The sequence below is a fragment of the Dendrobates tinctorius genome, unplaced genomic scaffold (assembly GCF_039654945.1).
Source record: "Dendrobates tinctorius isolate UK_male_01 unplaced genomic scaffold, ASM3965494v1 ptg000159l, whole genome shotgun sequence".
NCBI lineage: Eukaryota > Metazoa > Chordata > Amphibia > Anura > Dendrobatidae > Dendrobates > Dendrobates tinctorius.
Window position 1 is genome coordinate 133,964 of NW_027361826.1, and position 263,421 is coordinate 397,384.

The window sequence follows — 263,421 nt, forward strand, 5'->3', positions numbered from 1 at the left end:
CTGCTTGCCTCCTGCTTCGTCCTGCACCTTTCAGATAAGTTATTTGTCTCCTTGAATCTTTTTGCATTTGTTCCATTTTTTTGCTGGGACCTGTGCTGGACTCTGTTTCATTTGCCACAGCTCATGTCAGTCTTGTAGTATTTCTAATCCCCTGTTATATCAGTATCTTTTGTTTGCGTCCAGTTACACCAGAGTTCTGAATTAGTGGGGGAGAGGTCATGTGGCCTCAGTATTTTTGCATATCAGACGTGTTGGAATTTTTCTTAGGGTTTTTTGCGAGATTGCAGACAGTATCATTTCCTGTCCTATTCTATCTAGACAGTTTGGGCCCCATTATTTGCTTACTCTATTTTCTGCCTGTGTTTGTGCCTCATCTTGTTTCACCGGCAATATATGTTTCGGGGGTTATCTATTCCTTTGGGGGTCTACTCCGGGGCAGTTTAGCTTTCCCCTTTCTCTCTTTAGGCTTAGTTAATTCTTTGGCTGTGCCGAGGCGTCTAGGGCATCGTAGGTACGTCCCACGGCTAATTCTAGTTGTGTTGTCAGTTTAGGGGTCTGCAATCCGCTAAGTTACCAACCTCTCTGGTTATCTGGTTGCCTCGCCTATTCCCCTGTTATCCTCCTCGGTTACCTAATCATAACACATAATATGTGAAAGCGCATCAGTGTATATAAAATACTTGAAATCTAAACTATAGAACCGTTATCATCAAAGTGGCTTTAAAACAAACCTCGCGACAACGTGACAGATATACAGGGTGGTCCAAAAGTAGGTGGGCAGTAAGTGTATTAGGGTTATGAAGGGGGAGATTTATCAAACATGGTGTAAAGTGAAGCTGACTCAGTTGCCCTTAGCAACCAATCAGATTCCACCTTTCATTTTCCAAAGAGTCGGTGAAGAATGAAAAATGGAATCTGATTGGTTGCTAAGGGCAACTGAGTCAGTTTCACTTTACACCATGTTTGATAAATCTCCCCCTTCATAACCCTATTACACATACTGTCCACCTACTTTTGGACCACCCTGTATATTGTAGAAGTATCGTTTCTCCTTGCTGAGATTGACATGCTAAGCATGCCGAGATGAGGAAACTTAAAGCTGCAATGCTCCTCTGGGAAATATTCAAATTGCCTCTTCAGAGAGGAAAAGGACTAGAACTCTGCTGCCATCTATTGGAAGTAGCAATCCTAAAAGTCAATGTCGACCCTTTATCAAGAAGTATCCAAGAAGTATCGTTTCTCCTTGCGGAGATTGATATCGGTCAGACGTCTCTCACACAGCCAAACCAGATCTCACACTTTGTACCCCCAAACACAGTGTCTGCAAATTGAGATTCTGGTTTGGCTTTTATCCTAAGTCATGTGACAACGTTCGTTAAAGGGTCGACATTGACTTTTAGGATTGCTACTTCCAATAGGTGGCATTAGAGTTCTAGTCCTCTTCCCCTCTGAAGAGACAATTGAGATATATATTGTAGAATCCTTCTAGAGAGGTTGCCATGAAGCCTGGATGGGGTATTCTCTACCCATAAATCCTATAGGGAATTTATTTTCTCATAATAAACAAATAGATGACAAAGAACTCGCACACATTAGGGAAAAGGGCAAGGGAGACATCTATAGGCCTAGTATTCTTAAATGTTAGATTGGGCCTAGAAATAGTCCCAAGGAGCCCAAATTGAATCAAAATGATCCACCTTTGCATTCAATAGAGCCGTCATGTATTCCATTCTGCGAATATCCCAAATCCTAAGCAGCAAATCCTGGTAAGAAGGTGGAATGAGCTGTTTCCAATGGAGTGCGATCATGACCCTAGCAGCTGTTAGAATGTGTAATAACATTTTTAATGAGTTCTTATCTGATTTCTTTTTAAATTTAATTGTATTTTTTTTCTCACCTGGTCAGCCAATGTTATCCTTGTGTTTAAAGGGCACCATGAAAATTCCATTCAATATGCCATGTTATAATGTAGGAAGAATTTAGAAGATTGAACTGTGGGAAATGGTCCTCTATAGCTTCTCTTGCTGGGCTCAGAGCTTGATGAATGATTGACAAGAATACTGAGACAGCTATTAGGCTACTTTCACACTAGCGTCAGTACGGGCCCGTCGCAATGTGTCGGGCCGACGTACCGACGCACGTTGTGAAAGATTTGCACAACGGGGCCAGCGGATGCAGTTTTTCAATGCATCCGCTGCCCCATTGTAATGTCCAGGGAGGAGGGGGCGGAGTTTCGGCCACTCATGCACGGTCGAAAATGGCGGACACGATGCACAAAAAAAGTTACATGTAACGTTTTTTTGTGCGTCGCGGCCGCCAAAACACGACGCATCCGTCGCACGATGGATGCGACGTGTGGCCATACGTCGCAATGCGACGCTAATCCAAGTCTATGGAGAAAAACCGCATCCTGCGGGCAACTTTGCAGGATGCGTTTTTTCTCCAAAACGGTGCATTGCGACGTCCGTTGGACGACGCTAGTGTGAAAGTAGCCCTAGTCACTGATAAAGACCACACAACTGAATTTTAAGTCCTCAAAGAGCAGAGATTTAAATGAATGAAATACAATTTAGAGCTCCTTCAGATGCCTGTGAAACTTGGTCTGAGGTCTGCCATGGGTCTTTCAAAACTCGACAGCCTCAAATATGCCTATGAAGCTGCTGCATTTTGGGTCGGGAGACTCTTATACAGTCTGAGCAATGCAGTCCGTGCTCAGACAGAGTTACATACATCTGCAGCAGCCTTATATTGAATCTTTCCCTAGAAAACTATGTATCAATTTGTTCAGCTCATCCCACTTGTCAAGGATAAGCAGCCGGGGGGTGTGGGGGTCACGCAAAACCCACCACTGTTACCTCTTTGCCACAGATAACACTGGAGAGAGCATGCAGATCCCACCACTGTTACCAGTTTTTCAGGGAAAATCAACTCCGCTGCCTACAATATTCAGAACAATCACACAATTGGCAGACATGGCCGCAGCTGCTTCCACTACTAGGCCAGTTATTGGGAGAACTCACAGTAAATGTATGGTACAGTGGGTACAGAAAGTATTCAGACCCCTTTTAAAATTTTCACTCTTTGTTTCATTGCAGCCATTTGGTAAATTCAAAAAAGTTCTTTTTTTTCTCATTAATGTACGCTCTGCACCCCATCTTGACGGAAAAAAAAAACAAAAGTAGAAATTTTTGCAAAATAATTAAAAACAAACTGAAATATCAAATGGTCATAAGAACAGACCCTTTGCTCAGGCCATCATATTTAATTCACATGTTGTCCATTTCCTTGTGATCCTCCTTGAGATGGTTCTACTCTTTCATTGGAGTCCAGCTGTGTTTAATTAAAGTGATAGGACTTCATTTATAAAGGCACACACCTGTCTATATATGACCTCACAGCTCACAGTGCATATCAGACCAAATGAGAATCATGAGGTCAAAGGAACTGGCCAAGGAGCTCAGAGAGAATTGTGGCAAGGCACAGATCTGGCCAAGTTTACAAAAGAATTTCTGCAGTAATCAAAGTTCCTAAGAGTACAGTGGCCTCCATAATCCTTAAATGGAAGGAATTTGGGACCACCAGAAGTCTTCCTAGACCTGGCCGTCCAACCAAACTGAGCAATGGTGGGAGAAGAGCCTTGGTGAGAGAGGTAAAGAAGAACCCAAGATCACTGTGGCTGAGCTCCACAGGTGCAGTAGGGAGATGGGAGAAACTTCCACAAAGCCAACTATCACTGTAGCCCTCCACCAGTCGGGTCTTTATGGCAGAGTGGCCCGATCGGAAGCTTTTCCTCAGTGCAAAACATATGAAAGCCTGCATAGAGTTTGCTAAAAACACATGAAGGACTCCCAGACTATGAGAAATAAGATTCTGTGGTCTGATGAGATGAAGATAGAACGTTTTGGTGATAATTCTAAGCGGTATGTGTTGAGAAAAACAGGCACTGCTCATCATCTGCCCAATACAATCCCAACAGTGAAACATGGTGGTGGCAGCATCATGCTATGGGGGTGTTTTTCAGTTGCAAGGACAGAATGACTGGTTGCAATTGAAGGAAACATGAATGCGGCCAAGTACAGAAATATCCTTGATGAAAACCTCTTCCAGAATGCTCTGGACCTCAGACTTGGCTGAAAGTTCACCTTCCAACAAGACAGTGACCCCAAGCACATAGCTAAAATAACAAAGGAGTGGCTTCAGAACAACTCTGTGACCATTCTTGACTGGCCCAGCCAGAGTCTGACCTAAACCCAATTGAGCATCTCTGGAGGGACTTGAAAATGGCTGTCCACCAACGTTCACCATCCAACCTGATGGAACTGGAGAGGATCTGGAAGAATGGCAGAGGATCCCCAAATCCAGGTGTGAAAATCTTCCTGCATCATTCCCAAGAAGACTCATGGCTGTACTCGCTCAAAAGGGTGCTTCTACTCAATACTGAGCAAAGGGTCTGAATACTTATGACCATGTGATATTTCAGTTTTTCTTTTTTAATACATTTGCAAACATTTCTACATTTCTGAGGGGTGCAGAGTGTACATTAACTAGAAAAAATGAACTTTTTTGAATTTACCAAATGGCTGCAATGAAACAAAGAGTGAAAAATGTAAAATGGTCTGAATACTTCACGCACCCACTGTATATACACCTCTGATAGATATATATAGATACTGTATGGATATATAGATATATATATAGATATATATATACACCGCAGTGAGCACAACCCTCATCTGTGGACGTCGGGCCCTCAGACAATCCTCATGGAATCGGTTTCTAACTGTTTGTGCAGACACATGCACGTTTGTGGCTGGCTGGAGGTCATTTTGCAGGGCTCTGGCAGTGCTCTTGTTCCTCCTTGCACATAGGCGGAGGTAGCGGTCCTGCTGCTGGGTTGTTGCGCTCCTACGGCCCCTTCCACCTCTCCTGGTGTACTGTCCTGTCTCCTGGTAACGCCTCCAGTCTCTGGACACTATGCTGACAGACACAGCAAACCACCTTGCCACAGCTCACATTGATGTGCCATCCTGGATGAGCTGCACTGCCTGAGCCACTTGTGTGGGTTGTAGAGTCCGTCTCATGCTACCACGAGTGTGAAAGCACAACCCAACATTCAAAAGTGACCAAAACATCAGCCAGACAGCATTGGTACTGAGATGTGGTCTGTGGTCCCCACCTGCAGAACCACTCCTTTATTGGGGGTGTCTTGATAATTGCCAATAATTTCTATCTGTTGTCTATTCCATTTGCACAACAGCATGTGAAATTGATTGTCAATCAGTGTTGCTTCCTAAGTGGACAGTTTGATTTCACAGAAGCTTAATTTACTTGGAGTTATATTCTGCTTTTTTTAAGTAAACCCTTTTTTTTAAGCAGTGTGTGTGTGTGTGTGTATATATATATATATATATATATATATATATATATATATATACACAGATGTGCTCAAAAGTTTACATACCCCAGCAGAATTTTTGCTTTCCTGACCTTTTTTCAGAGAATTTGAGTTATGTTGAATCTATTTTTATTGAAAAGAGTTGAAAAGATTTTAACATATAACATACAAGACATAAGATACAAGATACAGTATTATACACGGTTATACACCAAGCCATACCGGATTCGCCAACAGTTTGCCCATAACCTGTGAGGGTGTATTGCTAATATCAAAGAGAGAGAGGAATCAGAAAGAAAAGGATAACTCACAGGGAGTATAGATAAAGAGGGAAAGGGGAGAAAAGCAGAAGGAAAGAGAGAGGAAGGGAGAAAAAAAAAAAAGGGGGGGGGACAGGGGGATGGGTTTCAGACCTCCGAGCCGGCCTCTAAGAAACATTTTCGGTCAATCGAAGTAGTCCAGGCGTCTCCCTGAACACGATCCAGGGCTGCCATGTTCGAATCAAACGGGAATTATCTCCCTCCAATTCAGCCATCAACTCCTCCATACGAAAAATGTCTATAAACTCTGATAACCACTCTGCTATAGTTGGCTTTGTCGTTGTACGCCAGTGGCGTGGGATCACCATCCTTGCTGCAGTAATACAAAACCGGAGAAGGCTCTTCTTTTGTGTGGATATGGAACCCGGGAGAATTGATAAAATGGCAATTTGTGGGGAGGGAAGGACACATTTCCCAGAGATCTCCTGGTAGGCCCGAAACACCCCTTCCCAGAAGGGTCGTATAGCAGGGCATTGCCACCATATATGGTATAGCGTGCCTCTCTCCATTGCACAGCGCCAGCATGTATCATCCAATGTCGGGAAGATGGACTTCAATCTAAGAAAAGCTTTGTCAAGGTCCTCCTTCGAGAACTTGCAACCCATCTCCTCCTCCCATGCGCGGATGTAACTTGGAACCCCTTCCGATTCCCCTGAGTGAAGTTCCTTATATAAAAAGGAAATCAAATGTGAGGGAGGGTCCTGCATTTGTAAGAGAGCTTCCAACCGCGTCATGGGAGGGCGAGAAGCACGGTCAACCAAACGTCCCCGTATAAACGATCTCAACTGGTTATATTCCAACCAGGAGAGTGACCTACTAGGGAACTTTTCCCGTAAGGCATCCCATGTCGGAAAATTTCCGTCTACTAGTATCTGTCCCAGTCGTAAGTCAGAACTCCTATGCCAACCTAAAAATTGGTCTCTGTGTCACCCTGGGGGAAAGTCCGGATTACCAAATATCGGTGACAGTGGGTTCAAATTACTGATCAGTTTCTTTTTATGTTTAACACGATTCCAGACCTGTAGAACTTCTCGAGTCAAGAAACCTGTTGGTCCCTTATAGTCATTTGCAACCTGTTCAGTACGTCTGATCCACGGGAGATGACACAATGGGACGCCGAAAGATGCCTGTTCCAATTGAACCCATTGTTTAGAATGATGACCGAACTGCCAGTCAAACAGACGTGCAAGTAGGGAAGCTCTGTGATAGAGTTCCAGGTCAGGGAGGCCCGCTCCACCTCTGGGTTTCGGGGCGGTTAGAATAGAATATTTAAGACGAGGTTTAGATGTCTGCCAGATAAAGCGGATTAACGCAGATCTAATGGTCTGAAAGAATGTCTTCGGCGGCACTATCGGGACCGCCTGGAATAGATATAAAAACCTAGGAAGAATGTCCATTTTAAATGAATTCATCCTGCCAAACCATGAGATGTTCTTCCGTCCGTATTCCCTCAACTGTTTCAGAGTCGACTCCAACAAAGGCACATAATTTAATTTATATAAGTCGGTCGTGTCAGTAGGGATTTGAATGCCTAAATATTGAATGGCCCCAGTCTTCCACTGAAAGGGGAAATTTCCCATAAGTCTTGTAAGTTCAGTCTGTCCTAGGGATATATTTAGGGCTTCAGTTTTCTGAAAGTTAATCTTGAAATTACTGACCTCTCCGTATTTTTGGAACTCTTCCATCAATGATGGGAGGGTTATGTGTGGCTGGGATATATACACTAAGAGGTCATCCGCATAAAGAGAGACTTTATAATGAATATCGTCCACCCATAGACCGTGTACACTAGGGTTCTTCCTGATCGCCACTGCCAAGTGCTCCATAACTATCGCGTATAGAAGGGGCGACAAAGGGCACCCTTGCCTGGTCCCGTTCCCAATGGTCATAGAGCCCGACATTGCTCCATTTACCTTGACCCTGGCCGACGGGCCAGAGTATAGGGCTGCGACCCTATGCAGGAAACGGTTCCCCAGGCCCAGCTGTCGTAGGGCCGAAAACATGAAGCCCCAGTGCACACGGTCAAAGGCCTTCTCCGCATCCATCGACAGTACAACCAACGGTTTACACTTCGATTTAGCATAGGCAGTCAAGTTGAGGGTCTTACTTATGCCGTCCCTCGCCTCCCTTCCTCGCACAAACCCCACCTGATCTGAATGTATTACTGAGGGCAAGAGAGGAGCCAGTCGATTTGCCAGTATTTTGGCGTATAATTTTACATCAACATTGATGAGAGATATTGGGCGGTAATTTGTTACTAATTTAGGGTCCCTGCCCGGCTTCGGCAACACCGTAATAAAAGCCTCTAAAGACTGTGGGGCGAACGGGGACTCAGCTGTGATGGAGTTAAATACCCCCGTCATAATAGGGCTAAGTTGTTCCTGAAACATCTTATAGAAATGAGGGGAAAACCCATCCGGTCCCGGGCTTTTACCAGCCGGAGTGTTTTGGATGACTTCAACAATCTCCTTTGTCGTAAAGTCCGAATCCAACGAGATAGTTAAATCCGTGGCCAGTGTGGGAAGGGCGGTGTCGTGAATATAAGATTCTATGCATGGTTGAGGATCCAAAGGTGACTGAGGGGGACAATCTCCACCAATATTATATAATGTGTGATAGTAACGCCTCATTATGTCCAAAATTTCTGTCAGGTTTGACGTCGCTCGACCCCCTTTTTGCTGGAGAGAAGAGATGTATGTAGTCTGGTTACGCGGATGCAAGAACCTGGCCAGTAGACGTCCACATTTGTTAGCTTGACCGTATAATATACTTTTAAAGCGGTTTCTGTGGTGTCGGTATTTTTCACTCAGTAGGGACTTCAGATCGTCTCTGTATTTGATCAAGTCAATCAGCGTTTCCGTGTCCTTGTCCGTTTTATGCTTCGTCTCTAACGTCAGTATCTTTTCTGTCAAGTCTGTAATCTCTTTACTTTTTATACGTTTCAAGCGAGATCCATGCTTAATGAGAACCCCTCTAAGAACGCATTTAAGGGCCTCCCATTTAACAGGGATGGCAGTGGTGTCATGTGCATGGTCTTGTAAGAAGTCCACTATGGTAGACTTGATGTCGGCCACGCAAGTATTATCTTTTAAAAGATTATCGTTCAGTCTCCACGTCCACTGTCTCAGCCCCGAGTCAGGAGGGCTAATGTCCAGAAACACTGGAGCATGATCCGACCATAGAAAACTCCCGATAGAAGGTCTCGGGTTCCAGGTCAATGCACAGTGGCTAAGGAGAAAGAAATCAATCCTCCCATAAGAGTTGTGCGGTGTGGAAAAGAACGTATAGTCTCTTTCATTGGGATTACAAAGTCTCCAGACGTCAGTGAGTCGCAAATCCTGGAGGTCCCTTTTCAGTGAGGATAGCTGACGATATGAAAGATATGACTTCGCTGCCGTGGAGTCTAGAGTCGGGTTAAGAGTCATGTTAAAGTCTCCTCCCAGTATGACCACCCCCTCAGCAAACTCAGCCACGATCTTCAGGAAAGATCTAGCAGCTCGTGTTTGGTCCCGGCCGGGAGCGTACCAACCCGCTATAGTATATGTGGTTGAAAAAATTTGAATTTTCAAAAGCACGTATCTGCCCTCCGTATCGACCAAGGTGTCCAATATGTTATGCTGGAGAGATTTATGGAGCGCTATAGATACCCCGCGGGAGCGTGAATCCGGGTTAGCACTATGAAACCAGGTTGTGTAGTATCTGTCGTGAATATTAGGGATGTGTCCGACTTTAAAATGTGTCTCTTGCAAGATTACTATATTTACTTTTTTCTTATGCATACCATGTAAAATATGTGACCGCTTCTGCGGAGTATTAAAGCCTCTAGTATTCAAAGAGCCCAATGTTATCTTTTGTACAGTGGTCTTACCCGACATTGTATCCGCAGCGTGTGGTCAAGGATGCAGGTTACGGCTAACAAGATGGATCGGCTTCGGAGTCCTACGCCCGTTGTTGATGAGGGAGGGAGAGCTAGTGAAGGGAGTGGGTATTAACAAAGAAAGTAGACGCGAAGTTAGAAAAAGGAAAAAGAGAAAGAAGACAAAGAAATAGGAAATTTTAACTATACGAGTGTAAATAAGCACACTCCAGGAAAACCTGTTGGAGGTAAAATATAACAGCTGCGTGCCTTGATGGCAAAACAGCGCCTCCGGGGGTTAAGTGTACAGCAAAAAGAGGAGTTGGAGACACCTTCTCCCCCGGTTCCCAACCCCGTAATGATTTAACCATCGTGTTCCCTTTATAACGAGGACTGAACAGATAGAGAATATACGTATATTATCTAATTATAGGCTAGTGAAGCATACCCCAATTCTTAACTATTTTCGATATCGACAACACTGATAGTATTATGAATACTTCGCTTTTAAACTCAGAACCAATATAACCTTCTAGACTGCAAGTTATCCCTCAAAACATAACACCGCAGGACCACCTGCAATTCAGGACCAGGCATACTATCCAGCCTCGTCGTCTACCGGGTGCATGTGCCCTGGACCATTGGGCCGACCCCTGCGACGACGTTGCTGCTGAGGGTTCTGGCCTCTTTGGAGACCTTCAAGTCTATAGTATGATGGCAGGGGTGGCCAGTCAGGTATATCCACCTCCGTTAGATCCAAGGCAGCTGAGAACGCCGGAACTCCGCCAGGATGGCTCAAACAATGCACTCTACCTCCCTTCCGAACCCGAAGACAGAATGGAAATCCCCAAGTATAGGGAAGGCCGCGTCGTTGTAGTTCGTCTAAGAGGGGGCGGAGAGCTCTGCGTCTCTGTAGTGTCCATCTGGACAAGTCTGCGAAGAGCTGTATACGACATCCCAAGTGGTTTATGGATTTTGCTCTCCTGGCTGCTCCCATGACCGCATCTTTAAGTTGATACTTGTGAACCCGGCATATCACATCTCTCGGTGGATCTTGCTCGCCGGGACGCGGGCCCAGGGACCTGTGGGCACAATCCAGTTCCAGTGGGGCATCCTGAGGCCTATCTAGTACCGAGTTAAAAATATCTCTCAAAGTGGTGTTCAACTCCTGGGGGGGTATAGATTCAGGCAATGCCCTTACTCTTATATTATTTCTGCGTCCCCTATTCTCAGAATCATCCAGCATTTCTGCTAGAGTTTGCAGCTGTCTTGCTTGTGCGGCTGTGGCGGCTTCCTGAGCCTCCATTCTTTCGGTCAGGGAGGCTATAAGCTGGTCATGAGATTCCACTTTCTCACCACATTGTTGAATATCATCTCTTAGTACGGAAAGTTCAGCCTTATAGGAGCATTCCAAACAAGCAATGTACTGCTCCATATCCTGCTTCGTCGGGATATCTTTTATCTTATTGTATAATAGACTGAAATCAGCTCCCATGGGTGTTGCGGAGCACCCTGTCGTGGAAGAGGGTGATCTCCCGTGTTGCGGTGTCGGGAGTGCGTCTGGTCGGCGGGTTGCATTATTTTGTATATCTGATGCTGCAGTGTCCATCATCATGGGGTCCACTGCTCCTAGTGCTGCAGGGACAACTGCGGTGGCCATGTCGACGTCTGGGGGGACACTGCCGCCTCTCTGTGACGCGGGGGGTTCTGCATTCATCCCCCCGGGGTTCCTATCTGATCCGCCGACCTGTGTCTGCGCGGAACCATCCGCGTGGTGCCCCTGTGATTGACGGGTCTCCTGGGCCCCAGAGGATTTATTTGGAGGGGAGAGTCTCACTGCCTGCTGGGCCCCCGTGGATGTGCCCCCGTTCCTCCCAGGGGGTCCCCTTCTGTCTGCCGTCTCACCAGATCTCTCTCCTCCCGCCTGCACCTTACTTCCTGGTGGCGGCGGGGCCTGCTGCGCTCCGGTCTCCACTCCTGTCATGGCGCCCGCGGCCTTCCTTCTTCCCGCTCCTATAAGGTAGCGGGAGATGCCTCCGGGAGTGCTATCGGGTGCTGAGGGGCCCGCGGACGTATTCCCCCTGGTCCTCCTAGCCGACATCGGAAGGTGGGGTGAGTATGCTGGGCTCTGTTCGGGTCGGTCACCGGTGCGGGAGCGGGAGCTCTCTTACATGCGTCCTCACTCCTCGCTCGCCATGCCACGCCCCCGAGAATTTGAGTTATAACACCAAAACTGTTTCTCCATTCATGGATAGTGGTTGGGGTGAAGCCATTTATTGTCAAACTACTGTTTTTTCTCTTTTTAAATCATAATGATAACCCAAAGCATCCAAATGACCCTGATCAAAAGTTTACATACCCTGGTGATTTTGGCCTGATAACATGCACAGAAGTAGACACAAATGGGTATGAATGGCTACAAAGGGAACCTGTGACCTGTTTGCTTGTAATGAGTTTGTGTGAGTTTCTAGGAAGGATCCAGACAGACTCTTGCATCCTTCATCCAGCCACTGACATTTCTGGATTGTGAGTCATGGAGAAAGCAAAAGAATTGTCAACGATCTACGGGAAAAGGTAGTTGAACTGTATAAAACAGGAAAGGGATACAAAAAGATAAAAGATATTCAAGGAATTGATAATGCCAGTCAGCAGAGTTCAAACTGTGATTAGCAAATGGAAAATCAGGCGTTCTCTAAAAACAAAACCATGGTCAGGTAGACCAACAAAAATTTCTTCCACAACTGCCAGAAAAATTGTTCAGGGTGCAAAGAAAAACCCACAAATAACATCAGCTGAAATACTGGACTTTGAAAACTAGCGATGTGGCTATTTCAAGATGCACAATAAGGAGGCACTTGAAGAAAAATGGGCTGCATGGTCGAGTTGTCAGAAGAAAGCCATTACTGCGCAAATGCCACAAAGTATCTCGCCCACAATATGCAAAACAGCACAGAAACAAGCCTCAAACCGTCTGAAGCAAGGTAGCTTGGAGTGAGGAGACCAAAAGTATTAAGTTACGTACCGGTAACGGTATTTTTCGGAAGCCCATGACAGCACCACGAGAGAGGGGATCCGCCCTATAGGAACAGGAAACCTACAGATACAAAAGGGCGGTACCTCTCCCACGCATCAGTTGGATTACAGAGCTTGAGAGGCTACCATGGTTAGTACACAACATATGATATATACAACCTATCTACCCTATTTAACCGAATTATTTCATACCATCTCCCACATAAGGTGATTCTATGAACAAACTTCTAAGGAGTGCACCCCTATATGTGAACAAGGGAGGGAACTAAGGGTGCTGTCATGGGCTTCCGAAAAATACCGTTACCGGTACGTAACTTAATACTTTATTCGGACTCCCATGACAGCACCACGAGAGAATTACAGAGATGTAAACTAACTTAGGGAGGGACTACAGCCTGCAGCACCCTTAGCCCGAAGGTGAGGTCTGAGGAGGCACCCATGTCTAACCGATAGTGGTTAAAAAAGGTGGAAGGAGATGACCAGGTGGCCGCCTTACATATTTGATCAATTGATACTCCAGATCTCTCTGCCCAGGATGATGCCATGGCCCGAGTGGAATGTGCCCTCAGGTTCTGTGGAGCCGGACCGCCACCTGCTGTGTAGGCAAGAGAGATAGCCTCCCTAATCCACCTTGCTAATGTGCGTTTTGATACTCTGTATCCTTTTCTGGAACCTTGGAAGGATAGGAATAATGCGTTCTCCTTCTTCCAAGGATCCGTGGCTGCTAAATATGTCAGTAAGCACCGCCTAATATCTAATGCCTGAAGTTTCTGCTCTTTAGGGTTGGTTGGATTAGGGAGGAAGGAAGGCAGAACTATCTCCTGTGTCCTGTGGAATTGTGTTGCTACCTTGGGAAGGTATGCTGGATCTGGCCTTAGGATCACTCTATCCTGTAAGAACTCTGTGTAAGGAGGCAATCTGGAGAGTGCCTGTATGTCGCTCACCCTACGTGCGGATGTTATTGCTACCAGGAATGCTGTTTTAAGGGATATAATCTTTAGTGAGGCGGAATCTAAAGGTTCAAACGGACTTTCTGTCATGGCTGTAAGGACTAAGTTTAAGTCCCACGGTACGCATCTGTCTTTGTGTATAGGTCTCGATCTGGCCGCTGCTCTGATGAACCTTGCTACCCAATAATCTTTTGCAATATCAGCTGCAAACAGGGCCCCTAAGGCTGAAACCTGTACTTTTAGCGTACTTGTGGAGAGACCCAATTCGAAACCTTTCTGGAGAAATTCCAGAATATGTTTCGTGGGAATTCCATCTCTGATGTCAAAGTGAAAGGTGGATAGGAAGCGTTTCCAGGTCCTAGCATAAATATTAGTGGTGGTTAATTTTCTGCTTCTTAGGAGGGTGTCAATTAAGTTCTTGGAGAACCCTCTATCCTTTCAAACACCACGCCGTCAAATGAAGTCCCGCTACTTGTGGGTGGCTGACTGGCCCCTGGTAGAGGAGATCCGGAAGGTTCGGTAGTACCCAGGGATCGCCTACCGACATGGTCCTCAACCACGCGAACCAGGTCCTCCTGGGCCAAAAGGGGGCAATCAGTATGACTCTTGCCTGATCCTCTCTGATCTTCCTGACTACCAGGGGAAGAAGATTCAATGGTGGGAAGGCGTATGCCAGAGAAAAGTCCCATCTTATCAGTAGGGCATCCACCGCCAGGGGATTTTCCCTGGGGTTCAGAGAGCAGAACAATCTTTCTTTTCTGTTTTCTCTGGTGGCAAAGAGGTCTACCTCTGGCTGGCCCCATCTGCGGACAATCTGGCGGTAAATGTCTTTGTTCAAAGCCCATTCTCCTTGTCTTAGAGCCTTGCGGCTTAAAAAGTCTGCTCTTACATTGTCCTTTCCGCTGATGTGGAGCGCGGTCAAAGATAGACAATTTCTCTCTGCTATCTGGAGGAGCCGTTCTGTTATCTGCATCAGAGCGCTGGAGCGGGTTCCACCTTGGTGGTTGACATATGCTACCGCTACCTGGTTGTCCGAGTGTATCCTCACATGATGGCCCTGCAGGTAGATAATGAGTTTCTTGACTGCTCGCTCTATCGCCAATAGTTCTCTCTGGTTGGATGAGATTTCAGAATTAGAATCCCACTGGCCCTGTACCACTATGTCCCCCATATGGGCTCCCCAACCAAAGGAACTAGCGTCTGTGGTTATAATACGGGTTATCTGTGCTATCCAGGGCACCCCTGACGCTAGGTTCTCGCTCTGAAGCCACCATCTTAGTGATGTAACAGTTGAGGGGCTTAGACACATCCGACCTTGTAAGGAGCCTCCAAGGGCCCTGCTATTAATCAAGATGTCGTTTTGAAGGGTTCTGGTATGGAACTGTGCCCACCTTACTGCTGGGATGCATGAAGTTAGAGAACCTAACAGGGACATCGCCTGTCTGAGGGTCATAGATGGATTATCCATTGCCCGAAGAACCTGCTCCTGTATCTTTTGTAATTTATCTAGTGGTAGCAGGCACCGCTGAGTGTCTGAATTTAGTATCAATCCTAAAAATTTCTGTATTTTTAAGGGCTGGAGTCGGGATTTCTCGTAGTTTAAAATCCATCCTAGGTTTTCTAACCTGGATTTAGCTTTTTCTATCTGGGATTTACAATGACCCACCGATTTTCCTACAATCAAGAAATCGTCTAAATATGGAATGATTAAGACGTCAACCTCTCGTAAGTGAGCCATAACTTCGGCCACTAATTTTGTAAAAACCCTGGGTGCTGCTGAGAGACCAAAGGGAAGGGCTCTATACTGAAAATGACGTACTGTGCCCTCTACTGAAACTGCCACCCTCAGGAACTGCTGGAAGTCTGTATGGATAGGTACGTGATAGTACGCGTCTTTCAAATCTATGACTGCCATAAAACAACCTTTAAACAATATTTTTATTGTTGTATTAATGGACTCCATTTTGAATTTATGATTAATCAAAAATTCGTTAAGGGAACGAAGGTTTATAATCGTTCTGAATGTGTTATCAGGTTTCTGGATTAGAAACAGGGGAGAGTAAAACCCTCTTCCTCTTTCAGCCTCTGGGACCTCTACCAGAACATTTTTCTGACATAGGCTCAAGACTTCCGCTTCTAAAGCCGCTTGTTCAAGATGAGAAGATCTTAAGGGGGTCAGTTTAAAGGTGTCCCGCGGGATCTGGGTAAATTCCAACCTAAGCCCGGTGGATATTACCTTGCGCGCCCAGTCACTATTCGTAATCTGCGACCATGCCGGGAAGAAGGATGACAGTCTACCCCCTACGGGAACCGCTAGTCATTGATTTGGTTTCTTTTGATCTCTTGACGAGCGTGTAAACATATAGCCCGTACCTCGTCTCCTTCTGTCTTCCCATCTGGGTCGATCTCTAACAGGCGAAGAGTTGCGCCTTCTCCCCTGGCCAAATCTCCTTCTACCAAATGGGCGACGGTAGGACGCTGATGAAAGGTTTGGGAACTTTTTCTTGTCGTCCCCCGCCTTTTCAAGCAGCTCGTCTAGGACAGTTCCAAACAAGTATTCGCCCTCACATGGAATCGCACAGAGCTTTGCTCTGGACTGGATGTCTCCCTGCCAGCACTTTAGCCACAGGGCTCTGCGAGCTGCGTTAGAGAGACCTGCTGCTCTGGCGGCCATTCTCACTGCATCCGCTGAGGCATCTGCTAGGAAGGCTGCTCCCTCTTGGATGGTCGGTAGGGCCCCAAGAATTGTTTGTCTTGATGTACCCTGCTTTAGTTGTGACTCCAACTGGTCCAACCAGACCATCATGGACCTGGCCGTGCACGTTGAAGCCACTGCTGGTCTTAAGGACCCGGCCGCCATCTCCCAGGTGTTTTTCAGGAAAGTATCAGCTTTCCTGTCTAAGGGATCTTTAAGGGATCCCATGTCCTCAAAGGGGAGCGAGGATTTTTTTGATGCCTTCGCTATGGCAGCGTCTAATTTGGGGGCTCTGTCCCAAGAACTTACTGCCGGATCGTCGAAGGGGTATCTCCTTTTGAGGGCTGGTGGTAGCGACCCTCTTTTGTCCGGTCTTTTCCACTCTCTGTGGATCAGATCCTGTATCTTTTGGTTTAACGGAAAGACTCTCCGCTTCCTCTGTTCCAGCCCACCGAACATGACATCCTGCATGGATAAATGGGGCTTAGGCTCCTCTACCTCCATTGTCCCTCTGACTGCTTTGACCAGCTTGTCTACCCGGTCAAGAGGCAGACAAAATCGCCCCGAGTCCTCTTCTCCTGAAGAGGACGAGGGAGATGAAGCCTGGGAGTCTCTGCTTTTTCTCCACTCTGCCGAGGAATCAGACTCCGCCGGGACATCGCCCCTTAGACTTTGCGGCTGAGACAAGGACTTTAGGGTTTCCCTCATTTCTACCCTGACAATGTCTCTCAAACTCGCCGCTACTGCAGGCGACTCTTCTGCCACCGTCTGCTGAATACAGGGGGGGCACAATCTTTTGAGGCACGCGTCCGGTAATGGGCATGCACAGAGTGCGCATTCCCTATGTTTATTTTTATTTGTAGCTTTTTTTCCCTAGAAAAAGAAAAACACAGAAGGGGGGTCCCGTCACTGAGTGAACTTTCACGAAGATCACTTACCAGTGCCACAATCAAGTACCGGAGAACGAGGGGGATTTCTTTCAGCCGATGCTCCTGTCTGCCTGGAGGAGCTTTTACGAGTGGACTGGTCACTTCGTCCCGCATTACTGTCACGGGACCCTTTCTTTTTCTGTTTGACCTGCCGAAGGTCATCCAGGGGCGGCAGTGATGTCTGCCGCTGCTGCCCTTGCTTCTGTCGCTGCTGCTCTCGATCGCTTTCCATCACCACTGCTGCTGCTGCTGCACACTGCTGCATGTAGTAATGTGGCCAAGGCAAGGTACCCTGCCCGGGTCCCGCCTAAATACCCCTCCTCCGGTCAGCAGATTCCATGCCGCGCCCCTCCCCCCCTTAACGGAGCTCCCTACCCCAGCTGGCGCCCCACCGCGCGCCATCGGTGTTTCCGATGGGCGCCGCCATCTTGGGATCGCCGCGCATGCGCAGTAGCGCGCTGACCCGGAAGCGCCTCCTCCACCCGCCCCCTGACGTCACCGCTACCCCGGAAACGCCGGAAGCTCCGCGGGACGCCCGGGAGCTCCGGAGCAGCGCCCGGTCGCAGCCCCCTGCACAGCGCTCGCAACCTATCTGCGCCGCCAGAGCCGGGAATCCCCGGGGGGGAATACTTACCGGCGGCGGTTTAATTCCGGAGACGGCCATCCTCCGGACGCCGCTCCCTGCTGTCCACGCCACCGCCGTGACACCCATCCTGGGCCACCGTGGCGTCTTCCAGAAAATCCGAACCAAGCCGAGGTAGGAGACCCCCTCGCTACCGGTGTCGGCTGGCCGGCCTGGGATCCCATTCTTCTGTAGGATCCCGTCCCCTCAGGAACAGGAAACCAACTGATGCGTGGGAGAGGTACCGCCCTTTTGTATCTGTAGGTTTCCTGTTCCTATAGGGCGGATCCCCTCTCACATGGTGCTGTCATGGGAGTCCGAATAAATTTAACTTTTTGTCCCTAACCATAAATGTTACATTTGGAGAGAGGTCACCAAGGCTTATGATGAAAGCACCATTCCAACTGTAAAGCACGGAGGTGGATCGTTGATGTTTTGGGTAAGTTACAAAGGCACAGGAAATTTGGTCATAGTTGAATGCAGCACGTTATCAGCAAATACTGGAGGTAAATTAGCAATCATCAGCCAGGTAGCTGCGCATGGGACGTACTTGGACATTCCAACATGACAACGATCCATAACACAAGGCCAAGTTGACCTGTCATTGACTACAGCAGAACAAAGTGAAGGTTCTGGAGTGGCCATCTCACTCTCCTGACCTCAATAACATTGAGCCACTCTGGGGAGATCTCAAGCGTGCAGTTCATGCTAGACAGCCCAGAAATTTAAAGGAACTAGAGGCTTCTTTCCAAGAAGAGTGGGCAGCTTTACCATCTGAGAAAATAAAGAAACTCATCCACAACTACCACAAAAGACTTTAAGCTGTCATTGATGTTAGAAGGGGCAATACACGGTATTAAGAAATGGGGTATGTAAACTTTTGATCAGGGTCATTCGAATGTTTTGGCTTGTCATTATGATTTAAAAAGATAAAACACAGTATGTAACAATTATAAAGGTACTATGGAAGCTGATTGTGTGGGATAACACAAGACTGAGACCAAAGCTGATGTAAATAAGTGTATTAAGAAGTGAAACAAAACTAACAGAGCACTTCCTGCAATAGTAACAAAAACACAGCACAATATAGGATGATGCAAGTCTTGCAAAACTAACAAAGCACTTCCTGCAATAGTAACGAAAACACAGCACAATATACTGTAGAATGTCCAGTGAAACTGAAGATCGGAGCGCGACCGTTAATATGAACCAGTCCAACTGTAATATGACGCAGGTGTGCACAAGGCTCATCCAGCGATATTATGGATGAGCACGCACACCGCACTAACGTGTAGAAGTCCAGCAATCCTATAGATGAAAATGCACATGGCACCGAGACGTAGAAGTCCAGCAAAACACAGGAGTAGCATTAACAGGGGAAGGTCACCACATGTACCTTTTGGGCTGAAAGTCCAGCACAAGTCCACACAAACACAGACCAAGAGGAGATGGTGACGTCAGCATTCCTTACTGACCACAGCAGATCCAGAGGTGAACAGCTCCACACTAGAAGTCCAGATAGCAGTTATCAGGGAGACGTACAGGGGACAGTAGGCAGCAGAGCATGGAGAGGCAGAGAGCCGAGTAACGAGCATCAGCAGGGAGTCCACCTGTAGACAGGCAGAAGCTCAAGAGCCAACAGCAACAAAATACTCAGGCAAAGAGGAACACACAACCCGGACTTAAATCACAAAACAGACAGGAAGTTCCTTGACAGGGCGAGATACAAGACTCCATATTTTAATAACGGCAAACAGGCACAAAGAAAAGTCTGGAATCTTTACACAGTAGTTTGAAAATAAATGGCTTCACCCAACCACTAACCATGAGTGGAAAAAAAGTTTTGGTGTTATCATTCCTATTCTCTGAAAAAAGGCCAAGAAAGCAAAAATTTCTGATGGTGTATGTAAACTTTTGAGCACAACTGTATACATATATATACAGCTCTAGCAAAAATTATTAGACCACTTCCAAATGTTCAGTTTGTCTGATTTTTCTCTTTATAGGTTATTTTTGAGTAAAATGTAAATTGTTCTTTTAGTCTACAAACTTCTGACAACGTCTCCGAATTTCCAAGCAATAAATTTTGTATTTTTTTTCTGACAAAGAAAAATGGTCAAAATGAAAAAAAAACCCAGTGCTTTCAGACCTCAAATAATGTAAAGAAAATAAGTTCAGAATCATTTAGAAACAACAATACTAATGTTTTAACTCAGGAAAAGTTCAGAAATCAATATTTTGTGGAATAACCATGATTTTTAATCACAGCGTTCATGCGTCTTGGCATGCTTTCCACCAGTATTTCACACAGCATCTGGCGCAAAAATGTAAGCAGTTTTTCTTTGTTTGATGGCTTGTGACTATCCATCATCCTCTGAATCACATTCCAGAGGTTTTCAATGGGATTTAGGTCTGGAGAATGGGCTGCCCAGGACAGGGTTTTGATGTGGTGATCTCTTAATTTTTGCCAGAGCTGTGTATATATATATATATATATATATATATATATATATTGTGGGGAATAGATAGCTCAGCTGGGATCTTTGCTTTGGCACAAGCGTGTGGCTATGGAGTCACTATAGCAGACTAGCAAGTTCCACATGGATATTGACACGGCATATTTATTGTGCACACTTGTTATTCAATGTTACACATGCCAAACATGAAATAAAACACCTAAGGCCGTCTGGCCACTAACAAACAATAGCAGGCTAACTACAAAATAAACCTACAGTATATAACAGCAAAGAAGTCCATGTAATCTTACTGTGTCAGCTCCCAGCTCAGCAGACGAGATAGACTGAGAGCTCCCAGCTCCTCCTGATTATATCAGCTGGACCAGTCAGGAAACCAAAACCTGGATTGAATTAGTGGAGGGGGAACTACCAGTCCTTTCCATGCTGATCACTAAGGAAACCAGGACTGGATTACAGTGAAATAAACTGGCTTCATCATCAGTACAGGGAGACATATGAAATGAAACAGGGAGAAATATACCTGTTTTCTAGTACCTCTCCCCTTGGCACCTCACACACCCCCCTCCTCTGTTCGAGCACGTGGGGTCGGACACGACGAGTCATCAAGCAGTGCGTTCTAGACAACGCATCTGCATTTCTGTGCGCTGTGCCCGCCCTGTGCTCAATGGAAAATTTAAGCCCTTGTAATGCTAAGAACCAGCGTGTCACCCGCGCATTGCCCTCTTTTGCCCGGGACATCCACGCTAGGGGCGAATGGTCCGTCACTAGCCTAAAATAGCGACCTACTAAATAATAGCGCAAGGTGCACAGGGCCCATTTCACAGCCAGGGCTTCCCTGTTGTGAGTTCATTTTCCCCTTCGTCACTGAGGTCTGGTGAACTCCCTATTCTGGTAAAGGAAGGTAATGAGCCTGATTATCAGGCACCTGAGCCTAATGAGGATGACTGGCTGAGTGGAGTCACGGACTGGATATAAGGCTGCCGACGCCCTTCTGCCCTGCGGGTGATTTCTCTCTGGACTTCTAGGACACCAGTCTGATTCCTGCTCCTCTAAAGTTAAGTTTTCTGCTTTGCCTGTTAGCTTTTGTGTTTTGCTTTTGTTTTCCTTGCTTTTCTGGATTCTGCCATTCCCTGCTGGGGTGAGCTGAATCTCCTTTAGCCTGTTGCTCTGTCTTCAGAATATTCCTGAGTACTTACATAGCTTTTTTGAAGCCTAGCGTCTTCAGGGCCTTTTTCACTGTCAGTCTGTTGGCTCTTATTTTCATAGGGTTTTTCACGGATTGCAGACAGCAGCCTTCCTGTCCTTTCCTATCTAGTTAGCTTTGGCCCCATCTTTGCTCAGTCTATCTTTCTGTCTGTGTTAGTGTTTTCATCTTGCTTCACTGTCATTATATGTTGGGGGCTGCCTATTGCTTTGGGGTCTGCTCTGGGGCAGTTTAGATTTCCCCTTTCTTTCTGTAGGCCTATTTAATTCTCCGGCTGTGATCGAGGGGTCTAGGGCATCGTAGGAACCCCCCACGGCTACTGCTAGTTGTGTTGATAGGTTCAGGGGTCTGCAATCCGATAGCTGCCAACTTCTCTGGTTTTCTGGACTTAGCTAGCATTTCTGTTTTTGCCTCCTACGGTGACTCAATCATAACAGAATCACCCGCCATACCGCAGATCCTAGGGTACTCAATAGCAGGAAAGAATTGTGTTTAAAAAAAAAAGTGTGTGTATATTCTTTCCTCTATATCTCTGAGGCCGTAGGGGGAATTTTTTTTTCTCTCAATGGAGATAAAGCAATTGTCTGATCGTGTGGAGCAGCTCGCTGCGGAAGTGCGGGGAATTTCCGCCTACCTTGCTCGTTCGCATGCTGTTGAACCAAAGATCCCTACACCTGATGTATTTTTTGGGGATCGATCTAAATTTTTGAGTTTCAAAAATAATTGTAAATTATTTTTTGCCTTGAAGCCTAACTTGTCAGGGAGCTCCGCGCAGCAGGTTAAAATTGCTGCGTGGCGATCCCCAGGATTGGGCGTTTTCTTTGAAACCAGATGATCCTATTCTGACTAATGTGAACGCATTCTTTCAAGATTTGGGGTTGTTGTATGACGAACCTAATGCTATTGATCAGGCTGAAAAGACCCTGTTGGCATTGAACCAGGGTCGAGATTCTGCAGAGTTGTACTGTCAAAAGTTCCGAAAGTGGGCGGTCCTTACTACCTGGAATGATAATGCCTTGGCTGCTCTCTTTCGGAAGGATTTGTCAGAAGCCGTAAAAGATACTATGGTGGGATTTCCTGTTCCCTCTGGTCTGGACGATTCTATGTCATTAGCCATTCAGGTTGATCGGCGTTTACGTGAACGCAGGATTGCACGAGAGGTGTTGCCACCGGTTGAACAGACGTCTGAACCTATGCAATGTGATAGAGTTTTGTCTAAGGCGCAACGTCAGGAGTTCAGAAGGCGTAATAAGCTGTGTTTTTTCTGTGGAGATGCCTCGCATATTATTTCTGTTTGTCCTAAACGAGAGAAACGCTTTGCACACACATTTTCTGTTGGTGTTCAACCTAAGTTTCTTCTGGCAATTACTCTGATCTGCTCCCTGTCCACATTTTCCGCCAAGGCTTTTGTGGATTCGGGAGCAGCGCTAAACCTAATGGACTTGGATTTTGCTAAACGTTGTGGATTTCCGATGACACCTCTGCAGACGCCTATCCCTTTGAGGGGGATTGATGCTACTCCTTTGGCTAAAAATAAACCTCAGTTTTGGACCCAGGTGGTCATGCGGGTCGCCCCAGACCATCAAGAAAATTGCAGATTTTTGGTGTTGCATGGTCTGCATGATGCCGTTGTTCTGGGGTTTCCCTGGTTGCAAATTCATAATCCAGTTTTGGATTGGAAATCTGTGTCTGTGGTGAGTTGGGGTTGTCGGTGTGCCTTTAGTGAGGCTCCGTTTTTTTCCACCTCTCCTCAGTCGCATGATGTTCCTGACTATTTGGCGGACTTTTATGATGTATTTAGTGAGAATGAGTCTGCGTCCTTGCCTCCTCATAGGAGTTATGACTGTGCAATCGAACTAAGCCCGGGGTGTAAATTTCCCAAGGGTCGGCTCTTCAATTTATCTGTACCCGAGCACGAGGCTATGCGGTCCTATATTAAGGAGGCGTTGGAGAAGGGTCATATTAGACCATCCTCTTCACCCTTAGGTGCCGGTTTTTTTTTGTGGCCAAAAAGGATGGTTCTTTAAGGCCTTGTATTGATTATCGTGCCCTCAATAAAATTACTATTAAATATCAGTATCCGTTACCCCTGATTTCGGATCTATTCTCTAGAGTTAGAGGTGCTTGTTGGTTTACCAAGCTTGACCTCAGGGGGGCGTATAATCTTATCCGCATTAAGCAGGGGGATGAATGGAAGACGGCGTTTAATACTCCGGAGGGACATTTCGAGTACCTGGTGATGCCTTTTGGGCTCACTAATGCCCCTTCTGTCTTCCAGTGCTTCATGAACGATATTTTCCGAGACTTTGTCGATAAATTTTTGATTATCTATCTGGATGATATTTTGATCTTCTCCAAGGATTGGGATTCTCATGTGGAACATATTCGGACTGTGTTCCGGATCTTGAGGGAGAATTCCCTGTATGTCAAAGGATCGAAATGCCTTTTTGGAGTACAGAGGATTTCATTTTTGGGATTTATTTTGTTTCCGTCAACTATTGAAATGGACCCGGCCAAGGTACAGGCCATTTATGATTGGGTTCAGCCCACTTCTTTGAAGGCCCTTCAGAAGTTTTTGGGTTTTGCTAATTTTTATCGGAAATTTATAGCAAAATTTTCTAGTATTGCCAAGCCATTGACTGATCTGACTAAGAAGGGTGCTGATGTGTTGAATTGGTCTCCGGAGGCTGTTGCTTCCTTTCAGGAGCTGAAGCGAAGATTTACCTCCGCCCCGGTTTTGCGGCAACCTGATGTCTCACTCCCGTTCCAGGTAGAGGTGGATGCTTCTGAGATTGGTGCAGGAGCTGTTTTGTCCCAAAAGGATCCTGTAACATCTAAAATGAATCCCTGTGCTTTCTTTTCCCGAAAGTTCTCTCCATCTGAACGTAACTATGATGTGGGGAATCGGGAACTGTTGGCCATGAAATGGGCATTTGAGGAGTGGAGACATTGGTTGGAGGGAGCTAAACATCAAGTTGTGGTCCTCACTGACCACAAGAATTTGATTTACCTAGAGTCGGCTAAACGCTTGAACCCTACACAGGCTAGGTGGGCCTTGTTTTTTACACGTTTTGATTTTGTGGTCTCTTTTCTTCCTGGAACTAAGAATGTCAAGGCAGACGCCCTCTCTAGGAGTTTCTTTGCTGATTCTCCTGTGGTGACCAAGCCTGCTACCATCTTAGGCAAAGGGGTAGTTCTTTCTGCCATCTCACCCGATTTGAGACTTGCTCTGCAAGAGTTCCAGGAGGACAAACCTGAGCGTTGTCCCAGTGGAAAGTTGTATGTTCCTGACCAGTGGAAGATGAGAGTGATGTCTGAAGTTCATTGCTCTGCATTGGCTGGTCATCCAGGTATTTTTGGTACTAGAGATCTGGTGAGTCGCTCTTTTTGGTGGCCCACCTTGTCTCATGATGTCAGGAATTTTGTGCAGTCCTGTGGGACTTGCTCCCAGTCTAAATCTTGTTCTCGCTCTAGTGGGTTGTTGATGCCTTTGACGGTCCCCAGGAGGCCATGGACCCATATTTCAATGGATTTAATCTCTGATATGCCGGTCTCTCAAAGAATGACTGTTATTTGGGTGATTTGTGATAGGTTCTCTAAGATGGTTCATCTTGTACCACTCCCTAAGTTGCCATCTTCCTCTGAGTTGGTGCCCCTGTTTTTGCAACAGGTGGTTCTCTTACACGGGATTCCTGAGAACATTGTATCTGACAGAGGAGTTCAGTTTGTGTCTAGATTTTGGAGGACTTTCTGTTCCAAGCTGGGAATTCAGTTGTCCTTCTCCTCTGCTTTTCACCCTCAGACCAATGGGCAGACAGAGAGAACAAACCAGACCTTGGAGTCATATTTGAGATGTTTTATTTCCGCTGATCAGGATGATTGGGTTTCATTTTTGCCCTTGGCCGAATTTGCTTTAAATAATAGAGCTAGTTCTGCCACTTTGATGTCACCTTTTTTTTGTAACTTTGGGTTTCATCCTCGATTTTCTTCAGGGCAGGTGGAGCCTTCTGCCTGCCCAGGTGTTGACACTGTGGTGGAGAGAAATCCACCACTTGGTCCCAGATCTGGTGCAAAGTTATCTCTCTCCCAGGAAAAGGCCCAGCAATCGACAAAGTCCTTCCAATCGACATAGGACCATTGGTCCCCAGTTTAAGATTGGTGATATGGTGTGGTTAACATCAAAAAATATTGCTATGAAGGTGGCTTCTCCTAAGTTTAAGCCTAGATTTATTGGACCTTACAAGATTTTGGAGATTGTTAATCCAGTCTCTTTTCGTTTGGCTCTTCCTGTCACATTTAAAATCCATAATGTGTTCCATAAGTCCTTGTTGAAGAGGTTTGTTGAACCAGTTGTTCCTGGGGTGGCACCTCCAGACCCTGTATTGGTTGAAGGTAACATGGAATATGAGGTAGAGAAAATACTGGATTCCCGTTTGGCTAGACGGAGACTCCAGTATTTGGTTAAGTGGAAGGGTTATGGTCAGGAGGATAATTCCTGGGTCTCTGCCTCTGATATTCATGCCAAAAGATTAGTGCGTGCCTTTCATCGGGCTCACCCTGATCGCCCTGGTGGCGTGGTTGAGGGTTCGGTGACCCCTCCTCAAGGGGGAGGTACTGTTGTGAGTTCATTTTCCCCTTCGTCACTGAGGTCTGGTGAACTCCCTATTCTGGTAAAGGAAGGTAATGAGCCTGATTATCAGGCACCTGAGCCTAATGAGGATGACTGGCTGAGTGGAGTCACGGACTGGATATAAGGCTGCCGACGCCCTTCTGCCCTGCGGGTGATTTCTCTCTGGACTTCTAGGACACCAGTCTGATTCCTGCTCCTCTAAAGTTAAGTTTTCTGCTTTGCCTGTTAGCTTTTGTGTTTTTCTTTTGTTTTCCTTGCTTTTCTGGATTCTGCCATTCCCTGCTGGGGTGAGCTGAATCTCCTTTTGCCTGTTGCTCTGTCTTCAGAATATTCCTGAGTACTGACATAGCTTTTTTGAAGCCTAGCATCTTCAGGGCCTTTTTCACTGTCAGTCTGTTGTCTCTTATTTTCATAGGGTTTTTCACGGATTGCAGACAGCAGCCTTCCTGTCCTTTCCTATCTAGTTAGCTTTGGCCCCGTCTTTGCTCAGTCTATCTTTCTGTCTGTGTTAGTGTTTTCATCTTGCTTCACCGTCATTATATGTTGGGGGCTGCCTATTGCTTTGGGGTCTGCTCTGGGGCAGTTTAGATTTCCCCTTTCTTTCTGTAGGCCTATTTAATTCTCCGGCTGTGATCGAGGGGTCTAGGGCATCGTAGGAACCCCCCACGGCTACTGCTAGTTGTGTTGATAGGTTCAGGGGTCTGCAATCCGATAGCTGCCAACTTCTCTGGTTTTCTGGACTTAGCTAGCATTTCTGTTTTTGCCTCCTGCGGTGACTCAATCATAACACTTCCCGCTCAACTACACTGTAGTTCTTTTCTGCTCTCGTAAGCTTTCTGCTTAGATAGGCCACTGGGTGTTCCTCGCCATTTACTTCTTGAGACAAAACCGCGCCGAGGCCCACCCCAGAGGCATCCGTTTGGACAATAAACTCCCGTTTAAAGTCTGGTGCAACCAACACTGGATGGTCACAGAGGACTGTTTTCAATCGTTGAAAGGCCTCTTCTGCGTTCCACTTTATTGTGACAGATTTCGACCCCTTAGTAAGATCTGTGAGAGGAGCTGCGATGGTTGCAAAATGTTTGATGAACCGCCTATAATAACCAACGATCCCTAAAAAAGCTCCAACCTGTTTTTTGGTTACCGGTCGTGGCCAATTTTGAATAGCGTCCACTTTATTGGCTTGAGGCTTCACGACTCCTCTCCCTATGCTATATCCCAGATAGCGAGCCTCTTCCAATCCCAACGTACATTTCTTGGGATTGGCAGTCAACCCAGCTGTTTTTAGGGAGTCTAACACGGCTTGTACTTTTGACAAATGCGTGTCCCAGTCATCGCTAAAGATAATGATGTCGTCCAAGTATGCGGACGCATACTGGCCATGGGGTTTTAGGACAATATCCATTAGACGTTGGAAGGTGGCTGCGGCACCATGCAACCCAAATGGCATATCCTGGTACTGGAATAATCCCTGGGGCGTAACAAAGGCAGTTTTCTCTTTGGCTGATTCCGTGAGGGGAATCTGCCAATAACCTTTTGTTAAGTCAATAGTGGATATGTACCTGGCCGAACCCAGTCTCTCTATCAGTTCATCGACTCTTGGCATCGGGTAGGCATCGAATTTCGATACTTCATTTACTTTCCGAAAATCGTTACAAAATCGGATAGTCCCATCGGGTTTGGGCACCAGTACGATAGGGCTAGCCCAATCACTCCGGGACTCTTCAATGACCCCGAGCTCTAACATCTTCACTTCCTGGGCAATGGCTTGTCTCCGAGCCTCCAGAATTCGATATGGTTTTAGCCGTACCCGCGCCTGTGGATTAGTAACAATGTCATGTTTAATTAGGTGAGTCCGGCCAGGAAGTTCCGAGAAAACATCTGCATTCCTCTGTATGAACTCCCTGGTCTCTCGTTTTTGGCTTTCGGATAGCGTCTCTGCAATACCCACTTTTGGCAGAGCTACCAGGGAGTCCTTTACCTTAGAAGGTGGTGCCCCTCGAGGCCCATCCTCAAGGGCAGCTCCTGCCACCAGACTCTCCCTGTCCCACCAGGCCTTAAGCAAGTTTATGTGGTATATTTGTTCGGGCTTTCTCTTGTCTGGTTGGTGTATCTTATAATTTACTTCACCTATTCGTTCCAGAACTTCGTATGGTCCTTGCCATTTCGCAAGAAATTTATTCTCTACGGTAGGTACCAATACCATCACCCTGTCTCCGGGTTGAAAGACTCGTGTTTTAGCCGCTCGGTTGTATACCGTACTTTGGGCATGTTGTGCACGCTCTAAATACTCTTTAACTATTGGCATAACTGCTGCAATTCGGTCCTGCATAAGTGTTATGTGTTCAATTACACTGCGATAAGGAGTCACCTCTTGTTCCCAAGTCTCCTTGGCAATATCCAGCAGGCCTCTAGGACACCGCCCATAAACCAACTCAAAAGGTGAAAAGCCTGTGGAGGATTGGGGTACCTCACGTATAGCGAACAGGAGGTATGGTAGTAGGGCATCCCAATCTCTACCGTCCTTATCCACCACCCTTTTCAACATTCCCTTTAGGGTTTTGTTAAAGCGCTCCACCAAACCATCAGTCTGAGGGTGATCTACTGAGGTACGCAAATGGGAGATTTTTAGTAGTTTACATAAATCCTTAAGTATACGAGACATAAAGGGGGTCCCTTGATCCGTAAGTATCTCTTTCGGAATGCCGGTGTGGGAAAACATATTAACCATCTCCTTTGAAATTGATTTCGCATTGGCATTCCGCAAGGGCACTGCTTCGGGATAACGCGTGGCATAATCCAATACTACCAAAATGTACTGATGACCCCTGGCAGATTTAACTAACGGTCCGACTATATCCATTGCTATCCTCTCGAAGGGCACCTCTATTATTGGTAAGGGCACTAAGGGGCTTCTAAAATATGACATACAGTCATGGCCAAAAGTATTGACACCCCTGCAATTCTGTCAGATAATATTCAGTTTCTTCCTGAAAATGATTGCAAACACAAATTCTTTGGTATTATTATCTTCATTTAATTTGTCTTAAATGAAAAAACACAAAAGAGAATGAAGCAAAAAGCAAAACATTGATCATTTCACACAAAACTCCAAAAATGGGCCGGACAAAAGTATTGGCACCCTCAGCCTAATACTTGGTTGCACAACCTTTAGCCAAAATAACTGTGACCAACTGCTTCCGGTAACCATCAATGAGTTTCTTACAATGCTCTGCTGGAATTTTAGACCATTCTTCTTTGGCAAACTACTCCAGGTCCCTGATATTTGAAGGGTGCCTTCTCCAAACTGCCATTTTTAGATCTCTCCACAGGTGTTCTATGGGATTCAGGTCTGGACTCATTGCTGGCCACCTTAGAAGTCTCCAGTGCTTTCTCTCAAACCATTTTCTAGTGCTTTTTGAAGTGTGTTTTGGGTTATTGTCCTGCTGGAAGACCCATGACCTCTGAGGTAGACCCAGCTTTCTCACACTGGGCCCTAAATTATGCTGCAAAATTTGTTGGTAGTCTTCAGACTTCATAATGCCATGCACACGGTCAAGCAGTCCAGTGCCAGAGGCAGCAAAGCAACCCCAAAACATCAGGGAACCTCCGCCATGTTTGACTGTAGGGACCGTGTACTTTTCTTTGAATGCCTCTTTTTTCTCCTGTAAACTCTATGTTGATGCTTTTGCCCTAAAAGCTCTACTTTTGTCTCATCTGACCAGAGAACATTCTTCCAAAATGTTTTAGGCTTTTTCAGGTAAGTTTTGGCAAACTCCAGCCTGGCTTTTTTATGTCTCGGGGTAAGAAGTGGAGTCTTCCTGGGTCTCCTACCATACAGTCCCTTTTCAATCAGATGCCGACGGATAGTACGGGTTGACACCGTTGTACCCTCGGACTGCAGGGCAGCTTGAACTTGTTTGGATGTTAGTGGAGGTTCTTTATCCAACATCCGCACAATCTTGCATTGAAATCTCTTGTTAATTTTTCTTTTCTGGCCACATCTAGAGAGGTTGGCCACAGTGCCATGGGCTTTAAACTTCTTGATGACACTGAGCACGGTAGACACAGGAACATTCAGGTCTTTGGAGATGGACTTGTAGCCTTGATATTGCTCATGCTTCCTCACAATTTGGTTTCTCAAGTCCTCAGACAGTTCTTTGGTCTTCTTTCTTTTCTCCATGCTCAATGTGGTACACACAAGGACACAGGACAGAGGTTGAGTCAACTTTAATCCATGTCAACTGGCTGCAAGTGTCATTTAGTTATTGCCAACACCTGTTAGGTGCCACAGGTAAGTTATAGGTGCTGTTAATTACACAAATTAGAGAAGCATCACATGATTTTTCGAACAGTGCCAATACTTTTGTCCACCCTCTTTGTTATGTTTGGTGTGGAATTATATCCAATTTGGCTTTAGGACAATTCTTTTTGTGTTTTTTCATTTAAGACAAATTAAATGAAGATAATAATACCAAAGAATTTGTGTTTGCAATCATTTTCAGGAAGAAACTGAGTATTATCTGACAGAATTGCAGGGGTGTCAATACTTTTGGCCATGACTGTAGGTGCGGTCAATTGACACGTAGGACATGACCGACAGTACTGGGTCACGTCTCCCACTAGACCCGGCCAAAAGAAGCGTTGCAGAATACGGTGTTTTGTCTTTTCTACCGCCAGGTGTCCTCCCAAGGGATGTTTATGTGCCAACTCCAAAACTACCTGGCGAAAGGACTTAGGTACCACTAGTTGTTCTACCACCACTCCTCGCACCTTGTCTATGTGATACAGCATATCCTGCTGCACCGCTATGTGTGGGAACTCGGTTTGAGCCCCTGGGTACAATGGTCTTCCCTCGGAGACCTTTACGTTTTCCCACGCCCTTGCTAGAGTAGGATCCTGGTGCTGAGCGGTCCCGAACTTACCACGGGCCAGCTCAAGATCAGGCATTTCTAAAACATCCTCTAGCTCGTCTGCCTCGCCTGCATACACAGCCAGAGGAGAGTCCACAGATCCTGGTACTTCCTCTGCGATGGGTTCTCCGTCGTCTTGCTGTAATGGCTCAGGGGCTAGCTCCAGAGTACCGTCATCAACTAGAGGGTTCATGCCACTTTTGAAGTTCCACAAGTCCCAAAATAAGGGTAAGTCTCTCCCCAGGATTACACTATGTCCCATAGACTTTATGACTGCCGCCTGATGTCTTTTGGTCCCTACTGGCGTGACAAGAGTAACCCAGGCAGTGGGGTAGTTCTTAGTATCCCCATGGATGCAACTAATGCCCACAGTTAAGTTTGTTAGGGCGCTAGAGTCCACCAAACTGGCATGTACCAAAGTTACTTGACTGCCGGAATCCAAGACGGCATTCACACTATAACCGTCAACCTCGACGTGGCACACGTGTTGTTCATTTCCCGTGAGGGTCTCCGCCACACAGACTGACTGCACATATAACGAAAGACGCCTCATAGCATTACAGTCCATTGGCTCTGTAGTCATTGGGCAGTTAGTTGCTACATGGCCAAGCCCGCGACATCGCCAACATTGTATAGGCCCTTGCCTCCTCGATGGAGATCTCAGACGAGGTCTGCTGGCTTGCTGTGAGCCCGGACCACCTCCATAGTCCTTTGTAGGTCTACCACCCTTCATTGTGACGTTCTCTTCTTTTGGAGATGAAGTAGGTTTTGCAAGACTCTCCAGCGCTTTCTTGCGGAGCCAGTGGGGTGCTAACGTCCCTTGGAGTAGGCTTTCAGAAGCATTGTAGCGTTCGACCATATTCACCAACTGGTCAGCGGTAGTTGGGTCACCCTGTCCAACCCACCTCTGGATCTTAGCGGGTAAGGACCCCAGGTACTTGTCTAGAACAACACGCTCCACCATCTGTGCGGACGTCAAAGCCTCTGGTTGCAGCCATTTTTTTACTAGATGGATGAGATCATGCATTTGTGAGCGGGCTGGCTGATGCGCCACAAAAGTCCATAAATGCACCCTCTGTGCCCGTACATACGTGTTTACTCCCAGCCTTGCCAGGATTTCGCCTTTGAGTTTGATATAGTCCATAGCATCCGCTCCACTCAGATCGTAATAGGCCTTTTGTGGATCTCCGCTCAGAAACGGAGCAACTACCTCAGCCCATCTGTCCAGCGGTAAGTGCTCACGTTCTGCAATACGTTCGAACACGGTGAGGTATGCTTCCACATCATCGTCTGCGGTCAATTTAAGCAAAGTCTTTTGTACGGCTTTCTGCGCACTAGCAACGCTTTGTGCACGGTCTCCCTCATCTTGGGGTTGCCGAACCAAGGCCTGTTTTATTGCCTCCAACTGCTCTTGCTGCATCTGGTGTTGCTGCTCCAGAACCTTCTGGAAGCAAGCATTAGTCTGCTGTTATTGCACATTTGCTTGCAATAACTGCTTCACTAGTTCCTCCATATTACTGGACTCTTGGCTCTTCAAAAGCGCAGAAGCTTTCAGCCAGGACATACACAGCGTTTTCTCTGCAGTCACAGTCCAGCAGCCACAAGTGCCCGCATTCGAAACACCATTTGTGGGGAATAGATAGCTCAGCTAGGATCTTTGCTTTGGCACAAGCGTGTGGCTTTGGAGTCACTATAGCAGACTAGCAAGTTCCACATGCATATTGACACGGCATATTTATTGTGCACACTTGTTATTCAATGTTACACATGCCAAACATGAAATAAAACATCTAAGGCCGTCTGGCCACTAACTAACAATAGCAGACTAACTACAAAATAAACCTATATAACAGCAAAGAAGTCCATGTAATCTTACTGTGTCAGCTCCCAGCTCAGCAGACAATAGCCTGAGAGATTCCAGCTCCTCCTGATTATATCAGCTCGACCAGTCAGGAAACCAAAACCTGGATTGAATTAGTGGAGGGGGAACTACCAGTCCTTTCCATGCTGATCACTAAGGAAACCAGGACTGGATTACAGTGAAATAAACTGGCTTCATCATCAGTACAGGGAGACATATGAAATGAAACGGGGAGAAATATACCTGTTTTCTAGTACCTCTCCCCTTGGCACCTCACAATATATATATATATACCCCAATAGGGTCACTGCTAGCTCCTCAATAACACAGAAAAATAACCCACTACTAGCTGCCGCCACCAATAATTTATAAAGGCCGATTGGACAACCATTACAGGCAGCATATGGATTCAGGGGTGCGGTTTACAGAGCAAACGGGACATAGGGTATTGTCAGCGTCCATACGTGCCTCCTTACCCCCTGGCAGGGACGCCGACACCTGTGGTCCCCTCCCTGTCCGTTCCTGTGGTTCTCTGCCTAGCCCCTCCTACGTTTCCCTCCCTGTCCCCTCCTGCTTTTCCCTCCCTGGCCCCTTCTACGTTTCCCTACCTGGACGCTCCTGCAGATTTGTACCTGTCCGCACCTGCAGTTCTGTACCTGTCTGCACTTGCAGTTCCTTGTCTGTCCACTCCTGTGATTAGCTCCCTGTTTGCTATTCCCTACCGGTCCACTCCCATGGCTCCCTGCCTGTCCACATCTGTGGTTCCCTGTGTGGCACCCCTGAGGGTTCAGTCGCTACAGAGGTGTGGTACCCCACTAACAAGGTAATGTGGAGATACCTGACCACACTCCAACACTCGCATCCCACACGCACACCAGTAGTGTAGCAGAGCAACCTTTGTGGCTTCCTGCTTGGAACATGAAGAGAGCTGGGAGGTGGGTGGAGCTTAGACTGCGCAAGAGAGTGGGAGAATATTAGGAAAAGGTCAGTCTGTGAGAGAAGATCCCCTGAGAGGGATGGAGTGAAGGAAGTGCTGCAGCAGACTCCTGTGACCTGGAGCTGCTGGCACAGGAAAGAGCCATAGAAACCCTGATTCTTCAGAAGGAAGATAGTTCTCTTTTTCGCCTTACATTCCGTACTAAACTAAGGACTAGGGTCAGAGCAGAGCCCTTCCTCAAGTTTGAAGCGCATGGCCGGGGCCCGATCCCCGAGGTTGTATGGATACTGATGTTCCTGCAGCAGAAACCGGAGGAATAGAAGTCGTCACCACTTTATTCCCACCTAAGACTTGGGGGCACAACAGCAATGTGGGTGAGCTGGGACATGATAGCAATGAGTCCCCGAAGCAGGCTACCACTGTCTGCCATACAAGTAGAGTTGTAAGTAACATCAAGAAGGAGGAACTTGAGTTTAATACGCAACTACAAATACTTAAGATTAGGCGCTAGTGTGGAGACGTTCAGAATCATAGAATCATAGAATCGTAGAGTTGGAAGGGACCTCCTGGGCCATCTGGTCCAACCCCCTGCTCAAAGCAGGATTCGCTAAATCTTCCCAGTCAGATGTCTGTCCAGCCTCTGTTTGAAGACTTCCATTGAAGGAGAACTCACCACTTCTCGTGGCAGCTTGTTCCACTCTTTGATCACTCTAACTGTCAAAAAGTGTTTTCTAATATCTAATCTGTGTCTCCTCCCATTCAGTTTCATCCCATTGCTTCTAGTCTTTCCTTGAGAAGGCACATGTTGGAGGAGTGCTGGAAAGGTGTACTTTACCTTGCCTGGGAGTTGGCTGAGCCCCTGATCTGGAGGACACGGCACCGTAGCGGGCACCTGTGTGCACCAGACTGTGAGTAAAGCCTTGGAACTACATGCCCTTGTGTCCTCCACTTATTCTTGCGCCTTACAGTACACCCGGCTCTGCTACATCTACTTCTTTACACCATCTCCCCACTTGCCAACCTTATCTACACTGCCCCGGGACTACAGCTCCACCTGTTGGGAGCTTCAACATCATTGCTGCACCACAACATCTGTCCCAGAGAAGCAACCCTGCAGCGCTGGTCAAACTGAGCAGAAACGACAGGTGGCGTCACGAATTATCTCAACAACTTTATCCCCATCACTCTACCCCTTTTACATTGACCGCCTGAGGCTACGGACTGGGTCACTGCCACTGTGACATCTACCATTGAAGTCAAAGGGCCCGGTACCGAGTACCCCACGGCCTCTGGGGGCGAGTCACCTGCCTGTCCGCACTTGTGGTCCAGTACCTCTCCTGCCAGTGACCCAGTTCTTCCTGAAGCTGTTCCTGTCCTTCCAGTCTGAAATGGGTTCTATCCTTTCCTGTATTCCAGTAGTACCAGCCAGTACCTGCCTGCCTGTATATCAGCCATACCCAGCAGCACCTGCCTGCTTGTATTCCAGCCTGTCTGCCAGTACCACTTGTCTGTGTATCAGCCGTGTCCTCCAGCACCTGCCTGTATATATACCAGCAATGTCTGTCAGTAAATCAGCCGTACCAGTCAGTATACCTGCTGCAGCTGCCATATCTGAGGTCTGTCCTGGAGCAGCACCTAGCGTCCATCCATAGCAAAGTCTAACCCCACCGTCAGAGGCTCTAGCAAAGAGCCGAGTGTTTACTAAGGTTGGCCTTCCAGACTCACCTCAGTCCACAGCACAGTGGGTCCATGATCCACAGCCACCTTTAACAGTTTTTGCAAGCGTTATGCAGAGCTATTAAATTTTAGATATTTAATCCAGAAAGGTAGTCCATGTTTATAAAAAAAAATACAAAAATGGTACAAAATGAGAACAAAACAATATAATATATACAATTGCATAAAATAAAAAGGAAAATGAAAGAAAGTTATTAAACCGGATGTCACAGAAATGGCTCAGAGCTTAGCGGGGGAAGTACTCCGATTGGGAAAATGGAACACTCTTACAGTGACTTTGTCTTCCAGAATGAACAAAGATGGATACCCAAACTTTCATATTTATTAGCTCAATGCTACGCCAACATACCCCCCCCTAATGAACTCACATGGGGACTGGTTGTGGGACGTGTTAGGTCATTCAGAATTCTATTAGATCCACAAATTACAGGATATCTTTGCCCCTGGAGGTCCCAGTAGGTAGATATTGTCATAATGTTTCTTATCACGATTTTATCTGTCTATAGAGATAAAACATGGCCTGGATAACACCATCTATTGGACTGCTATTAAGTTGGAGAGGTTAGAATGGCGTTACGGTGATGTGAGTGAATTATGTCTGTCCTTCGCTATGTGTCACGTACAGTTCGGGAAGACTAAGTGCAACACGAGGGGAAAAGAGGGGAAGCCTAAACACTAGGGAAGTGGGGAGTGGAGACCCCTAGGCAGCTCTAACATCACCCTGTCTGCCCTAAACGTCCCTATATAGGTTCTGCACCTATCGCTGAGCAGGAACCTAATCACTGCCTGACCCTTAGCGATAGACCCTGGTTAGGGATAGGATGGGATGTGCACTAGTCAGTCCCCACTATAACTAAAGACAGGGAGGGTAGTTTAACAAGGGGAACACTTATATTGAGCAGACTCAAAGCGGTAACATCAGACGTCCTCCAATAGTACCAGAGAGGAAGATAGCTGACTGCTATAGCTACAAGTCTTCATAAGGGAGAAATGTGAATATCACCAGCAATTCCCAGAAGCAGACTGGGATTATTTAAACACTCACATCCAGGTGTGTCAATTAGAGCCAGAGGGAGGTTGCCACTGGGTCCAAAAGTCAGAAGGATTAAGAAGGCGTCTGCAAATCCAACCGTAGAGACCTTCTGCAGCCAGATGCTGAGTGACTGCCTGCAGCATCTGACACACCCGTGACACTACGATGCAAAAAAAAATCTCACATAAAATGGATCAATGCAAAACCCCCATATTCAACACTGACCACTGGCTCCAAAATGTCTAAGAAGATTTTTTGATCAGAGGAAGCACTATCCCTGGGAAAGGGATTTTTCCACATCTGTGTAAACAGATCTCAGACTTGTCTTCTTTCCACAAATCTCAGTGCTGTAATTATCTGGTTACCGCAAGAGGCCTGTACTAGAATGGAGGTTGAAGTATTAGATTTTTCTCATCCCTAGATATAATTAGTTTTTCTCTTCCTAGCTATAATTATTCCCATATGTTCAATGTGGGGTCCTACTTCAATGGAGGTTGAAGAGTTAGTAATCAATGTCATATCTTCAATGTTAGGGTGATATATCCCCTCTCTCCAGAGATGTCTTATGGATTTCAATTTTTCTCTGACTCCTCCCCCTTTTTGAGATGGGATGGGAGACTGATTTACAGATCGCCTCCCAAGGCCACCTTAAGGCACAACCTCCCTGGATCCCATGTAAGGGGGTCTCCTACTTCCATGTGACCCCTGTGCACTTTATGTACCGTGATGTAATGTATGTGTTTTTGTATTAACTGCACTGTTTGTGTATTACTGTAGTATGAGCTATACATGTTATTGTGAAGTTCCCCTTTAAATCATCCATGTTTATAATTAGGCATAGGGAAAGAGTTATTGTTGTGGGCTGGACTTGCAGCCTCCAGAGAAGAGGAAGCTGCTTCTTCCCAATCAAAAAGCCCTGGTACGTTGACCAGGGTAGATGTGTGCTACAGAAGGGGCATTGCCAGACTCCCGGAGGGGAGAGATCTGCTTCCCCGGATCAAGGATCTACATGGACTGAAGGCTTACAACACAGGCCCCCAGAACTTGGGAAGGGCCTTCGCTGAAGGGGTATCAGGTGTACAGATGCTGGTGATTGGACTACTGTGAATCTCAGCCACTGTGGACGTTGTGGGTACAGGCACAGCAAGTGTCAGGGAGAGAGCAGGAAGCCAGTGTTGAAATTATCTTTTCGCCCATCCTTCACCATTGTTCAAATAAAGTTATTTTTCCCTGTTGGAGAACAGCTGCATTCCCAGACCCTTAATTGCTTGGACTGCTGTGACCAGAGGAAGAGAAGGTAACTTGTTGGGAAAAGCTGTGTTGGTCTCGTCTATCTATGTACAAGAGCCCGGGGGTGATCACTGACCGTTTGCTCAATGGACTCTATGTACTGTGCCTTTAAATAACTCACCACAACTACCCCCCTGGTTTCCCTTGTTACACTTGGCATAGTCGGCAGGAAGGACCCCCACAGTCTAAAGACTGATGGATGGAATATGTGAGACTTGTGATTTTGGAATGCTGTCCGTCGTGAGAGAATTAAAGATGGCAGGTGACCGTGATTTTGAAGTGTCCACCATAGAAGAATTAGAGATGGCAGCTGACTGGGACTGTGAATGTGAAATATATCATGTGCTGCCCGAACTGGAAGAGATGGAGCTGTCGGCTGACAGCGAGCCTGAGATTTGTGACTTTGAAATTTGGACTTGTGATGTGTTGGCCGGATTGCGGATGGCGGATGTTGTGGACTCAGAAATGGAGCTAACTGCTGCTGAAAAAATGGCGGCTGTTGATGCAAAAAGTAAAGACAAGGCTGCTTGTCGTGGGTGTGACCCAGGAAAGCTGGCGCCAGAAGAAAGAAGATTGCACCAAGTTGTGACAGAGGCCCGCCCAAAATGGGTGCGGGTGAAGACAGAGCTGCCGCCACTGCGACCAAACCTAGAGAAACGGGCGGAGCCGCAAGAAGTCACCCTACCCACGAATGGGTGGAACCCCAAAAAGATGGACTGTCTGTCAGAGGATGAGACGCCATTATCAGCTGGCATGGAGATGCGCAGCACATCCTACCACAGCGGCTGCGGTTGCCAGGATTGGAGATGCTCCAAGGCCTGGGCGGAGATGGGCCTGAGGTTCAATGCCTGGTGATCAAAAGAGCTGGAGGAGTGACCCCATGGCGGCGGCCAAGTCAGCAACCAGCGGAGACGAGGAACTGATGAAACCCAGGCGGGAACCCTACAGAGTGCGGAGGATCCTAGAGGCAGCCTTGCAGGAGATCATGACGGCCGCGATCACCGACCCTGGCGACCGTGCAGGAGGACTGTCTGCAGCTGTGGTGGTGAGTAAGGGACTCCTGCCCGGTCACCTCACTGCTTTGTCCTCGGCCTACTCACTGCCTGTGGCTCTACCATCATCCTCGGAGGCGTCCCGGCTGCCGACCCCGCTGTCATCCCCGGAGGTGCCTTGACTACCAACTCTGCTATCGTCCCTGGCTGCGCCTTCTCCCATGCTTCCCCAGGCCGCACCCATTCCAGCAGACATCCGCAGCCTGTGCATATGAGAACCGGAAGTACCCATCGCTATGGAGGCCAAATAGATCCATGGGGTAATCCAGGAGAAGAGATGGCGGGAGTGCCACATTTTTGAGGAGCTGCAGCACCCCAGCGGGGGAACCGCAGCAGGCCGGATGACCCGCAGCCTCGTCCGATACCTGAACTGAAGAAAAGGTTATGGTTTCCTGCAGGAGCTGGAGACTTGGTCTAAAATGTATATCAATGCTGGGTCCCTGATGTTCCGCGGTCCTCTTCGAGAGGAGGACTACGTGGATTTCATTAAAGAGCAAGGACCCCAGGGGCCCTACGCAGCATACGAATGGCCTCCGACTGGTCCACCACAGGAGACCCCATATGTGGAACGGCCGGCTGCTGCGAACGCAGTTGCCCCGGCCGCACAGAAGAGAGTGGTGCCTCAGGGTTATGAGGCAGTTGCAGATGTGTCAACAGAGCCAGACGCTCAAGGAGCTACAGGACCACCACTGGAGGGAGTAGGGAGTCGGAAGAACAATGGGTACTACTTCTCCAGTGGATCCTCATCTGTTGTCTATGTAGTGGTGCAGAGGCCAAATGCGGCCCACTATGCAACTCAGCGGCCATGTACAAACTGAGTGGCGCCTTTAAGGCATAATATTGGTGCCGGTTGCACCCCCAGAGTAAGGGACTGTTCCATGTCCCTAAGAGGGCAGTAAGCCCTAGATGGTGCTTGTGAACAATGGCGCCTGATGTGGCCACCGGTTGAAGGTCATGTTTGTATGTTTCCCCTCCTCCAAGTTTATTTTGCACCCGTTGGTGCCTCCCTTACTGGATCATTGGAGCAGAACCTCATGGGGGGTTAGTAGCAGTGGACTCTGGATGTGGCTGCTGGACTGTGTGCTACAGAACTTTCCCCTACTTTAACCCTTGGACTGGCCCCATGCTAAACGTGCAACCCACCATCGCTAAAAAGGCCCGTTGTCCGCTGAAAGGAGGGAGGGGACGACTGTCCCCAGAAGGACTATGGCCACAACATGGACTGTTGGGTGTAAATGAGGCCAACTTCAGAGACTTCAGCCACCAGTGCTAAAGGGCCAATCGGCTCTTGTGGACTATGGACCTACCTGTAGAGAGACTGGGATTCTGTTGCTATATGTTTTTTTTTTGTGTGTCTCAAGGTTGCTATGGCTGGGGACGGCCATGTTTAAGGAGGTGAGAATGTAAAGGGGTGGCAGGTCCCATCGGTTGCACCCTCTTCTCCTTCCGTGTGACCCCCTGTGCACTTTATGTACCGTGATGTAATTTATGTGTTTTTGTATTAACTGCACTGTTTGTGTAATACTGTTGTCAGAGACACCGCACTGCACTTGCTCATAGAGCCAGTGCACGTGTCCTGAGTACAGAAGCAGTGCTAAGAGTTACCTGGGGAGCAGGGCAGCAGAGGTGACCAGGCGTGCTTCAGGCTAATAGTGTCAGGGTCCAGTCAGTGCTGGAAAGTAAAGATGCATAGGACCTGCGGACACTGAAACTGAATAGTCTGCACTGGACCTATGGTCATGTGACTGCAAGGGGGCGGGGCTTAGCGTCCTGTATTCAGATAGGACCGGACACCATACAACAACTCAGAGTCAGGCAAAACAGAGGTCACAGCAGTACGGGCAAATGAGGCACAGGAGCGACAAACAGATGGGTAGTCAGACAGAGGCAAAGGTCATACACAAGAGGGCGACGTGGTACCAAGGGGACGAGCAGAGAGGAGTTGTGTCACAAGCAGAGAGTCATACACGAGAGGTAGCGCAGTACAAGAGGGTCAGGCAGAACTCGTAACAGGGACAGAACCAGATCACAACCGAACAAGCAAGCAAGATATCAGGCACAAGGCACACGTATACAAGAGGTCACTTAACTCAGCCGAGGGCAGGAGTATAACTGACACCGGACCCAGGTCCAGTGAGCACTAAATAGCCTCCTGCTGCCAGAGAGAGGCAGCACAATTAACCCATAGTCTAACCAGGACGGGTCAAAACGAAATCCCGTCCTGGATCATGACAGTACCCTCCTCTCAATGGGGGGCCACCGGACCCCCAGGTCTCTCAGGGTACTTGGCGTGAAAGGCTCGGATCAACCGATCCGCATGAACTGATCGAGCAGGAACCCACGAGCGTTCCTCAGGACCATAGCCCTTCCAATGTATCAGATACTGAAGGGTGCGACGGACCAACCTGGAGTCGACAATTCGTTCCACCTCGTACTCAGCCTGCCCATCTACCAGAACCGGTGTCGGGGAAGATGATGATCCCTCTCCACTGGACCTCACAGGTTTCAAAAGGGCCTTATGGAATACATTAGGGATCCTTAGAGATGGCGGAAGACTCAACCGAAAAGCCACCGGGTTAACTGCTTCGGTAATTACATAGGGACCTATAAACTTGGGTCCAAGCTTCGCAGAGGGAACCTTGAGCCTTATATTTTTGGTGGATAACCATACCTTATCTCCGACCTGAAACACTGGACCCACGGATCGTTTTTTGTCCGCAAAAAATTTAAATTTGTCCTGGGCCTTCGTAATGTTATTCTGGACCTCCCGCCATACCTCCCCCAACCGCTGGATCGTCTCGTCCGCCCCAGGTCACCCAGAATTCAAGCGGGAAAATTCTCCAAAATGAGGATGAAACCCATAATTGCAAAAAAAAGGAGATGTACCCGTAGACTGGTTAGTGCGGTTGTTAAATGCAAACTCAGCCAATGGTAACACAGAACACCAATCATCCTGTCGGGCTGAGGTCAAACAATGCAGAATTTGCTCCAGAGACTGATTGGTCCGCTCAGTCTGCCCATTAGTCTCTGGATGGTAGGCGGATGAAAAGGACAGACCAATACCCAACCTCCTACAAAAAGCTCTCCAAAATCTGGACACAAATTGCACTCCCCTATCAGACACCACATTCAGGGGTACCCCATGCAACCGCACCACATGCTCCACAAACAATCTGGACAATGTTTCCGCATTAGGTAGAGCTGCCAAAGGTACAAAATGTGCCTGCTTACTAAACCTGTCCACTATGACCCAGACCACGGTATTACCCTTGGAAGGGGGAAGGTTGGTGATGAAATCCATGGACAGATGAGTCCATGGTCCCTCAGGAATTGGCAGTGGTACCAATTCCCCGGCCGGCCGGTTATGGGGAGTTTTCGCACGGGCACAAACCTCACACGCCGACACATACTCCCCAACATCAGAGGCTAAAGGAGACCACCAGAATATTCTAGCAATGGCCTTCCGGGTCGCTGAGATCCCTGAATGTCCACCCAGAACTGAGTCATGGAACTCCTGGAGGACCTTGAGACGAAACTGAGCTGGCATAAAAAGTTTATCCAACGGCTTAGCTGGAGGTGCAAGAGCCTGGGCTTCTCGAATCTCCCGTTCCAACACATTAGAAACCTCTGCCACTACCACCCCAGGCTGAAGAATGGAGGATGGAGGTTCCGGGGGGGACACCGGATCAAGACTGCGTGACAATGCATCCGCTCTGATATTCTTGGATCCTGGTCGAAAAGTGATCGAGAAGTTGAATCGGGAAAAAAAAAGTGACCATCTAGCCTGTCTGGGAGTCAACCTTTTAGCTGACTCAATGTAAGCTAGGTTTTTGTGGTCCGTGATTACCGTTATAGGATGAACAGCCCCCTCCAAAAAATGCCTCCATTCTGCAAAAGCCAATTTTACGGCCAGAAGTTCCCGATTCCCCACATCATAGTTTCTCTCCGCAGGGGAGAACTTCTTTGAGAAAAAGGCGCAAGGTCTTAAATTGGTCAAAGTGGCGGGTCCCTGGGACAATACCGCCCCCCACCCCCACCTCTGAGGCGTCTACCTCAACAATAAATGGTTCAGAGGGGTCCGGTTGGATAAGAACCGGGGCCGACATGAAACATTTTTTCAAAAACTGAAATGCCGCTACCGCTGCGGTTGACCAATTCTTGATATCGGCCCCCTTTTGAGTCATGTCTGTGAGGGGTTTAACCACCTGTGAGAACCCCCTTATAAATTTCCGATAATAATTAGCGAACCCTAGGAAACGTTGCAGACCCTTCAAATCACACGGTTGAACCCACTCGAGAATGGCCTGCACCTTATTAGGATCCATGCGATACCCTTCAGCAGACACGATGAACCCCAGAAAGGACAGTTCCTGAACAAAAAATAAACATTTTTCAAGTTTAGCAAACAGACCGTTCTCCCTGAGCCTTTGGAGAACTGCCCGAACATGACCAATGTGAGTCTGTTTATCAGGCGAGTAGATTAAAATGTCATCCAAATACACCACCATAAAACGTCCAATCAAATCGGAGAACACATGATTTATGAAATTTTGGAAGACCGCTGGAGCGTTGGTCAGGCCGAAGGGCATGACCAAATTTTCAAACAACCCTTCAGTAGTGAGAAAAGCGGTCTTCCATTCATCTCCGTCCCGGACTCGGATAAGGTTATACGCTCCCCGTAGATCTAATTTCGAAAACCACTTAGCTCCGGACAACTGATTGTATAAATCAGGAATAAGTGGAAGGGGATAAGTATTCCTCACAGTTATTTTATTTAACTCACGAAAATTGAGGCATGGGCGCAAACCACCGTCTTTTTTTTTTTTTTACAAAAAAGAACCCTGCCGCCACAGGAGAAACAGAAGGACGAATTTGTCCCTTACGGAGGCTCTCGGAAATATATTCCTTCATCGCAGCCCGTTCCGGACCCGAGAGGTTATACAGGCGGGCTTTGGGCAATTTAGCACCTGGAACCAGGTCAATGGCACAATCAAATGGGCGGTGTGGTGGTAAAACCTCAGCCTCTTTTTCGGAGAAAACGTCAGTATAATCTATCAGGCACTCCGGAATGCCTTCTAGACCCACGGACGACACAGACACAGAAACAAGACATTTCTCAGAGCAATAGGGACCCCATTTAACAATGTCCCGAGATTCCCAATTAATCACAGGATTATGCAGCTGTAACCAGGGGAACCCCAACACCAGTCCCGCAGGCAGGTTGTTCATTACAAAACATGAAATACGTTCCTGGTGTAAGGAACTCACTTTAAGGAGAAACTCTTCAGTACAAAACACAATGTCATTCTTAACCAGTGGTGTTTTGTCAATAGCAACAAGGTGAATCGGAGTTTCCAACCTAACTGTCCCTAACTTACACCTGGCCACCAAGTCAGAGTCAATAAAGTTCAATGATGAACCGCAATCCACGAAGGCAGAAGTGGATGTGGAGACACCCCCACAACAAAGTTCCACTTGAAATGACATTTTAGAAAATGCAGAAAAGGGTACCCGAGAGCCTGGGTGACCTCCACGATAATCACCCGGGCTCAGTCGCTTGCTGGTTAGTGGCCGGGAGGGGCAATCCTTTTTCCAATGTCCAGACTCGCCACTGTGAACACAGCATTTTCTCACGTGCCGTTGTCTCCTTTCTTCCTCCTTAAGGTTGATGGTTCCCATCGCCGTGATTTTCAATGAAGAACTGGCTCCCCTTCCTTGGGAGAATAATGATGTCTCGGTTTGTATCACTCCCCTTGCCCGTAACCTGCGATCCATTCGGACGGCCTGTGTCATAGCTTCCTCCAGGGCATCAGGTGGGGGGTGGAGAGCCAAGGCGTCTTTCAGATGCTCAGACAGGCCTCTACGGAACAACCCCCGGAGAGCGGCGTCGTTCCAGCAGACCTCAGCAGCCCAGCGTCTGAACTCTGAGCAAAACCACTCGGCTGAGTGTTTCCCCTGACAAACATTCATCAGCCTGTCCTCAGCCATACGCACCCGATCAGGCTCATCATAAATATGCCCCAGGGCCTCAAAAAATGCATCCACAGTCAAACGCTCAGGGGCCATGGTAGGAAGGGAGAAAGCCCAAGCTTGGGGGGCTCCCCTTAACAGAGACATAATGACCCCCACTCTCTGACTTTCATCCCCAGAAGAGTGTGGTCTTAAGGAAAAAAAAAGCTTACAGCCCTCCTTGAAAACTCTGAAGTCATTTTTTATTCTGACTCATGGATATGTAGAACGTATGGTGCCTGGATAGACCTCTCTTTCTGGGCCCTTTCCGTATCGACCTGTACTCACGTTCATACCGATTAATCAGACAGCTTAACTCAGCCACGATCTCATGTAAGAAGACTCCAGGAAAAAAGGGATGCTTTAACTGAAATTCTTGTATTATGATAAAAGCAGCAGGTAAAAAGGAATATTCTTCAGAGGACATGCAACAGGATGCATACAGATGGAGGGACGATCACAAAATGGAGAATAAAGGAGGGGACAAACATACATCACAAGACTACAGGGAGATAGTTTGGACAAAATACAGGGAAAGGCAAACTTCTGCCTAGCAACCGAGATGCAACACAAACAATGCAAATATTAAATGATTTCCCAAGTCGTGGGACATGACACTCCCCGTCTGAATTCCTTGGATTTCACGATGTCCGTAATTCTTCGAAGTCGTTTGAACCTGAAAAACAAGAGAAAAACATGTATGTAATAATAAACATCAAACATTTTTAAAGTCCAACTCGTTGTTGTTGACCCGTAGATCACACCGGAAGATAAGTCCAAGTCTATGAACCCATCTTCGGATTGGGGAAGCCGGAAACATGCCAACTCTTCCACCAACCCAGCAATCCAATGGAAAATGTCAATGTTCAATAAAAACTGGGGAATGAGGAGGAATGCTCCCCGCCGTGAGCAACGTCCAGGAGCAATGTTCAGTTCATGTGACGTCCTCCTTTGGCAGTAGCAGCACGAGATTGGTAACCGGACGGAGGAAGGTTCGGGTAGAGCCCCCTTTTGTCACCTTAACTTCTGTCTTACGAGTCTTTCCGTCCTCGCTGGGCATGACCTTGGTGATAAGACCCATTGGCCAGTCGTTACGATGAGCCTCTTTGTCTTTTAAGAGAACAAGGTCTCCTTCTTGGAGATTGGGACTGGGTGTCTGCCATTTGTGACGGTTTTGAAGCAGGTGCAAGTATTCGGTCTTCCAACGGTGCCAAAACACGTTGGCTATGTGTTGTACTTGCTTCCACTGACGTTTGTAAATGTCCATTTCGTCTCTTACAACTTCAGCAATTTCTACTGCCAGTACTGCAGCGCAAAGTTCGAGTCTGGGTACAGAGTGTGCAGGCTTCGGAGTTAATTTGGCCTTACCCAGGATGAAACCACAATGCACCTTATCAGCTTCTAAGGTCTTCAGATAAGCTACTGCGGCTATGGCTTCTGTAGATGCATCACAGAAAATATGGACTTCTCTTCTGATTGCAGCCAAAGATGATCTTGGAGAATAACAACGTGGGACTTGGAGTTGCTCTAAGAACTTCAAGGACTTCTTCCATGTCTCCCACCTTTGCTGTTTCTGAGTCGGAAGCGGGGTGTCCCAATCAGTGTTCTCGGCAGTGAGCTGTCTTAACAGTGTTTTGCCTTGAATAGTGATGGATGCTACAAACCCGAGAGGATCGTAGATGCTGTTTATGACAGATAGGACTCCTCGTTTGGTAAAGGGTTTGTCACAGGGCGACACTTGGAAGGTGAAGGTGTCCTGTTTGATATCCCACAGTAGACCAAGGCTGCGCTGTGTGGGAGGAACATCAGAACCTAGGTTGAGGTCCTTTAGGTTCGTGGCATGGTCCTCAGATGGAAACGCGCTCATTACTTCTTGACTGTTAGAGATGATCTTGTGGAGTCTGAGGTTTGATGTGGATAGCATTTCCTGTGTCCTGGAGAGTAGGTCAATTGCCTCTTCACTTGTGGGCAAGGACTTGAGCCCGTCGTCTACGTAGAAGTTCTTCTCTACGAATTGATGAGCATCGGATCCGTACTCTCTCTCACCTTCCTGGGCTGTCCGTCTCAGTCCGTAGATCGCCACAGCAGGTGAAGGACTGTTGCCGAAGACATGGACCTTCATCCGGTAGTCTATGACTTGATTGTTGACATTGTTGTCTTTGTGCCATAGGAACCTAAGATAGTTTCTGCTGTCTTCCTTCATGATGAAGCAATGAAACATCTGCTGGATGTCGGCCATTATAGCAACAGGTTCTTGTCTGAAGCGGATCAATACTCCAAGGAGGCTGTTGTTCAGGTTGGGTCCAGTTAGTAGCAGGTTGTTGAGAGAGAGGCCTTCATACTGAGCACTGGAGTCAAACACCACTCTGATCTGGTTAGGCTTGCGAGGGTGATAGACACCAAAGGATGGAAGGTACCAACATTCTTCTCCTTCCTTCAGTGGTGGCGCAGGTTCAGCATGATCTTTGTCAAAGATGTTCTGCATAAAGTCAATGAAATGCTTCTCCATCTCTGGTTTCCTCTTTAGGGTACGTTTTAAGGATGAGAACCTTGCAGTTGCTTGCTGCAGGTTGTTTGGCAACCTCGCTCTTGGGAAACGAAAGGGTAAAGGAGCTACCCAACTGTTGGAGTCATCTTGAACAAATTCTTTGTCCATAACCTTTATGAATTCTTTATCTTCCCTTGTGGGTGCTAACTTGTTGTCTTCACTTGTGGAATCGAACACTGTTGACCCGAGGTTTTTGTCCCAGGGCTGGAGTATGTTCATGTTGTTGAAGGATTCCTGTTGCCTCTTGGTGTTGCTCACTTTCTCTTTCACCCAGTAATGATGTGGGCATGGCTGAAAATGAGTGCTGCGACCATTTGGCAAGATGTGTGTTTTGTAAGAGGAGATGTTATTAGGTCTCTTCATCTTGTGTATGCAAACATCACCTATAATTACCCAGCCTAGATCAAAGCATTGGGCAAATGGTGCGTCGTGTGGTCCGTTAATTTGCTGACGTACCTTGTGCAGCCGGAGAATGTCTCTGCCAAGCAGAATCAGGATATCTGCGCTGTTATTGAGGGCTGGTATCTTGTTTGCTATCCCCTTGAGATGTGGGTGATGAAGAGCATCCTCTGGCGTTGGGATCTCTTCTCGATTGGATGGAATCTGGTTGCACTCGACAAGTGTGGGTAAGGGTATCTCAACGGTGTTGTCGAGAGATGTCGCTATAAGACCACTGGCCTTTCTCCCAGAGACCTCTGTAACACCGCTGCAGGTACCTAAGGTGTAAGGGTAAGCATTTCCCTTTAAGTTAAACATATCAAAGAGTTCTGACCTTGCAGGTGATCGGTTGCTCTGATCATCCAAGAGGACGTACACCTTCGCGGCTTTCTCTGGGTGACCGTTGGGATATACGTTCACCAGGCAAATCTTCGCACAGGACTTGTCCCAGAGACCTTCTCCACAGACTTCTGTGCATGAAGAAGATATTGTGGTATGACTTGCAGTTTGAGCTGCGTCCTCCCCGCCATGGCTCGTGGTGGGGGAAGGAGTACGTGTAGAGTCAGGACGGTATGGGTGGAGTGCTTGTACGTGATCCTCACTGTCACACTCCATACACTTAATTGTAGTTTTACAGTCTTTAGCAAGGTGTTCAGTAGAAGCACAACATCTGTAGCATACCCCGAACTTCTTTAGAAGTTCCTTGCGTTCTTGGAGCGGTTTCTTCCTGAAGCCGATGCACTTTTTTAAGGGATGTGGCTTCTTGTGGATGGGACACTCACGATTTGGGTTCTCTATCTTTTCACCCTTGTTGCTCTTGCCTGGGGCTGATGTTGGTAAGGGAAGAATATCCGTCTTCTTCACTGAAACTGGACTCCTGCGGTTTCTGTCATTCGAGCGTGTGCTCACGTATTTAGAGGGAGGTGAACCTGGGCCACTGGATTCTCCATAGGAAAAGCTTGGGTCGTTCTTACGCTCTGCAATGTCTTTTATAAACTCACAGAAGTAGGAGAACGGAGGAAATGACACTTGATGGTCTTTCTTGTATTTTGACCCTATTGTAGTCCACTTCTCTTGTACATTGTATGGTAGCTTGGAGATAATGGGGTTTACTCCACGAGCAGTGTCCAGGTAGCTAAGGCCAGGTAGGTGGGTGTCTGCCTTGGCCAGCTGGAGCTCTAACAGCAGGTCACTGAGCTCTAGGAACTTTGAACTGTCCTTGCTGGATATCTTTGGAAAACTCTGTAGTCGCTTGAACAGTGCATCCTCTATGGCTTCTGGACTGCCAAAGTTTCTCTCTAGTCTTTCCCATGCAGCCATGAGACCAGCCGTTGGATTACTGATATGTACAGACCTGAGTCTCTTGACACGCTCTGTGGATTGTGGTCCTAACCATCTGATCAGCAGGTCCAGCTCTTCCGCAGCAGTGATGCCGAGGTCACCAGTTACGGTTCTAAAGGCACTTTTCCAACCTCTGTAATTTTCAGGTTGGTCGTCGAACCTTGTGAGACCGGTTTTAGTAAGTTCACAGCGAATCATGTACCTTGCGAAGTTGGACATGTCTGTTCTTTCTGACTTAGGATGCACAATTGTAGGCTGAGCGGTGTTGTACATAGAGGTGGAGACGTCTTGGCCTTGAAACATGGGGAAGTATGGAGAGGCATATGCATTTAGTCCAGCAACTGGTTTGGTGGGTATAGTTTCTGCTACATGTGGAGGTGGCACTGTGTGGTTGTCGAGGGTATAATGACCTGCCGGCATATTGGGTTGCATGTAGGTATTAGCCTGTGGAGTTTGGTGAGATGCAGGGTTTTTGCGCATACTGGAATATGAAGGAAGTTCAAGTTTGGGAGCATTGTACTGACCTTGAATGCAGGATTCTGTAAGTGGATCGGCATCTTGGTACTCTGGAGAAGCGTCAACACCATCAGGTGTGTTAGTGATGATCTGCGGTTCGCCATCTTGGCTTAGCACGTAGTCTCTTGTGCGTTCAATAGGGTCTTCTGCCTCCATTTCACACAAACTGACGCTGTCTCTTTGACTCCCACTGATAGCCTGCTCGAGTACCTTTAATTCTGCCATGGCTGTTGCATGCTCACATTCCTTCTCTAGAGCTTCCTTTTCCGCTTTCATGCGTGCCACTTCTGCATCCATTTCTGCAGCAGCTGCATCCATTTCTGCTCTCTTTTGTGCAGCAGCTGCATCCATTTCTGCTCTCTTTTGTGCAGCAGCTGCATCCATTTCTGCTCTCTTTTGTGCAGCAGCTGCATCCATTTCTGCTCTCTTTTGTGCAAAGGCAGCTTGTACCTTAGTAGTTTCAGCCTTAGCACGTGCTCTTATAAGCTGCTCAGTAAGAGTAGAATATTTTGATGAACTTGACCTAGATGAACGTTTTGAGTGCTTACAAGATTTGGATGTGCGAGTTGATGCATCTGGTGTTCGTGCGATTCTAGCCTCTATCTTGGCTTTAATGTCACGTACAGTGCAGTCTCTTTCAGAATTAAGGCTACTTTCACACATCAGTTTTTTGCCGTCAGGCAGGATCCGGCTATTTTTAGAAAAAACGGATCCGGCATAAATTTTGGAGAACTGTAGAAATGGATCCGTTTTTCTGCTGGATCCGTCTAGCAGGTTATATCTGTTTCCTGGGGGCTGGCCAATTGGATCTGAGCATGCGCAGACTTAAAAAAACGGATCCGGTGGCTGGATCCGTCTTTTTCTGGATCTGGCGCATTCCAGCGCCCATAGACTTTCATTATAGCAAAAAGCCGGAAGCGTCGGATCCGGCGCTTCCGGCTTTTTTGCCAGAGACAAAAAACGTTACAGTAGCCGTTTTTTCCAGACGCCGGAATGAGACAAGTAGCTGGATCCGGCAAAAAACGGATGAAACGCAATGCCATCCGGCGCGATCCGGCGCTAATGCAAGTCAATGGGGAAAAACTGGATCCGGCATTGCATTTCGCCGGATCCGGTTTTACAAAAAAAAGCCGGATCCTGCCTGATGGCAAAAAATTGATGTGTGAAAGAGGCCTTAAGCTGCTGGAAACCTCGCAATTCGTTTAAAGTCTCTGGGAGATTCAGTTTCTTCAGGAGAATAATATATTGGTCACTCTTCTCCATATACATTTGGTATGCTGTGCATAATTGTTCTAGGACTCCCTCTGGTGGTAACTCATGAGAAGCAGGCCTTGATGCAGTGTCTATATGACTCAGCACTTTCTTCCATACTGAAGACACATCACTATATAATTCACATTTTGCAGTCTCTAAATTCTTCATGACTTTCCATGTGGGTTTGACTGTACGTTTTCCCCTTTCGCTAGATGGTGGATGGGGGTCTGGGTCTCTTTCCTGTGCTTGTAAGTCTGGTAGGGACATTGTATTCCTTGCTTCAGACATGATTAGATTGCAGGCAGGAAGAGTTGATGATGGGGGTTATACTTCCCACTGTTCAGCAACAGGAAACACACAGACTCTGCACAGAGTTGATACTTGTATCTAATGCTGGAGCAGCTGCAGGGTCCTGTGTAATGATGGGAGTTATATTCCTCTCTGTTCAGCTGCGGTGTGTGGCTTCTATGCACGCTGGGGTCTGGCTGGAACTGGGTTACAGTCTATCTGGGAAATGTCTTTTTCCACTGAGATTTAGCACAGACCTTGAGTTACTGTCTCTGAAGGCAGGTTATTCCTTTTTACTATTCTGACTCATGGATATGTAGAACGTATGGTGCCTGGATAGACCTCTCTTTCTGGGCCCTTTCCGTATCGACCTGTACTCACGTTCATACCGATTAATCAGACAGCTTAACTCAGCCACGATCTCATGCAAGAAGACTCCAGGAAAAAAGGGATGCTTTAACTGAAATTCTTGTATTATGATAAAAGCAGCAGGTAAAAAGGAATATTCTTCAGAGGACATGCAACAGGATGCATACAGATGGAGGGACGATCACAAAATGGAGAATAAAGGAGGGGACAAACATACATCACAAGACTACAGGGAGAGAGTTGGGACAAAATACAGGGAAAGGCAAACTTCTGCCTAGCAACCGAGATGCAACACAAACAATGCAAATATTAAATGATTTCCCAAGTCGTGGGACATGACATTTTTATCTCCAGAAAAGATATCTGGTAACTTAACCGGAGACTCAGGGGAAACTAATGTAACATCCCGAGCCCCCCATGAAAGAACCCCCTGCACAGTGTCGGCGATCAGCTGCTGAGACTGAGCCAGGACTCTTTGTTCTCCAAAGAGTTTCTGAGACATCTGCGTCAGATGCTTAACCTGTTCAGAAAGAGTGTGCACAGGATCCATCACACACACAGGTGAATGGGAGCAGAGAAAAAAAAATGGTATGGGTCAGTTATAATGTCAGAGACACCGCACTGCACTTGCTCATAGAGCCAGTGCACGTGTCCTGAGTACAGAAGCAGTGCTAAGAGTTACCTGGGGAGCAGGGCTGCAGAGGTGACCAGGCGTGCTTCAGGCTAATAGTGTCAGGGTCCAGTCAGTGCTGGAAAGTAAAGATGCATAGGACCTGCGGACACTGAAACTGAATAGTCTGCACGGGACCTATGGTCATGTGACTGCAAGGGGGCGGGGCTTAGTGTCCTGTATTCAGATAGGACCGGACACCATACAACAACTCAGAGTCAGGCAAAACAGAGGTCACAGCAGTACGGGCAAACGAGGCACAGGAGCGACAAACAGACAGGTAGTCAGACAGAGCCAAAGGTCATACACAAGAGGGCGGCGTGGTACCAAGGGGACGAGCAGAGAGGAGTCGGGTCACAAGCAGAGAGTCATACACGAGAGGTAGCGCAGTACAAGAGGGTCAGGCAGAACTCGTAACAGGGACAGAACCAGATCACAACCGAACAAGCAAGATATCAGGCACAAGGCACACGTATACAAGAGGTCACTTAACTCAGCCGAGGGCAGGAGTATAACTGACACCGGACCCAGGTCCAGTGAGCACTAAATAGCCTCCTGCTGCCAGAGAGAGGCAGCACAGTTAACCCATAGTCTAACCAGGACGGGTCAAAGCGAAATCCCGTCCTGGATCATGACAACTGTAGTATGAGCTATACATCATTGTGAAGTTCCCCTTTAAATCATCATTTAAATATTTCGTAGATCCTCCTTTTGCAAAAATAACAGCCTCTAGTCGCTTGCTGTAGCTATTAATGAGTTCCTGGATCCTGGATGAAAGTATTTGTGACCATTCCTGTTTACAAAACAATTCCAGTTCAGTTAAGTTTGATGGTCGCCGAGCATGGACAGCCCGCTTCAAATCATCCCACAGATATTCAATGATATTCAGGTCTGGGGACTGGCATGGCCATTCCAGAACATTGTAATTCTTCCTCTGCATGAATGCCTGAGTAGATTTGGAGCGGTGTTTTGAATCATTGTCTTGCTGAAATATCCATCCCATGCGTAACTTCAACTTTGTCACTGATTCTTGCACATTATTGTCAAGAATCTGCTGATACTGAGTTGAATCCATGCGACCCTCAACTTTAACAAGATTCCCGGTGCCGGCATTGGCCACACAGCCCCAAAGCATGATGGAACCTCAACCAAATTTTACTGTGGGTAGCAAGTGTTTTTCTTGGAATGCTGTGTTTTTTAGCCTCCATGCATAACGCCTTTTTGTATGACCAAACAACTCAATCTTTGTTTCATCAGTCCACAGGACCTTCTTCCAAAATGTAACTGGCTTATCCAAATGTGCTTTTGCATACCTCAGGCGACTCTGTTTGTGGTGTGCTGGCAGAAACGGCTTCTTTCGCATCACTCTCCCATACAGCTTCTCCTTGTGCAAAGTGCGATGTATTGTTGACCGATGCACAGTGACACCATCTGCAGCAAGATGCTGCTGCAGGTCTTTGGAGGTGGTCTGTGGATTGTCCTTGACTGTTCTCACCATTCTTCTTCTCTGCCTTTCCGATATTTTTCTTGGCCTGCCACTTCTGGGCTTAACAAGAACTGTACCTGTGTTCTTCCATTTCCTTACTATGTTCCTCACAGTGGAAACTGACAGGTTAAATCTCTGAGACAACTTTTTGTATCCTTCCCCTGAAAAGCTATGTTGAATAATCTTTGTTTTCAGATCATTTGAGAGTTGTTTTGAGGAGCCCATGATGCCACTCTTCATAGGAGAATCAAATAGGAGAACTACTTGCAAGTGGCCACCTTAAATACCTTTTCTCATGATTTGATACACCTGGCTATGAAGTTCAAAGCTCAATGAGGTTACAAAACCAATTTAAGCTTCAGGAAGTCAGTAAAAAGTAGTTAGGAGTGTTCAAATCAAGAAAATGATAAGGGTGCCCATACTTTTGCACCGGTCAAATTTTGTTTAAATGCAGATTGCACATTTTCTGTTAGTACAATAAACCTCATTTGAATCCAGAAATATAACTGAGTCCATCAGTTATTAGATATATGAAACTGAAATAGCTGTTGCAAAAACCAAAATTATTATAAAGAAAAAAGGTTAACATTAATAGGGGTGCCCAAACTTTAACATATGACTGTATAATTAACTTCATATATTCAATGTGAGGGTGATATGTCCCTTCTCTGGAGCTATCTTATGTATTTGAATCTTTCTCTGTGACACTGCTCAATAACATGATGCGGTTAGATTAGACAACTTCTTCAACAAGATAGGTTCCCTTAAAAAAAAAAAATGTAAGGAGGTGACAGTAACCTCTTTCTCTCTCCTATGTGCACTTCCCTGATTATGTCATGTGTAAATACGTTATCCTACTGTGTTATATATTGCACTGTGTTGTCATGTAGTTTTATTGTGCTGTGTTTGCCATGTAATATACTGTGCTGTGTCTGCCATGTAATATACTGTGCTGTGTCTGCCATGTAATATACTGTGCTGTGTCAGTAATGTTCCTATATTTGTCATTGCAACATTAGCGTTAGTGAAAGTAGTGGGTTAATGATATGGGCTGGGCTAGCAGCTCAGAAAAGGCGCAGGAAGCTGCTGCTCCTGTTCAGAAACTCGGGCACGTTAGCCTTGAGTTGATGTGTAGTAGTAGCTGGGGCATTGCCAGACTCCCAGAGGGGAGAAGATCTGCTGCCCCGGACTCAAGAGATCTCAAAAGGACTCCAAAGGACTCAAAAGGACCTAAGGACTGCAACACGAGCCCCAGGACTTCTGAGGGGAAGATACGCAGCTGAAGGGACTATAAGCGTCCAGATCCCAGCGAGTGGACTACTGCGTAACTTTGGCTACTACGGCTGTTGTGGGTACGGCCATGTCTATTGTCACAGAGAGAGCAGGAAGCCAATGTTGTATCCTTTTTGTTTATTAAAAGTTATTCCATGTTGGACCGCAGCCGTGTTCTTGGACTTTACTTGCCCAGAGTACTGTGGCTGGAGGGAGGAAAGGTAACCGTGGGAAGAAGGTTTGTCAGTCCTGTCTATTTATGTACAAGGGGTGCTCGCTGACTGTTTGCCCAGTGGACTTTGTCTGTGGACTGTGCCTTTAAGTAACTCAGCCATAACTACCCCCCCTTCTTGTCACCTTGTTACAAAGACACACAATGAAACTTAAACACCTCCCTTGAGCACATTTGGTCATCACTAATTAACATCCTTTATTGTCATTTATACTGCTTTTTGCTATGCAATCTGGCAGCAACATGATGTAGGAGCCGAGACCCTAATTCCAGTGATGTATCACTTAGTTTACTGGGTGCAGCAGTTATGATAGAATCACAATTTTTTTGCTGCAGATCTAGGAGAGCTGAGGTGTTGAACTGTGTATAACTCCAACTACACAACTGCTTTCTGTTGTACAGTGACAGAGAGCTGATAATCAGTGTGTGCTGATGGTGAGGTTATACTAGTATGTACGAGGAAGCTTGTCCAGTAGTGATAATCTCCTGCTGATAAAACATTAATATAATTAAACAGCAAAACACAGCCTAGCAGGTGACACATCACGGCAATCTGTTTTTCTGCCCCTACAGCATGCTGCTTTCAAATTACAGAGAAAAAACCTGCTGACAGATCCCCTTTTATGCGATGATTTGTATATCTACATATTTTCTATGTGGATACTGATAGATATGTTTATACTTGTGACAATTTTGTACATAGTATGTTTCTTATCTTTGTATTTCTCAATATCCTTCTTAGTATGTAATGAGCACGGCTTCTTTACTAGTGTGGTCGCCTTCTATATTATTACAGTCCTAATAGTACCCATAGAGCACGATTGACGAATGGAAAATTGAGCTCGTGTAGAGGGTAGAGAGCTATGTGAAAGGAGCTGCCGTACTTTGTTGTGCTGCTGCATCTTTGTAATTTTTATGTAAATCGTGCAAAATACTCATTTGCCAAACTTCCCTTGTCTTATGATACAGCGCTGTAAGGCTGTGTGCCCACGTTGCGTGTTTTTAAGTGTTTTTGATGCGTTTTTTGGGGTCAAACCACATCAAAAACGCTTAAAAGAAGCATCCCATTCATTTTAATGCATTTTGGCCTTTTTGTGCCAATGGATGCGTTTTTTACCGCTAAGGAAACGCTTAGCGGTAAAAAAGCAGCATGTTCATTAATTTCCGCTTAGGTCTGTGTTTTTGGCTATTTCCTATAGTCCAAAAGACGCGCGGAAAAAAACGCATCAAAAACGCGCGTTTTTGCGTAAAAAAACGAGCAAAAATTGCGGAAAAAAACCGCGCGTTTTCTGGGAAGGAGACCCGTTTCCTGAGCGCTTAAAAACGCTAACGTGGGCATATAGCCTCAGGAGCACTTCATTGCTTGAGCCAATGATCAAGAATGTCAGTGTGTACAAATGATGGCATTTTCCATGTCCACCAATCAGATTCCAAATCTCATTTATCAGACATCATCTTGCAAATGAAAAAGCTAAATTAATTAATCACTTTAAGCAACGCCTCCATTTTTACTGTATGCTGATCCCGTTAGGCTTTTTCACACATCAGTTTTTGTGTTCAGTCAAAATCCGCAAAAATGGCGGATAGCGGATCCGTTTCTGAACGACCACAACGTTTGTCACCGGACCGTTATTTTAACGGATCCGTGAAAGGAAGAATTTTAAAGGAACTGCTGCCTGGGGAGGGGGGGAGAGAGCATTTTCCAGCCGCCAGAACACAGTTTATGGTTAAATTTCCGGCTGAGTGAAGTCTTTCGGGCATGCGCAGTGAGAAGTGCGGATCCTGCCGCCCGGAAAAACGTTACATGCTCCGTTCGGGCATGTCAGCGGACGTCAAAATTTTTTTATTTTGGCGGATCCGCAAAAAACGTATCCAACGGATGGCCATCCGTCAAGATCCGCCGGTAATGCAACTCAATGGGAAAAAAATGGATCAGCCAAAAAAAATGGCGGATCCGTTTTTTTTGCAAAATGGCGGATTTTGACTGATGGACAAAAACTGATGTGTGAAACAGGCCTTAGGCCAAGTGTTTGCCAATAACACAAAAAATTTTTTTTATTGCATTTTTATTTATTGCCAACACATGAATAATAAAACAGACAAACAAGAGTTTAGATGCCACCAGATGCAATTCTTAATATAAACAAACCATTGCTATGAGAGAAGGACACCAGCGTGTGCCGTCAGTAGTAGAACAAAAGTACAGGACATTTCTAGGTTTTACTTATGACTTTAAAAACAACTCTTATACTTACAATAGTGTTGAAAAAAATGCAAATATGGTCGGTCATACAGTGGAAAATCAAACTTACAGATTATCTGAAGCTTTCTTTCTTTACTATTTTCACACACTGCTTTTTTTCATTTTTTTTGGAGTGCGCTGTTTCCTTAAAACACTGGACAAAGAATATCTTTCTATTTGTATTCATTTCTATGGAGCATTTTTTTTAAATGCGTTAGCGAGTGTGACCAACCTGTCAATCAGGTTTCCAAGTGATGCTACAGATCGCTTGGAAAACTATAGCATTCTGCAAGCTAATTACACTTGCAAAACGCTAGTTTTTCACGGGAATTCCGCATACGTATTTCCTGCGGTAGGGAGTTGCGGAATTGCCGTGGAAATTGTGCACATAGCCTAAAGACATAGATACAGTACTTTATTATATAAAATGTAAAGATGGCTGCTATTATCTGCATTTACTGACACATTCCACACCAATCTTTTGCTACAGGTTTCTTATCTTGTCAGGAGGATTGTGTTGTCTATGTTCCGTTACTCATATAGCAGAATCTGTAAAGTCTATAAAAAATTATAGTTATCAGTCACATGACAATGACATTTTTAGAAATGCAAAATCTGTCAGCAGGTTTTTACTACTTAATTTGAGAGCAGCATAATGTAGGGAAAGAAACCCTGATTCCACTAATGTGTCACTTAGTTTACTGGGTGCAGCAGTTTAGATTTAGCAATGCAAAAGAGCTCAGAAAGCTTCCCCTGGCCACACCAGGCTGTCTATTGACAGTGAGCTGCTAATCAGAGGAGGGGGCGTGGTCGATCTAGCAGGCACATGCCCTGTGGTTTAGAAAGTGATAATCTCCAAGTGATAAAACGTTCTTTGTATTGAAACACCAACACAGAGCATGATAAGTGAGACATCGCTGAAATCTGTGTCTCAGCCCCTACCACATGCTGCCCGCATATTACATAGAAAAAACCTACTGACAGATTCCCTGCAACTATGTGCTAGCAGCTGGTGCACCTGATTTACAAATACATTCCTCAGCTAGTACCCTGTATTTCACCAAATCCATCCCAAATAAATCTCATTAACAGGCAATTAGAGGGTAGAATCTTAAGAAGTTTGTAGTTTTCTATCTCCTCATCAGCTCATATCGCTAGCTAATAAGAGAAACCATATATACTTTTTATTTCAGCTTATAAAGTTAGTGCTAAAGCATGTTATATAAGATTTTGAATTTTGTGAAGTATAAAGTAATGGTAATTAAGAAAAAAGATAACTTTTGCTTTAACAGAAGCTGAACTATTATGAAAGGCTTCTATATTGATAAAATACTTTTCCTTACTTTTTGTCTTTGATGCAGTTCTCTCTTAAAGTGAACCTGTCAGCAGGATTGTGCACAGTAACCTACACAGTGTCAGGTCGGTGCCGTTATACTGATTACAATGTTACCTGTCTGATGAAATCCGTCTTGTGGTCGTGGTTTAATATTTATTTTCAGTTTTAAGTTAATATTACGGTCGTGCTCCAGGGTGGCCTGTGGGTGGGGCTATGGGCGGGGCTTCATGTGGTGCTCTGCTTAGATATTTATCTTTATGGCTTATGACAGGTCACTATCCCTCAGTGACCCGCCCCCTATTTTACATACTGTATATCTTACAGACACTATGTCTTGGAAAAAATAAATTACATTAATCATGCAGGCTCCTTCATAGTAGCAATTATCAGATTGCTGCTAGATGCTACTGCACAGGCGTGGCCAGTGCCATCTTGGTGGAGATAATTTTTTTTCTATAGCAAAATGGCGTGCTGGCGGTGGCGCCTGCGCAGTAGCATCTATCGCGTTCCGAATTTTGCTACTGCGCAGGCGCGGCCAGCGCCATTTTGAGGAAGAAAGTTCCACAGGTAATGCTTAGTAGAATTACAAAACCTTGGTAATTCATGGTGAAACTGTGTGAGGCTTTTACTGTGCTGCAAGAATTGCTCCTTACCCCCCACCATCTGATTAGATCCTTATAGACTCTCTGACAGCAGAGATGAATAAACTGAGATGAGGTCGCTCAGTCGTGCATGATAATCTAGAAGAAAAAAAGAAGAAAAAGACAGCACCCGCCACAAAGTTTTTTCTTATTTTTTGCCTCGCAATTCTTATTTTCTTATGTTTCTTATTGATTTAATGAGCCATTCTGATGGCATCAACGAGTGGCGCAGTCTACACGAGGAATACCACTTCACTGCTACTCTCATCAGAGTTGTGCCCAACCTGCACCACTCCACCAGGTGAGCAGATTCCATCTACTCTTCCCTGTTTCTTATCCCCAGGGCTTCACCATGGAGCGCTCCTATTTTGTCTTCCACTTCTGTATGATGGCGCACTTGGCCATACCCTGTACTGCTTGAGTTCCACCCAATTTTCTAAAAGTTGCCAGGGCTGGCCAGGACTATCATGAAACTGCCAAGTTGCAAAATTTTGAATTATACAAAAATTTAAGATATTTCATGCAGTTTTATACCAGAATTCTGATGAAAGGTGCTTGATGAATTAGGCCCAATATCTTCTGGTCGGGACTGAAAGAGAGCTGCCTATATAGGTAGTAGAGACCGCTCAGCCAGACACTGTTATTGGGGGTGCTAACGACTGTTGCATTACACTGCTGTTGTAAAGACCGCGCTAGCCTTCACATCCAGACTGTTAAAGAGGTCTCTGCGATATTTAGGGTCTGCTCCATATTACATAGCCAGAATGCTGTTATTCATGGCTCTCCAGACTACACAGGTTACTGTGCAGAAGGCAGCCAGTTAGTAAGTACACCCTGTAATAGAGGAGCAGCTGTAAATAGAGGCATTGGGACAGATTCATCGAGACTGTTGTTCTTCACACTGGTCTCGATGAGGGGGTCACCAGGAGACAGACACTTCTGATTCTCTGTATGAATCTGTAGCTCTGGATGAAAAGCGTGCACCTTGTTGTGCGCCTTGCCACAAATCCTACTCAAGACCCTGCTGGAGTAAGATTTGTGGCATAGCAAATGTTACCACTTGTCATGAATTTGACGAGCGGAGGTTGCCACACCACCGACCCCAACTTCACCTATTCCAACAGAGCTGGGAGAAACTGGCGTGCAGACGTGAGAAGTCACAAAAAATGTGAGCACAGCTCAGAGTTGAGCCCAAATTTTGCAATCTTTCAAAACTTTTACACCAGAATTCTGAGGTGAAAGCTTTCAGGCAACATATGCCGTTGTATGCCTATACAGTGGTATAATTTAGGGGTTTATGTTAGATAATCCTGCTGATGTTCACGTCACTTGAATGCATCCTTACTATTTTAATGGAAGCCTTTAGGAATAACAATACTGCTATATTATGCAGGATACTAAATGTGTGTAAAAGAAACTATCTGGAGATCTAAAAACATGCAATAGTATTCTCCTAAATGGAAGCAGGACATGGCCAGAATATGAGCACCAATGGCTTTAGTTGTATCTGTAGACCACATTGACTCATATTGCTCTTAATGTAGATGAAACATATCAGTTTCTTCAGATTGAAGCGGTTATCTGGGACTTTGCTTATTCCCTTTTGAGCTAAGAGGTTATAGGCCGCTGTTGTTAACTACCTGTCTGTTCTGCCCAGTGCCGATCTCTACCGGCTAAGAGCAGTCATGTACCACTCCTTAGTGGCGATTCTATTACTTTCAGTGACATCACATTGGCGGATCTGCTTCTTCTCTTCCACTCAGGCCGCAGGGAGTTGGCTGTAAATCAGCATAACAGTGGGGAATGGCTGTCAATCAGCATGACTTCGCTAGTGATGCTCCGTCAACAGAGCCGCCCAGAAGAAGAAGAGCTTCTCTATTGACGTGAGGTCAAATTCAGCAGAATCATGGGCAAGGTCAGTTCATGACCACCCGCAAAGATTGGCATCAAGAAGAACTTAGCCCTGTAGCACAAAATACGCAAATTCCCAGAAAACCCCTTCATTTCTTACTTTTTTAAATATGGTCAGGTGATAACATCGCCAAGCAAAATTTGCAATTCAAATTAGAAAAATCTCTCAAGGACAGCATGCATTTTATTTCTACAAAAAAATCTAGGTAATATAATGATTGATAGAAATAATTTATGTGATGAAAACTGTTTAATGCAAATTCCTTAATCATTTTATGGACCAACTTTTGCAGTCAATAAAGTGTTTGATGCCAGAGGTTACTAAATATAAGCATCAGTGGCAGTGTCATCTCAAGGGAACATATTGAACCGGACTAGTTCAGCTCATCTGGATGTTATGTATGTACAATAGAGCATTATTGATGAATTAATAAATGGTAACTTTCTATAATATGGACCTGCAATAAGAACTGAGTTGTGGTACTGACCATGGATACATCTCTCATCAAGAAAAACAAGCAAACCAAATATATTCAAATCTAATCAAACTGAAAAAAAAGAAAAAAAGCATTGCCATCAATACAAAATAGCACACAATACCACGAGAATTAAGGCACTCACACACAAAAAATATATATAAAAAAACACAATAATATACTTTCAACAGTATTAAAACTGACAGAAATATTCTGAAATCTGGAAGCAGGTCATATTATCATCAACGAACAATATAGAAGCTAAACTGTTCCTCCACCAATGTAGACAACTGTACTCTGTATGAAGGCCAAAAATTAACAGATGTCGGGAACTGTTGATCCAAACTGGTTTTACAGTGCAGATGCATTACAGAAGTGTAAAATACAAACATCGACACACAAACTGTGGTTTAGTGATACATAAATCTAGACGTGTAGCCATGGGTAAGGTTTTACAACCTACAGTCCCAAGAGGGTGAAAAGTTTGGCTCGGAATTTAAGTGAAACCTCAGTTCTTTTGCATTTCATTGAATAAAAAAATGGCAAAAAGGTCAAATAAAGTAATGAGAAGAGTGAAAAACAGATGATAATCATGTCAGTCCTACTACTATGAACTGCTATATGCTGAAGACCAGGAGAATCCTGATAAGTATACAGGTTTATATCCAATTCAGTGTTAATGGTGTTAGTACAAGTGACAAGCCTGGATCTAGTCACAGATTTTGGGGACAGCTTGAACCAGTCTTTACTCCTTGTCTTCAATAAAGAAAAATATCCCAGCATGACTGGCTCAATCTTTCCGCAAGATCTGGTATGACTCTCAAAGGTGTAGACACTGGGTCAGTATGGCAGTTTTATGTTGTCTGAGTTTGGTCCCCACCACCTATGGAAGGCATCGATAAATTCTAAGAGCTGATTATCTGTCCTGACCAGGTCTCATGCTTTGTGTGAGGAGACAGGTGGGTCAGGATAACTTCCACAGCTTGAAATTTCTGGTTCTTGGGTGGGATCGGGCACATCTTGTATGTTACTTCATCTCCTTCCACAGGCACATATTCCCCCTCAATGCTGTAAGAAGTAAAAAAAAAAAATAATAAGATTAAATTAGAGTGATATAATGTAATTCTAACCATGTAGGGTTTATAATACTGACCTGGAGTTCTGAATACATGGTACAGTCACAATATTTTTTTACATTATTATATTTTTTAATTTAAAATAATCCTAAATCTGATGCAGGGCTAAAGGGAAAATGGCAATGTATGGAAGAAAGTCTTTAAGGTTTTAGGAATGAATAATTTAGGTGATATATGTATATACAGTGCCTTGAAAAAATATTCATATTGCGTGAACTTTTCCACATTTGTTCACGTTACACCCACAAACTTCAATTTTATTCGGATTTTATGTGATATACCAACACAAAGTAGCAAGTATTTGTGAAGTGTAAAGGAAATGATACAAGGTTTTCTAATTATTGTGACATACGGTACATCTATTTTCAACCTCCTGTAGTCTGATACCCCTGAATAAAATCCGGAGTGACCAAATGTCTCCAGAATGTAAGGACGTGAGTAGGGCGCACTACAATATCAATGTAGGTATAATAAGGGTGCTTCATCATGTATGGAGAAACTAATGTCAGAAGGAAGAGAAAGATCATTATATACAGTATAAGATGTGCACACATAGGCTGTGTGCACACGCTGCGGATTAAGTGCGGATTCATCCGCGCGGATTTTGTAAAATCCGCAGGTGAAACCGCAGGTCAAAATACCTGCGGTTTTACCTGCGGATTGCTCTGCGGTTTTGCCCTGCGGTTTTTCATCTCCTCAATGGAGGAGATGGCAAACCGCAGCGGAATCCGCAGAAAGACTTGACATGTCAATTCTTTCTGCGGATTGAAAACCGCAGATAATCCGCGCGGAAAATTCCGCACCATCTGCATTGCGGTTTTTGATTCCCATAGGGAATCATGGTACTGTACACCGCAGCAAAAACTGCTGCGGGTGCGCAACGGCCAAAACCGCTGTGGAACCGCAGCAAAATCCGCAGCGTGTGCACACAGCCTTAATGCTTCAATAAAAACTATGCTTTTATTAACTCTGATGAGCAGGGGGATATAAAACCACTTAAAGGGAACCTGTCACCCCCCCCCCCCCCCCGCCGGGCGTTTTTAAGAGCCACTTTCAGCAACACTAAAGCTGCATTCTGTGAAGGTGGCTCTTCTGTTTCTGACCCCTGGTAACGCTAAAATATCGACTTATATAAATAGGTCCTCATGCCTGTAATGTGTCCCATAGGTATGGTGTGTCCCCTTGTATCAGCCGCCTACCATTCGTCCATCATGCCCCTTGTCTTGTGTCTGGGCGCTGCCCACCATCCGTCAATCATGCTCCTGTGCGCCGCCTCCTCCTCCTGTTTTGTATTCCGGCGCCTGCGCCGTGACAAGAGTTCTTGGGTATGCGCAGTGCGCGCTGCCCGAGAACCGACATCAGGCTATTGCGCCTGCGTGTTGCATAAGATGCTCCATAGAATAGGCCCCATATTCTGCTCTATAAAGGTTATGGCCCCATAAGATGCTCCATAAAGGTTATGTCCCCATAAGATACCCCATAGAATAGGCCCTATATGCTGCTGCTGCGAATAAAAAAAATTACATACTCATCTCTCGTTGCTGGGGGCCAGGTGCCATTGTCCTGAGCAGGCGGGGACACTGGCACACTATGGGTGACGGGTGCTGGTGTCAGGGCCCCGGCACCTGCGATATTCACCTGTCCCCGTTCCACCGCCGCACGCCGCTCTGTCTTCTGGGTCCTCTGTCAGTTACTGTTCAGGCAGAGGGCGCACACTAACTACGTCATCGCGCCCTCTGACCTGAACCTTACAGCCAGAGGACGCGGAGGACAGAGCGGTGTGTGGCGGTGGAACGGGGACAGGTGAATATAGCATGGCTCCCCCCATCCTCCCCCATCATATTCACCCCCTCCTGGCATGTCTCTGCAGTCCCTGCTTCTCCCATGGTCTCCGGCACTTTCAGCCTTAAAAAATGGGCAGAAAATCTCGGCTTATACTCGAGTATATACGGTAATTTGCTGAGGTAATATGGAGAAATTTCACCTCATGCTTCCAGAAGCCCCTCCCACAAGTTGGTTTGGCTTGATGGGCACTTTTTGCGTACCATACGGTCAAGCTGCTCCCACAACAGCTCAATGGGGTTAAGATCTGTTAACTTCGCTTGCCACTCCATTACAGACAGAATACCAGCTGCCTGCTTCTTCCCTAAATAGTTCTTGCATAATTTGGAGGTGTGCTTTGGGTCATTGTCCTGTTGTAGGATGAAATTGGCTACAATCAAGCGCTGTCCACAGGGTATGGCATGGCATTGCATTGCAAAATGGAGTGATAGCCTACCTTATTCAATATTCCTTTTACCTTGTACAAATCTCCCACTTTACCAGCACCAAAGCAACCCCAGACCATCACATTACCTCCACCATGCTCGACAGATGGTGTCAGGCACTCTTCCAGCATCTTTTCAGTTGTTCTGCGTCTCACAAATTTTCTTCTGTGTAATCCAAACACCTCAAACTTGGATTCGTCTGTCCATAACACTTTTCTCCAATCCTCTGTCCAATGTCTGTGTTCTTTTGCCCATATTATTCTTTTCCTTTTATTAGCCAGTCTCAGATATGGCTTTTTCTTTGCCACTCTGCCCTGAAGGCCAGCATCCTGGAGTCGCCTCTTCACTATAGACGTTGACACTGGCGTTTTGCATGTACTATTTAATGAAGCTGCGAGTTGAGGACCTGTGAGGCATTGATTTCTCAAATTACAGACTCTAATGTACTTGTGTTGTTGCTCAGTTGTGCCGCGGGGCCTCCCACTTCTCTTTCTACTCTGGTTAGAGCCTGTTTGAGCTCTCCTCTGAAGAGAGTAGTACACACCGTTGTAGGAAATCTTCAGTTTCTTGGCAACTTCTCGCATGGATTAGCCTTCATTTCTAAGAACAAGAATAGACTGTCGAGTTTCTCATGAAAGTTCTTTTTTCTGGCCATTTTGAGAGTTTAATGGAACCAACAAATGTAATGCTCCAGATTATTATTATTTATTTATAAAGCACTATTGGTTCCATGGTGCTGTACATACAAATTACAGATATCACTTACAGTAAACAAACTAACAATCACAGACTGATATAGAGGGGAGAGAGGACCCTGCCCTTTCGGGCTTACATGCTACAGGATCGTGGGGAAGGAGACAGTAGGTTGGGGGGTTTCAGCAGCTCCAGTGATGGTGAGGCGGTAGCTCCAGTAGTGGTGATGAGGCAGCGGGAATCATTGCAGGCTGTAGGCTTTCCTGAAGAGGTGGGTTTTCAGGTTCCGTCTGAAGGATCTGAGTGTGGTTGATAGCCGGATGTATTGGGGCAGGGAATTTCAGAGGATGGGGGCTATTTGGGAGACATCTTGGAGGCGGTTGGGTGAGGAGCGAATAAGTGTGGAGAAGAGAAGGAGGTCTTGGGAGGACCGGAGATTACGTGAGGGAAGGTATCAGGAGATTAGTTCAGAGATGTATGGAGGAGACAGGTTGTAGATGGCCTTGTAGGTCAGTATTAGTAATTTGAATTGGATACGCTGAGGGAATGGGAGCCAGTGAAGAGATTTGCAGAGGGGAGAAGCGGAGGAGTAGTGAGGAGAGAGATGAATTAGTCGGGCGGCAGAGTTGAGGATGGACTGGAGAGGTGCAAGGGTGTTAGCAGGGAGGCCACAGAAAAGGATGTTGCAATAGTCGAGGCGGGAGATGATGAGGGCATGCACAAGCATTTTAGTAGTTTGAGGGATGAGGAAGGGACGGATTCTGGAAATATTTTTGAGCTGGAGGCGACAGGAGGTGGAGAGAGCTTGAGTGTGCAGTTTGAAGGACAGGGCAGAGTCAAGGGTTACTCCGAGGCAGCGGACCTCTGGTGCGGGGGAAAGCGTGATGTTGTCAATTGTTATAGAAAGGTCGGGTAAGGAAGATCTGTGAGATGGGGGAAAGATGATCAATTCAGATTCTCAACTAGCTCAAACAAAGGTCAGGTTTATAGCTTCTCTAATCAGCCAAACTCTTTTCAGCTGTGCTAACATACTTGCACAAGGGTTTTCAAGGGTATTCTAACCATCCATTAGCATTCTTACACAGTTAGCAAACACAAAGCACCATAAGAACACTGGAGTGATGGTTATTGGAAATGGGCCTCTATACACCTGTGAACATATTGCATTACAAACCAGACGTTTGCAGCTTGAATAGTCATTTACCACATTAACAATGTATAAAGTGTATTTCTGAATCATTTAATGTTAGCGTCATTGGAAAAAAACTGTGCTCTTCTTTGAAAAAAAAAGTAAATTTCTAAGTGACCCTAAACTTTTACACGGTAGTGTATAATTAGTGCAGTGCGTGTGTAGTTTAATGTTCATGTGTTTAGCTAATAATTCAATAACTAAAAGAAAAAAAATGGCGTAGAGTCCTTCAAAATTTTAATAACCAGCTGTTGGAATGCTGACAGCTGGGGGCTGAGATTTGTAGCCTGGGAAGGGGAAAATAAACATGGAGCCTCCCAGGCTATTAATATCAGTTCACAGCTGTATACTTAGCCTTCACTGGTTATTAAAATGGGGGACCCCGCAAAAAAATGAACCTATAATTGATAACCAGCAAAGGCTAAGCAGACAGCTGCAGGCTGATATTAATAACCTAGGAAGGGGTCATGGATATTGGCCCCCTCCTAGACTAAAAACATCAGCTCTGAGCAGCCCCAGAAATGGTGCATCCAATTCTGACGCTTAGCCTCCACTCTTCCCACTGGTGCGGTGGCAAGTGGGTAATAGTATTGGGGTTGATGTCATTTGCATTGGCACCAATAAACAGTCTCCTGCTGTTGGCTTTCCCTCAGCTAGTTATAAAAATTTGGGTGACCCCCACGCCATTTTTTTCTTTTCTTTATTTCTGAATTAAATACATGTGCAGTAAGCTATAAACACAATGATTATATATTTCACTCATATATTGCTACCTATGTATTGAAGAATATTTTGTAGAAAACTATCTTTAAATGACATAGAGAATTACGCTATGTAAAAGCTAATGTTAAAATCACATTGCATACGGATTGCATATGAATGTCATATGGATGCTAGGTGAGAAAAATTGCATTGTACTCGCATGACTCACATCTGACTTTTGAGAAAGAACATCAGACCGATTTTATTATCACTGATGGTATGAACCCTAAATGGTATATCCGGGACTTTTTGAAAAACAAAATTATGCCTAAGTACTAACAGGTAGTTGCTGCCTGGAATTCAGCTGCCTCTGTTGACGTCATGTTGACAGAGTAGTGGCCTCTCTTTTGATCTGCTCTGTCAACAGGATTGCTGATGTCATTCTGATTGACAGCCAACTCCCTCAGTTAGGCAGCAGGAATCTGACTGTCAATCACAATGATGTCAGATGTCCCATCCCATTGACCGAGCAGAGCCGAAAAGAAGCCACCTCTCTGTTGACGAGTCATCAGCAGAGGCAGCTGACTCCATGGCAGGAGTGGTCTGTGACCGCTTTGTGCCTGGGAAGAACGGCTAGGTAAGTAGTAACTACCTGCCTGTTAGTGTTTAGGCATATTTTTTGTGTTTCAGAAAGTCCCAGATATACCCTTTAATCACATACATACAGGGGCATGTAAAAGTTTGGGCACCCCTGATAGTACATATATTGTGCTGATAAATTTTGCTTTAATGCATTAAGCTGCGGTATACTTATAAGGCTTTCTTCCAATCTGTTCAATAACACAAGTTGAGAAAGGAGGTCGGGGACTGCTTCATAGAATGTGCTATATTTTAAATCTTAGTTTGTAAGTCTAGTACAGCCGCGACTCACAATTCCAAGTCATTCCCCCTTTTCTGTCAACCATGCCCCATTCACTAAGTCACTGTCTAGTGAGGTGCAGTAGGGGTCTAGCAGGAGCGAATTCTGCAGCATATAGCACAATATAGCTTCTGCCCTCAGGTCTTGTGTTTGATTCTAAGCTGGAAGTCCTAGTGCCTCTCACCCACCTCAGCATTGGCCCCATTGTAAGTAAAATGAATCCACAAACCAACATTTTTATTTCTTAGGATGTCCAATTAAATTGTCAGTGTTTTATGCATTTTTCAATGTCATATCGGTAATATCTTGGACATTTTTTATAGCTTTTTCCTAGAGATACAATCAAAAATTATTCAACCCTCACTGCCATATATGTTTTTTGGCAAAATTTACAAAATTTCTGCAATAAACCAAAGAAACAAGAACAATCTTAAAACAAATCTGTCATCAGATTTCCTGCCAGCACATTATCTGCCTACTTATTAGACTCCTAACGACCCATCCCATGCACCCCTTTAGCTTGGCATACCTCTAAAAATAACCTTTATACATTCCTCTCTATGTATGTCTATCAATGCCGAGCTGTCAGATGGGCAGGTATGGAAAAACAGAGCGAACTCACACAGACCCTGAGGTTGGTCTGTATCCAGTCATGGCTATTTGCCATTCAGTTTGTATATACAGTAGTATGTTTTTAGCGCTATGCTGGGCTGCACAAGTGCATGGAAAGGATTAAGATACTAGTTAGGAGGCTCATAATGGGTAAGCGGTAATAGGGTGGATGAATGTCATCCGCTCAATGCTGACTTTTATTTCCCATTGACTTGCATTGGGGTCGGGTTTCGGACGAAACTCCGACTTTTTTTGCCCTAGTCGGACCAGTTTCATCTGAAGCAAATTTTGTTTCATGAAACCCGATCCGACCAAAGTCGCTCAACTCTAGTTGCATGGTCTGGCGGTGAACCGAAATCATATGTGGCCTCAACTCAGGGTAGGGGATTACATTTTCTACATGCCATTCTGTATTCATACAGGGCTAGAACTGCATTTTTAGATTGTAACGCATTTTTCAATGTCTAGTGGACTGAATACATGGAGCGCCCAGGAGCGTCCCTGTGTTGGGCTTTGTTAGACTCGACCATGTTTTAGTTCTAAAAGAAAGTCCTTTTCAGGTGGGTTTCAGCAAAGTTTAGGAAAACTGGTGCATAGGTGATAAATGTTATTTGTGGGAAATCCTCATCATTATTAATCTTTATTTCCTGTTGGAAGTAAAATGCATTTACAGATTTGCAAAAAAAGGATTCTTTTAGGATTTGTTTCTTAATTTTACATGTTATAAACAGGTTTATACGTACAGTTATTGCGTGGCCGTGTGGACTTCATTGAATATTGGCAATATAGAGTGAGATTAGGTAATCATATCCATTATCACATAATCTAATAAACTTACTTTGTGAATGAATATGACACAGTAAAGAACACTTACTCAGAAATATGTACAAATATGTCTTCTGTTCCATTTTCAGGGATGATGAACCCATGGCCCTGGGAACGGGAGAACTGCTTGCACACACCCTTGTAGATTGGTCCTGCAGAAGCTCTTGCAGTGCTGATGAGAAATGTAGGATAATAGGGTGACTATTGTCCCACTAATGGAATATACCTTAAAGGGGTTGTCTAAGTTTGAGATGAATGTCCATGTGACTGCTGACTCTTGAATCCTCACAGCGTGCACACCACAAGCTGTCAGGATTCTCCAGTGACAATCATAAGAGTACAAGTAAGCAATTTGCATACTTCCGCCTACATTCAGACTAGACAAGTGCAGCCTTGCTCAATACAAGTGAATTGACAAGGCCCGAACATGTCTAGTCGGCATATGACCACATGTATGCAAATCGCATACTTGCAGAAAACGTGACCACCCGCTCTTGCCGCCGGCACTGGAGGATCCTGACAGCATGCAGTGTACAAGTTGTGAGGATTTAGAGACTGCAGACTTTCAGCCCAAACCTGTGAAAAGTTTTTACGTGCAAATTTAACACATAGTTCAACATTTATCTATGTTATTTTATCTACAAATTGTTTTTAATTTCAGCAAAGGATAACCAATGCCCAACTATCTGCAACGATGCACCTTCTTTGTCTGGTGTGTGAGTTGTTGTTTTGTATTATTCGTATTTATTTTTTTGTTTCGTTCTCCAATCTTAAAGATTAAACCAAACATCAGAAAGTCTTGACATTTTAACAGAAACTATGTGGCTACCCATGTGACCTGAGATTTGCAGAACTTACTTTCCTTCTTTTCAGCTCAGAGTCAACTAAATACACATGAATGCATGTTCTCACATGTTACTGGCACATCAGCATTCTGAAATAGTTTCACAATATCCTTGGAAGCGATTAACAGCTTAGAGCAGAAGACGCTCTCTGTAAGCTCAAGATCCATATTGTATGGAATTCGTTTTTTGTAACATAGGGAGTGTTCACACGTGTCCGTTTGCTGTGTTTTGCTGCTTTGGTCAATGGCTCCAGTGGTCATGTAGAACGTCTGTTCACACATTTTAGGATGCGTCTCAGTTTTACATCTTTACTTTTTTTAAGATACCGACTTTCAGTTTAGGAATGTTTATTTCTTTGGAAAAAAATGCAACCGCAATAGAGGCAAGATTGTAGTAACAAAAATAGCAGTAGGTAAAGAGGACCCTATAAAGCCGGGACGTAAAAACGCCAATTCACAGAGGGCCAATATTAAAAAATTGGACAAAGTCGGGGGCCAACCTTGATATTTATAACATTAATTGTGACAGAAAAAAGGGGTGAGGGTGTGGAGGGGATGGGTTTGGGGAACCTACATAGGGTAGGGTGAACCCCAAAACTGCAGGAGAAGTTAGGGTAGTGGGGAAGGTAGATAGCAGAATACAGGGGAGTGCAAAGGATGCGGTGACTCTCAAATAGAAGCAAATAGAGGGAAGTAGAGAACATTGGAAATACATAAACCGAACTGAAACAATGATAATCGCACGGTCAAGACGGTACGGAGTGAGCTAAAAGGGTAAGATCTCAATGCATAAAAACAAAATGGAGGAGATTACATGACCACATAGAGGAATAAAAAAAAAATCTATCATAATTGCACCTACTCAATAGCATACCTGTGCCCAGGTTGTGGCGGAGACAGAGAGCAGTAGGCGCTATATGCACTAAATATAGTATAGGAGAGCACGAGGGGATGTAGTGAGAAGGGAAGTGGACGCCAGACATGAAGTGCGTCCTAGCTGGGGAGTGCATTACTATGTACCGTGTTGTAAATAGCCTTGTAGTATACAGTGGATATAAAAACTCTACACACCCTGTTAAAGGTTTTTTGTCATGTAAAAAAAATTATAACAATAAGAATCATTTCTGAACTTTTTTCTCCTTTAATGTAACCTATAAATCAGTACAATACAACTGAAAAACAAAAATAATTTCAGCTGGAAAATGAAAAATAAAGAATTTAAAAAATGTGATTGCATAAATATGCGCACACCTACACTAATTTTTTTGTAGTAACATTTGAATCTATGACAGGGCAGCATTCAGTCTTTTTGAATAGGAGTCTATCTGCATGGCATATTTAGGATTGGCAATCTTTGCCCACTTGTCCTTGCAGTAGTGCTCCAAATCATGTGTTCAGCGCTTTTCAACTGGATTCATATCCTTATGCTGAAAGGTAAGTATGGAACAAACTGGGAGAACAAATAGAGAGCAATAGGGTTTTAACTGATAAACACCACAATAATGCAGAAAGGAATCTGTTCACCTGGCGGGGTTGCACTCATGGAACATGTTCAGCATGTATCATCCACTGCAAGACACAGATCCAAAAGGACAGACAGGTACAGAATCTGGGTAGCGTGTCAATGAGTGCGCTCCTGATGAATGTAGGCCGATAATCGATATATTTTGCAAAGGTTTTATTGGTCAAGTTTTAAAAGTCAACACGCTTCGAAATCATATACAGGATGGGCAATCAGAGGGAGGTCACTTTGCCTTGGTTGATGGGCATACATGAATTGTCCAATTTATGCGCTAAGAACCTTCATTGTTACTCTTCTGAGAAAAGCCCTAAAAGGGGATTGGTACTGCTACTCATTTATCAGACTCCATTGCCAGTTGTTATAGGTTTTGTGCTAATGAAGAAGTCCCGTATATGACTTTGAAACGCATTGACTTTTAAAACCCTGACAAAATAAAGCCTTTGTAAAATAAATGGATTATCAGGCTACATTCATCAGCAATGCATTCATTGACACGCTACCTGGATTCCATATGCTGAAAGATGAAATTTCTCTTCATCTTCAGCTTTTTTACAAAGACTTCAAGGTTTTGATGCAATAGTGACTGATATTTGGGACTGTTCATAATTCTCTCCACCTTGACTAAAGGCCGAGTTTTAGCTATCAAAAAGCAACCTCGAAGCAGAATGGTGCCTTCACAATGCTTCACTGTGGGTATGGTGCTCTTTACGTGATGCACAGTGTTAGATGTGCATCAAACATACCTTTTGGAAATATGGCCAAAAAGGTCAACCTTGTTCTCATCAGGCATACATTTTTCCCCCACATGTTTTAGGCAGACTTAACATAGGTTTTAGCAAAACATAGCCAGGCTTGGATGTTTTTTTATATGTAAGAAAATGCTTCCATCTTGTCACGCTACTCCACAGGTCGGACATAAAAGACTAATACTGGAGATTGTTGGCTCCTGCAGTGTATAAATAGTACTTTCCAGAAATTCCTGCAGTTCCCTTAACATTGCTGTAGACCTATTGGCAGCCTCCCAAACCAATTTTCTTCTCATGTTTTCATCAATCTTTGAAGGACATCCCATTATATGTATTTTCACCATTGTGCCAATTTTAAACCCCTTCTTGATGACTGTCTTCATAGAGTCCCAGGGTAAAGTTAATGCCTTGGAGAAACACTTATACCTTTATTTAAGTACATTATTTTAGTTTTGTTATTTCAAATTTTTCCCCGTAAAATGATTTCCTTTTATTTGAACAGATTTGTACAGGATATGGATGACATTGGGTGGAAAAAATTCTGAAATGATTCTTTCTGGTATTTTTTTATATGACAAAACAGGGCAGTTTAACAAGGTGTGTAGACTTTTGATAGTCATTGTAAATGGTTAAAAAATAAACAAGTTAAGAGTTATTTTTGCTACATAGTTTTGCAGCGGGATGTAAATTACAGCTAGCATCATTGACATGGCAACATTAATTTGTGAAATGTTAGAATATAATGGTACATTTTATTACCTATGCTAATGTAATTCATTTCAGAATGGGACTTGCAGAGGATAAGCCCTGGGCTTCTCATCATGGACGCACTCTAATAGTATAATTTAGTGTTGAAATGTTCATTTACGGTAACTTACATGCAATTACCAATTTTAGAAAATCAAAACCACAAAGTGTTAGAGCTGTACATTACATCAATGCTGATTTTTTTTATTTTTTTTAAATACATACGCTGAATATGTACGAGTTCTCTTAGTTGGTAGAGGGCTTGGCAGTTCTCCTAGAAAAAGGTGACTCCTCTCCCATAGTCGACTCCCTTCTCGGTGGAATGGGTATGACGGAGCTACTGGTGACTTCGGGGACTGCAGGGGTTGCGTTGGTGTGGTGGGATCAGAAGACATGTCTACACCTATCAGGAGGAGGGATGGTCTACTTGTCTATTATAAAAAAGAAAAGAGAAAAAAATCATCATTGAAAAGGACAATCACTTTTACAAATAAATTTAATCCAAAGAAACCCATGTTGCAAAGTCCATTCCCTCTATTTGACTGCAGACTTGTGAATCCTTTCAGTACGCGCACTGTCAGGATTCTTCAGTGCCCACGACGGGAGCAGACGGTCAAGTGACCGCATACTTCTAGCCACATTCCGACTAAACATGTCCAGCCTCGCTCAATGCACATGACTAGTTGGCATGTAATTCCATGTATACAAATTGCATACTAGCGGTCAGCGCCCCCTGCTCCTGGTGCAGACGCTGGAGAATATTCACATTATGCAGTGACATATAGTGTAACTGAGCAGATGCAGACTAGAAAAGAACAGCACTCAGGTACTTCTCGTTTGGCTGTGTCCTGATCACATCCCTTCTTGACAGACCAAGTGGCAGAAAAAATTTGCAATCAAAAGTTGGTGCGCAGCATGAAATAAACAACATGGGAATCCAGTAAAAAAGGAAAAAAAAATGCAGCACTCATCAGATTGCAGTGTAACCAGAGTTCTATATTTTACCATATTCGGCATGGACAGCGGTTTTTAGGGAAGAAGAACAGAGGCATGCGGGATCAAAGACAGACAACGGCCATTTCGAGTCAGAGACTCTTCCACGGGACTCTGGTTACACTGCAATCTGGTGAGTGCCGCATGTTTTTTTTTCCTTTTTTGCTGGATAAAGTGTAACTGCATACTTGTAGCTTAAGGCCGGACAGTTCCCTGTTTAATTATAGGAACAGAAAAACAGAACTCCTTGAAAGAACACATCCCACAGATACAGATTGTGGCATTCACTATAATGGCTTCTGTTTGCTAGACCATTATTTTATTTGAGAATTGACAGAGATTGTGATGGAGCCACCTCACTGAAGCAATGATGAAGTATGAGCCTAGTTCTGGTTCTCAATAACACAATGAGATGTACAAAGTCTGTCTTTGACTTATACTTATATGGAAATCTGAGCATAGACTTTTGGTGACCACACTTGTGTTAGATGACGGCAATATTGATTTTAATATCTACTAACACATAGATTGCATGTAAATAACATTGAACTATACATTCCTCAGATTGCAACCCTCAGTTTCCAATTTGAAATCCAATATCAAGAAATCCTAATGTAATACATTGTTAAATAAACAACTGTAGCGTTCCACCATGTGAGTGGACGGGGATTACCCACTTTGCAGGTCTTGGAGGTAAACACTGGCACATTCAGAGTTAAAATGATTCCTTTCGGTTTATTTGCTCCATAAACCTCACAGTAACAAAACACGGTTTCCAGCCTTCACAGCAGTCAAAAGTAACATAAAGAGTCCTTAGCTGGGCTGTGTTCCCTCAGGTCCTGTGCACACAGGCCAGGGCAAAGTCCATAGCAGAGCTCTATCTGCAGCCGCAGACACAGGAAGGCTTCTCCTTCCTTAGAACACAGACCACTCTGCAGTGTCCCACCTGGACACATGGAAGTCTGTCCACACTCTGACAGACTCCCTCACACTCACTCACATGTGCTAAACATCTCAATTACATAGCCGTGTAACCACACCCATAGGTGAGGTATGGATCACATGAGCTGGTCACATGGTCAGGACCTCACCACAGGTCCTGAACATACACACATCTTCAGGCAAAATGGGGTACAGTCCGTACCCTCACCCAAAGGTGAGGCAATATGGGTTGCCATACCCTCCCATCTCTCATAGCTACCCGCAACCCGGACCCAGTGCACTAAATGACATCTTTAGTGCTCATGTACACTATAGACAAAATACTCCGGGTTGCATCGCAGGGAGCATCCATCCATGTGACATATACCTCCCATTAACCACGTGACCACCCGTCACACCACACAACCAATAATTATACTTACACACAAGTGTACAATGATATGTCACTGAATGATTGGACAAGGGGGAAAGGTACAACCACTCCCCCTTGATAAAGCAAGCAAGCGAAACGCGCATCTGGGGCTGCAAGGAAGGCTGTAGCAGTCTTGACCTACCATGGGTAAGCAGGTGCTTCTTCTATGGAATTTTATGTTATTGGTACAGAGGTATAACCTACAATTATCTACAGTATCTCCTACTTGGTGCCATTTGTATGCACCTTTATTGTGATGCTTTTTTATGTCACTTCCCCAGGTCTTATATTCATGTGGCGCCCCTGAGAGTTCAGTTGCCACAGGGGTACTGCACCTCAGCTAGAGGTGTGGTAGTCCGCTCTCAGGTAAGGAGGGGGCACTACCCAGAACCCAGACACTTACATACAACACTGTACCTCTCAGGGCTCGGGAGGAGTGAGGTAGAGGGTGTGGGTGGAGAAAGTAGTAGGGGGAGCTGAAGGAAGTGACAGTTGGAGGGAAAAGAGGCAGTTGGTGCTGGGGACTTGAGCAGAGAGAAACATGTCCCTAGACCAGAAGACAGTAGAAAGATAGAGGAAAGATAGAAGTAACAGAAAGATAAGCTTCAGTGGAAGAGAGAAAGAAGAGGTCCTAGGGGCACGGGAAGTGAAGAATCCACCTGTGGCGCCCGAATCCACGTCGACTGTAGTTGGGTGGAGGGACCAGGTCCCAGACTAGTGAGGAAACTAAGGACTCAGCTAGAAAACCGGAGGCTGTAGCGACTGTATGTGCTACAGCCAACTCCATATACATTCGCTGAAAAGGCAGCCAGATAGGATCAAGGGAACTAAAACAATGTTGCCCAACAGGATCCGAGGCTGCTGACGTGGGACACGGTGTGTGAAGTTGCAGGGCAAGAGAGGAGGGAGCCGGCACAGTGAGACTGCCAGGGAAGGAACATCTGAAGGGGGTTCTGACACGGTGTACTGAAATAGCACAAAAAGAGGACTTAAAAATCCTCCAATAATAGAAGAAAACAGCAAAAAAGCAGAGAGGTTTACCCGTCCAGGCCTCCAGACAAATGCAGTGGACCCATATAATTAAGATGGCAACACAGGTGCAAGAATACCGATGAAACAACCGCTCGCAGCCTACCAGTACATGGAGGGGGCGGTTGCTTGGTATGTTAATGCACAATAAAAAACTTGTATGCGGCGCTGTTCTCACTATGGCCATGCACAGCATCCAGGTTAACAGCCTAGTAGTGACACCCTTCTATTAGCTCAGGCGGGCTGCCCAGCGCTATCAAAATGCATGCCATGTGAACAGACGCCGCAGTTTACAAGGCCACAGTTTACAAGGCCATCTTAATTATATGGGTCCACTGCATCCTGATAGTGCGTTTGTCTGGAGGCCTGGCGAGTAAACCTCTCTGCTTTTTTGCTGTTTTCTTCTGACACGGTGTACCCCAAATTACCTGAGAGCTGGCTGGACCACCAACCCGGAGGACACAGCACCCTGGCTGGGGATTGTAACTGGAGAACTGTAAGTAAAAGTGTGGAAACTGCACTCCACTGTGACCTCCAATTTATTTACAGCGTCACCTGCTTTGCACCACAACCACCATGATCATCTTTTACATCTAGAACTGCCCTGGGGCCTAGCTCTACCTGTGGAGAGCAGTAACAACTCTGCTGCATCACCAACAGCCCCAGCAGTCTCTTTTGCAGCATCGGCTATCATCACCTTCATTGCCGAACACCACGGGTGGCGTCACGAATGTTTTTCCCCATCAACTACTACCCCCATCTTTTATTTACATTGCACGCCCAGGGTCACGGACTGGGTCACTGCTGCCGTGACATATCCCCTGAAGGATCTACCGGACCAGGACAGAGTAACCCCGGCCCTAGGGGGTGCTGCACTCACCCTCAGCCTTCTCTTTGCCTACCGTCATGTCTCCTCCATTTATTCTCCTGTTATATTTATATGTATTGTGTCTAGTTTATGTGATTTTCTAATAAAAACTATTTGCATATTTATTTTTCGGTGGTTCTTTGCTACTCTGTTTTTTTCTAGTTGAGGTACAACCATAAGTATAATAGCAGAAAGTCAAAAGTTTGACAGTGATGAGCTTCAGAGGAGGACTAAGATGGCCTTGCGATTGCATCACAGAGCTCTGAACTGCGCCAGAACACGCGAGCAGCAGTGTGTGTTTCATTTACATGCTGCTGTCAGACATTGACAGCGGCATTTTTAAAGTTAACAGCTGCGGCTGAAATTCAGCTCTGACTGTTAAAGACAGATGCTGGCTATTTAATATAACCAGTATCTGCTGCGTGTGGAAAAAGCTCATCTACTGAGCCCTCTCCACACATGATACATGTATGTCATACTGTGTTTATGGGTAAACTAAGAAAACAAGTCTCAGGTACCTGTATAACTAAAAGCAAAAAATGTCTGACACTTGGTATAATGTGCTGTTTTTGTATGCCTTTTTTTCCCCATCATATGCACTTGCACTGTTAGTGTGCACGATCAAGTGTGCACGATCAAGAGTTTTCATAATTTAATTTAAAGTTCCAATTAAATATTTTTTTAATGCTTACGCTCCACATTTTATTATTCCTTTTTTGTTTATGAAGGCTAGAGCTCTTGAGTAGTTTGGTGGCTCAAGTGGTTAGCACTGTTAGGGCTCATTGTCACTTGTGATGAAATCTGACAAATGCGATTAAAAATCGGATTGAATTCGGACCAATGTTATTCTATCATTGTGTGTTCATCTGTGTTTTTTTCCCGCTCGGATCAGATCACTATCAGACTGGAAAAAAAATTGCAGCATACTGCGATTGGAATCGGAAATCGGATTGCATCCCGCAATAGAAGTAAATGGGTTTTCCTGGGAGTGCAGTAGTCCCACTATCTGACTGCATAATTTTACACACAAACCCTAATCTAATTATTAGTCAAAAACATATAAAAAACTAAATGAAATGAAATGGTTTACATGTGTCATTTCATGTCGGGTTTTGTATTGATTTTACAGAAGCCGGCAATTGATTTAGCGACTATTCTGCTATGTAGAACTCTATGAAATATAAATATATATATATGTGTCTCAATGACATGTGTGTATATATATATATATATATATATATTCTATGTGTATATATATCTATTCTTTCGTTTGGGTTTTAACTTGTCATTGGGCTCCATTATATGTCCATTTTGCAAGCCTGCTAGAAAATCTCGGCATACGGATGCCATACGGATTTCATACGGATTGTTACATGCGCAAAATACGCGACCACACCTTGACAACAGATGACATACGGATCACTGTTAAGGGAACATTTCTGCATATTACGACCATACAATACGGTCCGTATTTTTATACTTTAAGTGTGACTCCAGCCTAACAGTTACCCACCTAAGCAACCAGGAACTGAAAAGTATGAAATATAAAGCAGAATAGCCACACAATGCAAATACATTTTACTGCATAGTTTTCTTGACAACTTATTGTTTTCTTCTTTGGTTTACGATAAAACATAAAAATTGTCCTAACTTAGTGATATTATAGACAGTCTCTAAGACTAATATAGTCTCTAGGCACAAAAACATTTCTTCCTCAAACATAGTGGTCCTATAAGAAAGCATAAAGTCTTTTAAGATACATACAGTCTTTAATTGGCTAAAGTCCTTGTTGAGGGTGTGGAACGCCCCTAGTCACCTGGAAAGGCCACTAGACTATGAACTGGCACAGTCACAGCTTCAATTACTTTTGGCCTATAGGGTCAAACATGACAGGAACTCTGGAACAGGAGTGCAGGAACCACACAAAGCTTGACTTGTCACTTCGACATTAGCCACCTTCGAGGGCCCACAGAACTTCCTTTCCATCTCAATGTGCAACCGGCACAAGTGGGGTAGCTTCCTTTCTTATGCCACCCATCTTGGGTGTGATGCCTGCTATCTTGTCTTCAACTTCACAGCCCTCCTAGCCTAATCCCAACTATTTATAGTCAGACTCCATAGTCATGGCTGACTCCTCAGTGGTCACCCCTATCTCCACTGCAACGATCAGTCCTTCATCAGACTGCACAGTGGATGTTTTTGTTGAAGGTAATATTGCGATTTAAATCGAATGGAACAGCCTCACTAGGTCCAATGTCTGCCTGGGTCTCTGCAGGGAATGCTCCTGGCTCTGGACTGTTGGCATGTCCGTGACCTTCTTCCTCACCAATGCGTCCCCTGTCTACACCTCTTCTGCTGCTGTGTAAGGGGGTGGTGTTGCTATGGACAGTAAGAGACATGCTGCCTCTTTAAGAGACAGCATCCCCTTTGGCTGGTTGATGATACGTTCTGCTCTCCCCTGCAAAAGACTGTGTGTTATTCTGCCAAGACTGGAGAGAGGAGGGGTTGTTCCTGTGTGTGCGTGCTGAGCTGAAGATTTCTGCAGAGGGCTGCAGTGCCTGGAGCTGTGAGAAGAGGACGCACAGCCTGAGACTGACAGAACTTGTGAGATTGTATAGACTCCAGTGGGATAACAAAGGTGGCTGTCCTGTGCTACCGTGAGAAGCCACGAAGAGACAGAGAAAAGAATCTACAGTTTCCAGGAGCATCTCCAGGATCCTCAAGCAAGGAAAAGACCACGTTTCACAGAGCTCCCAAATAGACGTGCGTACCATCGTACAGGACTTGGGGGCCCCCGAGACTGGACTGAGTCCCCAAAGTTACTGTGAGTTTAACCCTGTTTGTGCACATATTAGGGCCTAGGATAGGCTGCAATAGACAGAGCACGGCAGCCATGTTGTCTGCGTAGCAGAGGCCAGGTAGGTTATAGTTAGAGTAGCATCATTCTGCGTTTATTGTGTTGTTTTGCCTGTTGGAGAATATATTGATCTGTAATAGTTGAGCACCGGGCTATTTGATGGCCCAGCTAAAGAATATCACTCTTGTAAATTATCTTTGGTCATTGCATACCCCTGTTGCATCTTCCTATCCACTACATTCCTTGCCTTTCAATAAATTTACCCTTTGTTATTTGCACCTCATCTTGTGTACCATAGTGTCCCTGCACTGTGGTGGTTTCCCTGACCATCGCTTCAAGTGGGGCTGCGAGCAGGGCGACTATCACCAAGATGGAGGCAGCAGACAGCAACGGCGGGAATGCTAGTGTTAGTGGTGATGCTGTGGGCATTGGTGGAACCAATGCAAGGACACTCCGTGTGGGCACCATAATTAGTCTGCTGCCAAAGTTTTACGGGAATAATATGCCCCTGTCTGAATGGGTGTCCCGGCTGCAAAGCACCCTGAAGATTTATAACAGCACAGACCTTGAAGTGGACATTGCTTTGACTGCCTTAGAGGGAGAGGCCCGTAGAAACGTCTGTCTACAGCCAGAACTCACCTGTAGTACCCTGAAGGAGTTAGTGAAGTTCCTGGAAGAGATCTAAGGCGAGACTGCTAGCGCATGACACCACCGCACCAAATTTTTCTCTAGACTGCAGTGGGAAGAAGAGGGAATCTCTCAGTATGCGACAGCACTGCAAGAAGTGTTAGCAGAGGTGCAGAGAAAGGAGTCAGATGGATTTGGTGGCATGGGCTCTAAGGACCGGATACTCCGGGAAAAATTCATTTTGGGACTGCACAGCCAATCCTTGAGGAGAGCACTGTCAGAAAGGGTCCGGGCAGATCCGGCTCTTACATTTCATCAAATCCTGGCAGAAGCAGTGGCCCAAAGCAAAGAAGACAGTTATGCATCTGGGGTGATGTGTGTCCAGGGCGCCAATACCAGAGGGGACCTAAGCCATCAGGAGGTGCTGGTCCAGGTGGTGCAAGACTTGCAGCGGTCTCTTGTCAATGTGCAAGACAAACTAACCCAGATGGTGCAAAGAATGGGAGATCTGTCTACTGAACGTCCCTACTCGGCTGTGCCGGCCCCCTGTCGGCCCTGCCTGACGCCTGCCGTGGGAGAACAGCAGTCTGACCCATCATACTCGTACAACCATTCTTTCACCTGACCGAGAAGAGATCAGTGGGTGCAAGCTCCTTCCCGGCAAGCAACGGGGGCACGAGGGCAGGCTCGAGGTGCCCCCCGGTGAGGAAGAGGCATCCAATGCTGGGAATGTGGAGGATGGGGGCATTTTGCCAGAGACTGTTGAAATTATGCTCAAAGCCAGCAACAGCCACCGTTAAACTACCAACCCCCGCAGCAACGCGGCACTCTGCAGGGGAGGTGAGGAGAGAGGCCACTCCGTATCATATTGAATACTTGATTGCTGGGAGTCCTATCCTGCGTGCTGAATCTGAGAGTGTTCCAGTGGATTGCTTGATAGATACCGGGTCACAAGTGACAACGATGCCAGAAACGTATTTCAAGCAGCATTTTCAGGCCCTGGCCAAGCCAGAGGAGACATTGATCCGGTTGTTTGCTGCCAATCAACAACCGATCCCAGTCACAGGGGTCGTGTGGATGAATATTCAAATCTGTGGGCAAGAAGTGGGAAGAAAAGGGATCCTGCTAGTCCCCACGCCCATCAAAGATGATGTGCCTGTAGTACTGGGAGTAAATATCCTATGTGAACTCGATCAGATTATGTTTACCAAACGTGGATCCAGTTATTGGAAGAAGGCTGCTACACACAAACCTACTCAAGAAGCCCTTCAGCGACTGATCTGCGTCTGTGGGACGCAGAAGAGTGTGCCGTCTTATCAGACAGGAGGGGTCATTAGGACCCCTGGGAAAGAGCCTGCAATCCTGCCTCCTGAGCGAGAAAGTATTTTACACCTTCCAGTGGGGACTCATAGCAACCTTGACGGGTTGGAAGTGATTATTCAGCCTGTGGTAGGCGGAGGAGTGGACCAAGAAGTCATGATAGCTCGTACGATAGCTGTCGTCCATAAGAGCTTTGAACGTGGGCCCTGGGGAGGTCACCTTGCCACGAGGGACAGATCTGATCCTGGTGTACCTACATAAGGGTGAAGTGGTGAGTCAGAAGGAGATGTCTTTATCGCCGATAGAAGATGCGGGGTGGACCCTAGCTGTTGCTGCGGGGGCCGAAGAGATGCCATCCTTGGAGTGGAATGGCAGGGTCATCCTTGATCAAATGGATAGAAGCGATAGAAGCTATGCTGTGGGAAAATCAGGCCGCATTCGCCTGTCACACTGAAGATTTTGGCTGTACCAAAGTGTGGCGCCCCTGAGACTCAGTCGCCACAGAGGTACTGCACCTCCTCCTGAGGTGTGGTGCCCCACCATCCAGGTAGGTTGGAGGCTCCTGACCACGCTCCAACACTCGCACCCCACACAACAGACTAGTTCAGCAAAGCCACATTGCGGCTCCCTGCTTGGAGTGTAGCAGAGCACCTTTGGTGGCTCCCTGCTTGGAACACGAAATGTGCTGGAAGGCGGGTGGAGTTGAGGATACTAAAAGAGCGGGAAGGTTTAGAATTACAGGTCAGTCTGAGAGAGGAAGCCACTCAGAGAGGAGTGAGGAAAGAAGATCCCTGGAAGAGGGATGGAGGAAGGAGGTGCTACAGCAGACCTCAGTGACCTGGGTTTGCTGGCACGGGAAAAGGAAAGAAGGAGAAAGATATTGAACTGAAACCTGATCTTCCATAAGAGAGAGAGATTAGTACGGAACGAAGGAGTAAAAGGGAACAGAGAGGACGTGGGTTAGGAGAGAACCCTGTCTAGAAGTTCTAAGCGCAAGGCTGGGGCCCGGTCCCCGAGGTTGTATGGATGCTAATTGTCTTGCAGCAGACACCGGTGGAGTAGTGGGCTGTAAATGCACTACTCCCATCTAAGACTTGGGGGCACAACAGCAACTTGGATAGTGAGCCGGGTGTTGTGAGCTCATTTTCGGGTTTGCCTCTGGCTTCTGGTGAGGGTTATGGAGCTGGCTGTGCTGACAGAGGAGTAGTGAGTTCTCTATCTGGACTCCCTCTGTTGGTGAAGGGAGGTAATGAAGCTGATCTAAATGGCAGAGACCGGCCACCTGAGGAAGAGGACTGCGATTGGACATCAGGAGTTTCTGATTGGATTTAAGGCAGCCGACTCCCTAGTTTCTTGCTGGTGATTTTTCCTGACTGTGGCTTCTGGTTTCCAGTTTGGTTCCTGCCTTCCTAAAGCTAAGTTTTCTCTACTATTGTTCATATGAGTTTTTGTCTGGTTTACTTAGTTTTTGTGTTCAGCCAGCCCTGGCTGGGACAGGGCTGAATCCCCATTTTTGTCTCTGATCAATTGATCTCTTTTGCTCTGTCTTCAGAATATACCTGAGTGCTGATATAGTGATTTGAAGTCTAGCGACTTCAGGGCCTTTTTCTATCAGATGTGTTGGACATTCTTTTTGGCAGGGTTTTTTGCGTGATTGCAGACAGCAGCTTTTCTTTCCTGTCCTTTCTAGTTAGCGAGGGCCCCATCGTTTGCTCAGCCTATCTTTCTACCTGTGCCTGTGTTTTCATCTTGTTTCACCGACAATACATGTTGGGGGCTGTCTATTGCTTTGGGGTCTGTTCTGGGGCAGTTTAGATTTTCCCTTTCTTTCTTTAGGCTTATTTAGTTCTCCGGCCGTGACGAGGCGTCTAGGACCACCGTAGGCACGCTCCACGGCTACTGCTAGTTGTTGTGGATAGGATCAGGGGTCTGCAATCCGCTAGTTACCAACCTCTCTGGTTTTCTGGGCTTAGCTTGCTTTTTGTTTTTTTCTCCTCGGTGACTCATTCATAACAGAATCACCAGCCATACCGCAGATTCTAGGGTACTCAAAAGCAGGAGAGAATTGTAAAAGAAAAAAAAAAAGTGTCAGAATTTTTTTTTTTTATATATGTATATTTTCTCCTCTTTTTCTCTGGGGCTGTAGGAGGATTCTTTTTTTTTTTTCTTTTTCTCCTTGATGGAGATTAAGCAATTGTCTGATCGTGTGGAGCAGCTCGCTGCTGAAGTGCGGGGAATTTCCGCCTATCTCACTCATTCACATGCTGCTGAACCAAGGATCCCTGCTCCTGATGTGTTTTCTGGGGATCGGTCTACATTTTTGAATTTTAAGAATAATTGTAAATTATTTCTTGCCTTGAAGCCTAACTCATCGGGGAGCTCTGCGCAGCAGGTTAAAATTGTCATCTCCTTGCTGCGCGGCGATCCCCAGGATTGGGCGTTTTCTTTGACACCTGAAGATCCTGTTTTGACTAATGTGGATGCATTTTTTCAAGCCTTGGGGTTGTGATATGATGAACCTAATGCTATTGATCAAGCTGAGAGAGCCCTATTGGCATTGAACCAGGGTCAGGATCCTGCAGAGTTATACTGTCAGAAATTCCGAAAGTGGGCGGTCCTTACTACATGGAATGATAGTGCATTGGCAGCTCTCTTTCGGAAGGGTTTGTCTGAGACTTTAAAAGATACTATGGTGGGATTTCCTGTTCCCTCTGGTCTTGACGATTCTATGTCATTAGCCATTCAAGTTGATCGGCGATTACGTGAACGCAAGACTACACGGGAGGCGCTGCCACATTTTGAACAAATGTCTGAACCTATGCAATGTGATGGAGTTTTGTCTAGGGCGCAACAACAGGAGTTCAGAAGGCGTAATAAGCTGTGTTTTTTCTGTGGAGATGCCTCTCATGTTATTTCTGTCTGCCCTAAACGAGAGAAACGTTTTGCACACACATTTGCTGTGGGTGGTGTACAACCTAAGTTTCTTTCAGCAATTACTCTGATTTGCTCCTTATCCACATTTTCCGCAAAGGCTTTTGTGGACTCAGGAGCGGCCTTGAATCTAATGGACTTGGATTTTGCTAAACGTTGTGGTTTTCCTATGACACCTCTGCGGACGCCTATTCCTTTGAGGGGTATTGATGCTACTCCTTTGGCGAAGAATAAACCTCAGTTTTGGACCCAGGTGATAATGCGGGTCGCCCCAGAACACCAAGAAAATTGCAGAATTTTGGTGTTGCATAATTTACATGATACCATTGTTCTGGGTTTTCCCTGGTTGCAAATCCATAATCCGGTTTTGGATTGGAAATCTGTGTCTGTGGTGAGTTGGGGTTGTCGGTGTGCTCTTGGTGTCACTCCTGTTTTCTCCACCTCTCCCCAGTCGCATGATGTTCCTGACTATTTGGCTGATTTTTATGATGTATTTAGTGAGAGCAAGTCTGCGTCTTTGCCTCCTCATAGGAGTTATGACTGTGCAATTGAGTTGAGACCTGGGTGTAAATTTCCCAAGGGTCGACTTTTCAATTTATCTGTACCCGAACACGAGGCTATGCGATCTTATATTAAGGAGTCGTTGGAGAAGGGTCATATTAGACCATCCTCTTCGCCCTTAGGTGCTGGGTTTTTATTTCGTGGCCAAGAAGGATGGTTCATTAAGGCCTTGTATTGACTATCGTTCCCTCAACAAAATTACGGTTAAATTTCAGTATCCATTACCCCTGATTTCTGATTTATTCTCCAGAGTTAAAGGTGCTTGCTGGTTTACTAAGCTTGACCTCAGGGGGGCGTATAATCTTATAAGCATCAAGCATGGCGATGAATGGAAGACGGCGTTTAATACTCCGGAGGGACATTTTGAGTACCTGGTGATGCCTTTTGGGCTCACTAATGCCCCTTCTGTCTTCCAATCCTTCATGAATATTTTCTGGGACTTTGTGGATAAGTTTTTGATCATCTATCTGGATGATATTTTGATCTTTTCCAGGGATTGGGATTCTCATGTGGAACATGTTCGGACTGTGTTCCGGATTTTGAGGGAGAATTCCTTGTATGTTAAGGGATCGAAGTGCCTTTTTGGTGTACAGAGGATTTCATTTTTGGGATTTATTTTGTCTCCGTCAACTATTGAAATAGACCCGGCCAAGGTACAGGCCATTTATGATTGAGTTCCACCCACTTCTTTGAAGGCTCTCCAGAAGTTTTTGGGTTTTGATAATTTTTATTGTAAATTTATAGCTAATTTTTCTGGTATTGCTAAACCACTGACTGATTTAACTAAGAAGGTTGCTGATGTGCTGAATTGGTCTTCAGAGGCTGTTTCGGCCTTTCAGGAGCTGAAGCGGAGGTTCACTTCTGCTCCGGTTTTGCGGCAACCTGATGTCTCACTTCCTTTTCAGGTGGAGGTAGACGCTTCAGAGATTGGTGCAGGAGCTGTTTTGTCCCAAAAAGATCCGGTGACGTCTAAAATGAATCCCTGTGCCTTCTTTTCCCGAAAGTTCTCCCCATCTGAACGCAACTATGATGTGGGGAATCGGGAATTGTTAGCCATGAAATGGGCATTTGAGGAGTGGAGACATTGGTTGGAGGGAGCTAGACATCAAGTTGTGGTCCTCACTGACCACAAGAATTTGATTTACCTTGAGTCAGCCAAACGCTTGAATCCTAGACAGGCTAGGTGGGCCTTGTTTTTTTACGCGTTTTCATTTTGTGGTCTCCTTTCTTCCAGGCACTAAGAATGTTAAGGCAGACGCCCTTTCTAGGAGTTTCTTTTCTGATTCTCCTATTGTGACCAAGCCTACTACCATCCTAGGTGAGGTGGTAGTTCTTTCTGTCATCTCGCCCGATTTGAGACGTGCTCTGGAAGAATTCCAGGAAAACAAACCTGAGCGTTGTCCTATGGGAAAATTGTATGTTCCTGACCAGTGGAGGAAGAGAGTGATGCCTGAAGTTCATTGCTCTGCATTGGCTGGTCATCCAGGTATTTTTGGTACCAGAGATTTGGTGAGTCGGTCATTTTGGTGGCCCGCCTTATCTCGTGATGTCAGGAATTTTGTGCAGTCCTGTGGGACTTGTTCCTGGTCTAAACCCTGTTCTCGCTCTAGTGGGTTGTTGATGCCCTTGCCAGTGCCTAAGAGGCCATGGACCCATATTTCAATGGATTCTATTTCTGATCTTCTTGTCTCTCAGAGAATGACTGTTATCTGGGTGATTTGTGATAGATTCTCTAAGATGATCCATCTTGTACCACTCCCAAAGTTGCCATCTTCCTCAGAGTTGGTACCCTTATTTTTGCAACAGGTGGTTCAGTTGCATGGGATTCCTGAGAACATTGTATCGGAGAGAGTAGTTCAGTTTGTTTCCAGATTCTGGAAAGCCTTTTGTTCCAAGCTGGGAATTCAGTTGTCCTTCTCCTCTGCGTTTCACCCTCAGACCAATGGGCAGACAGAGAGAACAAACCAGACTTTGGAGTCCTATTTGAGATGCTTCACATCTGCTGATCAGGATGATTGGGTTTCATTTTTGCCCTTGGCCAAATTCGCTTTAAATAATAGAGCTAGTTCTGCCACCTTGATATCGCCCTTTTTCTGTAACTTTGGGTTTCATCCTCGATTTTCTTCAGTGCAAGTGGAATCTTCAGCCTGCCCAGGTGTTGACACTGTGGTAGAGAGAATCCAGCAGATTTGAGACCAAGTAGTGGATAAGTTGTCTCTCTCCCAGGAAAAGGCCCAGCGGTTTTCTAACCGGCATAGGACCATTGGTCCCCGGTTTAAAGTGGGAGGATATGGTTTGGTTGTCATCAAAGAATATCTCTATGAAGGTGGCTTCTCCAAAGTTCAAGCCAAGATTTATTGGACCTTACAAGATTTTGGAGATTCTTAATCCGGTTTCTTTTCGATTGGCTCTTCCTGTTACGTTTAGGATCCATAACGTGTTTCATAAGTCGCTGTTGAAGAGATATGTTGAGCCAGTAGTTCCTATGGCTGCACCTCCTGACCCTGTATTGGTTGAAGGTAATGTGGAATATGAGGTAGAGAAAATACTGGATTCTCGTCTGGCTAGACGGAGACTCCAGTATTTGGTCAAGTGGAAGGGTTATGGCCAGGAGGACAATTCTTGGGTCTCTGCCTCTGATATTCATGCCGATAGATTGGTTCGTGTTTTTCATCGGGCCCATCCTGATCGGCCCGGTGGCATGGATGAGGGTTCAGTGACCCCTCCTCAAGGGGGGGTACTGTTGTGAGCTCATTTTCGGGATTGCCTCTGGCTTCTGGTGAGGGTTATGGAGCTGGCTGTGCTGACAGAGGAGTAGTGAGTTCTCTATCTGGACTCCCTCTGTTGGTGAAGGGAGGTAATGAAGCTGATCTAAATGGCAGAGACCGGCCACCTGAGGAAGAGGCCTGCGATTGGACATCAGGAGTTTCTGATTAGATTTAAGGCAGCCGACTCCCTAGTTTCTTGCTGGTGATTTTTCCTGACTGTGGCTCCTGGTTTCCAGTTTGGTTCCTGCCTTCCTAAAGCTAAGTTTTCTCTGCTATTGTTCATATGAGTTTTTGTCTGGTTTACTTAGTTTTTGTGTTCAGCCAGCCCTGGCTGGGACTGGGCTGAATCCCCATTTTTGTCTCTGATCAGTTGATCTCTTTTGCTCTGTCTTCAGAATATATGATATAGTGATTTGAAGTCTGGCGCCTTCAGGGCCTTTTTCTATCAGACGTGTTGGACATTCTTTTTGGCAGGGTTTTTTGCGTGATTGCAGACAGCAGCTTTTCTTTCCTGTCCTTTCTAGTTAGCGAGGGCCCCATCGTTTGCTCAGCCTATCTTTCTACCTGTGTCTGTGTTTTCACCTTGTTTCACCGACAATACATGTTGGGGGCTGTCTATTGCTTTGGGGTCTGTTCTGGGGCAGTTTAGATTTTCCCTTTCTTTCCTTAGGCTTATTTAGTTCTCCGGCCGTGACGAGGCGTCTAGGACCACCGTAGGCACGCTCCACGGCTACTGCTAGTTGTTGTGGATAGGATCAGGGGTCTGCAATCTGCTAGTTACCAACCTCTCTGGTTTTCTGGGCTTAGCTTGCTTTTTGTTTTTTTCTCCTCGGTGACTCATTCATAACAGCCGGGACTCAGGAGCAAGGAGTCCCCGAAACAGGCTACAGCTGTCTGCCGTACAAGTAGAGTTCTTGGGAACATCAGTCAGGAGGCACTCCAGTGTAATGCAATACTAGGAGTACTTCACACTTAAAGGCGCTATAAGAGGAGACGTTCAGAAAGGTACATGTTGACGGAGCGTTGGAAGGGAGCACTCCATCTGACCTGGAGGTTGATTGAGCCTCTGACCCGGAGGACACAGTATGGAGGCAGGCACCTGTGTGTACTACAGACTGTGAGTAAAGCTTTGGAACTACAAGCCCTGGTGTCCTCCATTGATTCTTGTGTCAACACACCCAGCACTGCTACATCTGGGTACCAACTTCCACACCGCTTGTGTCTCTCCTCTAACTCCACATCTACACTGCCCTGGGGCTACAGCTTCACCTGTGGGGAGCTTCACCATCTTGGCTGCAACACACCACCAGCCCCAGAGTACTCCACAGCGCTGGGAGGGCGACCCAGAAGCCATCACGCACAAGATATCGACCTGGGATGCCCGTCCAATTCAAGAATGATACCGGCAGATCCTGCCCAAGATGTACCAAGAGGTGAAGACATTACTGAGGCAAATGCTGGATTCAGGAGTAGTGCAGAGTAGTCAGAGCCCTTGGGTGGCTCCGGTGGTGCTCGTCAAGAAAAAGGATGGGACCATTCGGTTCTGTGTAGATTACAGGAAACTCAATGCCTGCACTGTTCGTGACTCGTACCCCTTACCCCACATCAAGGAATCCTTGACAGCGTTGGGGAAAGCCAAGTATTTCTCCACCTTGGATCTAGCAAGCGGATACTGGCAAGTAGCCGTGGCAGAGAAAGACAAAGCAAAAACTGCCTTCATCCTCCCTATGGGATTGTTTGAGTTTAACCGGATGCCCTTCCGGCTCTCCAATGCTCTTGGTACGTTTCAACGGCTGATGGAAAAGTGTTTGGGAGACCTAAATTTTGAAGCTACCCTGATCTATCTGGATGATATCAATGTGTTTTTTGCCTCGTTCGAAGAACACCTTGCCCGGCTTGGACAGGTACTCGGAAGACTGGGGGCTCATAACCTGAAGGTGAAGCCAAAGAAGTACCACATCTTCAAGAGGGAGATCGAGTACCTGGGCCAAATAGTGTCACAAGATGGAGTACTACCTTCACCAGAACAAGTGGCTGTTATCCAGAAGTGGCCAGTCCCTCGAACAGTGAGGGAACTCTAGGCCTTCCTTGGACTCGCCGGGTACTACTTTCGGTTTGTCAAAGACTTCGCAAAGATGGCGGGTCCTCTGAATGAGCTGCTAAGGGGGACGGCTGGAGTGCCGAAGAACTAGTGCATCCCTTGGGCCCAGAGGCAAGATGAGGCCTTCCAGGCTATAAAGAATGCTCTAATTTCAGCCCCGATTTTGGCCTACGCAGATCAACCGATCCAGTTGTACACAGACGGTAGCCTTCATGGACTCGGTGCAGTTCTTTCTCAGATACAGGATGGACACGAGAGAGTCATCGGGTATGCTAGTAGGTCCCTGCGAGACAGCAAAAGAAACCCCCACAATTACAGTTCTTTCCGGTTAGAGCTCCTGGCCCTGGTGTGGGCAATGACAGAGAAGTTTGTGGGCTTCCTGACAGGGACTAAGATTCAAGTTCGAACAGACAATAATCCCCTGGCCCACCTTGAGAATGCTAAATTGGGGGCCTTAGAACAACGGTGGGTGGCTCACCTAGCCAAGTTTGACTTTACCATCCTTTAACGCTCTGCTACTGAAAATGCAAATGCTGACGAGCTGTCACGAGTGACAGTGGAGACTCCAGTGGGGGATCTCGATGAACAAATCGAAGAGGAAGAAACCCCAGAACTTCGTAAGTTTAGTCCCCCAGTGGTTGCGGTCCAGTCAAGTAGGGAGGCCTGCGCACTACCCCGATCCCTGGGGAGAACCAATGAGGAATGGGGACATGTACAGGATGAAAATGAAGGGCTGAGACAGATGAAATGGTGGGTGACTCAGAAGCGGAAGCCAGGCAAACAAGAAAGAGATGGTCTGGACGCTGAGATGAAGAGTGTCTTACACCAGTGGTATAGGCTAAGGGGTGAGAATCGGTGTTATATTGCAAGAGACAACAGCCAAAAAATATGGAAGTAAGGTGGCAGGTGGTCATCCCAGGAGGAATGGCTGAAGAAGTGGCTAAAGAAGCCCACGAATTCAGAACTTACTTCAGGTCCACAAAGACCTACCAATGGTTACAGTGGTACGTGTACTGCCCCGGTTGGAGTCTGTGGTGGAAGAGGCTTGCCGGCAATGTCAGGTATGCGACCTCATTAAGAGTACCGAACAAAGGGCACCCATCCAGACCATACATACTAAGGAACCGCTAGAAGTCTTGATGATCGACTATTTCCTCGTGGGACACTCGGCCCGAGGGCTACAGTACTGTCTGGTGATGACCGACTATTTCTCCAAGTTCGCAGTAGTCACCCCGACTAGAGATCAGACTGCTGAGTCGGCAGCGAGGGCCATCTGTCAAGACTTCATTTGAGTGTATGGGTGTCCAAAGCGCATCCACTCTGACCAAAGCGCATGTTTCCAAGGTAAGGTGATGGAAGAACTGTATTGTTTGTATGGCATCGAGTGGTCCCGGACCACCCCTTACCATCCTCAAGGCAATGGAGCATGTGAACGCTTCAACCGAACCCTACTTCAAATGCTGAGGACGTTGGAGGAGGATAAGAAGGCATGCTGGCCAGACTGCCTGACAGAGTTGGTCTGGACCTACAACAATCGGGTCCACTCCACCACGGGTTACACCCCATATCTACTGCTGTTTGAAAGAGCTGGACGAGAGATCATTGAGTTGAAGTTGGAACAGCCAGAGGAGCTGATGGAGTGAACTATCACTTTATGGGTGAAAGAACATCGGCAACGATTGCAAACGATACGGCGGTTGGTGGGTCAGCAGCTACAGGAAAAAGAACATATGGTCCGTAAACCGATTCAAGAGATACCGCTTCAACCTGGGGACCGAGTATTAGTCAGAGAGAAATGCCCCAAGGGTAAACTAAGCAAGAGATGGGAAGTACAGCCTTACAGGGTGCTCCAGCGAGTGTATGCTGACGGCCCGGTCTACAAGGTGCAGGTTGAGAGTGGGGGGTCCGCCCCTAGAGTACTCCACAGAAATATGCTGCAGACATGCCGGTCTCAGGTCTGTTCTGTACCATTGCCGCCTGAAGGCGCTGCTCCACTTCCTGAACCTGTCTTGCCTGCTGGTGATGTCAATGATGAATGGTGGACCGGCCCCGACACCGTGGGGGGGTCCTCAGCCGGGCAGATTGTTATCTTTTGGATGTACCACTACCGCCACATGAGAACGAGACCCGACAAGAACCTACAATGATTCCTGCAGCTACTGTTCCTCTGGAAGATAACCAAGAACTCCAGAGATCCCAGATGTCTACTGCAGGGGTTCCACCAGTCCGATATGTCGAACAGCATTCTCTGTCTGTTTTACTGATTGTGTTGCCTCCTCTATAGGTGCTGTTCCCGCAGTGCAAGTTTCTTCATCACACTGCAACCTTGATGCCATGATGGCCAAGGAAGACCATCTTTAAGTAGGGAGGCATGTAAAGGGGTGGTGTTGCTATGGACAATAAGAGACACGCTGCCACTTTAAGAGACAGCACCCCCTTGGCTAGTTGATGGTATGCTCTGCTCTCCCCTGCAAAAGACTGTGTGTTGTTCTGCCAAGATTGGAGAGAGGAAGGGTTGTTCCTGTGTGTGTGTGCGTGCTGAGCTGAAGATTTCTGCAGAGGGCTGCATTGCCTGGAGCTGTGAGAAGAGGACTCACAGCCTGAGACTGACTGAACTTGTGAGATTGTATAGACTCCAGTGGGATAACAAAGGTGGCTGTCCTGTGCTACAGTGAGAAGCCACGAAGAGACAGAGAAAGGAATCTACAGTTTCCAGGTGCATCTCCAGGATCCGCAAGGAAAAGACCACATTTAACAGAGCTCCCAGATAGATGTTTGTACCATCGTACAGGACTGCTGGGGGCCCCCTGGGACTGGACTGAGTCCCCAACGTTACTGTGAGTTTAACCCCGTTTGTGCACATGTTAGGGCCTAGGATAGGCTGCAATAGACAGAGCACGGCAGCCATGTGGCCTGCGTAGCAGAGGCCAGGTAGGCTATAGTTAGAGTAGCATCATTCTGCATTTATTGTGTTGTTTTGCCTGCTGGAGAATATATTGATCTGTAATAGTTGAACACCGTGCTATTTAACGCCCAGCTAAAGAATATCACTCTTGTAAATTATCTTCCTATCCACTACATTCCTTGCCTTTCAATAAATTTAACCTTTGTTCTTTGCACCTCATCTTGTGTACCGTAGTCTCCCTGGACTGTGGTGGTTTCCCCGACCATCGCTTCAGCTGCACGATCCACTGTGCTGTCTACTTCTGAATTACAAAAAGCTCTGTCTTTTTCTGCTACTTCCTCTTCAATGACTCACATAGCAGTGGTGCACACACATCAGCTCCACAGCAGGTCATTTTATTCTGCCAACTACACCAATTTATGGTGTAAGTTGCATGCAGGCTGAAACACATAGGAAACTTTATCCAAAATTAGACTTTGACTAAGGGCTTTAGGCAGAAGCGCGTCAGATGGGCAATATCTTTTAAATTGTCTGGACAACTTTTTAATTGATGTGAAATAAAGACTGGAATTTTTTATCTATAATAGTCAAATAGTCATATGGATCCTTTCTACCTTTTTTATTCTACCTAAAATTAGAATCAATTGCATATATAGCACAATTTGAACTGAGCAATGAACCTGGTAACATCTCCCAAGACTCCTCTCAGTTGCAGAACTGACTCACTGCAACAATTACCTGCCCAGCTGCCTATTCTCCCATAACCTTCACACAATAAGAATTATAATGAATCATAGCATTAGCCATAAAATCACAACACTGCATCAGTGTCATGTAATAACAGTATTCTATGTAGTAACAGTATATCATGCAGCTACGTAACAAATTACAAACAGCATTATGTCATTCAGCAAATCTCTTCAAGGGCTGCAAGCCATCCTGCAATTCTTTACATATAAAAAAAGGATTGTCAGCACTGAAAGGAGTGGCAGGAAAAATCTAGCACGAATAATGAGAGCTTAAGATACTCAAGCGAGGTATTTGTGGGCGAGCTTCAGTCCCCACTCGCTTTGGCATCCTACAGACATCTCGTGTCCCAGTCTGCTGCTATGTGTGAGGGGCATCACACTTACTTTAGGGCTGCAGGCCTCTTCTTCTGACTCCAGGAATCCCTCTTCTGGAACCAGTGCAGCAATTAATCCAGGAGACACGAGGTTTATAAAAACAATCAAACTTTTACTTGGTGAATAGCACTATGTACAGTATATACAGGCAGATATAGAGGATAAGGCCCAACAGGTTGTCATCTTTCCCATAGGTACCAGATACAACTTCAGCCCTGGTTCTCGGCATAGGAGGCATATCCCTCTCACTGGCTTTCCTAGCCCTAGGGAGTCTTTGCCACCACTAGCAGTATATCTGGATTGCAATACCTTCCGTCCCATGTAGTATGAGTCCATCTTTCCCTGTAGTTTCACAAGCTGAGTGTGCCCCATGTCCCCGACATCCATCTCGAGGTTTCCCCAGGCCATTAGATGGAATCACATGGAAGGGTATTTTTGGCAATCCACTGCCCCGAGTACTAGGCCCATGTTGTCCCTAGCAGACCCAGGTCTGCTACTTCACTCACTGCGGTCCACACACTGCCTGGCCCTGCCACTTCCTGCATCTGCTACCAACCCTCAGTTCCCCCTCCCAAACTGGGCCAGCCACTACAGTTAACCCTGTCTCAGCTAACGGCAGCCCCAGTGGGTACCATACCTTTATCACATACATGAACATCAAATGCATTTAATCCTTGGAGTGTCAGGAAGCAATCCATCAGCCCCCACCACTGCTGCAAAAGACACGAACAATATATTTGCAACTGTGAAACTAATATAATTGAAAGAAACAAATCAGCTAATGAACAACTATATACTGAAAACCAAAGACAAAAAATCCAAAGCACATCTGAGCCATGGAAAGGAAATGGAAAGCTGGATTGGAGTTAAAAATCAAAAAAGATCCTTTGCCAGCAATTTAAAGAATATAAAAGAGCAAAAATAAAAAAATGCCAAGATCAAGAAGTGGTTGAGAAAAAAGTACTTACTAAACACGAGGAAAAATGATGAAGCACTGCAAAGTATGAAACTACAGATAACAGCAAATGCCAGGAAAATTGAATAACATGAACAAAGAGTTATCCAGTACAAACAAAATCAGATATATAATTCAGATGAAAAAACAGTTTTACCAAAGCATAAATGGTAACAACAGTAACGTGAAAAAACAAATAAAGAAGAAACAATACAATTCTGGAATGATATTTGGGAAAACCAAATGCAAAATAGATCAAAAACATTGACAAAAGTTTCTGTAAAAAATTATATGGAAAATCTATTCTATTATTTCTAAACACTGTTTTTCGGTGATTCCTTTGTATCCCCGTTCATACTGCACCCACACACACAAATGATACACTACTTGAAAGGTAAACTTGCTCCCTCCAGGAAGAAAACAGCCAAACAAACCACACATTCACGATTTTATCACTAAATACAGTTTAAACATTCATTTTCATAAACCTGCAGAAAGACACAATGACCTGCAGGTGGCACCTCAACCCAGAAAACATTTTTTGGCCTCTACTTATCAAAACAATTTATTGTATTACCAATCTACATATATAAATACCTGTCTGTGTTCATCAGCTCATGAAATACTTTTACATTTGACCAGCTCGCTTTTCCTGAAACTGCATGCGCCCCCGATGACTAAGGCTAGTTTCACACTAGCGTTTATTCGACGCAGCGCACGGCGCCGCTAAGCCCCGCCCCCTGCCAGCTCCCTGCCCGCCCCATCCGGTCATCGCCGCCTACTATCGCACATGGACGCTTGCGATCTGCGCACCCTATCTTTAGCATAGGGTGCGCAGATCGTGCACTGGCCTGCACTAGTAGGATTTTCGCGTGCGCTGCGCACTTTTGAAGGTGCGCCCGTGCGCGCCGAATGCAGCATGTTGCATTTCGGCACGCACGGCACACCTTCAAAAGTGCACAGCGCACGCCAAAATCCTACTAGTGCGAATAAACGCTAGTGTGAAACTAGCCTAATGTGCAAAAATTTTGCATGGGCCAAGCTAGTCATAACTGAAAAAGTTAAATGGAAAGAGACAAAAATTTGACTTATCTGGGTAAAGCTAAACTGCAAGTTTTCTGGCTCAAAGACCAGACCAGCCTACATCCAGTATGGGCCAAATAAATTTATGGAATTCTATTGGAATTGGTTAACAACTGGCAAACCTTAGGCAGCACGGTAGCCCAGTCGTTCACACTGTTGCTTTGAAGTCCTGGGTTCAATTCCCACCAAAGACATCAGCAAGGATTTTGAAATACTACATGGACAAATTATTAAGAACAATCAGAGTGAAGCCTATAAAGTAACTGGGCATTCTGCAGGTCATCAAGCATGGGCAAGCAAGTACAACATATAAGTAGAAAGTGCAGAAAATACTAAAGATGAAATTAAATTGTGGCAACGCCATTAACACCTGGGCAATAGTTTACTCAAGTCAGTTGGACTCAAGCTGAATTTGAAAATTGAAAAATGAGATTGATGACTATTCACTATGCTCAATACTCGCTGATGTTGACAAACTATACCTGCCCAGAAAATACTACAGAGGACTACTACAAGTCAATAAAGAAAAGCAAGCACTGGCAGACTATTTTTGGGAAAACCAGTAGAAATAAGCAGATCAGGCAAAATCCAAATTCACCTGTTTGCACAGATTTTCCTGAGAAATGCAATTCATGGAGAAGTTATTATTTGCAAATGTAAAGAAACCACTGGAGCCATAGGCGGAGGAGGACATGACTTGGGGATGGGTGGACCTTTACTCCTGCAGCTTTTTTGGTATAGTGGTGTAGATTTTTAAGCAAGAGTAATGTTGCTTTCAGAGTAAGGCCTCTTTCACACATCAGGTTTTCGCCGTCAGGCGCGATCCGGCGCTTTTGACAAAAACCGGATCCGGCGAAATGCAATGCCGGATCCGGTTTCCCCCCCATTGACTTGCATTTGCGCCGGATCGCGCCGGATGGCCATGCGTTTCATCCGGTTTTCGCCGGATCCGGCAAAGTGTCGCGATCCGGCGTCTGGAAAAAACGGCTACTGTAACGTTTTTTGTCTCCGGCGAAAAAGCCGGACACGCCGGATCCGGCGTGTCTGGCTTTTTCAAACAATGAAAGCCTATGAGCACCGCAATGCGCCGGATCCGGTTTTTTTGGTCTGAGCATACTCATTAGCTCTGCCCACAAGACACATATATAAAAGCATGACAGTGGGACCCTCAGCCACACCCAACATGCCACCCAAGACAGCAACCAGGCGCAGGAGAAGGCAGGAGACCACTGCAGCAGCACCATCAGCACCACCACCACCCCAAATGGAGCAGCATGCTGAACAACGGGAGGGGAGTCCAGCAGCAGATGAGAGACGGTAATTATCAAATCCCCCATTCCTCCAAACTAGGGCCATGGAATATCAAGATATTCATTGCCCCTTTGTTTCTCTTTATTCAACAGCCGCCCAAGCGATGCAGCAGCAGCAACAGTGGCAGCACTGGAAGCACTGGCAGCAGCAGTAACACCACCCACAGGCATGGAGTCTGGCCAGCAGGAAGACAGCACATCTTCTTCTAGGAGCCCTCCCTCGCATCGTCAGCGTTTGACGGTAAGTTTTTATTTCCAAAATCCATCATCTCTGTAATATATGTCTATTCATTGCCTTTTATTTCAAAACAGGAATCACAAGATGAAGAGGAGCTCCCAGAAGAAGAAGGAAGGGGTGGACAGACACCTGGAGTGGGCTCACAATTGGTAAGTTTTTTGCATCAAACGCAGAAACACAACATCACACTACACACAACACATAGAAAACAATGTTCTGCAGACCACACACAGCAAACAAATGCCTACATCCAAAGACATAACATTTTTTGTTTTCTTCTCTAGTCTTCCCAATCTGGTGCTCGGCCAAGAGGTCCTCGCAGTGCCTCCCAGGGTCGTCGGCGACAGCAACGCGGCGGTCACCAGCGTGTAAGTATAAATATTTTTGCTTTGTTTTTTTGCACTTTTTATTTCATTTCTTTTGTGGAGGCAAATTATGTTATTTTTGTCTTTTTCTTTAACAGCCTTCACAGCGTGCTCCCGACTCTGACGGTGAGGATGGAGGGATTGATGTGGACCACCTCCTCGATCTCGTCAGAGAAAGGGAGCCGCTATGGAATATGGCTGACCACCGCCATGCTGACCTGATCGTTACCCGACGACTCTGGGAGGAAATCTGTTCGCTCCTTGTGGACCGCTGGGAGGACCTCGATGCTCGGGCCCAGATTAAAGAGCGTAAGTATATACAGTACCGGTTGCTTGATGTAAACCAGTGTTTCCCAAACTCCAGTCCTCGTGGTCCCCACAGATCATGTGTTTAGGATTTCCATTTACTATGGAAATCCTGAAAACATGACCCCTGGGGACCATGAGGACTGGAGTTTGGGAAACACTGATGTTGTATACTAACCACTCCTTTCTCGTTTCAGGGGACAGAATTGTGAAGCGGTGGCGGTCTGTGAGGGATCGTTTCAAGAAGGAGTCCAATAAAGAGATGCGGGCCCCGAGTGGATCTGGAGGACGCAGGAGCAAGTACAAGTACGCACAAGCCCTGTCGTTCCTCCGGGAAACAATGGTCACCAGAAGGTAAATATTACACACCACATGTGAAAAAAAATGTTTAGATGTAACTTTTTTTTTTCAGCCAGGGCCATACCATGTCACTATTTTAATTGTTTTTTTTCTCTTTATTCCACAGCACGGTGAGCAGCACTCGGGAGCCTGCACGATTGGACCCTTCTGAGGCGATCCCTGAGGAGACCGGCACCGAGGGACACTTCGACCGCCCCGGTACATCTGCACCTTCCCAGCCTTCCCACACATTCGACCCATCTGTCCCATCCACCAGCACAGGAGCATCGTGGCCGCCTACATTACATGAAGCTGCTGGTGAGGAGATCGATTTCCCTTTACCCCACCCTTCTGCCCCTGCCTTCTCTAGTACATCTGCCGGTACTGGGCGGCAGCGGCAGAGGGGTCAGGAAAAGACTTATGCACCAGAGTTCTTGCATCTGAATGCATCTTTCCAGAACTGTCTAAAAGTCTTGTCAGAGCAAATCTCCGCAGGCTTTCAGCAGATCAACTCCTGCATTCTGGAGGTGAAGACACTTCTGCAAACCATGCATTCAGAAGCAAGATCTTCGCCAAACCACACCTTTTTCAGGTCTGTTGTGGAGCGCATGGAAACGCTCTCTCCTACCCAGCAGATGCATGTAATGCATTCATGCCACGGTGCTCTCCAGCACGTTACCTCCCAACCTCCTCCTCCCACCACAGTAGTTCCTCTACCTGCACCCCCTCCAGCCACTTTCCATCCTCCCCCTCCTATTACATACCATCCACCTCCCCAGCACCAGCCACCTCCCCAGTACCAGCAACCTCCCCAGTACCAGCAACCTCCCCAGTACCAGCAACCTCCCCAGTACCAGACATCTCCCCACTTCCAGCAACCTGCCCCGTACCAAACTCCATCCCCGTACCAAACTCCTTCCCCATACAACTTGCCATCAACATCATCTGCTCCTACAGTCCCTGCCCAACCCTCCACTCCACCGCCCACCACCTCTTCTGCCTCCCACATATCCACCCATTCTGTAGCTTTTTCCACACCTTCACCTCTAACTGTTCCTTCCCCACCACGATCCCAGTCCTCTCTCCACACTCCCAGTGTCGAAGTGTCCAGCAGCCCCTCCAGCACTATTTCCACACCACACTACACCAATTTATAATGTGTGTTTTGTAATAAAAATGCCCATTTGGTTGGTTTCAAACATTTATTAAAAAAGTTTTTTAAACTTTAAAAACATTTTACAAAAAAAAAATATTTTAAATAAAAGTTAAATTATCGTTTTACAAATTAACGATTTCTTTCTGCGGCGAACTATGTTTAAAAAAAAAGGTTAAATACAGGGTATTTCAAAGGTAAAAAGGTATTCAAAACCAGGTATATAACTGTGGGTAAATTTTAGCTTTTTGCCACAGTTGTGTTCCTGGTTGTGTTTGAAGCAAAGTATTTCACCTAAAAAGTTGTGTTTATTGTTGGTGATTTCCTAACAATGTACACAACTTTTGTTACAAGGTGAAATACTTTGCATAAAACACAACCAGGTACACACCTGTGGCCTAAAGGTAAAAATAGTAAGACCATGACAAGATAGCCAACTTTGGTTGGCAAAGGTATATACTGTTGGTACAGAAGGTACACAAGTTTGGTTAAGGGCACAAATCTTTCACACTCTGTCATCCTGCCAGTGTACTCTGCCTTGAGGTGACATAAAGTATAGTGCAAAATTGTCCCTCATTACTGAAACCGTCACAGAACTTCTAGTGGTAATGTCATGGTAATCTTGCAAGGTGATTTCTTCAGAGGTGTCCTCAATGGAAATGGGTTCCTTGCAGCTAACAAAATTGTGGCGTACCACGCAAGCTTTGATCACCTCGTCCACAGTTTCTGTCTTGAGGTTGACCGCAGTCAATAGGACCCGCCGTTTGGCTGTCAGAATACCAAAGGTACATTCAACCATTCTTCTTGCTCTTGTGAGGCGGTAATTAAAAATGCGTTTTGTTCTTGACAATCCTCTGCTAGAGTACGGTTTCAAAAGGTGTTCTGACAGCTGGAAGGCTTCATCCCCTACACAGACAAATGGCATAGGTGGACCAGATGTTTGCGGCAGCGGTCTAGGGGGTGGGAACTGGAAGGTGTTTCCATACAGTTTACGCCCCATGGCAGAGTTTGAAAACTTGAGAGTCATTGGAGCGGCCATAGGCCCCAATATCAACAGCAATAAATTTGTATTCCGCGTCAGCGATGGCCAGGAGGACAATTGAAAAATATTTCTTGTAATTGAAATATTCCGATCCCGATCCGGCTGGCTTTACAATGCGGATATGTTTCCCGTCCACAGCGCCCAAGCAGTTCGGAAACTGACATATCTGTAGAAACTTTTCTGAAATTTCAATCCACCTCTCTGTTGTGGGCTCTGGTAAAAACTCTTCAGCTAAGGAGTCCCACAGTGCACGGCATGTGTGCTTCACTATTCCAGATATGGTGGAAATCCCGAGTCTGTACTGGAAATGCAGTGACGAAAGGGATTCTCCAGTTGCAAGAAATCTGTGGGGAATTAAAAAACAATCAATTAGTTTAAAATCACAGCATTACATACCAAAACTCAGCTATAACACTTGGAGATACAAACTACCACCAACAAGATTGCAGTGAAAGTGTGCTCTGATGCGAGCACATCCAATAAATGTGGCTTACCTTAAAGTCACCATCAGACGCTCTGCGGGTGAAACAGAGAAGCGGCAATAGGTGTCCGCTTTTCTTATGAGGTGTGCAATGCGCTCCACCAAGTAATCAAAATTCTCCATTTTCATCCGAACATATCCAAAAAATTTATCCGGGTTTCGTCTAAGGTCCATGCAGAGTGTAGAATAGACCCCACGCGTCATTCTCTTGGCTGTGATGGGGTGGATCCACAAACGTCGTCTACGATGCCTGATGCGCTGCTGCTGTCTCGCTCTCTCCTTCTCCAGTACAATCACCCTCAAACGATTCGCCTCCGCTGTAAAATCCGCCAAATTCTTCAAAATATTTCCAATGACAACATCCATCTTCGCCAGTAACTTGCTCTTCTCTCCAACCTGCACTTTCTCCTCTACAACCTGTCAAAGAAGGGCTGTAGGAACACGCTATATATAGTTTTTCAGTAGCCAATCCCGTTCGGAAGGCCACAAGGGTCAATTTTAAAAACCGGATCCGACGTAATCCGTCAAAAAACGGATTAACCGGATGAGACGGATCCGGTTTTGTCTGTCAAGAACAAGACGGATCCGGCAGAAAAACGGATCCGTCACATCCGGTTTTACGAAATATTTGCCGGATCCGGCGCTCCGGCACGACGCCGGATCGCGCCTGATGCCGAAAACCTGATGTGTGAAAGTAGCCTAAGAAGCACAGTATGTATGTGCCTGGTGGGTTACTGTGAGGAGGATGGGGCTTATATAGAGCAGGAAATCTGTGTCTCTCCCTCTTTCTTACACAGGATGAACAGGAGGAAGCATGTCTGCAGTTTCAGGGACTATAATACTGGGGTTATCACCTCACATCACAGATGATAGGAGCACATTCACCTCAGACATCATGTACCAGTGTAGTATCAGCTCCTACATTATGTATGGGACCAATATTACCTCAGCAATTCATGTAGCTGCCATGTCCCTCATGTGCATGCTGCATTTTCCTCACAGACTGTGAGACAACTTCTGTGTGACCGCCCTGCAGACATGTTTCATATACTACTCTGCATTCACCTCAGACATTGTGTAGTGTGTACTAGTGTAGTATCAGCGCCTACATCATATCTGGGATCAAGATTACCTCAGAAATTCATGTAGCTGCCATGTTCCCTCACTTATTGCAGAGGCAGCTTTTGTGTGTCCTCCCTGCAGACATTTCTGATATACCACATTACTGCTGTATTATACAGAGTCTTCATGAGTTCTGGGTTTATGTATGATAGGACAGGGCAGGGACACATGCAGTGTCTGCCATTACTATGGTGGAGCTGGGCAGTCACATGTATGGTGAGAGGAGCAGTCGGGGGATGGTATATGTATGATGATGAGAGGCTGCACTTTATGTTAGTGCACTGTATACTGACCCTGCTGTGTGCTGATTATCCCCCCTTCCCAGTTATGGAGTCTGATAATCTGTATGTGACCTCATCTCTGTTAGGCTAGTTTCACATTAGCGTTTTTTTGCGCGGGGCATCGGGCGCATAAAAAACGCAAAGAAAAACGCAAAACAAACGCGCGTTTTTTTAACGTCATGCGCACGCTGATGCGTCAAAAAAACGCAGCGTTGCTTGCGTTTTACATGCGTTTTTGCATGCGTTTGCGTTTTTTATGCACATGCGTTTTTAGGTGTGTCATTTTTTCCATTGTCTAGAGAACATTCTAGACTTGTTTAACTCAAAAACGCATGCGCAAAAAAACGCAACCGTGCGCAAGACCATGCGCACGCATGCGTTCCCATAGACTTAAATGTGTTGTTTTTGCGCATTCCGTGCGCAAGCGTGAGCATGCGTTTTTTTTGCCGAGACAGGGCGCACCAAAAAATGCAACATATTGCGTCTGGCGCGCCTGGCGTGAAAGACAAAAAAACGCATGCGCACGAAAACGCAAGTGTGCGCAAGACCATGCGCACGTCATGTTAAACATAGGTGCGCAGTGCGCATGCGCACGGGTGCGCACGATGCGCTGCGCACAAAAGCGCAAATGTGAAACCAGCCTTACATACTGTGAGGCTGGGTGTGCAGATCCAGTGTAACCATGTTACTCACTATATGTGGTATATGTGTAAAGGCTCCATTCCTGTGCTGTATACTTAACCTGTACCACAGGTCTGTATGATATCACTCCTCACTCTGCTATATACGGATCATGCTGGGTATAGACACCCTGTGTCTCCAGGTTATTTTCCTGGCTGTACATATAATCTGGACATGACTTCCAGCTTAGTGCTTGATTTCTGTAGCTATTGCTGCCTTTAGTCCTCCCCCTCGTATGTTGCATGATCAGAGTGTACCTACCAAGAGCTTATTTTATATTACCTAAGATGGTGGATAGCACAGGCCTGAATGGTTTATGTTTTATCATGTGTAAAATAAATAATCGTGGAGTAACTCGGCACATTTGAGTGGGCACTAATAACTAAGCACATGGCGGGCAGTGAGTGGGCACTCCTAGTGTGATGCTGCACATTGCTCTGGAGGGCACATGGGCCCAGTTTTCAGCCCTGTCCAATGGCGGATCTTAATAGGGGCGGATGGGGCGGTCGCCCCGGGCCCAAGGTTTTTTGGGGGCCCAGGGCACTGGCGTAGCGGGGTGGGGGGGGCGAGGGGGCGGTCCGCCCCAGGCGGCATGTGTGTGGGGGCGGCGCGGCAGCAGCAATTCCACCCTGCAGTGCAGCGGCGGGCAGGGAGCGATGCGATCACGGCAGCTCCGCTGCCTGCAAGAGTGAATAGCAGGAGCGGAGCGGCAAGGGTCCGTCCTGCTTCCTGCCCGGAGGCCGCGCTTCCTGTTTCACACAGAGGAGCGCCGCTGAATGACGTCATCATTCAGCGGCCGCTGCTGTGTGAGGGAGGAAGCTCGGGCGATGCTGCGGACAGGTGAGAGGAGAGAGGTGGTGTCTTGTGTGTATGTATGTATGTCTGTGTGTGTGTGTGTATGTCTGTGTGTATGATGGAGCAGGCAATGATGGGAGTGATGGTCTAGAAGGCAGTGATGGGGTGAAGGAGCAGACAATGATGGGGTGATGGAGCAGGCAATGATGGGGGTGATGGAGCAGGCAGTGATGGGGTGATGGAGCAGGCAATGAGGGGAGTGATGGGGTGATGGAGCAGGCAATTATGGGGTGATGGAGCAGACAATGATGGGGTGATGGAGCAGGCGGTGATGGAGCAGGCAATGAGGGGAGTGATGGGGTGATGGAGCAGGCAATTATGGGGTGATGGAGCAGACAATGATGGGAGTGATGGGGTGATGGAGCAGGCGGTGATGGAGCAGGCAATGAGGGGAGTGATGGGGGTGATGGAGCAGGCAATGATGGGGGTGATGGAGCAGGCAATGATGGGGTGATGGAGCAGACAATTATGGGAGTGATGGAGCAGACAATGATGGGAGTGATGGGGTGATGGAGCAGGCAATGATGGGGGTGATGGAGCAGGCAATGATGGGGGTGATGGAGCAGACAATGATGGGGTGATGGAGCAGGCAATGATGGGGGTGATGGAGCAGGCAGTGATGGGGTGATGGAGCAGGCAATGATGGGAGTGATGGGGGTGATGGAGCAGGCAATTATGGGGTGATGGAGCAGACAATGATGGGGGTGATGAAGCAGGCAGTGATGGGGGTGATGGAGCAGGCAGTGATGGGGTGATGGAGCAGGCAATGATGGGAGTGATGGGGGTGATGGAGCAGGCAATTATGGGGTGATGGAGCAGACAATGATGGGGGTGATGAAGCAGGCAGTGATGGGGTGATGGAGCAGGCAATGATGGGGTGATGGAGCGTGATTTTGTGCGTATTGGCCGTAGGCCTACAGCTTATGTGCAACGTCTTTTTAGGCCATGTCCACACGTGGTGGAATGGTGGCGGGTTTTCCGTATGGACCCGCAGCAAACCAAGTGCTGCGGTCCATACGGATGTCAATTCCCGCACGGGGACCGCAGCGCTCAGGTGGGAAGGGGGGTACAGGGGCCCAGGTTTTATGAACAGCCCCGGGCCCATAGTCCACTTAATCCGCCACTGGCCCTGTCTCTCGTCTATTGTAATTGTATGTAGTAGAGTGACTGGGATACAGAACTTGCAGTTTTCTGCTCACACACCTATGGCTGCAGGCAGCTTATATTAGACCTACATATTTCTTACCATTTATGCGCAGCTGGTGATTAGAGTCTGTAACTGCTGTAGAGGAGCAGGTGGCTTCTCATTTATTGTGACAGCATATAACATAGCATTGCCTATCTCTGTCTATGTCTGGACCTTAGGATGGGATATTTTCCATTGTTAACCTGTTGTATACCTTGGTTGTAAACCTGCATGGTTTTCACCCTCACTTATCCCACATCTTGTGCGGTTGGAGGGGTCCTTGAAGTTGGTTAAATATGGTCTTGGGGATCCATTGGGATATGGTTTCCTCCTTTTGGAATTCAATATGGTTCTGGATCTGGTGAAAGGTGGAGGGGAGTTTCGGCAAGGGTTTGTCGGATCCCTAGGAAATTGAAGTGAACATTGGAACCCTTGTGGCTTTGATGCTCCCGAGCTGGTGGGGTAACGGCTGGGAGTAATTGTTGGTACATTTTATGTTCACTTTATGTTTGATAATCACCAGATTTTTGGGAGCTTCAAGGACTCCTACCAGCGTGTTAATATTATTTATGCTTTGTTGTTTTATGGTATGTTTGTTTTAATAAAGGTGTGAATAATAATTATATTAAAAAAAAGGGATCAGTGTATACCCACCAAGTGCTTATTTTATATTACTTAAGATGGCGGATAGCACAGGCCTGAGTGGATTACCTGGAGCCTGGTGGTTGGGGGGTCCTTGAAGTTGGTTAGAAATTGGTCTTGGGGATCCATTGGGATATGGATTCCTCTTTTTGGAAGTTAATATGGTTCTGGATCTGGTGAAAGGTGGAGGGGAGTTTCGGCAAGAGTTTGTCGGATCCCCAGGAAATTCAAGTGAACATTGGAACCCTTGTGGCTATGGTGCTCCCGAGCCAGTGGGGTAATAAGTGGGGTGTTACCCGGGAGCTTTTGGTGGTTGGACTTCCCGGAACGGGATGTTTGGTGCCCTCGAGCTGGTGGTTTACAGCTGAGGGTAACGTGGATTTTTAAGTTCTTGTGTTTTTGCCAAATATTTAGCCAGAATTTTTGGGGCTCCAAGAACCCTCCCCTCGTGTCAAATAAGATTGTGTATTTAATACTTATTGTAAATGTTTATGTTATTTGTTAATAAACTGGCCGCTGACCCCCCCCTGGGTTTGGAAGGGTAACCATTTCAGGTATGACACCCTGGTTTTGAGGGGTAATCATCTCAGGTATGGCCCCCTGGTGTGGAGGGTAACCATCTTGTATATGGCCCCCTGGTGTGGAGGGGTAACCATCATGGTATGGCCCCCTGGTCTCCAGAAGCATTTATATTTTATAGGACCCTGTTAGGGTAAAGTCCCTGGGGTCATGGCAATCATATTTTGCATGCCTACAGAATAAATTGGCTCCTCTGAGCCAGGAACAGTGGCTGGAGGGGAGAAGAGAACAAGGTTGTCGTCTGGACAATGCAGTTATCTAGTGCATGAAACTGAAGAGCAATGTACCTAATCTGTGTGCCCTTGAGTCAGTGGGAGTGACTAAGGGTAAAGTAATCAAGTGCATTAACATGAAGGGCAATATGCCTATTCCCGATGCCCTTGAGCTGGTGGGAGCGGCTAAGGGTATAATCAAGTGCATTAACACAAAGGGCAGTATGCCTACTCCCGGTGCCCTTGAGCCAGTGGGAGTGGCTAAGGATAAAGTAATCAAGTGCGTTAACACAAAGGGCAATATGCCTATTCCCAATGCCTTTGACCCAGTTGGAGAGGTCAACAGTAAATGTTATCAAGCGCATAAAAAACAATTAACAATGGCGTGGCAGTTTTATTAATAATGCCTTGTAGACTTTTTCTGCTTTAGGTTTATTTAAATTACTACTTCCAGATATTCTGAACCTTATTTTATGGTCGGTTATAATGTTGTTATATTGTGTATAGTTTTTAATTACTCCCTATTTATAATATCTTTCTATTGATATGTTCATCACTTTTCGGGTAGTGATAGTAAGTGGGTTTAAGAAATTTTACTGCACAGCTACTGTAAATAATGGTGGTTTCTAGAACTAAAATCTGTGATTTGGTGAATTATTAGAGCTGGCTACAATACATGCGGTATAATAGTTTTTTGAGGCATGACAGATGTCATTATACAGGTATTCAGATTGTGGCTACGACCTTAATTATGGTTTACTTTCCACATTCCCCATTCTGGGATCCTCATTGCAGGATGTTTAGCAACTGTTATTTTGCTGTAGTTACCGTATTATCGATCATAACTTGGCAGCATGGCATTGATAAAATTAATCTGTCAGAGCTCTGGAATTTTAATTTTATTACTTGTGTGCACAGACTTTCCATAGCATGTAGAAATGGTTGATGGCTTTGTTAGGCATGGTTGATGGGGGTCGAGTCCATTTAAGGTGTCAAATGGCCTCTCTGGTGGCGGTTTAGGAGTCAGGTGGAAGTTGCAGACAAGTTAAGGTGGACTCATTTTAACTAATAGAGGATGTAAAACCTCATGGTGGTGAACAGGCTCGGCTTTGGTGGCCAGCCTCAAGGACGTTGTAATGGTAACGTCAGTCAGGGGTGGGCACAGTGGTTAAGCACAGGAGTGAGGATAATAGGGTCATTGGTGCCCTGAAAGTTTACTGGCTCTGCTTGAATGGCAAGCCAGTGCGTGCCGCCCCTTTATGGCTGTCTGGCCTGGTTCTGTATGTCAGACAGCTGGGGATATCACAGTACTTGTGAATCCCAATGTACTAGCACTTCACCTGACTCCTACTGTGATTGTTTTAATCCTGTGATTTAAATAAAGCTGTGGCCATTTTGACAACCAAAATAATGTGTTGTGTATTTATTCTAGTGCCTAGGTTTACTGTAGTTATGGTGGTTTTAAGATGGAATGGGGGTCCGTCCCATATCCATAAGTCAAGAAACCACTGGAGCCATAGGCGGAGGAGGACTTGACTTGGGGATGGGTGGACCTTTACTCCTGCAGCTTTTTTGGTATAGTGGTGTAGATTTTTAAGCACGAGGGATGTTGCTTTAAAAGTAAGAAGCACAGTATGTCTGTGCCTGGTGAGTTACTGTGAGGAGGGTGGGGCTTATATAGAGCAGGAAATCTGTCTCTCCCTCTTTCTTGCACAGGATGAACAGGAGGAAGCATTTCCCGCCCACCCGCCCTGTTTATAATCATTGTCCTAAAACGTTTTAATTATTGCTTGTATGATGAATGCTTTATTGTATTTTTGAATTTACCATTGTATATTTTGTTCCAGGTTCAATTTTATCATGGCTATAAAGAGTTAACAGCATTAACCTTCTAAGCCCAAGGGAAGGGCCATCCATCAGCCATGGTTCCCTAGAGGTTTCCTCCACAGGGGGTTTTTCCTCTCCTGAGTGCTGTAGGATGACTCTTTGTGAGTCGGAGGTTTGCCAAGTTAGTCCCCTTAATGCTTTTGCAGGGACTTCTAGTTTATAAGTTTACTAAAGTGATTTATTAAAAATAAAAAAAAAAAATGGTGTCAAATGTGAATTTATAACCCGTCACAGCTTTGCGGTTTAGGAGTCAGGTGGAAGTTGCAGGCAAGTTAAGGTGGACTCATTCTAACTAATAGAGGATGTAAAGCCTCATGGTGGTGAACAGGCTCGGCTTTGGTGGCCAGCCTCAAGGACGTTGTAATGGTAACGTCAATCAGGGTCGGGCACAGTGGTTAAGCACAGGACTGAGGATAATAGGGTCATTGGTGCCCTGAAAGTTTACTGGCTCTGCTTGAATGGCAAGCCAGTGTGTGCTGCCCCTTTATGGCTGTCTGTCCTGGTTCTGTATGTCAGACAGCTGGGGATATCACAGTACTTGTGAATCCCAATGTACTAGCACTTCACCTGACTCCTACTGTGATTGTTTTAATCCTGTGATTTAAATAAAGCTGTGGCCATTTTGACAACCAAAATAATGTGTTGTGTATTTATTCTAGTGCCTAGGTTTACTGTAGTTATGGTGGTTTTAAGATGGAGTGGGGGTCCGTCCCATATCCATAAGTCATGTCTTTTTCGTTATGCTTTGCTATCTTTACAATCCTAGAGCATAATAAATGTAATATTTAAAAAAAAATCTTATACTCGCCTCTGGTTCCTCCTCTCTTAACCATCTGGTCTTCGGCGGTCTAACCCTATCCTGTGTGATGTCTGCTGAGCTGTGTACCTAATCCTCTCCTGTGTGATACTTTCTGCTGAGCTGTGTATGTAATCCTATCATGTTTTACAGACTGATCAGCCGTGTATCTAATCCTATCCTGTGTGATACTGACTGCTGAGCAGTGTATCTAATCCTATCCTGTGTGATACCGTCTGCTGAGCTGTGTATCTAATCCTATCCTGTGTGATACTGACTGCTGAGCCGTGTATCTAATCCTATCCTGTGTGATACTGACTGCTGAGCCATGTGTCTAATGCTCTCCTGTGTGATACTGACTGCTGAGCTGTGTATCTAATCGTATCCTGTGTGATACTGACTGCTGAGCCATGTATCTAATCCTATCCTGTGTGATACTGACTGCTGAGCCGTGTATCTAATCCTATCCTGTGTGATACTGACTGCTGAGCCGTGTATCTAATCCTATCCTGTGTGATACTGTCTGCTGAGCCGTGTATCTAATCCTATCCTGTGTGATACTGACTGCTGAGCCGTGTATCTAATCCTATCCTGTTTGATACTGGGCTCCCCCTGCAGTCTGTGTCAGAGGATGGTCTGTGTTGGCAGTGGCACGGTAATAAATTGTGTTATTTCCAGCTTTACAGAAGGACGATAACACCATAGAAATGATAAGAATAATAGGCCTCAGTTACCACAACTGACTACAAAGAAAACTGTTGCTGATAGCAACCAATCACAGATCATTTTTCATCTTTTAAACAGCTCTGGGACAGCATGGCGAGTTTTGAGTGGCGACTTTTGTGTTTCGACTTTTATGTGGTGAGGTTGGTGTATGTGTGGTGAAATGTGTGCTGAGGGTGGTATATGTGTTGAAGCACGTGGTAGTGTGTGGCGCATTTTGTGTGTGTGTTCATATCCCCGTGTGTGGCTGTAGCTGCGACGGTGCAGATGCCAATCCCGGACATACACACATACATACACACACACACACACACACTTTGAGCTTTATATATTAGATGGTGTAACACATTTATTAAGCGGTATGTGTCGCTTAATGAATCAGATGTGTCTGATACCCACCAGAAATGTATGTCTCTGATGTAAGTTACGCCTCTTTTAACGTGTACCTTGTGATTAATTTGATGGGCAGGCGTGACCCTGCCCGTGTCCCACCCACATTGGCATAGCTGGCCAGGACTGGCATGTGAACACCAAAAGTCGCAACATTTTTGCACAACTGCCAAGTTGCATAAAAATATTGCAACATATTAAGGTGTTTATGACGGATTCATAGTAAGTGACTTAAAGAATCGGCCCCATAGTTTACTAATTCATACATAAGGAGTGAGGGCCCTGCTTGCAGATTACTATCCAAAAAATGGAGGTAACACTAAACATATAGCGTTCTTGTAGCCATTTCTTTGAACCGTAACCGGCTATCAAAAAGTAAAACAATAAAAATGTCTACTCACTTTACCGCTCAACTCCTCAGCCTTTCCGCTCGTCATCACATCTTCTGATCGCCACTGTGAGCTCTGAAATCCCTGTGCCTCTCACACTAGGACAGGACTTCTGGCTTTGATGAGACACTGGGCAAGGTTGCCAACAGACCAAAAATTCCAGGACAGTCCGTAAAAAAAAACTAGGGCGTCCATGATTTTTTTTAAACTGAAGAAGTGTATACAGATTAATTTTGCTGTAATTGTCATTTTACAGTGAATGCATCTGAGGTCTTCTCATTAAAATTATGGGCGGTAGATATGCATCACGTATAACACTGTGTTACCAAGGTTTTGTCCCTCGGACAATTTTGAGCATTCCTGATAGATTTTTTCATGCTGATTTCAGAAATGACTTCAGATTTTTCCTATCACGTAAGGTATTTGAGAAAAGATACGAAACATTATAATATTCTGTTATAATTCTAAAAACTCATATATGAACTTTTTCTGAAACAGTGTATTCTGCATCTTCCACTGAAATAACATACCGAACATCACTGATCTACACACATGCAAGCACTTATTACGCAAATTCCGTGCAGGCGCAGTGAATCATTCGGCTGACCGTGTACGGAGCATACCACATCTCCTGGGCAGGGGAGGAATCAAAAGAGAATACTGACATACTTAGAGCATGGCTGAATGGATCACGACCTTCAATGCTGTTCACTGTCCCAATGATATGGACAGAGCAGGGAGATCATGTAAGAGAATGCTACTTCTGCCTTACAAATGTAACAGGATATTCAGCAAAGAACAAGAAATCAATAGAATATCCTAATCTTCCTTCAGCCATAAGACCAGTGCCACACGATGAAAATCTTTGTGTTCCAAAGCTGTCCAAAGTATGGACAATGGAGGACGACGAAGATGAACTAACAATGTCTGTGGAAAATGAAACTGCTGAAGACACAGACATTGAGCCTTCAACATCTAATCCAATTCTGTTCAGTCAAGCTGATCTGAGTAACTTGGTCAGAGATTTGAAATTGTCAAAGAGGCAGGTAGAATTATTGGTATCAAGGCTAGAAGAACAGAATCTCTTATTACCAGGAACAAGAGTTTCTGTTTTTCGCAGTCTTCAAGAAGACCTTAATCAATTTTTAAGCCACGTCGACAGTTTAACCTTTTGCAACGACGTATTGGGGGTTGTTTGGTGCTCTTGGATATGAACATGACCCAAAGGAATGGCGACTGTTCATTAACTCGTCAGTTTTAAGTCTGAAGTCTGTTTTACTGCACAACGGAAATATCTATCCTTCTATACCTATTGGACATGCCGTACACATGAAAGAAATGTATGAGAATATGAAGTTACTGGTGACCCACATTAATAGAAATAATAACTGGAACATATGTGGTGAGCTAAAAGTTGTTGCACTTCTTCTTGGACTGCAGCTTGGATATACCAAGTATTGTTGTTTTATTTGTGAGTGGGACAGTCGTGCATGAGAAATGCACTATTTCAGAAAGGACTGGCCACTCCGTGAAAACCTGGTTGCTGGACAGAAGAATGTTAAACAATCCTATTTTTGATCCAGCAAAGATATTTCTTCCTCCTTTGCATATTAAACTTGGGCTTATGAAGAATTTTGTCAAAGTAATGAACAAAGAATCAGAAGCCTTTTCTTACTTGCGATAGAAATTTCCAAGAATAAGTGATGCAAAGTTTAAAGAAGGTATTTTTATTGGTCCACAGATCAGAGATATACTGAATGACAGTAGCTATGATGGTCTTTTGCAAGGTGCTGAACAAGTGGCATGGAGAGCCTTTAAAGATGTGACCTTCAACTTCCTTTGCAACAGCAGGGCACCGAACTTTGAACAACTCGTGGACAACATGCTCATAGCATATCATTTGATGAAATGCAACATGTCACTAAAAAGTCAGGTTGGCCATCCAGGATCTGGGATGTCATGGTGTCATGACCTTTTCATGCTTGTGCTGTACCTCCCAAGGCTTCAACATAGCTGTAAGTCCCTACATAGCGTGAGAGGCCCAGAGATTTCAGCACTAGTGGCGGTGAAGAAAAGATGCAATGAGGACCAGATGGGTGATTTGAACAAAAAATAAATTAGTTCCCGAGTAAAAATGAGTAAAGCTGTGTTCCCACGTTGCGTTTTTGTAAGCGTTTCTGCAGCGTTTGAGCCGGATCAGACGCTGCAGAAACGCTTAAAAGAAGCATCCCATTCATTTGAATGCATTTTGGCCTTTTTGTGCCAATTGATGCGTTTTATTCCGCATAGGGAAAGCTTAGCAGCTAAAATGCACCATGTTCATTAATTTCCGCATTAGTCCACGTTTTTAGCAGTTTCCTATGAGTCCAAGAGACGTGCGGAAAAAACGTGTGGTTTTTGTGCAAAAAACGTGCAAAAAAAGCGCGGAAAAAACGTGCGTTTTCTAGGAAGGAGAAGCGTTTTGTATCAGGTTTAAAACGCACATCACCTTAAGCATGCTTGGAAAAAGCATGATCCAAGCATGCTCATGTACTAACTGACTGTCTTCTGCGTGCTCGAAAAATATCTGCAAGTCCCCATGGCTGAATGTTTCAAGGCTGTTCTACAACACATGGAGGGATTGTCTGATTGCTAGCCAAATCCTGTATGGTTGTGGCTGTCAAACAGCCATAAGACATGCCGCCGCGAGGACTCGCAGATATTTTTCGAGCACACCGAAGACACGCGGTTAGCACCCAAGCATGCTCAGATAACATCTTATCCCAGCAGGTCCGCTCATCACTATTGCCGACTGGATACAGCAGGACAGTCCTGGATTTGTGTCTAGGCTCTGTAGTCCCGAGTATTTGCCAAATGTCCCTCACGGCCACTGTGCCCCTTCTGACATCTCCTCCTGCCAGAGTAAAAGAAAATGGTAAATGGGTGTGGCTTGTGTGTGTGGGTAGGAGAATTGTCGAAAATTCGCCACAATGCGCTTTTTGCAATGCGTAATTTGTCCCTCGGTCTCTTCTGCCAAAGTTGTGAAGTATGCTTTATCTGTAAATGTCTCTGCATACAGTTATGTTGCTATTTGGTGCAGTATGAAGTATTATGAGTAATGTTAAACATAAAATTCTCTACCGAGAATATAAAGTTGTCCCATGTCTGCCACAGGGTGTGAAAAAACACCCCGATTCATCATTTGTGGGGGTGGTGGGCAGGGGGGTTAAGTTACTTTACTTTTTTTGTCTTGAGGTATTGGCTGATGTTTATTTTATTATGCCAAAAAGGGTGCAAATAGAATAATGAACTGGGTGCAAACAAAAGAAGGAACAAAACTAGACAAAAAAGAGGGGCAAAGGCAATGATGAATCGAGGCACTAGTGTACAATGGATGCAAATGAAAGAGCAAAGTAAAGGTACTGTAAGGTAGCGCTGTCATTCAAGGTTGCGGACACTCGCTTGGCAGCCAAATAATCAGATCTGGCACGGGTTTTCCATAAAATAATAACAGTCCATGCGGTTTATTCAGGCATCATAAACCATGACCAGCAACATAAAGTTCATATAAATAGCATAGCGTCCATGACAGAGCTTCCCTCTGTTATCCCTGTGGTCACACAGGTTACGCAAGGTCCACTACTCAGGCTCTTCAGCCTCACAGTTATCTCACCCCGTCAGGGTTACCTCATGGTTGCTTCAGACTTCAGACGTTCATTCCCTCCTCTGGGAACTCTCAGATACGGGCAGCCATTACACACAGCCACTTCACGTGCTATCAGGCAGGAAGCCCCATCTCCCAGCGGGACCTTCCACAACGGACCAACCGGGTCCAAGCATTCACCCCATGTGACCTACCCTGGCCACCTTATATGGTCTGTAGCCTCGCCCACCAGGTCACATGGCTATGACCTCATCACAGGTCCTTCACACACACTCATATACTGTACACTTTACTATGGTGTTCTTAAACACACCCCTGGGTTGATTTGTAGGTAGCTGGGCCCACTGGTCTCACCAACCACCTGAAGGCTTCTCCCTAACACATTGGCATGAAAGATCAGCTCTGCTGATCAGCACATAATCAAGCCTTCATCTCAAGGCCACCCACCTTGAGATACATTACGATCATTCAGCATCCTACTCCTCTCAGGACACTGGAAATGCTTATACGCCTGTCCTGGGACACCCACACAGCGCCCCCTAGTGGACACAATGGTCACTACACCACATACCTCCCCCTCTGTTCAAACTTGTGGGGTTGAACACACATTACCCCGGGATCTCGAGACCGGGCACTCATTACACCTTGTCCCACAGGTCGCGAGAACCATCTCCGTCTGTCATACAGCCTCCTCCCTACATTAGGCCTCCCCCGCCCCCAGCGGTCAGAATATCGGCCTTGATCTTTGGCCCTCCAGTCACAGTCTGTCTGCGTCATCAGACACTGTTTAGTCATCACATTCCTCTCCTTGTCTGTTCCGTTCCCCGACCAGCTACCCTGGTTGGTGCGGTCATAAGTCTTAGTCAAGGCTACTGTCTGGCCTGAGTCTGACTCATTCAGCATCTCACAGGAACTACGGTCTTTCAGCTTCACCCTGCCAGTCGAACTGCCACGTGCTGACATTCTTCGGCCATCTGCCATGTCACTACTTGAAGGAACCCTTCGGGTCCTTACATCTTGGGTTGAAGGCGGCCGCCACCTGGTGTTCTGTACCTCTTTATTGATTTGCAGACGGTCCAGCCTCAACTGCTCAATCTCTTGCAGGTACCCCACTCGATACTCCAAGAGCATCCGAAAGTTTCTCAGGCTTTCCACAAAGCCAACCACCATGATGGGGATCCTACCCTCTTCACTGGATACCTGGTCTTCATCATCAGGAGGGATCCTCACCCTCACCACACCGAAGATATTAACAAGGTCTTGCATTACCTTCCCGAGTCTTCCAATGATCCTCCCAATCAGACCTTTGGGTACCGGAACTACATCTTTCCGCAAACCCAGCCGATCCATAGCCTCCCTTGCTAACTCTAGGCGTCGAGCAGCTTTCATATTACTCAGCCTGACCAGCTGTTTGGCGTGGAGACATTGCAAATTCATCTTTTTCAGGACAGCTACCCGGTTTGCTGTATCTTCCCTGGATGATATTTTCACCAACTGTCGAGTCTCAGGGGCCCAGTGCACCTTACATGCCTTGACCGCCTCTTTAAAAGCCTCATGCACACCTTCCTCAGCACAGGCTTCTTGCATGTCTTCGGGTACCTCGATCACAGATTTGAAGGTCGTGGCCTTGCTCTCTTCCTAGACAGAAGGCTCTGGCTTTACCACGGGCACTTCCCTCACTACAGTTGACCCGACCGGGTGACTGTCTTCTTCAGTTCTTAGCTCACAAACTTCATGAGATTTTATCTCTTCAAGACCCTTTGCCAAGATGGGTACTGGCAGTTCCGTCTTGTTATCCTGGCTGCTGTAAATCTTCGTCCAAGCTCTTCTCCCGCAGAAGACCTTTCACTACTCCTCTGAGTTCTTCCATCTCTTCCCTAAGGGTCTTGTTCACACTTTGCCAGGTTGACAGGTGACCTCTGAGCTCCAAGACTTCTTTCACAAGCCCCTCCACCCTGTGCTCGGCCATTTTTCTCAGGATCCTTTCTCATTCGAGATGTTCTTCCACTGTCTCTTTTATCAACTGTATCTCATGATCTTGTTCTTTTTTGGCCATCACATGTCGCACCACTACTTCTCTAATTATATCTTCAACGGGTACCACTGGGTCAGCCCTATTAGTCGAGTGAACCATCCAATCATCGTCTGACCGTGTGTCTACTCCAGTCGTCTCATCTACCAGCTCATCATCAGTCACGTCATGAGACGTCAGGTCCGTAAGTTGGGTCGACGCACCCCCTCTTCCGGTCCCTTCTACATCTGACCTGTCGACTTTAGTAGGCATCACCATCTCAATGTCTGCTAGGTCAACCGTAGAAACGTCTCCATTCCCCTGCCATACATCAAACATGACAAAGTCCCGGCCCCTCTCAAAGGGATGCACTAAGTTTGGTGGCATACTACCACCTTGGCACTCAACCCCCTTTGTCATCTCTATCATGACTCTGTCCACAGTATAGTTCACAATGACCCCGTGGTTGCATCGACCCCTGACGTTTTTCTCAGAGATAAAACGAACGGAGTTCCTGTCAGAGTCATCACCTGACTCTTTGAGTCCAGCCTACCAGAGACTCCTCCCCGGTGCAGCATAACGGTACATACCTGTGGCCCGTCGTTATCTGGAAAATACATGTCGCACTCCGAAAAAGTCATACACACACACTGCGGTTCCCCAGACATGTCCACTAAGGTACCTAGTGCTGCCCCTTTTGATAACTCGGCCCCTTTCTGAACCACCATCCCAATTTGGGCCACTGCCTCCCTCTGGGACTCCACCCTTTTTGGGTTACCACCCCTTTTTGGATTACCACCCCCATTTGGGTCACCGCCCCCTTTCAGGATTTTCCCATGTCCTTTCTCAGGTCTCCTTAGAACACAGTTCACATCAAAACAGTTTATGTCTTTTACGATACCACACAAGTCCTTGCTGGCACCACCACAGCTCCTGCTGTCACCGATCTCCGACACCATCGGCTGCTGCTCACACACAGCTGCTGGTGTCACCTTCGTAACCCCGCCGAGTTACAAGAAGCCGCTTGCCCCCTTCGTAACCCCGCCAAGTTACAGCAAGTCGCTTGTCACCTTCGTAACCCCGCCGAGTTACAGCAAGCCGCTTGTCACCTTCTTGACCCCACTGAGCCACCGCAGGCTGACTTAAAAGGGAAAAGAAAAAAAAACACACAGGCAACACAAAACTCACGTGTCCTGTCTGTGTGCACTTCAGGACGTCTGTCTCCTCTCCTGAGACCGTCCAACACACAGGGCGCACCGAGTACTATTCAGGGAGCCGACCCTCCTCCCAGGGTCTTCCAACACAATGGCCTCACCAGGCCCAGGGGCTCAGCGGGTGCTATTCAGGACATCTGTCTCCACTTGAGACTGCCCAACACTCATGCCTCACCAGGTCCAAAGTCACACGTGCTCCAGGGATCCGATTCTTCTCCCAGAACCTCCCAACACTGACCCTCCAGGACCTTTGCACACTGAACCCTCCAGGTACACAGTCTTTCTCACTGACCCCAGTCAGTACAACACGAACACCTGTCCGTTACCTGTGTCAGCCAGAAAGGTCCTCGGGTACCTCTTATCCACTGAGGCACCCTATCACAATCCACAGTCTCTTTTTCTGACCCCGGTCAGCATATCACACGGTTTTCACGACCGTCACCTGCTGGCCGCACAGGTTCTCGGACCCCTCTACCGCAAAGGTATCCTATAAGTCTCTTCCACTGACCCCGGTCAGTACATCACACGGCTTTCAAGACCGTCAGCCCTCCTGGCTCAGCGTTGCCAGCACTGCAACATGTGCTGTTGGAACCGATGCCCTTAGCAACCGAATTTTGCAGTCCTCGCCCGTTGCTCCTAGCAACAAGGCTACAAAACTGCCCTTTACATTCACCAATTGTAAGGTAGCGCTGTCATTCAAGGTTGGGGACACTCGCTTGGCAGCCAAATAATTGTTTGTTCCATAAAACAATAACAGTCCATGCGGTTTATTCAGGCATCATAAACCATGACCAGCAGCATAAAGTTCATATAAACAGCATAGCGTCCATGACAGAGCTTCTCTCTGTTATTCCTGTGGTCACACAGGTTACGCAATACTCAGTCTCTTCAGTCTCACAGTTATCTCACCCCGTCAGGGCTACCTCATGGTTGCTTCAGACTCCAGAAATTCATTCACTCCCCTGGGAACTCTCAGATATGGCCAGCCATTACACACAGCCACTTCACGTGCTGTCAGGCAGGAAGCCCCATCTCCCAGCAGGACCTTCCACAACGGACCAACCGGGCCAAGAATTCACCCCATGTGACCTACCCTGGCCACCTTATATGGTCTGTAGCCACGCCCACCGGGTCACATGGTTATGACCTCATCACAGGTCCTTCACACACACTCATATACACTTTACTATGGCGTTCTTAAACACACCCCTGGGTGGATTTGTAGGTAGCTGGGCCCACCCGTCTCACCAACCACCTGAAGGCTTCTCGCTAACACATTGGCATGAAAGATCAGCTCTACTGATCAGCACATAATCAAGCCTTCATCTCAAGGCCACCCACCTTGAGATACATTACGATCATTCAGCATCCTACTCCTATCAGGACACTGGAAATGCCTATATGCCTGTCCTGGGACACCCACACAGCGCCCCCTAGCAGACACAGTGGTTACTACACCACAGTACACTAAAGAATTTGCAAAGGAGTGCAAATATAGAGAACATAAAGTCTATGTTCACATGTAGCTACGTTTCTTTCTGCAGCCAAAACCTGCTCTCTTAGCACTAAAAACGCTGTTTACAAAATGCCCATTCTGTGGTGCTTTTGCAGCCTCTTTGCCTGCGTTTTTGGGCGTGGATTACATGGGCTTTGTCTACAGTACATGTTTAATAAAGTTAGTTTTATTCACATTTATTGCATCTTTTCTCTTTCTTATTGCCTTCTATGGGTGAAAAAAAACCTGCAAAACCTCTGAAAGAATTCACATGTTGCAGATTTCACAAATGTTACAGTTATTAAATTCAGTGAAAAAAAAAAGTGAGATTTCTGCTATCTCATAGCTTTTGCTAGTGCTTTAAAAAGCTGCTTTTGATTTCCATAAAAAAACAGCTGCAAATACATTGCATGTGAACATGGCCAAGGAGAAATTATCACTATTATCACTCACCCTGCTTCTATCACTGACCCCTGATGACATCCCATCTCATGGCGGCGACTGAAGATGTGGACAGTGGGAAAAGAAGCTGCGGTTGAAACAGGACCTCAAAAGGGGATATAAAAAATAGTACATAGCAGTCAGCTCACCTAGTAAGCAGATTTCTCCATGTCCACACTCGCATGGAAAAAGGCTGAGCAGCTGATTGTAGACTACTAAAAAGCAGGTGTAATCCAGCGAGAAATTGTATCTTTTAGAATAAAATATAGCTTTTAATGAGCCATTAAAATAGAAAAATAACATCACTGATGGTGTACCACAAAAATAATTACAGCACATACAGCTACATACACATAATGCAGAGTTTTAACCAACGCGTTTCGACTACCGTATGTTTTCTTCATTCCACTTCTTGGGTGGAATGAAGAAAACAGCAATTCTGCATTTTAATTGTTTTTTAAAACAAAGCTCACCATTAAGTACCTGTATAAAATAATAAAAGTCAACTTTCATTTTGGTGTCTAAGTTGTAGCTTATATTGGTACTGGGGGATTTATGAAATGTTTTTCACTTTTTATTCCATATTTGGTAGGATGGGTGTATAAAAATATAAATTTGTTTATTTTTTTTTAATAGCAGGTTTCACCGTGCAGCATAAATAATAAGATACAAGCTTTTGATACCAAATGTACTGTTTTTTAACAGTGTTTTTTTCTAAAATAAAACTTTTTTATTGGGTATTTTTGACACTTTGTTTTGCAATTTTTATTAGTCCAACAAGGGGATTTAGATGTGTGTACTTTTGATCACTTAGATAAGACACTGTACTAATAATAATCTTTATTTTTATATAGCGATAACATATTCCGCAGCGCTTTACAGTTTGCACACATTATCATCACTGTCCCCGATGGGGCTCACAATCGAAATTCCCTATCAGTATGTCTTTGGAATGTGGGAGGAAACCAGAGTACCCGGAGGAAACCCATGCAAACACGGGGAGAACATATAAACTCCTTGCAGATGTTGTCCTTTGCGGGATTCGAACCCAGGACTCCAGTGCTGCAATGCTATCCACTGAGCAACCGTGCTGCCCATGTACTACTTATTGTCTTATTGGGTTCTGTAAGTGTAAGGATAGGGTCCCATGAGTGTATATTCTCTCGTCCAAGAGAATGGGACTAATTATACTAATCACACTTTAATCAGAGTTTGATCAGAGTGTGATCACAGAGTGATCCAATTCTCTCGGATGAGGGGAAGATGGACAACAAAATATCTCCATCTTCACCATTCTCTCAGTCAGTGGAAATCAGACAGCACTCAGATTTCATCTGAGTGCAATCCAATGTTTTCCATGGACTCATTGACTTGCATGGTCGAGTGAGACCTGAAGATGAAACTCGGGTATGCTGTGATTTTTTTCCTTAGACCAGCTAGATATGAGGTAAATATCTGACATGTGCACAGTCGCACATTGGTCCGAGTGCAATCCGATGATTTGTCAGATAGTATTCGTACTAAAAATACGGCCTTGTGCACGAGCCCTTAGACAGATAAACAGCCTTCTAGGTACTGTTTCAGGAGGATCTAATAGGCTTCACTAAATGGCCATTGCAAGCACTCTAGTTCCCTTAGGAGCCCATCAGCACCTGTAATTGCTCCACGTCTCCATTTGTAGCAAAAACCTAAATTTGATTTTCTTGGCTAATCTTTAGGAAGCATCGCCCCATCCACCTGGGTCGCCCGCCAGGGCAATGGGGTACTCGGTACCGGGCCCGTTGAGCTCAATGGGAGATGTCACGGTAGCTGTTACCCGGTCCGTGGCCCTGGGCGTCCATTGTAAAAGGGGGATTGCAAGTGTGTGTGGATAATGATTAAAGTTTATAAGTGGATGATTCGTGACGCCACCTGTGGTGTTCGGCAATGAAGATGTTAAGCCGACGCTGCGGACAGATCCTCTGGGACAGATGGTGTGGTGCAGCAATGATGTTGTGGCCCTCCACAGGTAGGCCTGGAGTCCCAGGGCAGTGTAGATGAAGAGCTAGTGAGGAGAGCGTAATGGTGCGGTGTTAAGCACAGAGATGTAGCAGTGCTGAGTGGGTTGGCGCAGGAATAAGCGGAGGACACCAGGGCATGTAGTTCCAAAGCTTTACTCACAGTCTGTTGTGCATACAGGTGCCCACCTCCGTGCTGTGTCCTCCAGGTCAGGGGCTCAGCCAACCTCCAGGCAAGATGAAGTACTCCGTTCCAACACTCCGCCAACATGTGCCTTCTCTGAACGTCTCCTTTCTAGCGCTTGTAATGAAGTACTTGTGGTTGTGTGTTAAACCCAAGTTCCTCCTTTAAGATGTTCCTTTGAACTCTACTTGTACGGCAGACAACTGTAGCCTGCTTCGGGGACTCCTTGCTACCAAGTCCCTGCTCACTCACATTGCTGTTGTGCCCCCAAGTCTTGTGTGGGAATAAAGTGGTGACAACTTCTTTTCCTCCAGTGTCTGCTGCAGGACCATTAGTATCCATACAACCTTGGGGACCGGACCCCGGCCATGCGCTTAGAACTTGAGGAAGAGCTCTGCTCTAACCCGAATCCTTAGTTCTCTTCTTCTCCTTACGTTCCGTACAAAGCTATCTTTCTTATGGAGAATTAGGCTTTCTGAATATCTCCAGGTCACTGAGGTCTGCTGCAGCACTTCCTTCAATCCATCCCACTCCAGGGATCTTCTCTCACAGACTGCCCTAGTCCTAATAATCTCCCGCTCTCTTGTGCAGACGATGCTCCACCCACATCCCAGCACTCTTCGTGTTCCAAGCAAGAAGCCACCAAAGGTGCTTTGCTACACTACCATGTTGTGTGGGATGCAGGTGTTGGAGTGTGGTCAGGTGTCTACACCTTACCTGGATGGTGGGGCACCACACCTCAGGAGGAAGTGTAGTATCTCTATGGTGACTGAACCCTCAGGGGCGCCACATACCCCCCGTTAAACACAGCACATCCGCGGGCTGCAAGTGAAACAAAGATATTACAAATAAGGAACATACAAAATTTTTGAATGCTTAATAAACAGTTCTTAACCTAAACTTCCCATTTTGGGAGGCACCGATTCTTGAACGTTGCAGAACAACTTAACTATCTATACTTAATATAAAGTTATATTACCGAATTTAAAGTGTTATGAAAGTAAACTCACTACCAATTCAAGTATTATCATCTACACATGTTCTTCTCCGTCTTTCACATTTTCACTGTCTCTGCTAGACTATGGGTGACAACCGCTGATGCCTGGTTCATCACCTGTATTCAAACCTTTATTCAAATTTTACACATCTTTATTAAAGTACTACCATTTAGTCTAAATTCGGCAAAATATTCATTCCTAATCAAATACCTAGATACTACTATCAGGTAAACTCTATATAAAATCTGTTCTATTATTATCAACATTTTTATAAGGCACATTATACAATACTTCACATTAAGACATCAATAATTCTTGCACGTGCTGGACACCGCTCCCAGCCGGGATTTCTTGCAGTGTCCTTGGAATTGGAGCAGAACTCCAAGTCTGAGGTAGTTCTTATCTAAAGAAGACTTATGTAAAACCAAGAGAGGGCACCTTAAAAGGCGCAACTATTTACAAACCCAGTTTGTGGATCACTCTTTGTCCATGATCTCTGCAGTTCAGTAAAAATGCTGCCAACGCTACTAGGCAAAAACATAAACAATGAGGCACAACGGTGCCAATACCCTCCATGGTAACAGTTATTTATTTGTGGGCAGGTTCTTTAGTAGTGGTCTCCTCCTGGGGTGGTGGAAGCTGACTTCTTTGGCTGCTTCCAGGGGAGAACTTCAGGCTTTCCTCTTCCTGTTGATGGTTGCACAAAGGATGAGGTAGCAGCTGGTGGAACTGCTGCCTGAGGTACAGCAGGGGTAGCAACTTGTACCATTGAATGTTGTTCCTCAGCTTCAGGTGGTATCTCTGCTGCCTTGGTGTTTGGTCACTTGAATGGTAATGTGCGCCCCCAGGGGTATGGTTGCCACACTGGCCTTGCCTTCCTCCAGGGGAGGGTAATGCCAGGCTTGGAAGCAGTGATGGGTCTCTCCAGCAGTTAACCTAATGCATGCAACACAGTTCCACTCCAAGCGAGCAGGGGGAACTCTGAACCAGGATGAAGGGGAGGGGGTGCTCCCTGAGGGCTGAGAGGAAGGAGTGGTCAGTTAGTTGAAGGAGATCCACGTGTGCAGACGTGTGGAGGAAAGTGGAGGTTGAGCTCCGGGTGGAGAGCTCCCTCACTGAAAGAGCGCAAGAACTGGAGCCTGGTCTCCACGGTGGTACGGATACTAACGGTCCTGCCACAGATACCAGAGGAGTGGGAGGATGTAAATGCCCTGCTCCCATCAGAGACTTGGTACACACCAGCAATTGAGTGGAGAGCCAGGACTCGGGAGAGGAGTCCCCAAGAGGGGCTACAGCTGTCTGTCATACAAGTATAGTTCTAGGAACATCTGAAGAGAGGCATTCCAGAGTAACTAAGTACTGGGGTGCTTCACACCACAAGGCGCTAGGAAGGAGACTGCACAGCCCTTCTGCTGAGAGAGAATCCTGATCTGCTTCCAGGCTAACCTGCTCCAACACCATCGGTAATCAGGACCCTGGACTGCATATACTAAGTAAAGGTACAGAAACTGCAACCGCTGTGTCTTGTCTGTTCCCTACGCTTCTAGCACTGCTACATCCCCATGCTGGTTACATCTACACTGCCCTGGGGCTACAGCTCCACCTGTGGGGAGCTTTTACATCTTTGCTACGCCCTACCATCAGTCCCAGCAGATCTGTATGCAGCGTTGGCCTAACACCATACTTGCCAAACACCACGGGTGGCGTCACAAACTATTCTACCATTAACTACATCCCCCATTGCTTGGGAGCCCAGGGCCACGGACTGGGTCACCGCTGCTGTGACACATTCCCCAGACACCGGCCCAGTGCCAAGTACCCCACAGCCCTGGGAGGGCGACCCAGTAAAACTTGGGTGCTGCCACTTGATGGCTGTGCAAGCACAGGACCATTTCTGTCCATAGGCACTTTGCCTAGCACCAGGATCATGGATTTCACACCCAGTGTCTGTGTGGCTGGTGTGCACTGTGCTGGTGGGGGTGCAGCTGGCAGGGGCGGGCTGGTCCGGGTGGCAGAGAGGCAAATGCCCCCCGGGCCGCTCCCCCAGCACCTGTACAGGGCCGGCCGCACAGTAAATTGTGGGCGGCCATGCCCTCTGCTCTGTACTGTGACGCTGTGATGCCGCTGGCAGCAGACAGCCGCCCACGTCACAGTCTATCAGGCCGGGGCCGGGAGCTGTGCACGGCCGTCACTTTGACGGCTGCTCAGCACCCGCTCTCTCCGGCTCTACTTCCGGGTCAGATGTCGGGCGTGCGCGATGACGTCATCATGCACGCAACGACATGTCCCGGACGACGCTGAAAGCAGAGGCGCTGCTGGGGAGCGAGCCGGCTGTGAGGTAAGTATGGGGAACTTTTTTTTTTTATTTATAAAATGAATTAAATGGGGGAGGGGGAGAGTGGGGGCTGTACAGGATGAAGGGGGGGTGACAAGGGGCTGTACAGGATGAGGGGGGTGACTGGGGGCTGTACATGATGAAGGGGGGGTGACTGGGGGCTGTACATGATGAAGGGGGGTGACTGGGGGCTGTATATGATGAAGGGGGGTGACTGGGGGCTGTACATGATGAAGGGGGTGTGACTGGGGGGCTGTACATGATGAAGGGGGGTGACTGGGGGCTGTACATGATGAAGCGGGGTGACTGGGGGCTGTACGGGATGAAGGGGATGAGTGGGGGCTGTACATAATGAATGGGGGGTGAGTGGGGGCTGTACATAATGAATGGGGGGTGACTGGGGGCTGTACAGGATGGGGGGTGACTGGGCGCTGTACATGATGAAGGGGGGTGACTGGGGGCTGTACATGATGAAGGGGGGTGACTGGGGGCTGTATATGATGAAGGGGGTGACTGGGGGCTGTACAGGATGAAGGGGGGTGACTGGGGGGCTGTACATGATGAAGGGAGGTGACTGGGGGGCTGTACATGATGAAGGGGGGTGACTGGGGGCTGTACATGATGAAGGGGGGTGACTGGGGGCTGTACATGATGAAGCGGGGTGACTTGAGGCTGTACATGATGAAGGGGGTGAGTGGGGGCTGTACATAATGAAAGGGGGGTGACTGGGGGCTGTACATAATGAATTGGGGGTGACTGGGGGCTGTACAGGATGAGGGGGCTGACTGGGGCTGTACATGATGAAGGGGGGTGACTGGGGGCTGTACATGATGAAGGGGGGGTGACGGGGCTGTATATGATGAAGGGGGTGACTGGGGGCTGTACAGGATGAAGGGGGGTGACTGGGGGGCTGTACATGATGAAGGGGGGTGACTGGGGGCTGTACATGATGAGGGGGAGTGACTGGGGGCTGTACATGATAAGGGGGGGTGACTGGGGGCTGTATATGATGAAGGGGGGTGACTGGGGGATGTACAGGATGAAGGGGGTGACTGGGGGGCTGTACATGATGAAGGGGGGTGACTGGGGGCTGTACATGATGAAGCGGGGTGACTGGGGGCTGTACATGATGAAGGGGGTGAGTGGGGGCTGTACATAATGAATGGGGGGTGACTGGGGGCTTTAGATAATGAATTGGGGGTGACTGGGGGCTGTACAGGATGAGGGGGCTGACTGGGGGCAGTATATGATGAAGGGGTGACTGGGGGCTGTACATGATGAAGCGGGGTGACTGGGGGCTGTACAGGATGAAGGGGGTGAGTGGGGGCTGTACATAATGAATGGGGGGTGACTGGGGGCTGTACATAATGGGGGTTGACTGGGGCTGTACATGATGAAGGGGGGGTGACTGGGGGCTGTACATGATGAAGGGGGGTGACTGGGGGCTGTATATGATGAAGGGGGTGACTGGGGGCTGTACAGGATGAAGGGGGGGTGACTGGGGGCTGTACAGGATGAAGGGGGGGTGACTGGGGGGCTGTACATGATGAAGGGGTGGTGACTGGGGGGCTGTACATGATGAAGGGGGGTGACTGGGGGCTGTACATGATGAAGGGGGGGTGACTGAGGGCTGTACAGGATGAAGGGGGTGAGTGGGGGCTGTACATAATGAATGGGGGGTGGGCGGGGGCTGTACATAATGAATGGGGGGTGACTGGGGGCTGTACAGGATGAGGGGGGCTGTACATGATGAAGGGGGGTGACTGGGGGATGTACATGATGAAGGGTGACTGGGGGCTGTACATAATGAATGGGGGGTGACTGGGGGCTGTACAGGATGGGGGGGGCTGTACATGATGAAGGGGTGGTGACTGGGGGGCTGTACATGATGAAGGGGGGTGACTGGGGGCTGTACATGATGAAGGGGGGGTGACTGAGGGCTGTACAGGATGAAGGGGGTGAGTGGGGGCTGTACATGATGAAGGGGGGTGACTGGGGGCTGTACATGATGAAGGGTGACTGGGGGCTGTACATAATGAATGGGGGGTGACTGGGGGCTGTACAGGATGAGGGGGGCTGTACATGATGAAGGGGTGGTGACTGGGGGGCTGTACATGATGAAGGGGGGTGACTGGGGGCTGTACATGATGAAGGGGGGGTGACTGAGGGCTGTACAGGATGAAGGGGGTGAGTGGGGGCTGTACATAATGAATGGGGGGTGGGTGGGGGCTGTACAGGATGAGGGGGGCTGTACATAATGAATGGGGGGTGACTGGGAGCTGTACAGGATAAGGGGTGGTGGTGACTGGGGGCTGTACATGATGAAGGGGGGTGACTGGGGGTTGTATATGATGAAGGGGGGTGACTGGGCCTGTACATGATGAAGGGGGGGTGACTGGGGGCTGTACAGGATGAAGGGGGTGAGTGGGGGCTGTACATAATGAATGGGGGGTGAGTGGGGGCTGTACATAATGAATGGGGGGTGACTGGGGGCTGTACAGGATGAGGGGGGTGACTGGGGGCTGTACATGATGAATGGGGGGTGACTGGGGGCTGTACAGGATGAAGGGGGGTGACTGGGGGGCTGTACAGGATGAAGAGGGGGTGACTGGGGGCTGTACATGATGAAGGGGGAGTGACTGGGGGCTGTACAGGATGAAGGGGGTGAGTGGGGGCTGTACATAATGAATGGGGGGTGAGTGGGGGCTGTACATAATGAATGGGAGGTGACTGGAGGCTGTACAGGATGGGGGGGTGACTGGGGGCTGTACATGATGAAGGGGGGTGACTGGGGGCTGTACATGATGAGGGGGGTGACTGGGGGCTGTATATGATGAAGGGGGGTGACTGGGGGCTGTACAGGATGAAGGGGGGGTGACTGGGGGCTGTACATGATGAAGGGGGGTGACTGGGGGCTGTACATGATGAAGGGGGGTGACTGGGGGCTGTACATGATGAAGGGTGACTGGGGGCTGTACATGATGAAGGGGGGGTGACTGGGGGCTGTACATGATGAAGGGGGTGAGTGGGGGCTGCACATGATGAAGGGGGGTGACTGGGGCTGTACAGGATGAAGGGGGGTGAGTGGGGGCTGTACATGAAGGCGGGTGAGTGGGGCTGTACATGATGAAGGGGGTGAGTGAGGGCTACACATGACGAAGGGGGGGAGTGGGGGCTACACATGATGAAGGGGGTGAGTGGGGGCTACACATGATGAAGGAGAGGTGAGTGGGGCTGTACAGGATGAAGGGGGGTGAGTGGGGGCTGTACATGAAGGCGGGTGAGTGGGGGCTACACATGATGAAGGGGGTTGAGTGGAGCTAGACATGATAAAGAGGGGTGAGTGGGGTTGTACAGGATGAAGGGGGTGAGTGGGGGCTTCACATGATGAAGGGGGGTGAGTGGGGCTGTACAGGATGAAGGGGGTGAGTGGGGCTTCACATGATGAAGGGGGGTGAGTTGGGCTGTACAGGATGAAGGGGGGATGAGTGGGGGCTTCACATGATGAAGTAAGCTCGTTTCTGCTCCCATATCTCTGTAGTAAGCTTGGTTCTGCTCCCATATCTCTGGAGCAAGCTCGTTTCTGCTCCCATTTCTCTGTAGTAAGCTCGTTTCTGCTCCCATATCTCTGCAGTAAGCTCTATTCTGCTCCCATATCTCTGTAGTAAGCTCGGTTCTGCTCCCATATCTCTGGAGCAACATCAGTTCTGCTCCCATATCTCTGGAGTAAGCTCTGTTCTGCTCCCATATTTCTTTAGTAAGCTCTGATCTGCTCCCATATCTCTGCAGTAAGCTCTGTTCTGATCCCATAGCTCTTCAGTAAGCTCGTTCTGCTCCCATTTCTCTGTAGTAAGCTCGTTTCTGCTCCCATATCTCTGCAGTAAGCTCTGTTCTGCTCCCATATTTCTGCAGTAAGCTCTGTTCTGATCCCATAGCTCTATAGTAAGCTCGGTTCTGCTCCCATTTCTCTGTAGTAAGCTTGTTTCTGCTCCCATATCTCTGGAGTAAGCTTGTTTCTGCTCTCATATCTCTGTAGTAAGCTCGGTTCTGCTCCCATTTCTCTGTAGTAAACTCGTTTGTGCTCCCATATCTCTATAGTAAGCTCGCTTCTGCTCCCATTTCTCTGTAGTAAGCTCGTTTCTGCTCCCATATCTCTGTAGTAAGCTCGTTTCTGCTCCCATATCTCTGTAGTAAGCTCGGTTCTGCTAACATATCTCTGGAGCAAGCTCGGTTCTGCTCCCATATCTCTGGAGCAAGCTCGGTTCTGCTCCCATATCTCTGGAGTAAGCTCTCTTCTGCTCCCATATTTCTTTAGTAAGCTCTGGTCTGCTCCCATATCTCTGCAGTAAGCTCTGTTCTGATCCCATAGCTCTTCAGTAAGCTCGTTCTGCTCCCATTTCTCTGTAGTAAGCTCGCTTCTGCTCCCATATCTCTGCAGTAAGCTCTGTTCTGCTCCCATATCTCTGCAGTAAGCTCTGTTCTGATCCCATAGCTCTATAGTAAGCTCGGTTCTGCTCCCATTTCTCTGTAGTAAGCTCGTTTCTGCTCCCATATCTCTGCAGTAAGCTCTGTTCTGCTCCCATATCTCTGCAGTAAGCTCTGTTCTGATCCCATAGCTCTATAGTAAGCTTGGTTCTGCTCCCATTTCTCTGTAGTAAGCTCGTTTCTGCTCCCATATCTCTGGAGTAAGCTTGTTTCTGCTCCCATATCTCTGCAGTAAGCTCTGTTCTGATCCCATAGCTCTATAGTAAGCTCGGTTCTGCTCCCATTTCTCTGTAGTAAGCTCGTTTCTCCTCCCATATCTCTCGAGTAAGCTTGTTTCTGCTCTCATATCTCTGCAGTAAGCTCTGTTCTGATCCCATAGCTCTATAGTAAGCTCAGTTCTGCTCCCATTTCTCTGTAGTAAGCTCGTTTCTGCTCCCATTTCTCTGTAGTAAGCTCGTTTCTGCTCCCATATCTCTGGAGTAAGCTTGTTTCTGCTCCCTTATCTCTGCAGTAAGCTCGGTTCTGCTCCCATTTCTCTGTAGTAAACTCGTTTCTGCTCCCATATCTCTATAGTAGGCTCGCTTCTGCTCCCATATCTCTGTAGTAAGCTCGTTTCTGCTCCCATATCTCTGTAGTAAGCTCGTTTCTGCTCCCATATCTCTGTAGTAAACTCATTTCTGCTCCCATATCTCTGTAGTAAGCTCGGTTCTGCTCCCATATCTCTGGAGTAAGCTCAGTTCTGCTCTCATATCTATGTAGCAAGCTCCTTACTGTTCCCATATCTACATACCAGCCTATTTGTAAAGCCTGTTATTTCTGTTGCTTTAATGCAATGGCCAGAGATAAGCAGTTAAAGGGAGGGTCACCGCAACTCGAGGGCCACTGCTTTGTGATTGCCCTCGAGGCTGAAAAGTGCCAGCCAACCCCTGGCAGCTGGTGTCACTGCTGCTATGGACATGGAGGCTGCGGTGACTGTTGGGACAGGCAGGGACCCGATGGGGCCTGACAGGGTTTCCCAGGACTTGGGGGCGACGGCAGTACCTTTTTCCTCATGGCCGCTCGGGTCCTACGCAGGCGTCGGCAGCATTTCAGGTGGCGCATCCTCCACAGCGATGTCAGTCCCTGGACCTGAGGATAACACCTCCTGGCAGGCGGCGTCGTCCGGCAGCGGTGCCAGGGTGGAGGCAGCAGCAATCGCTGGTGGCGATGTTACCGGTGCCATGGGGGTAGCAGATGCTGCCGGCGATGAGGCTGGTGCAGCAGTGACGGGTACCTCTTCAGCAGGCCCCTCCTGGGCGCGCTGCCTCCGCTGCTTCAGCAAGGCCTGCCTCATCTGCAGGCTGTCATTCAGCTGGGCAATTTCGTCCTCCAGCTGCTGGCGGTCCATTGTGGAAGCGGGGTCGGAGCCTTCAATCAGTGCGCCGAGGAAGATCTGCTCAGCCTCCTCGCGCTCTTCAGGCCCCCGAGCTTCTTCCAACATGGTGTCCTTTCTCCTTCCTGGGCTCCTTTCCCGCCACACGGCTTCGCTCCTCCTTCCGGGGACGGCGTCTTCTTACTACTCCTCCATACCAGGCCAGTATAAGAACCCCTCTGGGGGTGGGCCATGTTGCTGTAGCATAGAAGTTCAGGCAGGGGAGGCCCAGGACAGTTTGCGCTCTTTTCTTAGGACCACCCATGTTGTCATGCCCTTCTTCACCGCGCCGGCGGCCATTTTGAGAGTCCATTTTACAGTCTATAATTTTGGTTATTTTGCACATTCTCAGCAATTAAGTCCAATAAATCTTCAGCACACAGGACCCGGTGGTACCGGGCTTCATCATCCTGTTCGTGACGCCAAAGATGGGTCGCCTGCCAGGGCCGTGGGGTACTCAATGGGAGATGTCACGGTAGCTGTAACCCGGTCCGTGGCCCTGGGTGTCCATTGTAAAAGGGGGATTGCAAGTGTGTGTGGATAATGATTAAAGTTTATAAGTGGATGATTCGTGACGCCACCTGTGGTGTTCGGCAATGAAGATGTTAAGCCGACGCTGCGGACAGATCCTCTGTGACAGATGGTGTGGTGCAGCAATGATGTTGTGGCCCCCCTCCACAGGTAGGGCTGGAGTCCCAGGGCAGTGTAGATGAAGAGCTAGTGAGGAGAGCGTAATGGTGCGGTGTTAAGCACAGAGATGTAGCAGTGCTGAGTGGGTTGGCGCAGGAATAAGCGGAGGACACCAGGGCATGTAGTTCCAAAGCTTTACTCACAGTCTGTTGTGCATACAGTTGCCCGCCTCCGTGCTGTGTCCTCCAGGTCAGGGGCTCAGACAACATCCAGGCAAGATGAAGTACTCCGTTCCAACACTCGGCCAACATATGCCTTCTCTGAACGTCTCCTTTCTAGCGCTTGTAATGAAGTACTTGTGGTTGTGTGTTAAACCCAAGTTCCTCCTTTAAGATGTTCCTTTGAACTCTTCTTGTACAGCAGAGAGCTGTAGCTTGCTTCGGGGACTCCTTGCTACCAAGTCCTGGCTCACTCACGTTGCTGTTGTGCCCCCAAGTCTTGTGTGGGAATAAAGTGGTGACAATGTCTATTCCTCCGGTGTCTGCTGCAGGACCATTAGTATCCATTCAACCTCGGGGACCGGACCCCGGCCATGCGCTTAGAACTTGAGGAAGGGCTCTGCTCTAACCCTAATCCTTAGTTATCTTCTTCTCCTTACGTTCCGTACAAAACTATCTTTCTTATGGAGAATTAGGCTGTGTTCACACACAGCATTTTTTTAGCGGTTTTTACCGCGGTTTTCACTATAAAACCGCTATAAAACCGCTAAAAATAAGCTGCACAGTCATTTCTATGCATTTTGCACTTTGTGTGCACATTGATGCGTTCTTAACCGCGAAAAAACCGCATCGCGCTAAAAACCACAGCATGCACATTAATTTTGCGTTTTTTTCCGCGGTTTAGGCTTCTCCCATGCTTTTAGAAACCGCTGCGGTAAAAAACGCATCAAAACGCATCAAAACCGCCGCGGTTTCTGGGAAGGGATTCAGGTTTTTGTGCAGAAATTTTCTGCAACGTGTGCACATACCCTTAGGCTTTCTGAATATCTCTTTCCTGTGCCAGCAGACCCAGGTCACTGAGGTCTGCTGCAGCACTTCCTTCAATCCATCCCACTCTCGGGATCTTCTCTCACAGACTGCCCTAGTCCTAATAATCTCCCGCTCTCTTGTGAAGACTAAGCTCCACCCACCTCCCAGCACTCTTCATGTTCGAAGCAGGGAGCCACCAAAGGTGCTTTGCTGCACTACTATGTTGTGTGGGATGCAGCTGTTGGAGTGTGGTCAGGTGTCTCCAGCTTACCTGGTTGGTGGGGCACCACACCTCAGGAGGAGGTGTAGTACCTCTGTGGCGACTGAACCCTCAGGGGCGCCACACACCCTATACACAAATGTCCGGTTGTGATGTCTCTTAAATGTTGTGCTCTTGTCTCAATAATTCATTTGTCAACCCGCCTGATGAAGGAGCCTCTGAGCTCTGAAAGCTGCAAACATAATTCTTCTGGTTAGCCAATAAAGGTCTCACTCCTAGAATATTTCTGTCATTTTTGGGGCATAAAGGTATTTACATCGATAAGTATATTGCCAAATTTTTTGGCAATATACATATCACACTCTGATGCTATTTTTGCAAAATAAACAGTGGTGAGAACAGCTAAGATGCAAATCTGAAGCAAGTTCCGACTTGTCAGTTATTTTGAAATGTTTGCTCTTCCAGTCCTACAAATATCCTGTGCAAGATCTGAAATTCAAAGGTCGCTTATGTACAAAATCCAATAATAAAATTCCAATTAATAAAAACTATTTGAGTACATGTGCATGCTAAATACTGTATATGCAGCAAACATTTCTGTACCAAACATTTGTCTCTTGGCAGGGAAAACGCTGTGTAAACGACGCCATTTTTGCACGTGTTTTTAATACCTCTTTTCCCCCTAACATCAGTATGGGTGAAAAATGCTGCAAAAGGCGCTGAATTAACATGCTCCAGATGTGAGACTGCTTAAGAAAAAATAAGCAGCGTGTGCATGACATTTCAGAAATCTCATTCACTTTGCTGGTAAGGTAAAATGCTGTTTTTTGCGTAAAAAAAAAGATGGGGTGGGAGGTGAGAATGGCAAAAACATATCGTGTAAACAAGCCATATCTCAGGGGCCTCCAAACCCAAAATATGAACAAAGCCCATTCACTAATGCTAGGTTTACAAGTATGGCCGACGAACCACCACATATCTGCTAAATGCATGTTACTTAGGTCTGTTTCACACTTCCGTTTTTTGACGTTAGTCAAAATCTGCCAATTTTAGAAAAAAATTTTTTTTGGCGGATCCGTTTTTTTCCCCCATAGACTTACATTAGTGGCGGATCTTGACTCACGGTCGTCCATCCCACCCGTTGACGGATCCACCAAGACCCTGCAACGTTTTTTTTCCTTGACGGTCCGTCAATTTTAAGTGCACATGCCCAGAAGCTTTACTCCGGAAAGCATTTTAACCCTGAAATGCCGTTCCGGGAGCGTAGAAAAATTCTCTCTCTCTCTCTTTCCAGACTGCGGTCGCTTTAAATTTTTCATCTTCGGCGGATCCGTCCATATTAGCATCCGCTGACATCTGTATGTCACAACGGAGGCGGATCCGTTAATTTTCATTTTTGGCGGATGTCAACTGTCCGCCAACAACGGAAGTGTGAAACAGGCCTTAGTGGTCATTTAAGGTCTTGATTACACAGGCTCACCACAGTTCTATGCAAGGAAATGCTCTGGGGCATACATTTAGTCCTCAATCACACATCTATATCAGAGCTATACGTGTTTTTCACTGGTAGGACTCATACTTACAATAGTGAATGGGGTTGTTCACACGTCTGTGATTTTAAAGTGGATCGAGTGGTCCTCGCAAAATTGCGGAGACGTGTCTGATGTTGATCGGAATCTCAGATCAGAATCGGTAATGCAACTTAAGTCTGTGAAAAAAATCAGATGTCATCGGAGTGTGATCCGATTTTCACTGATTGTTACAAAATGAAAAGAATAGATTTTTTTTTTTCTTTTTCACGTATGAGAAATAGGGATGAGCGAGCATAATCGTGGGTATTCAGTACTCGGCAAGTAGTGAAGTACTCGCGGTACTCGGAATATAGAGCGTATTTCACTACTCACCTCGCACCACTCGGATCTCCCGCCCAGCATTCGCTAATCACAGTAATGCTGCAGCCTTCTTGGTTGTGGGCGGCATTACTATGATTGGCTGGCCGCCCAGCGTCATAGTCTATGAATCATAGCCTGGCTCTTTCTAAGCCCTGCCGCCGCCATTTTCTGCACATTGCATGCAGAACACAGCTACTGTAGGGCAGTTTTTTTGTGCTGTTGCGGTGCTGTGTTCACAGCGAATAGGACGCACGCACGTCGCACAGTACTGCACAACTGACATGCAGCCAGCATCGCTGTCTTGTGTGGTAACATATCTCCAAACTTTTGAAGAAGGCAAAGAGGGAGAAAGGCTGCAGCGCACGTAGCGCGCCGTGGCAAATTTTAGGCCACGCCCCTAGCCACACCCATTTTAGCAGTCATGCCCATATCCACGCCCCAACCGCACCCATTTAGCATTGCTGATCACACTGTTTCATAAACAATAATTATAAACAGAAAAAAAAATATAGCGCTGATGCCCCGCCGCCGCTTCTCTGTCCTCCTGCAGAGTCCCGAACGATTACCTCCTCGTGAGGTGACATGCTATAAGCTGACCGCCGGAAATGAGGTCAGAAGTCATTTCCGGCGGTCAGCTTAGGCCTGTTTCACACTTCCGTTTGTGACCATCAGTCAAGATCCGCCGATTTGCAAAAAAAAATGGATCCGCCATTTTTCTTGGCGGATCCGTTTTTTTCCTCATAGACTTGCATTATCGGCGGATCTTGACGGATGGTCATCCGTTCGATCCACTATTGTATGGATCCGCCAAGATTTTGCCGTCTATTAAGCGGACAGGACGGAGCATGAAACGTTTTTTCATGGGCGGATCCACATTTTGCGCTTGTCCGGGTGATTTAACCCTATATCCAGGCTGCGAAATCTCTCTCTCTGAAGGATAAAACACGATGTAACAGCAGAAAAGTGAGTTCAGCTCTGGAGGTGACTGGAGGATAAGACACAATGTTATAGCAGAATAATGAGTGCAGATTCGGAGGTGACTGGAGGATAAGACAATGTAACAGCAGAATAGTGACTGCAACTCTGGGGGTGACTGGAGGATAACACAGGATGTAACAGCAGAATATTGACTGCAGCTCTGGAGGTGATGGGAGGATAAGACAGGATGTAACAGCAGAATAGTGACTGCAGCTCTGGAGGTGACTGGAGGAAAAGACATCATGTGACAGCAGAATAGTGAGTGCAGCTCTGGAGGTGACTGGAGGATAAGACACAATGTAACAGAATCGTGACTGCAGCTCTGGAGGTGACTGGAGGATAGGGACACGATGTAACAGCAGAATAGTGATTGCAGCTCTGGAGGTGACTGGAGGATAAGACATGATGTAACAGCAGAAAAGTGTCTGCAGCTCTGGAGGTGACCGGAGGATAGAGCACGCCCAGGAAGAGGAGGTGCATCTGTGCTGAGCGTCTGCAGGCTAGGGTCTTGCTAAGCTCCTGGGAAGGGAGGTTTTTTCCTGCAAGTATTTTCCATCTGCCCCCTTCCCAGGAAAGAGGACTTTCCCTGGGACTGAGCGCCGGGGCTGTGCCCCTGGCTCCCACCCTCCGGCAAGCCAGCTGGGGGTGGGGGGCCTCAGCACCATCCGGAGGCCAGGGTGCAGCCAGCCAGTCCCAGGGAGATGGGGAAGAGACGGAGCCAGGAGAGAGGGGGTCGCAGGACCCAGGAGCCCCGGGACACCGGGCCCCCCGAAGCTGGTACCGTGGCGGCTCCTCCTCCCGGAGGAGTGGCGGCCCAGAGCAGAGGTGCAGTGGCAGAGCCCCCCAACATCTGGGGCTCCAGAGCTGAGGGAGAGCCATCCACCATCTACGCCTCCCGCATCCATGCGCACCTCTGCGAATATGAGGAGGCCGCCAAACAGCTGAGAAAACTCCGGGAGGAGTTAAGGGGAGCACGAGCGGTGGCTAAGAACCGGCTCCCCGCCTCGAGACGAGCTGAGGTCTCCGCCACGGTGGAGAGGCTGAAGGGGGCTATCAGGGCCTTGGAGGAGATACGGGCGGCTATCCTGAGTGGGAGCGGCCCCTTTGCAAGAGAAACTGAAAAACGATGACCGGTTTAGAGCCATGACCGGAGGGTCTCCTGGGGGGTCGGGAGGCCCCTGCCAGGTGGAGGGCCAAGAGGAGGAGGATGGTGGAACATCTACGCCTGCCCCACCTGAAGGCCTGGTGAGCAACAACACCCAGGTAACATGCAGCGGGGTGGCCCCTGAGCAAGTGGCTCTCCCACCGGACTCCAGTTACTCGGAGGAAAGTGGGGGCGAGGGGGAGGCTGGTGGGAGTGGGGACAGTAGTAGTGAGGGGGGCTGCCTCGTCCTACAACAGGTGAGGCAGATCGAGTCCCCAGAGCGGTTTGGCACACTGCTCTTTGGGGATGAGGTCTGCCCTGAGGACGAGGCAACCGGAAAGAGGAAAAAGAAAAAAAACAAGCGCAAGCCAAAAAACACCGTGGCTGACAAACTTATGTTTGTCCCTCTTTCCGGGGTCCCTCTGTCCCGCTGTATGGAACCCGCTGCCCACCCCGGCTCGGGCCCTGTGGTGGGTCCGCAGCGGGGGCGCGGGCAGAGTGATGTGTGCCTGGACCTTACCGTCACATCTGGTGGTGGCGGTGAGGGTTCAGGCAGCGACATGGAGGTCGGTGCTGGTGCCAGTGGTGTAACAGCCGCTGGCGGTATTGGCAGTAGTGGTGTCCGGGCTCAGTCCCCGGTGGCAGGGGGGGCTGGCCTGGCGCTCAGCACGGGTACAGCCAGGACCGCACCTCCGGCGGTGAGTGCTGGGGTCTCTGGATCCCCCACGCACGGGTCCGTTAAGTCTGGTCCACTTATGGGGGTCCAGAGACCTAGAAAGGCCGTGGAGGCTGCTGTGAAGCAGCAGCTAAAAAAATGCAAGGGGCTGGTAGCTCCTCTGACGGCGCCCGTGGCAAGAGCGGGGTCCCCGGCGCGTAGACCCAAAAAGGGGTCCGTGCTGGGGGCACCGCCGCCGCTGGGCGATGAGGGGGAGTGGCCAGCCCTGCCAACATCAAGTGGTGGCTTCAGGGGCGCAGTGACAGTCCGTGAGGGGGGCGTGGCCTCCCCGAGTGTTGCCCAGCCTGCAAAGGCTGCGGCATGCGGGGGGGCGTGTCCTCCTCGGCCGCTGTCCCGCCCGCTGTGCCCGCGTCACCTGGGGAGGGCGTGGCCTCGCAAGGGGTCACTGCTCTGCCCGGGGTGGCTGCGGCCGGCGGGGGGGGCGTGGCCTTGGCGGGCCCACTGCCTCCTGTCCCGCCTACCCCCTCAAGCAGCATAGTGCCCCCAAAAGTCGGTAGGGAGTTGTCGGGGTCCCCAGCCCGCTTACCTCCATCTGGTGGTGCGGGGGCTCTGGCGCTCCTTGGGAAGCCGGCGGGGGCGAACAGCAGAGGGCAGGGTGCGGTGGCAGTGGCCGTCCCTGTCCTCAGTGCAAAGACACCACAAAAAGAAAAAAAAGTGGAGCCAGAGAACCCAGGAGCTGCTGCTGCTCCCAGGCTCGGGCAGGGCGTACTGAGTGCGCTCTGCTCGGAGGTATTTAAAGGGGCAGTGGCACTCCTGGACAAGAGTTGGAGCAGTGCCAGCAGCTCCAAGGAGCAGAGCACTGGCCAGTCAGGGCCCCCAGCAGGCAGGCAGGGGTACTGCAACACCAAGTCTGCTAATGTAAATAGTGGTCTATCTGGAAGTGAGAGTGGGAGTGAGATAGGAGATATTTTTGAAGAGCTGTTTGAGGACATAAATGGTGATGTGAGCGATATGGATGAGGGAGTGAGTGCGAGTGTGAATGTGGCAGTAAATGCTGGAGTGAGTGCCGGAGCGAGTGGAAATAATAAAAGAGTGAACGGGAGAGTGAATGAGGATGCTGGCACAAGTGGTGGTAGTGGTGGGAGGGCTGGCCCGTCTGCCCCCCCAGCCGCGAGGCCCCAACGTAATTATGCGGGGGTCGCGGCTGGGGGTCGGGGTGGTTCCGGGGGGGTCTCCTCGCCTCCGGGCTCCGGGGACGGCGGTTTGCACCGCCGTTTCCTGGAGGCCCTCCAAAGGGGAGAAAGATCGATCATGGTAGAGGGGAGGACAGTGGACCTGTCTTTCTGGATAGAGAGACATGGCCTAGCAGCCTTCCAAAATCAAAGGGAGGGAGGGACTGTTTGGTCTCTCCCCACAGCCGGGCAGGGGCCGCCAAGAAGGAATGTGGTCCGTCTTAGGTGGGGGGGCAGTGAAGCTTGTCCACCTAGGAGCAAGGTGGTGGAGCTCCTCCTTAAGATGGGCTTCGGGGCGAATGACATCTTTGCCCTGATACACCCTTCGGCGTCCCGCTTCTTCGACGTCAGCTTCGTGCGGCCAGAGGGGCTTGAGCTCTTCTGGTCAAACTACGAGCTGGTGCGAGAAGAGCCCGGATGGCGAGACTTCGTGGCTCAAGCGGTGTCTCGCCAAAATTCCGTCAAGCGAGTGACCGTGGTTACATGTAATGAGTCACTCGCAGGCGTGGACATCATGACGTGGCTTTCCCGTTACGGGGAGGTCACCGAGGTCCCAAAAAAGAACAGGGACGAGTTTGGCATCTGGTCGGGGGGCTGGACCTTCATGGTCAAATTGAAGGTTTCCGGCGGCACGGTCACCCACATCCCTTCCTCGGCGTTCCTGGGAAGGGACAGGATCCTGGTCTTCTACCAGGGGCAACCGAAGGTCTGCCACAAGTGCGGCGACCCCACTCACTTCAGCGCCAACTGCAAGGTGCAGAAGTGCGCGTTGTGTGGTGGGGTAGGTCACCTGGCTGCCTTGTGCAAAGACATTCGGTGCCACCTGTGTGGTGACCTGGGTCACCCTCTCAGCCGCTGCCCTCGCTCTTTCTCTAATGCCGCCACAGGCCCGGTGGGGGGAGACCGCGGGGGGGCAACCCCCGGTGGCGCTGCTTCTGCTGTGGCAGGTGGTGGCGAAGGGGGAAGGGCTGAGGGGCCAGTGAGGAAGGGCAATGCTGCAAGGGGCCCCGCGTACCAGCGGAGGCAGGAAAAACGCCAGGGAGGTAAGGGACAGGTGGAGCCTCGGGCAACCGGGGTGATGCCTGCTCCTCCCTCCAGGCCCGTGGCCAAAGCCTCTGAGGCCCTGGGGGAGAGTGCGGTGAGTGAGGAGATCAGGAGGATGGAGAGAGAGGAGAAAGCGGCTGACTCGGACAATTCCTCTCAGTATGAAAGTGTTGATGAGGATGTCCAAGAGCAGCCTACAGCACCAGGTGGCAAAACCAGGCGTGCCAAGCGCAAAGCGGTGGGGAGGAAGGCTGACAAGCCTTCAAAGTCCCCCCCCGCCCCCGACCACAAGGGTGCATACGGAAGGGCCCGCTGACCCCCCTCTGATCAGACTCTCCAACCGGTTCAGCGCCCTCGGGGGTTCAGATGATGAACCGCAAGACGAGGGTACTGGGCCGGGGGTAACACCGGAGGGTCCTTCGGGGGATGGCGGAGTCTGTCCCTCAGGGGGCATTGCTCCTCCTGAGGGGGGGACAGACCTGGAACCCGGGGGCGAGGACACCAGGGGGGGTGGGATGGACACGTCGGGAGCTTCCCTGAAAAGGAAGGTGTCTGACCCCTCCCCAGGAGGAGGTAATAGCGGGGTAGGGAAGAAATTGGCCATCCAACTCGATCACCCATGATGGCTGAACTCGCCCCGTTGACGCTGGCGTCTATTAATGTCGCCAGCATTAAGTCAGATGCGGCTCGCTTCACGGCCTTTGATTTTTTCTCCCGGATTGAGGCAGAAATTTTATTCTTGCAAGAGACCAGACTAACAGACATGGGGGCCGTCTATAAAGCACGGAGGGAGTGGAGGTGCGGGCCCTCATACTGGTCTCTTGCGGCCGAGCCGTATAGCGGGGTGGCAGTCCTTTTTAAGACTGCAGCAGTTGAATGCCGACGGGTTACTGAGTTGGAAATGGGGAGGTGCCTGATCCTAGATGTCTTCATGAGGGGACAAGAGCTCCGGCTCATCAACATCTACGGCCCGCAGTCCAAGTGGGACCGCAAATGTCTCTTCCTGAGGATCAAGCCCTTTCTTTTTACGAGCCGACAGGTGGTCTTCGGTGGGGACTTCAACACCATTACGAGGTCCCGTGACCGGGGGGGTCCCGGAGATCGCCTGGCTTATGATAGCGTCGCGTTGAATAGCATAGCCAGTGAAGCTCGCCTGGTGGATGCCCACATCCGGCACACCCCAGGTCACGGAGGTTTCACCTACCATAGGGGTAGCTGTAGGTCTAGAATAGACAGGTTTTTTTTGAAGGAGGACGCCATCTTTTCTGCTGTGTCCGCCGTTGAGGTGGAGTTCTCCGATCACTGTCTAATTTTCTTTTCTCTGAATGTTGCAGAGACTCCTCGGATGGGAAGAGGGCTGTGGAAGCTCAATTCGTCCCTGCTGGAAGAAGCGGAGGTGAGACAATCCTTCGAGGATTTTCTTCAGAGCCAGGTACCGCTGTTGGATCTCTGTAGTAGTAAGTCAGAGTGGTGGGAGATCTTCAAAAAGCGGGTGGCGGGGTTCTTCCGTCAGCTCTCGAGCCTCAGGAGTCTGAACAGGCACCGCTTGTACCAGGCTCTGGGGAGGAAACTCGAGCAGCTTGTCTCGACTGGAGGTGACCGAGAGGAAATCTCCAGAGTGAAATCTTTGCTCAAGAGGTGTCAGTATGATAGGCACACATCTTTGGTTTTTGAGAGGGACTTCGGGAAGTACCGCTCGCCCGACCCTTACAGAAACTGTAAGATGTCAGTGAATTGTAAGATGGTGACAGGACTGATCGACAGTACGGGGTCCCTGAACAGATCCAAATCAGGGATCCTGGAGGTGGTCAGATCCTTCTACTCACACCTCTTGGAAAAGAAGGATCTGGATCGGGACAGGATGTCGGCTTTCCTGGCTGAAGCCATCCCTGAGCCAGGGGGTGACCCCTCTCTTGGTGTTTTGGCAGAAGAAATCAGGGAAGAGGAAGTGAGACTGGCCATTGATGGGCTTCGGCTCAAGAAATCGCCAGGTCCGGATGGCTTAACATCTGAGTTCTATAAGACTTTTAGGGACTCCTTGGTCCCCCTCTTGACAGGGGTCTTTAATGAGTGTCTCTCCTCGGGCACTCTTCCCGGCTCAATGAGGAAGTCAGCCCTCATTATTCTGTCAAAGGGTAAGGATCCGTCCCGAATCGAGAACTGGCGTCCCATAGCGCTTCTCGATACGGACCGGAAGGTTCTGGCCAAGGTGCTGTTTAATCGGCTGGTGAAGTTTGCACCCCGGCTCCTTTCAGGGGCCCAGCATTGCTCTGTTCCAGGCCGCAGTACTTTTAGTGCTGTGCTCGGTGTCCGAGAGGCAGTGGAGCAGGGTAGGGCAGGTCACTGGAAGGGGTACTTGCTGTCATTAGATCAAGCGAAAGCCTTTGACCGGGTCAACCACGAGTACCTCTGGTCCGTCCTTTTGAGGTATGGTCTGCCTGGGAGGTTTGTAAAATGGTTAGAGATCTTGTACCAAGGGGCTGAGACTTTTCCGCTGGTGAATGGTTGGTCAGGTCGTCCTTTTGAGGTGGGTTCTGGGGTCCGTCAGGGCTGTCCGCTGAGCCCGCTTTTATACGTGTTCGCGATCGATCCCTTCTTAAGGAGGGTAGATCGTGGACCGTTGGCGGGAGTCGGGATGGACCGGGCGGGCTCTGGCTCCTCTCTGAGGGTGGTGGCGTACGCCGATGATGTTTCCCTGTTCGTATCCTCGAGAGGGGAGGCGGACTGGGTCATGTCGGAGGTAGTGCGCTACTCGGAGGCATCCGGGTCCATGATCAACCGGGATAAGTGTGAAAGTCTCTGGCTGGGAGGGGGAGATCCTAGTTTTGATCTCCCGGACACCCTTCCAGGGCCCCAGGCCACCGCCAAAATTCTAGGCATCGAATTTGGCCCCGGGGACTACCCCCAGCAAAATTGGGAGGGCAGACTTAAGATCGCCGCCCAAAAGGTGGACCAATGGAAGGGTTGGTCTTTAACCCTGAGGGAAAGGGTTGCCCTGGCTAAAGGCTATCTGCTACCTTTATTGATATACCTGGGCAGTGTGTGCATCTTGCCGGAACCTCTCTGGACGCGGGTCTATAGCCTGTTCTTCCAATTGTTATGGGGGAATAGGCTTAACCTAATCAAGAGGGAGGTTACATACCGTACGAGGAGACTAGGCGGGTTGGGTATGGTCAACCCGGTGGTGTTTCTAGTAAACACCTTTCTTAAGACTAACATCTCTAACCTCTGGCTAGAGAGGGCTCCTCCGTGGGTAGTCTCCTGCAAGGGTTGGCTTTGGCCTTTCTTCCAGGAATGGGAGACAGGAGGGCGGGTGAAGGACCTACGCACACCTCATGGGCATCTTCCGGCTTACGCTACCCCGGTTCTGAAGGTGATCCGCCGGTGGGGTCTGGGAATGTGGGAAATCAGGACTATGTCGAGGCAGTGCCTTGACAGGAGGGTCCTGTTGACCCATTTCCAGAAGCCCCTGGCCCTTAAGGATTGCCCAGGCCGGGATCTGGAGGTCGGGCTGGGGCTTTTAAATTCTAAGCGGATCCCCATGAAGTTTTGGGACTTGACCTGGCGTTGCTTCCACGGGAGGCTGTATGTAAGGGACAACTTGAAGTGCAGGAACTCCGATGACCGGGGTTGCCCTCGTGAGGAGTGTGGCGACGTGCTGGAAAGCATGGAGCACTTCCTGCTTCATTGTCCCTTTAATGCAGAGGTTTACAACAGGGTGGGTGCCTCCATACGTTGGCCGCGGCTGGCGTCCCTCTCCTACACTGAATGGGCCTATGGAGCGTTCAGATCCCTGGGTGGCCGGGACCCGTGCACTTTATTCCTAGTCAGTGCAGCGGTTAGGTTCCACACTTGGAATGCACGGTGCCTAGTTACGACGCGGAAAAAAACCCTCCCAAGGGATGAGGTGGTAGGAAACATCTTGGGTGACCTGGTGAAGGTCCGTTCTTTGGAGTTCGAAAGGTTGGGTGTGAGGAAGGCCTCTTGGCTTTGGAGAGGCCTCTCCTTTTAAAAACGCACTCAAGGGAGAGCTAGCTCCGTGTGAATGAGGGTAGGGATAGCATAAGTTTCACTGGGTGTGTTAGGGACAGAAGTAGGGGCAGATAGGGACAGGGAGGGACAGGCACTGAGGGACAGATAGAGAGTTAGTTATGATAAGTTAGGTAGAGTAGGGGCAGGTAGGGACAGATAGGGACAGGTTTCTTTTTTTAGGGACAGAAGTAGGGACAGTCTTAGTTCTTGAGGGATAGGATGAATGTGTTAGTGAGGGATGGAGCCTCTAGAACCCCGTTTTCCTGGTGGTGGGCTGGTGCATGCCACCTTAGCTTTTTGTTTTAAAAACAGGACATATAATGGATATTGGGCTTACAGGTGCCAAACTTGGGCCTTGGGTATGTAAATGCTGTGTTTAGTTTGTATATTAATGCGTAAGTAGATGGGATGGTATTGAGAGTTTTGGAAAATGTCTTTTGGTTGTGCTTTGGTAAAAGGAAAAACATATAACACACGTTTTTTTTGTTTTTTTAGTTAGAATGTGTGGATGGGGTGTAGTCAGGTTGGGAGGGGGGTGCATGGGGGGTGGTGGATGGATGACCGGATGCCAAGAGCAACATGAAGGAGCAGAGGAGCAGGGCAGGAGAAGTAGACTCTGCGGACCCTGGAAATAATTTTCGTGTGGAATCAAAAGGCCATAAACTTTCGTGGACCAGATTTTGCAGTGACAAGGCTACAAACTTGTAGGACCTGCGGTGCAAGGTGGTGGGAAAAAAAAGGCTGCGAACTTGTTGCCATGTGTGGGAGAGGAAAAAAAAAAAAAAAAAAAATCTTTGCTGTGTAATAGGAGGTAAGGTTTGTCGGCCAAAGTGGCAGAGTTCTTGTTTTTTTTCAAGGCGGAGGGCCAGGAAAGGGTTATTTTCGTTTGGTTTTTGTAAATAGTAAAATTGTAAATAGTAAACTAGTAAAATCGGTGAGGTGTGAATGGGGGTGAATGGGGGTGAATGGAGTGAGAGTGGGGAGAGGGGTTTATGTTTCTTTGTATTCTCTTTTCAGTGGATTCCTGCTGGGGGACCCTAAGCTGCCGAGCTCAGTGGGGGACAAGGAAAGGATTTGGACTTTCAGTTGTTTGCGCATGTTTTGCACATTTTATGTCTGTCTATGTTGGTTTTCTTTAGTTTATGTATTGTGGTTTGTTTCTGAGTGTAATTTTGATAATTTTGTAAAATAAAAGAGTTGGAGGATAGAGCACGCCCAGGAAGAGGAGGTGCATCTGTGCTGAGCGTCTGCAGGCTAGGGTCTTGCTAAGCTCCTGGGAAGGGAGGTTTTTTCCTGCAAGTATTTTCCATCTGCCCCCTTCCCAGGAAAGAGGACTTTCCCTGGGACTGAGCGCCGGGGCTGTGCCCCTGGCTCCCATCCCCCGGCAAGCCTGCTGGGGGTGGGGGGCCTCAGCACCATCCGGAGGCCAGGGTGCAGCCAGCCAGTCCCAGGGAGATGGGGAAGAGATGGAGCCAGGAGAGAGGCGGTCGCAGGACCCAGGAGCCCCGGGACACCGGGCCCCCCGAAGCTGGTACCGTGGCGGCTCCTCCTCCCGGAGGAGTGGCGGCCCAGAGCAGAGGTGCAGTGGCAGAGCCCCCCAACATCTGGGGCTCCAGAGCTGAGGGAGAGCCATCTACCATCTACACCTCCCGCATCCATGTGCACCTCTGAGAATATGAGGAGGCCGCCAAACAGCTGAGAAAACTCCGGGAGGAGTTAAGGGGAGCACGAGCGGTGGCTAAGAACCAGCTCCCCGCCTCGAGACGAGCTGAGGTCTCCGCCACGGTGGAGAGGCTGAAGGGGGCTATCAGGGCCTTGGAGGAGATACGGGCGGCTATCCTGAGTGGGAGCGGCCCCTTCGCAGAAAAACTGAAAAACGATGATCGGTTTAGAGCCATGACCGGTGGGTCTCCTGGGGGGTCAGGAGGCCCCTGCCAGGTGGAGGGCCAAGAGGAGGAGGATGGCGGAACATCTACGCCTGCCCCACCTGAAGGCCTGGTGAGCAACAACACCCAGGTACCATGCAGCGGGGTTGCCCCTGAGCAAGTGGCTCTCCCACCGGACTCCAGTTACTCGGAGGAAAGTGGGGGCGAGGGGGAGGCTGGTGGAAGTGGGGACAGTAGTAGTGAGGGGGGCTGCCTCGTCCTACAACAGGTGAGGCAGATTGAGTCCCCAGAGCAGTTTGGCACACTGCTCTTTGGGGATGAGGTCTGCCCTGAGGACGAGGCAACCGGAAAGAGGAAAAAGAAAAAAAACAAGCGCAAGCCAAAAAACACCGTGGCTGACAAACTTATGTTTGTCCCCTCTTTCCGGGGCCCCTCTGTCCCGCTGTATGGAACCCGCTGCCCACCCCGGCTCGGGCCCTGTGGTGGGTCCGCAGCGGGGGCGCGGGCAGAGTGATGTGCGCCTGGACCTTACCGTCACATCTGGAGGTGAGGGTTCAGGCAGCGACATGGAGGTCGGTGCTGGTGCCAGTGGTGTAACAGCCCCTGGCGGTATTGGCAGTAGTGGTGTCCGGGCTCAGTCCCCGGTGGCAGGGGGGGCTGGCCTGGCGCTCAGCACGGGTACAGCCAGGACCGCACCTCCGGCGGTGAGTGCTGGGGTCTCTGGATCCCCCACGCACGGGTCCGTTAAGTCTGGTCCACTTATGGGGGTCCAGAGACCTAGAAAGGGCGTGGAGGCTGCTGTGAAGCAGCAGCTAAAAAAATGCAAGGGGCTGGTAGCTCCTCTAACGGCACCCGTGGCAAGAGCGGGGTCCCCGGCGCGTAGACCCAAAAAGGGGTCCGTGATGGGGGCACCGCCACCGCTGGGCGACGGGGGGGAGTGGCCAGCCCTGCCAACATCAAGTGGTGGGTTCAGGGGCGCAGTGACGGTCCGTGAGGGGGGCGTGGCCTCCCCGAGTGTTGCCCGGCCTGCAAAGGCTGCGGCATGCGGGGGGGCATGTCCTCCTCGGCCACTGTCCCGTCCGCTGTGCCCACGTCACCTGGGGGGGCGTGGCCTCGCAAGAGGTCACTGCTCTGCCCGGGGTCGCTGCGGCCGGTGGGGGGGCGTGGCCTTGGCGGGCCCGCTGTCTCCTGTCCCGCCTACCCCCTCAAGCAGCATAGTGCCCCCAAAAGTCGGTAGGGAGTTGTCGGGGTCCCCAGCCCGCTTACCTCCATCTGGTGGTGCGGGGGCTCTGGCGCTCCTTGGGAAGCCGGCGGGGGTGAACAGCAGAGGGCAGGGTGCGGTGGCAGTGGCCGTCCCTGCCCTCAGTGCAAAGACACCGCAAAAAGAAAAGAAAGTGGAGCCAGAGAACCCAGGAGCTGCTGCTGCTCCCAGGCTTGGGCAGGGCGTACTGAGTGCGCTCTGCTCAGAGGTATTTAAAGGGGCAGCGGCACTCCTGGACAAGAGTTGGAGCAGTGCCAGCAGCTCCAAGGAGCAGAGCACTGGCCAGTCAGGGCCCCCAGCAGGCAGGCAGGGGTACTGCAACACCAAGTCTGCTAATGTAAATAGTGGTCTATCTGGAAGTGAGAGTGGGAGTGAGATAGGAGATATTTTTGAAGAGCTGTTTGAGGACATAAATGGTGATGTGAGCGATATGGATGAGGGAGTGAGTGCGAGTGTGAATGTGGCAGTAAATGCTGGAGTGAGTGCCGGAGCGAGTGGAAATAATAAAAGAGTGAACGGGAGAGTGAATGAGGGTGCTGGCACAAGTGGTGGTAGTGGTGGGAGGGCTGGCCCGTCTGCCCCCCCAGCCGCGAGGCCCCAACGTAATTATGCGGGGGCCGCGGCTGGGGGTCGGGGTGGTTCCGGGGGGTCTCCTCGCCTCCGGGCTCCGGGGACGGCGGTTTGCACCGCCGTTTCCTGGAGGCCCTCCAAAGGGGAGAAAGATCGATCATGGTAGGGGGAGGACAGTGGACCTGTCTTTCTGAATAGAGAGACATGGCCTAGCAGCCTTCCAAAATCAAAGGGAGGGAGGGACTGTTTGGTCTCTCCCCACAGCCGGGCAGGGGCCGCCAAGAAGGAATGTGGTCCGTCTTAGGTGGGGGGGCAGTGAAGCTTGTCCACCTAGGAGCAAGGTGGTGGAGCTTCTCCTTAAGATGGGCTTCGGGGCGAATGACATCTTTGCCCTGATACACCCTTCGGCGTCCCGCTTCTTCGACGTCAGCTTCGTGCGGCCAGAGGGGCTTGAGCTCTTCTGGTCAAACTATGAGCTGGTGCGAGAAGAGCCCGGATGGCGAGACTTCGTGGCTCAAGCGGTGTCTCGCCAAAATTCCGTCAAGCGAGTGACCGTGGTTACATGTAACGAGTCACTCGCAGGCGTGGACATCATGACGTGGCTTTCCCGTTACGGGGAGGTCACCGAGGTCCCAAAAAAGAACAGGGACGAGTTTGGCATCTGGTCGGGGGGCTGGACCTTCATGGTCAAATTGAAGGTTTCCGGCGGCACGGTCACCCACATCCCTTCCTCGGCGTTCCTGGGAAGGGACAGGATCCTGGTCTTCTACCAGGGGCAACTGAAGGTCTGCCACAAGTGCGGCGACCCCACCCACTTCAGCGCCAACTGCAAGGTGCAGAAGTGCGCGTTGTGTGGTGGGGTAGGTCACCTGGCTGCCTTGTGCAAAGACATTCGGTGCCACCTGTGTGGTGACCTGGGTCACCCTCTCAGCCGCTGCCCTCGCTCTTTCTCTAATGCCGCCACAGGCCCGGTGGGGGGAGACCGCGGGGGGGCAACCCCCGGTGGCGCTGCTTCTGCTGTGGCAGGTGGTGGCGGAGGGGGAAGGGCTGAGGGGCCAGTGAGGAAGGGCAATGCTGCAAGGGGCCCCGCGTACCAGCGGAGGCAGGAAAAGTGCCAGGGAGGTAAGGGACAGGTGGAGCCTCGGGCAACCGGGGTGATGCCTGCTCCTCCCTCCAGGCCCGTGGCCAAAGCCTCTGAGGCCCTGGGGGAGAGTGCGGTGAGTGAGGAGATCAGGAGGATGGAGAGAGAGGAGAAAGCGGCTGACTCGGACAATTCCTCTCAGTATGAAAGTGTTGATGAGGATGTCCAAGAGCAGCCTACAGCACCAGGTGGCAAAACCAGGCGTGCCAAGCGCAAAGTGGTGGGGAGGAAGGCTGACAAGCCTTCAAAGTCCCCCCGCCCCCGACCACAAGGGTGCATACGGAAGGGCCCGCTGACCCCCCTCTGATCAGACTCTCCAACCGGTTCAGCGCCCTCGGAGGTTGAGATGATGAACCGCAAGACGAGGGTACTGGGCCGGGGGCAACACCGGAGGGTCCTTCAGGGGATGGCGGAGTCCGTCCCTCAGGGGGCATTGTTCCTCCTGAGGGGGGGACAGACCTGGAACCCGGGGGCGAGGACACCGGGGGGGTGGGATGGACACGTCGGGAGCTTCCCTGAAGAGGAAGGTGTCTGACCCCTCCCCAGGTGGAGATGATAGCGGGGTAGGGAAGAAATTGGCCATCCAACTCGATCACCCATGATGGCTGAACTCGCCCAGTTGACGCTGGCGTATATTAATGTCGCCAGCATTAAGTCAGATGCGGCTCGCTTCACGATTTTTTTCTCCCGGATTGAGGCAGAAATTTTATTCTTGCAAGAGACCAGACTAACAGACATGGGGGCCATCTATAAAGCACGGAGGGAGTGGAGGTGCGGACCCTCATACTGGTCTCTTGCGGCTGAGCCGTATAGCGGGGTGGCAGTCCTTTTTAAGACTGCAGCAGTTGAATGCCGACGGGTTACTGAGTTGGAAATGGGGAGGTGCCTGATCCTAGATGTCTTCATGAGGGGACAAGAGCTCCGGCTCATCAACATCTACGGCCCGCAGTCCAAGTGGGACCGCAAATGTCTCTTCCTGAGGATCAAGCCCTTTCTTTTTACGAGCCGGCAGGTGGTCTTCGGTGGGGACTTCAACACCATTACGAGGTCCGGAGATCGCCTGGCTTATGATAGCGTCGCGTTGAATAGCATAGCCAGTGAAGCTCGCCTGGTGGATGTCCACATCCGGCACACCCCAGGTCATGGGGGTTTCACCTACCATAGGGGTAGCAGTAGGTCTAGAATAGACAGGTTTTTTTTTTGAAGGAGGACGCCATCTTTTCTGCTGTGTCCGCCGTTGAGGTGGAGTTCTCCGATCACTGTCTAATTTTCTTTTCTCTGAATGTTGCAGAGACTCCTCGGATGGGAAGAGGGCTGTGGAAGCTCAAATCGTCCCTGCTGGAAGAAGCGGAGGTGAGACAATCCTTCGAGGATTTTCTTCAGAGCCAGGTACCGCTGTTGGATCTCTGTAGTAGTAAGTCAGAGTGGTGGGAGATCTTCAAAAAGCGGGTGGCGGGGTTCTTCCGTCAGCTCTCGAGCCTCAGGAGTCTGAACAGGCACCGCTTGTACCAGGCTCTGGGGAGGAAACTCGAGCAGCTTGTCTCGACTGGAGGTGACCGAGAGGAAATCTCCAGAGTGAAATCTTTGCTCAAGAGGTGTCAGTATGATAGGCACACATCTTTGGTTTTTGAGAGGGACTTCGGGAAGTACCGCTCGCCCGACCCTTACAGAAACTGTAAGATGTCAGTGAATTGTAAGATGGTGACAGGACTGATCGACAGTACGGGGTCCCTGAACAGATCCAAATCAGGGATCCTGGAGGTAGTCAGATCCTTCTACTCACACCTCTTGGAAAAGAAGGATCTGGATCGGGACAGGATGTCGGCTTTCCTGGCTGAAGCCGTCCCTGAGCCAGGGGGTGACCCCTCTCTTGGTGTTTTGGCAGAAGAAATCAGGGAAGAGGAAGTGAGACTGGCCATTGATGGGCTTCGGCTCAAGAAATCGCCAGGTCCGGATGGCTTAACATCTGAGTTCTATAAGACTTTTAAGGACTCCTTGGTCCCCCTCTTGACAGGGGTATTTAATGAGTGTCTCTCCTCGGGCACTCTTCCCGGCTCAATGAGGAAGTCAGCCCTCATTATTCTGTCAAAGAGTAAGGATCCATCCCGTATCGAGAATTGGCGTCCCATAGCGCTTCTCGATACGGACCGGAAGGTTCTGGCCAAGGTGCTGTTTAATCAGCTGGTGAAGTTTGCACCCCGGCTCCTTTCAGGGGCCCAGCATTGCTCTGTTCCAGGCCGCAGTACTTTTAGTGCTGTGCTCGGTATCCGAGAGGCAGTGGAGCAGGGTAGGGCAGGTCACTGGAAGAGGTACTTGCTGTCATTAGATCAAGCGAAAGCCTTTGACCGGGTCAACCACGAGTACCTCTGGTCCGTCCTTTTGAGGTATGGTCTGCCTGGGAGGTTTGTAAAATGGTTAGAGATCTTGTACCAAGGGGCTGAGACTTTTCCGTTGGTTAACGGTTGGTCAGGTCGCCCTTTTGAGGTGGGTTCTGGGGTCCGTCAGGGCTGTCCGCTGAGCCCGCTTTTATACGTGTTCGCGATCGATCCCTTCTTAAGGAGGGTAGATCGTGGACCGTTGGTGGGAGTCGGGATGGACCAGGTGGGCTCTGGGTCCTCTCTGTGGGTGGTGGCGTACGCCGATGATGTTTCCCTGTTCGTATCCTCGAGAGGGGAGGCGGACTGGGTCATGTCGGAGGTAGTGCGCTACTCGGAGGCATCCGGGTCCATGATCAACCGGGACAAGTGTGAAAGTCTCTGGCTGGGAGGGGGAGATCCTAGTTTTGATCTCCCGGACACCCTTCCAGGGCCCCAGGCCACCGCCAAAATTCTAGGCATCGAATTTGGCCCCGGGGACTACCCCCAGCAAAATTGGGAGGGCAGACTTAAGATCGCCGCCCAAAAGGTGGACCAATGGAAGGGTTGGTCTTTAACCCTGAGGGAAAGGGTTGCCCTGGCTAAAGGCTATCTGCTACCTTTATTGATATACCTGGGCAGTGTGTGCATCTTGCTGGAACCTCTCTGGACACGGGTCTATAGCCTGTTCTTCCAACTGTTATGGGGGAATAGGCTTAACCTAATCAACAGGGAGGTTACATACCGTACGAGGAGACTAGGCGGGTTGGGTATGGTCAACCCGGTGGTGTTTCTAGTAAACACCTTTCTTAAGACTAACATCTCCAACCTCTGGCTAGAGAGGGCTCCTCCGTGGGTAGTCTCCTGCAAGGGTTGGCTTTGGCCTTTCTTCCAGGAATGGGAGACAGGAGGGCGGGTGAAGGACCTTCGCACACCTCATGGGCATCTCCCGGCTTACGCTACCCCGGTTCTGAAGGTGATCCGCCGGTGGGGTCTGGGAATGTGGGAAATCAGGACCATGTCGAGGCAGTGCCTTGACAGGAGGGTCCTGTTGACCCATTTCCAGAAGCCCCTGGCCCTTAAGGATTGCCCAGGCCGGGATCTGGAGGTCGGGCTGGGGCTTTTAAATTCTAAGCGGATCCCCATGAAGTTTTGGGACTTGACCTGGCGTTGCTTCCACGGGAGGCTGTATGTAAGGGACAACTTGAAGTGCAGGAACTCCGATGACCGGGGTTGCCCTCGTGAGGAGTGTGGCGACGTGCTGGAAAGCATGGAGCACTTCCTGCTTCATTGTCCCTTTAATGCAGAGGTTTACAACAGGGTGGGTGCTTCCATACGTTGGCCGCGGCTGGCGTCCCTCTCCTACGCTGAATGGGCCTATGGAGCGTTCAGATCCCTGGGTGGCCGGGACCCGTGCACTTTATTCCTTGTCAGTGCAGCAGTTAGGTTCCACACTTGGAATGCACGGTGCCTAGTTTCGACGCGGAAAAAAACCCTCCCAAGGGATGAGGTGGTAGGAAACATCTTGGGTGACTTGGTGAAGGTCCGTTCTTTGGAGTTTGGCTTTGGAGAGGCCTCTCCTTTTAAAAACGCACTCAAGGGAGAGCTAGCTCCGTATGAATGAGGATAGGGATAGCATAAGTTTCACTGGGTGTGTTAGGGATAGAAATAGGGGCAGAGAGGGACAGGGAGGGACAGGCACTGAGGGACAGATAGTTAGTTATGTTAAGTTAGGTAGAGTAGGGACAGGAAGGGACAGATAGGGACAGGTTTCTTTTTTAGGGACAGAAGTAGGGACAGTCTTAGTTCTTGAGGGATAGGATGAATGTGTTAGTGAGGGATGGAGCCTCTAGAACCCCGTTTTCCTGGTGGTGGGCTGGTGCATGCCACCTTAGCTTTTTGTTTTAAAAACAGGAAATATAATGGATATTGGGCTTACAGGTGCCAAACTTGGGCCTTGGGTATGCAAATGCTGTTTAGTTTGTATATTAATGCGTAAGTAGATGGGATGGTATTGAGATTTTTGGAAAATGTCTTTTGGTTGTGCTTTGGTAAAAGGAAAAACATATAACACACTTTTTTTTTAGTTAGAATGTGTGGATGGGGTGTAGTCATGTTGGGAGGGGGGTGCATGGGGGGTGGTGGATGGATGTCCGGATGCCAAGAGCAACATGAAGGAGCAAAGGAGCAGGGCAGGAGAAGTAGACTCTGCGGACCCTGGAAATAGTTTTCGTGTGGAATCAAAAGGCCATAAACTTTCGTGGACCAGATTTTGCAGTGACAAGGCTACAAACTTGTAGGACCTGCGGTGCAAGGTGGTGGGAAAAAAAGGCTGCGAACTTGTTGCCATGTGTGGTAGAGGAAAAAAAAAAAAAAAGTCTTTGCTGTGTAATAGGAGGTAAGGTTTGTCGGCCAAAGTGGCAGAGTTCTTTTTTTTTTTCAAGGCGGAGGGCCAGGAAAGGGTTATTTTCGTTTGGTTTTTGTAAATAGTAAAATTGTAAATAGTAAACCAGTAAAATCGGTGAGGTGTGAATGGGGGTGAATGGAGTGAGAGTGGGGAGAGTGGTTTATGTTTCTTTGTATTTTCTTTGTATTTTCTTTTATGTGGATTCCTGCTGGGGGACCCTAAGCTGCCAAGCTTAGTGGAGGACAAGGAAAGGATTTGGACATTTTATGTCTGTCTATGTTGGTTTTCTTTAGTTTATGTATTGTGGTTTGTTTCTGAGTGTAATTTTGATAATTTTGTAAAATAGAAGAGTTGGAGGATAGGACACAATGTAACAGCAGATCTCTCTCTCCCCCTCCCTCCACCATTCCTAGCTCACCGACTTCCTCCCTATCTTCTCCGCCTCCTCCATTCCTCGCTCACCCGACTTCTTCCCTATCTTCTCCGCCTCTTCCATTCCTCGCCAGATCGCGGCCCCATATCGCGGGATAAATAGCTTCCCGGCCGGGATGGCGGGATACGGCCCCCAAATCGGGACTATCCCGCGACAATCGGGAGGGTTGGGACCTATGTGGTAACTGGGGTGCGTAATCTCGCCTTAAGCCTCAGGGCAATTTTTTTTTGCTGTTGCGGTGCTGTGTTCACAGTGAATCGGACGCATGCACGGTACTGCACAACCGACATGCAGCCAGCACCGCTGTCTTGTGTGGTGACTGGGGTGCATAATCTCGCCTTAAACCTCAGGGCAATTTTTTAGTGGCAGCACCGCTGTCTTGTGTGGTTACTGGGGTGCGTAATCTCGCCTTAAACCTCAGGGCAATATTTTTGTGCTGCTGCGGTGCTGTTTGTAAAACACAAAGCAGTACTAGGCTGTAGTGCTACCTTCCACAAAGCACTAACTGCTCCTTGTTCTCCAATATCTGCATCTGAACATCTGCAACTATGGCAGAAAAATCCCAAATTCCTAAAAAGTGTTGTGAAGGGACAGGGACAGGGACATGGACGTGGGGTTGTCATTGGTGCCCAACAAGGCACAGAGTCTGGGAGACCAAAGAAGGTTGATGCATCTAGGTTCCTGGTGAAATTTCCCGGTCTGGAACATTAACGGGTCTGGAAGCCAGAAGAACAAGAGCAGATACTGTCTTGGATGGCTGATAAGGCCTCAACGAAATGTTCTAGCAGCACCCAATCGTCCATGACAAAACAGTCTACTGTCCATACAGAGAACACTGTCTCAACCTGTTCCTAGTTCATCACCCAGTCAGGAGTCACAGGAAACATTTGACCCCAACCTTGGTCACTCCGAGGATCTGTTTGATCCATTTCCTTTCGCTGCCTCTGGCCTCTTGGGTCGCCCTCACTCACCCAGGGCAGCGGGGTACTCGGTACCGGGCCGGTGTCAGGGGGGAAAGTTTCACGGCAGCTGTGACCCGGTCTGTGGCCCTGGGCACCCAATATCAATGGCGGTGATGTTATTGGTGTTAAAGTTTATATGAATAGTTCGTGACGCCACCCGTGGTGTTTGGCAAGGGAGATGGTAAGCCAACGCTGCATACAGATCCACTGGGACTGATGGTGTGGTGCAGCAGAGATGGTATAGCTCCCCACAGGTGGAGCTGTAGTCCCAGGGCAGTGTAGGTGCAATTGTTGAGGAGAGGCACAGAATGGTATAGATGCTGGTACCCAGGTGTAGTGGTGCAGGAATGACTGGAGGACACCAAAGTATGCGGTTCCAAAGCTTTACTCACTGTTTGCAGTTCACACAACTGCCTGCCTCCGTACTGTGTTCTCCAGGTCAGGGCTCCAGGCAGGATAGGATTCTCCCTTGCACACTCCGCCAACATGTACCTTACTGAACGACTCCTCCAATGCGTCTTTAGGTGTGAAGCACTCCAGTACTTAGTTACCCTGGAATGTCTCTCTCTAGGTGTTCCTAGTCTTTACTTGTGACAGACAGCTGTAGCCTGCTTCGGGGACTCCTCTCTGCGTCCCGGCTCTCTATTCAGTTGCTGTTGTGTCCCAAGTCTATGAGGGGAGCAAGGCGTTAGTGGCTCACTACTCCTCCGGTGTCTGTTGCCGGACATAAAGATCCAATCAACCTCGGGGACCGGGCCCCGGCCTTTGCGCTCTCTGGACTGGAAGGGTTCTCTATCTTGCTTCAACCAGCTTCCCACCATCCTTCTATTCTCCTTCGTTCCGATCTGTTCTCTCTCTTATGGAAGGTTAGGTTATCAATCTTATCAGTCTCTTTCTCTGTCTTTCTCCTGCCAGCAGCCCAGATCACTGGGATCTGCTGCAGCACGTCCCTCAGACATCCATCTTCTCTCTTCTCTCTTCTCTCTCCAACTACAACTGTCTCTCTAACTCTCACTCTCACCACTCTTTTGTATCATCTCACTCCACCCGCCTCCCAGCACATCTCGTGTTATGAAGTGGGGTTCCACGAGGGGTGCTCTGCTAACCCCCAGCCTGAAGCTGTTAGGTGGCCCCACTGAACTATCCTGTGTGTGGAATGCAGGTGTGGAGTGTGGTCAGGAGTTCCCACCTTACCTGGATGGTGGGGCACTACACCTTAGGAGAAGGTGCAGTACCTCTGTGGCGACTGAAGCCTCAGGGGCGCCACACTCTCACCGCGTGACATTGAAGAGGAACGTGAGGGGGTATCGTCTGTTGATGATGGCCAAATATTTGAAACCCCACGGCGAGAAGAAAGCCACTTTCATCCACGTGATATACCGGGTGAAGAGGTGGCGGCTGATGGTGATGACACACAGTTGCCATCTGGTCAGTCACCAATATCAACACGGAAGGAGGATGACATGGACGACAAGGTGGTCAATGATGAGACCACCGATCCGACCTGGACCGTTGGCACGCATAGCCAGCACAGCAGCACAGAGGAAGAAGGTGGATACCTAGCACCAACAAAGGCACCAAGGGCTACTGGTTTGAACAGAGTGCAAAGTGTGTCAATTGTTGCCAAAAGCAATCCCTCTGTGCCCCAAGTCAAGGCAAGGGTGCGTTCAGCTGCTGTCTGGAAAAATTTTTCCGATAGTCCTTCTGAACCAAATGTTGTCATCTGTAGCATCTGCCATACGAAGCTGGGCAAAGGCAACCAAAGCACCACCAGTATGTGGAAACACATGGCAGCCAAGCACCCTAGTCAAATCAGTGTCTGCGACTGCGGGTCAAACCACTGCCATGTCGCCTGTGATACGACCTTTCCAATCTGCTGGGCAGGAAGCAGGTGATCATCATACCTCTTGTTCACAAGCTGCGGTTGCACAGACACAGGCCACAACAAGCTCATCCACTTGTTTGTCCCAGGAAAGCGTCCAATTGTCCGTGCCCCAGATGTATGAAAGAAGGTGTCAATACCACGCCATGCACCCACAAGCACAAATACTGAACGCGCACATTGCCAAACTGCTAGCCACGGAGATGTTGCTGTTTAGGCTTGTGGGGACATAGTCTTTCTGTGATCTTTTGGCTGTGGCTGCCACAAGATACTCGGTTCCCAGCCGGCACGCCGTCCCCGCATTACACCAGCACGTCTTAAACAATCTAAAGCGTGCTCTCACCAATGCCGTAACCGGGAAGGTCCATCTTTCAACAGATACGTGGACAAGTACTTGTGGCCAGGGACGATGTATCTCTGTCACAGCACACTGGCTCAACCTGGTGGAGGGTGGGACAAAGTCTCAAACTGGACCATCAACACATATCCTACCCACGCCACAAATAGCGGGCCCAACCTCAATCAGGGTTTCCGCCTCATCATATATGTCTAGTCTCCCCTCTTCCTCCTCCTCGTCATCCTATGCTGAATTACCCTCCACATCACTCCCAATTTGGGAGGTGTGCAGCAGCGCATTGGCAAAGCGGCAACACGCTTTGCTGAAGCTGATCTGCTTAGGTGAAACACCACATACTGCAGCAGATCTATGGCAAGGATTAAAACAACAGACCGATCAGTGGCTCTCCCCACTGCAACTCCAACCTGGTCTAGTTGTCTGCGACAATGGGCGTAGCCTGGTGGTGGTTTTAAAGCTCGGGAAGCTGGTACACGTGCCATGCATGGCTCACGTGCTTAACCTAGTGGTGCAGAAATTTATAAAAACATACCCTGACTTGCCGTACCTACTTAAGAAGGTGCGCCGTATTTGCGCCCATTTCCGCCATTCGTCAACCGCTGTTGCCGGTCTTGCAGCACTTCAAAAGCAATTTAATTTGCCAAACCACAGACTCATTTGCGACCTACCAACACGGTGGAACTCAACATATCATATGTTGACAAGGGTAAGTGAGCAGCAGAGGCCACTTGCTGAATACCAACTTAAACATGCCCATCACACTGAGACACATAACAACTGTTGAGTGGGTGTGGATCGCTGATATTTGTCAGGTGTTTGATAGAGTTCTGCACCAAGCTTGTGAGCTGTGATCGGGCTATTTTCAGCGTAACCATCCCTATGCTATGTCTGCTGAAAAAAATCGCTGCAGAATCAAAAAATGGAATCTTTGCGTGCCCAGCAGCTGGGTATGGAGCAAGATTTCACAATGGGTGATCCTACCCAGCCCAGCCAATATCATCAGGTAACATTGGGGGATGAAGATAATAATGAAAATGAGGAGGGAGAGGACTTCTTTTTCAGTGGTACCGAGGGGACAATTCATGATACAGAGGGGAATCCCAATCCCAGCTTCATGTCTGTCCAGCATGGGTGGGCTGGAGAGGAGGAGGTGGAGGAGAATCAGTGTGAGGAGAGGATGGGTATTGTTCCTCCTTCTGGGGTCACAGAAGATTTGCCTCTTTGCAGCTTGGCACACATGGCACACTTCATATCTGACTCTCTGTGCCATGACCCTCGCGTAATCCACATTTTCAATAGTAACCTACACTGGTTGTCCACCTTTCTAGACCCACAGTACAAGGACAAATTTCCTTCGCTACTGTTGCAGTCACCAAGGGGTTTCACAATGGAATCCTTCAAGAAGGCCGTTGTCGATCATTTGATTGTAACAGCACACTCAGACACCACTGCTAGCAGAGGTACCAGCTCTATGCAACAGCATGCATTAATGGGGACAGATACGCCAAGCAGGTCCAAAAGAGGTGTTGGTAAAATGTCCACAAACTGGGCCTCCTTCAATAAACCGGCTCATCACCAAGGACTAGCTGGAACAGTAACAATGTCAAGAAGGGAGAAGTTGAGCAAGATGGTCAACGACTATCTAAGTGACCATACCTGCGTCCTTCCTGACGCTTCTGTTCCATTTATTTACTGGGTATCCAAGCTGCATAGTTGGCCAGACCTCTCTTTATATGCCTTGGAGGTGCTGGCCTGCCCTGCTGCTAGTGTGATGTCAGAGCGTGTTTTCAGTGCCGCTGGGGCAATCATCAGAGATACACGCACACGGTTGACTACAGAGAATGCAGACAGGCTGACTCTGATAAAATTTAACAAGGACTAGATTTCGCAACAGTATTTAAGCCCTCCAGATGACAGTATCCCAACCTAAAGTCACCCAAAATGTTATTTTTTTTTAAATTGATGATCAGTCACGTCCATCCCTTCCCATACAAGCCCGTTTTCTTCTTACACATGTTTTCAAATCCTGCTTCTGCCACATATACCTCATGATCAATAAGCTAAAAACAATGTTACGTTAATTAATATTTCCCATCGGAGGCACTTGTGGTGAGAGTGAGACCCTTCTTCCTTCATTAACCATGGTATCATGCCCCTTGGGCTAATTTTTGGAGACACTATGGCTATGCCTGGACACTGGGCACTGCAACTACTGTGCTAGTAGTCCTAGCTTCATCATAATTGTTTGGCCCTTCATCAACTATGATACAGCCCCTTGGGCTAATTTTTGGAGACACTATGGCTATGCCTGGACACTGGGCACTGCAACTACTATGCTAGTAGTCCTAGCTTCATCATAATTGTTTGGCCCTTTAGACCTGCCTTGCTTCCTTCATCAACTATGATACAGCCCCTAGGGCTAATGTTTTGAAGACACTATGTCTATGCCTACACATTGGGCAGTGGCAGTGGAACAACAAGGACAGCAGTCCAAGCTTTATTATTGTGAATCCCTTGTGATAATGATGATGGGTGGCTTCTTCCTGTGTTAATCATCACACAGCCCCTAGGGCAGATCGCTCTCCTTACACCACTTACACACTTAGCTGTCAGAAGATCGCCTCCATCATCATTCGCTCTTAGGCTATGTGCACACGCTACGGATTCACCTGCTGGTTTTTCCGCGTGGATCCGCAGGTAAAGTGACCTGTGGTTTTCTTGCGGATTAGCCTGCGGTTTCACACCTCTACTATGTTAAAGATGTGAAACCGCTGTGGAATCCGCCCAAACAATTGACATGCTGCAGTTTGTAAACCGCGGAAAAAACCGCAGCGTGAGCACAGCGGATTTGAAATGCCATAGGCTAACATGGTACTGTACCATGTCTGCAGAACTGCTGCGTTTCCGCAGGGCCAAAAACGCTGCGGAAACGCAGCAGAATCCGCAACGTGTGCACATAGCCTTAGGGTACGTGCACATGCTGTGGATTGGGGTGCGGATTTGGCCGCGCGGATTTTGTAAAATCCGCAGGTAAATCTGCAGGTCAAAAGACCTGCGGTTTTACCTGCGGATTGGCCTGCGGTTTTGCCCTGCAGTTTTTCATCTCCACAATGGAGGAGATGGCAAACCGCAGCGGAATCCGCAGAAAGAATTGACATGTCAATTCTTTCTGCAGTTTTGAAACCGCGCGGAAAAATCCGCACCGTCTGCACTGCGGTTTTTAATATCCATAAGATATTATGGTACTGTACACCGCAGCAGAAACTGCTGTGGATCCACAGCGGCCAAATCCGCTGCTGAACCGCAGCAGAATCCGCAACGTGTGCACACACCCTTACGGCACTTCTGATATATCACTGGCACTGCGTAAGTGGCGTACAAGTCCCGCTCTGCCGGCAAAAAACCACAGGACTTCAAATAGTGTTTGTACATTATAGTGAAGCAGTGGTGTAAAACCACTCGTGCAGCCCCTGATCAGGTGCCCCCATGTTATATACATTTGTTTACAGCATACATTTTTTTAACATTTACACATTTTTTAGCCTTTTCCTCAGCCCCCAGACCGCTTTGTATGGTCCAGCAGACAATTACTCGCATTTTCCATTGACTATCATTGGACTCGCTAATCGTACCGAATACCCGAGTATTACGGTATACTCGGTACGAGTATAGCGAATCCGAATACTTCAGTACTCGCTCATCCCTAATGAGAAAGACTAAGGCTGGGTTCACACGTAGCGGAACTCTCGCAGAAATTACCGCGAGAGTTCCGGAATTCCATTCTGCGGGAAAATCGCATTTTAACTTCCCGCGGAAAAACTAGCATTTTGCAAGCGTAATTAGCTTGCAAAATGCTAGCGTTTTCCAAGCGATCTGTAGCATCGCTTGGAGAACTGATTGACAGGTGGGTCACACTCGTCAAACATAGCGTTTGACAAGTGTGACCAACTTTTTACTACTGAGGTCGCCTATGCGGCATCAATAGTAAAAGATAAAATGTAAAAAATAATAAAAAAAATAAAAAATGGTGTTATTCTTACCTTCCGACGTCCCGCGCAGCCTTCCCGCCTCTCTCCACGCTCCCGTTCCAGTAATCCTTTGTGAAGATGCCTGCGATGACGTCCGTACTCGCGGGATCGCAACGTCTCGCGGTAATTCGCGATGATGTCACGCGAATGACCACGAGACTGCGAGAACGGACGTCATCGCAGGCATTTTTGCAAAGGCTTACTGGGAACGGGAGCATGGAGAGAGGCGGGAAGGTTGCGCGGGACGTCGGAAGGTGAGAATAACAATATTTTTTATTTTAAATTCTATTTTTTACAGGGATATGGTATCCAAAGCCCGGAGGACAGTCTCCTCTCCTCCGGACCATGGGTACCATCCGCAATTGTTCTCTCCTCCGGACCATGGGTACCATCCGCAATTGTTCTGCTTACTTTTCGCATGGTGTGCACAGCCACATGTGGAAAGTAAGCAGAACAATGCATTCCTATGGGTGCGGTATCGCCGCGATTGCGCAAAATTAATGAGCATGCTGCGTTTTTTTTACCGCAAAGCGATTCCGCCGCGGTAAAAACCGCAGCATTAGCACAGCATTGCGGAATCCCATAGGAATGGATGGGATGCTTATTTTTCGCGTTTTCGCAGCAAAATCGCGCGGTTAAAACCGCCGTGGAAACGCGAAAAAAACACCAGGTGTGAACTCAGCCTAAATGACACTCAGACTAGATTCGAATGAAACTGACAAAAAGTCACTGATCAAACTTGGTCAGTTTTTCTCGCTTGTAAAAAAATGGACATGTAAATGGGGCCTTACAATAATACTGAATTCAGAGGCTAAATTATACACCAAAAAAGGAAATGTGAATATAGTACTATGACAAAGTCACTGGTAAAGTACTGGATGGGAGATACAGTATGAGTCACTGCGCTTAATGGCATCAGTGATATAAAGCCGGAGTACTTTTCTTCAGCACATTGTGTTGTGAGGCAAAGCTACACTGTATTCCAAATTATTATGCAAAAAATATTTCCTCATATTTTCTCTAAATTACCTATATGAATTGCAGTCATTGTTATTTTCCAGTCATCTAATATTCTAGTATAATTGCAATGTTTTTGAACAAACTGCCTATGAAAACAGTATATTTTTAAAAATAAGAAACACTCAGAATGCATGTTCCAAATTATTATGCACAGCAGAGTTTTCAACCTTTTTATTTTTATTTTGAACAAAAAAATGGTCAATTGTGAAATTATAAGCATTATCAGCTTATTACAAAATGAAATCAAACAGTTTTCAAGTCAAAACTTTATTCTAGGTGATGTTACATTTGTACATAGGATCCCTTGTTCGAAAGAAGCTTCTGAACTCTCTCGTCCATTGAATTTGTCAGTTTTTGGATGGTTTGTGCTTCAATTGTTTTGCATGTGGACAGAATACCCTCCCAGAGCTGTTGCTTAGATGTGGACTGCCTCCCGCCATCATAGACACTCCTTTTGATGATGCTCCAGAGGTTCTCAATGGGGTTGAGGTCAGGGGAAGATGGTGGCCACACCATAAGTTTGTCCTCTTTTATGCCCATAGCAGCCAGAGATGTAGATGTGTTAAGGGGCCGACAATCTCTCTCCCCATGATTCCAGCCCAAAACATTACTTCACCTCCTCCTTGTTGGCGCCTTAGCCGTGTTTTTATGGGGTGTCCATCAACCAGCCATCCTCCGCTCCATCCATCTAGACCATCGAGCGTTGCACGGCACTCATCAGTGAACAAAACAGTTTGGAAGTTAGTCTTCATGTATAGTTTGGCCCACTGGAGCCATTTCTGCTTGTGTGCAGTGGATAGACAGGATGACTTATGCACAGCTGCAAACCTCTGAAGGACGCTGCATCTTGTTGTTCGGGGGACGTTGGAGGCACCAGCAGCTTCAAAAACTTGTCTGCTGCTATGACAAGACATTTTTGCAGCTGCTCTTTTAACCTGACGCAATTGCCTGTTGGAAAGAGTCCTCAATTTTTCCTTATCAGCATGTACACGTGTGTGCTCGGAATCAGCTACATACTTCTTGATTGTGCGATGATCACGATGAAGTGTCTTGGCAATGTTGATTGTAGTCATGCCTTGACCTAAATACTCCACAATTTGTTGCTTCTCAGCAGCTGACACATCCTTTTTCTTTCCCATTTTGGCAAAAAATGTAGGCTGCTTAATAATGTGGAACAGCCTTCTTAAGTAGTCTTGCCTTTCTTTGGACACACCTGCCAAACTAATTTGCACAGGTGTCTGCAATTGCTTTCAGTGATATAAAGAGCCCCGACACACATCACCATCAATGAGTTTAAATGACAAACAAAAAAATTCTAACCTTTTCACTCCTAAACTCTTTTTGCATAATAATTTGGAACACAGTTTAAAGTTGAATAACTGGGCTGGTTGTATGTGGACATCCATAGAGTGGGTGGGAGGATGTCCACCTTATCTCCACCTACAGAGGCGGCACCACCGTGTGCTGACAGGACCTGTGTGATGTCACATTAATGTGATCAGTCACATGGAGGGAGGAGTCACATGGTCTGGGCTTAAATATCTGGGCACAAGAGGCAGTCTGGGTGTGCTGAGTGTCTGGAGAGAAAGGACTCCAGGAAAGTGTTTGTGCATGTGGTGTTTACTAAAGGACATTGCTAACCGTGAGTGGACTGAGCCCCACTAATGCAAGAACTGTATCTAGTGCTACCGTTTTGGTTTGGTATTTTGGCAAGGAGGGCCGTGTTTATTTTGTGCTTAAGGCTATGTGCACACGGTGCGGATTCTGCTGCGGATCCGCAGCGTTTCTGCAGCTGCGGGTCCGCAGCAGATTTAGGTTCGTTGTACAGTACCATTGTTTTCAATGGTAAACTGTAAAACGCTGTGCACATGCTGCAGATTTTTCAGCGCGGTTTTGCTGCGGTTTACAATCCGCAGCATGTCAATTCTTTAGTGCAGAAAGGCTGCGGTTTCACACCTCATCCATTATGAGGTGTGAAACTGCAGGCAAAACCGCAGATAGGATTTATCTGCGGTTTTCACTTCAAAAGCCGCAGATCCAAAAAACTCTGTGTGCACATAGCCTAAAACTTGGTTTATGCTGAATCCTTAAAGCCGCAGTGTTCCCGTCACTACCTCCATGTGCAGCTGAGTGAGCCGATCTACCACCGTACATACATTTCTTTGTGGATAATAAAGACCTGATCACAGTGCAACCTCCATGACTTTATGCGCACATACCCTGGTAGAGATATCCCATTTTGGAAAAATACTTGCACTGCACAGTATTCTAGTCTTTTTGTCCACTAAGGGTATATTTACATGGGGTACTTTGTTGTGGATTCCTCAGGATCAAAAAACCACATAAAATACACTTGGGCAATGTGCAAACCATCCTTTTCAGGTGGATTCTGCTCCAAAAACGCCTGAAAAAGATGTAGCCGAACACTCTAAAAAATAAACATGTACAATTGTACGTAAAAATTACACACAGGTCATATATTGAGGCTTTTGAGCATCGTTTAACCCCTTCAGGTAAGAAGTGTTGTGACTATTCTTCAGGCGTTTCCTGCTCTGAAGACGCTCTTACATTTATAATAGAAATCAGTGGCAAGGCTCAAAAAGCTTTTTTAGCGCTTTGACATCGTTGTTGGTTGAAAAAACATTAGCGGTTTCTTCATTGTTGAATAGAATTAAAAAAAAACTAAGAAAATCCCAGTAAAAATGATGCTACAGAAATCCTGCAAAAAGAAATGTTTAAAAACACTGGCAGTAGAAAACATTCAAAAAGTACTCAGAACGTCACAGAAAAAAAGTTACAAATATGCTTCAGAAAAGAAAATTGCTTCACCCGCCCCTGCACACCCCCCTAAAAAAAATGATTGTATTTAGATATATGTCATATTCATGGCATGGGCATATTATGACGCTGTTTTTATTATCAGGTGGTTTTCTGCTTCATTTTGACTTGTTTTCTTCTTTGTGGAAATAACTCCCAGTAGTCTAAAAACCCTATGAAAGTAACCCAGCCATGTCTTCAGAACCTCACAGGGGAATTTCTTCCATCTTTTTCTGGCTCCGGCTCCTCCATAATTGTGTCCCTCTGCTCAGTGTGGGTGGTCTGTAAATGCTGCCTATGTGTCCACAGTAAACTACATTTCCCACAACCACCTGCTTCTCCTCCATCCTCTCTACACTCCCCCATACACAGAGAACATTAGCTACTTCTCTGACTGCTCTGTGATTGCCCGCAGGGCAAAGTGGACATGAGGAGACATGGTGGCGCTGCGCATAGTTACTGATATTATACCAATAAATCCTGCACAATCCTTGTCCATCCCTACAATTCGAATCCTTCCACTTTCTAATCCAACAATTCTGCATTTGTTTCAAATAAATCCCCCCTCTTTGTCCTCCCCTAGCTCTTTGTTGCCCATGTCAACCAATCACCGCGTAGCTTTCATTTTACCAGACTTTGAAAAAAATGAAAGCTGATCTCTCATTGGTTGCTACTGACAACATAGACAGTGTCTCCATTAGACTGTATAGATAAAGTTCCATTTGTAATAATATTGTACTTATAGGTCGGAGGCATCCATTATATCAAATGTGGACAGAAATGTTCATGCTTTTAAGGAGAAAAAAACATCCATGGGTGACTAGTACTCCTGTTCCTGATCTGTGTTTTCTGTTAGATACAGTAGCCAAGAGAACAGCTACTCCTCATGTGACAGCCGTATTTACACCATAGGATGGCGCTATCACACTGCAATCATGTCACTGCAAAGAAAAGCTTATCCACTATAAAATAGCTGGTATCTACTGAGCATGTGCAACCACTCATGAAAAAACTTCAGAATGCATCTGTAGGCAACCAGTTGGCAAAAGTCTCTGCCATGCGGGTTTTCAGGGGGTTACGAGGGGCTGCTGATAAGTCTTTGGCTTTGTGATCTTTTTTTGCTTCTATGGTAACGAATGTTACATCACATGGAGCTCTTATGTATCTAGCATATGTTTTCAAAATTGTGTTTTTAGCTTATGGCAACAGTGTTCTGCGCACGCGGGAAAACAAAATGGCGGAGTCTAATGCAATATTCACAGCAAATGAAAGCAGAGGAGTGATAAAATTCTTGTTTCTGCAAGGAAAGTCCGAAAAGGATATTCATGGTTATATGTCACAGACATTGTGGGATTAATGCCCAAATTCTAGTTATGAACTTGGTTGCCAAATTTAAAACGGGCCACTTCAGCACCAACGATGAGGAACGTCCTGGACGACCGAGAGTGGTTGTTCAGGAGATCGTCGATGTTGTGCACAACCTCATACTGGAGAATCGGCAAATTTCAGCTAAAGCAATAGCAGACATCATGGGGATTTCCCATGAACGTGTTTGTGTAATTATCCATGATCATTTGGACATGAAGAAGCTATCTGCAAAGTGGGTCCCCAAATGTTTGACAACAGATCAAAAAAGCACGAGAATAAAAACTTCCTGGTCCATTTGTCAGCATTTCCAGACTAATAAGAACTTACTGGATCGACTGGTCACTATGGGCAAGACCTGGATTTATTTGTATGACACTGAAACCAAGGAGCAGTCAAAAGATGATAAAGCTGCCCACTCGTCTTGGCAAAAAGCCTCCAGTTCCAGTAAATTCCTAGGCTATCTAGCATAAACTGCGCTCTTGATATCTCCCCAGAGTGGCTCAATGATATTGAGATCAGGAGACTGAGATGGCCACTGCAGGACCTTCACTTTGTTCTGCTGTAGCCAATGATAGGTCGATGTGGCCTTGCGTTTTGGATCGTTGTCATGTTGGAACATCCAAGTACATCCCATGCACAGCTTCCAGGCTGATGATCGCAAATTTGCCGACAGTATATGCTGATAATGTGCTGCATTCATCTTTCCTTCAACTTTGACCAAGTTTCCTGTGCCTTTGTAGCTCACACATCCCCAAAACATCAGCAATCCACCTCCGTGCTTTACAGTAGGAATGGTGTTCTTTTCATCATAGGCCTTGTTGACCTCTCTCCAAATGTAACGTTTATGGTTGTGGCCAAAAAGTTCAATTTTGGTCTCATCACTCCAAATTATTTTGTTCCATAAGTTTTGAGGCTTGTCTCTGTGCGGTTTTGCATCTTCTAGATGAGATACTTTGTGGCATTTGTGCAGTAATGGCTTCTTCTGGCAACTCGAGCATGCAGCCCATTTTTCTTCTAGTGCTTCCTTATTGTGCATCTTGAAACAGCCGGACCACTAGTTTTCAGAGAGTCCAGTGTTTCAGCTGATGTTATTTGTGGGTTTTTCTTTGCATCCTGAACAATTTTCTTGGCATTTGTCACAGGTCACAGGTGAGGATGTTACCTTTAGTAGCCATTCAAACCCATTTGTGTCAACTTCTGTGCATGTTATCAGGCTAAAATCGCCAGGGTATGTAAACATTTGATCAGGGTCATTTGGATGTTTTGGGTTGTCATTATGATTTAAAAAGAGAATAAGGAGTAGTTTGACAATAAATGGCTTCATCCAACCACTAACCACGAGTGGAGAAAAAAAATCCCACCTAGGACAGCATCTGCAAGGAGTTTGCATGTTCTCCCCGTGTTTGCGTGGGTTTCCTCTGGGTACTCCGGTTTCCTTCCACACTCCAAAGACATACTGATAGGGAATTTAGATTGTGAGCCCCATCGGGGACAGTGATAATGTGTGCAAACTGTAAAGCACTGCGGAATATGTTAGCGCTATATAAAAATAAAGATTATTATTATTATTAATGCAGGGCCTGCTATACTGTATGGAGCACTATGTGGGGCCCATTACACTTTATGCAGGAGTATGTGGGGCCCATTATACTGTATTGAGCACTATGTGTAGCCCATTACACTGTATGGAGATCTATGTGGAGACATTATACTGTATGGAGGACTCTATGTGCCCATTATACTGTATGGAGAGCTGTCTAGGGATTACATTTGGAGAATCAAACTGTGATGGGGTCATCATTCTTTGTTGGGAGGATTGAGGGAGGGAGGTACCGTAGGGTCATCATACTGTGCATGTGGGAGAGTTCACTGTGGGGTATCATACTGTGTTTGGTAGCACTTTTGTTTGCATCATACTTTATTATCTGTTTTATTCAAGGTTTTTTTGTTATTAGATATTTAAATTAGGCCATTGGGACATATGCTTTTTACTGCTGTTACGTAACATATAATTCCACTATAAGTCCAAAAGTTAATTGTTTTAAGGAAAAACTTTGATAATGGTACACTTTTTTTTTAACAAATATCAAGGTTGGCGCGTGACTATGTCCAAGCTTTCAACTTTGGCCCTCTGTGTATTTGAGTTTGGTATCCCTGCCTTAAATGGGGTTATTCTCATCATTATAAAGGATTACAATTGCAAAAAGGTTGAAAAAACAAACTACTGTGCAGTTTTACTTTTGATTAAAAATCCTCTCCATTCTCAAGAACAGATCTCCAGTGCAATCGGTGGCTAGTATCTTAGGCTTGGAGTGCAGTGCATATAAGCTCTTTGCTATAGTCTCTATAGCATGCTAATATAGGTTGTTTTTTTAATCTAAAACCTCAGCATTCAGGTTAAGTTGCTGTGTTGGCACTTTGCAATAAATAAATGGGTTTTGGATTGCAGTTTGGGCACTAATTCTCTCAAAGGTTCGCCGTCACTGTCCTATACTTTAGTTGTGTTGTTCTATTTAAATTAACAAAAATCTTACTCAAAGAATATTTTAAGTTGTTTTTCATGTCGATTTTAGAGCAGTTCCTTCTCTAAAATTCACATCAAAAAACGTTGTGTGAACATACAGTGAAGGAAATAATTATTTGATCCCTTGCTGATTTTGTACGTTTGCCCACTGTAGGGATTTGCTCTGGTAGGCAATGGCAGGGCTGCAGTAATGAGGCAACACACAGACTTAAAGCCAACTTCAGTGATTTAATGTCACTTTGAAACCGCAGATTAACAGAAAGTAACAGAAAACATAAATATACTCCAGCTTGGAGAACCACTGGTCCCAGACTCACCCTTGCACGGGACGGGCTTAACTAAGTGGCTGCCAGGTCAGCGGCATCCGCCAGGTGCCATTCCCAGTGTTGTTTGGAGTCTTGCTGCTAAAGCTCTGCAGCACGGGTAATCCAGCAAACAAATTCAGGCTAACTCCAGCCAAGTTCCTGTATTTTCCACAGGAAAATAGAATATCAAAAATAAAATCCAGAAAATCACATTCTATAAATTATATAAATGTATTTGAATTTTGCAGGGAGAAATAAGTATTTGATCCCTCTGACAAACAAGACTTAATACTTGCTGGCAAAACCCCTGTTGGCAAGCACAGCAGTCAGATATTTTTTTTAGTTGATGATGAGGTTTGCTCACATGTCAGGAGGAATTTTGGTCCACTCCTCTTTGCAGATCATCTCTAAAGCATTAAGATTTTGAGGCTGTCGCTTGGCAACTCGGAGCTTCAATTCCCTCCATAAGTTTTCTCTGGGATTGGAGTCTGGAGACTGGCTAGGCCACTCCATGACCTTAATGTGATTCTTTTTGAGCCACTTCTTTGTTGCCTTGCCTGTATGTTTTTGGTTACCGTCTTGCTGGAAGACCCAGCCATGACCCATTCTTAATGTCCTGGCAGAGGGGAGGAGGTTGTCGCTCAGGATTTTACAGTACATGGCTCCATTCTCCCATTGATGCAGTGAAGTAGTCCTGTGTCCTTAGCAGTGAAATACCCTCATAACATAATGTTTCCACCTCAATGCTTGACAGAGGGGACGGTGTCCTTTGTGTCATAGGCAGCATTTCTCTTCCACCAAATAACGGCGAGTTAAGCTAATGCCAAAGACCTCAATTTTTGGCTCATCTGACCACAGCACCTTCTCCCAGTCACAGAATCATCCAGGTGTTCATTGTCAAAGGTCAGATGGGCCTGCACAAGTGCCTTCTTGAGCAGGGGGACCTGTATTTCTTCCATTTTCTTACTATTGCACCAACAGTTGTCTCCTCACCCAGCATCTTAAGAATGGTTTTGTAGCCCAGTCCAACTTTGTGCAGGTCCATGATCTTGTCCATGACGTCCTTTTAAAGCTCTTTGATCTTGCCCATGTTATAGAGGTTAGAGTCTGACTGATTAATTGAGTCTGTAGACAGTAGTCTTTTATAAAGGTGACTATGTAAGACAGCTGTCTTTAATGCAAGTAATGAGTTGATTAGGAGCATCTAACTGGTCTGTAGGAGCCAGAACTCTTAATGGTTGGTAGGAGTTCAAATACTTATTTCTCACTGCAAAATGGAAATACATTTATATAATGTGATTGTGAGGGACAAGGGAGAATCCATTTTGGATTATAGGTTCAGGACATCTCCATCCACTCCTGGAATGTGCCCCCTCCCTTGGCATGCATTCCCCAAGGCCATAAAAAGCCATGCAATGTTTCATTTTAATTAAAACTCCAGGAAGAAGCTCTTTGAAGCTCTTAACAGAAGGGTGTGAAATCTTCTGCAGCTGCAACCTGTTGGCTCCCTTTGTCTGACCAAGCACATGGAGATACCGTGGCACAAGTCACAGCAGGCTCTGAGATATTGAATCTGGAAAATGACCTATAATAACAGAATGCAATATCTCTGAGACTAGCCGAGCACATAATCCGAATCGGCGTTCCTTCCCCCATACGCCCGTGCCTGGCAGCCACCTGTAGCACTCTGTGTTATGGAGTTATAAGGAATAGCCACCAGGAATTACATACGATAGGCATATTTAGTCTCTATGCGCAGATAAAATCCAGCGGAATCCAGGGGACCCATTCAGAGTTTCGGGTGGAAAGTTATGGGCTATCCACGATTCTGGACAGAAAATCATATTCTCGAACATGGGAGGAGGGAGGCATCCCAGCCCAGGGTTGGCAGCAGAGTGTGGGAGGGAACAGCCTGGGAGATATAAGGGCATTTTCTCATTTTGGACTTAGTTTTCTACTTGCAGGAGGACCCGTTAGCTGATGCAGCCAAGGGAACCACGAAACTAAGATTTGGACCTGTGGTCCATCAGTGCCTCCCTGCGGTCATATGCTACATAACATGGTAATTAATACTACCAAATATGTAAATTCTTCTATTCAATGGGGATCATAACCAATCCAACTCAAAACATAATATCAAACTAAACAACCCTTATAATACTTATTCTGCAAGCATGAAGAAACAAGGATCAAAGAGTATTCTGGACAATTAGATAAATTTTATTAATACAAAAAATTACATATTAATCAGAGTGACACTCTCTAAACAGGCAATAGAAAATATATTAAGGGGTTAAATTTTTGCTAAGTAGTACAAGTAAAATTTAATCCCAACAAATGAATTTTAATACGTCAGCTGCTAATTAATAGGAACTACCTATTAGTCCACCCAGTATATAGGATTTGCATGTGCTATACTAAATAAATTACTGACGTGTGCCAGAAAAAGATATAAATAAAGTGCTATTAGTGCCATCAGAATGTACATCAATACATATTAAATATAACTACCAGCATCATATATTAAATATAACTAGCAGCATCACAGACTTAAAGATATTAAGCCAGTACTTAGCAAATTCAGATAAATAGATCCCCGTGCCTGGCGCCTCTACGCGCGTTTCACTATACCTTAATCGGGAGACACCTACAGCATGTGAAATCTCTCTTTGTAGTCCAGCTAGGATTTCTTCAGTATCTTCTTCTGGGGTGTACACTTTCACCTTCCCATATGCTGCCAATCACAGCTCGGCAGCAGATATAGCAGTTTATCAGTTTCAGAAGCTGCTGAGATGTGATTGGCAGAGTCTGGCATAGAGTGGTGAAGGTACACACCGACAGGGAAGACTATGAAGAAATTCCCAGCTGGACTATAAGCAGAGATGTCACATACTGCACTCCAGAAGAACAAATGTAAATATCTCTGCAATGGAGCGACACAGCACAAAATGGAAAAAAGTAGCAGAATCAGTGGAGCGCTGGGTTTTTGTTTCTTTTACAAAGTAGTTACCATAAGTTTGTTTTTGAGCAAGTTATAGGTCCCTCTTTAAACCTGTATAGTTTTTGCCAATATTTCACACTACTGCTGTGTGTTAACCAAGTCTTGTTCTGTTATGTAATATCAACTGCCTAAGAGATTATTCACATTTTCACTGACCTTATCGGTCTTGGTGATCTTTGAACTTCAAGACAAGTATCATAACAACAGAACTTCTTGGGCTAACTAGAGCTAATCCTGATTGTGGCAACTATCATGTCCGCAGGCTGCTTATCCCTATAACTGGGCATGCTATAAAAGCTGAGATCACAGGGTAACTATGCAGTATTTAATTATTTCACTCATTTATATAGCGCCATCATATTCCATAGCGCTTTACAGACACTGTCCATATTGGTGCTCACAATCTACATTCCCTATCAGTATGCCTTTCGAGTGTGGGAGAAAATTAGAGAACCCGCAGGAAACCCACACAAATATGTAGTAGAAACATGAATAAAAAATAATTTCCCCCAAAAGACTTATAATAAAACAATTATAACATATCTGGTATAGTAAAAAAACGGAAGAAAAAAACAAAACAAGCAAACAAAAAGAGAAGACACAATTACACCCCAACAACGTGTCCAAAGCTTCAGCTCCAAAGCAATTTCACAAACTAGGTCATGTCATATATCAAAGTAATTATTAGACAATAACATACAACAAACACACGTTGTATTTTAAGGTTCCTCTATGTGATTTAAAAAACAATGTTGAAAATGTTTGTACAGCAAAAAAAAATATGTTTTCGTGTTTTAACCCCTTTACCCCCAAGGGTGGTTTGCACGTTAATGATCGGGCCAATTTTTACAATTCTGACCACTGTCCGCTTCCGTGGATCCTGGTGATTCTGACAATGTTTTCTCGTGACATATTGTACTTCATGATAGTGGTAAAATTTCATTCATATAACTTGCGTTTATTTGTGAAAAAAAAAACGGAAATTTGGCGAAAATTTGGAAACTTTCACAATTTTCCAACTTTGAATTTTTAAGCCCTTAAATCACAGAGATACAGCACACAAAAAACTTAATAAATAACATTTCCCACATGTTTACTTTACCTTAGAACAATTTGGGAACCAAATTTTTTTTTTTGTTAGGAAGTTATAAGGGTTAAAAGTTGACCAACGATATCTCATTTTTACACCACCATTTAATTTTTAGGGACAACATCACATTTGAAGTCACTTTGAGGGGTCTATATGAGTACGCTGATATCCCATATGTGGGAGAAAACTACTGTATGGGCACACGTCGGCGCTCGGAAGGGAAGTAGTGACGTTTTGGAATGCAGACTTTGATGGAATGGTCAGTGGGTGTCATGTTGCCTTTGGAGAGCCCCTGATGTGCCTAAACTGTGGAAACCCCCCAGAAGTGACCCCATTTTGGAAACTAGACCCCCCCAGGCACTAATCTAGATGTGTGGTGAGCACTTTGAACCCCCAAGTGCTTCACAGACGTTTATAACGCCTGGGCGTGAAAATAAAAAAACATATTTTTTCCACAAACATGACCTTTTAGTCCCCAATTTTTTTATTTTCCCGAGGGTAAGAGGAGAAATTGGACCCCAAAAGTTGCAATTTGTCCTGATTAGGCTGATACCCCATATGTGGGGGTAAACCACTGTTTGGGCACATGGCAGAGCTTGGAAGGGAAGGAGCACCGTTTGACTTTTTCAGCGCAGAATTGGCTGGAATTGAGATCAGACGCCATGTTGCGTTTGGAGAGCCCCTGATGTGCCCAAACAGTGTAAACCCCCCAATTCTAACCCTAATCCCAACACACCCTTAACCCTAATCTCAGCCCTAACCCTAGCCCTAACTCTAGCCCTAGCCCTAACCCTAATGGGAAAATGGAAATAGATACATTTTTTTTAATTTTATTTTTCCCTAACTAAGGGGGTGATAACGTGGGGTTTGATTTACTATTTATGGCGGTTTTTATGTTTGGCAGCTGTCACATGCTAAAAGACGCTTTTTATTGTAAAAATAGTTTTTGCATCACCTCATTTTGAGAGCTATAATATTTTCCATATTTTGAGCCACAGAGTCATGTGAGGTCTTATTTTTTGCGGGACGAGTTGACGTTTTTATTGGTATCATTTTCGGGCACATGACATTTTTTGATCGCTTTTTATTCTGATTTTTGGGACGCAGAATGAACAAAAACCAGCGTTTCATGAATTTCTTTTGGGGGGGTGCGTTTCCACCGTTCCACGTGTGGTAAAATTGATAAAGGGGTTTTATTGTTTGGGTCAGTACGATTATAGCAATACCTCATTTATATAATTTTTTTAATGTTTTGTCGGTTTTATGCAATGAAAACAATTTTATATAAAAAATTATTTTTGCATCGCTTTATTCTGCGAGCTATAACTTTTTAATTTTTTCGCTGATGACGCTGTGTGGCAGCTCATTTTTGGCGGGACAAGATGATGTTTTCATCGGCACCATGTTTGTTTATATATGTCTTTTTGATCGCGTGTTATTGCACTTTTTGTTCGGTGGTATGATAAGCATTGTTTTTTGCTTTTTTATTTTTTATTAAGGGGTTCACTAAAGGAGTTAACTAGTGGGACAGTTTTATAGGGCACGTCGTTACAAACGCGGCAATACTAAATGTGTACTTTAATTTTTTTTTTTTTCCAAAAAATCAATTTATTAGTGAATATTTTTTTTTACATTTATTTAGTGATTTTTTATAAATTATTTTTACACTTTTTTTTACTTTATTTTATTGTCCCATGGGGGGACATCACTGTAATATGTCAGATCGCTGATCTGATAGTCTGGACAGGGGCTGAAAAGGCTTCCTCACTGCCTGCTCTCTGCAGGCACTGAGTAAGCCGCCTCCCAGAAGGAGCGCGCCCCCAGAGCAGCGCAGCACATCGAGCTGCTCCGGGGGTCTCAGGGATGCACGGAGGGAGTCCCCCCCTTGCCGATGCTTCCCTAAACCCCGATACACTGCGATCAGGTTTGAACGCAGTGTACCAGGGGTTAATGTGCTGGGGGTGGTCCGTGACCGCACCTGACACATAGTGCCGGGTGTCAGCTGTGATAATCCCCAGGGAGCGCCGCTGATCGCTTAGACGTACTATCCCGTCTCCCGGTCATAGGGGCCGGGTACCGTGGACGGGATAGTACGTCTGATGTCAGAAAGGGGTTAAATACTAATTGTAAAGTCAATGGTGTAGTTCAAAAGTACAACTCGTCCCGCAAAAAAAACAAGCTGTCATACGGCCATATTGACGGAAAAATAAAAAGTTGTGCCTCTTGGAAGAAGAGCAGGAAAAAAGGGAAAATGGCTGTCGTGAGTGGTTTAAATGGGTATTCCCATCTCTAAATCCCTACACCATATGAAGATGTAGTAGTAATAATAATATTAGCAAATACCTCCAATTAGAAATGTTAAGCGACATAGCCAATCAGAAGAACTATACTACATTTCTAATTGGAGTTATTTGCTAATATTATTATTATTACACCTACTACATGTTGGGATAGGATCTTGGAGATGGGAATACCCCTTTTAAGTTGTGAAAAAAATCTGAACTTTGTAAGGAAAAAAAAGTTTAGCTTTTATGGCCATTTTCCAAGACCTGTAACGTTTTACTATGTTAGGATATCAGGCTGTGTGAGGGATTTTTTTTGTGCCCTGAGCTGACCATTCGGGTGTCGATACAATGTCTTGAACACCTGTTATTGCAATGTTACGGCAGCCAAAAAAATGTAATTATGTCATTTTCGCTTTTTTTTTCTTAGTACCATTTACCGATGTTGGGTATGGAATAGAGCTGGAGTGACGGTGACTTCAGATCTTCAGCCTCATTTGCATATCAATTCAAACACTGATTTCTCATTAACAGAGGAACGGACAGGTCATGTAAAAGCATTGCTGGACTTGTATCTGAAAGAGCTGCACGCGCATCTAAATAGTTTGGATTGTGAAAACCTGACAAATTCTCCTTGAACAGGAGCTAATCTTCAAGGAAACTTTTAACAGAACTTTTAAAATTTGTTGTGTATTGAGAAAGTCTCAAATTTTTGCACAAATGTGCAGTGTGCCAAGATTCGCAAACTCTAAGGACAGAGGTTGAGCCAAAAATAGTCAATAACAACCTGGTCTTAAAGAGGTTGAAAAGGGTGTATTCATCTGGAGGAAAGTATATCTAAGTCAGGGACATGACATATGACGTAAATACATGCATATGTCGTGAAGGGGTTACGTAAAAAACTATATATGTCTGGTATCTGTGTACTCGTACTGACTTGGGGACTCGTATTGCCAGGTCAGTTTTACCATACAGTCAACATGGGAAATAAAAAACAATTGCGCACTTGCACTTTTCTTGCTATTTCAATGCACTTGGAATTTATTTTCCCATTTTCCAGTAAATTATGTGATAGAATGAATTCTGTCATTTAAAAGTACAACTCTTCCCACAAAAACCAAGCCCTCATATGTCTATTGATGGAATAATAAAAAAAGTTATTGCTTTTGGAAGATGGGGAGGAAAAAACAAAAAACTGGCCATGGTGTGAAGGGGCTACAAGTATCGGTGCTGACCTGCAGTTCTTGGCCGCTCCACAATGAATAGAGCTGTGCTGTTCAGCTCCATCGAAGCTAATCACTGATCAGTGGGGGCGGTCTTCAATATTATCTGCCCGGACCACCCATTTAATAATCTCTTCTAATCAGTTGGCAATGTATTCCACTGTGGATTTTATATGTGTGGACAATCTGCAGCAAATATCTTGTATGTTGCCTTATGTATTACCACAAGGGGTTTTAATCTTATGCAAAATTGTGACTGGCAAAAAAAATAACATGAAATATCTCTTTGTCATTAATCAGCGAGCGAGGCAGTAATAACAATACAACTATGCAGCATTTTTCTCCAATGTCTGCCAAGAGCCATCCATCTCAGCTCCCAGCGTATTTGTGTATTACGCCTCAGCATATAATAGCAGGCCAAGCTTTCAGCAGAACGGCCGCGTAAACCCTGTATTATTTCAAAGGCCTGTGTTCATTTTAGGATCTGAGTCATATGTTCCCTGGGAAAGCTGCTTACACCTCCCCATTCTACAGGACCCAGACATTATCTGTGCTCGGCACGAGGGACACCGCCAGCTGTTTAATAAGTGTTGTCAGGAGCCATTGTGGAAAGGCTGCCCGCTCTATCAGGACCCTCCCGGGGGGAATTGTGGACAGGGAATTTCTCACCAGATTATATTTTACGCAGAAACGTCTGAACCTTCTTTGTGTCTCATTGTAGCGGCAGGTGCATGCTGCATCCAACTATGGAGGACACGCTTTATATACAAGGCAGTGAATGGACATCATGTCCTGAACCTCACAAGGCAGCATGACCAGCAATGCTGCAGTCTGACGGATCTACGGGATTGTGATACAGGAAGGATTCCGCCCTTATCCGGCCACCAAACATCACGGTCCTGCACAAACCTGTCATTGCCTCTATGTATTCAGCACTCGTTGTTATGGTCGTCATGATGGACAGATCGAGACCCTGAAGCCCTTTCATCTTAGGTTGTCTGACAACATCTTATTGCCCCTGATGGACCCTCATTAGAGATCTTTATAGCCAGCGATACACAGCACAATGTAGGACTGTTCTGGGAATGTGAAGGCCTAAATATTAGAGATTCTGATTTCTATATTTTCTACCATTGGTAATTTATGCAATCCGGTCACATGATCTTTTTTTTAATCGGTGCAGGCAATGGCAATAATAGAGAAAGGGATTCTGATACATACAATCATTTCATCTTCAGAAAAAAACATGCTCAAATCTTTGCAAAAAATAAATGTTCTAAGAAATTACACAATTGTGACATTTGTTACCATGATTCAGTAGCTGGAAAAGAAAATAACATCCTCAGCAAATATTTATATACATTTGCACTATGTACTGGAAGTAAAAATAACATAGGAAGAAAACTGGGGGAATAAATAGAATAACTCTGTATACACGCTGCACATAGGAGGGAAACTGGGGGAATAAATAGAATGACCCTGTATACACGCTGCACATAGGAGGGAAACTGGGGGAATAAATAGAATGACCCTGTATACACGCTGCACATAGGAGGGAAACTGGGGGAATAAATAGAATGACCCTGTATACACGCTGCACATAGGAGGGAAACTGGGGGAATAAATAGAATGACCCTGTATACACGCTGCACATAGGAGGGAAACTGGGGGAATAAATAGAATGACCCTGTATACACGCTGCACATAGGAGGGAAACTGGGGGAATAAATAGAATGACCCTGTATACACGCTGCACATAGGAGGGAAACTGGGGGAATAAATAGAATGACCCTGTATACACGCTGCACATAGGAGGGAAACTGGGGGAATAAATAGAATGACCCTGTATACACGCTGCACATAGGAGGAAAACTGGGAGAATAAATAAAATGACCCTCTATACACGCTGTACATAGGAGGAAAACTGGGAGAATAAATAGAATAACCCTGTATACACGCTGCTCATAGGAGGAAAACTGGGGGAATAAATAGAATAACTCTGTATACACGCCGCACATAGGAGGGAAACTGGGGGAATAAATAGAATGACCCTGTATACACGCTGCACATAGGAGGGAAACTGGGGGAATAAATAGAATGACCCTGTATACACGCTGCACATAGGAGGAAAACTGGGAGAATAAATAGAATGACCCTGTATACACGCTGCACATAGGAGGAAAACTGGGAGAATAAATAAAATAACCCTCTATACACGCTGTACATAGGAGGAAAACTGGGAGAATAAATAGAATAACCCTGTATACACGCTGCACATAGGAGGGAAACTGGGGTAATAAATAGAATAACTCTGTATACACGCCGCACATAGGAGGGAAACTGGGGGAATAAATAGAATAACCCCGTATACACGCTGCTCATAGGAGGAAAACTGGGGGAATAAATAGAATAACTCTGTATACACGCCGCACATAGGAGGGAAACTGGGGGAATAAATAGAATGACCCTGTATACACGCTGCACATAGGAGGGAAACTGGGGGAATAAATAGAATGACCCTGTATACACGCTGCACATAGGAGGAAAACTGGGAGAATAAATAGAATGACCCTGTATACACGCTGCACATAGGAGGAAAACTGGGAGAATAAATAAAATAACCCTCTATACACGCTGTACATAGGAGGAAAACTGGGAGAATAAATAGAATAACCCTGTATACACGCTGCACATAGGAGGGAAACTGGGGTAATAAATAGAATAACCCTGTATACACGCTGCACATAGGAGGGAAACTGGGGGAATAAATAGAATGACCCTGTATACATGCTGCACATAGGAGGGAAACTGGGGTAATAAATAGAATAACCCTGTATACACGCTGCACATAGGAGGGAAACTGGGGGAATAAATAGAATGACCCTGTATACACGCTGCACATAGGAGGGAAACTGGGAGAATAAATAGAATGACCCTGTATACACGCTGCACATAGGAGGGAAACTGGGGGAATAAATAGAATGACCCTGTATACACGCTGCACATAGGAGGAAAACTGGGAGAATAAATAGAATGACCCTGTATACACGCTGCACATAGGAGGGAAACTGGGGGAATAAATAAAATAACCCTCTATACACGCTGTACATAGGAGGAAAACTGGGAGAATAAATAGAATAACCCTGTATACACGCTGCTCATAGGAGGAAAACTGGGGGAATAACTAGAATGACCCTGTATACATGCTGCACATAGGAGGGAAACTGGGGTAATAAATAGAATAACCCTGTATACATGCTGCACATAGGAGGAAAACTGGGGGAATAAATAGAATAACCCTGTATACACCCTGGACATAGGAGGTAAACTGGGGGAATAAATAGAATGACCCTGTATACACGCTGCACATAGGAGGGAAACTGGGGGAATAAATAGAATGACCCTGTATACACGCTGCACATAGGAGGGAAACTGGGGGAATAAATAGAATAACCCTGTATACACGCTGCACATAGGAGGGAAACTGGGGGAATAAATAGAATGACCCTGTATACACGCTGCACATAGGAGGGAAACTGGGGGAATAAATAGAATGACCCTGTATACACGCTGCACATAGGAGGGAAACTGGGGGAATAAATAGAATGACCCTGTATACACGCTGCACATAGGAGGGAAACTGGGGGAATAAATAGAATGACCCTGTATACACGCTGCACATAGGAGGGAAACTGGGGGAATAAATAGAATGACCCTGTATACACGCTGCACATAGGAGGGAAACTGGGGGAATAAATAGAATGACCCTGTATACACGCTGCACATAGGAGGAAAACTGGGAGAATAAATAAAATAACCCTCTATACACGCTGCACATAGGAGGGAAACTGGGAGAATAAATAGAATAACCCTGTATACACGCTGCTCATAGGAGGAAAACTGGGGGAATAAATAGAATGACCCTGTATACATGCTGCACATAGGAGGGAAACTGGGGTAATAAATAGAATAACCCTGTATACACGCTGCACATAGGAGGGAAACTGGGGGAATAAATAGAATGACCCTGTATACACGCTGCACATAGGAGGGAAACTGGGAGAATAAATAGAATGACCCTGTATACACGCTGCACATAGGAGGGAAACTGGGGGAATAAATAGAATGACCCTGTATACACGCTGCACATAGGAGGGAAACTGGGGGAATAAATAGAATGACCCTGTATACATGCTGCACATAGGAGGGAAACTGGGGTAATAAATAGAATAACCCTGTATACATGCTGCACATAGGAGGAAAACTGGGGGAATAAATAGAATAACCCTGTATACATGCTGCACATAGGAGGAAAACTGGGGGAATAAATAGAATAACCCTGTATACACCCTGGACATAGGAGGTAAACTGGGGGAATAAATAGAATAACCCCGTATACACGCTGCTCATAGGAGGAAAACTGGGGGAATAAATAGAATAACCCTGTATACACGCTGCTCATAGGAGGAAAACTGAGGGAATAAATAGAATAACCCCGTATACACGCTGCTCATAGGAGGAAAACTGGGGGAATAAATAGAATAACCCCGTATACACGCTGCACATAGGAGGAAAACTGGGAGAATAAATAGAATAACCCTGTATACATGCTGGACATAGGAGAGAAACTGGGGGAATAAATAGAAAAACCCTGTATACATGCTGGACATAGGAGAGAAACTGGGGGAATAAATAGAATAACCCTGTATACATGCTGCACATAGGAGGAAAACTGGGAGAATAAATAGAATAACCCTGTCTACATGCTGCACATAGGAGGAAAACTGGGGGAATTAATAGAATAACCCTGTATACACACTGGACATAGGAGAGAAACTGGGGAAATAAATAGATTAATCCTGTATACACGATGCTCAAAGGAGGAAAACTGGGAGAATAAATGGAATAACCCTGTATACATGCTGAACATAGGAAGAAAACTGGGGGAATAAATAGAATAACCCTGTATACACGCTGTACATAGGAGAAAAACTGGGAGAATAACCATGTATACGTGCTGCACATAGGAGGAAAACTGGGAGAATAAATAGAATAACCCTGTATACACCCTGGACATAGGAGAAAAACTGAGGGAATAAATAGAATAACCCTGAATACATGCTGCACATAGGAGAGAAACTGGGGGAATAAATAGAAAAACCCTGTATACATGCTGGACATAGGAGAGAAACTGGGGGAATAAATAGAATAACCCTGTATACATGCTGCACATAGGAGGAAAACTGGGAGAATAAATAGAATAACCCTGTATACATGCTGCACATAGGAGGAAAACTGGGGGAATAAATAGAATAACCCTGTATACACACTGGACATAGGAGAGAAACTGGGGAAATAAATAGATTAATCCTGTATACACGATGCTCAAAGGAGGAAAACTGGGAGAATAAATGGAATAACCCTGTATACATGCTGAACATAGGAAGAAAACTGGGGGAATAAATAGAATAACCCTGTATACACGCTGTACATAGGAGAAAAACTGGGAGAATAACCATGTATACGTGCTGCACATAGGAGGAAAACTGGGAGAATAAATAGAATAACCCTGTATACACCCTGGACATAGGAGAAAAACTGAGGGAATAAATAGAATAACCCTGTATACATGCTACACATAGAAGGAAAACTGGGAGAATAAACAGAATAACCCTGTATACACGCTGCACATAGGAGGAAAACTGGGGGAATAAATAGAATAACCCTGTATACATGCTGCACATAGGAGGAAAACTGGGGGAATAAATAGAATAACCCTGTATACATGCTGCACATAGGAGGAAAGCTGGGGGAATAAATAGAATAACCCTGTATACACGCTGCACAAAGGAGAAAAACTAGGGGAATAAATAGAATAACCCTGCATACACGCTGCACATAGGAGGAAAACTGGGGGAATAAATAGAATAACCCTGTATACACACTGGACATAGGAGGAAAACTGGGGGAATAAATAGAATAACCCTGTATACACGGTGCACATAGGAGGAAAACTGGGGGAATAAATAGAATAACCCTGTATACACGCTGCACAAAGGAGAAAAACTAGGGGAATAAATAGAATAACCCTGCATACACGCTGCACATAGGAGGAAAACTGGGAGAATAAATAGAATAATCCTGTATACACGCTGGACATAGGAGGAAAACTGGGGGAATAAATAGAATAACCCTGTATACACGCTGCACATAGGAGGAAAACTGGGGGAATAAATAGAATAATCCTGTATACACACTGGACATAGGAGGAAAACTGGGGGAATAAATAGAATAACCCTGTATACATGCTGCACAAAGGAGGAAAACTGGTGGAATAAATAGAATCACCCTGTATACATGCTGCACATAGGAGGAAAACTGGGGGAATAAATAGAATAACCCTGTATACATGCTGCACATAGGAGAAAAACTGAGGGAATAAATGGAATAACCCTGTATACACGCTGCACATAGGAGAAAAACTGAGGGAATAAATAGAATAACCCCGTATACACGCTGCACATAGGAGGAAAACTGGGGGGAATAAATAGAATAACCCCGTATACACGCTGCACAAAGGAGGAAAACTGGGAGAATAAATAGAATGACCCTGTAGACACGCTGCACATAGGAGGAAAACTGGGGGAATAAATAGAATAACCCTGTACATAGGAGGGAAACTAGGAGAATAAATGGAATAACCCCATATACACGCTGTACATAGGATGAAAACTGGGAGAATAAATAGAATAACCCTGTATACACGCTGCACATAGGAGGAAAACTGGGAGAATAAATAGAATAACCCTCTATACACGCTGCACAAAGGAGGAAAACTAGGAGAATAAATAGAATAACCCTGTATACACGCTGCACAAAGGAGGAAAACTGGGGGAAGAAATAGAATAACCCTGTATACACGCTGCACATAGGAGAAAAACTGAGGGAATAAATAGAATAACCCTGTATACATGCTGCACAAATGAGTTAAACTGGGAGAATGATTAGAATAACCCTGTATACACGCTGCACATAGGAAGAAAACTGGAGGAATAAATAGAAAAACCCTGTATACTGTACACGCTGTATACTGTACACATAGGAGGAAAACTGGGAGAATCTATATATACTGGGTGCAAAATTATTAGGCAAATGAGTATTTTGATCACATCATCCTTTTTATACATGTTGTCCTACTCCAAGCTGCATACGTTTGAAAGCCAACTGCTAATTATGTAAATCAGATGATTTGCACCTCTGTAATGAGGAGGGGTGTGGTCTAATGACATCAACACCCTATATAAGGTGTGCTTAATTATTAGCCAACTTCCTTTCCTTTGGCAAAATGGGTCCGATGAAAGATTTGACTGACTCTGAAAAGTCAAAAATTGTGAGATGTCTTGCAGAGGGATGCAGCAAGAAAAACATGATTTTCATGCAGGACAATGCTCCATCACATGCATCCAAATACTCCACAGCGTGGCTGGCCAGTAAAGGTCTAAAAGAAGAAAAAATAATGACATGGCCCCCTTGTTCACCTGATCTGAACCCCATAGAGAACCTGTGGTCCCTCATAAAATGTGAGATCTACAGGGAGGGAAAGCATTACACCTCTCGGAACAGTGAAAGAAAGTTCAAAACCTTCATAATTGTCATACGTGGCCAGGAACCGGTTGAACCAATAATAGTTCCCCCACCAAAAGTAAGGACTAGTCAGATAATAATGTAGTACTCCCAACAACATGCAAATTAAGGAAAAGTGGAGTAACCATCAACCACAAAGCACAAGATATATGAAAAGATAAAAGCAAGCCTTTATTACAGTATCTCACATTTAAAAGAGTATCAGACATGACGCTGGGATTGTCAAGTTGTTCCCGTTTGTGGGAGACAAGACCATCCCGAAAACCAACGCCACCCCCCATAACTTAACCCCATACGCCGCTTAATAACACCAGAGACCAAAAGTTTCTTTTCGAATTTGTATGGCCACAGCAGCCTTTTATTAAATTAACAAACAACAATAAATAATGTAATATGAATACCATAAATACAATACTTGAACACTGAGGAGGAGTCCTTGAAGTCACAAAGATCTAGGTGAATTAAACACAAAAAATGTTGTGCACAAAACCAACATATTACTCCCAGCCGTTACCCCACAGGCTCGGGAGCACCACCACACCGAGGTATATTGTCCACTAATCAACTAGGGGATCCGCCCACTTTACGGAAACTCCCCATCCAATTTTCACCAGATCACCACCACCATACCTATGAACATAGGAGACCCAATACCATGAGTCTCCAAAACCAATTTCAAAACGACTCCAAGGACTCCCCCCCCCCCTTTCGAACCGCCATGACCCGAGTAACCCTGACTTTGCCATACACCAACCTAGAAAAAAGAGGGAGGGAGGGCGGGACAAACTGCTTGGTGTAGCAGAGCGGGAACTGTGAGGAGGGAAGCCCCATTGCATGCCCATATATATAGTGGCAACACCCCCTCCACCAACCCACTCCCCCCACCTTCACCCTATATACAGTGGGGGAAAAAAGTATTTAGTCAGTCAGCAATAGTGCAAGTTCCACCACTTAAAAAGATGAGAGGCGTCTGTAATTTACATCATAGGTAGACCTCAACTATGGGAGACAAACTGAGAAAAAAAAATCCAGAAAATCACATTGTCTGTTTTTTTTTTCATTTTATTTGCATATTATGGTGGAAAATAAGTATTTGGTCAGAAACAAGCAATCAAGATTTCTGGCTCTCACAGACCTGTAACTTCTTCTTTAAGAGTCTCCTCTTTCCTCCACTCATTACCTGTAGTAATGGCACCTGTTTAAACTTGTTATCAGTATAAAAAGACACCTGTGCACACCCTCAAACAGTCTGACTCCAAACTCCACTATGGTGAAGACCAAAGAGCTGTCAAAGGACACCAGAAACAAAATTGTAGCCCTGCACCAGGCTGGGAAGACTGAATCTGCAATAGCCAACCAGCTTGGAGTGAAGAAATCAACTGTGGGAGCAATAATTAGAAAATGGAAGACATACAAGACCACTGATAATCTCCCTCGATCTGGTGCTCCACGCAAAATCCCACCCCGTGGGGTCAGAATGATCACAAGAACGGTGAGCAAAAATCCCAGAACCACGCGGGGGGACCTAGTGAATGAACTGCAGAGAGCTGGGACCAATGTAACAAGGCCTACCATAAGTAACACACTACGCCACCATGGACTCAGATCCTGCAGTGCCAGACGTGTCCCACTCCTTAAGCCTGTACATGTCCGGGCCCGTCTGAAGTTTGCTAGAGAGCATTTGGATGATCCAGAGGAGTTTTGGGAGAATGTCTTATGGTCTGATGAAACCAAACTGGAACTGTTTGGTAGAAACACAACTTGTCGTGTTTGGAGGAAAAAGAATACTGAGTTGCATCCATCAAACACCATACCTACTGTAAAGCATGGTGGTGGAAACATCATGCTTTGGGGCTGTTTCTCTGCAAAGGGGCCAGGACGACTGATCCGGGTACATGAAAGAATGAATGGGGCAATGTATCGTGAGATTTTGAGTGCAAACCTCCTTCCATCAGCAAGGGCATTGAAGATGAAACGTGGCTGGGTCTTTCAACATGACAATGATCCAAAGCACACCGCCAGGGCAACGAAGGAGTGGCTTCGTAAGAAGCATTTCAAGGTCCTGGAGTGGCCTAGCCAGTCTCCAGATCTCAACCCTATAGAAAACCTTTGGAGGGAGTTGAAAGTCCGTGTTGCCAAGCGAAAAGCCAAAAACATCACTGCTCTAGAGGAGATCTGCATGGAGCAATGGGCCAACATACCAACAACAGTGTGTGGCAACCTTGTGAAGACTTACAGAAAACGTTTGACCTCTGTCATTGCCAACAAAGGATATATCACAAAGTATTGAGATGAAATTTTGTTTCTGACCAAATACTTATTTTCCACCATAATATGCAAATAAAATGAAAAAAAAACAGACAATGTGATTTTCTGGATTTTTTTTTCTCAGTTTGTCTCCCATAGTTGAGGTCTACCTATGATGTAAATTACAGACGTCTCTCATCTTTTTAAGTGGTGGAACTTGCACTATTGCTGACTGACTAAATACTTTTTTTCCCCACTGTACATGCTGGACATAGAAGGAAAACTGGGAGAATAAACAGAATAACCCTGTATACATGCTGCACATAGGAAGAAAACTGGGGGAATAAATAGAATAACCCTGTATACACGCTGGACATAGGAGGAAAACTGGGGGAATAAATAGAATAACCCTGTATACACACTGCACATAGGAGGAAAACTAGGGGAATAAATAGAATAACCCAGAATACACACTCAGTGTCGGACTGGGGTGCCAAGGGCCCATCAGTAACATTGACTTTGAGGGGCCCACTTTTCACCTGCATACAAATATTACACTTCTCTCATTCAGAAATGTCCTATATCTCTAAATAATTATAAGCTAGGTAGTTTGGTTAATGAATGATGAGATGCTGCTTTTTTCTGTACAGAGTAAATCAAGTGAATTATGGCAAGTACTATCCATATAGTGGGGTTGGGGCCCCAGATCTGCACGGGGCCCACCGGGGGATTCCCCTGTTGCCCTGTGGGCCAGTCCGAGCCAATACACGCTGCACATAGGAGGGAAACTGGGAGAATAGATAGAATAACCCCGTATACACGCTGCACATAGGAAGAAAACTGGGGGAATAAATAGAATAACCCTGTATACACGCTGCACATAGGAGGGAAACTGGGAGTATCAATAGAATAACCCTGTATACAAGCTGCACAAAGGAGGAAAACGGGGAATAAATAGAATAACCCTGTATACACGCTGCACATTGGAGGAAAACTGGGGGAATAAATAGAATAACCCTGTATACATGCTGCACATAGGAGGAAAACTGGGGGAATAAATAGATTAACCCTGTATACACGCTGAACACACGGTGAAAACTAGGGGAATAAATAGAATAACCCTGCATACACGCTGCACATAGGAAGAAAACTGGGGGAATAAATAGAATAACCCTGTATACACGCTGAACACATGGTGAAAACTAGGGGAATAAATAGAATAACCCCGTATACATGCTGCACATACGAGGGAAACTGGGAATATAAATAGAATAACCCTGTATACACGCTGCACATAGAAGAGAAACTGGGGGAATAAATAAAATAACCCTCTATACACGCTGTACATAGGAGGAAAATGGGGGGAATAAATAGAATAACCACATGCTGCACATAGGAGGGAAACTGGGGGAATAAATAGAATAACCCTGTATACACGCTGCACATATGAGGGAAACTGGGGGAATAAATAAAATAACCCTCTATACACGCTGTACATAGGAGGAAAATGGGGGGAATAAATAGAATAACCCTGTATACATGCTGCACATAGGAGGGAAACTGGGGGAATAAATAGAATAACCCTGTATACACGCTGCACATAGGAGGGAAACTGGGGGAATAAATAAAATAACCCTCTATACACGCTGTACATAGGAGGAAAGCTGGGGGAATAAATAGAATAACCCTGTATACATGCTGCACATAGGAGGAAAACTGGGGGAATAAATAGAATAACCCTGTATACACGCTGCACATAGGAGGGAAACTGGGGGAATAAATAGAATAACCCTGTATACACGCTGTACATAGGAGGAAAACTGGGGGATTAAATAGAATAAACCTGTATACATGCTGCACATAGGAGGAAAACTGGGGGAATAAATAGAATAACCCTGTATACATGCTGCACATAGGAGGGAAACTGGGGGAATAAATAGAATAACCCTGTATACACGCTGTACATAGGAGGAAAACTGGGGGATTAAATAGAATAAACCTGTATACATGCTGCACATAGGAGGAAAACTGGGGGAATAAATAGAATAACCCTGTATACACGCTGCACATAGGAGGAAAACTGGGGAATAAATAGAATAACCGTGTATATATGCCTCATATAGGATAAGAATTGGGAGGATAAATGGAATAACCCTGTATACACGATGCACATAGGATGAGAACATACCAGGAATCAATGATCTGTCCATTGGTACGTGTTGTGTCGCGACTCCCATTGCATACCAGAAATGACTTGGAAGATAAGAAGACATGGTGGATTTAAAGGGTCTTCCTTACCTTGTCTTCTCCAACTCATAGATGACAGGCTCAGCTGTCATTCAGGTCTCCTCCCAAAAACAGCTATGAGCCCTGTGTGTATACAAGCCCTAGTTCTCACCTTCTAGAGACACTTATAGGGCACCGCTCTCCTAGATCCAAATGTTCCTTGTTATTTTGCATCTAAATTCTCCTGCACACCCCTCAGAGGTGACGTCTGTGACACTGAGAGGAAGGAGGAGTTTCACAGGGCTGTCCCTTTAAAGCCACAGCTTGAATAGCAATGTGCTAGGCTGCAGAGATTATCTAACTAAAGCACTCAAAAATACCAGGAGGGTAGGACACAGTAACCCATTGATTGCCAGACCTCAGTAAAGTCTCCCATGTTCATTTTATTTGACCGTATAATATGAACAATCTGAACAATTATTGTTTTTAATGTAATCTCTCTAAGAATATTAGTCTGAATACACACGCACACGCTGGGTTGTACAAATACACACCTTTTTTAATGCTTGAAAAGAAAAAAAATAAAGCTTCAATCTTTTTTTGTTTGTTTATTGCAACTTATAAAAGCATTTTTTTTATTTTGTAGATGTGATTTCTGACATTTTTCAAGTCTTATGTGTGGCGCTTGAATGAAACAGTGTAGCTTATTTTGTGGTGCAGTTACTCAAAATCTTTTCTATGAAAGTTCTAGAATCAGCACAGCTTCTATGTCCTGAGCTTTAGATGTCCATTTTCATGCAAATTATCTATCCTTATTTTTATTTACCCATTACAATGTATGGTGCTGTTCACTTGTCCATTTTTTTTGTTTTTGTGGGCAGCATATTCATGTCTGGTTGATCTTATTTATTTATTTATTATGCTTTGCTTATATAGCGCTATCTTATTCCACAGCACTTTACATACAGGTGTAAGGAGGTGGCAGGGACCCTCACTTGTTCTCATCCTCCTTCACATGGAGCCCTTGCCTGTATGTTAATGTCATGTTTCCTCTGTATAGTGTCTATTGTCATATGTAATGTGTGATGCATTATATAGATTAGGGCCAGTAAAAGAATAATGGAAGGAGGTTGGGCTAATAGCCCCAAAAGGAACAGGAAGTTCCTGTCTTTAGTTAGTGCCTGGGAAGGCTTGCCAAGGGCAGTTGCTCAGCAGTGTCTGGAGCCAAAGACTCTCCTGTAGGGGAGAGAGTGCTGATCCGGACCCCCAGGCAGTGAAGCGGGCACCAGAACTGCATAAGTTCCTCGCCGAGGCATCCATATACCGGCTTGTGAACTACCACTACTACTGCTGCTGCTGCCGCTGATACTGCAGTGAATGTTGCTGGGGAAGTGCAGGAAGTTTTATCCAGTTTATTATTGCATCTTCCTTTTCTACCATAAATTGTTTTCCCTGTTGGATTACAACTGTGCCTGGGTTATGATACTGGACCCTTATTGCCCATGCTGCAGTGACCATGGAGAAAAGGTAAATTGCCTGGGATTGCAACTGTCCTGTCTGTTTTATGTAGAATGGTCAGGGGTGCTTGTGGACTGTTGCCTTAAATGGACTCAGTCATGACTACCACCCCATGCCACCTTGTTACACATTATCATCACTGTCCCCCGATGGGGCTCACAACCTAAATTCCCTATCAGCATGTCTTTGGAGTGTGGGAGGAAACTGGAGTAAACCCACACAAATACGGGGAGAACATACAAACTCCTTGCAGATGTTGTCCTTTGTGGGATTTTAACCCAGGACTTCAGTGCTGCAAGGCTGCAGTGCTAACCACTGAGCCACCATGCTGCTGGGTAGCAGATAAAAATTACCCATACAAGTCTATTGATCTGTCAAAATCACAGACAGCTAGGGACAGAGGTGTATCTGCAAAAATATGGAAAAATTATATCTCTCAAAATATGGCGATGCAAAAACTAGTTTTATTGTGACAGCTGCCAAACATAAAAAAGCTATATAAATCTGGTATCGCTGTAATCACACCAACCCAAAGAGCAAAGTACCATATTTTTCAGACTATAAGACGCACCTAGGTTTTAGAAGAGGAAATTAGGAAAAAACAATTGAAGCAAAAATTGTGGTCAATTCTGTACTTAATATCCCCTATCCTGGAATATATGGTCCCCTCATCCCTATCCTGGTATGCATGGCCCCCTCATCCCTATCCTGGTATGCATGGCACCCTCATCCCTATCCTGGTATGCATGGCCCAGGGATAAAATCAGAGGAAGAGTCCTGAGGAGAGAATTTGGATATTCCCAGTGCCTCCTGGGATAAGTGAAGAGTCTCCGCGAGCTCAACAATCACAGGATTTTGGCAGTTGCAGCTGAAAAGAGGAAATCGGCAAACCGCGCGCCGAAATTTGCCTCATTTTTCATCGCTTTAACAATAACAAAATGGAAGAGGCCAGGAGCCATTTGGTGAGCTGCATTTCTTACTACATGTTCACAGACTTACCAGTGGAAAAGCCAAACTTCACATGCCACAAATGCAAGCTTGTGTCTCTGTTGGAGGAAAAGGTGCAAAATCTCGAAGAGAGGTTAGCTACATTGAAGATCATTAAGGAAGGTGAAGAGTTCTTGGACAGAGCAGAATTATCTCTTCATGTTACAGAATGAGAAGAAATTCGAAGTGCACCTGAAGAAACAGAGGAATGGATACATGTGACCCAGAGAAGCAGGAGGATCAGGAGGCAGTCAGCGCCCATACTGCTCAGGAACCAGTACCAGGCTCTCACGCAGGAGAACGCTGAAGAAATTCATCAGGATAAGACTTTGCCCACAAACAGCAACCTTGTACGCCTTCAGAATCCTCCTGTATGGAGAAAGAAAAATGTTATGAAGAAGAAACGGAGAGTGGTGGTTGTGAGGGATTCCCTGTTGAGAGGAACAGAGGCCGCTATCTGCAGACCGGATATAACCTCAAGAGAAATGTGCTGTCTTCCAGGTGCAAAAATTAAAGATGTGCCTGACAGGATATCAGGACTCTTCAGACCTACAGATGACTACCCATTCCTGCTAATACATGTGGGGACAAATGACACAGCAAGATATGACCTGGAAACCATCTGCAGGGACTTTGAAAACTTAGGTAAGAAAGTGAAAGAACTGGGAGCGCAGGTGGTCTTCTCTTCCATCCTCCCAGTGGATGTCCATGGAACAAGGAGGTGGAATAAGATTCTGCAGGTGAACTGGCTACGTCGATGGTGCCGTCAGCAAGGATTTGGATTTCTGGATCACGGAGTGAATTACCTATACGATGGACTACTTGCTAGAGATGGGGTGCACCTTACGAAGACTGGAAAACATGTATTTGGAAGTCGCCTTGCTACACTCATCGGGAGAGCTTTAAACTAGAACAATGTGGGAAGGGAAGCAAAAAGCCAGAAAAAGCCATGCACCTGACAAATACTACTGAGAACTCTGCTATTAGAAGTGGAAAGGAAGAACAAAGACGAAAAGGAAGAACAAAACCGAAAGAATCTAAATAATAACAATATTGGAGAAAGAGAAACTAATCACAAACTAAAATGTTTACCTTCTGCTACCCATCTGGGTTCCAGTACCGTCAGCTGGTTCTCGGCAGTGCCTTTGGCTGAGGTGCCTCCTTCTCGGTATCCGAGTTCCAGCAAAGTCTGCTGGTCCTTGGTAGTGCTTTCTAGCACAGGTACCTCCTGCTTAGTAACCGTGTTCCAGCACCGTCAGCTGGTCCACAGTTGTGCCATTGGCTCTTGTTCCTTCTGCTGCCCCTCCGGGTTCCAGCACCGTCAGCTGGTCCTCGCTAGTTCCATTAGCTCTTGCAGCTTCTGCTACCCATCCGGGTTCCAGCACCGTCAGCAGGTTCTCGGCAGTGCCATTGGCTGACGTGCCTCCTTCTCGGTATCCGAGTTCCAGCAACGTCTGCTGGTCCTTGGTAGTGCTTTCTAGCACAGGTACCTCCTGCTTAGTAACTGTGTTCCAGCACCATCAGCTGGTCCACGGTTGTGCCATTGGCTCTTGTTCCTTCTGCTGCTCCTCCGGGTTCCAGCACCGTCAGCTGGTTCTCGGCAGTGTCTTTGGCACGGTTACTCCCTCCTGCCCAGCCTGGTTCCAGCACACCTGCTGTTTCCGGGTAGTGTCAGTGTCACTTTGCCACCAATATGTTGTCCTGTCGTGTTGCGGTCGGGTTAGCCGAGTCTATGGTGCCTGCAGTTTAGGTGCTTCCTATGTCGGCTGCGGGTTCTGGTAATAAAGGCTGGTTCCGTAGTGCCAATAGGACAAGCACCCCCTGTAAGGACTGTGGGTTTTGGTAACTGCGGCCGGCTCGCGGCCTTGCAACTTTGTTTTTCATGGGTACCTTCTGCTACCCATCCGGGTTCCAGTACCATCAGCTGGTTCTCGGCAGTGCCTTTGGCTGAGTTGCCTCCTTCTCGGTATCCGAGTTCCAGTAACGTCTGCTGGTCCTTGGTAGTGCTTTCTAGCACAGGTACCTCCTGCTTAGTAACCGAGTTCCAGCACCGTCAGCTGGTCCTCGGTAGTGCCATTGGCTCTTGTTCCTTCTGCTGCCCCTCCGGGTTCCAGCACCATCAGCTGGTCCTCGCTAGTTCCATTTGCTCTTGAAGCTTCTGCTACCCATCCGGGTTCCAGCGTCAGCTGGTTCTCGGCAGTGCCTTTGGCTGAGGTGCCTCCTTCTCGGTATCCGAGTTCCAAGAAGCAGAAGACCAAGAAGTTGCAGAACAAAAAGCAGAACAACATTAAGCATAAGACTAAAAATCAGAGCAAAAGATATTATCTAAAGTATAAGCAGAAGAAGACTAAGCAGTGTATGGGGGTGAGTCCGTTCCTCCTCGTGGTGCCCCTGGAAAATGCCTGCTGCTGCAGGCCAAACTGAACGTGGACAAATCCTGTTGCAAATCTTTTGTGACAGGCAGAATGGAAGGTGTAATCTTCAAACTTTTATAGATAACAACAACAGGAATACCTGTCACAAATAAGAATATGATGAAGAAGAAAACTAGTATTGTGAGGAAAGAGGGAGACACAAGCGCAATATAGGGTCTTATCCCACAAATAGAGTAAGCGGTTTGACAAAAAACTGCTCACCTGGTAGTAGGTATTCAAAGCATGTATAGATAAGGGCTGCTGCAGATCCACAAGTCGGTCACCGACTATCTGAAACAGAGCTCTGCAAAGGAATACGTGGATTTCGTCCGCGCTGCCCAAATGATGAAATTCCAGAGGTTAATAAAGTTTGACAGTGGTTTATTCTACGCGTTTCAAGGTTTTTTGCAACCTCTTCTTCAGGAAATACCACCTTCAGGAAATTTCATCATTTGGGCAGCGCGGACGAAATCCACGTATTCCTTTGCAGAGCTCTGAAGAAGAAGAAAAGGGAGAAGATGAAGAAGTAGAATATGAAGAAGAATAATAGTTGAATACGAAGAATATGAAGAATGTAAAAAAAAAAAAAAGAATAATAGGAAGAAGGTGAAGAAGAAGAAGATGAATAAGGTGAAGAAGTTGATGAAAAAGATGCTGCTGCTGCTGAGGATCATGAAGGAGAAAGTGTGAGAGCAGTAAAAAAGAAGGTGAAGAGCATGGAAGTAGTGAAACATACATATCTGACAAAATATAAAAAAGGTTAACATTGTCAATATCTTTGTAACTCCGAACGTCTTTAAAAAAAAAAAAAATTATTCCTGCTATTCCATTTGATTGGGCTAAACCTCTATGCCGTTAATGTCTCCTCCACCTCCCCTAATACATTCTACATTATTCTTAGTTGTTTTTCTTCATGTAGAATTAACCTACAAGGAAAGAAAGGTTTTTTTTATTCCGATATTTCTGTCCCATTGACTTGAATGGGACTTCCGGTATCGGAATCGGCGATACCCGATACTTTTTGGATATCGGCCGATCCAATCCGATCCGATATTTCTCAATATCGGATGGTATCGCTCAACACTAGATGTGAGGAGAAAAACGTGCAGCTTGTAAATGACTGAACTTGTGGGATTTTGTATACCCTTCTGGGGATAACGAAGGTGTCTTTCCCGTGATGCTGCGAGGAGCAACGAAGACATACAAAGAAGGAATTCATAAGAGGGAATTCACCGTTTCTAGGAACTGGCTCAGAATCTTCACACAAGGACAAGACCATATTGCACAGAGCTTCCAGGGAAGACATCGCATCATCTTGCAGAAATGTAGGGGGCCCCCAGGAAGGAACTGAGACACCAACGTTACTGTGAGTGTTAACCCCGTGTGCCCACATGTTTAGGGTTTAGGATATGCTGCAATAGACAGAGCATGGTAGCCGTGCGGCCGGAGTAGCAGCGGCCAGTCAGGCTATAGTTAGAGTAGCAGCATACTGTACTTTATTATATTGTTTTGCCTTTTTACACTGATCTGCAATAGTTGGTGCACCGTGCCATTTGTACGGCCCAGCTAGATAATATCACTTTTGTAAATTGTTTTATGTCATTGCATACCCCTGTTTACACTTTCCTAACACTGCATTCCTTGCCTGTAAATAAATTAACCCTTTGTTGCTTGCATCTCATCTTGTGTACCGCAGTCTCCCTGCATTGTGGAGGTCCCCCCGGCCATCGCTTCAAGTGGTGCTGTGAGCAGGGTGACTATCACCAAGATGCAGGCAGCAGGCGGCAACAGCAAGAATGCTACTGTTAGTGGGGATGCTGTGGGCATTGGTGGAACCCCTGCAAGGACATTCCCTATGGGCACCATATTTAGTGTGCTTCCAAAATTTGACAGCAATAATATGCCCCTGTCTGATTGGGTGTCCCAGGTGCAAAGCACCCTGAAGATTTATACCATCAGCACAGACCTTGAAGTGGACATTGCTTTGACTGCCTTGGAGGGAGAGGCCCATAAAAACGTCTGTCTACAGCCGGAACTCACCCGTAGTACCCCGAAGGAGTTAGTGAAATTCCTGGAAGAGATCTACGGCGAGACTGCTAGCGCGGGACACCTCTGCGCCAAATTTTTCTCGACTGCAGCAGGAAGAAGTGATCTCTCAGTATGCGACAGCACTTCAAGAAGTGTTGGCAGAAGTGCAAAGGAAAGAGACGGATGAGCTTTGTGGCATGGGCTCCACAGATCGGATACTCCAGGAACAATTCATTCTGGGACTGCATAGCACATCCTTGAGTAGAGCGCTGTCAGAACGGGTCCGTGTAGATCCGACTCTTTCATTCCGTCAAATCCTGGCAGAAGCAGTGGCCCAAAGGAAGGAAGACAGTTACGTGTCTGGTGTGATGCGTGTCCAGGGTGCCAATACCAGAGGATACCCAAATCATCAGGAGGTGCAGGTCCAGGTAGTGCACGACTTGCAGCAGTCTCTTGTCAGTATGCAAGATAAATTAACCTGGATGGAGCAAAGAATGGGAGAACAACAGTCTGACTCAAAGCACTCATATAACCATCCTTCGGCCCGACCTTTAAGGGATCAATGGGTGCAAGCTCCCCCCGCCAGGCATCAGAGGCACAAGACAGGCTCGGGGTGCCCCTCGGTGAAGAGGAGGCATCCAATGCTGGGAATGTGGAGGACAATGGCACCTTCCCAGAGATTGCCGTAATTATGCTCAAAGCCAGCAACAGCTGCCGTTAAACTACCAACCCCCGGAGTGACGCGGCACTCTGTGGGGGAAGCAAGAAGACAGGCCGCTCCTTATCATAATGAACACTTGATTGCTGGGAGTCCCATCCTGCGTGCTGAATTTGAGGGCGTTCCAGTGGACTGCTTGATAGATACCAGGTTATAAGTGACAACAATGCCAGAAACATATTTCAAACAGCATTTTCAATATTCAAATCTGTGGGCAAGAAGAAGGAAAGAAAGGGATCCTGCTAGTCCCTGAGCCCATCAAAGAAGATGTGCCTGTAGTACTGGGAATGAATATCCTACGAAAATGCAATCAGATAATGTTCACCAAACGGGGACCCAGCTATTGGAAGAAGGCTGCCACACACAAGCCTACTCAAGAAGCCCTTCAGCAATTGATCCGCATCTGTGGGACGCAGAAAAGTGTGCCATCTTATCAGGCGGTAGGGGTCATCAGGGCCCCTGGGAAAGAGTCTGTAATCCTGCCTCCCGAGAGAGAAAGTATATTACACCTTCCAGAGGGGACTCATCGCAACCTTGATGGGCCAAGAAGTCATGATAGCTCGTACAATAGCTGTGGTCCAGCAAGGACACGTCCACATAAGAGCTTTGAACGTGGGCCCCATGGAAGTCACCTTGCCACGGGGGACGATCTGGCTCGGGTGTACCTACACAAGGGCGAAGTGGTGAGTCAGAAAGAGATGTCTTTATTGCTGATCGAAGGTGCGGAGTGGACCCTGGCAGTCGCTGCGGGCCCGAAGAGAAGCCATCCCCAGAGTGGAATGGGCGAATCATCCTTGACCAAGTGGAAGTGGATGTGTAGGCTCTTGGCCCTGAGCGTGTGCGGATGATAGAAGCTATGCTGTGGGAAAATCAGGCCGCATTCGCCCGTCACGCCGAAGATTTTGGCTGTACGGAAGCGATCACACACGAGATACCGACCGGGGACGCTCGTCCAATTCGAGAACGATACCGGCAAATCCCACCCAAGATGTACCAAGAGGTGAAGACATTACTGAGGCAAATGCTGGATTCAGGAGTAGTGCAGAGTAGTCAGAGCCCTTCGGCGGCACCGATGGTGCTCGTCAAGAAGGATGGGACCATCCGGTTCTGTGTAGATTACAGGAAACTCAATGCCTGCACTGTGCGAGACTCATCCGTTACCACGCATCGAGGAATCCTTGACAGCATTGGGGAAAGTCAAGTACTTCTCCACCTTGGACCTAGCAAGTGGATACTGGCAAGTGGCCGTGGCCGAGAAAGACAAGGAAAAACTGCCTTCATCCTCCCTATGGGATTGTTCAAGTTTAACTGGATGCCTTCAGGCTCTCCAATGCGCTGGGCACGTTTCAACGGCTGATGGAAAAGTGGGAGACTTAAACTTTGAGGCTACTCTAATCTACCTGGATGACATCATTGTGTTCTCTGCCTCGTTCGAAGACCATCTTGCCCGGCTTGGACAGGTATTCGGAAGACTGCGGGCTCATAACCTGAAGGTGAAGCCAAAGAAGTGCCACCTGTCCAAGAGAGAGATCGAGTACCTGGGCCACATAATGTCACAAGACGGAGTTCTACCTTCACCAGAAAAAGTGGCTGCTATCCAGAAGTGGCCAGTTCCTCGAACCATGCGGGAACTCCAGGCCTTCCTTGGACTCGCTGGGTACTACCGACGGTTTGTCAAAGATCTCGCAAAGGTGGCGGGTCCTCTGAATGAACTGCTGAGGGGGACCGCCGGAGTGCTTAAGACTCAGTGCATGCCCGGGACCAGAGGTGAGATGAGGCCTTCCAGGCTATAAAGAATGCTCTTACTTCAGCCCCGATTTTGGCCTACCCAGATTTCGATCAACCGTTCCTGTTGTACACAGATGGTAGCCTTCATGGACTTGTGCAGTACTTTCTCAAATACAGGATGAACATGAGAGAGCCATCGGGTATTCCAGTAGGTCCCTGCAAGACAGTGAAAGAAACCCCCATAATTACAGCTCTTTCCGGTTAGAACTCCTCGCTCTCGTGTGGGCCATGACAGAGAAGTTTGCGGGCTTCCTGGCAGGGACCAAGATTCAAGTTCGAACGGACAATAATCCCCTACCCCACCTTGAGAATGCTAAATTGGGGTCCTTAGAACAACGGTGGGTGGCTCGCCTGGCCAAGTTTGACTTTACCATCCGTTATCGCTCTGCTGCTGAAAATGCAAATGCTGAAGGCCTGTCACGAGTGACAGTGGAAACTCCATTGAGGATCTCGATGAACAACTCAAAGAGGAAGAAACCCCAGAATTTCCGTAAGTTCAAGACCCCAGTGGTTGCAGTCCAGTCGAGTAGGGAGGCCTATATAAAGACAGGAAAAAACGATCAAAAGTCCAAAATGTTATGGAATTGGAAAATGTTTAATAAATACTTCAAATATAAGGGAGGGAAAGTCACCCACCACACATGTGTTGGAAAACAGACACTGAGGAAAAAATTGCACAAAAATAGCACATGGGTACAGACCATAATCAATACAAATATGAGCAACACATAGAATAATTATAGTGAAAACTATCACAAGATTGCATGTCCTCAGTACATCATAACAGCCCACAAAGTGGGCTGCATATGGTCATATTACCCAACATATAGTATACTTAGAAGTGCACATAAGCCCCCCACAACCCGATTAATGAATAATAGAGGTGTATTCCTAAAGTGGAGGTGAGAGCAGGGGCCCAGGTCCTCAAGCGTCACCCTGATGCGCGTTTCGGCTATAAAAGCCTTTCTCAAGGAGCGAGTAGGGCGGCCTGCGCACTACCCCGATCTCTGGGGAGAACCAATGAAGAGTGGGGAAATGTTCAAGATGAAGACGGAGGGCTGAGACAGATGAAATGCTGGGTAGCACAGAAGCGGAAGCCAGGCAAACAAGAGAGAGATAGTCTGGACGCTGAGATGAAGAGTGTCTTACACCAGTGGGATAGGCTGGAGGTGCGAGAATCGGTGCTATATCGCAAGAGGCAACAGCCGAAAGATACTGAAGTAAGGTGGCAGGTGGTCATCCCAGGAGGAACAGCCCAAGAAGTGGCTAAAGATGCCCATAAATTCGGAGCCCACTTCGGGTCCACAAAGACCTACCAGTGGTTACAGCGGCACGAGTACTGCCCCCGATTGGAGTCCGTGGTTGAAGAGGTTTGCCGGCAATGACGGGTATGCGACCTCATTAAGAGTACTGAACAAAGGGCACCCATCCAGACCATACATACTATGGAACCGCTAGAAGTCTTGATGATCGACTATCTCCTTGTGGGACACTCAGCCCGGGGGCCACAGTACTGTTTGGTGATGACCGTCCATTTCTCCAAGTTCGCGGTAGTCACCCCGACTAGAAATCAGACTGCCTAGTCGGTGGCGCTGGCCATCTGTCAAGACTTCATCCGAGTGTATGGGTGCCCAAAGCGCATCCACTCTGACCAAGGTGCATGTTTGAATGGCATCGAGCAGTCCCGGACCACCCCTTACCTTTCTCAAGGCAACAGAGCATGTGAACGCTTCAACCGAACCTTACTTCAAATGCTGAGGAAGTTGGAAGAGGACAAGAAGGCATGCTGGCCAGATTTCCTGCTAGAGTTGGTCTGGGCCTACAACAATCGGGTCCATTCCACCACAGGTTACACCCTCTATCTGCTGCTGTTTGGAAGAGCTGGATGAGAGATCATTGAATTGAAGTTAGAACAGCCAGAGGAGTTGATGGAGCGAAGCGTCACTTCATGGGTGAAAGAACATCGGAAACGACTGCAATCAATAGGGCGGTTGGTGAGTCAGCAGCTACAGAACAAAGAACATACGGGCTGTAAACCGATTCAAGAGATACCACTCCGGCCCGGGGACCGAGTATTAGTCAGAGAGAAACGCCCCAAGGGTAAACTAAGCGAGAGATGGGAAGTACAGTCTTAGGCTAGTTTCATATTAGCGTTTACGGCCGCAGCGTCGGGCTGCGCACGGCCGCTGCTAAGCCCCGCTCCCTGCCGCACCTCCGCCGGTAGCTCCGCCTACGGGCGCATGACGCTGCATGCATCCTGCGTCCCCTATCTTTAGCACTGGGGACGCAGGCTGAGCGCAGGTATGCGTTTGGCGGTGCATGCGTCCTTTTGACGGTGCGCCGACCAGCGCCAAACGCAACCTGTAGCAATTTGGTGCGGTCGGCGCAGCGTCAAAAGGACGCATGCGCCGCCAAACACATACCTGCGCTTGGCCTGCGTCCCCAGTGCTAAAGATAGGGGACGCAGGATGCACACAGCGTCATGCACCCGTAGGCGGAGCTACCGGCGGAGCTTAGGGGTGGGGGTTAGCGCCGCAGGGGGCGGGGCTTAGCGGTGGCCGTGCGTAGCCCGACGCTGCGGCCGTAAACGCTAATGTGAAACTAGCCTTACAAAGTCATCAAGCGAGTGTATGCTAACGGTCCAGTCTACAAGGTGCAGGTTGAGAATGGGGTATCCGCCCCTAGAGTGCTTCACAGAAATATGCTGCGGCCATGCCGGTCCGGGCCCTGTCCTGTACCAGTGCCGCCTGAAGATGTTGCTCCACTTCCCGAACCTGTCTTGCCTGCTGGTGAAATCAATGATGAATGGTGGATCGACCCTGACATCGGGGGGGGGGGTCCTCAGCTGGACAGAGATGGTAATCCTATGGAGGTACTACTACCGCCACGTGACGATGAGTCCAGACAAGAGCCTACAACTCCTGCAGCAAGTATTCCTTTGGAAGATACTCAAGACCTCCAGAGGTCTACTGCAGGGGTTCCACCAGTCCGTTATGTAGAACAGTGTTCCCTGTCTGTTTTTCCGCTTGTGTTGCCTCCCCTATAGGTGCTATTCTGCATTGCAAGTTTCTTCTTCCTACTGCAACCTTGATGATGTGATGGTCGAGGAAGACCATCTTTAAGTAGGGAAGCATGTAAGGGGGTGGCATTGCTATGGACAGTAGAGACAAACTGCTACTTTAAGAGACAGAACCCCCTTGGCTAGAGCAATGGGACATTCGGCACTCCCTGCAATAAGACTGTTTTGGTTTGCTCTGTCAGCTATGAGAGGGGAGGGGCTGTTTTTCCTGTGAGTGTTCTGAACTGGAAGTCTGTAGGAAGCTGATGTGCTGTGAGCTGTGAGGAGAAAAACATGCAGCTTGTAAATGACTGAACTTGTGGGATTTTGTATACCCTTCTGGGGATAACGAAGGTGTCTTTCCCGTGATGCTGCTAGGAGCCACGAAGACATACAAAGAAGGAATTCAGAAGAGGGAATTCACCATTTCTAGGAACAGGCTCGGAATCTTCACACAAGGACAAGACCACATTGCACATAGCTTCCAGGGAGGACGTCATATCATCTTGCAGAACTGCAGGGGGCCACCAGGAAGGAACTGAGACACCAACCTTACTGTGAGTGTTAACCCCATGAGCGCACATGTTTAGGGTTTAGGATAGGCTGCAATAGACAGAGCATGGTAGCCGTGCGGCCGGAGTAGCAGCGGCCAGTCAGGCTAAAGTTAGAGTAGCAGCATACTGTACTTTATTATATTGTTTTGCCTTTTGAAAAATACACTGATCTTTAATAGTTGGTGCACCGTGCCATTTGTACGGCCCAGCTAGAGAATATCACTTTTGTAAATTGTTTTATGTCATTGCATACCCTTGTTTACACTTTACTAACACTGCATTCCTTGCCTGTGAATAAATTAACCCTTTGTTGCTTGCACCTCATCTTGTGTACCGTAGTCTCCCTGCATTGTGGTGGTCCCCCCGGCCATCGCTTCATTAGCACCCTTTGATCTTATTGCCCTTTGAGGCTGGTATGTTTACATGCACTCTGGCACTTTGTAGCATTATATCTAGGGGTTACTTCATTGTCTATACTTGTTGTAGGGATGTGACTCGCTCAGGTGCAGCGGGAGACAATCATGAGGCAGGTTGTTCCCAAAGTTCATGAGGTTTATTTGCTCCATAAACCATAGACAGCATAACACTGAAATGTAACCTTCACTTCAGGCAAAGGAACAGAAATGTCCGTGGCTTCAGACTCGGACTGAGTCTCAGCACATGCTGGGAGCTGTAGTCCTCCCCATATACACTCTCTGTAGTGTCCCACCTGGACACATGGAAGTCTGTCCACACTCTGACAGACTCCCTCCACTCTCTCTCACATGTGCCAAACACCTCAATTACATAGCCCTGTAACCACACCCACAGGTGATCACATGGCTATGACATCACTAAAGGTTGTATAGACACACAGGTTTCCCTGACAGAGTGTAACAGAAAGATCAGCAGTACCTCTGCTGATCAATACACCCTGGAGCCTGCATCCCAAGGCCACCCACCTTGAGACCCATAATGGTCATTTAGGACCCTGCTCCTGTTACCACACTGAATGTGCCTGTACACCAGTCCTGGGACACCCACACAGCGCCCCCTAGCTGACATAGTGGTAACTACACCACATACCTCCCCCCTCTGTTCAAACTTGTGGGGTTGAACACATGACATCACCCAGGGATCTTGAGACCGGGCACTCATGTCACCTTGCCCTACCAATCGAGAGGACCGTCTCCAATCTGTTTCGGCAGTCATACTGCATCATATTTACGTTAGGCCTCCCCCTCCCCCAGCGGTCAGTATCTCGGCCTTGGGCTTTGGCCTTCCAGTCAAAGTCCGTCAGGGTGACCAGGCACTCTTTAGTCTCCATCTGTCTGCAGTGCGCTCCATCACCCGACCTTTCTCTCACTAGCTGACTCTCCCGGTTCATACGGTCATGAGTCCCACGTCCAGTTGGGCTAACTGGCTGGTATGAGTCTGACCCTCTGTCGCTACGTCCACCACCGGGTCTCGTGCCTATGCTACTAAGATTAGAACTGCCACTTGCGGACTCTCGACGTTCTTGTCTTCGACTACCTGTCCTTTCATTCTTTGGAGGATCCCTTCGGGTCTTTACAACTTGGGTTGGAGGTGGACGCCACCTGACGTTCTGTATCTGCTTATTCATCTGCAGCCGATCCTGTCTTAGCTGCTCAATCTCCTTCAGGTACGCTACCCGATATTCCAGGAGCATGCGAAGCGTCTCAATGCTTTCCACCGAACCAACCACAATGACAGGAACCATGTCATCTTCAATAACGACTTGGATTTCACCAGCAGGTGGGATCCTCACTCTCTTCACACAGGATCGATTCACCATCTCCTGCATCACCTTTCCAAGTCTGCCAACGACTTTCCCCACCAGATTTCTGGGTACCGGAATTATTTCTTCCACAAAGCCCAGCCGACTTTGTGCTTCCCTTGCAAGCTCCAGACATCGAGCGGCTTTCCTATTACGCTCCACGAGCATCTGTTTCGTGCGGAGACATTGTAGGTGCATCTCCTTCAGGACAGCCACCCTTCTCTCTGTGTCTTCCGTTTCTGCCAGTATCACCAACTGGTCTGTTTCTGGTGCCCAGCTCACACTATAGGCCTTTACTGCCTTTTTAAAGGTCTCATGCACACCTTCGCTGGCACACGCTTCTCGCATGTCTTCGGGTATCTCCATCACGCAATTGAAGGTCATGGACTTGCTCTCATCCTGGACAGATGGCTCTGGGTTCCGCACGGACACTTCCCTCATGGTATCTGCCAAGACCGGGTGACTGTCTTGTGCAGCTCTTGGCTCACCATCTTCCTGAGATTTACAGTCTTCAGGACCCTTCTCCAAGATGGGCTTTGGCAGTTCTGCCTTGCTATCAGTCGGGCAAGGCCGCTGTACGTCTTCGCCCATCCACTTCTTCTGCAGAAGACCTTTTACTACTCCACTGAGTTCTTGCAGAACTTTATCTCGCTCCTCTGCCAGGTAGCGATGCTGATCCTCTCTCCTGAGAATCTCCTGTTGATGCTTCTCTTGGGCCTCTCTGAGCACCTCCATATCTTCCAACCGGGTCTTGTTCATGGTTTTACATGCTGACAGGTGACCTCTGAGCTCAGAGACTTCCTTCTCCAGCTCATCCACTCTGTGCTCAGCTGCTTGCCTTAGGACTCTTTCCCGTTCGACATGTTCTGTTACAGTCTCCTTTATCAGCTGTATCTCATGATCTTGTTCTCTTTTGGCCAGCACGTGTCTCACCACTACCTCTTTAATTATATCATCAAAGGGTACCACTGGGTCAGTCACACCAGTCGAGTGAACCCTCCAGTTACCGTCCAGCACCAATGTGTCTAGTCCAGTCGTCTCATCCCCCAGCCCACCATCTGTCTTATCACGAGACGTCAGGTCCGTCAGTTGGGCAGATGTACTTTTTCCTCTGGTCAGTTCTACCTCTGACCTGTCCATGTCAGGAGCCGTCACTGTCTCAGTGTCCGCTGGCCCCACAGTCGAAGCATCGCCATCGTCCGACCAAACGTCATCAAACAAAAGAAAGTCCCGGCCCCTCTCCCAGGCATAGACTAAGTCCCGTGGTATCCCGCTACCTTGGCACTCACCACCTTTGGTCCCCTCAAACACTACTGTGTCTACTGCATAGTTCAACGTGACCCCGTGTTTACAGTGAACCCTGACGTTTTTCTCGGTCAGAGAGAAATCGAGAGGCGTTCCTGTCAGAGTCACCTGACTCTCTGAGTCCAGCCGACCAAAGGCTCCTTCCCGGTGCAGCATCACTGTACACATCTGTGGCCCATCATTACTCCCCGGAAAGGATATTCCACATTCTGAAAAAGACCTGCACATACACTGCGGTACTCCAGACATACCTACTGAGACACCTAGTGCTGTCACTTCTTTACACTTGGCCCCTTTCTGGACCACCACCCCACTTTGGGTTGCCACCCCAATTTTGGTCACCGCCCCCTTTTGGAACTCCACCCCTTTTTGGGTTACCACTCCAATTTGGGTCACCGCCCCCTTTTGGGACTCCACCCCTTTTTGGGTTACCACTCCAATTTGGGTCACCGCCCCCTTTTGGGTCACCACCCCCTTTTGGGATTTCCCCATGTCCGTCCTGCAGAACCTCTTAGGCCACAGTTCACAGAGTACAGTTTGTCTTTTAACGATACCGCACAAGTCTTAGCTGGCACCACCACAGCTCCTGCTGTCACTGATCACCGGCACCTCCGGCTGCTGTTCACACACATACACAGCGGCTGGTGTCACTGCAGCTCCTGCTGCGCCATCTTCGTGGACCCGCCGATCCACCGGAAGCCGCTTGTCACCTTCGTAACCCCGCCGGATTTCTGGAAGCCGCTTGTCACCCTCAAAGATAAAAAAGCCACAAAATTGCACCCATAGGGCCTTACCAGTGCAGGTATAATCGGTTATGCAGCAATAATACAGGGTACTCACCCTTAATAGTTGTGTAAAGCCACAACTACTGTATCCGCTTAGTTACACTCCATAAAGCTGCAGCAGGATGGCGTAGACAGACAGCGTCTGCTACCAATGCTCCCAGGGCAGATCCCTTAAAGAAAAGACCAGGTCCCTGTGCTGCGAGACCTTCGTGACCCCACTGAGCCACAGCAAGCACCTTCAGGTTTTGCAGAGGAAAAGAAGAAAAAAAAAAAAAAAAAAAGAAAAAAAACTCATGCACAGTCTCTCACATGTCCTGTTCGTGTGCCACTCAGGACGTACCGTCTCCACCTGAGACCGTCCAACACACAGGGCACACTGGGTGCTATTCAGGGAGCCGACCCTCCTCCCAGGGTCTCCCAACACACCAGCCTCACCAGGTCCAGGGGCTCAGCGGGTGCTCTTCAGGACATCCGTCTCCGCCTGAGACTGCCCAACACACGCCTCACCAGGTCCAAGGTCATATCACGTGTTCCAGGGATCCGATTCCTCTCCCAGAACCTCCCAACACTGACCCTCCAGGACCTTGCTCACTGACCCCTCCAGGAACACAGTCTCTCACTGACCCTGGTCAGTGCAACACAGACTCCTGTCTGTTACCTGTGTCGGCCACACAGGTTCCTGGACGCCTCTTCTCCTCAGAGGTATCCCACAAATATTAATACAGTCACTTTCTCTGACCTCGGTCAGTATTACTCACGGTTGTCAGACCGTCTGCTCTCCTGGCTCAGAATCGCCAGCACTGCCACACGTGCTTCTGGGAATCGCTGCCCGCAGTATGTCACCAATTGTAGGGATGTGACTCGCTCAGGTGCAGCGGGAGACAATCATGAGGCAGGTTCTTCCCAAAGTTCATGAGGTTTATTTGCTCCATAAACCATAGACAGCATAACACTGAAATGTAACCTTCACTTCAGGCAAAGGAACAGAAATGTCCGTGGCTTCAGACTCGGACTGAGAGTCTCAGCACATGCTGGGAGCTGTAGTCCTCCCCATATACACTATCTGTAGTGTCCCACCTGGACACATGGAAGTCTGTCCACACTCTGACAGACTCTCTCCACTCTCTCTCACATGTGCCAAACACCTCAATTACATAGCCCTGTAACCACACCCACAGGTGATCACATGGCTATGACATCACTAAAGGTTGTATAGACACACACAGGCTTCCCTGACAGAGTGTAACAGAAAGATCAGCAGTACCTCTGCTGATCAATACACCCTGGAGCCTGCATCCCAAGGCCACCCACCTTGAGACCCATAATGGTCATTTAGGACCCTGCTCCTGTTACCACACTGAATGTGCCTGTACACCCGTCCTGGGACACCCACACAGCGCCCCCTAGCTGACATAGTGGTAACTACACCACATTGTTTATACATTTTTTGCACAGTAGCACTTTAGAAATATAATACAGTAATGGCAATTTAATTTTTTACCCTGAGAATTAAAAGTGTAGCATTATTTTAGGGTCTTGCAGTTATTGTTTCTATTGTTACCATGTGTGGGTGTTTTAAGTAGACCTGCTGTTTTAACTGGAGGCATCCTTAACAATTTATGAAATTACTGTTTGAATTTTTATGTTATAAATAATGTATCTATTTCTCTATACATTCCTTTGCCTGTCTGGTATTTTAGAGGGTTTTATTTAGAGGTGTATCTAGGTCTTCTGGCATCCAGCAGAGTTGAATCCTGACAGTGGGTATATTACATGTCGTTAAGATTGGCATGCTGCAGGGCTTCATTTTATAATTACAGGTATTGTCCAGATGAAAGTCTTCAGTCAGTCTAGGTGGCTGCAGGATTCTGAATTCACACAGCACATGCACTGCACACATTTAGGATTCTCCCTTGGCCAAGTATGTGATTTGTATACTTCTGGGCACATTCCGACTAGACGTGTCTGACCTCGCTCAATTCATTTTCATTAAGTGAGGCTATGCATGTCTAGTGGGCAAGTGACCGCATGTATGCAACTCGCCTGCACGAGAGTCCTGACAATGTGCAGTGCACGTTGTGAGAATTCAGAAGTCTGCAGTCACGTAGAATGACTGCAGACTCATCACAAACTTGGACAACGGCTTGAATGCTCCCAACGTAAATAAAAATATGAGAATTAATCAGTATCACGAAAAACTTTTGCATCCAGGTACCTGATAGATGATGTCTCTGGAGTCATTCTCTTTATTTTCTTCTTCATCTTGTCCAGACACCATGAGTTTTTTCATTCACAGCTCGTCTCTGCAGACTTCCATCTTCTCTAGTCCTCTTCAGCACATCCCTACGTGATGCCCTTAAAGACAGCAGTGTCATTATAATGCTCCTGAATAAATGTCTGCCCTACACTGAGCCCCTGAATAAATAATTGCCCCTCCCTATATTCCCTGCACAAAATATGACCCCCACACTGTCCCTCTTATGGTACACGCTCTCCAAATTGTCCTCTCCTTTCCATACTGGGCTCCCTCTTAACCCTGTGTCCCCTTTATAGGACCCAGTCTCTATATGGTACCCCCTCACCACACTCCCCCTCCTTGGCTTACTATCCCTTACTGGCTGTGCCCTTACACTGTCTCCCCATGCTACTCCTTTCACTATTCTGCTCAATAGTCTCCTCACACGTTTCCCCCTCCCTCCTAGTAGATTTACAGTATCACTTTCCATAGTTCCTCCTCACACATCCTCCCGACTCCCCATACTATGTCCACACCCATCCCGTCACCCTCGCTCCTTATATTGTGTCCAAACCAATCCCCCACTCACCATACTGTGTCTGCACCTACTGTGTCTCCTGCTACCCAAACTTGGGTCCTCAAATCTTTCCCCGTTACACTAAGTCTCCACCAGTCCCGTTAAAGTAAATCTCACATACAGTAAATCTCTCCCAGCCCCGTTACACTAAATCTTGCCCCCACACAGTAAGTCTCCCATAGCCCCATTACACTAAATCTCCCCCACACACAGTAAATCTCCTCCAGCTCTGTTACACTGAATCTCACCCACACAAAAAATACCACCCCACACAGTAAATGTCCCCCAGCCCCGTTACACTAAATCTCACCCACAGTAAATATATCCCACACAGTAAGCCTCCCCCAGGCTTTTGCACTAAATCCCCACACACACACAGTAAATCTCCCCTCCACACACAGTAGATAACCCCCATACACAGTATTTTTCCTCCAGCTGCCTTAAACTAAATATCCCTCCACACAAGAAATACCCCCCACAGGAAATCTCCCCCAACCCTAGTTACACTAAATCTCCCCAAACAGTAAATAACCCCATATAGTAAATACCCCCCACAGAGTATATACCCCCACACACAGTAAATGTCCCCCCACAAAGAGTATGTACCCCACGCACACAGAGAATACCCCCCCACAGAGTATATACCCCAACACACACAGAGTATATACCCCCACACACAGAAAATATCCCCCTTCCCCGTTACTTTTACCATATATTGCTCATCTATAGAGTATTATGTCTTCTTTGGTGTATTTCAGTGGTATCTAACCCTCAAAAAAAATTGTTAAAAAATGTATCGGTATTCTATTGCTCGTCCACACAGTATTTTGTCTTCTTGAGTACATTTCGGTGATATATAACCTTCAAGACAATTGTTGAAACATTTATTGGTATTACAGTTGTGCTCAAAGGTTTACATATCCTGGCAGAATTTTTGCTTTCTTGGCCTTTTTTCAGAGAGTAAGAATGATAACACCAAAACTTTTTCTCCACTCATGGTTAGTGGTTGTTGAAGCCATTTATTGTCAAACTACTGTGTTTTCTATTTTTAAATCATAATGACAACCCAAAACATCCAAATGACCCTGATCAAAAGTTCACATACCCCATTTCTTAAAACCGTTTATTGCCCCCTCTAACATCAATGACAGCTTAAAGTCTTTTGTGGTAGTTGTGGATGAGGTTCTTTATTTTATCAGATGGTAAAGCTGCTCTTCTTGTCAAAAAAGCCTCCATTTCCTGTAAATTCCTGGGCTGTCTAGCATGAACAGCGCGCTTGAGATCTCCCCAGAGTGGCTCAGTGATTCAATGATTTATGCATACAGTTTAACGTGCTTTGTGAAAAACTACAGTGGATTAACCCCTTTCCTACATTAGACGTACTATTCCGTCCATGTGACCTGGGACCTAAATCCCAAGGACAGAATAGTACGTCATAGCGATCAGCGGTGCCCCCCGTGGGGAGCGTCGCTGATCGCGGCCGGGTGTCAGCTGATTATCACAGCTGACACCCAGCACTATGTGTCAGGGGTGGTCACGGACCGCCCCCAGCACATTAACCCCCAGGACACAGCGATCAAACATGATTGCAGTGTACCGGAGGATCAGGGAAGCATCAGCAGGGAGGGGGGTCCCTCCGTGCTTCCCTGAGACCCCCACAGCAGCGTGATGTGCAGCGCTGCTGCGGGGGGCCTCCTTCCCTGCAGGTCCCCGGATCCAATATGGCAGCGGGGACCTTCAGGGGGGCCTGCAGGGAGGCGTCTTTCTCAGTGCCTGCAGAGCACAGGCATGAGAAAGCCTCCAGCAGTGCCTGCAGATCGCAGATCTGACACACTGCTGTGCAAGGTGTCAGATCAGCGATCTGACATATTACAATCATGTCCCCCCCGGGACAATGTAATAAAGTAAAAAAAAAAAAAAGTGCAAAAATAATTTATAAAAAAATTGCTAAATAAATTTAAAAAAAAAATATTCCCTAATAAATTCATTTTTTTGAAAATAAAAATAAAAAAAACAATAACTACACATATTTAGTATTGTCGCATCCGTAACAACCCGCCCTATAACACTGTCCCACTAGTTAACCCCTTTATTGAACCCCTTAAAAAATAAAAAAACAAGCAAAAACTAATGCTTTATCTTCATACCGCTGAACAAAAAGTGCAGTAACGCGTGATCAAAAGACGGATATAAATAACCATGGTATCGCTGAAAACATCATCTTGTCCCGCAAAAAACGAGCTGCCACACAGCGTCATCAGCAAAAAAATAAAAACGTTATAGCTCGCAGAATAAAGCGATGCAAAAATAATTTTTTATAGAAAATTGTTTTCATTGCTTAAAAGTGCCAAAACATAAAAAAATGACATACCGTATATACTCGAGTATAAGTCGATCCGAGTATAAGTCGACCCCCCTAATTTTGCCACAAAAAACTGGGAGAACTTATTGACTCGAGTATAAGTCTAGGGTGGGAAATGCTCCATAGATTATTCCCCCATATGGTGTCCCCAGAAGAAGCTCCATAGATTATTCCCCCATATGCTGCCCCCATAAGAAGCTCCATAGATTATTCCCCCATATGCTGCCCCCATAAGAAGCTCCATAGATTGTTCCCCCATATGCTGCCCCCATAAGAAGCTCCATAGATTGTTCCCCCATATGCTGCCCCCATAAGAAGCTCCATAGATTGTTCCCCCATATGCTGCCCCCATAAGAAGCTCCATAGATTGTTCCCCCATATGCTGCCCCCATAAGAAGCTCCATAGATTATTCCCCCATGTGCTGCCCCCATGCTGCTGCTGCATGTAAAAATAAAAAAAGACATACTCACCTCTCCGTTGCTGGGTGTCAGATTCTCACCTGTCCTGCGTCCATGGCTGCTCACCGCTATCTGCCACGTCATCAGTCAGTGACGTTCAGACTGCAGGGGGCGCGGCGCGCACACTAACCACGTCACCGCGCCCTCTGCTGTCTGAAGTCACTGACCGATGACAGACAGCAGCAAGCAGCCATGGACGCAGGACAGGTGAGTATCGCTATACTTACCCGTCCTGACGCTGTGTCTTGAGCCCCCAGCTTCTCCGCGCTCTTTCTTCCTGCCTTCAGCGGTCATGTGATACCGCTCATTAAAACTCATGAATATGCGCATATTCATGAGTTTTAATGAGCGGCACCACGTGACTGCTGAAGGCAGGAAGAGAGAGCATGGGGAGAAGCTGGGGGCTCAAGACACAGCGTCAGGACGGGTAAGTATGACCTGACACCCCGCCCCCTCCGACCCCCTTTGTATATGACTCGAATATAAGACGAGAGGGGGACTTTCAGCCCAATTTTTTTGGCTGAAAATCTCGACTTATATTCGAGTATATACGGTAAATGAGGTATCGCTGTAACCGTACTGACCCGAAGAATAAAACCACCTTATCAATTTTACCACACGCGGAACGGTGTAAACGCACCCCCTAAAAGAAATTCATGAAATGCTGGTTTTTGTTCATTCTGCGTCCCAAAAATCGGAATAAAAAGCGATAAAAAAAGTCACGTGCCCGAAAATGGTACCAATAGAAACGTCAACTCGTCTTGCAAAAAATAAGACCCCACATGACTCAGTGGGTCAAAATATGGAAAAATTATAGCTCTCAAAATGTGGTGATGCATAAACTATTTTTACAATAAAAAGCATCTTTTAGCGTGCGACAGCTGCCAAACATAAAAACCGCCATAAATAGTAAATCAAACCCCCTGTTATCACCCCCTTAGTTATGGAAGAATAATAAAATTAAAAAAATGTATTTATTTCCATTTTCCCATTAGGGTTAGGGTTAGGGTTGAGATTAGGGTTAGGGTCGGAGTTAGAATTGGGGGGTTTCCACTGTTTAGGCACATCAGGGGCTTTCCAAACGCGACATGGAGTCCGATCTCAATTCCAGCCAAAAAAGTCTAATGGAGCTGCTTCCCATCTGAGCTCTGCCATGCGCCCAAATAGTGGTTTACCCCCCACATGTGGGGTATCAGCGTTCTCAGGACAAATTGCACAATAACTTTTGGGGTCCTATTTCCCTTGGGAAAATAAAAATTGGGGGTGAAAAGATAATTTTTGAGGAAAAAATATGATTTTTTAATTGTACGGCTGTATGTTATAAACTTCTGTGAAGCCCTTGGGGGTTCAAAGTGCTCACCACATATCTAGATAAGTTCCTTGGGGGGTCTAGTTTCCAAAATGGGGTCACTTGTTGGGGGTTTACACTGTTTAGGCACATCAGGAGCTCTCCAAACGTGACATGGCGTCCGATCTGAATTCCAGCCAATTTTGCAGTGAAAAAGTCAAACGGTGCTGCTTCCCTTCTAAGCTCTGCCATCCGCAGAAATAGTGGTTCCCCCCACATATCAGGTATCAGCGTACTCAGGACAAATTGCACAATAACTTTTGTGGTCTAATTTCTCCTGTTACCCTTAGTCAAATAAAAAAATTGAACCTGAAGTAATTTTTTTTTGTGAAAAAAAGTAAAATGTTCATTTTTTCTAAACATTCAAAAAATTCCTGTGAAGCACCTGAAGGGTTAATAAACTTCTTGAATTGGTTTTGGGTACCTTGAGGGGTGCAGTTTTTAGAATGGTGTCACTTTTGGGTATTTTCTATCATATAGACCCCTCAAAGTGACTTCAAATGTGATGTGGTCCCTAAAAATAAAATGGTGTTGTAAAAATGAGAAATCGCTGGTCAACTTTTAACCCTTATAACTTCCTAACAAAAAAAAACTTTGGTTCCCAAATTGTGCTGATGTAAAGTAAACATGTGGTAAATGTTACTTATTAAGTTTTTTATGTGCCATATCTCTGTGATTTAAGAGCATAAAAATTTCAAATTTGAAAATTGCAAAATTTTCAACATTTTTGCCAAATTTCCATTTTTTTCACAAATAAACGCAAGTTATATGAATGAAATTTTACCACTAACATGAAGTACAATATGTCACGAGAAAACACCGTCAGAATCACCGGGATCCATGGAAGCGTTCCAGAGTTACTACCTCATAAAAGGTCAATGGTCAGAATTGTAAAAATTGGCCCGGGCATTAACATGCAAACCACCCATGGGAGTAAAGGGGTTAAAAATGTTTAAAACCGTTTGGCCTTGTACAGTTCACAAAATATTTTTGGTAAAAAAAATTGAGTATTGTCATATACAGTATACTGTAGAACCTACTTTGTGTGAAAATTCGTTAGTTTGAAAAAATACCAAAATTGGCCTGCTACAGATGTACACTTTCTTAACACTTGTTGCCTTCAAGGGTATATAGATGATCCTGCTTGTAATTTTTGGAATGCTTTGCACTCTGCATAATTTTTAGGAGTGTAGAAATATCACAACTAATCTTCGCTCACAATATTTGAATGAGGCACTACAGTTGTTGCTTTCAAGGGTGTATGATTGTAATTTTTGGAAGGCTTTGTACTTAGTGCATAGCCTTTGAGTCTAGGACTACTGTTGTGAACACTTTTGACCTGGCTTCTGAGTTTGGGCTACCTCTGGTGGTTGCTGCTGGTAATGGCGCTGGTCTGGCTGACAGAAGTCAATCACCTGAGCAGGATGATTGGAGGTCAGGTGTTACAGACTAGAGAGATTTAAGTGAGCAACCTTCCCTCAGCTCTTGTCGGTGATTTGGTTTTCTTCCTGAGCTTTTTGGAAGTCTGCTTGCCTCCTGCTTCATCCTGCATCTTTCAGATAAGTTATTTGTCTGCTTGAATCTTTTTGCATTTGATCCATTTTTTGCTTTTCTCTGATTTCTGCTTTGCTGGTGTGAGTCCAGCCTGGTTCCTTGCTGGGACCTGTGTTGGACTCGGTTTCATTTGCCACAGCTTATGTCAGTGTTTGCAGTATTTCTAATCTCCTGTTATATCAGTATCTTTTGTTTGCGTCCAGTTCACACCAGAGATCTGATTTAGTGGGGGAGTAGTCGTGTGGCCTCAGTATTTTTGCATATCAGACGTGTTGGATTTTTTCTTATGTTTTTTTTGCGTGATTGCAGATAGTATCCTTTCCTGTCTTATTCTATCTAGACAGCTTGGGCCCCAACATTTGCTTACTCTATTTTCTGCCTGTGTTTGTGCCTCATCTTGTCTCACTGGCAATATATGTTCGGGGGCTATCTATTCCTTTGAGGTTCTACTCAGGGGCAGTTTAGCTTTCCCCTTTCTCTCTTTGGACTAAGTTAATTCTTTGGCTGTGCCGAGGCGTCTAGGGCATCGTAGGTACGTCCCACGGCTAATTCTAATTGTGTTGTCAGTTTATGGGTCTGCAATCCGCTAAGTTACCAACCTCTCTGGTTATCTGGTTGCCTCGCCTATTCCCGCTATCCTCCTCGGTTACCTAATGATAACAGAATCACCGGCCTAACTGTAGATTCTAGGGTACTCTAAAGAAGGAAAGAATAGTAAAAAAAAAAAATGGGGTGTCAGAATTTTTTATATGTTTTTTCCTTTTTTTCTCTTGGGGCTGTAGGGGGATTTTGTCTTTAATGGATACTAGGCAATTATCTCATTGTGTTGAGCAGCTCGCTGCTGAAGTTCAGAAAATTTCTGCCTATCTCTCTCAGTTGTCTGCTGTAGAACGTAAAGTCCGTATTCCTGATTTATTTTCTGGGGATCGGTCTAAATTTTTGAACTTTAAGAATAAAGGCCCCGTCACACTAAGCGACTTACCAGCGATCCCGACACCGATATGAAGGTGTCAGGATCACTAGTAAGTCGCTATGTGATCGCTGGTGAGCTGTCACACAGACAGCTTCACCAGCGATCAGCACAGCGATGCCGAGCGCCCGGCATCGCTGGCTATCGCTGTAGAAAATAGAATCAAAATAAAAAATATAGTTATTCTCACCTTCCGACGTCCCGTTCAGCCATCCTGCCTCTCTCCATGCTCCGGTCCCAGTGATCCTTTGCACGAATGACCGCGAGATGTCACGGTCTCGAGGGATAACAAAGTCTTGCGGTCATTCATGCAAAGGCTTACTGGGACCGGAGCGTGGAGAGAGGCAGGATGGCTGAACGGGACATCGGAAGGTGAGAATAACTATATTTTTTATTTTTTTTATTATTTTTTACACCTGATCGCTGGTCTCCCGCTGTCACACACAGCGATGCGTGCTGGCCAGCGGGAGACCAGCGACCAAAGAAATGTCCAGAGGTTTCTTGCAGCGATCAGCGATACCGGCAGGGGGGCCGCTCGCTGATCGCTGTCACACACAGCGATCTCGCTGGTGAGATCGCTGTTACGTCACAAAAGTTGTGACTCAGCAGCGATCTCGCTACCGAGATCGCTTAGTGAGACGGGGCCTTAATTGTAAACTGTTTTTTGCCTTGAAACCTAATTCCTCAGGGAACTCTGTGCAGCAGGTTAAAATTGTCATCTCCCTGTTGCGTGGCGACCCCCAGGACTGGGCTTTTTCCCTGACACCTGGGGATCCTGTTCTGGCTAATGTGGATGCGTTTTTTCGGCTCTGGGGTTGTTGTATGATGAACCTAATATTATTGATCAAGCTGAGAAAACCTTATTGGCATTGAACCAGGATCAGGAAGCGGCAGAGTTATATTGTCAGAAATTCCGAAAATGGGCAGGCCTTACTAAATGGAACGATGATGTTCTAGCGGCTGTTTTTCGGAAAGGTCTGGCAGAGACCGTAAAAGATGTTATGGTGGAATTTTCTGTCCCCTCTGGTCTCAACGACTCTATGTCATTAGCCATTCAAATTGACAGACGTTTACTTGAACGTAAAACTATGCGAGAGGTGGTGTTGCCTTTCGAACAAACTTCTGAGCCCATGCAGCGTGATAGGGTTTTTTCTAGGGCTCAACGTCAAGAGTTAGTGCCCAGTTGTAAATTTCCCAAGGGGCAGCTCTTCAATTTATCTGTACCTGAACATTATGCTATGCGATCCTATATCAAAGAATCATTGGAGAAGGGTCGATCCTATATCAAAGAATCATTGGAGAAGGGTCATATCAGACTGCCTTCTTCACCTTTAGGTGCCGGCTTTCTCTTTGTGGCCAAGAAAGATGGCTCATTGAGGCCATGTATTGACTATCATCTCCTTAATAAAATCACTGTTAAATATCAGTATCTGTTACCCCTGATTTCCGATTTATTCTCCAGAGTGAAAGGTGCTAGTTGGTTTACCAAGCTTGACCTTAGGGGGGGCGTATAATCTTATTTGCATCAAGCACGGTGATTAATGGAAGACGGCGTTTAATACTCCTGAGGGGCATTTTGAGTACCTAGTGATGCCTTTTGGGCTCACTAATGCCCCTTCCGTCTTCCAATCTTTCATGAACTATATTTTCCGGGATTTTGTGGACAAGTTTTTGATCGTTTATTTGGACAATATTTTGATTTTTTCCAATGATTGGGCTTCTCATGTGGAACATGTTGGGACTGTATTCCAGATTTTGAGAGAAAATACTCAGTATGTTAAGGGATCGAAATGTCTCTTTGGCATACAAAACATTTCATTTTTGGGATTCATTTTGTCCCTGTCCGCTATTGAAATGGACCCGGGCAAGGTCCAGGCCATTTATGATTGGGTTCAGCCCACTTCCTTGAAGGCTCTCCAGAAATTTTTGGGTTTTGCTAATTTCTACTGTAAATTCATAAGTAATTTTTCTGGTATTGTTAAACCACTGACGGATTTGACAAAAAGGGCGCTGATGTGGTGAATTGGTCTCCAGAGGCAGTATCGGCATTTCAGAAGCTTAAGAGGAGATTCACTTCTGCTCCGGTTCTGCGGCAACCTCATGTTTCTCTCCCATTTCAGGTGGAGATAGATGCTTCTGAGATTGGTGCAGGAGCCGTTTTGTTACAAAGAGATCCGGTAACCTCTAAGATGAATCCCCTAGTGCCTTCTTTTCTCGAAAATTTTCCCCATCTGAATATAATTATGATGTGTGGAAACGGGAGTTGTTGGCTATGAAGTGGGCGTTTGAAGAGTGGAGACATTGGTTGGAGGGAGCCAGACATCAAGTTGTGGTCCTCACCGACCACAAAGACTTGATCTATCTTGAATCAGCCAGGCGATTGAATCCTAGACAGGCTAGGTGGGCTTTGTTTTTCACGCTTTTTAATTTTGTGGTCTCCTTTCTTCCGGGCACTAAGAATATTAAGGCAGATGCCCTCTCTAGGAGTTTCTTTGCGGATTCTCTTGATGTGTCTGAGCCTACTACCATTCTAAATGAGGGTGTGGTTCTTTCCGCTATTTCACCCGATTTGAGACTTGCCCTGGAGGAATTTCAGGAAGACAAACATGAATGAGGCCCTAGGGGAAATTGTATGTCCCCGACCAGTGGGGGAGAAGAGAAATGTCTGAAATTCATTGCTCCCTGTTAGCTGGTCATCCTGGTATTTTTGGTACCAGAGATTTGGTGAGTCGGTCTTTTTGGTGGCCTGCTTTATCTCGTGATGTCAGGAATTTTGTGCAGTCCTGTGGGACATGTTCTCGATCCAAACCCTGTTCTTGTTCTAGTGGATTGTTAGTGCCACTGCCGGTGTCCAGGAGGCCATGGACCAATATATCAATGGATTTTATTTCCGACCTCCCTGTCTCTCAGAGAATGACTGTTATCTGGGTGATCTGTGATAGATTTTCCAAGATGGTCCATCTTGTACCACTGCCGAAGTTGCCATTCTTTTCTGAGTTGGTGCCCTTGTTTTTACAGCAGATGGTTCGTTTGCGCGCTATTCCGGAGAACATTGTGTCTGACAGAGGAGTCCAGTTTGTTTCCAGGTTTGGAGAGCTTTTTGTTCTAAACTGGGAATTCAGTTGTCCTCCTCTGCTTTCACCCTCAGACCAATGGGCAGACTGAGAGAGCAAACCAGACCTTGGAAACCTATTTGAGATGTTTTGTGTCTGCTGATCAAGATGACTGGGTCTGTTTTTTGTCCTTGGCTGAATTTGCTCTAAATAATAGGGCTAGTTCTGCCACTTTGATGTCTCCTTTTTTCTGCAACTTTGGGTTTCATTCTCGGTTTTCTTCATGGCAGGTGGAGGCTTCGGCCTATCCAGGTGTTGATTCTGTGGTAGAGAGAATGCAGCAGATTTGGGATCAAGTAGTGGATAAGTTGTCTCACTCTCAGGAGAAGGCCCAATGGTTTGCCAACCGGCATAGGACCGTTGGTCCCCGGTTTAAAGTGGGTGACATGGTTTGGTTGTCCTCAAAAAGTATTCCTATGAAAGTTGCGTCTCCAAAATTTAAGCCAAGGTTCATTGGACCTTATAAGATTTTGGAAATCCTTAATCCAGTTTCTTTCTGTTTGGCTCTTCCAGGAACGTTTAAGATTTACAACGTCTTTCATAAATCTTTGTTGAAAAGGTTTGTGGAGCCAGTAGTTCCCATGGCTGCACCCCCTGATCCTGTATTGGTTAAGGGTAATCTGGAGTATGAAGTAGAGAAGGTATTGGATTCTCATCTGGCTAGACAGAGACTCAAATACTTGATCAATTGGAAAGGTTGTGGTCAGGAGGATAATTCTTGGGTCTTTGCTTCTGACATTCATGCCGAGAGATTGGTTTGCGCCTTTCACCGGGCCCATCCTGATCGGCCTGGTGGTGTGGGTGAGGGTTCGGTGACCCCTCCTCAAGGGGGGGTACTGTTGTGAACACTTTTGACCTGGCTTCTGAGTTTGGGCTCCCTCTGGTGGTTGCTGCTGGTAATGGAGCTGGTCTGGCTGACAGAAGTCAATCACCTGAGCAGGATGATTGGAGGTCAGGTGTTACAGACTAAAGAGATTTAAGTGAGCAACTTTCCCTCAACTCTTGCCGGTGATTTGATCTTCTTCCTGAGCTTTTTGGAAGTCTGCTTGCCTCCTGCTTCGTCCTGCATCTTTCAGATAAGTTATTTGTCTGCTTGAATCTTTTTGTATTTGATCCATTTTTTGCTTTTCTCTGATTTCTGCCTTGCTGGTATGAGTCCAGCCTGGTTCCTTGCTGGGACCTGTGCTGGACTCTGTTTCATTTGCCACAGCTTATGTCAGTCTTTGCAGTATTTCTAATCTACTGTTATATCAGTATCTTTTGTTTTGCATCCAGTTCACACCAGAGTTCTGATTTAGTGGGGGAGAGGTCGTGTGGCCTCAGTATTTTTGCATATCAGACGTGTTGGATTTTTTCTTAAGGTTTTTTCTGTGATTGCAGACAGTATCCTTTCCTGTCTTATTCTATCTAGACAGTTTGGGCCCCATCATTTGCTTACTCTATTTTCTGCCTGTGTTTGTGCCTCATCTTGTCTCATCGGCAATATATGTTCGGGGGCTATCTATTCCTTTGGGGTTCTACTCCAGGGCAGTTTAGCTTTCCCCTTTCTCTCTTTAGGCTTAGTTAATTCTTTGGCTGTGCCGAGGCGTCTAGGGCATCGTAGGTATATCCCACGGTTAATTCTAGTTGTGTTGTCAGTTTAGGGGTCTGCAATCCGCTAAGTTACCAACCTCTCTGGTTATCTGGTTGCCTCGCTTATTCCCCTGTTATCCTCCTTGGTTACCTAATCATAACAGAGTACTACTACATGACAATCTGAACAAAATGTGAGTCCCTCCTTTTAGTCTAATACAGGGTGTATCTGATTCTCTCTTACATCTCATTTATGACAGAAAAATTCAATTTTGGCTTAAATTATTTTTTAAAAAACCCTGTTTAAATTTTTCCTCATATAAAAGTCATTATACAGGAAAGAATGTTTCTTAACATTTTTTTCCTGTAAACTCCAGTTTTTGTCCATTTTGAATGTTTTATTGTCACTCCTTAAAGTGGAGTAAAAGTGTGACACCTTTGTTCTCCACAGTGATCTGGGAGTCAGAGATGATTCCAGGGGTCTTCTCCATGCTGTTCTCCTTCCATTCAGCACTTTTTCCATCTATTTCAACATTTTCACTGCCCCCAGACCTCTTTGTTGGGTCTGCAGGGAAAAAGCTTGGATGTCCCATTGACTTCCATTATACTTGGAACAAGCATACGAGTACTAGAAATTGGTCGGTTTGATTAACGAGCATCCGAGCATTTTAGTGCTCACTGATATCTAATGGTGAAATTAATTTGCTGAATTACTTTTGAGCCCTTGAAAATAGGAGGAGGATTTGTAGAAAAATGGCTACAATTCATAAACATTTCACAGGATATTTTTGTTCAACTCCTTGTGAAAGGTCGGCTCACTTAGGCTGGGGTCACACTGCGTTTAGGTAGTCCGTTAGACAGACTGCGTTACAACGTGGTATAACGTGGTGTAACGCAGTCCGTTAACGCTGCCATTTAGCCCCATTGTCGGGCGCATTGCAAGCAACGCATGTCGTAAAGCGGCACTCGTTCGCGATGTGCCGTCATTCACTGACGGAGCCTCGGACGCGATCTGCAGCGTCTGAGGATCCGTCACCGCTAGCGCTGATGATTCATCTGCGCTAGCGGGTATAGCATAACGCGATTGCGTTATGCCATACCGTTAACCCAGCCCGTCAATGCTATGCGTTGAACGGGCTGCTTAACGTAATGTGAACCTAGCCTTAGCTGCTCCTTGAGGTAGACACAGGCACACGTGTGGTTACAGTCTCTGGGTGGTTTATTGCATCATAAACCAAAAACTGGTAACAGAAAAACAGCCTGTCCTGCTCAAATGAAAATTAAAAGTTCATATACAGTCCTGCTCAGTTCCTCTGGGACAACATCTATGGAAGCTTTCACAGGAGATAGCAGTCAGGAGGCTTCCTTTCCTCCATACACACCTACAGAGGAAAAAAAAATAGCTGGACATTTAACTCCTTCCAGCCACACCCTGGAGGTGGAGATATGGTGGGTAGGTGTTCCGCGCAGCTCTGACCTACCCACCATGAAAGCCATACCCATATAGCAACATGCCGGAGAAAACACTTATGGCTTTCACATCACACAGGAAAGCAACCTTTGCAACACACATCTCTCCTCATGTATTGCACCAGTGACCCTGTCACACCCTTTAAATTAAACCTGAAAGTCTACATTTCACTTGCATCTCAGTTGTTTCATTTTTAATAAAAAATAGTGGCATGTAGAGCCCAAATCATGAGGATTCGGCCACTGTACAAATATTTGTGTGATATGTTTTTTTGTAGGGTTTCAATGCCTTTAGTAAGCATTAGGCCTTAGGTAGTGTTCACACAACCATGCAGTTTTGGTATAAACATGTGCAGCTTTTATTACTTTCTACAGGTTGCACAGCACCAAAACCATACACATAAATCCCTAGCCATGTCCAGGTACTAACTAAACAGAACAGAGCCTGGCTACTCATACACGGCTGCGCTAACCCCAGCTCGGTCAAGCAAAACAGCAATCGTCCACAGAAACGTAGACGCTTATGGTTCTCTGCTCGTGGCATGTGCATTTACTCCTGTTCAGATATGTCAATGCAGGCTCACCTGTTTCACACTTTAGCTTTCTGGCTTCAATCAAAATCCGTCGTTAGCAGAAAAAAACGGATCCAACATTCCACAGGAACGTTTTTTGTCTCCGTTGAAAAGTCAGACAGCGACGGATCCGCTGCTGTCTGTCATCTGCTAGAATGGATGCCTATGGGCGATGGATTCGTCGCCATCCGTCATATGGAAGAATCCAGCGACGGATTCCATTTTTTTCTACTGTGCAAGCCTGGAAGAATTTCTATTCCTTTAATTTAACCCCAAAAGCCGTTCTGGCGCTGAAAAGTGTTCTCTCTCTCTCCCTTTTAATTTCCTGCAGTGGCTGCTACAACGGATCCGTCGAAAAAACGGATCCAGTGCATCAGTTTTTTACAATCTGCACTGGATCCGTTTTTTCACACTTTGACGGATTGTGACTGATGACAAAAAGACTGAAGTATGAAACAGGCCTTAGGCTACTTTCACACATCAGGTTTTTTCCGACAGGCAGGATCCGGCGTCGCGACGGATCCGGCGTAAATTGTGGAAAACTGATGAAACGGAACCATTTTTCCGCCGGATCCGTCTAGCTGGCTGGTAATGGATGAGGGCCTCACTATATCTGTTTCCTGGGGGCTGGCCAGTTGGATATGAGCATGCTCAGACTTAAAAAAACGGATTCGATGGCTGGATCCGTCTTTTTCTGGATCCGTCGCATTCCGGCGCCCATAGACTTGCATTGTAGCAAAAAGCCAGAAGTGCCAGATCCGGCACTGTCCGGTTTTTCGTCGCAGACAAAAAAACATTATTTAAGATCAGTGTCGGACAGGGGTGCCAAGGGGCCACCAGTAACATTGACTTTGGGGGGCCCACTTTTCACCTGCAAACAAATATTACATGACCCTGGTTCACAAATTTACCTAGATCTCTTTATAATACTAAAATGGGTAGTTTAGTTAATGAATGAGATGCTGCTTTTTTTCTGTACAGAGAGAATCAAGTGAATTATGACAAGTACTGCCCATACAGTAAGGTTGGGGGCCTAGATTTGCACAGGGGCCCAGTGAGGGATTCCCCTGTTCGCCAGTCCAAGCCTGCTTGAGATGTTTTTCCCAGACACCGGAATCAAAATTTTAGCCGGATACGGCAAAAACTGGAGGAAACGGGAGGCCATGCGGCGCGATCCGGCGCTAATACAAGTCAATGAGAAAAAAATGGTTCCAGTGGCAGATTTCGCGGGTTCCGGTTTTTCTAAAAATAGCCGGATCCTGCCTGTTGGAAAAAACCTAATGTGTGAAAGTAGCCTTACAGTCCTCTCTCCCTGAGCAAACTTCACACACAGAAGAGGGACAATCCCACCAGTTGCGACATCCCCTTCAGCCTGAGCCAAACAGTCAACTCCAGGCACAGTTCACATTGAACAAGCTGCAGCTTCTGCATGGTTCTCTGCAGCTCTCACAAACAGACTTAGTGCAGTCTCCAGTCAGAGAGACTCTGGCATGTCTCGCTCTCCCAGCTACAGCTCACATAGCTTGTCACACATCAGTAGCACACTAAACTCTGCTCAACATCCAGCAGACTGACACTCCCTCAGGAGACCACCACTTCATGAAGATACTCCCTGGTTCTTAGCAAAACCCTACAGGTGTATTTATTCTAGACCCTACAGAGCTGGGATTTAACCCTGTCCTTATTATATTGGCATTTTATGTGATATACCAACACAAAGTAGCAAGTATTTGTGAAGTGTGAAGGAAATAATACATGGTTTTCTAGTTATTTTAAATATATAAATGTAAAAAGTGTGATGTACATTTGATCTGATACCCCAAAATAAAATCCTGAGTGACCAATTGCCTCCAGAAGTCACATAATTAGTAAATTAAGTCAACCTGTGTGTAATTCTGATTGTAATTACAGCTGTTCTGTGAAGACCTCAGAGGTTTATTTGAGAACATTAGCGATCAAACAGCATCATGAAAACCAAGGAACACACCAGACAGGTCAAGGATAAAATAGTGGAGAAGAGTAAAGTAGGGTTAAGTTATAAAAAAAGATAGCCCAGAAGCTAAATATTTCATAGAGCACTGTTCAATCCATCACTCAAAAATGAAAGGTTTGCAGTTGCACCAATCAAGACATACCCGTCCACCTAAACTGATATCTCAAGGTAGGAGAGCACTAATTAGAGAGGAAGTCAATAGGCCCATGGTCATTGTGGAGGAGCTGCAGAGATCCACAGCTCATGTGGGAGAATCTTTTTTATAGGACAACGATTAGGGCTTGTTCACATTGCTCATGCAATAGAACTGGATGCTATATGCAAATGAACCCCTGCTCAAACTCTGCTGCGAGGGTGATATGATTCTCTCGCACGATAACATTGCAGCACAAGTGCGTAGAAGATGGAGAAAGTAATTTATCTGCCCCTTTGCTGGCATTTGCGGTAATCACACTGCACTTGGACGACATCCAAGTGCAGTCCTATGTTTCACAAGCACCCATAGACTTGCATGGGTGCGAGTGAGCTGATTCTCGGATGCAGTTGCAGCATGCTGCAATTATTTTCTCATGCCAAATCGACAAGTCAAAACTATTGAAGATCCCCATAGTATAACATTGGTCTGAGTGCTGTGGCAGGTCGGCTCACTCAGCTGCTTCCTGAGGTAGACTCGGGAACATTTGCTATTAAAGTCATTGGGCGATTTATTGCATCATAAGCCATAAAGCAAACATAGTAGCACAAAAACAGCTTTTCTGGCACAAATGAAAATAAAAAGTCCACACAAAAGTCCTCCCCTGCATGGCTCCAGCCTTCTGGGACAAAAACACAATGCAGCTCTCACCGGAGCTTTAGCCTGGCCCTGGAGGCTTCCTTCCTCAAAACAGACCAGCCCGAAAAAAAAACAGTAGCTGGACACTTAACTCCCTCTAACCATACCCTTGAGGTGGAGATATGCTAAATAGGCATCCCGCCTATCTCTTAAACCTACGCACAACAAAACCCAGACCCTGGTAACTACTGGTTTGCTCTCAGCACATATCATGCTGGAAGGAAACTTATGGGTTTCACATCACGCAGGATGACAACTTTTAAAACACGTATCAACCTCACATACAGCGCCAGTCACCCTGTCACAGTGCTAAAACTTCTCATAGCACTCGGCCTTGTGATATGGCAGTGTGAGTGGACATTTAGTAATATACTCCACAAATCTGGTCTTTTTGGAAGAGTGGCAAAAACAAAGACATTCTTGAAAGAAAGCCATATGACGTCACATATGCAATTTGTAAAAAGCCATTTAGGAGACACAGCTAGCATGTGGAAAAGGTAATTTTGTCAAATGAGACCAAAGCAGAACTTTTTGGGCTAAATGCAAATTGGTTCGTGTGACGGAAAACTTACACTGCACATCACCCTGAAACCACGATCCCCACCATCAAATATGGTGGTGGCAACATCTCATGCTGTGATGGTGCAGTCTTTAGAAGAGACAGGGAAGCTGGTCAGAGTTGATGGGATGATGGAATGAGATAAATACAAGACATTCCTGGAGGAAAACCTGTCAGAGGTACTAAAGATAAAAACTTGACAATAGGGCACAGGTTCATCTTCCTGCAGAACAACGACCCTAAACATACAAGCAGAGCTACAATGGATGGCTTAGATCAAAGCATATTCATGTGTGTGTGAATGGCTCAGTCACAGTCCACACCTAAATCCCATTGAAAATCTCTTTCAAGACTTCAATTTCTGTTCACAGACACTCTCTCATTGGAGCTAGAGTGAGTGCACAAAGAAGAATAGGCAACAAATTCAGCTTCTAGATGTACAAACCTGGTAGAGACATATACCAAAAGACTTGCTGCTGTAATTGCAGCAAATGGTGACCCTACAAAGTATTGACTCGGGGGATGGGGGGCCAAATAACTGGTTCTCTGTGACCAGTGGGGGACCGCAGGGGTCGGTGTTTGGACCTATTCTCTTTAACATATTTATTAACAATCTGGTAGAAGGTTTACTCCGTAAAATATCGATATTTGCAGATGATACAAAACTATGTAAAGCAGTCAATGCAAGAGAAAATTGTCATGGTTAATGTCCTGTTTTCTCAGGGTTAATTTTGCTGGCCTCCCTTTGGATCTTGGAGGGGTATTTATACTCACTCCAGGCTAGGATTCCCTATCAGCTATACTGTTATTTTGGCTGTGTGTCTGACCCCTGGTGTGCGTGTATACTGCATTGCTTGTTTGATTCCCGTGTATGACCCAGTCTGTCCCCTCACTCTGTTCTCTGTCTCACGTTTTGGTACTATTGTCTTCACCGGTTCTGACCTCCTGGCTTGGCTATCGTTACTCCGTTATCGTTTGCCCCCTATTGTACCGTCTATTGCCCGTTCTGGTTTTCTGATCTAGTGCTACGTCCTGACTATACGCTCTGTCTAACCCTTTGGTACTGTCATGCTATCTCGTGCTTTGACCCCAGCTTGATCTGGTTTATGTCTCTGCCTATGCCCCTTGATAACTTGTCCCGTATTTACCTTTCTAGGAGTTTTCTTTCAGCTCCTAGCTCTGTGGAGCTTAGGCCACGCCCCCAGCAGTCACATGCTCTAGGTTCTGTTAGTCTGAAGCACGCATCTTCACCGCTCCACAGGTATCTTTTGTACTCAGGACACGCGCACTGGCTCAGTGAGCAAGTGCTGTGCGGTGTTCCTGACATTATAGCTGAAAAAAAAAGTTATCTTTATGGATTCCATACAAGCTTTGGCTGATCAGGTCAAGCACCTGACCCAAATGTTCCATAAGCTCAATGTGGAACAGCGCACGATGGCCCATACCCAGCAACAGTTGGTAGTTACTGTGCAGGAGGCTGTCGATGCAGGGGCTCCTAGTTCTGGGGATAGAGATGTGTCATTAGCGTCCCCTGAATCTCCGGTCAAATTGCCAGACCCTTTCTCAGGGGATAAAAGGGAGTTCAGGTGGTTCAGAGAAGGATGCAAGCTTTTTTTTTCTCTGTGGCCTCGCTCCTCCGGGGATGAGTTCCAGAGGGTGGGGGTTGTCATTTGCCTACTTCGGGGGGCTACACAGGCATGAGCTTTCTCTCCGTCTTCCTCTGCTCCTGAATGGATGTCAGTGAATTTGTTCATGCGTCTGGCAGAGGATATGGTGATGAGTGTAACACAGGGGAGGCACTCTGCTGAATGGTTCTGCTTAGAGTTTAGACATTGGATGTCCGAAGTATCCTGACACAACGCCGCCCTGAGGGGGTTGTTCCGCAGGAGCCTGTCTGACCGTCTGCAGGACATGCTGGCATCACATCCTCCTCCTGATACCCTGGAGGACGCCATGATGCAGGCGGTCCATGTGGACCGGAGACTCTGTGCTAGAGGAATGATGCAACAAGAGTCTCCCTTGTACCCCAAAATGTGTGACACTGCACCTGTATCTGAGCCCATGGAGGTTGGGTCAGTCTCGGTTAAGGAGAAAGAGAGAAGGCACCGTAGAGACAATCTACTATGCTTTTACTGTCGAGCCTCTGGACATTGGAAAAGGAATTGCCCCTCCTGCCTTTCTTTAGAGAAACCATCAGAGAAACGACTGAGTCTGGGCAACAGTCGAGGAGGTTGTCCAGACACCCAGGTACATTTTTTCTCACGTACAAAAATGGTGCTCCAGGTTGAATTAGAACTTGCTGGCGGTCCTGTTATGACCACTGCCTTTGTTGACTGTGGTTCCTCCATTAATCTGATTGATGCCCAAGTTGTGACTCTTAATAAGATAGGGACAGTCAGGTTAAAAGACCCTGTTAAAATTGTGGCTGTGGATTCATCCCCTCTTACCCGGGATGGAATTTGCTTTATGTCTGAAGTTTTTTCTATGAAAGTGGGTTCCACTCGTGGAAAAGTTAAGTTGTTTAATTATGAATAATCTGCCTGCAGGACTGGTATTGGGGATGCCCTGGTTGCAACGCCACAATCCTCTCATTGATTGGGTGAAGGGGGAGATCACTTGATGGGGATGTAATGATAATAGTCTGTGTTGTAACCCGGGTCCTTTTGTCAATCCGATAAAATCTGTGTCGTCTGTCGGTCTGGAGGGTATTCCGGAGTACCTGAGAGACTTTGAAGATGTGTTTTCCGAAAGCGAGGCTGAGGCGCTCCCACCACATAGACCATATGATTGTGCTATCGATTTAGTACCTGGAGCCAAATTACCCAAGGCTCGTTTGTTTAATTTGTCCGGGCCTGAGCGCCAAGCTATGAAAGAGTACATCAAAGAGAGCCTTCGCAAGGGGTATATTCGGCCCTCAGTCTCACCCGTGGTTTTTCTTTCTAAAGAAAAAAGATGGTGGGTTGCGACCGTGCCTCGACTTTCGGGAACTGAACAAAATTACTGTTAAGAATATGTACCCTCTCCCGTTGATTCCTGATCTATGCAATCAACTCACAGGGGCCAAATGGTTTTCTAAGCTCGATCTAAGAGGGGCTTATAACCTTATAAGGATTCGGGAGGGGGACGAATGGAAAACAGCGTTCCTGACAACTGAGGGGCTGTTTGAAAACCTGGTTATGCCCTTCGGCCTCACTAACGCTCCTGCTGTTTTTCAGAACTTCATTAATGTTGTTTTTTCTGACTTGATTGGACGTTATGTAATCATTTACCTGGATGACATCTTGATATACTCTGAGGACAGTCAGTCACACTTACACCATCTACGTACGGTTCTTATGAGACTCCGGGAGAACCATTTGTATGCTAAGCTGGAGAAGTGCTTGTTTTTTATGCAAGAACTATCTTTTCTGGGTGTAATTGTATCCGGGGAGGGATTCCGCATGGATCCAGGGAAGGTTCAGGCCATTACAGATTGGGTGCAGCCTCATGACCTGAAGGGGTTGCAGCGATTTCTGGGCTTCGCTAATTATTATAGGAAGTTCATTAAAGGGTTCTCGCAGGTGGTGAAACCCTTGACGGACCTCACTCTTAAAGGGGCAGATGTAAAAAATTGGTCCGTGGCCGCAAAAAATACCTTCCTTACGTTAAAGAAGTGTTTTACTACAGCCCCTGTGTTGGTACAACTCGATTCGTCAAGACCTTTTATTGTCGAGGTCGACGCTTCGGAGGTGGGGGCAGTATTGTCACAGGGCCCCTCTACCCTGACTAACCTCAAACCCTGTGCCTTTTTCTCTAAGAAGGTCTCTTCGGCTGAGAGAAACTATGATGTCGGTAACAGGGAATTGTTAGCGGTTAAATTGGCCTTCGAAGAATGGACGCATTTTTTGGAGGAGGCCGCTCATCCCATTATGGTCGTCACGGATCATAAAAACCTGGCCTATATCGAGTCTGCTAAGAGACTAACCCCTAGACAGGCTCGGTGGGCACTTTTTTTTTCTCGATTTCATTTTACCATCATGTTCCGACCAGGGTCTAAAAATGTAAAGGCGGGTGCCTTATCCCGAAGTTTTGATTCTGTGTCCCCTCCAGAACCTCCTTCCTCGTATTTATCAGTCTACCGGAAAGTCTCCCTTTCAGGTCAATTATGGGTTTGTTCCGCAGTTTGGGGAATTTTCACGTATGGATTCGGATTGCCCTGGTGCCGAGGGGATGGTACAACAGTTAAAAACCCTCTGGAGGGAGGTGCAGGGGAACATCTCCAAAGCCCAGAAGAAGTACAAACATTTTGCGGACAGGAGGAGGGGGTTGGGTCCTGCGTTAACAGTGGGGGAAAAAGTCTGGTTGTCCACCCGTAACATCAAACTTAAAATACCCTGTATGAAGTTGGGTCCCAAATTAATTGGCCCATACAGGATTGTAGAGGTGATCAACCCGGTGGCATACAGATTACAGTTGCCCACCTCCTTCAAAATATCTAACTTCTTCCACAGGTTCCTATTAAAACCGGTGGGGACAGTTAGAGAAGATCCCTCATCTGTGACTCCACCAGTGTTGGTAGAGGGTCAACTGGAGTACGAGGTAGGGCACATCATTAATTCACGGTGGGTGCGCCGGAGACTTCAGTACCTTATTCATTGGAAGGGATATTCCGTTGAGGATCGGTCATGGGTTCCGGCCGGTTCGGTGCATGCTGATCGACTGGTGGTCTTTTCATGCCAGATACCCTGAGAAACCTGGGGGTCCAGTGGCCACCCATTAGAGGGGGGTACTGTCATGGTTAGGACATGGTTAATGTCCTGTTTTCTCAGGGTTAATTTTGCTGGCCTCCCTTTGGATCTGGGAGGGGTATTTATACTCACTCCAGACAAGGATTCCCTGTCAACAGAAAAAAATGCAGGAAAAAACGGAATGCCTCACCGTGTCAATGTGCTTGGTAGCCTTGAATTTGCCAGCAGCGATCCAAAAAATTCCGTCTGATCATCGGATGACAATGAGAGGAAAAAAAAAGGGTTGTTGGATCACACAGCTGAGTAGTAAAAAAACAATTCTTCTTTATTTCACACCATCATAAAAACGTGCAGCTATATCCACAAATAGAATGTGACTCTGTTTTTATCGATTTGTGGATATATCTACACGTTTTTATGATGGTGTGAAATAAAGAATTGTTTTTTACTACTCAGCTGTGTGATTTGACAACCCTTTTTTTTTCCTAGGATTCCCTGCCAGCTATACTGTTATTCTGGCTGTGTGTCCGACCCCCCCCCCCCCGGTGTGCGTGTATACTGCATTGCTTGTTTGCTTCCCGTGTATGACCCGGTCTGTCCCCTCACTCTGTTCTCTGTCTCACGTTTTGGTACTATTGTGTTCTCCGGTTCTGACCCCTGGCTTGGCTATCGTTACTCTGTTATCGTTTGCCCCTATTGTACTGTCTATTGTGATAGGAACTGAAGGAGTTAAATTGAGTTCTGTCCATGTTGCATTTTCTTGTTTTTGCTTTATCTTTTCTTCGAGGAGATGTCTCAGACATCTCCCTTGTGAACCAAGGTCAAATTCTTCTACTTTATGGCCTACGTGACTTTCTTTGTAGAAAACAAGTTGTGAAACCATTTATACTGCGCATGTCTGTAAATATTTAAATTCTTTGCTATAAAAGATGGAAGCCTAACTGATAAGCCAGAGGCGCTCAGCAGGCATCCCGAGTTGTATCATACAGCCCGTGTCTGTGTCATTCTTCTCGACGGAGCAATCAATTAGAGACATGTGGTGCTTCACACCTAAGAACATCGGTCCTTCAGATGAAAGAGTAATCTGAGGGATCCCGACAGTTTCCTGGCGCCTGAAACAGGGACCTGAAATAGGCACCTCTCCAAGACTACCCGATCTGCGGACCACTCCCGTTACTGATGAAATTGTGAACAGCAGACCTAAACACCTGGCCAGGTAAGAGATCAATTTTTCTCTTCTCTGCTCTTCATAATCTATCATTATAACTGAGGTCCGTGTAAAGGGGAATCTAGTAGAGGAGGGGGCCATAAAATCAGGTCCGTATAAGAACTCTGAGGAAATCGGGTGTGACACACATATGTAATTCCTGTATCCCTGTCCGAATGAGAGGCTATTGCAGATTCTGCCTGTGTACTGCTATTTTTAGGAGAAGAACTGATGCAAATCATAAAGGGTATGGTGATTGGACATTTGCAGGGACAACCCCAGACACAAACATAAAAAAGTTTCACCACTTCAAGAAGGGAGAACAGTGGTGGGTATTGTTAGCATTGAATACACATGTCCCATTGAGTGACACGTTAAGAGGTCTGACATTACGGAATATAAGGCTGGGTGAACAGTTCATACTGCGCAGCCCGGACGGACAAGTTTTTCACAATAGACGATTCCGCACTAGGAATAGAGGAGGTTGTTGAGTGACTGCCTTGATTTGAAGGACTGTGGAAAGTAGACAAATAAGCTGCACAGTAGGTATTCGTTCAAAGAGTGGTGATATTGCCTAACTGGGCCATGTGACAGCGTCCTTTCGGGGAGGTCACCGCCTAAGCTTAAATCAACACCCTTTATGGATAAACCTTGTGACAGATAAGAGTGTGATTGAATGAGCACAGGACCGTGAAATGAGCCTGTGACAAGATATGACTGAAAAACCCCAATAGATGGATACTTTGTTTACAATCCTGTGTGTTGTGGGAGTGTTTCTGTTCGGATGCTACATAGCATATAAGTACACGAGACACGTAGTACACCGAGGAACAGACACTCCATTTAGCCTGTTAGCACCTTAGGAAGAAGGTAACGAGGTATAGTAGAGCCTAGTCTTGAGCTTACCCAATACACCACCTAAGGCAGGGGATTAACAGGAAGAAACAAGAGAAACAGGATAGAAAGATGGGGAACAGTCAGGGAAAGACACCTGAAGAAGGAAATTGGTTATGTGATATAATTGAGGATAGATATGGAAGATGTGCAGCAAGAGACCTAGAGAAGGTATTAAAAAAATTCAAGGCAGAGGGACAAGAGGCTTTGAATGAGGATAAATGGAAAGAAATAAAAGACACGAAGTCAGGAAAAATTACAGATGCAGGATGGGGAGAACAGGTTGAAGCATGTTTAAAGTGTTCACAGGTTGCCAAAAGGGAAAAGTGGGCATATAACGAGAAGACAGGGAAATGGATACGTCCAAAGAAGGTCAGAATGACAGATGCCCCAGAGGAGGAAATGCGTGAGCCTCCACCTTATCCAACCCCTTTGTCAGTGCCATCACCAGTACCTATGGCTCCTGCCACAACTCCCAGTTCACCCCCGCCACCGTCCACTGGACTGTACCCTGATGTACAATCACCATCACCTGATAATGGCAATCCAGGATGGATTTGTAGTAATTGTGGTCAACAAAATCCAGACTGGAGAAATACTTGCCTAGCCTGTGGAGCACCCCGTTACCACCACCCTAGCAGGTTAGCCCCTGTTAGGACTCAAAACACCCCTTTTAGGGAACCTGATGAACATGGTGGTACCCGCACCAGACAGATTCAAACCAATCATTATACTCCATGGTCTGCCCCAGAATGTATGGCATTATTGTCCAATGCTCCAGATCCAACTACCTTTCCTATGGGGTTCGCCCGATACATAAGACAAGTACTGACTGTACACAGAGGGACTTGGTTGGATGGGGAAGACTTATGTAGACTAAAATTACCTATAACTACCCAAGGGGAGTTCTCACAGACAATTGGACCAAACAGACCTGTTGATAATGAGCAAGAGGGTAATCCTCGAACTCAGGCTTCGAGAGAGCCCTTCTTAACCGCCCTTGATAATTTCATGCAGACAAAACAGAGACAGAGAGGTAACATGACAGCCATACCACAGAAACCGGGACAATCAGTAACCGATTTCTTCCGGATATTGGAAACGGCTTTCCAAGATGAGGGTCTTGATACCAATAATGAGGGAGTATCAAGACTATTGGCAAAAGCCTTCATGGAAGGTTTACTCAAAGAAATACGAGATCCCCTGAAAATAAGCACCCCCGATTGGAGGTCAGTACCTGATGCCCATGGATTAAGACAAAAAGCTATGGGAATTGAGCTAGATGTACAGGAAAGGAAGAATGCACCGCCAGCAAAAACAAGAGTAGCGGTAACTCAATTTGATAATCAGGAAAATCCAATAAGTGGGGCTAGGAGGAGAACTTTTACATGTCACTATTGTAAGAAGCCAGGTCATTTCCAAAGAGACTGCCGTAAGAGGAAGGCGGATAGAGAAGCTCAGCCTAGAAGGGAGGAATCTACTGACTGACTAAATGCAATTAGAATGACACTCGATTCTAGGGAGCCAGTAATTAAAATTCAGGTGAATGGTAAAAAGGTACCCTTTCTATTAGATACCGGAGCAACCTCTTCGGTGGTCAATGATAAAGTAATAACTCCAGACCTCCTTTCAGAGTATTCAACTTTTGTCTCAGGATTCAGTGGACAATCTAGACTAATTCCTTTTAGCAAACCTTTACCAGTTAAGATAGGACCTAAAATGTTCCTGAATAAATTTTTGTTTGTCAAAAGAGCACCAATTTGCCTATTGGGAGTAGATGTACTAAAGAAGCTGCAGGCAGATATCAAATTTGCTGAAGATGGTACAGTACATCTTACTATCCCAGATGGGGACGAGGACACTCTTGAGGCTTGCATGATAATTCAAGCTCTCGAGTCACAAAATCCTGATGACACCACATCACAACCATGGGACCCAGCCCTAGACAAATTACCTGAAACCTTATGGGCAAAAGGGAATGCGGATATTGGCTTACTTCCCGTATCCCCAGTTGTGGTGGAGGTGCCCGCAGACACAAGGTTGCCACAGCTGCGGCAGTACCCTATCAGTGCCCAACAAGAGGCTGCTATTGAGGCACAAGTCACTGATCTTGTAAACAATGGAGCATTGGTGTCAATTAAATCACAAGCTAATACGCCATTGTTTCCTGTCAAAAAGAAGGGAGGACCAGGTGATGCCCCGAAATATCGCATGGTACATGATCTAAGAGAGATAAATAAGGTCCTTGTTCCTTTGACACCAGTAGTACCTAACCCACACACGCTATTGGCGAAAATCCCTAGTCAATCGAAATGTTTTTCAGTGATTGATTTGTCAAACGCATTTTTCTCAGTGCCCCTCCACAAAAGCTGTTGGCATCTGTTCGCTTTTACATTTAAGGGCAAACAATATGCTTGGACCAGACTGCCACAGGGCATGCAGCATTCACCCACATTGTACACGCAAGCATTGCAGTCTGTGTTGGCCGGCTGGCCACACCCACCTGATATTGTGCTCTTACAATATGTGGATGACCTGTTGCTTTGTGCACCAGATGAGGCTAATTGTAGAATCCATACACTTTCACTACTGATGTTTTTATCAGACAATGGATGTAAGGTCAACAGAGAAAAGTTACAGTTTTGCCAACCAAAAGTAATATTTTTGGGACACTGTCTGTCTCATGGTACCCGACACTTAACCAATGACAGAATCACAATTGTACAACAAATGAAGGAACCAACAACCCATAAGCAGTTGAGAGCATTTTTGGGTTTAGTTTCGTCTTGCCGCCAATGGGTCATACATGCTAGTGAACACATGCAGCCACTGTATGATTGCATCAACACAACCCCTTTCCAACTGACTGACATTGCACGAGACTCATTCCAGTATCTGAAGAAGGCCATAGTGTCAGCCCCAGCATTAGGTATACCTAACTATGATATACCCTTTCAATTGATGGCCGCTGAAATTAGAGGGCATGCTACTGGCATTTTGACACAGAAACATGACAAAAAGAATAGACCCCTTGCATACTATTCTGCCAAACTAGACTCTGTAGCACAGGGAACACCATCCTGTGTTAGAGCAGTCTCTGCAATCGCATTGCTACTTGACAAAGTTTCTGATATTGTACTGGATAACCCACTAACTGTCTGTACCACACATGATATATACGGTATCCTGAATCAGGTTTCTTCTAAACATATTTCTATGGCAAGACAACTCAGATTGCAATGTGCCTTGCTTATGCCTCCTAATGTTACGTTTACTAAAACTCAGAATCTGAATCTGGCTACATTGTTGCCAATTGCAGATTCTGAAGGGGGGGATATAGATGAGAACACATTATCGCTTTCTTTTGAGTCCCCACACGAGGTTGAACATGATTGCATAGAACTGATGCAGCAAGAAGTTGTTGGCTTGCCCAATGTCACAGACACACCATTGTCAAACCCAGACCTTGTACTTTTTGTGGATGGCAGTAGATATGCCGATGAAAGTGGAAAATTCCACACAGGATATGCGGTAGTGTCACCACATGAGACTATTGTAGCAAAGGCACTTCCACCCCACATGTCCGCACAAGAGGCTAGCTGACAGCTCTGAATGAGGCATTAAAACTTTCCAAAGGAAAAACAGCAAATATCTACACTGACTCGAGATATGCCTTTGGGATAGTACATGATTTTGGCGTTTTGTGGCGCACAAGGGGTTTCATGACAGCAGCAGGAACACCCATAAAACATGCCACACTGATCAGAGAAATCCTCAAGAATGTGGCCCAGACACAGGGGGTGGCCGTTATGAGGGTGCCAGCACACACCAGAAAAGACAACATGGAAGCAAAAGGCAACGAAAAAGCAGACCAGGCGGCGAAGCAAGCTGCCTTGGGGACTCCAGAAAAGGTAAACATAGTGCACAAGGGTGCATCAGAATTGTTTACAGACTTACAAAAGTTCCAAGAAGACTCCGCTCAGACGGACAAGGAGACTTGGGAAAAGATGGGAGCTGAGAAGACGAACGGAATGTGGAAGAAAGATCAGAGGTACTGCTTGCCTAGGGTTTTATATCCGAGGATGGCCGAAGCAGTTCATCTTCCAACTCACATGTCCGCCAATGGAATGACACGCCTAGTCACGAAGGTTTGGATTGCTCCTGGGTTTGGGAAGGTGGCGCAGCTACACTGTACCTCCTGTCCCATATGCCTAGCACACAATCCCGGACAGGTAGTGAAAACTCCACAGAAACACAGTCCTAGGCCGCTATATCCCTTCCAGAGACTACAGATCGACTACATTCAACTCCCCAGGAGTGGACCATATGAATATGTTCTGGTGTGTGTTGACATGTTCTCTGGATGGCCAGAGGCCTACCCGGTGAAAACGGCTACAGCTCGAGCTACTGCAAAGAAACTGGTGATGGAACTAGTACCACGATTCGGTGTCCCTGAAACAATTGAATCAGACAGAGGTACACATTTCACTGCTGAGGTAATGAAAAATGTCATGCAAATGATAGGTGTAGAACAAGCATTTCATACACCCTACCACCCACAGAGCTCAGGGAAGGTAGAGAGAATGAACGGGACACTAAAATTGAAAATACAGAAAACCATGGAGCAGACCCATAGACCATGGCCAGAGTGTCTCCCATTAGCATTATTCTCAGTAAGGTACACACCTACGGGAAAAACTAAACTGTCACCCTTCGAGATACTGTTTGGAAGACCACCAAACACAGGGTTGTACTACCCACAGGTCTTAACACTCAATGTGGATAATTTGACAAGTTATGTAATCCAGTTGCAAAAGCATTTAACTCAAATGCATTCTCTAGTTTTCTCTTCCACTCCAGATCCAGATAGTGTGGAAGGAACTCACTGTCTAAAACCTGGTGATTACGTATATGTCAAGAAACACTCCAGAAAGACCCTTGAACCCCGATATCAAGGACCTTACCAAGTACTCCTGACAACGCCTACTTCTGTTAAGTTGGAAGGACGATCAACCTGGATCCACGCATCACATTGCAAACTAGCCACAGGAATTAACAAAGCATAAGAGTGCATAATGTTTTGGTTTGGTTTTGTTGCATTTTCTGTAATAATGGTAGCTGCGTGGGATAGTTTGAATTCTCCAATGTCCTTGAATAATAAGTTTATACAACATCATGAAAAAATACTGAATGATTGGTCAAAAGACACTCAATCTCCAGCAGATTGCTGGATCTGCACACATTCACCAGTATCGGCCACTAGTATTCCGTTCCTTGTTATTCCTGTGCCACCCGAGGAATTATTTGCCTGGACCAGTTGTTCTGATACACTTGCTAATAATGCCACAAATAATGTGAAGTTATGGAACACAACTGTCGGTATACCTATTGTGGGATGGGTAGGATACCCTTGGTGGCAGGGTAATCTTTCAGGAAGTAATACACACCTTCAATATCTGGCATACAAAGGGGGGGCTTGGGTACCCAGGAGTAGAACTCGGTTAACCCACTTGGGACAAATTCCAATGTATGGCCTACAAGTTAGCTTTGATGTAACTTCTCACTCTACTGATGCCTTTAAGCCAGTACTGCTAGAAAGGAGATTGCATAACACATCCTGGGAGTATTCCAATTTATTTCCCCAGGGCACTAATGAAACTTGTTTTAATATTTCAGGTAATATACCCTGCAACGAGTCATCTGGATATAAGAAAGGAACTCCCACCTGTAGAAATCCTGATGTAGGGTATTGTAGCCCTCTAGGACAACTTCCAAATTGGTGTATGCTTCAGAATGTATCCGCGTTCATAGATTTAGTTCATAGACTGGTATTACAACATTCAGCCCTATGGGACCTACCTAGTGACATGTACTGGATATGTGGAGACAATGCATACAAATGGTTACCAGTAGGGGTAAGAGGTACTTGTACTCTGGGACGTTTGACTCCGGCTACCTTTAATATGGGATATATTGGAGATATTGAACACCACCGTTGCTGTCCAAAATCAGCTCATTATAGTCACTAATCAGCATACCATAGTACTAGATTATTTAACTGCAGCGCAAGGAGGTATGTGTCAAGTCATTGGACCAGCTTGCTGTCATTATATAGATCCCAACAGTATTATAAGGTTAAAATTGAAAATAGAGGATGTTCAAAAACTTAGAGATCAGTACGATAAAGACAATGATCGTACTAAGGATAGTTGGTGGTCAGACACCTTCTCTTTTCTTAATCCAGCTAATTGGTTTAAGGGTATTGGAGGCTGGATAGCTGGGATTATACTAAGTCTATTATGTATTGTTGTTTGTATCTTCGTAATATATGTATTTTTTAAACTTGTTTTTTGGTGTTTTTCTGTATGTAAGAAAAAGTATAGACGCAGATGAAATAGATAAGTTAATGACAGAACATATGCCAAAATTGATAATTGTTTTCTCTAGGTTTCAGGTTGACATCTCATTTCTGACATGAAGGAGCGTACTCTTGTGATGACAGACGTGGCCTTAGTAACCAGGGGATGGAGAGGGTAAAAGAAGATGCCTGTCTCCCTCGGGCAACCCGTCGGCCTGGGATAGTACCTGGTGAATAGGGCACTAACAGCTGTCGTTGCAGGACCCAGTGTTCCAGATTGTGGAAAAATGAAGATGTCAAAGGGGGGAATGATAGGAACTGAAGGAGTTAAATTGAGTTCTGTCCATGTTGCATTTTCTTGTTTTTGCTTTATCTTTTCTTCGAGGAGATGTCTCAGACATCTCCCTTGTGAACCAAGGTCAAATTCTTCTACTTTATGGTCTACGTGACTTTCTTTGTAGAAAACAAGTTGTGAAACCATTTATACTGCGCATGTCTGTAAATGTTTAAATTCTTTGCTATAAAAGATGGAAGCCTAACTGATAAGCCAGAGGCGCTCAGCAGGCATCCCGAGTTGTATCATATAGCCCGTGTCTGTGTCATTCTTCTCGACGGAGCAATCAATTAGAGACATGTGGTGCTTCACACCTAAGAACATCGGTCCTTCAGATGAAAGAGTAATCTGAGGGATCCCGACAATTGCCTGTTCTGGTTTTCTGATCTATTGCTACGTCCTGACTATTCGCTCTGTCTAACCTTTGGTACTGTTGTGCTATCTCGTGCTTTGACCCCAGCTTGATCTGGTTTACGTCTCTGCCTATGCCCCTTGGTAACTTGTCCCGTAGTTACCTTTCTAGGAGTTTTCTTTCAGCTCCTAGCTCTGTGGAGCTTAGGCCACGCCCCCAGCAGTCACATGCTCTAGGTCCTGTTAGTCTGAAGCACGCATCTTCACTCCTGCGGCCCGGCTGCACAGGTATCTTTTGTACTCAGGACACGCGCACTGGCTCAGTGAGCAAGTGCAGTGCGGTGTTCCTGACAAAAATAGTATTATGCTACAGATGGATCTGGATAAGTTGGAAACTTGGGCCGAAAGGTGGCAGATGCGGTTTAACAATGATAAATGTAAGGTTACACACATGGGAAGAAGGAATCAATATCACCATTACACAATGAACGGGAAACCACTGGGTAAATCTGACAAGGAGAAGGACTTGGGGATCCTAGTTAATGATACACTTAGCTGGAGCAGCCAGTGCCAAGCAGCGGATGCCAAGGCAAACAGGATCATGGGGTACATTAAAAGAGGTCTGGATACACATGATGAGAGCATTATACTGCCTCTGTACAAATCCCTGGTTAGACCACACATGGAGTACTGCGTACAGTTTTGGGCACCGGTCCTCAGGAAGGATATAATGGAACTAGAGCAAGTACAAAGGAGGGCAACAAAATAATAAAGGGGATGGGGAACTACAATACCCAGAAACACTAGTAAAATTAGGATTATTTAGTCTAGAAAAAAGACAACTGAGGGGCGATCTAATAACCATGTATAAGTATATAATGGGACAAGACAAATATCTCTCTGAGGATCTGTTTATACAAAGGAAGGTGATGGTCACAAGGGGGCATTCTCTGCGTCTGGAGGAGAGAAGGTTTTTCCACAAACATAGAAGAGGATTCTTTACTGTTAGGGCAGTGAGAATCTGGAATTCCTTGCCTGAAGAAGTGGTGATGGCGAACTCAGTCGAGGGGTTCAAGAGAGGCTGGATGTCTTCCTGGAGCCAAACAATATTGTATTTTACAGTTATTAGGTTCTTTAGAAGGATGAAGATCTAGGGATTTATTCTGACGGAATATACAGTGCCTTGCGAAAGTATTCGGCCCCCTGGAACTTTTCAACCTTTTCCCACATATCATGCTTCAAATATGAAGATACCAAATGTAAATTTTTGGTGAAGAATCAACAACAAGTGGAACACAATTGTGAAGTTGAACGAAATTTATTGGTTATTTTAAATTTTTGTGGAAATTCAAAAACTGAAAAGTGAGGTTTGCAATATTATTCGGCCCCTTTACTTTCAGTGCAGCAAACTCACTCCAGAAGTTCATTGTAGATCTCTGAATGATCCAATGCTGTCCTAAATGACTAATGATGATAAATATTATCCACCTGTGTAATCAAATCTCCGTATAAATGCACCTGCTCTCTGATAGTCTCAGGGTTCTGTTTGAAGCACAGAGAGCATCATGAAGACCAAGGAATACAACAGGCAAGTCCGTGATACTGTTGTGGAGAAGTTTAAAGCCGGATTTGGATACAAAATGATTTCCAAAACTTTAAACATCCCAAGGAGCACTGTGCAAGCGATCATATTGAAATGGAAGGAGTATCATACCACTGCAAATCTACCAAGACCTGGCCATCCCTCTAAACTTTCATCTCAAACAAGGAGAAGACTGATCAGAGATGCAACCAAGAGGCCCATGATCACTCTGGATGAACTGCAGAGATCTACAGCTGAGGTGGGACAGCCTGTCCATAGGACAACAATCGGTCGTACACTGCACAAATCTGGCCTTTATGGAAGAGTGGCAAGAAGAAAGCCATTTCTCAAAGACATCCATAAAAAGTGTCATTTCAAGTTTGCAACAAGCCACCTGGGAGACACACCAAACATGTGGAAGAAGGTGCTCTGGTCAGATGAAACCAAAATCGAACTTTTTGGCAACAATGCCAAACGATATGTTTGGCGTAAAGGCAACACAGCTCATCACCCTGAACACACCATCCCCACTGTCAAACATGGTGGTGGCAGCATCATGGTTTGGGGCTGCTTTTCTTCAGCAGGGACAGGGAAGATGGTTAAAATTGATGGGAAGGAAGATGGAGGGAGCCAAATACAGGACCATTCTTGAAGAAAACCTGTTGGAGTCTGCAAAAGACCTGAGACTGGGAAGGAGATTTGTCTTCCAACAAGACAATGATCCCAAACATAAAGCAAAATCTACAATGGAATGGTTCACAAATAAACGTATCCAGGTGTTAGAATGGCCAAGTCAAAGTCCAGACCTGAATCCAATTGATAATCTGTGGAAAGAGCTGAAAACTGCTGTTCACAAACGATCTCCATCAAACCTCACTGAGCTCGAACTGTTTGCCAAGGAAGAATGGGCAAGAATTTCAGTCTCTCGGTGTACAAAACTGGTAGAGCCATACCCCAAGTGACTTGGAGCTGTATTCACAGCAAAAGGTGGAGCAACAAAGTGTTAAGATGAAGAGGCCAAATAATATTGCATATGCCCCACTTTTCAGTTTTTGAATTTCCACAAAAATGTAAAATAACCAATAAATTTTGTTCAACTTCACAATTGTGTCCCACTTGTTTTTGATTCTTCACCAAAAATTTACATTTGGTATCTTTATGTTTGACGCATGATATGTGGGAAAAGGTTGAAAAGTTCCAGGGGGCTGAATACTTTTTCAAGGCACTGTAGGCTGAACTGGATGGACAAATGTCTTTTTTCTGCCTTGCTAACTATGTTAGTATGTTACTATGTAAATACAAATGCACAACACAATTTTCAGACTTATACTTTTAAAATAATTAGAAAACAATGTATCATTCCCTGTACACTTCACAAATATTTTCTACTTTGTGTTGGTATATGTATCCTTTATGGTAATGGAACCTCTGTGCTGTGGCCCGAGGACAGCCTGGAGGGGCATAACTAGGTGAACACTTTACTCTTCACTAGAGCCCCTGTTGGTGGGGTTAGACTTCCCTCCCGATAGACGCCAGGTGCCACTCCAGGGCAGACCTTGGACACACGGTAGCTGACCCCCAAAGGGGTAGGAAGATATAACTATGGGGAGGTTGGTCTGACGGATGGATCTGCCTAAGGAGAGAGGCAGAGAAGCAGCGCAGTGTAGGCTGAGATATAGAGCCAGGGGCGACATGTGGCCGTTTAACCATTAGAGGGCAGTGGGGAGCGTAGGAGAGAGTGGTTATGTAACTGCCAGGGGTCAAGGTCACTGCCATTGGTTAAGGGTTACTGTCAGGTGATAGTGGGCGGAGCTACTGAGACTGGGAGTATAAGAGGTCCGGGAAGGCTCTGGAAGTTCCAGTCAGCCAAGGGAGCTCACTAGAGAGGAGAGTTTGCTGTAGGTTGAAAGACGGAAAAGGCCTACAGAGAGCTACTGACAGTGGAGACGGTCACGGGGGTGACCAAAAAGTATAGTGGCTGCGGACAGAGACAAACTGTGAGTATCAGGTGGACGGCGTACTCTAAAGGGTGAAACGCTGTGGTGAAAGTGCTTAGGGCAGCCACAGCGGGGAAGAGCCATAGAGGACGCCACGAACGGTAATACTAAAAAGAGAAGGTACCCGGGTCTGTGGAAAAAGTGAATTGTGGATAAATCCTGTGATGATGTACGGTGGTCGTCCGAAAAGCGGCCAATAAAATCTGAACTGTTGGACACAACCCTTGTCTCAGTCTCATGTGTGCCGGCACCATGAAGTGGGTCACCCCCCAGTCCTGTTGGATCAGCACCACCTAATCACCTCACTCACCCCTATCCTACATAACAGCCAAGAATGGATGGATTTGGCAATTACAGGCAGACACAGCACGAATACTGGAAGACAAAACAGATGCAGGCAGGTATGGCTGGTATACAGACTACCTTGGCAGGTGCAGCTGGTATACAGACTGGCACGACAGGTTCGCTGAATGGCACAAGCATGAACAGGCAGAGCAAGCCGGTACAAGCAGGTACTAGTGGGTACATATACAGGGGACCTAAGAACTAACAAGCGTGCAGGCTGACTAAATACTTTGCTCAGGGTCCTCCCATCAAGTGGGGTGCCTTAAATAATAAGTGTCTCCCAGCCATTGTCTGAGGAAACTTTAGGACAGTGTCACTGTCCCTTTAAGAAGGTGGGAGCGCGCCCTAAGCACTGTGTCTGAAGATCTGTAAGCCATGCGCAGACCCCATGCAGTAGCAGGAGCTGGAAGTGCAGGACAGGGGCCATGGCAGTGAGTGAGTCAGCGTCCCTGCTGGGAGAGAAAGCATGCAGGAAGGCCGGAGCTACATTCCCCCCCTCTTTAAACTCCTTCAAGCCCGCAAGAAATCTCTCAGGAGGTGAGTGGCATGGATGTTCTCTCTAGGCTCCTACAACCTCTCTTCAGGACCGAACCCCTTCCAATCTACTAGAAAAAAAAATGTTTTCCTCCTACCTTCTTAGAAGCCAGAATATTCTCTACCTCAAAGATGTCTTCAGAGTCGACTGGAGCAGGAGTGGTACCCAAGGTCCTTGAAGGAGTTTAAGATAAGCGGCTTGAGGAGAGATACATGGATCCAAATGTCTTTTGTCCGCGTGTTTCTTCATCCTCTCGAAAAATTTCAATAGAGGTCTTGGTGTCCTCTGAGATCTTAGAGATTCCCCTTAAGGAGAGTTTCAGCAGCAGGAGCATCAAAAGTAGCAGGCACAGGAAATGGAATATTGGGGTGTTGACCGTACACCACGAAAGACAGGTGATTTGGCTGAGGATTCACTCACATGGTTGTTGTATGAGAATTCAGCACAAGGCAGGAATTGGGCCCAGTTACTGTGATGAGCATTGACAAAGTGCCACAGATAGTTAATCAGGATGATAATAATCTTTATTTGATCTGGTTGACCCGCTCTACCTGGACATTGGATTGCGGATGGTAGGCTGAAGAGAAGTCCAATGTGACATTTAGTAGATTGTGGGTAGTCCTCCAGAAGCGAGATGTAAACTGGATGTATCTGCCAAAGACAATATTGAGAGGTAACCCATGGAGGCGGAAAATTTGTTGGATGAAAAAGCAAAGGAGCAGACTGGACAGAGAAGTACAATGGGTCATCTTAGAGAAGCCATCCACAACTACCAAGATGAGCGTACACCCAGATACTGGAAATACCAGTAATGAACTCAATCGTGATATGCTTCCAGGGAGCAGATGGTACAGGCAAAAATACTAACTGGCCAGTTGGAAGCTGTTTTGGAGTCTTATTCTTGGCACAGGAGGGACAGGCGGAGACGATGTCCGCAATATCATTGAGCAGTGATGGCCACCAATAATGCCATGCAATGAGAGCTGTTTTCTTCTGTCCGGCATGACCCACCAATTTAGATGAGTGAGCGCAGTGAAGCATCCACTCCCTGTCCTGTTCAGAGGAAGATTTTCTAGGTGAGATGCGAGACAGTAAGCATCTTGGAGGTTTCAATGATGCTCTGAGGCTCCTCCTCCTGGTCAGCAGACAGAAGGAACATGGAAAGCAAGTCCGCTTTGATGTTCTTATCTGCTGGCCAGAAGTGGAGAACAAAATCAAAGTGGGAGAAGAACAAAGACCACCTGGTTTGACATGGATTTAGGCGCTGTGCGGACTGGCAGGTAGGCCAGGTTTTTGAGGTCCGTATAGATAATTATTGAATGAACTGTCCTTTCAAGTAGAAAGCGCCACTCCTCCAGAGTCAGTTTTATCACCTATAGCTATTGCCTATTGAGTAATTTCGTTCTGGAGCCGAGAAGGTTTTAGAAAAGGAACCGCAGGTCATCATACGGCCAGAAGGAGACATCTGGGTGATGGCGGCTCCGGCACCGGTGGAAGAGGCATCCACCTCTAAGAAGAATTGCTTATTGTTGTCTGCTCAGTGCAATACTAGAGAGGGGGCAAAAGTCTATTTTAAAGAGACAAAGGCGCTTTCAGCCTCCAGAGTCCACACCCTGGGTTTAGCTCTCTTGCGAGTCAGGTGAGAGATTGGGGTAGTCCAGGAGGAGAAATGTAGGAATGAACTAGCAATTGTAATTAGGGAAACCGAGGAAGCACTGAATTACTTTTAGACAATCAGGGTGAGGCCACTTCAGGACGGCGGATACCTTCTTGGGATCCATGTTTAGCCTCGTCTCAAGGATGATGTACCCAAGGAAGGAAGAGAGGTTTGCACAAAGATATCTTTTTCAAATTTGATGTACAAACGATTCTTCCTCAGTATCTGCAGAACCTTGTGAACATCCCTACTGTCTGTGGGCATATAGGGAGAGAACACTAATATGTCATCGAGGTAGACCACCACACATGAATAGAGAAGGTCCCAGAAGATATCATTCATCAGTTTTTAGAAGATTGCTGAGGCATTACAGAGGCCAAATGGCATTACGCGAAATTCATAATGGCCATCCTGAGTGTTAAAAGCAGTCTTCCATTCGCCCTCCTGGCATACTCGGATCAGGTTGTACGCCCCCCGCAGGTCAAGTTTAGTAAACACTCTGGAACCTTTCAGACGATCAAACAGCTCAGATATGAGAGACAGTGGACATTTATTTTTGACCGGTATCTGATTGAGACCCCTATAGTCTATACAGGGACTAAAGGGGGTTTTACACATAGCGATATCGCTATAACGTCACCGATTTTGTGACGTTATAGTGATATCGCTATGTGTGATACTTACCTCCGACCGGCTCCCCCGCTGTCCATCGCTGATCGCGCGAGAATGTCCGGCTCCATTTCTCGTCGTCAGCTTCCTGCTGGGGCTTCCTGCTGTGACGACGAGCGACGCGTGGAGGTGGGTGGGAGGACACCAGGATCGCTGTGTGTGAAAGGTGAGTATCGTGCGCTGCGTCGCTGCTGCATCGCTGTGAGGTCTGCCTGTGTGACAGCTCACTAGCGATCATTTAGCGATGCACCAGCGATCCTGACCGGGTCGGATCGCTGGTGCATCGCTAAATGTAAAAGGGCCTTAAGTGAGAGGTCCTTTTTCTTTACAAAGAAGAATCCTGCTCCTGCTGGGAGGAAGACTTCCCGATAAATCCACTTGCCAGGTACAGCTGGTATACAGGCTGGCACAGTTGATGCAGGTTGGTATACAGACTGGTGTGGCCGATGCAGGCAGGTACGGCTGGTATATAGACTGGAATGGCAGATGCAGGCAGGTACAGCTGGTATACAGACTGGCGTGGCCGATGCAGGCAGGTACGGCTGGTATACAGACTGGCACAGTTGGTGCAGGCAGGTACAGCTGGTATATAGACTGGCCTGACACGGTAAGTACAGGCAGGTATGGATGGTATACAGACTTGAATGGTTGGTGCAGGCAGGTATGGCTGGTATACAGACTGGCACAGCATGTGCAGGTAGGTATGGCTGGTATACAGACATGCAGGCAGGTGCAGCTGGTATACAGACTGTCATGGCAATTGCAGGCAGGTATACAAACTGTCACGGCAAGTGCAGGCAGGTACGGCTGGTATACAGACTGGCACGGCAGGTGCAGGCAGGTACGGCTGGTATACAGACTGGCACGGCAGGTGCATGCAGGTATGGCTGGTATACAGACTGGCACGGCAGGTGCAGGTAGGTACGGCTGGTATACAGGCTGGCACGGCAGGTGCATGCAGGTACGGCTGGTATACAGACTGGCACGGCAGGTGCGGCTGGTATACAGGCTGGCACGGCAGGTGTAGGCAGGTACGGCTGGTATACAGGCTGGCACGGCAGGGGCAGGCAGGTACGGCTGGTATACAGGCTGTCATGGCAGGGGCAGGTAGGTACGGCTGGTATGCAGACTGGCATGGCACGTGCAGCTGGTATGCAGACTGGCACGGCAGATGCATGCAGGTATGGCTGGTATACAGACTGGCACAGCAGGTGCAGGCAGGTACGGCTGGTATACAGACTGGCACGGCAGGTGCAGGCAGGTACGGCTGGTATACAGGCTGACACGGCAGGTGCAGGCAGGTACGGCTGATATACAGACTGGCACGGTTTGTGCAGGCAGGTACAGCTGTTACACAGACTGGCACGGTTGGTGCAGGCAGACACGGCTGGTATACAGACTGGCACTGCAGGGGCAGGTAAGTACGGCTGGTATACAGACTGGCACGGCAGGTACAGGTAGGTACGGCTGGTATACAGGCTGGCACAAGTTGGTGCAGGCAGGTACAGCTGTTATACACTGGCACGGAAGGTGTGCTGGAAGGCACAAGCAGAGCAAATGGATACAGGCAGGTAGTAGCAGGTACTCACACACAGGTGACCTGACAACTAGCGCGTGTACTGACTAAACATGTTGCTCAGGCAACTTCTATCTTGTGAGGGTGCTTTAAATAATAAGTGTCCCCCAGCCATTAGCTGGGGACACTTTAGGATGGTGTGCACCAGCAGCAGCAGGATGTAAAGGAAGGGAGGCAGCATGCAGGGACGCCAGCACTGCAGTATATCACATAGAATCCCAATGGAAAACATTGAAGTTTATTTGTGCAACGTGAAAAAAATGTGTAAAAGCTCACAGGGTATTAATACTTTTCCAAGGCACTGTGTATGTATATAGATTATATATGATAGAGCAAGCCAGGCCCGGTTTGGTAATATGCCCAACCGGGCATTTTCCCGCTGGGCCACTGTCATGTGGGCCGCGGGCGGCAGCACCAGCTCATCCGGCCGCTTGCCAGCTGATGCGGCCACTGGCCTGGCTGTTGTTCCTGCCGTCGGCCCTCTCTGCGGGCACGGCGGTTATAGTTTCCAACCCTCCTGGGATTTTTCTATCCCTCACTGCAGGGAGATAAGCCACCACGCCCCCCTCCCCCAACGCACCCCATCCTCGCCCTAGCATGAGACCTCCCCCATCCCCACAGCCACTCACAGCGTCGCTTGCCTGCTCTCTTCTCTGTAGACAGGACCTGTGATGAGGTCACAGGAGGAGAGGAGTCAGGGGTCACATGATCAGGAATCTTTGTCCAGACCCCTGACTCCGCCCCTACTGTGACCTCATCACAGATCCTGTGCGCACAGCCCTGCCTCTTGGTGTCTGCAGGGCTCTGCTGTGCTGGTTGTCATGGTGCTGGATGAGGGAACTATATGTGGGGTCAGGAGGGGTTTACAGGGTAGATGTAGCAGAGCTGTGTGTGTATGACGTGAACGGAGTGGAGCCGGGATGTGTACGAGGTGTACGGAGCAGAGCCGCGTGTGTATGAGGTGTACGGAACGGAGCCGCGTGTACGAGGTGTACGGAGCAAAGCCGTGTGTACGAGGTGTACGGAGCGGAGTCGGATGTGTACGAGGTGTACGTAGCGGAGTCGGATGTGTATGAGGTGTACGGAGCGGAGTCGGATGTGTACGAGGTGTACGGAGCGGAGTCGGATGTGTATGAGGTGTACGGAGAGGAGCCGTGTGTGTATGAGGTGTACGGAGCGGAGCTGCGTGTACGGAGAGGAGCCATGTGTGTACGAGGTGTACGGAGCGGAGCCGTGTGTGTACGAGGTGTACGGAGCGGAGCCGTGTGTGTACGAGGTGTACGGAGCGGAGCCATGTGTGTACGAGGTGTACGGAGCGGAGCCGGATGTGTACGAGGTGTACGGAGAGGAGCCGTGTGTACGGAGCGGAGCCGCGTGTACGAGGTGTACGGAGCAGAGCCGCGTGTACGAGGTGTACGGAGCGGAGCCGTGTGTGTACAAGGTGTGCGGAGCAGAGCCAAATGTGTACGAGGTGCGCGGAGATGAGCCGCGTGTGTACGAGGTGTGCGGAACGGAGCCGCGTGTACGATGTGTACCGAGAGGAGCCGTGTGTGTACAGAGTGGAGCCATATGTGTACGGGATGTACGGGGCGGAGCTAAGTGTGTACAAAGCTGGCTTTTCCCACGGCCACAGGAGTACACGGCGGAGCCCCGAGAAGCATTTTAAAACTCACACATGACGTTCCACCGGAAGTGATGTGCTGGAAGCTGACCGGAAATGAGATAATGAACCAGGAATGCTTCAGATCCATCACCGTGTCCTCCTCCGACAGTGCAGACAGCAGGATCACCTTGGACTCGGGGATGCCGGCCATGTGAGAGGATCATGATATGCCCTGCATCGGGAGGCTCAGGGGGGCATTACAATGGGAGCCGGGCTGCTATAGTATCTTTATAGAATCTTTCTTTCTTTCTCATTCTATGTTCTGTCTTTCCCTCATTTTTTTTCTCTCTCTCTGTTCTTTCTTTCCCCTCTTTCTTTTTCTTTCCTCTCTTTCTTTCTCTCTGTTCTTTCTTTCTTTTCTTTACTTCTTTCTTTCTCTCTCTGTTCTTTCTTCTTTCTCTCTCGCTCTCCTTTCTTTCTTTTTTCTCTCTCTGTTTTCTCTCTTCCTTAGTACCAGTCAGTGTGATCAGCAGTGCTAAATGGGTGCGATTAGGTGTGGACATGGGTGTGACTAGTTGGGAAATGGATGTAGCCGGGGCGTGGCCTAAAATTTGCAGCCACAGTCATTGTCCCTCTTTCCCTTCTTTAAAAGTTGGGAGGTATGATAGGGGCGGCTATGACCAGGGGGTGTGGTTGCCCAATGGATAGCAGTTCTGCCAGGAATTCTGTCACCGTGCATACAAAAGGGGACAGAGCTTTGGGAGGAGTACTGTACCTAAAAGCAATAAATAGGACTGAGCTGAAATACTGGGCACAGCTCTGACTACATGTTATATAGTCGTGTTAATCTCCTCTCACTTCTTGTAACCTACAAGTGTACAAAAATATTATATAGTCACCATGTGACTAGTGGGCCTGTGTAACTTCAAATGCCAGGGCTGAATCTTAAGGTCCTGTCACACTTAGCGATGCACCAGCGATCCCGACCAGCGATATGACGTGGTCAGGATCGCTGGTACATCGCTAAGTGGTCGCTAGTGAGCTGCCACACAGGCAGATCTCACCAGCGACATCGCTGGGGACGGGGGTCACTACTTACCTGTCAGACGAGGCGATCCTGCGTCCTCCCACCCGGCTCCATGCGTCGCTCGTCGTCACAGCAGGAAGCGCCGCAGGAAGCTGACGACGAGAAACAGTCCAGGACGTTCTCGCGCGATCAGCGATAAGCAGCGGGGGAGCCGGTCGGAGGTAAGTATCAGACACAGCGATATCGCTAACAATATCGCTATAACGTCACACGTCATGCCGATTTTGGATGCGTTAGTATCATTGCGGACAATGAGTGCGTTAACTCATCCGTTACAGCGTTAGTGCCGCTATGTAACGATCCCATTGAACGCAGGGCCAGGAGGATTCAGGACAACACTACAGGGAGGAGGATGGACGACGGCAGTTGTTGCTGCTAACGGCTTACACTCACTTGTGAGAGACGCACGTGATTCTCGTGCAAGTCTCACGCATGAAAACCCGGCACTGCCACCAGCACTCGGAACGGAGCGTGTGGCTACATGTACTTCTATGCAGCCGCACGCTCCAGTCCCAGCGCCGGCGGCAGTGCCAGGTTTCCATGCGAGAGACTCGCACAAGAATCGTCCGAGTCTCTCGCTAGTGAGTATGAGCCCTAAGGGTAGGGGAAGTAATATAAAGTGATTTTAGGTAAAATCTGTGGAGAGATCTCGGTCCAGCCCCAAATCATTATATAGGGTTAAGCTGGTTTCACACTTGCATATTTTGCAATCCGTGTGAAAATGGCTGCACACGGATTCGTTTTCGTCTCCATTGACTTTCAGTGGTGACGAATGGGACTTGCGTGTGCATCCAGTTGTCACCGTTTTCCCACAGATCCGCATGTCTGCATATTTTATCAGATGCACAAAAACGCAACTTGTTGCAGTTTTGTGTCATTTGAAAAACACGCAGGCACAGGGAGACGCACGGATCCGCAGCTACACGTCTGGAATTAACATGGTGCTCTATGGAGCACGGATCCAGGACAACACGGATCCATGTGCTTCCGTGTGCAGGGATCCGTTTTGCGGCACTGAGCATGCTCGGAAGCAAGGGATGTGCTGTTTGGGACCAGTCTGCAGACATAATATAGACTATGTCCGCATGCTGCTCTGTCATACAGTGATCTTTCCTGCCTCACTAGAAGGGCTTGTGCCCTGTGCTATGCTGTGGTAATGAAAATAAAATGTATTGGGAGCATGTATGGGGGCTCCTGGTTAGGCTGTGTGCACACGGTGCGGATTCTGCTGCGTTTCCGCAGCGGTTTTGGCCCTGCGGAAATGCAGCAGTTCCGCAGACCAAGTACAGTACTATGAAACCCTATGGGTTTTCAAAAACGCTGTGCTCACGGTGCGTTTTTTTCCGCGTGGTTTTGCTGCGGTTTACAAACCGCAGCATGTCAATTGTTTGGGCGGTTTCTGCAGCGGTTTCACACCTTTAACATAGTAGAGGTGTGAAACCGCAGACCAAACCACAGGAAAACCGCAGGTCACTTTACCTGCGGTTTTACCTGCGGTTCCGCGCGGAAAAACCTGCAGATGATTCTGCACCGTGTGCACATAGCCTTAGGGGCTGCATGAGTGGGGCTGCGTTCACACTAGTGCAGGGGCGGACATAGACTGTAGTGGGCCCCTGTGCAAGAAGTTTTTCGCCCCCTTCACAGGGCAACAAAGTTATTTGTTATCTAATATTGAGTCTATGCAGGGATGGATATAATATTTGTATAGAATATAATGTAACCCCCCATAGAATATAATGCAGTCCCCCCCATATAGTATAATGCAGCCCCTCCACAGAATATATGGCAACCCCCTCATAGGATATAATGCAGCCCCTTATATAGTATAATGTAGCCCCTCCATAGAATATAATGCAGCCCCCATAGAATATAATAAATATAATACAGCCCCCCTATAGAATATAATGTAGCCCCAAATAGAATATAATACAGCCAACCTCCCCATAGAATATAATGTAGCCCCCCATATTATATAACACAGCCTCCCCTTATAGAATATAATGTAAAATGTACCGCCATGGTATATAACACAGCCGCATAGTGCATAGCTCAGCAACACATGGTATACAAGCCACCATGGTATATAGCCCACCATGGTATAATACAGCCCAGCAAGGTATATGACCCCCCAGAATGGTATAATACAGTCCAGCATGGTATAAAGCCCCCCCAGCATGGTATATAGCCCCCCCAGCATGGTACAATACAGCCCAGCATGGTATAATACAGCCCAACATGGTATATAGCCCCCCCCCAGCATGGTACAATACAGCCCAGCATGGTATATAGCCCCCCAGCATGGTATATAGCCCCCCAGCATGGTACAATACAGCCCAGCATGGTATAATACAGCCCAGCATGGTATATAGCCCCCCCAGCATGGTATAATACAGCCCAGCATGGTATATAGCCCCCCCAGCATGGTATAATACAGCCCTGCATGGTATATAGCCCCCCCAGCATGGTATAATACAGCCTAGCATGGTATATAGCCCGCCAGCATGGTATAATACAGCCCAGCATGGAATATAGCCCCCCAGCATGGTATAATACAGCCCAGCATGGTATAATACAGCCCAGCATGGTATATAGCCCCCTCAGCATGGTATAATACAGCCCAGCATGGTATAAAACAGCCCAGCATGGTATATAGCCCCCCCCAGCATGGTATATAGCCCCCCAGCATGGTATGATACAGCCCAGCATGGTATATAGCCCCCCCAGCATGGTATGGTACAGCCCAGCATGGTATATAGCCCCCCAGCATGGTATAATACAGCCCAGCATGGTATATAGCCCCCCCCAGCATGGTACAATACAGCCCAGCATGGTATATAGCCCCCCCAGCATGGTATATAGCCCCCCAGCATGGTACAATACAGCCCAGCATGGTATATAGCCCCCCCCCAGCATGGCATAATACAGCCCTGCATGGTAAATAGCCCCCCAGCATGGTATAATACAGCCTAGCATGGTATATAGCCCCCCAGCATGGTATAATACAGCCCAGCATGGCATATAGCCCCCCAGCATGGTATAATACAGCCCAGCATGGTATATAGCCCCCAGCATGGTATAATACAGCCCAGCATGGTATATAGCCCTGTGATGGTGTGATATGTTATGTGGATGTCATTTTTTGTATATTCCTATTTTTAACAATTCCAGTTATTTTCATAGTGTTTTTCTTATTACATTGTAAGCCTACAGCCTCACTGTATCTGTCTCTTGATGACCCCCTGTAGTGCATTAATCCCTAAGGCCTTTTGTTCTCCTCTGGGAGGTAACTTGTTTGACTACCCCTGGACAAGGAAGGGGGTGGGGGAAAGAACAGCAGCTGGACAACAAGTCAGTTCCGCTAGAGACAAGATGGTGAAAAGGCTGCATTTCAGAGAGAAGGATCCATTATTATCCTCTGGTGCTAGAGTGTTTTGGAATCTCGTTTCCCTGGACATTTTATCCTGATACTGGACTGCATTCTTATTCTGGACTATCTTATCCTTTGTGTGGTGGACTGAATATGGACCTTTTCGGATTTTTGCCTGAATAAAGGTGTTGGGATTGTTCACCCTTCCCTTGCTCTATTGATTGTGTGATACCAGAGAAGGACCCCGTAACAACTGGTGGCAGCGGTGGGATGGACAGAGCGTCACCCAATGGAGAACCACCCACAGAGTGAGTACAGAAATTGGACTGTATGCAGTTTACAGGAGAGAGCCAGAGACCTGGGCCTGAACTACCAGGGACTGACTAAAGAGGCCTTAATCGATCTACTGGTGGGCGCTAGCCCGGCCACCTCCTCCCAGATGTCTGAAGGACGAGCACTGGAGACAGGGATCCCCATCCAGAAAAGTCAGTGGTTGGTGTGGTATGAAGAAGAGATGGCGGTTCTGGGCCCCGGCGTCTCTCAGGAGTACAAGGAGGAGGCTGCCCGCCGGGCACAGCGGAGACAGGAAGCAATGGAGCTTGAAAAAGGGAGTAACGCAATGTGGAGTGTAATCCCAACAATCCGGGAGCCTGTACGGATCACCCGGACAGAGTTTAAGCCATTTGATGAGGCTTCTGGAGATGTGGAGGGGTTCTTCAAAGACTTTGAGCAGCAGTGTGCTGTGATGGAGGTGCCCCACTCTAGCTGGATGCGTTTGTTAGTGGGGCTCCTGAACGGAAGCATGGCGGAGGCTTACCGAACCATTGATGCACTGCGGAATCGGGATTATAACATTGTAAAGCGGACTATCCTGGATTACCATGCTATCACCCCAGACTCATATAGGGCCAAGTTCCGAGACCTCCCATGCACCACGGGGGGATCGTTTAGGATGTATGCACATAAGATGTCCGAGGCATGTCGGAGATGGCTGGAAGCAGAAAACGCCTTTACTGTGGAAGATGTTATACAGGCGTTCCTTATAGAACAATTTCTTGCCAAGTGCCCTGCAGAGGTACGGGAATGGGTCCGGGAGCGCACGCCGTGTACCGTGGATAGAGCTGCAGCCCTGGCCGATGAAGCCCTTACTATCCGGCCGCAATGGAGGAGGCTTCTGGACAATAATAATAATAATAATAATAATAATAATAAATTTTATTTTTATAGCGCCGACATATTCCGCAGCACTTTACATTTCAGAGGGGATTTGTACAGACAATAGACATTACAGCATAACAATAATCACATACAGTAGATTATAACAAATACCAAGAGGAGTGAGGGCCCTGCTCGCAAGCTTACAGTCTATGAGGAAAGAGGTAGACACGAAAGGTGGGTGGTAACAGTTGCCCTGATTGTATGGACCAGCCATAATGTTAAGTGTGTAACAGTACAGACACAGAGGGCTAATGGATGCATAAAGCATGTGGGAACATGATGCTGGGAACCTGGTTATGGTAAAATTTTTGGCTCTGCCACACAGGGATAGGTTAGGTTAATGTGTTGAGGCGATAGGCCAGTCTGAATAAATGCGTTTTCAGGACACGCTTAAAATTGTGGGGACTGGGGACTAATCGTATTGACCTGGGAAGTGCATTCCAAAGAATTGGCGCGGCACGTGTAAAGTCTTGGAGACGGGAGTGGGAGGTTCTGACTATTGAGGATACTAACCTCAGGTCATCAGTGAATCAGTGACAATGAACCACGGCCTGCTCCCGCGCCCCGTCCCCCTCCAATTATATCTGCCCTTCCACCTAGTTGCAAGCCGATGACAATCACGCCTCACAATCCTAGGCCCCAACAGTTCCGACCACGACCTGGGGGTATCACAGAGAGGAGGTGTTATGGGTGTGGCAACCTGGACATTTGCAGTCTGGCTGTCCCTCCAGGATTCGGACGGAGCCCCACGCAGCGCCACCTCGTCCAGTGCATCTTGTACATTCCACCACACCTGAGGAAGAGCTACCACCACCCCCACCAGAGTGGACCACCGACCACGGCACCATAGATACCCCTCCTGGAGTGTACGGACTCCGAGCTCTGTCCTTTAGCTACTCAGAGCAACAGCAACGCCACCTGCAGGATGTCTTTATTGATGGGTACAAAGTGTCAGGATTTAGGCCTCTTTCACACATCAGGTTTTCGCCGTCAGGCGCGATCCGGCGCTTTTGACAGAAACCGGATCCGGCGAAATGCAATGCCGGATCCGGTTTCCCCCCCATTGACTTGCATTTGCGCCGGATCGCGCCGGATGGCCATGCGTTTCATCCGGTTTTCGCCGGATCCGGCAATGTGTCGCGATCCGGCGTCTGGAAAAAACGGTGACTGTAACGTTTTTTGTCTCCGGCGAAAAAGCCGGACACGCCGGATCCGGCGCGTCCGGCTTTTTCACACAATGAAAGCCTATGAGCGCCGCAATGCGCCGGATCCGGCGAAAGCCGGATCCGGCGGCCGGATCCGGTTTTTTGGTCTGAGCATGCTCAGTAGCTCTGCCCACAAGACATATATAAAAGCAAGACAGTGGGACCAACAGCCACACCCAACATGCCACCCAAGAAAGCAACCAAGCGAAGCAGGAGAAGGCAGGAGACCACTGCAGCACCATCCGCACCACCACCACCCCAAATGGAGCAGCAAATAGAACATGCTGAGGAGGGGAGGCCAGCAGCAGATGAGAGACGGTAATTATCAAATAACCCATTCCTCCAAACTAGGGCTATTGAATATCAAGATATTCATTGGCCCTTTGTTTCTCTTTATTCAACAGCCGCCCAATAGATGCAGCAGCAGCAGCAATGGCAGCAGCTGGAACACCACCCACAGGCATGGAGTGTGGCCACCAGGAAGACAGCACATCATCTTCTGGGAGCCCTCCCTCGCATCGTCAGCGTTTGACGGTAAGTTTTTATTTCCAAAATCCATCTTCTCTGTAATATATGTCTATTCATTGCCTTTTATTTCAAAACAGGAATCACAAGATGAAGAGGAGCTCCCAGAAGAAGAAGGAAGGGGTGGACAGACACCTGGAGTGGGCTCACAATTGGTAAGTTTTTTGCATCAAACGCAGAAACACAACATCACACTACACACAACACATAGAAAACAATGTTCTGCAGACCACACACAGTAAACAAATGCCTACATCCAAAGACATAACATTTTTTGTTTTCTTCTCTAGTCTTCCCAATCTGGTGCTCGGCCAAGAGGTCCTCGCAGTGCCTCCCAGGGTCGTCGGCGACAGCAACGCGGCGGTCACCAGCGTGTAAGTATAAATATTTTTGCTTTGTTTTTTTGCACTTTTTATTTCATTTCTTTTGTGGAGGCTAATTATGTTATTTTTGTCTTTTTCTTTAACAGCCTTCACAGCGTGCTCCCGACTCTGACGGTGAGGATGGAGGGATTGATGTGGACCGCCTCATCGATCTCGTCAGAGAAAGGGAGCCGCTCTGGAATATGGCTGACCGCCGCCACGCTGACCTGATCGTTACCCGACGACTCTGGGAGGAAATCTGTTCGCTCCTTGTGGGCCGCTGGGAGGACCTCGAAGCTCGGGCCCAGATTAAAGAGCGTAAGTATATACAGTACCGGTTGCTTGATGTAAACCAGTGTTTCCCGAACTCCAGTCCTCGTGGTCCCCACGGATCATGTGTTCAGGATTTCTATTTACTATGGAAATCCTGAAAACATGACCCCTGGGGACCATGAGGACTGGAGTTTGGGAAACACTGATGTTGTATACTAACCACTCCTTTCTCGTTTCAGGGAACAGAATTGTGAATCGGTGGCGGTCTGTGAGAGATCGTTTCAAGAAGGAGTTCAATAAAGAGATGCGGGCCCCGAGTGGATCTGGAGGACGCAGGAGCAAGTACAAGTACGCAGAAGCCCTGTCGTTCCTCCGGGAAACAATGGTCACCAGAAGGTAAATATTACACACCACATGTGAAAAAAAATGTTATATGTAAATTTTTTTTCAGCCAGGGCCATACCATGTCAGTATTTTAATTGTTTTTTTTTCTCTTTATTACACAGCACGGTGAGCAGCACTCGGGAGCCGGCACGATTGGACCCTTCTGAGGCGATCCCTGAGGAGACCGGCACCGAGGGACACTTCGACCGCCCCAGTACATCTGCACCTTCCCAGCCTTCCCACACATTCGACCCATCTGTCCCATCCACCAGCACAGGAGCATCGTGGCCGCCTACATTACATGAAGCTGCTGGTGAGGAGATCGCTTTCCCTTTACCCCACCCTTCTGCCCCTGCCACCTCTAGTACACCTGCGGGTACTGGGCGGCAGCGGCAGAGGGGTCAGGAAAAGACTTATGCGCCAGAGTTCTTGCATCTGAATGCATCTTTCCAGAACTGTCTAAAAGTCTTGTCAGAGCAAATCTCCGCAGGCTATCAGCAGATCAACTCCAGCATTCTGGAGGTGAAGACACTTCTGCAAACCATGCATTCAGAAGCAAGATCTTCGCCAAACCACACCTTTTTCAGGTCTGTTGTGGAGCGCATGGAAACGCTCTCTCCTGCCCAGCAGATGCATGTAATGCATTCATGCCACGCTGCTCTCCAGCAAGTTACCTCCCAACCTCCTCCTCCTCCCACCACAGTAGTTCCTCCACCTGCACCCCCTCCAGCCACTTTCCATCCTCCCCCTCCTATTACATCTACACCCCCTCCAGCCACTTTCCATCCTCCCCCTCCTATTACATACCATCCACTTCCAGCCACTTTCCATCCTCCCCCTCCTATTACATACCATCCACCTCCCCAGCACCATCCACCTCCCCAGCACCATCCACCTCCCCAGCACCATCCACCTCCCCAGCACCAGCAACCTCCCCAGCACCAGCAACCTCCCCAGTACCAGCAACCTCCACAGTACCTGCAAACTCCCCAGTACCAGCAACCTCCCCAGTACCAGACATCTCCCCACTTCCAGCAACCTGCCCCGTACCAGACATCTCCCCACTTCCAGCAACCTGCCCCGTACCAGACATCTCCCCACTTCCAGCAACCTGCCCCGTACCAGACATCTCCCCACTTCCAGCAACCTGCCCCGTACCAAACTCCTTCCCCATACAACTTGCCATCAACATCATCTGCTCCTACAGTCCCTGCCCAACCCTCCACTCCACCACCCACCACCTCTTCTGCTTCCCACATGTCCACCCATTCTGTAGTTTTTTCCACACCTTCACCTCTAACTGTTCCTTCCCCACCACGATCCCAGTCCTCTCTCCACACTCCCAGTGTCGAAGTGTCCCGCAGCCCCTACAGCAGTATTTCCACCACACACTACACAGATTTATAATGTGTGTATTTAAATAAAAATGACCAGTTTTATGGTTTCAGTTTTATAGTTTCAAAGTTTTATTAAACAAGTTTATTAAAACTTTAAAAAAGTTTACTAAAAAAAACATTTTTCAATAAAAGTTAAATTATTTTACACTGGTTGTCTGTCATTTCTTTCTGCGGCGAAAAAGGTTAAATACAGGGTATTTAAAAGGTGAAATGGTATTCAAAACTAGGTATATAACTGTGGGTAAATTTTAGCTTTTTGCCACAGTTGTGTTCCTGGTTGTGTTTGAAGCAAAGTATTTCACCTAAAAAGTTGTGTTTATTGTTGGTGATTTCCTAACAATGTACACAACTTTTGTTAAAAGGTGAAATACTTTGCATAAAACACAACCAGGTACACACCTGTGGCCTAAAGCTAAAAATAGAGACCATGACAAGATAGCCAACTTTGGTTGGCAAAGGTATATACTGTTGGTACAGAAGGTACACAAGTTTGGTTAGGGCACAAATCTTTCACACTCTGTCATCCTGCCAGTGTACTCTGCCTTGAGGTGACATAAAGTATAGTGCAAAATTGTCCCTCATTACTGAAACCGTCACAGAACTTCTAGTGGTAATGTCATGGTAATCTTGCAAGGTGGTTTCTTCAGAGGTGTCCTCAATGGAAATGGGTTCCTTGCAGATAACAAAATTGTGGAGTACCACGCACGCTTTGATCACCTCGTCCACAGTTTCTGTCTTGAGGTTGATCGCAGTCAATAGGACCCGCCATTTGGCTGTCAGAATACCAAAGGTACATTCAACCATTCTTCTTGCTCTTGTGAGGCGGTAATTAAAAATGCGTTTTGGTCTTGTCAATCCTCTGCTAGAGTACGGTTTCAAAAGGTGTTCTGACAGCTGGAAGGCTTCATCCCCTACACAGACAAATGGCATAGGTGGACCAGATGTTTGCGGCAGCGGTCTAGGTGGTGGGAACTGGAAGGTGTTTCCATACAGTTTACGCCCCATGGCAGACAGTTTGAAAGCTTGAGAGTCATTGGAGCGGCCATAGGCCCCAATATCAACCGCAATAAATTTGTATTCCGCGTCAGCGATGGCCATGAGGACAATTGAAAAATATTTCTTGTAATTGAAATATTCCGATCCCGATCCAGCTGGCTTTACAATGCGGATATGTTTCCCGTCCACAGCGCCCAAGCAGTTTGGAAACTGACATATCTGTTGAAACTTGTCAGCAATTTCAATCCACCTCTCTGTTGTGGGCTCTGGTAAAAACTCTTCAGCTAAGGAGTCCCACAGTGCACGGCATGTGTACTTCACAATTCCAGATATGGTGGAAATCCCGAGTCTGTACTGGAAATGCAGTGACGAAAGGGATTCTCCAGTTGCAAGAAATCTGTGGGGAATTAAAAAACAATAAATTAGTTTTAAATCACAGCATTACATACCAAAACTGACCTATAACACTTGGGGATACAAATTACCACCAACAAGATTGCAGTGAAAGTGTGCTCTTATGCGATCATATCCAATAAATGTGGCTTACCTTAAAGTCACCATCAGACGCTCTGCGGGTGAAACAGAGAAGCGGCAATAGGTGTCCGCTTTTCTTATGAGGTGTGCAATGCGCTCCACCAAGTAATCAAAATTCTCCATTTTCATGCTAACATATCCAAAAAATTTATCCGGGTTTCGCCGAAGGTCCATGCATAGTGTAGAATAGACCCCACGCGTCATTCTCTTGGCTGTGATGGGGTGGATCCACAAACGTTGTCTACGATGCCTGATGCGCTGCTGTCTCGCTCTCTCCTTCTCCAGAACAATCACCCTCAAACGATTTGCCTCCGCTGTAAAATCCGCCAAATTCTTCAAAATATTTCCAATGACAACATCCATCTTCACCAGTAACTTGCTCTTCTCTCCAACCTGCACTTTCTCCTCTACAACCTGTCAAAGAAGGGCTGTAGGAACATGCTATATATAGTTTTCCAGTAGCCAATCCCGTTCGGAAGGCCACAAGGGTCAATTTTAAAAACCGGATCCGGCGTAATCCGTCGAAAAACGGATAGAAAAACGGATGAACCGGATGAGACGGATCCGGTTTTGTCTGTCCAGAAAAAGACGGATCCGCCAGAAAACCGGATCCATCACATCCGGTTTTACGAAACATTTGCCGGATCCGGCGTTCCGGCACGACGCCGGATCGCGCCTGACGCCGAAAACCTGATGTGTGAAAGTAGCCTTAGAGACACCGGGGCATTCTTGACTATCGCTGACCCCCGTGTGGTTCGACCCGAGGCAATTTACCAGGGTCCGGGAATTCCCATTGTCCTGGCGGGCAGTGCCCGCAAATATATACAGCGAGCTTCTGTGCATTTGGATTATGGTTGTGGAGAAAAACTGTGTTGGATTGGAGTTATGGGAGGACTTCCTGCAGATATCCTCCTTGGGAACGACATTGGGGAGTTACAGTGCCAATTTGTGGGAG

The 263,421-nt window shown here is 46.8% G+C and overlaps 1 protein-coding gene across 4 annotated transcripts; it reads right to left on the minus strand.

The window, feature by feature from the left end:
• Positions 1–57,406: 57,406 nt before the first annotated feature.
• On the minus strand, positions 57,407–191,045 carry CSDC2 (cold shock domain containing C2). 4 transcript variants are annotated; one of them, XM_073549430.1, is made up of 4 exons: positions 190,907–191,045; positions 74,391–74,596; positions 70,356–70,478; positions 57,407–63,031 (listed from the first exon to the last, which is right to left on the minus strand). In XM_073549430.1, exons 2-4 carry the CDS (start codon positions 74,558–74,560, stop codon positions 62,869–62,871), a joined length of 456 nt encoding a protein of 151 aa, XP_073405531.1. In that variant the 5' UTR covers positions 74,561–74,596; positions 190,907–191,045; the 3' UTR covers positions 57,407–62,868. The 4 variants fall into 4 exon arrangements, with proteins under 4 accessions (XP_073405531.1, XP_073405532.1, XP_073405533.1 ...); XM_073549431.1 differs by having other exon boundaries at positions 190,807–191,011; XM_073549432.1 differs by lacking the exon at positions 190,907–191,045 and adding an exon at positions 190,697–190,816.
• Positions 191,046–263,421: the final 72,376 nt, after the last annotated feature.

What these genes read in the sequence shown, in the direction of transcription:
- CSDC2 (XM_073549429.1), bottom strand. An exon ending in AGAACTCGTACATATTCAGC is followed by an intron (nt 70,479 to 74,390) that starts GTATGTATTTAA and finishes ATTTCTCATCAG; the next exon opens with CACTGCAAGAGCTTCTGCAG. An exon ending in ATATTTGTACATATTTCTGA is followed by an intron (nt 63,032 to 70,355) that starts GTAAGTGTTCTT and finishes TACTTCTTACAG; the next exon opens with CATTGAGGGGGAATATGTGC.